The following is a 288358-nucleotide window of genomic DNA, read 5'->3' as shown; positions in this document are numbered from 1 at the left end:
CATATGCTGCGCTGGGAATGTCTTTTGTTTGTTTTGCACGAGCAGCAGAGCACTTTTATCCAAATTTGAATGCAAACGCACACCATTTAATGCAAAAATGATGAAAAGTGAAGTCTTTATTTGTATAACCCTCATAAAAACAAAGATGACAACCAAAAGTAATACAGGAAACCATGTAGCTGTCTTTAAAAATATAATTTGGAAGATTTCTTTATGTGTGCTGTAATGGTTTCACAGCAGGCTGTTGCTTTAATGACAAAAAAAAAAGTGGAAGGTAAAAGTGATCATTTATGTCCATTCAACCATTTAAATTGTATCCTGCTTCGCTTAACTTAAGGTTGCAGGGTGCTGGAACTGATCCCAGCTGATTCTGGGTGAAGGCAGGGTATAGTACATTCTTGACAGGGCAAACCAGACTCAAACCAGGGATTTTTTTTACTGTGAGGCAAGAATGTATTAACCACTGCCTTCCAATCCAACCCTACATGTCAATGCCATGGAGACAATAAAGATGATGAAATGCCACAACATAAACTCATGACTCATAATAACATCCCAGACTTTTCAAGGAAAAAGCCTGAGCAAACTGTTTATATGTTGATGGAGCCCAACTGGTGATAATATATTTTATTGTGAAATGCATTGGGATGCAATAGTTTAGACCAAAAAGTTCACAAAGTGTGCATCCTGGTGAATTTACAAGTACATGCATGAGTTCTTCTGTCAATGCATAAACGTAAGCAGCCTTTGTTAATTTTGATTCCAAAATATGATCTTTTTGTGTGATCGGTTGCCTTAGTAGCATCACATAATTGTGTAGAAAAAAGCAACAAAAAATTTAATGAAATAAAACAAAAGAATTTGGCAAAAGACGAGATTATCCAAAGTCAAATTACACCCTGAAAACATGTAGGGAACAGTTTCTCATATTGAATGAAATCTGATCTTCACTTTACTTTTTTGGATATAAATGGTGCATATTTGTTGCTTTCAGTAAGTGAATGAATTTTCATCCACCAAATTAATATTGGGGGGGGGGGGGGGTCTCTTGAATCAGGCTCCGTTAATATTTTACTGCAGTTGAACTCTTCATTTGTATCTTTCAGATATTGATGAATGCAAATTGGGACAAGTCTGTGGGCCAAACTCACTCTGCCATAATACGAATGGATCTTTCTATTGCACCTGTCAGCGTGATTACATCCCATCTTCAGGCACTAAGCACTTTCATCCTGAGAGGGGTGTAAAATGTAAAGGTCGGTATGAGGATGGGAGCACACACACACACACACACACACACACACACACACACACACACACACACACACACACACACACACACACACACACACACACACACACACACACACACACACACACACACACACACACACACACACACACACACACACCATATTGTTCTCTGCTGCATGTGTGGGGTTCCATGACTAAAACAACCAACAGCATCAACTAGTGGCCCAACATGCAAACTACATTTATTTCAGTGTTTCTGTTGTTTTCAAAACGTTGTATAGACATGAAACCTTTCCGAAATGAAAATGCAAAATCAATGTCCGAAAAAACCAAAAACAAACAGTTGTAGTGTAAACGGGGCTTTGATTCTTCACACTGGGTCTGGGCCCTACCTGGAATCCTCAAAGTGAACAAATGAAGTTTTAATTTCATTACACTATGAGCAAATTATTGTGTCAATGGCTTCATTTCATATAACTGAAGCTCTCACAACAGAGAACAAAACACTAGAAACATTCACAATCCGATGACACGGACATTTGTATGGACAGACGGCCAAGTTGGATTATTATTATGGTGCCTGTCAACTATAAAACTACCAAGTCTCAGGATAATTTGGACTGGGAGTCACTCACACTCGGGAGGCAAACGTTGTTATTGTCCTACTGAGCATGTGCACAACGACCTTGGGAGGGACTTTCAAAAGGTTGTTTTTTTCAGAGGCTCTGAGCACCGTTGTGGGGTAAACAGACCAAAAACACTCCAAAACGTTTGCTTTTTCACTTGAAATTCTTGCTGTGTAAACGACAACTCTTGAAAAGCTCAAATTCTTGAACTGAATATGTGTTGGAAATGATGGAAAAAAGTTGTAAATATACCTGTAGGTGTAATAAACTGTTATGATATTATCGTGAAGCACCACGAGCCAAAAGAAGTTTGACTGAAACGCTCATTAATAGCGAGCTCAGCCCCTTGGTCTACAGTTTACAGATGCTGGTGGCTCACGGCAACACACAGCCTTCACATTTGAGTATGGAGTATGAATTACACTTTACTGACTCACATTGATACTCTGTATCGGCACATAGCTAAAGGTTAGTACTCATCCTTTAAAAAAGTTGGTATCCCCAGTCGAGAGCTCAATGAAAATTTTAAACTCGCCCATGTACCCTTTGGTGGTAGATAAAAGTTGTGGATTAAATCTGATCCACTGTTGGACTCCTGATAGGATGCAGGAATCAGAAAGACGACTGTCCAGTGAGTCTTGTCCGCTGTACTTCATGACTCAAGAGAAACAGATCTGACTGCAGAGCCATCGCTGGTGTACAAAAGCTTCATTGGAGAAATTATTTTAATTAAATAAGCATCGTGAAACGGGGACGACTGCAGTCGGGCTGCGCTGAATTTCTTATCCTTTCCAGGGGAACACAAACTCTGAGCAACGTCTCAAGTGAACGACTGAATAATTTATAGCAGACCATCTGTCAATCATTGCGATGATTACAGAAGCACCTGGACACAGCCAGGGCGGCAGCAACACAACCTCCTTTCACCTGAAAGTCCCTGGAATTCACTGCAATCAATTAACACAACTGGAATACGTCTCCATCTTTAGCACATGTATATAGAAAATTACCGTTCGATGGCTGAATCGGGAGCTGGAGTTTCACAGCTGGCAAATTCTCTCAGCACAAACACTTAAAACAAGAAGTCACTAAGTCTGACACAGTGAGGTTTTATGAACATGCGTAAAAAATTAAATCACATTTAAGAAAGAAGCGCCTTTCAACAGCTTTCGAGACTAATTTGGCATTGCTGCTGTCTGCCGCAGCCTCTCACTGTTTATATTGTCTTATTTTTCTCTGTGTGGAAACAGAAGAAGGTTAGAAGTTGCGCAGCATGCCGCTCTGTGGTTATGGGAGGTCAATCGGGGAATCGGTTGGGGGGGGGGGGTCCTTGTAGCACACCGGGGGGGCGACACCTCCTGGGATGTCTTGTGATTTCACCATCCGGAGCTTTCATGGTGATTGTCAGCGTCTTTTAGGCTCGTCCTGCTGGCACAGTCGTATGAGAAGAATTGATCCCTCCGTCGGAGCCGGATTCTGCCGGAGGGATCGAGTCTTGGCACAGTCACACTCGGTCAGAAGAGGTGCTGACCACTGCTGACCTCACCCACAACAAACATGCTTCTGCACCTTGGTTTCATTACTCCGGTTTCCACAGTGACAATCTGTGTGAGCTGGGAGAGAACTAAAACATGCAGAGCTGTGGCCCACCAGGCCCCAAGTTGAGTAACTCTGCTTTAGAGGTTCAAAATGTATCCAAAAAGGTCACATTTCTTACATTGGAATGTGTCTTTTGGAATAAATAATTCCATTTGAAGTGGAAAGCACATCTTTAGGGTTTTCAAACCAATGGATTTCACTTATATAGTGCTTTTCCACCATTGGAGCAGTCCCAAAACCTTTTTACACTGCTAATCACATTAACACACACATTCACACACCAATGGAGGCCGCTGCCATGTGCAGCACTCGGTTTTGGACACCAGTTAAAACGGGACCGAGTAAATCCGAAAAATCTGTTAAAACAGAACACACCAATTTAACTGTTAAACAGCCCTTATGGAGATTAACAGAGACTTACCAAGTTTCCTTCAATTAAAGTTTGTGTTGCGGAAAGGGCACTGCTCACCTTTCAACAATACAATAGTGCGTCATCAAAGAGTGCGGGGTCTGTCATCTGAGAGGGTGGGGCCAACAGCCAGGAACCAATCAAAAAAATTTATGTTTTCTTCTTCATTCAAATTCTCTCAGTTTAATGGCAGATGGCACCAGCTTTCGAGGTGCATTAGTCCCACCTGCTACTCTCGAGTGTGATCCTAAATGAACTACTTCTGGATTCTCTCTCCAATACATCAACAATCACTAGTTTTTAATCCCCATTTCGTCTTCTCCATTGCGAACAATTCCTTTTTCTTTTGCTCTTTCACCAGTGTATTCACTATTTGGAATAACATGTTTGGAGATTAGAGGGCAGGAAGGAGGGCATGAGAGATTATAAGAGGGCAGATAGGGTAGATAGGAGGGCAGACAGGAGGGCAATAGGGCAGATATGGTAAGAGGGCAGATAGGACGGCAGGAGGGTAAATAAGAGGCCAGACAGGATGGCAGGAGGGCTGATTGGTGGGCAGGAGATCGGAGAGCAGATAGGAGGGCAGATAGGATTTTCACCATCTGTGCGGAGACAGAGTCAGATTGTTTTCAAAAAGACGTGTTTTCAGTGACTCCAAGCACTGTTGTCGTGTAAACGGACACCAAACACAAAACAAAAGTTTTCCGTTTTCACTGGTGTGAATAGACAGTAAAGGGTGAGACAGATTGGACAGAATATTTGACACACACACACACACGCATGCACTTGCGCACGCACACACACACACACGCACGCACGCACGCACACACACATGCACGCACACACGCACGCACGCATACAAAAAGGATGTGGGTACGTTTTGTGTTTCTCTCATAGACAAACACAACACAGATGGAGAAAAGTTTTAGATTGTATTGACATTCCATAATGCAATCAAGTAAATGGATGGTGCAATCTTAATTTTGTCCTTCTTTTAAGTAATATTCATGACAAGAAATGATCTGCCAGATAGGGTTAAGCTTATGGCAGTTGCAGCTTTTTATGTAATTCAGACTTCACAGAAACAACCTTTGATCTAGAATTTTTTTTTTTATCTTTCAGAACATCCCCAAAAAAATTGCCACGACAACATCAGATGTACAACGCAGGCTGTCAACAAAACACTTGAATATGTAAGTACTCCTCTGGAGGCATTTCAGTCAGACAATGTGGGAATTGGTGTGATAACGCTGCCCTCTGTTGGAGAGTAAGATGATAAACAAGACAGAAGACGAACTGAAACCTTGACTGACCACACTATTAGGTACATCAGAACTTTAATTTAATACAATTAAACACCATCAACAGGATTTTATATATGCTTTTGGAATTAAAGAAATGTGATGACTTTGGTTCCTGCTTGTTTCTAAAATTGTTGCATTGATATGTTTTAAATTGAAAGATGTTCATACCTTAACCTTATTATGTGGCATAATGGGGTGGGCTTTGGTTCATATCTAGTTCATCTAAGCTCTGCAGTTTGTGCCCCCCCCCCCCCCCCCCCCCCTCCAACTAATCGAGCGTATTGTCCAGAGACATCTCTGTTAGTGTACTTCTAGTAGCTTTTCATGCCTCCTGTATGTGGTCCAGGCTTCTGACCCTCACAGGCACCATTAAAGCTTTGCAGACCTGAATATTAGTCATGGTCTGCAGGCCACAATTCCCAAAGTCTCCTTCTCCTGAATCTTGAAAAGATCTTACTGGCACATTGGCAATGGTGTGGATGTTCTCCAAGTATGCCTTCACATCATCATCTCCTGCACCATTTTATTTTGATTTTATATTTATTATTTAAGTAATAATCCCAGCTCACAATGAGTAAAGTCAGGGTTCATCGTTGGACCGGTTGCCAAGTCACTGCATGTCAAATACATACAATCACTCACACTCATTCACGCGTACGGATAATTTAACATCACTAATTTATCTCAAATACATGGTGCTTGAACTGTGTCAGGGAAATTGAGCATCCAACGAAAAAGTCCCAAAGGGACAATGTGCAAACCACTACACAACATGTGGCCCGTGTTACGGTTGCTTCAATGTCTAAATAGATACAGTAAAAGTATTAGTGCAAATTGTAGCCATTTAAAGTCAAAGTGATACAAAAAAGAAAGTTGTACTTATTTGGATTATATATTTAGTTACAAATACTTCTGCCCTTTTTCAGTTGAGCAACCTCACGGAGCCCCAAAGCCTGCTGAAAGAAATTGCCAAGCAGTCGTCTGGTGAACTTACCTCAGTGGAAGTGATAGCATATGTCGAAGCCCTGAGTCGATCCGCATCAACACTGGCTGCTGGAGAAAAGGATTACACTGTCAAACCATCTGCCATCAACTCCACTCTTTCAGTAATTTTTGTTTACCATCCTTACTTCTCAGTCAACATCCATCATTCTGCCTGCACTGGAAGTTTTGCTTTGAACTGGTTTCAGTGGTAAAGTATTATATTACATAGTATAATCTTGTACATTCATATCACATAGTGCAGCTATGCGCTTTTATTTAAGTGTGTATATAGTACTTCAATAATTGTGCAATATACACAACAGTACTTGTTGTTTTTTTCTAGCAGTTGATAATCACAGGACACCAGTTCAGACAGAAACTTTATCATAACCAGCAACTGATGCGAAAGGCCAGAGTAGCCAAGCCTATGTAAGAAGTACCACATCTAATTAGTAAGACTTTGCAGCATAAACAGACATTGCATGTTGTGTTACTGTGCACAATTCATACTGAAAATAGATGTCCTTTTCTAACAGAAATTAGTGAAGGCTGTAAACAACCTGGTGGAAAAAGACGAGATGGTTGCTTGGAGCAGAATGAACGAAGAGCATCGTGACCATACTATCACTAAACTCCTGCATAGTGTTGAGGAAAGTGCTCTTTCTCTGGCTGGGAACTACAAAACTCCAACTGAGCTTGAAATCAAAACTTCTGAAATGGGTAAGAAAGATATTAGCACAGAGGGCTCCTACGGAGGTTCATATCATATTAAATGATCACACTGCTTTCTTCCCAGTGTGCAAAATGTGGGCATAATTGTAGTATTTCTGTTGCTTAATGCTTTGTTGTTGTTGTTGTTTTTCTTCAACCACAGAATTAAAAGTCTACACACTTGATGCTCCTCACACACTGTCCACTTCCATGGGAGGAAATCACATAAATCTAACACCAAAACTGGGAAAACACAAGGACAAAAATGGTAAGGTAACTCAGGCTAGATGAAAATAAAATACAGCCTATGAAGAGGGAGAGTGGCTTTGGTTCATACCCCAAAACAAACATATTTATGGATATTTTCTACTTTTTGGACTTAACATCAACTCGCTCAAATTGTGCAAAAAACAAAAATGTTTACCTTTTTTTTTTTTTTTGCATTGTCAGTCGCAGATATTTGTTTAAATTTAGAGAACATGTACGACAAAGCATTTTTCTGAAACAAAGTTTTACAAAATCACAATAGTTCATAGCAGCCTAAAAAAGCATTTTAGTATTTATATATATGTGTACCAGTACCTAAAATGAGTCAAATTAGATACTTCAAAATCAGCTTAAAGTACAAATACTTAACACACTCTTTAATTGTAGTAACATGAGTATTGATAATTCATTATTTCTCCTTGTATTAATTGATCAAATCTACAGTAAGTTTGACTTTTTCTTTTGTCTTTGGTCCATCAGAAAGTGTGTCAGTGGTGTTTGTGCGATATGACAGCATCAGTGACATCCTGAAGCCGAGCAGCGACCCGGGTGTCACCGACTACTCACGCTATGCAGAAGCCGGGGAGATCACTGTCAACTCCCAAGTGATAGCTGCAGCCGTCAAACCCGCTGGCATTTACCAACTTGACCATGTCACCTTCACTTTGAGACATAACCAGGTAACGACAACACACACTGCTGGGACGACTTCCATTGAATTTCTTTGCTGCTCCCTTAATGTTTGCCTTCAAAATGCCCCCTGAGGGGTTTCACACACTGTGAGGCTTTTCTTCAGGAGTTTCTTGCAAATTGTCACTGTTTAAGCTCAGTGACTTTCTTTTTCCTCTTTGTTTCAATATGAAAACATCACCTGCAAAATAAATCACTTTTTCATATTGTAATGATATTTTCTTTAAAACACCAATAAATACTTTAAACATTTGTTGATGAAAAATAGTTTTCTATTGTTTTCCAAAATGTGCTGAGACCTGAAAGAAAAACAAGAAGCACAACATTTGACTTTAAAGGTGCAGCGTCTGATGTTTAGTAGCATCTACTGGTGAAGTTATTCTGAATGGGAAAGAAATATTTCTAATATTTCTCACCTCTCTTTTCTAATCCCATAGTGAACCTACAGCAGCCACAAATAGTTGAGAAAAATAAAGTCTTTGTCAGTATTGGGTTCTTAATTATATGTGACTGTATAAATACTGGGTGGGCCTTTGTAGGGCTCACAGTAAAATAAAACAATTTAGAATTGTATATGTTCAGTTACAATTCAAAGCATTTTTTTTGGACCCTTGCAAGATAAATTCACAGCTTTAAACTCTTTGCTAAACGTTCTGTGTGAATCGTCTCTTCAGTGATTTATCATCGATGTCCTTGTCGAACTCGAGCCATCACTGTGCTGCTGTTTTGCTTTGGGATTTACAGAAAATTCCTTATTCCCAGATTTAGTGCAGTGTTGAACTGATGGTTGCCAGAGAGCTTCCCTTAAAGTCAAATTCAAACAAACATTTGTCAAAATTTTTTGTTAATCATTTGGGATTTCACTTTCTGTCTCTGCAATGACCTTTTTTTTTGTTTAGGGAAATAGCAAAGGGGCCAAGAATAGAACATGCTGAAATGTGGCGAATGAGATAAATAACCCTTAAAGATAAAGTGCAGATTATTTTCTTTTGAGATCATTAAAATGTATGAGAAAGAGAAATCATTATTTTTGTTGGACCTGTTGAGTTTAAGCCACATAAAGGTGGTGTTGATTTATGTTGAGCAATGACAATTTGTTCTAAATTGCCTTTAAAGAGCAACAATCAATAATGTTGGGCTCCATTTTCATCCAGGCTGGTTTGGGCCGCTGAAGTGGTGTTTCCCTGTGTGCATGCCCCAGGATCCCCTTTCTTTTTTTCCCTGCATCTGCTCAGTATTTCTCTGACACACTTTGCACACATATTACAAAAGTAGTTTAGTGACACACAATATATAAAATGTAGTGCGTGTGTGTGTGTGTGTGTGTGTGTGTGTGTGTGTGTGTGTGTGTGTGTGTGTGTGTGTGTGTGTGTGTGTGTGTGTGTGTGTGTGTGTGTGTGTGTGTGTGTGTGTGTGTGTATTTATTTATTTTATGGGTACTTCATTTTTGTAATCACAACACCTACAAGTCAAGGGTCTGTGGCAGCCTAACGGTTAGAAAAGCAAGCTTGTGCTCAGTGCCCACTGATTCCACTTGTGAGTGTGTGAGCCAGGCTCTTAACCCCCAGCAGCACCGTGGGCTGCTCCCAGAACATGTAGTTAAGGTTAATTATGAATAGGATGGATGAAATGCAAATACATGTTGCGAGTAAACAGATTCCACTTCCCACAACAGTAATGAATTTACATTCACACGCACGCACACACACACACATACACACACACACGCACACACACACACACACACGCAGGTGCCTGAAATGAATGTAAATCAAAAGTTTTAATATCATGTCTGAAACCTGCTGTTCTCAGACGCTGGCTGGACTATAATTAACTTTCACTGCTATCCTGATGAGACCTGCGCTGTCACTTTTAACCTCCCATTGATGTGATATCACCGAGGCTGGCACTGCAAGAACTAATAAAAATGGCCTCATCCACAGTTAACCGTGTTTTCTGTTCTTCCGCACCCCCCCCCCCCCTGAAGCCCATCGACACTAAAGCTGATGTGACAAAGTGCGTCTTCTGGGACTACGAGGTGGATAGCCTCCAGGGCCACTGGGCCACTCATGGCTGCAAGACGCTCCACGTCAACAGCAACGCAACTACCTGCTCCTGCAATCACCTCACTCATTTTGCCATTCTCATGTCCTCTGGGCGAGCCAACGTGAGTGATCTTACATTGAATTGACTCTTAGGTTATGTATTGTTGTCTGTAAATTTCTATTGTAGCCAAATAATTCTTTTAAGGAAAAAAAACTTTTTAATGAATGATCCTATTCTGTGTGAAATATATACTTCTTTGGCACTTTGTTTGCTCTGACTTCATTTTATAATACTTTGTAAAACAGTTTCAAAATACTGTTTAAAATCAGTGACCTCTTTGGTTAGTGTTGTCACAGGGAGCACTTATTGATTTTCCATTTGTTGTGTAAAAAAGCAGATGATTTATATGTGACTTCATATGAAAGAAGGCTGAGTGTTTTTGTTGGTCTGTAGGTCCTATGATATCTTGTATCAAATGAATGGGACATTACAGATTTCAGATCATCCAGCGTGTTTAAAATATCAGTTTAGAAAGTTTGAAAGTTTCGTTTGTGTATTCGGAACTTTCTTTATTTTTCTTCAATACAGTGAATAAACTTATTAATTATAAGGCATTTAACTTATGGTCAACATTACATATTTAAGTATACAACTTTTTAGATTTTGAAATGCCAAAACCAATGATTTTAGTTTAAAGACTTAAAGTGAAAAGATTTTGGGCTGATTTTATCCACCACATTATATTCTTTCTTTGACAGAATTAAATGTCTCCGCTGAAGCCAAAAAAAAATCATTGGAAGTTTGTAAGGGTTAACAGTACCTGCAGGCAAGGTGACTCACTGCATATATTTGATGGCTGAGACACTCAAAGAGATATCCACCCACTATTTTACAAGATGCATCAACTTTTGCACTCAACAGCACCCACAACTTCTGTAACTTTCTTCCAACCCACAGATATTTTATGAAATTTGACCTGTGAAAAATTGTAAAAGTTTGGAATCAACATGTCAACAAAGAGCCGGAAAGAAAATTTTAAGAGTGTTGCCTCTCAACAGGCAGGGTTTGGATTAATTTAGCAAAAAGGAGAGAAAGATTAGAGACTCGGCAGTTAAAACAAAATACTTTATTTGATTCACACTATTATCGCACAATTAAAGACATTATTTCTAGTATATTACGAACATTAAGTGCCAGCATACCAGCGTAATCTCCATTTATTGTGATATATGAAATAGTCCCTAGCAGGAAACACAGCAAATTACAACTCCAGTATAGCATGAAACTGTGAATGAAACGCTTCCCTTTCCATTTCCTTCCCAGCTGGTGGCCCACTATACCGTCTTGACCCGGATCACACAGCTGGGGATGATCATCTCCCTCATCTGTTTGTCCATGTGCATCTTCACCTTCTGGTTCTTCAGCGAGATCCAGAGCACCAGAACCACCATCCACAAGAACCTGTGCTGCAGCCTCTTCATGGCCGAGTTCATCTTCCTCGTGGGGATCAACATGAACACACATAAGGTGAGGATGCGCCCACAAAACAGCAAAGCAATAACAACCGCTCACATGAACTGTTCCTATGAGACCATGAACTGATTTTCTATTGGTTTAAATGCTTTTTAAAATCATTTGTGATATGGGTATATGAATATTGCAAACTGTTTCCAATATTACACCTTATTTTCAATTCCTTAAACATGACCAGGGAAAGGAATTTATATTCTTAATATATACAGGTATTATATTGTTGAAACGTTATCTGCTTTATCAGTTATTTCATATCCAAAGCTTAATTAGCATTAAAGACCTTTAAACATCTTTTTTCAGTGATGATCGTGGCCTTTGTTTTTCCTGATACATTTTCTTTTCTATATTTTGAGATTATTTGTTTTACTCCTGATGAGGTAAAATTATAAATAATATTACAATTATAAAAAGCTTGAAATATTTCACTATCACTAATAAATCCACAATACATCAAATCACACAGTTTTAATTTTTTATTATAATAAACACGAACTCTTCTGTTGTGAAGTGCCTGTGGCTACAAAATCCTGACATTAAATCTTCCTCTCCTCTGTCTCTTTCCTCCTCTCCCTTCTTGTTTTTCTCTCTGCAGCTTTTCTGCTCTGTGATTGCAGGGCTACTGCACTATTTCTTCCTCGCGGCCTTTGCCTGGATGTGCATTGAGGGCATCCATCTGTACTTAATAGTGGTTGGCGTCATCTATAACAAAGGCTTTCTGCACCGTAACTTTTATATCTTCGGGTATGGAAGCCCGGCAGTGGTGGTGGCCATTTCAGCAACTCTTGGCTCAAAGTACTATGGCACAGACAAAGTGTAAGTTTGAAATATTTTTACATACACATTATTAAAAAAAGAAAATGATAAATGAGCAAAGACTCAATCCACATGGTATAGTAGGAGGCCAGGTTTATTGATAATCGTGAAAATTGCATGAAGAAACTTGTTTTGGGGCTGTCTGTCAGAAAGTAAGTTAAACAGTAAACTATATACACCTGGAACCGTTTAGAAAGCTTGAATAGAAATCTCAAAACATTGAAGACATTTTGTTAATTAGTGAAATATAGAACTTGAAGAGAAGGAGCTATTCAAAAGAAAGGCACATTTATGCTGAGAGAAGAAGAAGTTTTTCTAACCAATTGTCTTTGTCTTTTGTGATAACAAAGGTATGTGCCGGCCGGCCTATACAGTGTTGTTGTAATTACAACTCAGTGAGATAATTCTGAGATAAAATCGCTGTTCACTCCAATACAATCAATAAAAACAGTTTATTAAATAGCACATTGTGTTGTAGGTGTTGGCTGAGCACAGAAAACAATTTCATCTGGAGCTTCATTGGACCTGCCTGTTTGATCATCCTGGTAAGAAACAAATGTCTTTTGTTGCGTACTGACAGCAAAAAACAAAACAAAAAAACAAAACCAAAAACATTAATTTAAATCAGCAAACAGAGATTGTATCAAAGATAAATATTCATGTGATTGTGTTTGTTTGCTTTGGTGGGTTTCCACTAAAGGTTAATCTCTTGGCTTTTGGAGTAATCATCTACAAGGTGTACCGGCACACCGCTGTGAAAAAGCCCGAAATCAGCCACTATGAAAACATCAGGTAGGATTACCTCCAGTCCTGTTGAGTGGGTCACAAAATATTAAAAGTCAAGTTCAAAACTCCACACCGGTGGATTTTTATGCTGTTGAGCAGTGCCCTTATGACATCAAATAAAAAAGGACTTCCTTGCAGACTCAAAAAAGGAGCTTTCTTGCTTTGTGCTCGACCGTGTTCGACCCTGTGATTTCTACTGCAGGTCCTGCGCCCGAGGTGCTTTGGCTTTGTTATTTGTGCTCGGTGCCACCTGGACATTCGGGGTGCTACACATTCTCAATGAGACCACCCTCACTGCCTACTTGTTCACAATCACCAATGCCTTCCAGGGGATGTTCATCTTCATCTTCCTCTGTGTGCTTTCCAGAAAGGTAACATCTAAAATAATGTCTCTGTTTGACCTCAAATGATCCTTCAGGTTTTGATCATTTTTCATTTATATATGACAATAAATGCTATTATATTATATTATATTATATTATATTATATTATGTTATGTTATGTTATGTTATGTTATGTTATGTTATGTTATGTTATGTTATGTTATATTATATTATATTATATTATATTATATTATATTATATTGTATAACATTACAACATGTCTCTTTGTGTCATTCCAGATTCAGGAAGAGTACTACAGACTGTTTAAAAATGTGCCATGTTGTTTTGAATGCCTAAGATGAATGAATGCAGCCAAAGCCTGACCATCTGCACATGCACAATAATAGCCCGCAATACAGCTTTGCAATATCCTCCTGACTTATGTTGTTGTGTTTCAGAAAATACCATGGGAGACACATTGAGTACAGATGTACAATAAATGTTAAACATGTAGCATTGTAGTTTTTTTCTGTCTTCTTTACCATCTTAAGAATTTGTTAATACATTCAGTTGAATATTTTTCATATGCACAATTAAAAAAAAAGTGTTCTGCAAAAGACATTTTTCTAATTACAAATTAAATTCTTCTGACGCTTTCAGGGTAATTTCATGCCTCTGTAGTTATCGGCACTGCTGCAAGAAGACCCGTACCTGGATCTTTGTCCCTTTCTTATGTTTAAAATTGATTTGTAAATTATTAAAATGAGTGTGATAAAGAGACACATATCTCTCCTGCTCAATTATTTTAATATGCATGATCTAAACGTCTCATAATGCCTCCTTTAGCTTTACACATCTGATTGTACAGGATTGTAAAATGGAATTGTTGTGTTCGAGTTTCCTGATTCTTGTCAACTATTAGGTAGGATAACATCACCCCCTACTGGACATGAGGAAAACTAACATGCTCTTGTCCATTACATTATTTACATGTTCAAAAAGCAAGTAAAATGTGTATTTAGAAGACAGTATTTCTCAACAATCTCTCTTTCAGGATGCAGAATATAATAGTGAGTTTAAGACATATTTGTTGTGGATGGAGGAGTAAACCATAAATATGAGATCACTGATATTATGAACTTCATCCCATCTTCAGTAAACTGACTTTCACCATGACATCCATTTAATAAACAGTCCGAATCCTAAATAATTACGTGGAACTTGCCCAAAGCATAACCCTTATTTTTAATGAGAGCTTAAAAGCAACCAGGTCCAGGATCTGTTACTGGCCAAACTGTAATTAGCATTAGCAAGTCGAGCCATAATAAGTATACCACCAAACAGATAAGAAAACGGTGTGTGTGTGATAATCTGTTATTCTCAGAAAGACTCATATTTAATGCAAAACATGCACGTATAATTGTAAGGAGGACACACAAGCTTTAGGGTAGAATCATATAAATAACCACCAGTACATCATTTACAGGCTACTTACAGATTCATCATGACCTTCAAATTGAGGCCACAACTATCATAAGCTCAATTGTCTTGCAATATGAAAATCTGCTTCCAACCTAAAATTACAACAAGACATGAATTGTTCAGTAAATATGCTATACTCACATTTTCAAATACCTATTCTATGCTGAAATAATTTCGATCACTACAAGTACAAGAAAAAAATAGATTTCATCCTCATTTTCTATCTCTGCTCTCTAAAAATCAAACTATCACAGTACAAGTGAAAGCTTAGTGGGCTTAGCGCATCAGGAGTGTGCAAATAATTTTCACGAGAGCCGCATTCACTTACTAAAAATGGACTATATGCTTCTCCTCGGTTTGTTAAAGCCTGCAGTATCAATTTAATATGGGTAATGTGGGCTATGCTTGATAAGTGCTGGGGCCACTTAAAAATAGATCATGGGCTGGAATTTGCCCACAGACCTTAGTTTGGACATTTCTGCTTTCCATAATATGATATATATTTATCTGTTATATAAACCCAAATACAGTTTAAAAAAAAAAAAAAAACATTACTTCTTGTAAAGTCATGAAAAAGAAAAGGCTGCATGAAAGAATTAGCTTTGTGTTATTACTGTAAAAGCTAAGTACCGGTACACTAAAGTATTATTGACAAATATATTCAAAAAGTCAATAAAAACCTCAAATATATATCTAACATTTGTAATATTAAATACCATCCAGAATTTTCAAGCAAAGGTCTGTATAACAGGAGAACTGTATGAACACCAGAGATTGACACCTGAGAGAAAAGCTGCCTGTGCCATTTCACAAGGGCGCCCTCTCTTGTGCAATCTGAATATAACTCTAAAAATGGGCCAGAAGAGAAGACTGAGGATGATTGCTGCTTGATGTCATCACCCACAATCTGCACATATACACAGCGTTGTTGGCCCATTTAATAAAACAGCGTGAAGAGCAGCGGTGCGCCGCACTGTTTACTCAATCCTTTGAATGCCAATTATCAACATATTGTCAAATTAACGACTGGACTCACACTGATGTTTGAGGATGGGGAGCAGTTCATTTCTTCAGACCTCATAAAATCTCGCTCTGACCTGGTAAACTGCCCATTGCTTTCATCTAGAAATTCCTTGTTTTTATATGTTAGTTGGCCCAACGGTGGGACAGTGGTCAGTGCTCTCGCCTCACGGAGAGTCTATGCCTGCCTTTCAACAGAGACCATTCCGAACAATACAAAATAGTATGTTGAGAAGCCACTGTTCTGAAGTGCCTCTGAAGCTGGATTCTTGTGTTCGTTTAATAATAATAATTTTTTTTTTAAAGCATTGCTGGAATCTCTTTCATAATATTTTTACCTTCAAGGACAACGGAATGACATCAGGCTTTTTTCTTTCTTTTTTTTTTTGACTCATGAAATTTAAACCATTAGTTCCTCTAATGATGCAACTTCCCATCAAAATCCTACACATCAAAGTCAAAAGGTTGGTACATTACGCAACTGCTATGATCGTGTCAATACATTTGAATACGTTCTGCAGAAGAATACTGAGATGATCAGACACAATCTTGTTTCCCGGGAAGTGGATCACAATGATAACAACAAGCACACTTTGTATTCTGCAGTACCGACGACGCCACTTGATATTTGTGCTGAAATATCACATTCAGTCTTCAGTTTGACTATTAAAGTGAACAAATTAGTTTCCCATAATTTCAAACCCTTTTTTCCAATGTACAAGTTCATCTTCAGGCATATCAGAAAGTATTCATGCCGCTCTTGGCAGTGCAGTCAAGTAGCTATTTCTGCAAAATGATGAACAGATGATAAAATAACACTATGTGCAATACCATTTTCTTAGCATTTAGTTGGTTATTAGTTTCTAGCTGGAGCGCCTATTGTTTTTTTGTTATTCCCTTTTCTTGTATGATCTGATCCATTGTCCTCAAACACAAACACACAGCCTAGGCTCTGCAAGCACTTGTTACAGATAGTTATTGTAATGTTGATTGAACAGAGTTAACAGAGTTGAGTTAACAGATTGAGGTAACTTATAAGTATTTAATATTCCATAACTTATTTTACAGTAAACCCATGTTGACAAAATGCATATTAAAATAGATACAACAGCTATTTAAGTTAACAGTTGAAAATTTGTCAATCACCCTTTTTAATGAATGTATGGATTATGTACCATAAGAAGCACAATAGAGTCTTATTTTCATTATTCAAGTACATTGATTAAAGGTCTAAATAGCATAATAGAAATAAGGTAGGAGTTAAAATGTTCTTAAGCTGTATTGTACCTTCATATATGAAACCAGCTGATTTTCTTTTGCTCATATAATTACACGCATACCTATTAATACCATTCACTTATTATTAATATATAATTTATACAATCTCCTGGCTACATGATGGAGCAGTGGTTAGCACTTTCACCATGATGGACTGGAGACCTGTCCATGGTGTCTCCTGCCCTCGTCCTTAGCAAGCTTGGATCGACTCCAGTGCCCTGCGACCATGCACACGATAGAAGATAAATAAATGAATAACCACCTATACAGCCATCAATGTCACTCCCATCACCACACAGACTGCTGCTGTCATTTATTGTCCCATCAGCCTCAATAGGTTACTTAATTCACCATGGGGTATTGGCATTACAATGAAAATGAATGTACTTCCTTGAGCTCCACATTTGGTATTCTCCTGGGGAAAAATGTACCCAATAAATGACAACAGATTCCTGCTTGTTAGCTACAAGCAAGCTAAGTACATTAACATTTACAAGTATCAACCAGCTTAAATTACATATGACTCACTTTACACCCTGTGTGTATGCGTGCGTGTGCATTTCTAACTTTTATTAAGCTGTGTACACCAACCAGTGTTCCCTCCTTAGTCAGTTATTAGCAGTGGCCTGAAAAAAAAAAAAAAAAAAACAGAACAGATTTTGTTGTGTACAATTCATTATATAACTGCGAGCGCAAAATAGGAATCAGTGGATCTCATGCGATTGACTTGGGGGCGGTGATGGTGAACTTGATGGTGAAAACAAAAAAAAGGCTGAGTCTAATTTAGATAGCCAAATTAAACAATAAAGTTATCTTTGTGACTGCACTTTAGTGTAACAAATCAATTGATGAAAAAAAAAAAAAAAAAAAAAACTGATTCGAAAGGTAGTTCAGAAAAACCAATTCTGTTACACTTGTTCGACACTGTGGTTTTTAAGAATTTGCGAATTATTGGTGGTTTGAGCAAAATCAGTTTATCTTTTCTTGATGAAAATAAAATTCCTAGAACATTTTTTAAGTGACATTTGTACAGACTAAAGACACAACCGTTTTATGTGGATAAAATAATGGAATATCCTGAAATTACCTGCATAAAACATGTTTGCATCCCCTCAGAGTTTGCTGGTTTCAGTTTAAACATCCACTAAACTTTCATAGGCAGTCCACCGTTGTTTTGTTTGACTTTATATTTTCCAAAAGCTACGACCTGAACTGCTGTTGCAAGAGTTATCTTTTACAGATCACTTGTGTCACTTTGACAATGTCACAGGTCAGCATAGCTTTCACATCAGAGAGGATATGTTTACTTTAACTCCACCAGTTGTCCCATTCAAACCATTGGCTTGCCCACAAAGATCGATGTGAAGTGTCATAGCTCAGACATATATAAGGACAAGTGAAGTGATCGCTTATGCTCTCGTCTCACCATGCGGGGTCTCCTCTTCCTCAGTTGCCTTGTGGCTCTGGCCAGTAAGTCTTTGTTTATTCATCCTTTTTTTCTTCTTTTTTTTACTTGTGGATTGATGCTGCCACTCACTCTAATGAATAATTTTTGTCTATTATTATGAATTTCGGTCATTTTTATGTTTAACTTTTCTTGGGGGGAAAAGCTTGAGTGAGTTAATTTTATATACCTGGTTTGATCAATCATAAATGTTCTCAGTTTCAAAAATCTGGACATGAAGACATAATCTGTGAAATCTTATGTCAAGTTACATTTATAGATAACAAACCATGTGCTTTTTTCTTTTAGATATGTTTTAACAACTTAAACATATGGTTTGAATAAACAAAATCTCATCAAAATGTTCTGATGTTTATATTTATGTTTATAAATGATTTAATTTTGACACTCTGGTTTTGTTTTAGCATGTCAAAGTGCTCGTTATGGTGAGTTTGTTTTTTTTTCTTGGTCAATTATATGACATTAAACATTCCCTTTAAAATGATGTAAGAGATGCATTTGATGTGGGGTTTGACTTTGTTTAATCCTCCTAGATGTTAGCTTCAGTCACAAGAAGATCTACGAGTACAAATATGAGGGAATGGTCAATTTTGGACTCGGCGTGCCAAATCTCGCCGAATCTGGTGTGAAAATGATTTGCACAGTCAAAATCACTGGTTTGTCTACACAGGCGTTTGTCCTTCAGGTAAGGATGACAGTGACTCAAAACTCAAAAAATATATCATATTGTAGTATAGTTAAAAAAAAAGAATAGCGATCCTAATAACTGCAGTGCAGGAGATTAGCATTCAGTCAGCTTAGGATTTATTGACATTGTTTGATAGGTTGTTCCGACTGAATCACTTCGTATGATGCTAAAAAGGTAAAAGGAGATTAAAGGTTGTTAATTTTTGTAAATCCTTTAAAATGTGCAAATGTTAGAGATTTTATAAATGATTGCAGTTCAACACTGCAATTATACTCTGAACAAACTGTCTACATTTTTATCAGCTCAAACTGGAAGAAATGTTGCTGAAACTTGACAGAAAGCAATCGTATATGTCCTTTCTTTTCAAAAAAATTAGCAGGTCCACCAGCACGGGAAGACTCAATGGGCATCTTACATCGTTTTAATGGAAGAGAAAAATATGAAATTTGATGTGAAAAGCAGAAGAGAAAAAGCTTATTATCTTCAATGACAAATCTTATGTTGAAGAGAATAATGTAACGAGGAGGACATGTCCAACTTAATATCAATGTTAAGAAAAGATGAAGAATTATTGCAGCAGGCAAAAAAATAAGATAAAGAACTAAATACATAAACTGGACAACAAGCAGTCATACCCCAGTAAAACTCTTGGTACTCAATGTGAGCCTTCCACTAACAATCCTCAGGATGTCCACTTCATAAAAGCAAGATAACTTACTGGTTCACAGTCTCTAACATTAACAACAATGTGGTAAACTTGTTTCAAAGGTCACTGATTTGAGCTTCAAGGAGTTCAACGGCATCCCGGGGAGAGACACCTATAACACCTCGGCAAAGCTCACCCAGCGTATTGGTGCCCAGCTTTCCAAACCTTTCCTGTTCGACTACTCCAACGGACATATTGGTGATATCCATGCCTCTGCTGAGGTTTCTGACACGATCGTCAACATGGTGAGAGGGATGTTGGATCTCTTCCATGTCACTGTCAAAACCACCCAGTCGGTCTACGAGCTGGAAGAGGTAAACCCCTCATGCATCTTTCTTCAGGACCCAAACCTGAGTGACCCCAGCATCCTCAAATATGTCATTGATATCTGAATGTTTGATTCTATCTTAGATGGGAATCCACGGTATGTGTCAGACTAACTATGCCACTGAGAGGATCCAAGAGACCAAAGACATGGCCATCACTCAGGTTGTTGATGTCAGTAACTGCAGGGAGAAAGCAGAAATGTACAAGGGTATGGCCACTGCTGTGCCTGACAAATATTCCAAACAGGTTTGTTTATCACAGTGTAGATTTATTTCTACAATTATGAATCAAACAGCGACAAAATCAGTTGTATTCATTTCTCTCTTTCTCTCTCTGTGTGTGTGTGTGTGTGTGTGTGTGTGTGTGCGCGCTTTCATCCAGAGAGGGAAGTCTGTCATTTCAACAGTGAGATATGTTTACAATGTCAAGCCAACACCAGAGGGAGGTCTTATTACCAGAGCTCAAGGCCTGGAGCAACAGCACTTCAGTCCCTTCAATGTGAAAGGTGGCAATTTCAAGATGCAAGCGATGTAAGACGAGAAAATCTCTGCACATTATGTCTCTCCGCAATGTCTGTCGGCTCTCTGCAATACAAATAAGTTGATGTAAATTACTTCCCTCGCAGGAAGGAAATTGTTTTGGTCAGTGTCACTGAAATACATGCAGCTGTCACGTTTGGACCAATGACAAACAAGGGCAACATTGTTTATAAGTTTGTCTCAGCAGAGGCTCATCCCCCCATCATCATGCAGAACCTGCAAGACCCCACAGCGAAGGTATGACTGACAGACTGCTGCAACATGACACTCACCACAATACTTCCAATTTAATACAGATATACTAAATCTGAGATCATTAAAATTCGGAGTGGCATACAGCCATGAGATTTAAATTCCCCACCCTCCAAGAAAATCTTTAAATCTTTACCCTGTTCCTCTCCACAGGCTATTGAACTGATCAAGAATTTGGCTCAGGCTAATAATTACCAAGTTGACAGTGCGACGACTGAGGATGCAATGAAGCTTTATCAGCTTCTGCGAGTGATACCCCATGAAGGATTAGAGAGCATGTGGAAGCAGTTTGCGGCAAACGAGGCACAAAGGTAAGTGTTTGTTGAGAATATACTGAAATAAATTCCCCAAAGCTCTGCGTACTATTGGCAAATTATATTTCCTATTGAATACCATGGTATTTTTTTATTTTTTTGGGGGGGGTATTTGCTCAATTGTTCGAACAGATTTTAAGTCAGTCCTTCCAGTTGGCCTGTTTTTGTGTTTACTTAAGCTTACTTGTGATGGAGCCCTGTGCTGGGTTATTTCTAGTTTGTACTAAATTTGTGTTCTATCCCACCTGCAATGACATCACATCCTTCCCAGCACACTTATTACTGTACTACATGATTAAAGCCAACAAGAGGTCATATAATCACATTTCTTTACAGCAAAGTTCCATGTTTTTCCCACTTGTGTCTTGTTCATTATGGGTGGGGAGATTCAATTTGCCCTCACAAATATATACTTTGTCTAGAAAGATACAAGTGTGTCACCTTCGTCCAGAAATTTGTATCGAGTGTAGATAAATACTTCAGTTTTAAACTTTTAGTCAAACTATTTTGTTGACTTCATTTTTTTTTTTGCCAGAGCCAGGATTGTGAGACCATTACTATCTGTGTAATTCCTGCTGCAATGCTGTTCTCTACTTTGTGGAGAGCCGATTATTGTGTTCAAGAATCACTTGAATCACCATCACCAGAGCAAACATGCAGGGAAATCTAGATGCAGAGCAACAGATTATAGCTGATCAAATCCCTGCAACATATTCCTTTTTGCCGCGAGAAATAATATCCTGCAAAACTGAATTAATTTATGACTCAGCCCTATTCATTGCTCTTAGTTTTTCACATTTTCCCTGGATAAATTTAATTGCCCACCCCTGTTGGAGAGCCATGCTGCTATCACATCCAACCAACAATGCCCTGTGGGACTAGGAGCCTTCAGACAAACTGGTGTGTCACAGTATATTGGTTTGGAATATGCAATTATCAGTGCAGCAAATAAACACATTAACATTCTCTTTGGGGGTGTGTAGATGTTGACTGATAAGGTTATCTATTTTGAGAAAGTTGTATTATTGGAATAACACATATTATGAATTTGATAGCTACCTTTATTGAACATCATTGTCCAGAACATTTTACTTGGGACTAAAAGTGAAAAATCTCACGTAGATAATATTTAACCACACATTTAATTGTAGTATTATAAAATGAACATGATCCACAGTCACCAATGAAATCTGATCCACTTCAACTGATTGGGTAATTTAAAATAATTCTGATTCTTAGTTCAGGAAGGACTTATCATGGCACATTACCAGTGAGGAATGATGTATCATCATGTGATGCACTGTGGTTAAAATGTGATGACAGGCAGATGGTCTCTTAAAATATGACCTTGTATTTCATGTTTCTGGTCATATTGAAAAGTATTTCTTTTGGTTTAGTTGAGGAATATTCTTTGTCTTACATATGGCCCAATTAATTGATTTTTCTTTCTTCTTTCACAACACTAGACGGTGGTTTTTGGACATGGTTGCTGAGGTCAACGATGACAGAATCCTAAAGTTCTTAGAAGCTCGGTTTGAGGCTGGAGAGCTGACTGAAAATGAAGCTGTGCAAACTCTTGTTGTGGCCATCGATCATCTGCAGGCGACTCCCGAGCTGGTTGAGAAGGCTAAAGTGAGTCCGCACTAAAGATGAAGGACATAAACCACACCAGGATGTTCCTGAATTCATGTTAAAATGTCTAAAAAATGTCTATCTTTCACAGAAATTGTTCATCATGCCCTTCTCGAAATCAAGTGTCTATGTGTGGCAAACTGTGGCACTTTCCTATGGTTCTCTGGTGTACAAGCATTGTGCATATCACACACCATGCCCAGTGACAGCAGTCCAGGTAACTATCTGAGACAGCGACTCCAAAGAGCAACATCTCATTTCAGTTCAGATCACTAATATCAAGAAACCTTAACTGTATAAGAAAATCATGACGTGTAAAAACACTTCACGTGTGTTCCACCTTTTTTACTAGCCACTGCTTGACATGGCCTTGGAGAGTCTGAAGAACCACAACGAGACAGACATGGTCCGCTCTCTGAAAGCCCTGGGGAACGCAGGTCACCCAGGCAGCATTAAAACCATCATGCGCTTCCTCCCTGGAGTCGCTGCCTCCCCTGTCGATCTGCCACCTCAAGTGCAGAGTGCTGCGGTGCAGTCCATGAGACTCATAGCTGCCAGAGACCCTCAGAGTGTAAGAAAGCCAAGGCCGCTCAGTCAACCCAGCTCAGGGCGAACTATTCATACGAATCCACTTGATTGAAATCACATGCACTATCTTCCATGCCCAAAGTGTAAATCATGTTCTTGATCAAATGAAACAGCAGCACTGCATCTACTGAAGGGGGTGAACTCGTCTGAGGAATGTTTAATTCTCTATATTGTATTGCTGGATTCTTTTTCTGTTACCATACTCTAAATACTGTGCATTTCAATCATGCTACTATCTACAACATGTCCAGCTAATTTTCTTTCTGCGCTATCTGCACAGTAATGCACCTTTTAAATTCACTGACAACAATGAGTTGGTTTTAAAACAGAACAAATACAACCAGTGTTATGGGTGGCATGTAATGGAATCTAATGCCTTGTTTCAGATCCAAGACATCACCATGGCTCTGTTCATTCAGAAGAAACTTCCCTCGGAGTTACGGATGTTGGCCCTCATGATCCTCTTTGACACTCAGCCATCAATGGGTGTTGTATCCACAGTGACTGCTCTTCTTCAGGAGGAGAAAGACCTCCAAGTCGGCAGCTTTGCATACTCCTACTTGAAGAGCTTAGCCAGTTCCAGGACTCCAGATAATGTTTTCCTGTGAGTATACCAATAAAACAATGTTTTTATGAGAACATAACTGCTATAACATGAGGCAGTTGTACGTTATTTTTTTAATTATTTCAAGAACAAACAAGTTGGAATCAGTCAATCGATCTGATAACAATAACTCCAAAGCGTTGAAATTGACAGTGGCTGATTCTGATCAAGTCAAAACACGCTGAGCTCAGTGGACTCCCTGGAGTGTAGTTGAAAAATAATGACAGTTAAATATCATGAACTTCAAAATAGGGTTTTCTGTGACCCTCTGGAGGTACATTTTCTACTGGTTGTTAGTGCTTAATGGCTAATGTCTTAGGTTTTCTTTTCTCAACTCGGCCTACTTTATACTGTAGTAACAAGAGACTGGGTTCAGGATGGCTAGAAGACTGTTGGCTGCACTCCAACAATGGCAGATTAGATCTCTGTGATTCTGTTTTGTTCCCAATGTACTCTATATTTCTAATATGGATTAAGATAACATGCTTGGCTTACATAGAAATGTACTTAGATTTATTAACTCTGTAAAGCTGAAGTTTGCTTTGAATCCTCATTTACTATGGTGAAATATGGTTTATGACCCTTAATTAACCTTAATTCAATATCCTTTTGCAGTGATCACAGTTTCACCATTAACAGCATATAACTGTGTCATATTTTGAAAGTGCTGACTGTAAATCCAAGAATCTTAGAATTGCTCATGTTTTGACGTACATGTACATTGTTTCCATTGCTAATTTCTTATTTGTTATGATCTTTGCACCAGCTCGACTGCGTCCACTTTGGCTGTCAAGATTCTTGCTCCCAAGTTTGCTCGTCTCAGCTATCGCTACAGCAAAGCAGGGCGCCTTGACTGGTTCAATGGTGTGTTCTACTGACACATGATTTAAGTTTTTTAAGTTTTTTTTTCCCCTTTAAAACCAATGTTTAACAATCAACTTATTTCCCATTACAGAGGACTTCTTGCTTGGCACAGCCACAGAAGTATTTCTGTTAAAAAGTGCAAACAGCCTTCTTCCCACTGAGATTGTGTCAAGAAATAAATTGTATTCCATTGGCAGGATGATGCAGCTCACAGAGGTACAATTCATACATTCGCTCTTGCACTGGTGTTTATTATATCCATCTTGAACAATACATAAATATGTATAGAAATATGCAGTAAATGACAGGTTTTTTCTTTTTTTTTTATTATATCATGTTCCAGATGGGCATCCGTGCTGATGGACTTAAGGACCTTCTTAACACCAGCATGCCAGGATTTAAAGGAGATTTCAGTTTCAGTGACTTCCAGGCTATGTATAACGCGGTGAGTGGAATATATGAGAGAAAGATTTCAGATGAGAAGTTAATGTGCCAATGCAGCATCTGATATGTCCCCTGAACAATAGCAGTCATTATGAACATCACGACAAGAATAGCCACTCCAAACAACTTACGACATTGAGCAACAATGCAGTATCACAGTGAGGTACAACACATGTTTATGAGCTGTTACTCAGAAAATACTCGTGGTCAGAGCAGTTTTCATAGACATGAAAAGACTTGGCATTTTGTTCCATGTCACTGAAATGTTGTATGTTTGATGTACCGGTTGAGAAAGATACTCGACTCCTGGAATTTAATAGTAAAGTTTGTTAGAGGGATACTTTTCTGCACTCAAAACCCATTATGTCAAGTACTTACATTTTTATGTTTAACTTCAGTACAGTCTTGAGAAGGTTTATGTTCTATATTCTTGCACAGTAAAAGTTCGTGCCATGAACATTTAATGCAGGACATACATTATGATAGACTCAAAATCTAGTTATAATATTTCCTTTTAGCATAAATTGTGATTTGGGCAATAGGGGGATAGCTTCCTTCTTGAAATTCAGTCGGAACAGCTATACAAATAAATATGCAATTGTAAATGTTTCACCCAAATGTGATTTGATGCATATGTTCATTTGTGCCATTCATCATTATTCTGTTCTGTGATTCTATAATTTCAGGTTCAAAACTGGGAATCTCTTCCCAATGACAAGCCAGTCATTTCTGCCTATTCACGTGTCTCTGGACAAGAGTGGTTCTTCGCTGATATCAGCAAAGAATTCATCCGCAGCATGATCATGGTGAGAGAACAAGTGAACAAACAATTCACATTCTGTAAATATGGACTTAAATCAAAGCTACTCTTCACAAAGCATATAATGTCTTGTTCTGTAAAGCATTAACCGATGGAATTGTTCCTTCTAGAATAGACTATTGTAATTCCCTATTATCAGGGTATATTTTCAGAATAACTCCCCCCAAAAAATCTTCAATTGGTTCAAAATGGTGCAGCAAGCGTATTGATGGGATCACTTCACTCCAATAATAGCTTCTTTTTTAGCTCCCTTTTCACCACTTATGAAGCTCTTAACAACCAGGCTCCATCATGTCTTAAAGTACTGTTAGAGCCATATCACCCCAACAGAACACTTTGTTCTCAGTGTTGTCAACTGGGGGTTTCTAGATTTTATAAACGTAGAATGGGAGGCAGAGCAGCTCCTAGTTCCAGTTATGACTGCTGCCACAGTCTTTACTTTTAAGGTTACGCTGAAGACATTTATATTTAGTCAAGCTTACATTTCGAGTTGGTTCAGGCAATCCTGGACTGTTTTCTCATTAATCTGCTATAGGTTTAGACTTTTGGGAGACTTTTAATGAGTTTCTTTCCTTTCCCACTGTACATGCAGGGATGTTTCACTATTACATGTCACAACCACTCTGCCTCGCTCCTGTAGTCTCTCTCTCTGTCTCTCTGTCTCTATCTCTGCCATTCTATGATCCACATAAGTCCACATACCTGTCAAAAGTAAGATCTCTGCATGGTCTCTCACAGTGGAAGTTAGGTGGTCTGAGACTCCTGCTCCTATCATATCAGCAATGGATTTACCGCAATCTGTTTGTTGCTTTTTGGTTTCTGTCGCTATTGTATCCTTTCCCCCTCCTTCTCTCCCCTCACCTCAACCGGAACAGCAAAAAGTCTTCACCTCTGAGCCTGGTAAAGCAGATTTCTACCTGTTAAAAGGGAGTATTTTCCACTCCACCGTCTCCTATGCTCGCTCAAGTGGAATTGGATTTATTTGTCTCTGTAAAAGTACCTTGAGATGAATGCATTTTATATCAACTGAATTGAATTAAACAGAATTGAATCCTGCATGCTACTTTTCTGTGTTGTTGTGTTGTGTAGGCCTCCCAGTCCCCTGCAAGAAAAGACAATCCTCTGTGGGGTGCATTTGAACATTTACAGAAGGGATTTTCATGGCGCTGGACCAAACCATTCCTGAACTTCGAGGCTCGTTACTTTCAGGCCACCATCATGGGTTTCCCACTTGAAATAAGCAAATACTATCATGCAGTCAGCGCAATCTCAGTTGATGGTGAGACAACTAAACCCGCAGCAGACACTGGCATTTTGAATTCAGTGTGTTTGTCAATTTATTTGTATTTTTTCCACAGCTAATACTTCTTTTAATCCAGCATTTACTGGACAGCTTGGACAGCTCTTGAGGTCTGACATTTCTCTAGACACTCATGGTTTTGTAGGGTAAGTTCTTTAAACGATGGTCCACGTGATGGAAGGCAGTGTGAAATTTGATGCCTCTAATCTATCTTCTATTTTTCTTTTGTAGCTTCACCAAGGATCTTTGGATCTTCTATGGAATCAACACTGAGCTCTTCCAGAGTGGATCTGAATTCAAGGCCAAGATGCCTTTCTCCCTTCCATGGAAGTTTTCTGCCAAAGTCAACGTTGGCCAAAAGAAATTTGAGCTTGACTTCCCCCTTTGCAAAAAGGAGATTGAATTGTTCTCAGTCAGGTGTGTGATAGATGGTTTTATTTCCCGCCCTGATTTTGAAGCTACGTCTTGCAATGTCAACCGAACTATGGTATAGTTTTTCAAAGATCTTAAAATGTCTGCAGTTCTGTTCAACGCAAGATTAATTGTTTTCAATTACAATTTACATTACATTGCAACCCTGTAAGCGAACACAATGGTCACCAAAAATTCAATATAAATATGTTGCCACAAAGGTTAGTTCTCCTCTCACCTCTGTGTTTGTGAAATCTTTTCTTTTCAATCAACAGGTCCGATGTCTATGCAGTCTCTAGGAATATTGAAGAGTTACATTCACCTATTATGACACCCATAATATCCAGCACATTGAAGGATGCTGCCCCAACTTTCGAGACTCCTGGGGAACAAGCGGTATAATCAATATTTCTGAAACATTTTTTTGTTTTTGTCAAACTATCATTCACTTTGTAGCAGATCCATATACTTGTGATTTCTGTCCTCAAACCAATCTAGTATCCAAACTTCTGGAAACCACAAGCTAAGATGTGTGCTGAGAGCAACATTTATGGACTGGGTCTTTGTGTGGATTCTGAGTTGAGAAGGCAATATTATGACAAGGAGTACCCACTGTCCTATTTCCTGGGATACACCTACATGGCACTCAAGTTAACCCCAGGTAAGCACAAGACACCATTGAAGTTCAAACATACCATTAATCTCAAAGGAACTGTTGAACTGAGCATAAGACATGAGAATTAGTGAAATATTCCTTTTGAGAATGTTAGATAAGTGCTTAATTTGTAAGAAGTCAACATAGCTTTTCATTTGTCATGTCAAAGATATGTCCATTAATTCTTCTAACTTGATGTTTTTTACTGCTTCTCTGGAAGATTTGAAAGCATGGTTGATAACTTTTAATGCCGTGACAAGGAAGTCGCTCGATTAAGTCACCCACTACTCACAGAAACACACTTACTCACTCACATACACACACAGTTTGTTTTCCATTTATAGTAGAAATACTTTTATTTTCTATTTTGCTACAATTCCTTTAGTATTTTTTTTTTTTGCATTCTACTTGTTTTTCCTATATTTCAGTAAATTTTTTACTTATCCTCTAACTTTAAATGATCCTGTTTTTTTAGAATCGAGCTTACTTCTATTTCCTTTGTCTTTTTTTAACGTTCAAAATAAATCTACTTATTTTACTTTTCTTTTAAAGGTCTTTTCAATTAGGTTTTATTGTACTTAATTCCTATAATCTGATTATAGCTTTTGTAAAATTTGTTATGCTTCCTTTTATTCTTATTTTTGTTTTAGAAGTTGTTCTTGAGTTTGTATTTACTTTATCTAATTATTTCTTATCAACTGACAGTGAAGCACTTTGAATTGTATTGACCTGCATGAAAGGTGCTGGATAGAAAAAGTGTGGCTGATTAATTTATTCCATCACTGAAGGTTTGTATCGCCCAACCTTTGAATTACTGAATAAATGTTTCAGTGTTCATTCAAAAACACAAAAAAGCCACATGTATTTCATTGCATTTCATCGCACAGATGTTGAGGTTGATGTTAATGCGTGTAACAGAGCTCCTTTTGCTCATGTGACCTGTGCAATTTTTTTTTCAGCCCAGGCAATTGTTCCAGTTGACAAAATCCATTTTGAGGTGAATGGTGGGACCAGCCAACAGCCAATATCTCCAAAGCAACTGCTTGATTCACTGAGGAAGATGTCCAGGGTATTTGGCCACTCCAGCATTGTATTATTGTGGCATCTGTTTTCTCCTTTCAACCATTCAAACTGTCCTGTTTCCAAACTGTGTTTACAGGAAGCTTTTGTGCGAGCACAACAGACTTCACAATCTGCAAGCGCTGAAGAATATCAGGCTGCTCATCCTAACATTGTAATGGAAGTATAACATACATAATTAACAAAGTGACTAAAATGTGTTGAACTTTAAAACAGGCTGGTCGCACTAAGCTACCTCATCACAATGTGTAATTCATGACCACTGCTATTCTTGTGGAGAATTCGTAGCTGTTAGTGTGCGTCAAACTCTTTGTGCAAAGTAGCGGCGGAGTAACGTGCAAAATATTGCTTTTTCCTTTGCAAAAGGTATTTACCTCCATCCCCAGCATAATATGATATCTATTAACCGCCAGATTTTACAAGAAGTCACACTGATGGTCACTTGACCAGGAGATGTTATAGCTTCAGACGGCACAAGATATTCTGCTCATCTCAATGTTAAACTGCTGGCGTTTTGTCTCATTCCCTAGGCCTTGAACTCAACATCTGAAGCCTTGTTCAATATCAAAGCCATTGCCTCAAGCGGCAACCAGAACCAGCAGGGCTACGATGCATCTGTGTACTATACACCTGAAGCAAACGTCAGAAATGGCCAGCTGATTTTGTCCCAAGTTGGCAAAGACATCAACTGGAAGATGTGTGTCGACGCTAGTCTGGATGCTCAGGATACAGCAAAGGTATATGCAAAGAAAATAGATATATCTCGGTGTATAAACTGTCCTGGATTTGACAATACTGCTTCAACTTTTTACTTTTTGATTTACACCAAAAACAGCCAGTATAGTTAATAGAAACTGACCTTGATTCTCAGTTGCTAAACAACAGCTGTTTATGTGTTAAGCATATATCTGTGTGTGTCTCCCTTGATGTTTATGAAAGTTCCGAAAACTTAAACTCTTCATTTCTTTGTGGCCAAAAATAATAACCTGAAAGAAAACGGATGATAGTGCAATGAAATTTCCTTTAGAGAAATGGATGGTTTTTGAACCCATAATCTTTTGTGATTCAGGCACACGTCAGATGGGGAGCTGAATGTCAGTCCTATCAAATGTCAATGACTGCTGCTGCTTCCAATCCACGTGACGCGAAGCCAGCACTCAAAGCCAAAGTACACTGGACCCAGATCCCAGATGACCTGACAGAGATTGGTACAAGGTGAGCCAGTTTGGATTGGAGAAAGAACAAGGTGGCATAATAAGGAGGAGCCATGTGCACAGCTATGACACACAATGATTTCTTTTGATGAGGAAGATACTTTTTTTTTTTTTTTTTTTTGCAGAGTTGAAAGGTACATTCCAGGCTTGGCTTTCTCTTTGGGCTTCTGCCAGCAACAAGAGAAAAATCCAAAGCAGGAAGTTTCTGCATCTATCGCAGCCTCCTCTGCAGACAGTATTGATGTGAAGATTAAATTACCAAAGGTATGACAGGAAATTGAAACCATAATTTGTTTTACAAAACTTTAGGATGAATATTTGTCATGTAACATAAATGTGCCTTCTTTCCTGTGTCGACATCAGTATACAGTCTCCCGCCAGGCTATTCCTCTTCCAGTGCAACCTGCCAATTTTTACAGCATGAGGAATGAGACAATTGAGGGATTTGGACAAGCATGAAATAATGTAAGCAACTGAACACACATTTTGATGAAGTTTAATTGAGTGTTTACAGCAATTGTCTTCTTGAAGTAATTTTGTGTATTTGCATTTACATCCCTTGGTGTCTGGGTGGCAGTTGATTAGTTTGACATTCTTCTCTGCAAAGCAGATGAACAAAGAATAAGTGAGACATGGTGTTTTTTTCCCTCTTTTTTTTTTCTTTGCTTATTGCAAAATATGTCTTTTATCTTGCAAAAGGAAGGAAAACCTCTGAGCGCAGATGGGAGCCAGATGCCTCTTCTTACCGTGATAACGTCGCCATCAAAATCACAGTGATCAAGGCAAGGGTCATAAAATATGTATCAGAAATCCATCTGATGTCACCAGTTTGGAAATAGCCCGCCATGGTGCTGATCATTAATCATTAATCATTTGAGAGCATGTTAATATTGGAATAAAATAGTGAAGGAAATGTACATCACCTCATGCCTGTGAGTCAGTTCTTCCAACTGGATTTATCAAAACCTACGATCTTTCAGGGGTCAATCATTTGAACTCTGTCACAATACATTTTGCAGCATCAAACGATGATGGGAATCTCTGTGTCAGTTGATCAAAAGACCTAACCACGTCATCATTCACTTTGGTGTCTATACGAGCACATAAAGTCTAATTGCAGACTGTGCCCTATCTCTTCAAAAAATGTATTCCATCCACACATCTCTTATACTCCTTTATAATGCAGGATTGTGGGCCACTAGAGCTACATAACTAAGAGTGTGGGTATGTCACAGACTGGACATGCCACCAGGCAGCACAAATCATAATATGAAGTATTTCATAACAAAATATACAAAGATTACATAAAGGTGCTACATATAGATGTATCATACGGATTGGGGTATCGTCTGAACTAATTGATAACTAGTACAGGCAGTCGGTAGAGTGCCTAGCTTCGCCAAACCTACATTTGTTTGCAGAACAGAGTTAGCATCACAACCATATTTTTTTTTATTTGTTAAATGAATCTTGATTGTCCCAACTTTTTGGGAATTTCAGGTTGTACATCACAATATCCTAATCAAATTTCCCTGGTAATATGTCAAAGTATGAGTTGAAACTGCACAAAACACAGACCAAATGTTTGGCATGTTTTTCTGGTCTCCTTGCCAGTTTGGCAAATAATTGGTCTTTGTTTAGAAGGTCGTCTTTTATTCTAAATATCCCAAATATCAATTATCACAATACGGAAAGCAGTATGTACATTTTAGAGTCAATAGTCTGGATCAAAAATGTTTTGGAGCATTTTGGATAAAAGATAGCAATGTTTACCAGGTCTGCACAACCTGCTCTGTTTGTTTGGTCAACTGACCCAACAGGACTGTTTGCAGAGATGAGAACGCAATGACACAATTAATACCCCTAAAGTTCATTGTCCTTGACACAGTGTTGAATTTATATTAAAAAAAAAATAAAAATGTTGTGGACATTTTAAGAACATCTTGAAGGAGCACTGTGGTTGGTTATTCAATGTCATCTGATGAACATTAATTAGCACTTAACTGAACTGGGCTCATTCCAAATTTCAACTTTGAGTCGTAACAAATGGGACGTGTCATGAGCCAAAAATAATGATTGCATCCTAACCAATGACTGATCGTCCTAACTACTCCAGGCTCAGCTCCCTGCCTGCCGACTCTGATTTAGCCAGATGGTGCTGTATTGCAGAGAAAAGGCATAGCCATCAAATGCTGAACAAAATGAGCACAATTATAATGGCACCATTATGTTCCATTTACATCTCTAAATATCCTGCAGGCTTGCAAATGTCCGTTTACAAGCCGATTGCAAATCTGTTGTGCCCATGTCTGGGTCCGCATCAGCTCCGGTTGTCAAGGAGATTGGGTCATGCCGACCTTGTGTTCACACGACTTCACCAGTTGACATCCGCTAGTTAGAAGGCATTTCAGAGTGAATGATCAGGTCATTTGTGGGAGGTACCATTGGCCATCTCCTCCTTTTAACTGCTGCTCACCCTGTAATTATGGCATGCCTCATTAGGCAGACTATACCAGCCCAACTAAGAGCCATTTGAGAATGGCTGATAATAAACCCATGGCCTCAGACATTTTAGTTCGATTGTGCCATTGCGTTTTGTGTTCAATATGGAGACTTTTCTGAAGACAGAGAAAGGCAGTAAAGCTTTTCTGTTATATATGGCCACATAAAATGACAAGGATTTTTAATTTTCAATTGATACTGTACTTCAAGAACACTAAAACAAAATTAGAATGCAAATAATTTCCTTCAGATTTCCTTTATTAAAGGATGAAAAATTATGAAATCACCTAACTGACATCAGTGACCACAGACCTGTGGTACTGCATGTGCCCATGTGATGTAGTGTGAGCACTAGAGGACAGTGTTTACCAAATATTAAAATATGCCTGGTGCAGAGCAAAGAGCCTGGGTCCAATATTTGTTCAGTTCACAGAAAAGGGCTACACTGTGAATGTTGACATTTTTAGGATGAGTAAATAGAACTTGGCACATTCAAAGTGCTCCTGCAACAGTCTGGTTTCAAAGAAAGGACACACTGATCCTTATTTTTCATTAAAAATAAAAGCTTCCGTCATTGCTGTTCTTTTCAGTTGCACAATTACAAACTGTGTTAACCACATGTTTTAAAAGAATGATGATAGATATTTTTTACTCATAAAGTAATAATTACACTCCGGGGTTCAAGGGAATTGCACATTTCTGTTAAAACTAAGTACAGGGAAGCAAATTGTCACAAAGCTTAATTATATCTCTCACATCATAGTGAATACAGATTCCGTAGATACGGTGATTACTGATTCCAGGTGAAGACAAGCTTTTCCATGATCTTACATGATCTCACCAGCACTCATAATAATTCAGAGTACACACACACACACACACACAAACACAAACACACACCCATATGCACACGACCACACACAATAAAAACACAAAGAAAACCCCCACAAAAGAAACCAAGCAAAAACACCCAGGATGGTTGGCAGGGAGAGATGTGAGTGGGTGAGACTGGTTATATCACTGACATTATCAAGTGGGCACACCTTGTCACAGACTTCACGTCCGCAGCACCTCCAGAGGGCTCAATAGCCGCCATGCTTCCTGCTGCTGCACTTTCAGTCATCTCACAACGTGTCACCACATCATTTCACCCTCAGCCTCACCAAATGAGACTGTTGCCATATTTCCTGACATTATTATGAAATCGTGCTGCTGTGCACGGGAGATGTTGCACCATGTTTTCAGGGAAAGATTTGAAAGCAAATTTATTTTTAGATTTGACTCTTAAGAAGCTCGACAGTGTGCAGTGACTTAATGGAAACATCAACATCATCTTAACAGTTTATGATGACAATAACACGAAATTTTAGACCGCTGCGTCGGTATCATATGCAGTGCAATATCTCGCCTTGTTATTGCTATAATTTGGAGTCGCAGCAGTGGTTGCAGGCTCTCTGGGGCTTTTGTACAAACAGAACTGGCAACTGAGGTCAGTTTGCTAAAAACAACATTTTCACGCTAAAGGCCTTGAGAGCCTCATCTCGTCTGAACCATAGAGGCTGAATTTCCAGCTGATAGTGATGCATTAAAGGGTGCTATATAGAAGAAATTATTTCAATCCAATAAGTGAATATTAAGATCCTACCACAGACAATGTTCTCTATGTTAATATTTATGTAGTTGTATGAGTTTGGTTTACTTCATCATTCAGCCATCCATATATTTTCTACACCCACTTTCTTCAGCTGTGAGCGGAAGGGAGGAGAAGCCTACCCAAGCTGAAAGAAAACAGGTGGATCCATACTCTGCAAGAACAAACACTTTTTGTTTTGTTTTCCCAAGATGGCCTGAACAAGAACATTTCATTTTGGCGAAGACGTTTCAATCTCAGAAAAAAATGGATAGAAAGAAATGAGTTCACTTCCCACAATGCATACTTACAATATCTTACTAATTGAACAGTTGTTGTTGGACACCACACAAGAAAAACATTGTTTTCAGACGGTGAGCTCCTTTCTCATCCGATAGCAGGAAAAATCTATGCTGGTATCACTCACACTGATGGCACAAGATGTGTTGCTCCGGGTGCGGAGCCTCAAAGGTTACAGGGTCATTTAGTCATTTAGGCCTGTATTACGACCTGTGATAAACATACCCAGGATACTCCCTGGCTGGAGTTTTCAGGAATCCTTGCTTGTGGTGAGTCCTCGCTGCGTTTATGTGTAACTCCATGGCTCAAACATAGAAATAGCACCGTTTTTTTTCAGATACCCGGGTATGTGTAAACCTGGCCTGAGACTGCAAGCAGTCTCCCTGTGGCAGAGAGGTGATTAAGCCTTGATGGGAATCAGGTGTGCTGCCTCACCTCTCTGCCCATGAAGGAGGAGCCGCCCGGAGACATGAGGTGACAGGCGGGAGACACAGGCAAGACAGAGACTGTGAAATGTGTGTGTGTGTGTGTGTGTGTGTGTGTGTGTGTGTGTGTGTGTGTGTGTGTGTGTGTGTGTGTGTGTGTGTGTGTGTGTGTGTGTGTGTTTTCTGAATTATTTATATAAAATAATTATGTTTCTGGAAAGCCCTGACTCTAATGGTGGAATGCTCAAATGCCACATTCCCCTTCCGGTCACCTCTGTCTACCACGTCGTCGTCTCCCCTTCTTGGGGTCACCTACCATCCGCTGGGCTGCCCCCTCCGTCCACCCGGCCCCTGGGCCGAGCCGAACCATGTCACGCCGGGCCCTGCTGCCTTCTGTGCTCCTGAATCCTGCAGTTTCCCTCTCAGTCTCTTCTGGTCTTGTCTGAATTCTGCCTTCCTACTTTTATTTCCTGGAATGCCACACCTGCTGCTGGAAAAAAAAAAAAAGCATGTTCTTAAAAAAAAAGTACTTGAAAATGTTGATATTTTATGAAAATTAATATATAAATATACAACTAGAAACACACAGAAGTTTCGTATCATACCAGAAGTATTGATATTTTAGCATTGATCTGCATAACAATGTGTTACATTTTTGAGAAAAAGTTGGAGAAACCCAGAGAAAATGTTTAAATACATGAGGAGATTCCACATATAAAACTGCTTAGTCAATAAGGGTATTTTTATGTGAAGTGAGAGTGAGACCCATCACAAGTATTCACAACATTCTCAAGTTAACAAGTCAAAAAATAAACATGCAATAGGCTATAGACAGTCATTATATACATTAACTTAGTATAAAGTGTGTTTATAATAAGTTCAATTTGGAGGTTATTTAATGGTCTCAGTAGTGTTCATTTGTGTGATTTCTCTTATATCTATATTTGAATAAAGTATAAGGTCAATTGAACTGTACAGCTTGTCTTTATTTAAAAATGAGCCACTGACCTGTATTCCTTGTTGTTTACCATTAATTAATGTGACTTTATTGTTAACTATATGGCTCGAAGTGTTGTTTGGAGCTCAAATTTGTGTTTTTGTTTTTTTCTCCAGCTTTGGGAGTTGCTGCGTTATACATTTAAGACAGTATTTACTTGGAGTGTGCAGCTGACGTGCTCATTTTGTGAGAACGTAAACAAATAGTATGGTCAAGCATTCTTGTCAAATACTCTCCCAAGTGCTTTCTTTCTGTAAACGAACCATTATGCAATATGCATATGCAAAAAGATGTCAAACCTTTCTAGTATTTCAATTTGCAAGGGTTTTGTCTCCTTCAAGTGTTTCAGCCAGCACCATAAAATGTATTAGTCTGTTCGTAATAATGTGTGAATGGCTTCTGAATCCTTTCTAGAGGTAACGCATACAAAGGCAATTTTACTGAGGCAGCTTTAGCTTCTGTAATATTTTAGGATTATCCTCAGCTATCCAGAAAGTAGATCACAAATCCATAATTCCTGCCAGCGGCTCCTTGCCATGGAGAGGCATGGTGCTCAGAACCTGAATAAGTCAACTGTAACCTAAACCCAAACAACAGCATTTGCAGTGTGGGAGCAGGGGTGAGACGGCCAGCACGGTGTGTCAAATTGACTGATCGAGTGACACTGGTAAGCAGCCTCTCACACAAAGGACATCATAGAAACACAATCTGTGGACTCAAATAGTGTCTTTAGACCTTTATCGACCCCTTCACCTCCGCCTCACCAAGCTGACATGCAGCTCCATGGTGTTGTACAAAATGTTATTTAAATGTTATGTGTATTTGTCTGTCGGTCTGTCTATGTTGGTATCTTGAGGGACTGGGGGTGCAGTTCTAAGTCCCTTTTGTCAGCAGGGATCAACTCAAGCACCTTGTGACCATAACTTTGATTAAGTGAGAACAGAAGATGGATGGATTTGATGAGCATTAAAACTTGTATTTTGTCATAGTGTCCTATTTGCAGACTGCTTTAATTCAGTCCTCCTGTGCTCATGAAAACTAGCAGCCTGCACAACAGCCAGCGTTTTCCTGAAAAATAGCCCAATGTGCCTCACAGCTGTATAATTTTCACCAGAAATTGTAGAGACCAAAACAGAAATAAATGACAGTGTTTGGTAACCAGTAGATGTAAACATGGTTCAAAATTGGTTGGGGGGGAAAAACTCGTATAAGTAAAACAAATAAATAAATGGATATGATATGAAAACCTTGGTATTTGCTTGACTTTGTGGTGGCATTCTAATTATAGTAACCAATCTACAGTAGGTGTTTAAAGACTGAATATTACAATATATACAAATAGATAGCATTGATCCTTGTCTGTCCATCAAAATATCTGCAAAGTGGCAAACATCTGGTTTTCATTATCTTGTTCTCTGAGTTCATAACATCTGCAGCCTCAGGAAAAAAAAAAAAGCTAAATCCATATTCAGTTTACAACAATAATCATATATAATAGAATATTTTTGATTCTATTTCCAATTAAGGTGGACTGAAAGGCTGCATCTGCTCCTCTAAACATGCATGGCACATTGGAGCCACTGTGCCTATCGTATTCATGAGGTTAGAGATTTCCCGAGTGGGCTTGCCTTGTTTATTGTGGCATGCTGTGCAACATGCATTCACGGTGGTAACAGGAGCGATTTCCTTCAAATTCAGGGATGATTGGATAAACATTAACTTGGCAGGCAATGGATAATTGTTTGATCCCCTCCACACAATAATTCTGTCTGACAGCACAGCAGGAGAAACACATCAATTCTTCCGAGTATCGATCGCATTTAGAAGTGCTTTTAACTCATCTCGTGGGTTTTTGTTTAGTTTTGGTTTACATATAAAGACAATGTTATAAGATTACATTCACATTTGTAACTTGTTTATGTAATATAACTCCCGTTGAAGTCATTTTATTTTATTTTTTTTTATGTTTTTGTTTTGTTTTGTTGACTGTAAAGTTACCAGCAGGGGGCACTGTTGACCTTAGCAGTGACGCAAGGTGCTCTTGATAATCTATTTTTACTTCATGTGAAAATTTTATGTCAGGATGCAGATCAGTGCCATTCTTCTGTTCCACTCGTTTGACCCAGAAATGTTGATACCCACAATAGGGCGTCAAGTGTCACAAAATAATGAATTTGAATGATCCTTCAACATATCCTTCATCAATCTGTATGTCTTTTTCTTTCTGAAATAATGTATTTTAACTGACCAAGTGAGTTACCTTTGACAGTATTAGAAAATTAAAAGAAAAAAAGGCTCAATAGAGCACTCAGAGAGGAGAACGTGTCAAACATGGTAACTTGAGGTATCCTTCTCATGTGAAACTGTGATGCTGCTGATAGATCCTTGAAGACTGGCAGGAACAGAAGCTATGGAAGAGCAGTGGTGAAGCAGCTTTACACACTCACCAGCCAAGACAACAGCCATTCTACATGTAGACGCCCTATAGGCTCTATATCCATTGTCAAAGAACTGATCCCTGTGACAGTGAAAATCTGTCACCATGGTAACCTCACAGTTTATCAAAGTTCATAGGCAACAAGAGTTGACTGATAGTGTGTATGGACATACCCACACACACACACACACACACACACACACACACACACACACACACACACACACACACACACACACACACACACACACACACACACACACACACACACACACACACACACACACACACACGTGTTTTCACATCATCAAGAAAAACGGAATTTTTCTAAAAGAAACTCAATCTTCATTCCCGAAATTCATTAATTTTTATTTTTTTATCTCTCAGCAGCTTGAGTTGTTAAGTGAAAATATACCCACATGCACCCGGTGCTATAGGTAATTGTATCAGGCAGCTTATTCTGTAGTTAGTAAACATATACATACTCAAGCTAGCAGGTGGCAAGACGACAGGGTGATTAGAGATTAGCTGCATGACTGGAGGCTTGCCGGTTTGATCCCTACAAAGACCAGAGTATACACAGTGTATTACACTGATGCTGGGACTCATTCAAGCAGATCATAACAAGATACAATTAGGAGTGTCTTAAAACAGGAGAAGCTCTCCAAACAGATCCACATTTGTTTTCATTTATAAATGCAACCAATTATAAATTGTTGTTTAATACAATTCAGCATTGCTAGTATCACAATTAAAGCAACATATTGTGTCACCGTTACCTTGGAAATGTTTACTGGCAAAAGACTAAAGTGATGATGAATGGATGGCATACTAGAATAATTTAGATACTAGTTTAGGCATATCCCCTCCCTGCTAAGAATGTGTTGTCAGTCTCATGTCTGTATGTAAAAAAAAGAAAAGCTTCAACTGCACTGCAGACAAGAGGAAAGCCAGAAATGAATTGTCAAAATTTGAAGTCTTTTGCATTTGTAAGCATCGTTTCCCTGTCTGGAATATATTTTCAAACAAACACAAACAAAATACATTGTACAATCTGAATTGGTAACAGCACAGGTGAAGAATATGCTGGGGTGCGGAGAGAGAAAATCAGGCTCTATCCCAACTTAAAACTCACTCCTCTGACTCCTCCGCTGCAATTGGGAAGCAACATTTTATTAAACATACTTGAAGAGAATTTAAAAAGAGTCAATTGTAGAGGAACAATTCACTCGTAACTTTGGAATTGCTGGTTGGTATTTGGTTAAATCAACCGGTTACAAATGCACGACAGCGCTGTAATATTTTTCAATGATTTGTCCTGTCATGACTCCTGTTATTAACAACCATTACAATCATTTCGACAAGGGTAACACATAAGAACCTAGTCAATCCATTAGCCAACAGCCTAACATGGCCGTAAGCTTACAGAAACCTGATATAATTATAGTCTGATAGTTGATCCTCTTCCACCTCTTCCACTGTTTCCTGCAGTAGTATATCAATGGTTTGTCTTTTGGAAATTCAAAACGGTTGTTCATAAAATGTACCTGCTTACCATTTTTGAATTACAACTATTTTATTGCACACGCTGTTGTGGTTGAACCTGCCACTCTTCCACTGTAATATTTCTGGCTCTTTTAAGTCTTTGTGTTCATCCTGCATTGGAAGATTTTCTTCAAAGGCTCATCACTGGCCAGTCGAACACAGTCCATCTTTTCCTTTAAGGCTGTTCTCTTTTTGCTACTGGATGAGCTTTAGCTTGTTGTCTGGCTAAGGAACCTCCAGTTATGAATGCACATATATACTGAGTTTATAACGATCACAGTTTTAGACCTTACACAATGTGTTTGCCAATATAAATTATATATAGCAGTAGCTTGTTACATGCTCATGTCATTAAAAAAAAAATCACAAAATGATAAACATAACAAATACACTCAGTGTGACACCTCCACTTCATCTTGCTTCACGGTGAATACAGCCAATGGAGTGAGATTGTCACTCAGGAAACACTGGGAAGCAGATATTTTGAAACCTGCGTAAACTGGATTAAAAGATTTTCAGAACAAACAATATTGTTTACTATCTCAGTGAGTCTTGAGTTAGTCAATAGAAGGCACAATTATGGTGTTTGTCGGCAGGTAGAGTACAAGTCATGGAATGCTTGTAATTTGTACTGCAGCAGGTTTTGTTTTGTTTTTTTTCTTGGTGAGAGCATAGTGTAATGTTTGAAACGTAATACAATGTAATGAAACTGTACTTTGTTCACCTTTTACGGAAACAGCTTATTAAAAGGATATATAGCATGTTAAATTTGTGCTTTACATTTTAGAATTGATTTCTAATATTATCTTCTGAAGGCACTCACTAAGAATTTAAAGATCTTTTTGTTTGTACTTTTCTTAGCAACCCCTCACTCATGAACCACCTTGTTCAACCAAACAAAACTGTAGCATTACAACAATGAAAATCATAATCATAGTAATAGTACAGGCTGTAGAGAAGGTTGCCCGCCAATCCCCAAAGTTAGCAGGTTCATCCTTATTTCTGCATGTCAAGGTGTCCTTGAATAAGATATTAATTTATTCCCAAGTAGCTCCAAACATTGGGTGGCAGATGCTGTGAGTGGTGTGTGCATTTGTGTATGAATGTGTGGCTATGTGAATATGACCATTCATCATAAGCTTTTTTTTTTTAAGTGAACTCTGTTAACATCAGTGTTCAATGTCTGATAAAAGCAAAGGACATTTGATTTACAAAAAAAAAAGAAGAAGCTGTGTAAAAAGTAATGAAACGCAAAGCTTTTTAGTTTCATTTTGATTTCATGTTTGAGTGAAATTGTATTTTATTAATTTAGAGATGTAACATGATGATATATGATACTCATGTGTTGATTAATTTTACAATATGTTTTATTTTCAAAGCAAAATCACCCATCATCCTCTCAACAAATGCTATTTAATGGGCCATTGACAATTATATTTCTCATTTTAAAGATAAGGAACATATGAAAATGTATCCAAATGTAAGCGTAAGATACAACAGTGTGCTTCATGACTGACTGTAGACTTGGTCGCGTGAGTTTCAGTCTCATATCATGAGAGGTAACAATTCTGCTTTGCTCAGATTTTAAATACTTTTCTTAGATGTGTTTTGTCCAACATACTGGTGAAGTGGCAATGATCACTGCACATAGGACACCATTCCCCAACAGTAAAAAATTATCAAGCAAAAGGGGGATATCTAGAATCAATCTACAAAATCTAGCTAATTAGGGTCTCAATAGATATTTCACATGTAATTTGTATTGTGAAACTGCAATTGTGGTCCACCAGTGAAATTCATTCGACATGTCATTAAAGAGAGGAGGCATAAACAATTATAGTGTCAACTTCTGCAAATAACAAAAATGTGCAAATTATCCAATATTTTTCCTGGATGATGTTGCCGATCTGCACAGAGGTTGGCATGTTACAGATGCTGTTTTTTTTTTATTATCGAAACAAAACGACTAAAGTGAGAGCAAAGTACCACTTGACACAACAAGGAGACAGGTTGTACCACCTCTTCAGAGTTTGTTGTAAACATAGATGCCAAGAAATCAGGTGAAAACACAAAACAGCGCTCTATCATATACGTATTTAACATCTCCCTTCAAGGTAGCCTTGCCCAAGTTTAAGTTTACTGCGAAAAAAATGTGGTGAAATCAGGTGATGGTGATAATCTACATTTTCTTGAATGTTTTAATAGGAAGTTGTCTGCGATCTAATGATAGTAACTCATTAACTTTACTGAACACTATACAATTTGTGCATCGACACAAGGTAATTGCATTTGTTCGCTCAGTGCCTTTAGTTTGCTAACAAACAAACAAACAAATCATCAGTATTTTTAAAGTGAAATGATGAATAATGTAATTGTATGACCACTCCATCAGAAGTGGGAAAACACTCCTCTGGTAAATTTCCAAGTTATCAGCTCCATAAATGCGGACTGTAACCGGCATCATCTTCCCAGTCTGGCTCCTTCCTTCTCTATTCCTTCTGTTTTATCTGTTTTCCATTTAAAATCAGCTGTCCTTGGTCAGGTTGGGAAACACCGTCACTATTAAAAATAACTCTCGGTTTGGATAGTGCCCATGCTTAGCTTCTCCCATGTTCCCCAACGTGAAGTATGAGTGATTTCTTTATTCAGAGCAGAGGTGGGCAATCTAGTCCTGGAGGGCAACTGTTCTTCAACGTCTTCCTGTTTTGACAGACCTAATTGAAACAGACTTTCTGCAGAGCGTCACGATCCACAAGAAGTCATGTTCAGAAACTCAGATATACTGTACATATTAGAGTAGGGAGATAATGAAAACACGCAGTACTGGGGACCTCTCGGACTACACTGCAAAAAAGTAAAGCCCAAATATAGGATATCAACACTATTATTTATAAGAAAATTACTTACAGCTAGTGAAATAATCTGTCCATGCAGCTTGATAATAAATCTTGATAAATCAAACTTTAAGACTATAATGTAAAATCGAGGACTAAAGATAAGAAACTAACTTATCTATGCATATGCCAAATAGTTGTTTTTCAATAAAGAAACATCACAATAGATGAATGAGCAGACAGTGATTATATAGAAATATGTACTACCAAATCAAACTATAGTCTGAGGACTTAATTGCTGAATCAACGAAAGGTTTCACCTGACTAGTCTTTAACGCCCAATCAGCAAATGTTATTAAAATCCATATTCAAATCCACCCAATTTGAACACAAGAACAAAAAGACATAAAAAAACTGCTGAAGAGCTATAATTATGTTTTGTGTTCATGTTCAGGATTAATGAGCTTTTAACTAATAGACTTTGGTTGAAAAACCTCTCCTCCGCCTGCCGTCATTTCAATCTGCCGTGAGGCAAAAATAAGACGTGCAATTCAATCTTGCAAGATCTCAAGTGTAAAGTGTCTTTGCAAGCCTTAACAGAATGTTTACACCAAAATCCCCCCCATTTTCTGAATTACTTCTATTGCATGCGTGCGTGCGTGCGTGTTCAGGCTTTTAGCACTTGCATTACTGTCATTATAATTTAATGGACATGCTCTTTGGGTGGCATGTAGATGGATCTGTTGTGTTTGCACACATTCTTTCTTCCCTTTCAGTAACACGATGAAGTAAATATACAATGAAATGAATTGAGCATACAAATCAACCCACTTCCAGGAACCCTGTCTTACTGTTTGCACTGAGAGACACTTTTATTGTAGTTACACACAGCAACAGCGCAACATTAACTCTATGCTTTGACATGAAATATTACTGATGTACCCCAGAGAATAAACCCTCATAAACTTGGTGATCACCTGTCTTTTTATCAGGCACTGGGTCTTATGTGGTGCATATATAGTAGCAGGTGCTTCCCATATAAATCAGTCAAATTTCATAATATTTTGATTTGTATACTAATATATTATAAAGCAACACCAGTACTTGCAATGCTACAAAAGCAGCTGTCAAGAATTATTTGTATTTATGTTTTATTGATTTCGTTGCTGTATTCATTCTGTTTTGCAGATGACGTGCACACTGACAATGCCAGCCAGGGGTCTTTCAATGTAGACTTTGTATGTTTTTCCCGTACGTCCTGTGCATATGTCTACTGCATACTCTGACTTCCTTCCACACTCCAAAAAGGTGAGGCGAAATGGCCACTTTGGATTTCTTGCAAGTGTGGAAGTGACTGCCTCTCCTTGTTTGCCCTGTGATGGAGTGGCGACCTGTTCAGGGCCTGCGTTAGTCAGTCAAGGCCCCTTTACAATGAGTGGTCCAGTATGGGTCACCAGGTATGTGGGGGAGGGATGGAATCATAAACATAAAAAAAATAAAAAATGATTCTATACGAGTATGCAATAAGGCAACACATGAACTGACAATACTATTGTCAATACTGACAATACTTTGACAAATGTGCATTTTTCACTTCATTACATTTCTTTTTGTTTACCTTATTCTGTGAACTTTGGAGGTTTGTGCTTTTGAAATCCGATAGGTTGGGGATTGTGGTTGTTCATGTATCCATTTTTATAACTTTAACTTTCTTCCAGTGAAAATGAACAAATGTGCACCAAAATAAAATGAACACAAACAATAAGATCCACGAGACAGTATTGACGTAAACAATCCAAGCATGTGTAAGTTGGGCTAATTTGTTGCCTCTGTATGACACATCACCTGCCGTCACTGCAGCAAGTAGACAATATGATAAAGGCTGCCCGTCAGGGAGGCTGGCACACTGACATTCACTGAATTCAGAGGCAATTATTGCTGTCTATTTATAGCTCTTTCCCGGGCTTTTAATACCGTTGATCACACTATTCTCTGACAGAGATTACTTGATACAGAAGCCATGGTTTGTGCATGATGACAGACTCAGTTTGATGCTTTTGCCTCACAGATTTCTATCTGTCATCAAAGGGGCTGTGCAGCTGTGGGCTTGGATCTTTTCTTTTAGCCATTTGTGTTTTTAATCTGTGCCACAATGTGTCAAATATTAATCTCTGACAATGGACTGATGTTACGAGTATTTGGTTTTGCTAATTATGTTGATGTTTTCAGACCTTTAAGGAGCTTTTTAATGTTTAACCCTGAAAGTTATTCAATTGTAACCAGCAGCTATTGTTTGTTACTATTATGTGTGTGTGTGTGTGTGTGTGTGTGTGTGTGTGTGTGTGTGTGTGTGTGTGTGTGTGTGTGTGTGTGTGTGTGTGTGTATGTATGTATGTGTGTATGTATGTATTTATTTTAAGGCTTCCCGAGTATTCTCCAGAGGAAAGTGAAGTGTGTTATTGTGTCATAATTCTAGAAAATGTACTTTGCTTTCATGTGCATATTTTTTTATTTTCTCATGTCTGTGCTTTAAATGAAGGTATCTGTTCGCTCTGAGGTCAGTTAATCCACAGTAAAGCTTTACTCATTGACTAAAAAAGCACAAAGCTCAAATCATTGATTATGTTTACATGTCGACTACACTTTTTGGGCTTATTGTGGTTTTGGTTTGGTGATAGATATCATTTCAAGATCACTTTAATCGTAATTACATTATATCACATCCAACATACTCTGAATGAATTCCGTTCAGTGATGGTTTTCACAACCACATCACAGCAAGAACATTTCTTTTATTGATCATTGGCTTAGGGAATTTCTATATGGGGTATACATGTTTAGTGAATAGTGCCTGTGTGTGTCTGTACCTTGTGTCTGTACCTTGCCTTTTGTCCACAGTCAACTATGACCCTATGTCTGATAAAACAGGTACAGTATATAAGAAGAATGGGAAAGAAAAAAAACACTTCCTTCATTTCAATAACACTAACTTTTGTTCTGGAACTGTTTATTGCAGACTTGTGGGGGGAGATTGCTTAGTGTTATAAAGTACATTTTTAAAACAAAAGCTGCTATTTTGGTAAATATGTGTAATCAATTTTCTAATTTTTGAGAACCTATGATAAAGAAAGACAGTCAATATTTAAATGTGTTCTAATTTGGTTTGTATTTAGAAACATATTCAGATAGGGCTGAAACGCATCATCAAAAAGGATATTATGCAAACTCTGGGTGCTTAATAACAAATTCAGATTCATTAGGAGATTTTACATTCACTGGCTGCATCTTTAAAAAGTGTGGTTTATTCATGCAGTAGTTTAAACAGCTACTTTTAGATCATTGAAATTCTAAACAATAAAAAAAACAAAAAACAACACAAACCGCAAATTTTAAGAGGAGCATTATGAATCCTGTTCGATTGCAAAGTGCTGAACCGTAGCTCATAAACAGAATAACTCTGATGAGATAAAGATGCTTATTTCATTGTTAATCCTCTAATGTTTGCACACTCCTTCGTCCACAGGCTACAGCTCTTTAGCTGAGGCTACTTTATATAAATATCCTTATAAAATGTGTTTTTCAGAGGAGCTTCCCTCTAATCTCTGGAGGCTGCGATAAGACGCATCCTTGATAAACAGAGACTTCAATTTGTTTTCATATTCAGGTCAACTTCTTTATAAGGTAATAAAAAGATAACCCCTAAGTCAAGAGACATATTTAATCAAGACAAGTCATCTGTTAACAGTAAAATAATGTTAAGAGGCCCTTGAACATTCCTTGTTTACTGTTTTCACCTTTGCATTGCGAGTCTCTGCCATTCAGAGGTCACTTCAATCCATGGGATGATAATGCTGCTTGAGGTCAAGTGCCGAATCTCATTTAAATGTTTCATGAGCCGAAAAACTCATGAAATATAATATATAAACAAATTTTTTCTGTGAACCTTATACGGCTGTAGAGCTGGTCCTCAACAGCCTGGTTTTGGGGCTCATATACGCCTGAGTAGCACACTACTTCTTTGTTCTTCACGAATTAATACTTGGCGCTCCACTGCTAATCTATAGAGATGGCTTTTAAAGAGTTCCTTCCTTTGATCTAATGTTTTCATTATGACGCAACATGGTAATTTTTGTGCAACCTCTCAGATCTGAATAGATTTCAGAGGAGGAATTGCCAGAAGGGGGAGAAAAATGTGATTATTTCAACCATTTTCTGGGTTTCTCTGTGATAGTATGGAGAATTGCTCATGGGTGCAAAAAATGAAGATGGTGTGCTCTTAACTGTGGGCACAGAGTTCATTTGCACATTTCGACTGCATCACAATTAATGCAACGAAAAAAGCTGAAGCCAAGTTGAAGACTAGCGCACATGGCTCCATCCATCAAAGGCATGTGGTATTCAAATACTCTCTCTCTAAGAAGATTACCCTCTCCAGCCTCTTTGAATCTTTTATGCATTACAGTGTAACTTCAATGATACATGAGGAATATCTCAAATTGAGCCATGCGTTAAAATATTTGGATTTCTGTCAGTTATTTCTGCTGTGCCCTTCGTTTAACATGGCTTCGCTGCTAACACATAATACCTGCTAGCCTGGACACATCTCTCACTCCTTCAGATACGCCTTCAAGAGAACAGAAAAAGAAAAAAAAGCTGGAATGGAATTTGGTGTACTTGTGTCCTTCAGTGAGTACCCGTGAGGCTCAATATTTGGAGGATAGGAAGGGAAAAAAAAAAAAAGAAAACAGCGAAAATGGATTAATTACCACGGTCACTTTCCACTTGCAGCCCAGGGGACTCTCTGTAGGTATGAAAGATTCACCTCGTCTCCCACTGCTCCTTCCATCTGCCATGTCACACCTTCAGTTGGGAGCCAGTACACTGCAGTTCCTTTCGGCCCACGGGGCACAGGGGCACACTAGAAATACCAGGCTTGGCACAGGATGCTAGAAAACTCTGGGAGCAAAACAAAGGTGAGGGTTAGGGGTTACGTGTGGATAGGGTGAGGCTAAAACGGCTTGACAAGAGCTTTGATCGCCCACTAGTGTGTGTGTGTGTGTGTGTGTGTGTGTGTGCGTGGGTGTGTGTGTGTGTGTGTGAGTGTGCGTGTGTGTGTGTTAGCTGCTCCCTGTGAAAGCACTGCAGGGCTTGCCATATCTTTGGCAGTAAGCTCCCTACCAGAGAGGGGATGTCAATGTAAAGTCCTCCTTCCTCTCTGCAGCTTGTCATTCACACAGCTGGCTTTCTTTTCCAGTGACAACATACCTTATTCTTTTTTTTTTTTTTTTTTTGAAGGGGGAGGGGGGGGGGGGGGGGGGGTATTACACATCTCTCTGGTGGGTGAAACATACTGATGGACAGTCAAGCATTCTCGCACTGATGCCCCCGCAGCAGCCCACTTTGGCAGTGACCTGAATTGAGAGAGGAGCACCTGGCAATGTGACCAATGCTGTGAGAAGAGAGCACATCATGGCCTTTTCATGCTCTACAGCCACATGAAATCCTCAAAGAAACCCACTCACTACTTGGTAAATCATTACATTTTGGACTGCAACAGTTCAAATGACATTATGTAATGGTGAATCGAATGACCCCAAAAGAGTTTTGATCCATTTGCTTCTTTTATGTATGACAAAATGCTCTTTGGCTGTGTTGCATAGTTATAGTCAGTGTTGATAGTTTTTGGAGCCCAGACAGTGTGATTATGTCCCCCTTTGTTCTGTGTATGCATGGCCAGTTTGACATCCTTGAGGGCCCCAGGGCAGAACAAAAAAAAAACATGTGCACCTTTTGATCCTTGGGCCCCCAAACTTTCTGTGCGAAGAATGCAGTCTTTCTTTCCAATGGGAATGATACACATAATCACTGGAGTATTCTGTATGTAAGCACAAAACTGAAACATAGTGGGGTTTTTGGTCATTTTAAATCTTGGGGATATTTTTAAAACGGGTGTCATTCGTGTTTTGAAAGTGAATATTCCAAATACACTTTGTTGGGAATCCATACCTTGCATTTTTTGTCAATGTTGAGGATCAAACAATACAGGAATATTATCAGACATCTGAAAAAAAATCTATAATGTATGTGCTAATAATCCCTGCATAATATATTATCATACTTTTAGGTCCGGCACATTGATCTGCTGAGCGATAAAAGTGTAGTATTAAATGCAGGAAAGTCAAATTTAAATGATGTAACAATCTAGTTAAAAAGCTTTAATTCTTGACTCCTGCAGTGAAGCAGTCCTTTGCATCTGTAATACTGCAGTAGGTGTATATTGTTGGCATGGTTCTTGTCCACGTGTCCCTTTTTGGGGTGAAGGGGTCACTGCAAATCAATAGAGATGTTCTGAATGATTACCTTTATCCTGTCATGAAATACTTGCAGTGTGATGGGAGTGGTCTCGTCCAGCATAACAATGCTCTCATCCGTTGGGGCAAAAGAGGTCACTGGATGATTGAATGAGTACAAAAATTATGTGAATCATAGGTTGTAGCTTTCGCAGCCAGCATACCTCAAAGCATGCAAACCCCCGGTGGGCGATTTCAAACCAACATGTTAGACAGCTCTTTCCTCCACTGTGTTCAAACCGTCAAATGATGGGCTATCCCCTGGACAGACTATGTTCATCCCCTTAATGGAGCTGCAGAGAGATTGATGATCAATGTCTCATTGCGCTGAGGTACTTGTGGTAGCCCAGTGAATAATTATCATACCATCTTAAAGTGACTATTTCTTAAAATATGTAAGCTGTCTATGTCAGAATGTTATAAATGAACTTTGCTCATATGATATTTAAGCCAGTTTGAATCTGAACATGTCCAGATCTATCTCCCCATCTTTGACATATTTACTTTGCGGTGGAGGTCACAGCTCCACATCCTCTCTGGTTCACTTCAAAGGTGGACGTAATTGCCTTCCTTACATTGTTTGGCATAGCCACATGCGAAATCGGAACCTATCACAACTGACTATGGCCAAAGGACAGGGTTCATCCAGAACGTTTGGCCTGTTTAGTAAAGAGAGAACCAGAAAATCCCACGTGTGGCCAATTCCACTCAGCCATTTACCGAAGCTCACATACCTTTGGATTGTAGAACAAAACATCCAAGTGAAACTTTGTGAAAGCAGACAGACAACAAAGTCAAACCCCAAGAGATATTCACTGCTCATTTTAGTAATTTTCAACAGATGGAGGAAAAGAAATTCACTTCAAGAACTTTTGACAGCCTCAATACAAAAGGACATAAACATACACAGGCCTCTGTTGGTGGGGAAAATGACTTCTTTGTTTTTAACTCTCAGAGCAAGAAAGAATGGCTTTTGTAGAAAATCAATGTTAACTCTGCTGTGCATTTCATGGGTGTTACTTTTTTTTATGTTTTGTTTTTTACCAGCTGCAAAGGTAAAATTCTACATCATGTCCTCACTGTGAAATAAAGTCGTCCCCTTTTAGGCGAGTCTCAAAATGGAGCCTCCAGGCAGACTTTGTCAATCGAGCGGTTTTGAGCGTTGGCCTCACTGCAGGCAGAAATCAACTCTGATACCCTCTGCACTGCTGCACTCCTCTCCACGACTGTTTGGGACACCCTGTGAAGGCTTTATGGATCCGTCAGCCATCATATTATTGAAAAAGACTCTGTAGGCCAGCCCATCTGACATAAAGCCAACAAGTTTGGCAAAGAAATAGCAGATAAAAAATATAGATTTATTGACTTTTATCTGTAAGCATGACTGCGGAGATACTTTAGATTCTTGACAATTATAGACTGAATTATAGTTGGTCAATTACAAAAGACTAGTGCTGTCAAAAATAACGGGTTCATTTAATAAATTCGTTTAAAGCGTTTAAGTCGATAAAAAAGTGTAACATTTTGTTTACTTTCAGGTTGTTGTTTTTTTTTTTAACTCCCTTACCGGTGCAGCAGCAGGTGCAGCTGTGTATGGGTGCAGCACCGTGGCTACACCTACACAACAGCAGAATACCAAGCAACTATGGAATAATATTAAGGCAAAAAGTGTCACTTTAAAAAGTGCTGGACGGCACAGTGAAAGCCAATTTGCACACTTTGTAAATTTAAGGATCACTGAAGTAATTCTGTGCAGCAAAACAGCAGTAGTTGGTCAGTCAACATGGCAACCTGCTCAAGCTGGACAAAATACTTGCTCTGCTTTCCCTCGCTCTCCTGCATTTGTGTGTTTGTCCTTACCATCTCTCTCTCTCTCTCTCTCTCTCTCTCTCTCTCTCTCTCTCTCTCTCTCTCTCTCTCTCTCTGTATTACAGTATATTATGGCAACTTTGTTCACGTAATAAGTATACATAAACAATTCCAGACATATTAAAATTCTGGAAGTGTTGGACCTCAAACAAAACCCAGACTCATATCTGCAAGCTGATATAAGAAAGATGTTTGTTTATTTATTGATTTGTTTATGTATTTTTTTTTCTAAACTTGGAGAGAAACAGATTCAATCAAAGCTGTGTTGCGGTCTACATTAATTCAATGTTTTTTTCTTGAATAAATATTCATTACAAACCTTAGCTTAAGTAGAATTGTTTTTTTTATTAATTGCAATTAATTACAGAAAATTGTGCATATAATATATATATATGCACAATCAGTCGGAGGAAAATATATATATATTTTTTTTAAATGATTGACAGAACTAGAAAAACACATTCGGAGGTGTTGGTATGTGTTAGTAGATGTGTGATAGGGGAAGCCAGGGTCAGATGTGCCACAACTTAATCAGCAGAAGCCTAAATTCACCCAATCTGCACTGATCATGCACAGTGTCGTCTGTATTTTCTACACCAACACGTCCCACTACTTTGCATCTTATTTGAGTTTGTGCTCATGGGGGCTCAGTCAATCAATCCATGGCTAAGACATGCAAGACATGAATACATAAACAATACTGTTTCGATGAGGTCATTTTTGGAGGGTAGAAAAAAAGGGGGGGGGGGGGGGGCAATGCATGCAAAACCCTCAATTGAAGACTCATGTTTGCAAGTGGCTCACTCATTGTGTCATTCTTAGTTGATTACCCACAAAATGGATGCAAACTGAAAGCTCAATCCATTTGAGTAAGCAGACAATTTAGCAGTCTTTGCACAGTATCCCAGTAAATCCGACCCTATCTGAGAGAAAAGACACTTCGTTTTCAGGTTAAAAAAGTATCTTTCTTCTTCTTCCTTTTAAGTCTTTCCTTTTATGTTAACATTAAATGCTTTGTGGGTAAATCTAAGTCATGTTTCTTGTGTGTTTCTGTAGATACTGTTCAGGTAAGCAGTTGCTCCCAGTATTTCAGCTGGCAGCTTGATGGCTTGTTAATGGCAACAAGAGTCTCAGTTGTAACATAATCACATTTTGTTTACTGTTAGTACATGCAAATATTTGTAACACCTAGTTATATAATAACATGCCATACACATTCATTTCTGATTTTAAATTGTTGCATTTGACCTCCACAGGCCTTTAAGGTTCACTGCAAAGATTATAAAATGACATGCAGTGTTTACCACCTCATTTTTGGGAGCACATGAATAGGCTGTAACACATTTTGATGGCATATATTGTATTACAAAGAGGTCTGATATATCAACAGAATTCAATTGAAAATGTCCCAGATGTTCATAATGACCCGTTAAGTTTGATTTGTATGAGCCTATGCACTGAAAGACTGAGGAAGAGAGAGTTTGGTAGCTTTCACACCACCAAGAAACTACAAAGGAGAAAAGTATAGGCTGTGACTGTAGTGGTGGAAATGCCAAACACCTTTCAGTGGCAGTGCAGAGTGGGCTTGAGTGTGTGTGTGAACCTGAATGAAGGAGTTCAAATGGGTGACAGCAGTTTTACTTGCAGCTTTGTAAGCGAGTGTTCAGGCTTTCAGTTTGATGCGGCAGACTGGGAGCCAGTGAAAGGATAAAGAAGAGTAAGGGTGAAATATGCTCTCATAAGCTGGTGGGTGAACTGACCACATTTTACAACGGTTTACAGTCATTGGTTAAACATTTGTTTCAATTGACCACAGTGAATAGAACTGCAAGCCAGTCAAATGAGCAGCCTCACACTGCTGTGTCTGACGAGTTGGACTGAAGTCGAGAAAATCCAAATGCGGCATTGCTTCCATCTGAAAATGATGCACTTGCACAGTTAGTTGGTGACTCTTACATTATTATGCTACAGCTCTCTCACTAATCCCAGATGACACTGTCATAATAACTGCAATATTAGTTTGGCTGCAGTTGTCAAATCCCTCCTATTGAATCTTTGGTGAGGTACAGCTCAGCTTTTTAAAAATAGGAATCTTAACCTCCCTCAAAATGATCTTTTAGACTTCCAGGGCCTGGAAAACTACCTCCATTTAGACTATAGAGTGTAGAAATCCTTGCACATGTTGGTGTTCGAGTTGCAGTGGTTTTGTTTTGTTTGTTTACCTCTTTGCTCCTAAACCAGTTTTTTATTTTTTTTATTTTTTATTTTCCTGATGTCTTTACTTGATATTCTTCTTTTTCATGTCAAATACAAAACAATCAATAAATACTTAGCAAGGTTGGCAAACACAACTAGTGAGATATGAAAATAAAATCATGTCTAATCTAACAAGACTGAAAAGAGAAAATTGTTTAAAACTCACTAAATTAGGTTCCCTGGGGAAAAAATAAATACATAATCGAGTGAGCACCAAGTGAGTACAAAAACAAAATGAATTCAAGAAAACCAGAAGCAGCAGCATGAATGGCGCTCGTTGGTAAAGAGGTTGAATCCAACAGGCTGAACTTAGAAGCTCTATGGCCGATAACATCAGGTGGGGAGAAAGAGATAAAAATAAAAGAGCAAACACATTAGGGTTACTCCAGGGTAAATAGACACAGGTTGAGCAGACAATCACTGAATTGAAAACTACAGCCAGCTAAAGATAACCTCCCACCCCCCCCTGAAAAAAAAAAACCTGCACAGCTCAACAAGCAGAAATGTAAAAATTAAGCAGAGGCTCCAGCAAACAAGAACAAAAAATACAATAACATACAATCTAAATATATGCCACGCCATTACTTATTTAATATATACTGTCACATTCAGGGTAAATCCATGACGAAAGAGACACATATCGGTAACTTAAACTGGGATGATTTTAAATGAACAGAAAAACCAATGAAAACCTTGAACAATTGTGTTTGAACAGAGCAGTGAGTAGAATAAGTGGTTGCATGAGTGGTAAAGCAAAAGGTCGTGTTGTATGGGGCAGAAAAACAAAACAAACAAAACCCAACCAGAATGTGTCTCAGTCGGAGGAAAGAAAGCTAGAGCAGGGTTTGCAAAGAAGCTCTGGCACACTTCATTCAGGTGATGTTGGTCTTGCTGAGAAGCCTTTGACTGACCCTCTGCTTCGCTCACCCTCATACGAGAGCAGCCGCGACGCAAAACGCAGATCAGTTGTCACAACATTCACTACAGAGGACTAAATGTGCCTAAATTAAATCAGTAAATTCACCATAAAACAGTGATTTAAATGTCATTATTCAATTAAAATTGGAATTAAATACATACATGTGCCATTAATTAATTTAAATACCAATTCATTTGAAGTAAAGGGTATGTATAATTATTTAATTAATTATTTAATGGCCCAGTGTTGCACTGCTTCATGACATTATTTCAATTTCGATTACAAATAAAGAAACTAAAAAGACAGGCATGTGAAAGTATTCATGCTAGTACTTTGCATACTTAGTTTGAGCTGTGATTGCAGCTGCAAGTCTTTTGGGGTATGTCTCTACCAGATTTGCCAAGAGACAACATGTTTCCCCCCCATTCTTCTTTCCACTGGAGGTCAAGCTCAATCAGATTGGATATAGTGTCTGTGAACAGCAATTTTCAATTTGATTAAAGTCTGGACTTTGACTTGGCCTCATGAATATATGCTTTGATCTAAACCATTCCATTGTAGACTCTGGTTTCCTACCAGTTGGCTCCATCTATCTTCCCATCATCTCTGACCCGCCTGAAGAAAAGCATCTCAATAGCATGATTCTTCCACCACTGCATTTCACAGTGGGAAAGGTGTCAGGATGATGTGCGGTTCTAGTTTTTCACTACATATCACATTTTGCATGCAGTCAAAAATGTCCATCTGACCAGAGCACCTTCTGCCACATGTTTACTGTGTCCCCAACATGGCAAACTGCAAACACGATTTCTCATGGCTTTGTTTTAACAGTTGCTGTGTTCTTGCCACTCTTCCATAAAGGGCAGATTTGTGGAGTATACGATTGTACTGTGGACAGATTGTCTCTCCGAAGCTGTGGATCACTGCAGCTCCTCCAGAGTAACCCTGAGACCCGTAGCTGAACAGCAAGACACTTTGGTGATAAACTAGTCAGTTATGTTATCTTACTGGTTGAATCCCATTACCAGCAAATTCACACTGCGAGGATCAGTTGGTGAATTATATGATGCAATGGCAAATAGTTTGTGAGTCATGAGTTAGATTGTTGTGTTATTTGTATAAGCAAAGAAACAAAGGCCTTCAACATCCTCTCTGATACTTTCTGTTGACTATTTTGAGGATAGTCTTCCTGTGTGACAGCATATGGTAAAGTTGAAATGACCACGTACCATTTGAAATGAAGCGAGACTCGTATTTGGACTGAAAAGCATTTCAAACACGTCGTCAACAGATACCGTGATGAAGCACCGTCAACCTATCACACCGACCCACATCCAGCACCACCTGCATGCTGAACGTCACTCTGTAGGACACTAAACACTGAGGCTGAGGCCCTTTTATCTGTGGAACTCTCTCCCTAAACACATCACGATGCCAACAATTTGTGTTTTTAAATTGTTACGAGAATCCATCCCTTTATATACTGCTTTTAACATTGTGGATAAAAACCAGCTACGCTGTTTCTATGATGTTGTATTCTCTGATCATCCTATCATTTCTCAAGTTTCTTTATATGTCAATAAAACACACGCAATATTATAAAACATACTATTACCGTACTGCAAATAGTATTATTGTGAAGGGGTCGTAAGATCAGTACCTAAGCGGATTATAGCAATGGTCCTTTTAAATTGGCACCTCATCTCATAATTAAATGCAAATACATTATTTGTACATGGGATGTGAGGGGAATACATTTTCCTTGCATGAAAGGCTCTGTTGAAGTCATTTGTCATTTAAGTAAATATCAGAGCAAAGAAAAGAAATGTCACAATCACTGTGCATATACTGTATATTGGAGTATACCTTTCACACCATTACACAAATAGAGGATATCCTTCATTTAAAGAATGACTTTAAAATAACATTTTCGAAGTACATCAGCAAAACCAATAATGATAATTAAAGTACAATAAGCTGAAAATGAAGCAATAAATTGTTTCTAGTTAAATCTGCCATTTAGCAAGTGCCCATATTTGGTAACTTTCCTATTTTCTAAACTAACAATGAACAGTTACTAAATGGATAATTTAATGTCATAAACACTGAGAGAAAGTGTTGCTTGTGAAAGATTTTTTTCTGGATTTGTAATATTAATATACTGAGTGACACCTTTGTTTTACACGTCTAATAATAACATAAACTGTGTTATGTTATACTTCGTTGCACCTGTCAATCTAGTTTACTTTGAAAGATGTGAAAAACGTGCTTGAGCACTTGCATTGTGCAGAAAATATTATTACAAGAGAAAGTTGATCAGTTTATTTTAACATATAGCCACTGATCCATCCAAATCAGCAACATTGGAGTGAATTGATGAAGCAAACTCGGATAATAATGTCCCTTGATGCCTCACACTTTTTAACAAGGTGCTATAAATCTAAACAGCATGTAATACAAAATCAAAAAGGCATTTCAAATGTGAACAATAGCCTTTCATAGGAAATGTCAGTATTGCAAATGAAGTTGCGGCTTCAATGTTCATATAATCAACAGAAAATGTCTCTCCTAAGTTCATCTTGGGCCAAAAGCATAAAGGCATCACTCTGGCACAAGGCTCATTGGTGAACCGATATAAAACCAGAGGTAGTCTCGCTGTGAGTGCAAATTGTGCATAGCAGCCTTTCATTTATGTTGATTTTAAAAAATGACAGAACTGAAAATGAACATTTTGAACATCCTTAAACAATACCAAGAGGTTGAATTTTTCATTGAGTGCACTGGGATAATAGCTATGCTGGCTTGGAACAGGTGGAGTAATGCTATATTTATTCTAATGAGAAACATTTTAACACGAACTACAGTAAAATTGGAGGATAAAACATTGAGGTTTGTAGAGTATTGAAGGTAAAATGTTCTAAACTATCCCATTTGGCAGCCTTTTCTTTGTGATGTTTTTGTAAATGCTCCTTTGAGACAGTAAACATAAACGCAACAGTAAAATCGAAAGAAAAAAGGAATCATTGATAGGGTGATGTTAAAAAAGCTCATTTTTAGTGCAGAACTGCTGGTAAAAATGAGCCTCTGTGGGCGAGAAAATAGTTTGAGTGATCATAGTGTGATGCAGATAATGCTGTGTCAGCAATCCTAAAAATGTGTTGGGCTGGTTGTTTTGGGGGAAATATGCCAGTTGGAGTGCTCCACTGCATTCGCATCATAGCTCCATCCCCCAAGCACAATAATGTGAAATATAATGTAGCCCATGTACAAAAATGTCTCCACACAGGAGCACTCTGCACCATATTAAATTACAGTTTACATTTTCCATCCCAGTTGCCAACTATTGCTTTCCCCTAAGTGGTTTCCCTATAGTATGCTGGGGTGAGATGTTGAGAAGAAAATCCGTTACTGACAGCCAATACAAACACTTGAGCTAAAAATATCACAAACACTCAATGTGACATATGAATAGGAAACCAGGAAGAAGAGGAGGGTAGGATGACAGAAAGATAACAATTGTCAATGGAATAATAACCATACATACTTTGTTAACATCCATATCTTCCTTACAGTGATCCAAAAGAGATAAAATACCATAACAGGGGAAATCTGTTCTGCATAAATATAGAGATGTCAAAATGTGCTGCTGTTGCTGTTCTCAGCAGCTGAAGCCTCTGTTGATTTCCAGTAGCAGTCACCTCTTTATGGTGCTGCTGCAAGAAGAAACCCAACCTGTATTTTCTCATCCATGCACCCTGTGGCAGTGTTAAATTTGATGTTTCCGCTCTTATACCCTGTCGGCCATGACCGGGGTTTGTTTCGAGAGATTGGGTCAAGACAGGAGCAGCTTAAGATTCGCTCTGCTTAAACAAGAAGGGCTGTACATTTTCCAGACAGATCCTAAACCCCTGTGTAAATGATCTGTAGCAGAAGCAGCAGCAGCACTGTGATTTCTGCATAAATATGGACCCCTGTCAGCTGGTTCTGCAGTTCCATTCTGCACATGTCAAAATTGACACAGTTTGATTAAACTTGTCAACACCCGTCGTCTTTACAAGCTTTTGACTGGTGGCGAACTCGATCACCCCCAGGAAGCACCAGCCGCGGCAGATCCTTGCCACTCACCTTGGGTCACTCTCATCGCACTGTGCTTTGTTCCTCCACCACCATACAGCTCACCTCAGCAGCACTGGAAATATAGCATTATCATATTATTTATGAGGACTGGCCTTCTGGGATGCAACTCAAGCAGGAACACCAATTGAGCTCTCCTGCCGTCCTGCTCCCAGGGCAGCCTTCTGGGCGAGCCACTTACACTTCTACTCCCTGGGTGGAGTGTTATCTTCAAACTGAGGTTCGGGGAGTGTTATGCATTTGCGAATTAAGCAAATATTGTGTATATGCCCCACCACAACAACCCCAGTCCGAGCTTTACATTTGCAGCTCAGAGGGTTAACGCTGTAAACCCAGATTCTTGCGGTTGAGATTGTCTCCGGTTTTTCTGACGATTCCCATTAGTTCCTGTTAATGTGAGGATTTGGTTAATGTGCCTCAGTTCCACTGTGGTTCCCTGGTGGCACTGCAAGGATACGATCTAATGTCTGTCGTGGCAGCAGACAATTCTCCAATCTGTTCGCTGGGATGTGAAACACAGAGCTTCCCTCGGTGTTTGGACTGACAGATTACATTGTTAGCAGAAAGTAATTTTTTTTTTTCCCAGAAATCACACTAATCTGCTGAAGCTGTCCGAAACCAAGACCTTTACTTAGCCTCCAGCTACACAATATTGTTTTGGCATTCACGCTTTCAGTGGAGGCACTTAATGTGCCTGAAATGATGCCAATATCTTAATAAATTTAACAGCATGACTTAAGTAAGTTCATTAGTCATTTATGCCTTCCGGCTGGTTGTGGCAGACAGCTGATGAACCAAGACAAAACATTTGATTTTTAATGCTTTAGCAGCAGCTAGTTATCACACAGTTCGACAATCTTTTTTTTTTTTTTTTTTGATGTATTCAAATAAGCTCATTAACATAGGATCCATACATCTGCCCCATCATCCAGCAATCCAGCAATCATCCAACACTTCATAACACATTTTATGTTAAAAGATAATATTGCTATCAATTTTAATTGTATTTTCATTTGGAAAATGAATTGACTGAATACTCAGAAAGTGGTACTCTCTAGTTTTGCACACACTCAAGAGTCCATTAAGGGGAGTTTGCAAACAACACACAGAAATAAAGCTATTGGTCACCCTGCTGCAAGAGGAGAGTACTAAAAACTACACTATTGCATGACCCTTCAAATATCTATACATTTGCTATTCACATTTTAATCACACTTTAAGTGCTCTGGAGCCAAGCCTAACTGTTGCGTAGTTATGTAGCAGATGCAGTAGAATGCCACAAAGGAAATCTCACTGGAAGTAACTAACGGCAATAAAGAAATACAGCATTTTCATTATGTTGTATGTAAAATAGAAAACATTAGAAACATGTTAATTTGAAAATTTCCAGTGCTAAATAAATCTAATCCACAGCAGTGTTGTAGAGAAAATATCCGTCATTTTTATCTGCTGTGCATTTGTAGAAGGTACTGTTGTGCACTTACACGTCTGAATAAAGCGCCACCTCATGAATCCACTTGACATCCACTGCCAGTATTTCTCAGTGTGTGATTGTACACGCTTAGTGAAAAAAGAAAAAAAAAAAAAACTTTTAGTGTGTTTCATTTACACAACCAAGAGTGTGGACAAATCTTAAACATTTAAATGGCTTAACAGTAAGTAAAAAAAAAAAAAAGATTATTTTGTTTCATGGCATTATTCGCTGCAAAAAGAGGGCTGAATTCATTTCCTTTATTGTACAAACTTGTGAGAGTTAGGTTGGAGAATAATACTTCTCGACCAGAGGGGTCTGACAGCGGAGCGTAAATAGTTTGTGTCGATTTAAATCAGACTCTTTTGATTGTGACAATGAGGAAAGCAGGAGACGGGTGCAATGAGTTCACAAATCCATACTTATCAACAATTCTCCCTCCTGTTCCACCTCCGAATCATAATAAGCACATCTCATTGAGGGCTGTGTGCATGCCACCCAGGACAGATAAATGTGTTGCCGACACATTGCAGAAATTGCCTCATCCTCCTGTGAGCATTTTTTTTTCTCCCACTGTCCTCAACCACAAGCACCGGAGAAGCAAAAAGGTTGCAGGGTGTGGAGTGACATCTTGGGATCACACTGGCCCCAGCAGCACGTCTCCTTTCATGCCTCATTCATTCACTTTATCACCTCATTAGACGGATGTGGAGGTGTGGAGGAGAAGCCTTGTCACCGTGAGACAGAATGGGAGGAGCCCCATACTCTATCTTCCCCTCCCATGGCTCTGTTCTGCCCCATGAGCTTGCTTATAGCTGTACGCTGTCAAACATTGCTCTGAGAAGAGTGTGGAGGTGATGGGGGTGGGGCCCAAGCTGCTTTGAGGCGGGGGCTTAATCGGGTGACATGCAGCATGAATGGTTGTATTTTGCGGGGCCTGATTAGACATCTGTGCGCACATTCACAATCTTATTGACATGAGTCATTCATCGTCATTCATCATCTCCTGTCGAGGTTTATGGTCGTGAGACATCTCCAGCTGTTCCCAGCTGAAAGCTGAAATTGGGATGAGTAACAGTGTACATTGGACAAGTAGACAGTCCAGCACAGGGAAAACAAAAACCAGTAACCCCCCCCCCCCCCCCCCCACACACACACACACACACACACACAAAACTTGCATGCATCATGCATGATGAGTCCCCAACTAAACTCTAACTGAGTGAGTTCTTCACCACTAAACCACCCATATTACTAATTTGTTATTTAACAATGCTTTTTTGTTTTAAGTATGCTGGGCGTGTGTGTGTGTGTGTGTGTGTGTGTGTGTGTGTGTGTGTGTGTGTGTGTGTGTGTGTGTGTGTGTGTGTGTGTGTGTGTGTGTGTGTGTGTGTGCGTGTGTGTGTGTGTGTGTGTGCGTGTGTGCGCACGTGCGTGCGTGTTAGACAATTAGACAAACTTTGTAGTATACTTCAAATCGGCATGTAGGATCCGTTGAGGGAATTTTTGGAGATTTTTGAATATACCAAGTTATCTATAATTAGGTGTTATTTTCCCAATATTATACAAATTAAATGAGTCTCGTGTTTTGACATTGTATCTCCTTATTTTATTACGCAAAGTCATCCGTTTAATTAAGAGACAAACGCAAAACATATCAATGAAACTCCCCTAGCACTCTGAAAAGCTTTCCTCCTCTGTGATATTTTTTATGCAGATTTAAAGAAGCACATAGGCCTTATTATTATTATTATTATTTCTAAACACTATGTATATGAGCCGAATCGGGTATGCCATGTGCATCTTTACACAATCCTACTCCAGTTTCACATCTGTCTTAAAAACTCTTGCTGTCAAATAACCTCCCAGTAGAAAAAAGAAATAGCAGTTGTGTGGATCATAGATAGGGGATAAATTGCACTGACTCCCTGGTTTACAAGAGAACATCGGTCAGAGCTGCCCTGGATACATAACCCAGATTAAACCATGCACACACACACACACACACACACACACACACACACACACACACACACACACACACACACACACACACACACACACACACACACACACACACACACACACACACACACACACACACACACACACACACACTCACACACGCGCACAACCCTTCATGGAAGAGAAGCCAGCAATTTGTCATTTTTAGGGGATGTAGCTAAAATAAGTTTGTTCTGATCCCATGTGGCATTAATCACAAATATAATATAATCTGAAAAAGGTTAGCAGGTAAACCATTGTCTTCATCGTATCTCTTTGTCACGGCACAGAATACAGATGGAGCTTTTTATTTCATGTGTCAGGATCTCACAGTCAGGAGAGGCAGAGAGTGTAATGTAAGAGTTTTTAGAGGCTCTATCATTACACTCTGTCCTTATATTGATTTCCTCTGGCCTCACGTTGTCTCCAATCCCTTCACTACAAATTGCCTTCATATTATTGGGATATAGCCCCAGCATAGGGCACTTCACGATTATTTGTTAGATGCGTGCTTGGTTAGAATTGCTTTTTTTTCCCTGAGAATAAACAATAAGTAGCACTGATGAGGGAAGATCCCTCTGATGTTTGCGCTATGGCCTTTATGTATCTTGGCTTTATGTACAAATAGAATAAAATGCTTCAAAGTAAGCTCTTATGTACAGGTAGATTGTCTCTGAGCTGTCTAATACACAGGGAAAAATCAAATTATAAAACAAACAATATAGTTTATAGGTGGTGATTGTTTGATGTCCCTGGAATGTTAAAACTGGGCACAGAAAAACCTCCATGATGGAAAAGTACTAAATGTTTTTGACGCCATTCAGTCACAAAACAATGAAACCTGAGTCTGTTTTTGCATCACAGTTGGATCCTAATTTATCCATCGATCACTGAAAAGCACAGATGGCAATATGTAGGGAACAGAGTGATCGGCTGCTGGCAAATTGATTGACAGTGTGAATATTTCAACTGTAAGTTAGACTGCAGCTATTTTGTTTGATCCTCTGGACCGATTCTTTCAATGTGGAACAGAAATAACAATGTCAGTGGTGTGATTGTAAACTGGTTTTTAACTCAGTAGAAATGTTCAGCTATTTGAACAACTTACCCATATAGCAGGATTAGAATACCAACGTGTATGAGGTCGGACTGCTCCAGGAAATGTTATGTTCATTACTATTCAGGAAGAGCTAACACAAGAACACTTCTAATTGATGATCAATGGAATCTGACTTGTATTGTTGTGAAAAAGTTGGCGCTATAAGCAAGTTTCTCTAAGGCAGTAACATCAATCTCAATTAGGAATTGAGAACACAGAAAGCAGAATTAGAAACTAGTGAAACAATTTGTGGTTGTGTACAAAATCCTCCCAATAATTATGAGAAATAGTGGCTGTTGTGGAAGCTGATTTAAGTTAATGTAAATAAGTAGTGTGTGTTTTATGTTAATTATGAAAGTTAATGTTTTTTTGATAAATTAAGTTCAGAAAAGAGCATTAAATCATAGAAAGTTGATAAAACATCAGCTACAATTTATTTCATGCTTAATGTGCAATATAAACCACTGCCTCAACATCGTCTCAGTTTGCAGGTAACGTGAGCATTTCACACTTTGGATGAGTATTTTTTTTTTATGTAAAGTTTTCTCCCTTCTTTTCTCCTGTTTCTTGGACCTTTCACCAGCCATCTCCACCATCTTGCTGAAAGCACTGACTGTGCTGTAGTGCAAGTGATGTAAAACAAGGCCAACTATTGGCTGTTAGCTGCTTTTCTTGCTGTGCTGGTAGATTCCAGGCCTGGTGGCTCATTGAACATTTAAAAAAAACAAACAGGCAGCATACCATGAATGCTTTCATCAAGCAACTAATCGATGACTACATTAATTGACAAATATTTTATTATTTGATTTTAACTGATTAAATCTATTAGTTGTTTCAGCCCTATCTGTGTTCATTCATAGATTTGACGCCTTCATTGAGAATCCACAATGTAAATAGAAAATCAAGAACAAGTCATTAAACTGGAAGGTGTGTTCAAACTTTTAAATGTTATCATTTCTTGCCATGGCAAGACATGATGACCACAATATGTAACACGGTGATCCATAAGCTGGTACTTGCTGTACCCAACATTTCTGAGGGTGCCCTTGTGATTTTATGACTTTACACCAAGTTGGGCACCAGCATTCTGCCATATCACAATTCCTTCTCATGTTAATGCTTCAATGCTGTCTTTAATGCTGAATCTAAAACCCCGGCATGCACTATGAAATTGCCTCTGTGCTGCTTGAAACTTCTGGTGCCTGCTTCTGAATACATTACAGGGTTTTTTTTTTGCAGTGCTTACTTTAACGCAAGAGCCAGTGGTGTATTGTGTATTGTATAGATTATTAGGTGTTTATTGATGTGACACTCATTGGAAATCTTAACGCCATGGTCGGCCAAAAAGCAATAGAGATGTAGATAAGTGATGGCAGAATACTTTGAACTCATAGACTGTCAAAGCTCTAGTGATTCTGCTTCAGAAGCAATTACATCGAAGCATAACTTGATCTTGAAGAAGAAACTCTTGAATAATTCATCATGAGCAGTCCTGTTTGGCTTGCATGGAGAGGATGATTATTATGTCTTAATAAAGTTTATGGATTTCCAGTTGGGGCATAAATATAACATGTTGAACAACACTGGTTGACCCGAGGGCAAAACTGACACATACATGCTATGGGTTAATCTGGTGTTGCCGTGTACAGTCATTAAAGGCTAACCCTTTTTTGCTGTATTGACAGTAAATGTAGTGAACATTTGCAAGTATTACCCCAAATCTCTGGACAGTCATTTATATATGGTAAAATGAGTGAAAAGTAGAGAATGTGGAGTGAATTGTGGTCCAGAAACTGTTTTGCTTATACGGTTTCACCCAGGTCTGACTTGAGATTTCCAGTTTATTTATTCATTCAGTTTTACCCCGAGAACTTATGTTTCATGAGTCCACACAATGTCAATTCCACCCATGTGCATTATTGCATTAATCTTGCTTTGAAAATTCCCAAATAGCATTAATTTGGCCTTGTTTACAATCATAGATAATGAATTCCTGTCAAACCAATTCTTTATTTGACGCATTTCTGCAGTTATTGCTTCAATAACGTTCACCCAGTGTAAACCATACACGTACATGTTTTATGAATATGTTGTCAACAGTGAGGTGTGATTCTGTTAGGTCTAGTTATTTTTGGATAAATGTTCATACTGTACACTGTATTTATGTAATTTGCTCATTGAGTTGCGATTATTTGGACTTGAAAGGTCAATGTTGAAGTCACTGCAGCTCAAAATACTTTTCTGATGAATTTTTTAAAAAGCTGAAATGTTTCAATCCATTCCGTAAATACTTCAGTATTAGAGACAGTTGCTCTTATATAGAGTTGATTCAATTTTAGATTGCAGATTTCCTTGTTATGCATTCTAACAGGTTGTCCATTGCAGTTGATATATTTTGTACCATTCAATTCTTCTTTTTTTTCTCCACTTTTATCTACCATCTAAGTTTATAATATCATGCTTCTGCTGTTGAAATGGATTAAAGATAGTTTATTGTTTGTTTTTGGTTGTATGGTTGCATTGCCCACCAGTGTAGTAGCAGCAGCAACAGCAGTTGTTACATAATAAGTTATTGGTTCTTCGCTCCAGGTTGTTCTGGTCCAGTATTCTCTTTGTGATGCCCCCCTTATTTCTAGGTGCAGGTGAATGAACCTTTTCAGACTGTGTCATGGTGGTGTGATGTAGATGAGTGGTCATACCTGAAAGTCTGGTTTGTAATGTTTATTGGCAGCTGTCCAGTTCCGTCATAGGCCTGATGACCACCAGTTTAGATTGCTCTGGCATTCCGTTCAGTTTGAGGAATATTTTACACTTGTTTGTTCATGTGTTTTATTTGTATAAGTATTTTGCCCAGTTTTTTTTTCAAGTTGGGTCCTTTTCTTACAATGGTTTAATAATAATAATAATAAGTCTCCACTTTTCCCACCAGCTCCAGGAGGCCTTTCTGCTGCAGCTGAACAGCAGAAAGGTTCCCGGCCAGAAACCCTCGGGACTTTTTTGTTTCATCAGCCTTCTTGGTTAATTTCTATTGGGGCTAACTACTTTGGGACGAGACCGTCAGCTGTTAGCCACCGTCTAGTTAGCAAATCAACCAGCAACGCTTTGAATCGCTGTTTTTTTTTTTTCTTTCTTTCTTTTTTACTGAACGTTCTGGATCCAATTGATGGACATGGAGGGTCACAACCTTACAAATTGTCCTATTAAAATGAGCAATGACAGACACTTCCATAACTATATTTTGTGATTCTTATTTTAAACCTATCAGAGCATTTTGATTACACTCCTGCCACAATTTCAGACAGTCGGCTGGGTAATTTTGAGAGTGCCTTTATATGTTACGAAGAGTTCAAAATTATCCATTAAACTACAAATAACGTTATATGATGAGGAAGGGTGTCCAATTAAACACTGAACAGGTTCAATTAAATATATAATTGCCTTAGGTAACAAAAAACGGCTGACAGTAAGGGAGGAGTGGGGGGATTGGGGGGGGAGACTGGAAATAATGGTATCACAAAGCAGCATGGGCATTCAGATAAGAAAGCTCTTCATTTCAGCAATAATGTGAGTGGCCAGACTGCAAATCTGTTCAGGATGAAAACTGGGCTTTCTGGTTGCTCTCAGAATATGTAGCAACTTTTCATGAAACATGCAAGCTATTCAAAAAAAAGCATCGTGGTACAGTCGTCATTGTGGAAACAATGTGACATGACAAATATGTGATTATGACTGAATCTGCAGAGACATTGGCAGCACACCTTTGGAGCATTTGTGATGTAGGTTTGTAGCGGGCAAGTTACAAAAGACGATGGTTGTGGGTAGTTGTTCTTCAGATGAACTGAAAGGTTATTTTATAGCTAATGATTTGAAAAAATGCATGGGCATGTCTTTGGATTTGCTCTCTTTAAGAGATATGTGTGAAATGGCAAATGTGTGCCTCCACTGTGGAAGTTGTGCATGTGAATACTGATGGCCTCTAAGCGAAGAGTGATTATATAATTAGTATGGCATTCACAAAATATCATAATCATTCCCACCTGGTGGGTCTTTATTTCATTGCAAATTAGGTAATGACTCAGACTTTGGTTATAAGGTGGATGCTTTCACTTCAAACAAGAGAAAGCATAATCAGTTTTCCTCCAAAAAGATTTACTTATTGAACCCAAACCCCCGATCACACAACAAAGGCTAGCCTACCTCTGATTGTAAGGATTTTTCTTTTGTGAATGGTAAACAGCATGAAGCTGAATGTTGCTTACTTTCTTTGTAGATGCTTTTAGATTTAACTTTTGACTTTTTCACTTCTTCCCTTTGTTGACAAAATCCAAGTAATAAGCACTTGTAGCGCTATACTGCAGCACCGCCCAGATCTCTGTCAGTTTAATAACAAAACGGTTTAATCTAATTATAAATGTTTGCTTTTGAACATGACCAGAGGTGTACACAACCAGAGCAACTTAACACAATGCTAATTCTAACAGGCATCAAAGGTCTCCATACAGGCCAACCTTTTCTTTTCACATTATCTTGTTTGCATGCAGTTCTGACTTTCATTGAGGTAATTCTGCGACAGAGGACAGCCAGCAACTAAATGCAAAGGTGGGCTGTTGAGAGGACAACGGGGGGTCAATTCATTTTGATGCACGGTTGTATTTATTGGATGGGGCGTGGAGCTAAATCAAATGGAAGCGAGGACATGGAGGATAAAGAAGAACAACAGGACTGTCCTGAAAGTCCTGACTGTCTGTGAACTGATGGATTTCATGCTATTACTGTTCTGCTGGTGACTGACAGGACTGACATTTTTGCCGCAGAGTTGGACCTGATGAGGAAAAAAAAGAAAGAAAAAAGCTACCCAAAAAAAACCCCAAATCAATGATGTCCACAGATGAGAGTAGTCCAGATACAGAGTTTTAAATAATGATACAGCTTTGAAAAATATGGTCAACCTTGAGCCAGAGCTTTCAAAACGCAAGGGCCAAGACCAAGGCTGCTGGATCAAATGACAGTGTGCAATATAATAAGTATAACCTATCATCAGCTGCAAATCATCCGGCATGATGTTACTTTATGTTAGTGGGGCTAGCTCAGGTGGTTACAGTGTTTACTTTCAGTGAGAATGATGTGATATCTGCAACTATTAGGAGATCAAGGTGAGCATGTACCACATACCTACCATGAGAACATAATGGGGAATACAGAATGTTGGGCTGAACGAGAACTCTTTTTCAAAACATAATGTTTCGATTTAAATAATTCCTAGCAGCCATGGTCAATATTACCTGTCAGGATCATGGTTACACACACACACACACACACACACACACGCGCGCGCACACACACGCACACACACACACACACACGCATGCATAGATAAACACTATTCACTACTGTGTCTTGTACAAAGGTGCTGTGGTTGAAGCAATGCATCTTTTTATTTAGTCACTGTCTCGTGGACCGCAAATTACATGCCTCCCATAAGTGTGATTTTCAGATCTTAATTTGTTGACATTGTCCAAGAGGAGACATGTCAATCGGGGCCTATGTGCTCCTGGAGTTCAAACCAGACCAACACGGTGGCTCAGTAACAAACTATTTTCTTACTGTAAAGTTCAGCGAGAAGTATTTCTGACAAGATCTGAGGTGAGAAATAAGTTGTGCAGTTGCTAAATCTGTCCTCATTGTCATCGTGCACATTTTGTGTCTTTTCTGTTTCCTGTTTTATTTTGAAGTCTTATTTATGGCTCCTTGACTTCCGCTCCTCGTGTCTGCTTGCTGCTCCATGTATTGTCTTTCAACCTGTGCCGGTGTGATTGTCTGCACCTGATGACTGCACTGCAAGTTGGGCTTCTGTCCTGTGTCTTGTTACCAGTCTGTCTGTGTTGTTTCACCAGTAACTCAGATTTTCTTCTTGTTCCAAGTGTCATGTTTTGGAACTTTTTCTCCCCGACCAGGATTTTTCTGCAGCCCTTGATTGACATTTAAGATTTTTTTAACCTTCGCCTGCACGACCTTGGCTCTGCTACAATGCACCCCACCTTACATTTTCCATTGAGAACTAATAAATAGAACACTTTTCTTACAAGCTGCTGTGTCTAGCTTCAGGCTGCAAGCCCCACTTGGCATCAAACTCACATGATCTCAATGAATGTAGCCACACACTGCATGGGGAGAGAGCTGCTAGACCCACTCGTACAACCATTGGTGTAGATCAGGAGAAAATACAGCCTGAAGCGGCCAGAGGAGACCAATAACCAGGGAGTAGAGTCATCACACACTAATTATGTGCAATTTAGGAAAACGTTTTATTCACAGATAAGAAAATATTGTAGATATTCCTAAAGAATTAATAACATACTTTGCATGCAGTCCTTTCTGACGACACCAGGTGGGGCTCAGCCTCACCTGTGCCTAATGACCAGTCGCCCCTGCTCTCTGGTCAATCTACAACAGTCATGTAACTTTGTGTGTTGCTCTTATTGGCTGTAATGTCTGCCAAGGACATAATAAAATCATTGGCGTATATTTGTTTGTCTGTGTGTCTGTGAGCAAAATTAGGTCAAAAATCCTGCATGGATTTTGTCTAAATTGTCACCACAGATAAACGTTAGGCCATTGACGATTCCATTAAGTTTTGTAGGTGGTCCATATCAAGATTCTGGATCAGGATATCATTGTATAGGCTTTTAATGATTACGTCAATACTGCATGACATATTTTCACCAAAAGCTCACCACTGATAGATATAATCTTTAGCGGACGTCAGAAATCTTTGATTGCCCTTGTTGAGCTATAAATCGATCCAGAACCGTCCATGATGGCCATAAACATGCAGGATCAATAGGTTTTAGTCTGAGGCCATCCCCAACAAGCCATGAAATATTTTACCATAATCACGCCAGACATAGTCCAGGACCAATCAATCCTACCCGCTGACATTGCAAGCAAAGTGGATTGGAAAAGATTTCTTCTTCTGTCAAAACAAATCTGTCCTGATCTGCATTGTTTGCTCCCTGTTAGATGCTACATCTCACTTCATAACCTACAACATCATCATATTCCAGACTCCCTGCTAGTGTTTTTACAGCCAACTTTGTCAGTTCTTATTCTCAATGGGACATGGGTGAAGGCTACACTCTGGACAGTTTCTATGTCCATCACAAGGCAATATTTTTTTACGTTATTAATGAATTAAAGTGTTTCTCTCAAGAACGTTGTTATACCAAGTTCTACAGGGCCACCAGCAGTTTTATAATGACTTCATTACTTGATTACCTCACAGAGACCCAAATATTGTGCACAAAAATGGACTTTAGATGAAGTTATAGAAGGAAGCAGTCATCTCACTGACTCAGACAAGGCTGTCAGCTTCAGCGAATGTGTCACTGTATGACTTGGATGATACCAATTCATGTTAAAGTTAATCAAGCCAGTTGAAAACAATGAAGAGCAATTTAATTTTATACCAACAAAAGGGTCTAATAATTACTGGGTAGAGTGAGAGCTCTGCCACATACAGCATAAAACAATTCAGTAACCATGTGAAAATATGGGCTACAAGAACAGATAAGCTATTTCATATGCTCAAAACACAACTTCACCACCAACCAAATGAATCACAAAATATCTAGCAAATGAAAGCAGATACATAGATAGTATACGAATATATGGGTGAAAAACATCTTTGTGGAAGTGAGGCACGCACACACACACACACACACACACACACACACACACACACACACACACACACACACACACACACACACACACACACACACACACACACACACACACACACACACACACACACACACACACACACACGCACACACACACACACATGTCTAAGAGCCAGTCTGTCAGTTTTCATTATGGCAGATGTTTTCATGTAAGAGAGCAAAGGTGTCAATACATATGCATAATGTCTTTGTTACAGCAAACAATTTTCGGTCAGTTGGATTTACCTCACACAATTCATGTGTCTAGTTCTACCAGATTTAAGCAAATAATTGAGCTACCATTGTGACAATTTAACCACCTAACTCCAGCAGTATAAGCAACCAAAATCTTCGGTCATTATTCAGCGATAGAAAACGTGCCTGGTATGCCTTTGAAATCGAAGATATTTCTTTAAATCTTTGTGTTGAAACAGAAACCTGGCTGTTATAGCAACAGTGGCTCATTACTAATTGACACCTTTCCTCCCTGTGTCAGCGCCACATCACACTTACCGAGACGCTCTACAGGTCAACACTTGAAATATCTATGATTAAAAGAATAAAAATATCTTAAAGTTCTTAAACCCAAACGTGCCGAGCAGCAGATGGAGAAAGTATTACTGTGGCTGATCAAAAGAAAAACAATATAAAATTAGAGGGTGTTTTACCACATTTGAATATTTTTGACATATAACAACCTCATTAAACCTCATCATCTGAATTTGACATCCATTTCTAGAGCTTCGAGGAATGAATCAAACACAAATGCTGGCACGAGATGCCTCATTGACTTTCTTCCTGGATTACGCCTCGCCTACTATCAGAGATCATGGATTAGTGATCTAATCTGACGTTCAGTCACACAAAGCGAGATGAAGCGATTAACCTCATTAAAACACGTTTTTCACCAGTGATTTCAAAATGGACTGACAACAATTTTCACTCTATAGACGCATGTGTGTGTTTTCATATAGGCTGCCTATACACCTATGGTACGCTACACTGTTATTTCTCCTTGAGTGGCGAGCCACATAGAGCGGGAACCTCCCTCAGGAGATAGAGAGCATTTCATTTCAGACTGACACGTTCACCTCTATCCTCGGCATCCCGCTGAGGGTTGCCAGTGTTGACAACTGTGGGGAAATGAAAGAGGAACTCAGGCTTTTGGCAGAATCAAAACAACGTGAAAACTACATTTGTGACCACAAAGCAAAGCTGGTAACAAAATCGCTCTGATCTCTCCAGTTGGGGAAGTTATTCATGATGTTGTATTTCAATGCCCCTGTTCTATCTCTCACTCGTTTTTTTTTTTTGCCCACAAAATAGCCTGAGGGATTATATCACCCTCAAGTAAAGGGTAAACACAAGGGGTATAAAAAGACAAGTTTTGCCATATAAAGGAATAAAACTGTAATGGCTTGTTTTACTCTGCTTGTATTTAGACAGAAAAGGTGAACAGTATATGGTAGGTTTGTTTGTCTTTGGCTAAGTCAGGGTCAGCTTTCCAATAAAGCACACACGGGGGCTGGTAGCAGTCAAATAAATTGGATTTTATATGCTTGCCGTGAATACAGCGCTCATCCAATCTGGAGGCCGCTCGGCACTTTTTAGAGCATTCATGATACCCTCAGGCTTTTCATCTCCAGGAAAGCTTTGGCATATCACTTCTCATTATTTCTTGCTGAATCTTCCAATCTAACCAATTCAAGGTAATTCGTGACACATCCGTTGTTCTCCCGAGGTTGGATTCACAAGGTATACTGGGCATGAGGGGGAGAGGGAAGCAATAGGTTTTGTTTCCTCTGCGATTTATTCTCATCATTTGTTCTTCCTGGATCTTCCTCAACATTTATTCGTCTTGTTAATGAGCAGGAAGCTGGTTGTCATTCTCAGTGTGCAAGGTAATAGCTTTTTTCATTTAATTATAGATTTTTTTTGAAACCCTTCAAATAGGATTTGCTCACTCGTTCGCATCTGCAGTGGCTGTTTGTTTCAATGTGATGCAATCATACTTGATTCAGATGTGGACATTTATTAAAATAAATTAAAATACAAGAGGAGATCTGTCTTTTTTTCTTGATGAAAAATGTGCAAAGACCCACAGAGTCAGAGGTTGCTCTGCTTATGTCGATTCATGATTAGCAATTGTTCAGATGCACACGAGCGCATCCAATAATCAAACGGACTTGTTTCTTTTTTCTTTTCTTTTTTGAAGAACACAAATGAATCTCATTGTTCCCCATGCTGATAAAATAGCAAATACCTCTAATGATGTACACAAAGCTGCTAATAAGCAGACAGTCTGATGTCCTTCTTGTTATGCGTGAGGCAGTTCAGGTAGTTAAAGCAGGGGCTCTGGAGGTGTGGTAGGTAATCTATTTCTCTGTGCCAGAAGGTCAGACAGATTAAACCATCCTATGAAGATCCCCATTTTCTATGACAGCTGTCTGCAGGGGGACTCTAAAACTGAACTCTCAATGAGATGTAAAATTAACTTCAAGTCTTCTGGTGTGAAGGTCATGCTTTTGGACCAAAAGAGCAGCCGCTCTTTGCTCTCTCACTGTAACCAATGCATTTTCCGAGGTCCACACTGAAGGGCTTGAAACTGAAGCCAAAAAGGAGCCATGAAACCATCGAGAGGTTTTGATGAACTGTGCAGTTCAAAACCATCCCCAACAATTAAAACTTAAACCCCACGACATAAATAGCTGTAGTTTTGAAGGCTGCTTTATTTCAATATCACCTAAAATAGCATGTCTTTTATTCATATCTTGAACTCTACATTTAAGGAATTCTTTATTTTTTCCAGTGTTAGTAACAAAAAAAATAATAATAATTAACCTTTGATTGTATTTTCTGGCCTGTCAAATGTTGCACTTGAACTTTAGTCAATATATTTAATTTCAAATAGAATTAGTGCTTTTAGGAAACAATTGCTCCTCCAACAGTTTTAAAAGAGGGTTTCAATGTGAAACATATGAATGTTAATATAATAGAAAAATTGATTTTGCTGATTTTATTTTGTTAAACACTGCCCGAAGGGAAGAAAAAACTCAGGGCAACCAGTTCAACTTTTGAATATCATAATGATGGAATCCTAATGATTCTTCCCTAAAATAAATATTCCCTTAAACCATATGGCTCAGTGATGAGTTATATATTTAATGGCATTTGATTGATATGTCTGGGCATCATGTAATATTATCTTGTTTGATTTACAAAAGTTTCGAGTACATGCCTGTTTTAGCACAAATGCGAAAAGCAAAGCTGAAATGAAAGATATTTCTGGAAAAAAAAAAAAAAAAAAACCTGCCATGACATGAAAACCTTGTTTCTATAAAAGAATCAACTGCTGCCAGGGTTGCTAAGTGCTATATTAACACAGCCCTGAGGCTCACCATCCTCCTGTCAAAGAGTCCTTTGCTGGAGCTGACAGCATCAATGAAGGTGAGTGAGATGTAATGCCAGGTTACGCTCATCGGCAACAGTATGCGTGTATTTAACGTAGAAATGGTAATGAAGAATGAAGATTAAAACTTGGTGACTGGCAATCAAACCAGCTCTAGTATACCTCCATTGACAGCGATCAATCTGTGTATACTGACCATTGTCAGCGAGCTACATAAAGAAATATTGCGTGCAGAGGATGCAAACAAGAATAAAACTTAATATTAAATTCATCTTCTGGTCACCTTTTCCTAAATCCCTCCTTCTTTCCCGTGTCATTATTAAAATGTGGCCCAGAATTGTCAAGATCTAGCTTCTTGCACGCCATCCATCAATAAATAAATAAATAAATGAATGAATGAATAAATAAAATTCCAGAAAAAAAGCCATGCCGCATCTGCCTGCCTCAAAGTGATAACAAAGAGAGCAACACAGTCAAAGGATATTCTGCTTCTGGGGGGATAAAAATAAATATATAAATAAATAAACAGCCCTGATGAATATACACGTTTGATATTTTTTGCTGTATTGCATGCTTTAAGGGGGCGACACAACTATGTCTATATATGGTGGCCCTATTGACAGCTAAGTAAATAAAGAACACTATAAGTGATTTTATTTAACAGTCACCAACACATGTGTTGTCTGAAAAGTGGTCTTCAAAGGCATCCGTTTAGCGACACTATACACCATCTGCTAGCAAAGCACAGCTCCGCAAAGTGTTGTCCTCCTTTGTATGACCATCCACTTATTCTGCTTATATCAGCTTTGATAGATGACTACAAAGATTTGGGATTTTTTTCATGAGGAAATGAATCAAACAGAGCACACCGGGTTTTCTACTTTATAAAACGTCAAGCGTCACTTCAGGTAATTTATGACTTCAAATCGACCTTGTATCACCAACTGGAGATTTGTGACAACACACACACACACACACACACAGGCTGTGGCAAGGCTTAATGTGACCTCCAAAAAAGACAGGCACAAGTAAGCCAAAGTATTAAAACCACCCGCCTGATATAATGTAGGTCTGCTAACCCACTGAAGCCTTCATCCTCAGACATGATGCCTTCGTGAATCAGGTTTTTGCCCAGAGCATCACACAGCTTCCACCGGCTTACTGCACATTCTTTCTGTGTACTTCTGCCAAGTCGTCCTATATACTACACAGCACACAAATACATAGCTGTCCACATGATGTGAAGGAAACTATGTTCCACCACTGATGATAAGAATCACCAGAGGTACCCTGACCAGTCTGCAGCGACACAGGCCCTTCAACCACCTGTGCACTCTTTGTTCTGACACTCGGCAGCACCCAGGTTCAGCACTTTGTTCTACAGTAGTGTTGCGTCAGTCCTTGGCCACGTGCAGATGACACATCAATTCTGGCACGGAAGTTGGAACAACTGATCTCTAAAGTACACAGCCAGCTTATTAGTAGACTTTATTTGATTGTTTGAGGCATTTTAAAAGAGAGTTTGTTTACATAGTCGTTGCTTGATGAAAATTGTATTTGCCAGAAGGCAGATAAAACAAAATGCCGTATACAAAGTGTCCTTCTCAGGAGTTGGAGAAATTACAGACTAATTTATAGGTATAGAAAGATTAGGAGGTGGCCTACTTGCTTCCCATTCAAGGTTCAGGTTTTGCAGTTACCAAAAATGTCCTGCCCCCAGTACACCTTCCAATCTATACCGATGTCAGCGTCAGGTGTTCCTGTCATATTTTAATGAAAGAACTGGTATTTAGCAACATAAGACCAATATAAAGAAAAGAAATAACAATACTAAATTCTGGGATAATTTAAGTGTTTTTACTTCATAATAATTATCTATAAACCAAAGCTACAATTATACTCTCTTAATCCCGACTGTAGGTTGTAAAATCTGAAAATCCAATGGCAGCATGGCTTACTTCAAGAAAATACACATATTGAAAGGATTGGACGCAAGAAATAACACAACGGGTTTTACTTTGACACGAGCTAAAAAGGTTTCCTCTGAAGAAACTGTGATACAAAGGGTTTAATCTTGGCAAAGACACTAAGCATTTACTCAGTGTTAAAAAAAAAAAAAGGAAAACTTTTGGGTACTTGCAGAGGGGGCTTGCCATGTTAGCTCACGCAATCAAAGAAAACACACAGGAGCTGCTGCTTTGCCTGTGGCTGGCATTTGAGTGGGACATAAAAAAAAAGAAAACCCAGGGAGCAGGAAGACAGCGTTTCACTTTCTTGGCGACTCACTGATGTTCGTAGATGCTTTACACTGCCACACAAAAAATGTTCATCATTTTAACAAATGTCTTTAGAAAGGCAGAATATATAAAACACAAGATTGTTGTGAAGGATTTTAAAAGTACAAACAAAAGTAGATTTTCATGATGCCATTCATGTTGTCATAGGCCGCCAGAGTCACGCATTTCTACTCACAGCTGATATATTGGATATGTAAATGTAAAATAAGATTTTAAAATGACTACAACACTGTACAATTTCATAGCTAATTACAGATTGAAGTCTCCTCAGGATTGTTGTTTCAGGTTTTAACACTGAGTTGAACCCTTTGACAAAGACTACCAACTACCTGCCCAGCAGCAAAGCGTGAATAAAAACAATTGTTGAAAACAGTGACAGTAGCTCTCAACAGTGACAATGTCCATTGTTTTATAAAGCTGAAAGGAAAGTATCTATTTAAGTCTGGTCTGTTATAATCATCTGCTTGTGTAGTATTTAGTATGTCATAGAGCCGATGACAAAATAAATGCATTTGTCTAGTGTGTATTATGAGTTGATAAGCTATTATGAGCTTGTTAATTTCATGAGCTCATTATTAATACTTATTAACTATCATGGGAATATGTTTAATGGTAAAAAACATGCATGTGAGGTTAATTGGTGACTCTTGCCCCCAGTTGTGAGTGTGTGTGTTGTGAGTGTGTGTGGTCGTGTGTCTCACTGCCTTTGCCCTGTGGTGAACCGGTAACCTGTTGAGAGTGTATCTTGCCCTCGCTCACAGTCAGCAGGGATCGGCTCCTGCGCCCCGCAGCCCTGCACAAGATAAGGCGTCTGCCATGCAATATGCTCACTGGGAACAATATGAGGTTCACTATTTTGCTCAAGGACACTTCGACATATGGACACATAGAGGGTGGAACCTGCAACCTCATGATTAACAACCTGCTCTTCCAACTGAGCCATAGTCCTGCAATGTCTGCATGCAATTGAGCTGTATGGTTGGATATTTTATGCTCCCCTCGTGCCATTGTGATGCATATGCAGCAAACTATTTGCTTCTTTTCCAACAGTCCCACCTTGAACTATTGGATGTGTGTAACACACATATAACACCATTATATATTTAGAATGTCAGTTAAATCACAAATGCACCACCATCTATATTGAATCATTTCAAATGCATAGCAAATATGTGATCACATTGCATCAATTATCACTGCCCTATATGTTTCACAGTATCTTTCCATTCAGTGGTTTGATGTCATAATTTGTACAACTCAATGCATATTCCCCAATACACTCACATCTAATGTTTGATTGGTAAGCATATAGTTGGACATGGTAATGTCACTATCGTTTGTTTAACAATAAATGTCTTACGAGCACAACTTCTTTGTATGCTTTCTTGGATATTTCATTGAATTCCTGTGATCAGTGAACAATCAGTTTAGCGTTGTACAAGCTTGTTCGGTGGCTTCCCTTACTGTTGGTTCCCAGAGTCTCATTATTCTGTTGCCTCCAGCATGCTTGGTACACCATGGACCACTCTGCATCCTGCCAACTGGGCACTCGACTGTTCCAGACAGCTGCTCCACATTTAAGTGATGAGAATGAACAAGAAACTACACTGTCCTATAAAGATGTCAGTAATGTCTCAGATCTGCCTATACGCAGCATATATTGTGACATGATGAACTTTTCACTCTTCTCCTTAATTTTTTTTTTCTGCCATTAGGTTTGTGCTGCGCATCACAGTTCAGCGAACGCTACTCTCACGCTGAAAAGATCACTTTCTTGCTATATTTAATGACTCAGGAGAGCTTTTTGATCTAACCACCAAGTATGAAATGTGGTTGGTGCTGTCTGAAAGTACAAATCAGTGATGACTCACAAGTGCAGCAGGTTTTGTCCCACAAGGCCAGTGTGGGGAAGGTGAAGGGAAGGAAGAAATAAATCACCGCTTGAGGGCAACATACAGTATATCAAACTCTAGAGTTCATTCAAAATGCATTTTGTCTACTATATCTCTGTCATAAATGTGCATTTGGACTTTGACAGGAAGGCCCAGTGTGAGAAATGTAACACATTATGCTGGACTCAAATACAGTAAGTGCCATGTTCTTGAACTACAGCATAATGGGATTTCTTGTGTGAAGACGCTAAGGCGAAAGGAAGAACATGAAGGGTTTTCTTGTATTGTGTATCAAAGAATGGGAAGTTAACTCTTTTTTCAAAAGTTGAATGTCAAAGCTGTAATATTATGTCACATTTCTCGGGTAAACACTCAATCTACATTTTGCTGGTTCCTCTACCACTCTGTAATTGTCAACGTGAACTATAGCAGCTTTCACAAGAGCTTGAAACTTATCGCACTGTATTGTAGGTTTATCAAACCATCTCTAATGAACCTTCAAACTCCACCTCACTTTATTTTCTCCTACTGGAACACGATTAAATATAACAAATTTCAGTTTCCTGTTAAAACGATGTCAGATGGTATTAAGCTTGGATTGTAGATTAATGTAGCCCCACTGGAATATTTAAAAAAAAAAATGTCCTATAATATTCGGAGGCATCAGAGCAGCAAGAGGCTCACTGCAGTGTGACCTCATGACCAGCAGCATCTGCAGATAAGAAGTTGTGGAAGTATTTCAGTGCACTCAGTTTCACCTCCACAAAGAAAGATTGGTAGTAATTATTTTATACATTTGGCTGAAATACAATATTGTGTGTATGTCTCTCTCTCTCTCTTTCTCTCTCTCTCTCTCTCTCATATCACAGGTAATTTGTTTTGTTTTTTTCTTTATCAAATAACTAAGTCATTTATAAAAGTGATAAATTGGCAAGGAGTCATCATGGATTCCTTTTCTGTCCCCCGATCGCACGCTGCAGGTTTGCATTTAATAGAACTGCTCAGCATTTAGGTGTCTGTTGTGATCGATTGGCACACTTCCCTGCAAGATGTCATCCATTATCTTAATAGACAACCAAATCACTATAACAGAAAAATGACCATGTACTTAACTACTTCAGGAAACAACAGCCTTGAATATGCTGCATTACTCATGTTAAATTAGTCTCATAAACAGAGTTTGGTGCAAAGCCAAAAAACACCCTAGCGAATAAAAGACCGTCGCTACGTGCAATAACACAACAAACCAGCAATACAGAATTCTTAGACAAAGTAATTTTTCTTGAATCTCGCCACTTACCTATAACGTCTAAATAATCCAGCACATGCTTCAGTGGATCTTTGTTACAACAGTCATGCACAGATAAGACATTAACCATGGCTTTTAATCCGCAGTAGTTTCCACTACTGCTCAACTCACACAGTGAAGTCCATTTTTTTTTTTGCTCTGTGCTTGAAATGCTGGTAATGTGGTGTGAGAAAAAAACATGCGAACTTATTGTAGAAACAAGTCAACCCTGTGAAAATGTGTTATTTGTATGTGTCATTGCATTCACTCCCTATTAAGGAGAGTAGCAATCATCGATTTCACTCTGGAAGCCGTCTGGCTGAGGAAAAACCTGGGGGAAACGTTGAAAGTATCCATTACTCAAAACAGCTCAGATGTTGGGATAGTCCAGTTCTGATCGCTTTCATCTTTTTCATAATTCCTGAGGTTATTATGAGTTGAATATTAGAGGTTGCCACTCGTCTGCTCGCTGCTGCACTGTGAGCTAACACTGAATGGAATCATTGTAATTATAGCTTTCATGCATGGGAAGGTACGTTTTCAGAAGTAATTTGAAAGGCTCAAAGAAATGAAAAAAAATAAAAAATGACCATTGTAACTGACAAGAGAAGGATGTTGTAGAATATCTTGACTGTCTCAGCCCCAAAACACCTTTTTCCTCAAACCAGAGTGAGTATTATTGTACTGATGGCATTATCACAGCTATTAACAGTAGAGGGAGCTTCGGTTATGCAAATTCCAATTGTGTTTGTGACAAGATGAACTTTTCACTCCCCCTCTTTTAATGCTGCTCGTCATGGAACATTGCTTGTTGACTCATTTCCAATATGGTGAAATGTTCCCTGTAACCTCTGGAAACCAGTTTTCTGGCTCTTTGTCACACCTACCCGTGCGAACGGAAATCTGTCCCAACTCTTTCTCTCGCTCCCTCACACCACTGAAATAAACAAATTATCTCCTGAAATAAATAATAACCAAGGCTGGAAAGGCAACTCTCGGGGCACGCTGAATGAATTTATGAAGGATCAAAGCTCAATTTCTAAGTTTAAACCAAAGGCAATGCAGTTCAGTGTGAAAAGAACTGAAGCAAACCTTTCAGGACTTCACAGCCTCTCACCCCATTTAATTTCAATGGAGCAGCTCCAGACTGTGCATCTTGATAACATCACAGACTGCAATCTCGGCTCTGTGGTCTGTGAGATGAGATTTTAAGACAAGATATCATGAAACTATATTGACCCCTGAGGAAATTAATAATAATAATAAAAAAAAGTTTTTAAAAAGAATTCAGGAACAGAAATATACGTTTTATATATGATATAAACTCAAAGCCAGGAAATGCAATGAACAATATAAAAAAAAAAGTATAAAAATACTGAAAATGCAAGTGTCTCTTTGTGATTAGACACCACACTTCATAAGACGATCCAGTGGCACAAGTGCCTTTCTGTGTAGAGTTTCCATGTTCTCCCTTGGTATGTGTGTTTTGTCTTCTTGGGGAGTATTCACTAAACATGCATTGGGTTCACATATTATTCTAAATTACCAATGGAAGTTAATGTGTTTGTCTGTCTCGCTGTGTACACTCTGCATACGTGCTATGATGGACAGACCATCTGTCCAGGGTGAGTCTTTCCCTTCAACTACAGTCAGCTTAGATCAGCTTCAGCCCCCGGTTTATATACTGAATAAAACAGATATAAACAATAGATGAATGAAACATTAACAGCCATGGGGAGAAAAGAAAACAACCATAGGGGTCCCCTTGTTCAGACACAAAAGAGATTACTCTTGCTGTGCATTAACATCTGTCACTTGTGGACTTTGCTTAAACCAGAAAGATCTTCTGAGTCAGCCCCCTGCACCAGTTTGGGGAAATTAAGGAATTATCTGAAACACTCATTCGACATTAATACTTTTTTGTTTTTCTGTGGCTACAGCCATAATAAAATCCAAATGAATGTTCAAATCATGTGTCATCAATTAAAATTCATCAGCACCATGTGGACATGTCACTTCAGAGAAATGTATGTCATTTCCATGGTTACAGCTGTACAGCCTGTTAAGTGTTATGTAGGTTAAGTCAAAAGGCTTAGAGCCACATATTACAGATGGCTACTGCACTATAACAAACTTTGTACATCTATGCCCGAGTATGTCTATGTAGTTACATGTTGGGGTTTTATGACTTAATGGAAAAGCACTATAATAATGTTGGAGCCCTCCTGGGGACTTTGTTGTGAGTTCTAATATTTCCAAACTGATTTGTCATCATAGTTTGAAAATTAGATCTACATATAAGCCTGAGCCTTGTGGGGCGTATGCACATTAAAGCAAGTTAGCAGTAAGTGTGAAAGAGAGCTATTATTCTTCTGAAGACACGAGTCACAGCCAACACATGACCAAAACACTCGTCAGAAACAGACACATGCAGGTGAGGAAAAAGAGACCAAAAGAGATTTTGCTCATCATATGAGCAGAAAAACTCAAGCTCCACTAGTAAATTAAATATATGAAAGTTTGCAATTATTGTTCACTTTACCTGAAGTTTACAGTCTATTCACACTACAGTATATGCTCTTGATGGGGTGTTTTTCTTCTTGTTTTTGTTTTGTATTTCTAATCATTTAATTTCACTATTGTGTTTGAATCAAATAAGCTTCATTCATCCTTGTGAAAAACAAAAGAAACAAAAATTGTTCATTGGGATTGATGTTTCTGTAGGTAGTACCAGATACTGAGACTTTCTTCCTGCTTTATATTTTATTTAAACATTTTAAACAGAAAATGGGGCATGTGTGGTATTTAAGTGCTCTTAATTTCACATTTTATGTCATATTTGAGTCTTTTCTTTGTTGATATTTTCTCCGTGGAAATGCCCCATTTGTCCCCATTTCTTCTAAAGATGAATTTTTGTATTTACAACTTTGGACTGGTGATTCTGGCAGTTTCTCCTCACTTGTAAGAAGACCACACAGAAGATATTCATCAGCAAAGTGTGACATTGACACATTGTTAATGTGGAAAACGATTTTTGAATGTAGATTTTAATGTTAATCAATGATAATCTGGTAATTAAAAATAATTCTATAATATCAGGGTTTACTTTATATCCAAATATAATATGTAATAGTCCAAAAAAAAGGCACTGTCCCTGAGAGTCTCTGCCCCTCAGCTCCTCAGGACACACTTGTAAAAGAGATTATTAATCTCATGTTTAAGGGAGATCTATGCAAGAATGTAGCTTTTGTGCTGCATTTCAAGATATATATAAATCAAATCGTAATGCAGCTATCTATTGCAGTCATATCTTGTTTCTCTCAACAGAATTATGTAGATTTAAGAACGAGTTTGAACATGTGACACTTTGGTAAGTTAAAGTGTCACATTATTTAAGATCAAATTTCACTTAGAATTTTGTAACCAATGCAAAATATCAAATGTATTAATTTGTTTTAAGTGTGTTGTACTTGAAACTTAAATTCTGCTACAGAAATACACTTATAATGCTAAGATACAAATTAATAAAAAAAAAAAGACCATTTAACCAAACTCTGTTTTTACCAACCTGTTGAGAACACTACTTTTAAATAATTAGTAATTTGGGGTTGGAAAACATGCTTAACTTGATCTTAACTTGTATCCCAGTTACATTAACCTTGGAAAAATTTTTTGCAGTGCCCTTTGCACATTCTTTCAGACATGATCTACTTTTGTCTCATGCATGTCTACAGTCATGGCTTGGTTGGTAGTGTGGTCATCTTCCAATTGGTAGGTTCCAGGTTCAATTCCCATATCTACTTGTCTAGAAGCTGAAGTGTACTTGGGCAGCACACTGAACCCTGAACTGCCTACCGTATGTGTGAGGGACAGATTGGCAGCCTCACTTATGTGAGTCTGCTCCAGAGCAGCTGTGGCTCCATATGTAGTTTACCATTGTCCAGTATGGAGTAAATTAATAATGCAATGTAAAACATCTTTGAGTTTCAAGGAAATTGCTATATAAATTATTATTATTACGTTGACTTTAATATGATGAGCGACTAAAACTAAAGATAAGCTTTCAGTTACTGTGAGTACTGCAAACTCAAATTGAAGTTACAATAATCTAATTTCTTTAATTTGTTTGAATACTGCAAACTCGCAAGAAGTAATTTAATTAAATTTAACTGATCTAAGTTCATATTAATTCGTTTTTGTAAGGCAATGAGTTTGCATATTTCTTTTAATTAAAGTCAACATAGTATATTTTACAGTGTAGATGAATCTATGGAACTGGGTCGCACATGTGACATGTGACACACGAATCACAATATTCCCCAAAGTTGTCCTTTTGAAAACAACTAACTCAAACTGCCAGATAATGTTAGCCATATCTCACTTGTGACAGTTAGAGGTACAGTGACAATTAAATATAAAATAATTCCACTTCTGTAAAGTGGATGGCAATAATAAATGTTTGCAGTTGGCAGTGAGTTACTGCTGAGAGCTTCAGTTCTTTTCAACTTTTTCCATTTTTACTTTTGCCAGTAAAAGCTGCTTTTTCAGTTCCTCCGTTTGCATGAGTACAGAGACTTACGCCGCCAGCTTTTAGTGGGCTCTATTTTGCTGGTGAGACTCTTGACATCTGTAACTTTCACTGCAACGTTGTGATGTTTATTATGACCCCCGAACATAAATAAACAAACAAAACATTTTAATAAATAAACTACTGCAGCGCATAGCTTTGATCCCACGTCTAACAGAGACACATGTTGTGGATTTATTACTAAAAAAAAACAACAACAACGAAACTGCAAGTAGATTATTACAATGTTTTGGTGAATGCTTTTCACTTTTGAATGTGAAAATGGTTAACAGTATCTTCTATTTTTCCACGGAGAAGACATGACAAGTCTATAAGTTAGTTATCACCATTTTGAATTCATTTAAAATTCACAGTAATATTTGACAAAATATATATATATATATGTGTATTTTTGGTTTGAGGTTGAATTTTTCTGTTGAGTTTTCCTTCGTAACGAACCTGCGTCACCGTCAGTGCGCCGCTTCCCTCCGGAGCCGAGAAGGTTCCAGCCTCTTCGTGTTCTTCGCCTTCTTTCTTATGGGGAACGAGGAGGGGCCGGTTCTCCGGGTCGATATCTTTAATTGCTCTCGGGTTTGTATCAATAACTTCCGGTTTCACCGCTCCATCACCAGCCACTGGAAACGGGTTGCCCGGGAAACAACAGGATCAGAGCCTGGGGGTTGTCTGCTCGTAGGTCTGCTCCCATTTTGCATCGCATTTCCTCACTAGATGGTGCGCGAGCCACCGGAGAGGAGAGGACGCTTCCCCGCACACTGAGCGCCACATCCAGCTAAACAACCCGGGGACTAAACTGCACGGCGGAACGTTTCTTCACCAGGCGGAAAAAAACAAAACAAAACCTAAAACTCTGGGACTGTTTTAAATACAAAGCCTCATTTTGCGTGAAGGTTTTCTTCTTCTTTTTTTTTTTTTAAACATTTGTATTTATTTATTTTTTATTAAGTAAAACGCTCTTTACTGGAAGACTTGGAGGGGGGAGAGAAAGAAAAAGCGGCAACGAAACACAGCTGTGATGGACATAATGATTGCGGTGCAGGACGCTTGTGTCTCCGGTCAGTGGCTTACTGCGATAATTCTCAGCCTGTGCTGCTTTCTGCCGTCCTGTTTGCCCGCTGGACAAACTGTGGACTATTCCTCGGTGGAAAGTGTGGTGAGCAGACAAGGCGACACGGCTCTATTGAGGTAACAACACGGGCTAAACACAACTTTCTCCCCGCTCGCACTCTTTTCACCAGGCAGAGTTGTCCTCCGCACACACGCTCCTCCAGTACGCCTTTTAAGAGACGGGTGGCGTCGTGCGACGGGATTGTCACCCGGCGATAAATGCACAATGGGTCATTTTCCCTCCATCCCGTCCTTGTTTTCGCCTGACGGAGGAGGAGGAGGAGGAGAAAGAGGAGAAGGAGGAGGAGATGGGGGAGACGGCCAGTGCAGCCACGGCCACGCAGGACGCCGCTCTTGCGACAAGTGCAGCTCTGCTGCTTTCCTAACAAAGTTTTTCCAACATACTTTCCCCCGACGGTGCACATCGTTTCACATGGCTGGAGTGTTGTTTTTTGGATGGGGGAGTGTGTGATGTTTTATTTTTATTTTATTTTTATTTTTTAATATTCGCTCCATCTCCCAGGAGCCCAAGGCAGCCCTCCGCTGCACGTCGCTTATGTAATTCGATTATATTATGTTCGCAGATTCCGAGCGTTTGAATCACTTCCGTGCTATTTTCAGGGTTTTGTTTCTTTTTCTTTTTGTTTCTTCTTCTTTCGAACAGTGTGATGTCGCAGTTCTAAAAGCTTGCCTGTGGTCGCAGATGATCTGAATCGAGTCGTAATAATGACGTGCCTTCCTTCTCCATCCCCTGTCCCCCCTCCATATAGGCTCGGGTGGAAGCTGCGCAGGTAGTTTCCTGTTAAATGCTACGTTAATTGCCTGGTGGGTGCGGTTCTTACCATGTGCACTTGGAAGTTACTGAGTTACGACAATGATTCAACCCTGTGATGAAAAGGACGATGGCACCAGTCTGAAAAGTAGCCTGAAATCTAATACCCCCTCCCTCCCCCCCACCATAAGATCATTAAATCAGAAACTTTCAAATTCCCAGTTGTGAATCTGGCTGAAATTGCAAATATCCTCTTCATATGCGTGTTGAGAACAAAAACAATAAAAAAAAAAAAAAAGCTGTATAAAAATCCCGAAATTTTAGGAAGCAGTGATAATATCATGTTCTACCAATATCAAATATCCGCTTTGAGGGCTCTGAGGAAAGGCTGAGTGGGCAGACTTGCCACATTTCGATATGAATTCTGTGGATGTTTACTCAGAGTCGGTGGCAGTGGCCCTGAATACAGAGCAGCCAAATGTCTCTAAACTTTCACTTAGCTTGGCTTTTCATATCTAATAAAAAAAAATGGGGGTGGTGTCTTGTGTGGCATAAGGTCATTGTTAGACTGTAGCGTCACATTATGGAGAGGGTCAAAATGTGCTGGCACTCATCAGAGAACTGCCTTGGTAACAGCAAAGTGATATTCACTGTTTTATCACGCTCCCTTCATGTCCAGAGGCCGTCTCATCAAAGAGACTGCACACCTATGACTGTCTGCCCACAGATGGTGTCTTATTCCCATGTATCAGTCCAGGCTGGCCCTGATCAGTGGCAGAAGCTTTGTTGGATTTTGATGGTTTATTGGAGCAGAGAGTATTCTCATGCAATGAATCAGCTCAATAAACAAGTTAACTTCTACCCCTTGAGTAAGTCATCACTTACCCTTTACAAGCAGGTCATAAATACCAGCTAAAAATCCCAAGGAATAGGAAAAATATTTTCCTGATGCTTTCACTGCTGGGCTCTTACAGTTAATTAATGGGTTATTCAACTCTCAGTTTAACCACTCATTGTTTTTTTTTTTTCCCTCACTTGTGCTTGCAAGTGTTTTCACTTCTCTGTGTCTGCACCTATTGACCTAATAGAAATACTACGCTTATTTAAACTCTGGTTCGCATCTAATAGTGTAACGCTGTCGTCGCTACAGTGATTATAAAGACCCCCTCTGTCTTGTCACTGTGATTTTCTTAAACTGCGAGGAACATGGCCCTCTGGTTTCCTCCCTCTTTTATTTCCCATTGCTCTTATGCATCATACATTAAAACATAAAGTGTCTCTTTGAGGAAGTCGCCGCTGAAACCAGGGTCCATTTCCTGATTCCCTCCATTGTCAGGATCGGCCACTGGTGGAGGTCAATTTTGTTGTTGCCCAAAGCTGATTGCTGGCTAAAAATGTGAGCATTCTGAAATACCGACAGACATCAAAGCATGCGAATAGTCACTGCCTCTGGATTATGGAATGGCTCCCAGAAGGTGCATCTGCTGTCATATGTTAATTCCCCCCCCCCACCTCCTCTATTCTTAGTACTGCCTTTATACTGCCCTGCTTCAAGGTGGACAGTTGGGCCATATTAATAAAAATTATTTCAACTTCTTGAAGATGATGAATGTTCCACGTGTGTATAATCACGCTGTTAATATTGTCTGTCTGATTACCTAAAACCTCAGCATCATTTGCTCTCCGACAAACTCCAAAGCACCGGAGTCGTGCCACAGCGTTTACATAATCTCAGATCGATGCATTTAAGTTATGCACATCTTATTTACACACGTTTTATTTCTTCTGAATGGTGGGAATCTATGCATTTCCAAAGGGCATAGATTGTTTAAACAAGCTCCATATACAACTGGTCTCTCCTGTTAAAGGTTTCATGTCATTTGGACTTAGTTGAATAAAACCCTTACTTTTTCTCTGGAAATGACTCATCTGGCTTTGGATTTGAAGCGGACAGCTGAATGAATAAACTGTTCTCTGTGGTGTCAGGAAACACAGTATCAGTGGCAACCTCTTCCACATGGATGAGCAGTTGTAATCAAGAGCAAAGAGCGAGTGTCTGTAAATGTTGTTCAGACAGACTGAACTCTAAAGAGCAGGCTGCTACAAACAGAGTTGCAATTTGGAATGGTATTCTTTCACCAGTTCTTCTTGTTTTATTCAGGGATGTGTCTCGTCCAACAATGTCTGCATTTTGCTGATCAAATATATATGACGTGGTGAAAAATAGATGACTGATACAGTGATTTTGTTTTTAGAAGCTCCAGTTGTCAATAGATAAAGAAAAAAACCGAAAGGAAAAAAATGAATAGAAAAAAAAGACAATACATGGAACAAGATGGTGAGCCCTGCTTATTTTTGTTATTTATTTTGACAGTTGGCCCTCAGACACAAAATAAAGCCTGCATCAGAGGCCTTGGACTCTGTAATGGTGCAAAATTGACCTGTCAGTAGTTTGAAAGTCTGGTATTCGTATAAATCTAAAATCATTGCCTCATGTCAACAGAGCAGTTGATGGAAATTTCTCCTGGCTGTACGTGATTTTGCTGTAGCTTTGCTTTCTATCCCGGTTTGGGACAAAAACGATGCCATGCATCATCTTTTTAACTGTATCATTATTATGGCTCTGAAAGGTCCTGACATTTACTATAAGCACTTGTGCCAGATTCATCGAGTTTAAATGGCCTGGTGTCTCTGTGTCTGCTAGCAAAAGTGCCGGAAGTACAACATAAAGGTTTGAGACTTCAACCCGAAGAAGGCGCCATTCAAAGAATGAGTTGTTGACTTATCTATTACAGAGACAGTCACCGTGGCTGGAAATCTCTGTTTCCACTTTGTGCATTTTAGCATTATTTGTAATTAAGCAACAGCTCGTGGGGTTAGAGGATATAAGCAAAGTTCCATCACTTCAAGAATTCAGCAAGACGAGCACACTCTGAACCCACCGGTCAAGTGCTAGATATCGGCACTTTCACACACTCTTTTGGGGCAAAACCTGGTTTGTCTCCCATGAAACGTCTGTTGGCACACCTATGTCTGTCACTGTTAATTAAATGCCAAGATTCACTTGCACCACGTGTTTTTTTGCCATCCGTGTCGCTGTCAACACAACAACAGCTCGTTTTTAGTCTTCATACCTGAAAGATTATGTCAGTGAGCAGCCATTTGAACACATTTTTTGTGGCAGACATGAAATGCCCACTATTATTATTCCAAGCAATCGACATATGGGAGGACCCCCCACGGATTGAGCCGTACATACAAAAAAATATATATTACCTTGGGTGGTACTCAATTTGTCTTATGTCAAAAAGGAGGATCATTCCTGACATTAGACCTTATCTTTGGTAGCACATTGAAAACTGGATATACTTAAGTATTCATCAGATTTATTACTTTGGCTTTCATTTGGAGCTGATGTGCTTCAGTGTTGATGGAAACGAGACAAGGTGACTTGCTTGAGCGGTGGCTTTTGATATCACCGCCCTGCTTTTAAAGCCCTCCAGTTAACCTCTCCCACAGAACCACTTGAATCTCGGATCCTGTTGGAACTTGTGCATATTCTCTTCCAGATGATAATCTAGCAGGAAAGCTGCCCAGTGGCAATACTTATTTTGCTGTAGTGATTTTGATATGTTTTATTTAAGGCCTGTTGTTATAAACAAACCTCTGAAACCTTGTGATGAAGAACTGGCATCTGCATATTATCAAAATTTTATTTTTGCTCCAGTTTGTCAGTTATGCATGTGTTTGACTATAAGTGCCAAAGCTTTTTTTTTTTAAACAGATAATAAACAACAAAAAAAACAATCTTGTGATGAATAGTATGATGAATCACACTCATTTCTGGCTTCCTTCATAACACATTCAAGCCAGAGCCTTTTTTTTTTTTTTTTTGAATTATAATGTCATGCTATAAATATGTTGTTGGGCTTACATGCAATAATAGGCTACATTTTCACACCATGAACAGTCCCCAAATGGACTGCTTTTATGACCATCATTTGTTATGCAAGTCAATCTATTGTACTTTCTAAAAATTAAGTATTTCTATTTGTAATATATTTCAATTAGCACTAAAATGATTGAGTGCCCTGGTGAATTATAGCCTGAATGGAAATGCTTTCTCAAAGCAAATCCTTTGAGGGAAATAGATGCTATGTTAGGTTTTAAAGCATCTTTCTATTACTCTTATAATCACTACAATTATTGGCATAGGGAAAATTATTTGGGGTGGAAAATTGAGCTTTTACCCATTCTCAGCACCGAGCAGCCACATGATCGCAATAATTTTACAGGAAAATCTCACCGGGGCATTTTTGTGTTGTGAGGAGACCATAAGCCTCAAAATTAAACTTGACAGACAGAGTGGAAAGGCAATAACCGGTTATCTTTTGGGCAATTTTCAAGAGAAGTTACTTCAAACTGAATTTTTTTTTCACAACAGATTGCCACAGTGTTGAGAGAGCTTTCTCTTTTTTAATGTCGCTGAGTGAAGGACTGGCTAATGGACACTTAGGAACATAAAAATCCACACTGGACTTGAATTTGTCCACTTGTTATGTGCAAGTGTGTAATATCAGTGTGAATACTTCAAATAAAGTGTGGGGAGTTCTTAAAGACTGCTTAAGCAGATAGTCGACTTGCGCATTGATTTCCAGTAGGCTGCATCTTAAACAAGTGCTGAGCCTGTGCATGTTTTGTGTGCATGTATGGTTATTTTTTTGTGCCGCAGCCTAAACTCTGCTTGAGATCAGTTATTCTCGGTTAAATTTGATGTTTTTCCTCACAAGCTTTTTGCTGAACACTGTACAGCTTTTCTTTTTGCTCTGAAAGATGTGCCAATACTTTCAGTCTTTCATCACAGAGAAATATTTCCTTAGAGCCCCTTCAATTATAATCCTAATCAATCAGTTAGCATCGCTTTGTGTTGCGTGATAATTAGTTGTGCTACTCTGACAACATTGCATAATCTCATCTGCGTGTCCTCATCTAAGCTATGTACCATCAACTCTTGGTATGCCTCTCATGTTAGTGGGTTGTAGACAAAAGTCGCTGGCATCATTTACTCGGAGGAATCGTACTTAATTAGAAAAAAAAGAATCCAGTCACCGGGAGAGTGCATTTGGTTTGGAAATTCAAATTAATATTTTGGTTGTTGTTGATTAGCCAATTTCGGGCCAATATTTTGTGTTCATTGTATCAATCCCAATTCGTATTTTGTGAATTTACTGCCGTCTCTTTCAGAAATTACCTTGATAAGTAACAGACCTTTAAATTGCAATTCAACACATGCGTTGGCCAACTGCAAGGGGCAGTCGAGTCATGTTATGCACGTCATGCTATCGCCACCTGTGAGTTCATTTGCAGGCTGCGGCTGGAGCTGTCTTTCATCCGGTGCCATCAAGTGCTCATTCAAATAGTGTCAGACAGCTGTTCAGCCTATCTCTGCAGCTTTTTGCCGAGCAAAGATCTCAAGGTGATTTATTTTGATAACTGGAGAACAAGAATCTGTAGACCAGCATTTGTCAGTCCTCGAGTACCACTTCCCTGCATATTTTAGATGTCACTCTACTCCAGCACACCTGATTGAAATGAAGAGGTTATTATCAGGCTTTAGCAGAGTTTTGATGACCAGGGATTCTTTTGAGTAGATGTGTTCCAGCTGTGAAATCTGAAAAATGTGGGGCAGCGGTAAAGCGGATACATGACTTAAAAACACAACTATAGCCTGCCTGAAGGGAGCAGTGACGCAGCATTCTTGGGCTCACCTCAGTCAACCACTTGTATGTCAGCAAATACTTTTGCACAAATATTTAAGTCAAAAAGAAAGTCCAACATCTTCCCATTTCTTAAGCTATACTATTTTGGCCGTGTTGAGCATGGCAAACGTTCACCTTTCATATGCCTTTGTGAATAGAACATTTTATTGCATGGAACTTTATGCAACAAATATGAATGATTAATTTAGCAGGAAAACAAATACATGACAAAGGTATTGACAACTTATTAGAGATGTACATCAACAACTAAAACTAAAACTGGCTCCTACAGTTTTCAGTTTTCCCCTGTGGATTCTTTAACTTTACTTTAACCAAGTGAGTCCAGGGTGTTGACCAATGCCCTAACATATATTTATAGACGTCTTCCTAGTGTCTGTCAAGAAAAGTGTTAACAGTATAATAAAAGAAATATTGACTGTAATCTGTATTTCAGCACCTCAGTTATGTTCATGGCAAGTGTTCTCTCACAATTGATTAAATCCCCAGCAACTAAAGGAGCAGCATATTGTCATAACGCATTTGATTCCATGTTGGCATGGCTAAAGAATTTTAATTGGAGTCACTCAGACCAGGTTATCATTTTTTTTGTCCACCTTCTCTCTATATTTCTCTCTCTCTCTCTTTGTCTGTCATCTGCATAATGAGTGTGTGCATTTCAGACTCCTCTAAATGTTTGTTGGAGCCGAGTAATTGGACAGTCTGCATTGGTAATTATTAGTAAATGGAAAGAGAAGCAGTGGAGCAAATCAATATCGTTGAGAAATAAGCTACCTTTTTTTTTCAGAGGGTCAGGAGTTGGGATAACAGAAATGATTGATTTTGTGATTTCACTTGAACTTTATCCATAGTAAATTGTGGTTTAATGTTCGATACTGTGGGGCTGTGCTCATGATATAGTAAAGCATTTTGTACTGCAAAACTTAAATTTTCTGCTTCATGAAAGCCAGCCTTGACAAAATCCCCTTTTGGATACTTACTGCCTAATTTCACATTCATGGCAGTATATTAACTCTTTGCTATTTTACACAGATGGCACAAATGGTTTGTTACTGTAGAATAATCCAATTAAAGAGAACAAAGTCTGGTGTGGAATTTAAAACAGTCCTACTAATACCTAACTTATTCGGGGAACATGGAGTACTATTATGACTTAAACAGCTTAGATATTGTAAAGCACGAGATTCGGTCTATGTTAAAATGGATCTGTTGTTTTTTTAAAATTCGGTTTACATTACATAAATAGTCTTGCAGCATTGGCTTCATATAGTAAATGTGGCTCAGGTTGCAAAACAAGTGGTTCGCAACATACTTCCAAGTATCCAAAGGAGAAAGCTTCAAAGTCGAACCGGGTTTGCATGATCACAGCAACTTGTCACAGCTTTCCTTACATCTGCTCTGGTCACAGCTTACTGTAGGCACAGAAGCAGTCACCCAGATGATGAAGCTTGTGTCAAATTACAGGGAGTTAATTCTTCCTGTCGGCCGTCTTGGCTCTGTGGAAATCACGCCAATCAAAAGAATGTGGGTTTTCAGGCAAGGGAGATTTTAAGGAGGGATGCCAAAATGGTTTGCTTTGAAAATATGATGATCTGTTTGAAGGCAATTTTGACAAGTACTTTCCCTTAGATTTCAAGAATACAAAAACAAATTGGGAGGAGAACATTTAAATGTTGTTTAAATAACAATTTCAACATGAAACTGACTTGAATTGTACATATAGTAAAGGAATGTATTGATTATGTTAAAGGAATTAAATTATTTAATTTAAGCCACAGCAGAACACGGGCCCTAAAAGACACATACCTGGTTCAATTAGACTCGGTTGATAAACTTTGACCTTAAATGGTTATTAATGCTCTGTTCCAGTCACATAATGGAAGAGAGCTTGACTCATTCCATCCTCATGTTAAATAGTGAATTCATCTACTGATCTGTAAAACTTGTTTCTCATTAGCATTTTAATTTTAGACGACTGAGAGTTTTTCAATATTCTTTGTGGGAAGATGATTTCTTCCCACTTCTTTTTCTCTTTGTGTGACTCTTATTTGGTCGCCGTTTCTCTACTTGTCTCCCTCTTTGTCCCTGAAACTCATATACTTTTAATTACATGCAAAGAGAAATGTAGTTGTAATCAGTTCCTTGTTTCTCATGGATGAGATGAGCTGTGGTCTCAGTAGTACCTTTATACTCTTGTTTGCACGAGTGATGGTTGGTTGTTTTCTTTTCTATGACATCCTAAACTCATCGCACCTGATCATTTACTTGTCATGAAATGCTAACTTAGTTCATTTAAGGCCAAAATTGGCACAATTGTCAATTGTTCACTTTCAGCTCGTAAATGTTCCAGGGCTGTGTGGCCGTCCTCTGATGTCCCAAGATATTTCCGTTACCATGATTGTTGAGGGTTATTAATACGTGTACAGAGAAACTGTAACTTAATTTACCTGTCGTGAATATTTTGGACGACTTGTTTTTTTATATTCCACCCAGATGCACTTTCTTGTTGACCTCCATCAAATGAATGTTTTTGCAAATCATGTCATTCCATCAGTTTGGTTCTCTTGGGTTGTTTATGTGTTTGCATATGGGCTGAGGTGGAGCAGTGGTTCGTGTTCTCGCCTCACATGGAGAAGGTCAGAGGTTGAAATGCTTTTCTCAGGGGTTTCCTCAGGGTTCTCCAGTTTCCTAAACATGCATGTGGTGTTAATTGGTGACACTAAATTGCCCCCAGGCCAGATGTTCAGGGTGTATGCTGCCCATAGAGTTAGCTCCGATCGGCTCTTGCACTTTGCAACGGCATGGAAGATGGATGGATGGAAAATGAAAATGATAGACCATGCCATCATTGTTAAGCCGATTTACATTTAATAAAGGGCTTTCTTTTTCATATAGACACCTGTCCAACTACATATCGATTGAGTTCAGTAGTTATATTAAACAAAACGGTGACACTTTAATTACAGTTTTACATTAACTATATGTTTTTTTTTAACTGTTTAACATGTATTTGATTACACGTTTAATGTGTAAAAAAGATTACATCTAGTTGTGAAGTCAACATCAATGTTTGTATATTGAGCCATCCAACGAATGTTAATTGTGGATCATATTTCATCTATAGCGCTCATGATGATTTGTGGCTTTCATCATCATTTATGATCTTGCTGATGAGCATTGCAGTAAATACAGTTTGACGCTTTCGCTCAGTCTTTTACCAGCTTAACAGCTGTGTTGCTTATCAACTAGCATTTCAAACCCCCAGAGTAAGGGCTTGGTTTGGCTAAAAGCTAATTCAAAAGCTTTTGGATGAAAAAAAAAAATGATAGTTTTTCTCTCTGGGCACAATATTAATATCCTCTTTAACTCAATTAAACTTACATGTGAGCTTCATAGAACAACATGGAATTAACCTCAGGAAGGTTGTCTGTAGTGAAGTCAAGCTGTGCTTCTTCTGTTTCCTCTCGTGTTGCACACTGTGGTAAGAAAGGGGGGATTACAGCTCCAAGCTAATTAGCATCCAGTCCTAGGAGCGATGGATGAAATGTATTTGCAGATAATACTGTGTATGCAGCTACCCTACCTCTACCGTGTTAAACTGGGCATGCCAGTTCTTGGATTTAACACGGACAGTGTTTCATCCTACTGTATTCTGTGAGCCACAGTCATGTACTACAATAGAAGTTCCCCGAGGCATGCAATCAGTTTCCAGCTTCTCCAATTCATTCTGCAATCTCAAAAACAGCCAGTTGTCTTCCCTGGAAGTGTGTGGGCCATGTCTTTCTGCCGCAAACCTCAATCCAGGCAGTGTCTTTGATTCCAACACAATGCCCCTGCTGCGTTCCTCTCTGCACTCTGCGATGTCACTTTCATTTCTGAATATTCACCCTCGCTTTTGCCAGTGCAATTGCTAATGGGTAGTCTTTTCTTTGCCTGGAGAAGATAATCCTGTCATCTTTGTTTTCATGGCCACCTCAGGGCCGTTCAACAGGTTCAAAAGAAAAAAAAAAACAAAAAAAAACTGCACTGCAGTGTGTTTGAGGTTTGTTCTTGTTCTAGTGCTGCTGTAGTCAATAACTTTAGTGGCGTACCAGCTTACTTAAGGGAATGTCTGTGCCAGATGCTGTAATATGATGTGTTAATGCTGATGTCAGTAAACAATATCACCAGAGTGTAATGGTTAGAGGAAGTTCTTGAAGCAGTTTTGCTCTTAGAGTGAACTGCCTTCACACATTTTGGGATTCAGTTTACAGAACTATAGCATCGCGCCGAAATTTATTTCTTGAGAAGAAAATAATTCACTTTGATTTGATTAGTAGGGTGTGTCATGGGGGAGCATCTTATGTATTTCAGAATTTTTTCTAAGGCTTGTGTTCGCCATCCCACTGTAGGATAGAAACTCCACAAGCACATGTTTCTGGCAAATTATAACCAATGCAGTTTCTCTTTGTCCAATACAACAAAGCCATATATTGAGTGAACTAAAAACTAGTTAATTAGAAAATCCTGGGCAAGGTACTGTTATGATATTATGGGGGATTTATGTGGCAAACACAGAGTATTTCTTTGGGCTTCTTATTGCAACAGACTGAGGTGAGGTGTGAGTTAATTAAGTCATTCTTTATACACACAACATAAACAATGAGTAACAGATTTACTAATCAACAAATGAAGGGCAAGGATTAGCCTTACTTCAATGATCCACAGAAACATTGTGCATATGTTGCATGTGTATATCAAGGAATAATTAATTCTAATATCAGTCACAAGGTAAACAAAAAACAAAACAAAACAAACTACATTGAGAAAGAGTTTTGTCCATTCAAGTGGACCAAATGAATGATGGTGCTCTTACATAATGCTTTTACACACAGAAGATCAGCTATCCTAATGACATAATAACCTTCTGGCATGAATTCAAGCCAGTGGCACATATTGATTTTTCCTGTCTTACTTCATCTTCAGGATTCCACTAACATCACTGTGCGAGCAAAACGTAGGGCTCAGTGATTCCTCAAACTTCGTTGTTTATGTTTATGTGGTTTGGATAGTCCTTCGCTACAATGATACAGTTACATTTTTGGATGGCTGAGGAATCAAGGAGCTTTGTCTTTTAAAGGAAAACATAGCTTAAATCATATATTTTGACAGAAAAGTAACACAATTTTTATAAAATAATTTGTGACTTGTGTTAATAGTAGGGATGCATTTTTTGACTTCCGATCCCGATCCCCAAATTTGTATATCTGCCAATACCGATATTATTCCGATAAAAGAGCTGTGTTTGCTTTAATAATATTATTATCATTATTGTTGCTTTTATATGAGGTTGTAATAAACTCCTCTCTACAGTAAAGTATGAAATGTACAAATATATGCATGTATTCTCTCAAAAGGCAACTTGAGGTTAGTATAAGGTCAGAAAAGGAAGCAGTAAAAACTATTTTCTTCACTTTAGACAATGTGGGGGTCTGCGTGACGTCGCCATCTCATAATATACTAGTTCTATCTTTAAAACCTCAGAATCACTTCATTAATTCCTGAAGAAATTCTTTATCAACGCAGCACAAACTGCATTCCCCGCTATACAACGGCTTTGCAAACATTCACGTCGATACTTTGCAGTGACAGCGACATGTTGGCTAGCATGGATAGCGCTCTCATTGAGACCTGTCTCCACTCAGGACATTTTGCAGCGAGCAGAGCAGGTGGAACAGAAACACATGTGGACTCATTTCAGCAGAAGCGCAGATGAAGCTTCATGGATCGGAAACCTCCGCAGGTTGGATTGGAAATTTCCGATCCGTGAATTACGTTCATATTGGAACCCGTTACCGATACTGGATTGGATCGGCCCCATCCCAAGTTTAGAGCAATTGTGCTTTGCTATATTCATGGAAAGTGGACAGATGTTGTTATTTGTAGGTTGAAAAGGCTTGTTTTGTAAAGGAGTCTGTTATGTTCCCATTTAGAGGTCTATAGGAATAGACGAACTGATTGTGTGAATTGAGATTCAGACATTATACAAAGACATAATTTAAAAACGAATATATTATTGGGAAGGTGGATGTGTCAGCACAATTGAGTGATATACACGTTTTTTTTTCAGTGAGTAAGCTTTAATTTTTCCAGGAACCCTGACATTTGACTCAAAATCAATGTCCATAGCTGCTTTATTTATGCAGAGGGTGCAGATATATCTCTGCTGACATTCGGTGAAAGGCAGGAAGACAATAGCAATATTGCACAGCAATGTATGAAAAGTAATGTGTAACATTCATGAATGACAGAAAAATACTCTGTTAGTGCATATAGGTGTGTTAGTAGAAAATGAACAAAGGATACTGAATCTGACGGACTCATATGACACTATGTGTGCCTTTTTGACAATATAGCTGTATTTTTCATAGTCGGGGCATAGTAGTGAGAGTAGACATTTCACTGCAATACATCTGACGGCAAGGAAGCATCTGCTGGAGAATATTTAGAGCACTTCATATGGACCCTTGCCAGTGCCTCTAAATGGATTTTATTTTCCATGATCAACTTAAACGCACACTTTTTGTGCATTAACTCGACTGCTGTTTTGCAAGCCAATTCACAGAATCATTCTACAGATACATACATACACACACACATATACACATATATATATATATATATATATATATATATATATATATATATATATATATATATATATATATATATATATATATATATATATATATATATATATATATATATATATATATATATATATATATACACACACACACGCACACACACAGCCATCTCTAGAATAATTTATTTGGCAAACTATTTTATCTCAGAGTTAATAATAGGAGAGATGTTGTATACAGCAACATGAATAATTCATGGAGCTATTCCTTTGTAGAGATTAAAAACAGAATAAGAATAATTCACGCTGTAAGCTTACATAAATGGCTTTAGAAACAGCTAATCAACTACCGAGCCTGTCTGCGATGAGGCAGCTACCTAAAGTTCCGAGTTCGTCCTCAGAAGTGGCTGCCAAAGCCCCGATGAGAGTCAGCCAGAGAGTAAATTCAAAGGCTTCTGTACATATTATTGCCACTGCTTTTTCGATACAAAGCCTTATGATTTCCTTTTGGTCGTGACATGCAGAAGCTTCTTTTGGTTTACCTCGCCACTGAGGAAGTGAAAAGTCCTAATTATACAGTCTGGAGTCCCAGCAACACTTAAACATTAACAATTACGTTGAGATAAAAGCAGAACATAAAAGGGAGATAATAATGAGGGGGATAAAGGGCAAAGGAGAAAATGAACCAGAAAAAATGATTTAAAAACAAAAAGAAACATCTATGGCTTGGTGATGAAGGCAAGTTTTTGTTGTTGTTTTTTTTTACAGTAAAATGACAGTGATGGTTCTTTTCACTGGCTTTGATATCATAATCAGATTAAGAGATGTTTCCTGAACATTCAGGAATGTTTCTTTCTCCTTCAAACATAATACTGTTTGTGCACATCAATTGTGTGGATCAGTTATGCATCAGTGCACAGCAACAATTTCTCAGCCCATAAGCTGAACTTTTGTCCTTCATTGAAAACCAGAGAACATACAGCAGCCTGTTATTACATGTCTTCCCAACCATATGGTTTGCAAGTAATTGCCTGCGCTGGCATTACAGAACACTGTGGATGAATTCATGATTTGAACACGCAGGTTGTTTCAGCAAACAGTGCTAAAGGACACTGGCCTCCTGTTTACTCTGCTGTCGCCCTCGGAGCCCTAAATGGATTAATGATCCCGGGGGTTGTCAGTTCAAATGCAGGAGCAGAGGATACTGCTGATGTGTCCTTGAGTGAGGCACTTAATCTAAATTGTGTCAGTTAATATCCATCTTCATAAAGGCTTTATACACATATCATAGGTTATGTAAGTCGCCCTTGATGGGGTAAGGGGAAACAAATGATGCAGGCCCTGGATAGCACTTCACCTCTTTACAAAGTCCTGAAGAATATAAAGTAGCTTTTGTCTGGCTTGTATTGCTTTGTCATTGTTTTGCGTCTCTCCCATAAAGCCTAAGTGCACCAAGGCTATTTTCTGGCCATCAGTATACTTTTGCAAAGGGAAAACTCACAGGCAATCATCCCCTGTTAATATTATGGCTTGTGGTGCCCACCTCACTGTCTAGCAAATGTGCGCAACACAGTAAACAGGACTGCAGTGAGTTGCTGACATGCTAGTGGGGGCTTGTGTGCAAGTGCCTAATCAGAGCAGTATAGCGCCCACACTTCTGTGAGTGGGTGGTTGGCTTGGACCCGGACCCCACATACACAGGGAGTGGGATTTGCAGGGTTGCCCAATTAGTGCTGAAAAGTGTAGCAGAGTGAGAGTGCGTCAGCAGGGTAGTGTGCACCAGAGGAGGCGTGTCATCAATCATCACTCCAGCTCCAGGCTCATTCCAACCCGTTTCCCTATCTGGCAGAAGGAGAAAGAAAAGGGGGGAGAGAATGACAGTGGCGAGCCAGTTGCTAGAATGATAACAGACTGCGCGAGAACTAAATGCATGAAAGCCCTACCGGCACATCAAAACAGGGCAATTGCTTTTTTTTCTTTCTTCATACCTTTATTGACTCAGAAGTAGACCTGTCACAATTATTGCATATGAAACTGATCATGATTATTTGACTGGACCACAATATTTAGAATAATTGTTAAAATAATTAGCATAAAATCTACTAACTAAAAGACATTTAAAGGTTTATGTTTTTCCCCATAGAACCATCATGACTGTATTGCACTGTCCTCTTTTTACAGTTTCTTGGCATGTAAGTACGTTACTATGCTTACATTCAATACTCAACAACAGCATTTCAATGCCAGTGCATTTTTAGTTTTGTGACACTTTGTACACATGGCAGTTGTAAAGAATGAGCATATTTGATTGATTGTTTATCACAATTATTAGGATCATCAATTCAATTCTCATGATCAGTTGAAACTCGATTTGATCTTTCACAATACATTCTTTATTATCCAATGTATAAAATGACGCCAGCATTTTTTCTTACAGATTAGTTACAAATATTTTTTTACAAATGATTTATCATTTTAAGTCAGATTATTCTAAGGAGAGTTTTAAAACATGGTCTAAGTCTAAATCTAAGATTTGGCAATGGATTTGAAATGGATATACCAAAGCAATACCACTTGATAGACCCCTGGTATACTAGCTTTTATTAAGCAGTCAATCAGTCATAAAAGCTTTGTGGTGACAGAATTGGGCATATTCTTTTCTTGACCTGAAGCTTTTTTTTTTTTTTATTTGTTACAAAAAGAAATACAGGGTATACAAAGAGGCTGCCTCTCACATAGGGCCAGTAGAGGGAACAGCAGTGCAAATGCCGTGGTGGGTGAAGTCAGATCTATACACTGACAGTAAGGACGGGCAGACTAACAAATGGTGGACCTTATTGATGACCTGCCAGGGGATAGTGCTCCTCTGGATAGTGCGACCTCTTCCCTGTGTGTGTGTGTGTGTGTGTGTGTGTGTGTGTGTGTGTGTGTGTGTGTGTGTGTGTGTGCGTGCATGCGTGCGTGCGTGTGTAAAAAAGAGAAACAGATGTCGGGAGTCATAGTCATTCAATGTTGGTTTTTTTTAACAGCTGTGCAACTATTCTAGATTTTTACATAATATCAGTGCTGACAGGATGAATTGTATTAGGGCTGTGCAATTTGGGAAAAAGCATCATTGTGATTTTTCTGACATGTTGCAATTCTCATTTTTAGTTTACCTTTGAATGTAAAATACAGTAAACCATTTTCCAAGTAATGGAGTTTCTTTATTTTAAGGTGGCAAACATTATGCTTGAAAAGTATTCATTTAGTATTTACACAGTCCTACAAAGCATTTGGTGAAGCACTTATCTTCACCAAACATTGCATATGAAGAAAGCTTTTAACAACTGTTACAGTCATTATTGTACAATCCTTATTATTAATGTATGATAATGAACATAATGTTGCATTTTCCTTTAAGTAAGTCTTACATATACTGCTCGCGAGTGGCTAATGTTTACCAAAAACCAAATCCTGGGCTCAATATCACCCCCAAGAAATTGACTATTTAGTTGTTTTGGATTAACAGTTGCTAAAAGCCTGATACCCAGCTGTTTTCTAGCTATTAGTTTAGGTATTTACTTTCAAAAAGTAAGTTTATTTTTCATGACCCATTTTTGGAAAATGAATGAAAACAAAAGTGTTTGGGGGTGAAATCCACGCAAAGCCCTGGGACGTTGGAAATTATTGAGACATAGACCAAAGCAATGTTTGTTTTGATCTTCTCTTCAAAATATAAAACACTGCCAGCTATATCCTTTTAGTTCTACTTAAGCAGACAAAAAAAATAAAAAATGAAGAAAAAGAAAGTATTCAAATAAAGAAAAAGTATCGAAACAACAAGGTAAGTTCACCCGGTTTCTGAAGAGGATTTCAGTGTGATAAATCATGAAACTAATTGTGCTTTGTGTATGTAATCACCAATTGCCATCACCAAACACCGTCAGTTTGCCAGCGTGGCTGACAAATATTGTTTATTGAACCCATCAAGTGTTTACTCCACCTCCCTCCCGCCTTGTTTGAGCCATCTCGAACCTACTGCTCCTTCTTGGCGTTCCCACTGACACATTGTGTGACTATCTCAGTGATTTGTAACGTTTCCAAAAATAGTTACTGGGCTCTGTATGGCGGGTGTAATGATAATGACAGTTCATCATCGTTTGAAATGCCTCTCATTTAGGAAGGCTTCTCCCTGCTTTGCCACAGTCTCGACTCTGTCAGTACTTGCTATTGAAATCTTTAAAAAAAAAAAGTCAGCATATTGTTTTTGAGGTATTTTAATCGTGCATCAAACCCCGACACTTTTAAATCAAAATTGTAATATTTTCTGGCACTATTAGTTTTGTTCATTCTGTGCCCTCTACAGCAGAAAATGTCCCTATGAAAAAAGCTAATCTTTCCTTAGGGAGGCACACAGGAATATAATATAGACGCTGCCTCCACATGGAGGACCGTGAGAGAGCTGATTGAGCAAATCACGGTGCGTTTGCAATATTGGCCTAATTTAACATTTTAAGTGTTTTGAACTGTTTAATCTGGCCCAGGTTTGCAAACATAATATGGCCAGTGGCTCAGTGTCCAACTGTTTGACATTGACCCCCTCATAAAACAGTCATCAGCATGAGCACAGTTTTATGTAATTAAGTTTTTGTCCCCCGATTAAAGCAATATTTCATCACTCTCAATTTGTCCTCCGCAGCATTATCTTGATGTTAATGTCCATATGGCTTCGGTGATGACTGTACCACTTTCTCTGGCAGAGTAATAAAATGTTATTGTACCAGTGGAGATTTCCCTTAATTAGAAAAAAAAAGCAAATGATATCACAAGTTGATTTCACAGAGGCTAACCAGGTTTTTTTTTATGTTTTTAAGGCCAGAGTTAATCACTGTCAGCTGTGTTCAGGAATCAAAACTTCATCGCAACATCTGCCGCTCCTAAACTATTACACTCAGGTGGGATAAGTCTGCTGTTACAGACAAAAATGCATCTGTGGGGGACGAGAGCTGGAATCTATCAGTAATAACCTCTCCTTTTAACCAGCAGCCATGAAAGGCCGGGCTGAACTACATGCTGCAAGGAGGATTCTTGCTCACTTGTTAGTGTGTACTAGTGGAGAATTGAGGTCTTTTCTGTCAGGAGGTGATATGTTGAACCTGCAGACTATTTCAGCAAAGCCCAAGGAAAAAAATAAGAGAGAGCAAGAAAAGGCCAAACATTGTGTTGAACCCCTGTGTGCACAAGTATGATTGTGCCGTGTATCTGTTGTGTGTAAGTGTCATGAGCTTGTATGTGTGTGAGGAAAACAGCGGAGAGCTTGACTGACGGCCTCATCTCCCACAACACTGTGGAGCTCAATACATCATTAATCATTAAAAAAAAATGAACATTCTGTTGCTGGATCCTTTAAGGGATAAAAGACCACACTGCTGGCTTTTCCTTATTGTGCACTGGTGTGTGTGTGTGTGTGTGTGTGTGTGTGTGTGTGTGTGTGTGTGTGTGTGTGTGTGTGTGTGTACATACATTGTATGGGTGTGGGTTTACCACCAACCTCAGCTTTCTGACCTGTGTTTGGTACATCGCTTGTATGATGTATGACATGGTCATCAGAATCTCACTTTTAGGATGGCGGCTGTCCTATCTCGCTGTCAAGGTCAATGGTTACTAGGCTTATAGCAGAGTGGCAACCGAGTGAGCACACTGAAACACACCCTGTATTCCATCAAACATCATAATAAATGTCAAGACTTGGGTGGCCTGCAACACTCATGTGCAAGCCTCCAATCCCCAAATCTGACCCCAACAGGCAAAAATGATGTCGATTTAAAGTCACATAGTCACACATGCAGGTTTATTTGTTGTAAGCAGGAAGTTATAACGATTAATAGATTTATTGAAACAATGCATTCCAAATGACAGGCGCATGTACATGCCAGTCAACCGGCAGCTTGATAATGGCTTGATAATGGCTTGTTGGGTACTAATGCTGAGCCTGGGAAGTCGCCTATCTCATTAATCCAAAGGGTGTTGATAACAGATTGCAGACTTTAATACTAAAATAGCCTCAACAGAAATGAGCAAATGCTATAGCCGAGGCAGCCAATTATGCTGCTTATTGCTTAGAGTCATCAGTTAGCTATACAATTATAAGAGCAGTGTCTGAGCATCACCGTCATTTCATAAAAGGAGTGAGAAAAATAATCCCTTTCCCTGAACTTGTTTAGTTTTATAGAATATATATTTTCAGTAACCATCAAATATATACCTTATGAATACATACAGGTACAGTATAACAGTGATTATCTCTCTATCATGACACTTTTTGTTATAAGCAGGAAAGTAGATCAGCAGAAGGATTCTTAAAAGGTTGGCAACGTTGAAATTATAATCTGAGAGGAGAAAGTGAAAAGTTTTTTTGGAGGCCAGACACGGTGTACAATTCAGTCCACTGCTGTAAGAACTGCCATTAAGCAAAAACGATCAACAATGCTGGACCAAGATTACTTGGTCCAATAATTTGTGATTTTTAATCTAAATGAATTGACATGAAATCAGGAAGCACAATGAAGAGACAAAGGCAAGTTGGTCGAGGCAGTATGGTGCTTTAGGCAATGTTCAACTGAGAAACCTTGAGTCCAAGTACCTGTGTGTATGCTGCTCTGACAAATGCCATCACTACCCATGTTACTATAACACGTGCCACCGATGAAATCATTGTTGCAGACCACTTACATTGTTTTTAGGGAGGGATACTCCCTGGCAGTAGTGACCTCTTTCAGCTGGGACATGCGCTCTGACATAGAACATAAATGGGTCGAACTAGTTTGTGCTGTTCATTTAGCCTCTAAATTCACCAGATGTCAATCAATTTAGGCCTCAGTGAGATGTGCTGGACTGACAAGGTTGATCAAAAAGACCCCCACCTCTTAATGTTCAGGTCATAAAGGATCAAGTGCAAACATCTTAGTTTCAGATGCCACAATTTCAGAGGTTACAGGTTATTACATTATCAGGTCTTGTATATTGCACAAAAATCATAATGGCAAAAGTTTAGATATCCTCGTTTGCATAGTTGGTATTTCTCTGGGCTGTTTTCATACAGCAGCCTTATGCTTTTTTCCTTACACAGCTCTTCAAATTTAGAATTTGTCAAGGCTAACCTGCTGATCACAGTTTTGGTTGATTGCTTTCCAGAAGAGCTGTTACAGCTACTTTGAATCTCATGGGCCGGTAAAATTATTGTCTATAATTCAGCAGTTTCTATTGTTTTCAGTCTCAGGCTTCTCCACAAGTGATGGCGTTGCTGTGCCAGAGCAGGTGCGCCCACAGCAATCTTCCTCGGGTTCAGTAGTTTATTACTGGCCTTTTGTTGCACTGCCAGGAAATTAGGTGATTCATAATATCTTTAGGTCACCTTTCCTTCTTCTGTGTCTCATTTTACCCCCCTTGCCACATACTCAAATTTGAACAACAAAAAGGGCCGGCACCTGATGATGACTATGTCTTTGCAGTGCAGCTTTGATAGACAAGAAGGAATTGTTTTGTTTTCACTGAACTCACAGGATCCTTGATATACAAGCTGATTATAAATATATATGGTGTAGTCCAAGATGGTATGCTTACAAAACTAATAACAGTGTTTTTACTTACGATACATCCAGCAGTGGTATAAGACAGATTGGCATGAGTGTTTTTTTTTTTTTTTACGATATAAGGTGTTGTGTGGATTTATTTATTTATTTATTTATTTATTTTTGTGTAGTTTTTTTTTTAGCTCTCACATCAGCACCTTGTGGTTATTACCTCTGAATACAGTCTACTGCTAATGTGTAATTTGTACTTGATCTAGTGGTTTTTAAATTTAGCGTTTTGTCAATTTGCAGTTTCTATTTTGTATACTTCACTAAACCATGCACACACAAACAAATGGGTGTCCAACATTGGACATACTGGATGTTTAAAATGCCCTCTGTAATCACCACACACCAACATGTATGATTAATAAGCTGTCGTTTTAGTTGTTATGAAATACTATCATACAAGCAAAAAGTGCAATCCTTTACTTCTACTTTTCCATGTAATGTGCCATATCCATCCAACTCCAGGGTTTGAATCTGAAGCCCATCCCAGCTGACACTGAGCCACAGGCAAAAAAACAACACAGATAAATTGCTAGTTCTTCACCGTGCTAACACAGTGACAAACGAACGCCTGTGCACTCATTCAAACCTGGTGCCAATTTAACGTAAAATAGTAACTGACCTAACGTACATGTCTTTGTGGGAGGAAGCCCGTGTTTATTGAGAAAACCATGCCATTGGATGGACATTCTACCTTCATACAGTGAATTAAGTCCAGACCTCATTGCCATGAGAGAACAGTGCTATCCAATGCACCATATTCATCATGTAAACAATTGTTAAGTCTTGAATTTTAAAAACAGCCACCAGAGAAATATGTGCTTTGGACCACTGGGCTCAACGATAACATAACCAAACCAATGGACGATGGAAGTGAAGGCAGCAAAAGCTCTACCAGCCATGCTATACTAAGCTGTTTATAAAAATAGATTCCATTAATCCTTGATTTTAACAGTGTTAATATCATTTGCTCGCCTGTTAGAGTTAGAGCCTGCAATAAGTCTTAATATCTCCTCCAAAGTTTCTTAAAAAGAAGACTACTCCAATTAACACAATACTCCGGATCTACTTGGTTCCTAAATTTGAATGAGAATTGTCTTTTTATATTTTAATTTTTTTTTTTTGGGGGGGGGTAGGTACCAGGCCCATAGCTTATTTTATGTTTTGTAGTGACAGTGGGCACTACTCCCCTCCGCCACCCACAGCTCCCGCTAACTGGGCATGTGACCCTCGCCGGTGGCCTGTTTTAGTTGTTTTTTTTTCATCGGCTCCTACACCGAGTGTCGCGCTGTCATTGCCGTATGCTGCAGTATTTGCTTGTGTGCTGACAACAACGATCCACTGCGACGTCCATCCGCAGCTTCGCCGTAACCCTGGCAAGGGAGGCTAATGTAGGTAACGTGCCTTGACCACGGTGCAAACAGGACAGAGAAAATGCAGTATTTTAGCAGGTTGTTCTTTTGTCACATGATGTTTACATTATGTTTCACATCTGTTTTGACAGTTTGGGATGTTAAGGTCTTATTCTTCATAGTTTTGCAAATAAACAATAACTTGGGGGGTAGTTACATGTTTTCATCAAACTTTACTTCGGCCCACTAAAATGTGCTTCGGTCCAGTAAAAAAATACACATTTACTGGACCAGTGTCGCTGATTGGAGGTGGACATAGCATTGGTGCCGAGGCTGTGTGGAGGAGATTTGCAGTGACCCATAGTAGGGCTGGGCAATATGTCGAATATACTCAATGTATTGCAGCTTGTTCTCTGTGGGATATGGAAAATTGATAAATTGTGAATATTTGAGTGTCAAGCTATAGCGTTTAGCTGCGGGCATTAAATTGCCAGCTGCAGCCGACGAGCTCTCGGATACAAAACAAGTGCACCTACAGACATTCCGTACTCTTGTGGGATGCTACATCGTACACCTTAGCTTAGCAGAGTGCTTGCGGATAGCGGAATGCGTGAACAAACACGGAAGTTGTACAAAAATGAGTTAATTCCAAAGAAAAAGAGCAGAGGAGCCTTTGTATGGCCGTAGTTTGGATTGAAGAAGGAAGACATTGAACAAATAACAGTGTTCAAAATATGCTGCAATTGATTTATTGAATTACACAAGAGTAAAAAAAAAAAAATGCTGCAATGGCGTCGCCACAAAAGGCAGCAGCACAACATATTTATATCACCATTTAAAAATCCACTCACTGGCTCATGAAGTGTGTCTGAAACTATGCACGTCAAGATCTGCCATTTCCAGAACGACTAAGAAGCCAAAGCAACCTGTGCTGACGCAGTTGAGTCTGGCGTCTTCCTTCATCTGGATCAATACCATTCAACAAAAAACAGTCCAAAGCATAAGGAGATAATGTCTGGCGTAACCCATCACATAGCAGAAGGCATGGCCCCTGTACACTGCACTGTATTGATGTCATTTCAATATTTACTGTTGAAAACATATTGAAGGTGAAAATTGAGGCTGTAACAAATGCATATGCATTGGGATGCATTGTGGAATCAAGTTGAATTGTTGATACTATAATCGTAGTCGAATCATGAGACCAGTGAGGATGCACAGCCCTAGCTGTCTTGTCTCTCTCTCACTGCACTTGTCTTCCTGTCCACTTTCCCTCAGTGTGTGTGATTCTCCCTAATGTGATTGTACTCGGGTCTTTAGTGTAATCGTGTTAGTACCTTTAATTCTAGACGTCCTGTGTTTCTCCTTGTGGCCTTCTTGTATTTTCAGACTCTTTTCTTGTGTTTTTGAGTGCCCCTTTTATATTAACTTTTCTTGAAAAATGAACCTTTTTAAACTTTATCTTCTAACTGCGTGTCTGCATTCGGGTTCTGCCAGTGAGTCGTGACAACTCCTGAATTAAGTGCAAGGAAAGCATGTTCTCTCATCAAATCCTTGCCATCAGAATCGTGTCAAAGGAAAAAAGCCATTATGTTTGCCTTTAGGCACTTTCCTATTTAACTCCATTTTCTAAATAGGGTTATTCAATAAACCTTGCAGCCATCCTAAACTAATTGCATGTTTCATAAACTGATTAAAAAATCACACAGGTTATAGGCTGACGCCTATACATCTTATTTATATTCCTACACTTCTGGAACCACCCAATTTAGGAGCTTAGCTGACTTCTTAACAGCCATTTTACTTTCAGCTGAAATTACATTTCACTGCAAACTGGGTTTTTAGGGTGATTGACCTAGTGTGAAGAAAATGTTAGTGCTGTGAGCTAGGAACATAGTAATAAGGAATATGTCTGAATCACAAAATGTGTTTAGTGTTGCTTTGCTGTTCAGTGTTTGATGAGGTGAGCTTATTGTATGTAGTGCAGAATCATCGCTCCGTTGCCTCAACCCCCACAGAGTACAGTATTGTTTGTATGCTCCTTTTCCATTGGCCCATTTGAATGTGTGCAATGTCGCTAATGAGTAGCCAGAGCTGGTGAGGCATAATAATGCCCAAGGAAGGCACGAGATGGATTCTCTGCTGGGTGTTTTCACTTTAGCCATTATTATCCCGGTTGCCAAGATGCCAAAGTCCTGAATGCTGCAACAATTTACGCAGGCTTAATGGACCTGTTCACTTACACATGCTTCCTCTTGTTATTCCTCTCAACTGCTGACGACATGGGTGGAGCAGACTCAGGACTCAATCCATCATGTAATATGTTTGAGATAACATCATAATAGTTAATATGCCAGTCTGGTGCTGCTTTGAAGCAGTGCCATTGCCTCTACCCATGTTTTAGTGTTCTAATGCAATTGATTTAATGAATTAAACAAGAGTAAAGTTTCCCAGGATTTTCTGATTGATTCTGTCATTATGGAGATTGCAGGAAAATAATAGCAACTGATCAGGACGCTATTGAATTAAACCTGACTGTGGGCTGTTGCTGTATTTCCCATGTGTTAATAAGTTTGAAGATTATCACTCTAATGTTGAAGTCATTCTCAAATCAGTTTTCTTGCTCATTGCCTTTGCACATTTAATTCTGAATCCAGATCCTCGGGTCTGTCCGAAATTCCAGACAATGAAAGCAATTCCTTCTTCAACACGAGCATTCTGTGATTTTGCTCCAACTAATTATGCTTAACGAGGTCATTTGGTAACAGGCAACTGTTGCAAAAATGAAAAGGAAGGATTTGGGTGAAGACCATATAAAAATACAATTACTGTATGTCATTTGGACTAAAATTGAACAACTTTACTTTGACTTTGATTTTTTTTCTTGTGCCTGTCAGTCAACATTACCAATATGTCTCATCATATTTTTAATTGCTACTTCACATGATTTGCTTCCTCTACTGACTAAACAGAAAACTAATTGCTCCTTACTGTTGCACAATTATCTTCTAATGAAGACTTTTGTATTTTTGCAGAGTGTGCCTGCCATCAGATCAGGGTTCGGCTTGACTTGTTTGTAATTGTTAAAAAAGAAAAGTCAGGACAACCAAACTCCCCCAGAAAGAAGAAGAAGAAAAAAAAAAAACGGTTGGCAAAATCAAGGAAAGTTTTGTTATCCAGTGTCAAGAGAGTTTGGGTAAACTTCATAATATGTAATTGGACTTTCTGACCATCTTCATACACAAAGAAAAATGTATTCTGATACAACAGTGATTTGCTGGAGTATGTGCATCATCTCATTAACCGGACACAGCTGGAAAATGGTGACATGTGGAGGGGCCATCTTGTAACATAGTGGTTAGTGCTCTTTCCCCAGAGCAAAAAAAGCGATGGATTTGATTCTTTGCTGCATGGTCTCTCCATACATGCACATATTTTTTTCCCCACAGGCTGCTATCATATATGTGAGATTAATTGATTACTGTAATTTAGCTGTTGATGTGACTTTCACAGTGTAATGTAACCTGTTTTTGCCCTTAGTTAGCTGGGATCCCTGAATAAACAGAATAGAAGATGGTTGGATGGATGGACATATGAAGGAGTTTGAAAAGTTGGTTTTAACTTACTTCATTTGTCAGTTTACTCTTTTTTCACAATTTGCCTGGAGACATTGTGATAAATATGATTATAAAGTTGCACATAGCCAACCCAAATACAATTTACTGCTGTATAATATGGTTGTCATAAATGTCAATCTGATGAGGATGGAATATAGCATACAGTTCACTTTGATTACTTCATAATCTTTTACGGTACGGTGTCCCAGTGATTTCTTAGAGACATTTCCTGGGGAACCAGCAGGTTCCTGCTTCATATGAGACTACGATTGCCCACCATAGCTCTTTTAACTTAGTTGAGTTGTCAAGTAAACAAGAAGAAAACTCGATGAGGAAGCAGAGAACTTAAAAAATTGCCCTGAGTCCATCATTTAACTTAAATTGTTTGGTCCAGCCTATGTTGCACGTACCACCCAAAGCTTTGGATTGTTTGACTGGCTCTTAAAAACTGTATACCAGTGTTGACACTCCTGGAGGAATTGGATTGTTTTTCACCCTGCTGACCACTACTCCAGTTTGTTAAATGCATCAGGCTCCAAGCCCAGGTGGAGTGTGGTAAATAAGTGCCTCTCCAACCCATGTTGTGCCCCCTTATTGGCTACCATCAGGAAGTCATGCTTAGACTCTTGGTTTGCCAACTCTGTTCTGACTTATCCTTTCCACACTTTCCTCAACTCAACTCTGGAAACTGCACGCACTTTAAGGGTGCATCAGTATCTTTAATTAATGTAATAGTATCTTACTCGTGGTAATGTCTTCCTACAGAGACTTTACAGAGATTAAGGGAATTTCAGAATGGTGAATGTGCTCCATCATTATAATTACTTACCTAAATCGCTCTTATGAATCAGAGATCCTGTTTGTGGGACCAAGTTTAAGCTGAACATAATCCTTGCCAAATGGACCGGCGATTTGCTTAACTAAGCCCTTTTTGGTCCCTACCGATGCACAGGCTCTGCATTTTAAGCAGAGGAGCATTGACTGAATTTCTTTATTCCTCCAACCTTCTGCTTCGTCCTCCCAGACAAACAGGAACACATGCACTCTAATACATGCACAAAACAAATATCGCATTGTTGCTTTTCAATAATGATACAGTGACACAATGAATGCACTCGGCTTAACTGGCGCGAGGAAATCTGCTGAAATCTGTCATCATAATTAACAGACTCAAACAAAAGGCTTCAGGCATTTTCGGAAACACTGAGTTGCTCTGATGTCAGCAGGGGGCTGAGATCAAGTGTTTCCCTAATGTTTTAGGGAAGCAGGATGTTGAAGCTGCTCACGTTTTAAAAGTGTTTTACAAGTGCGTTCTTTCACCCGCTGTCTAAACTGAAAGCAAGAAGTGCAGGTGCATGGCATGTATCTGTGTAATACAGTGAGGGAGATAGAAAAATAGGGCGTCCCTAAAACAAGCAACTAAGCACAAATAGGGCATGTAAAATATGACTACACCCAGAGGGACCTCTCCTCTGCCCAATGTATTTATTCCAATATTTGCAGATGACTGAAACCAGTTAAGTACTGTGGCAATTGCTTATTTCCCTTTGTCAGGATGATGAATGTGGTTGCACCTATCGGACTGTGCAGGGGTTCCACAGTCCTCTGACAATGAAGGATTGTCCATTTGTGCCATGGACAGAGCACATCAAAGACGGTATATAAAGCCCTACAGGAAAGCAATAACAAACACTCTCTCGTTACTGTCATTTTTTGCGACGGGATGCTTTTAAAACAAAGAAAGTTCCCGTTTCAATGCATACATTAAAGACCGATGACGATTTAACATATGAACTGATAGACACATGTATTAATGTTTTGCTAATGTTTTTTGTAGAGATCTAATTGGACATTTTAAACACATTTTAGATACTGGGACATGAATTGTATATTCACAGTTGTACTTCTCTATAGAACATATTGGATTCCTAAAAGTGAACTGTATGTTGTCCTGGAGATTATGTAGCTATAAAAACAAATTACATATGACATATTGAAAAACTGATTCTGAAGTACTTTACATTTTGTAGAGAACATTGATGTTTGCATGTCTGTTGAAAAACGTTTAGACACTGTTTAACCTCAGGTGTTACAACCTGTAAAGATGTCACGTTTGATTCGGTGACTAGTGCCAGTGTGCATTTATATGTAGAATAATTGCTCAGTTCACACTGATCCACTGTGAACGACATTTCTACAAGCGGACAACAAAGACTGAAAGCCAATACTTTGCTCACCACTTAAGAAATACAAATTAGTTTCGATGTTGATTGTTTTCCAAATGAACTGCTGGCTTCCCTGCTCATTTGGAATTTCAGAAACCAGCTTTGGTATCCTATAGTCTTTCAAATTCAGTAACAGACCCTCTGTGACAAACCACATCATTCTAAAACAAGTCCAGTCACCTTTCCAAATCCAAATATTGACTTATTTGAATGTTTGGAGTACACTTCAACCAAGGACAAATATTAGAAGAATCTTCAAGTATGGCATGAAAAGTATTGCTTTACTGAAAAAAGAAAAATAAACAGTCATTCAACAGTACAATACTGCATGGAAACAACATACTGTACACATAACCTTGGTGACATGTACCTTTTTAATGATATATGATAAACATGCAGTGGCTCTACCCATTTTCATTGAGTGTCTTTATTAAACAACATGTCTCTTCTCTCATCCCTTTACTGAGTTGCAGAGTTCTGCCATTGGCATCAATGCAGTTCAGTCGGGTTCACAGATAATGAAGAGAGCTGGGTCACCAGGCAGATGTTCCGAGGAGATTGTTGAACAATTCAACCTTTGGCTATTTATGTATTTTTGAAGTTTCAGTGGAAACAAACAAAGTGTCTGTAAAAATTGAGAGCTGCCTTTATGAACCAAAAGGCAGCAAACCCATTCTGGTTGGCCTGATTTTAAGACACTGTTTTTCCATTTGCATTGTGAGAGAGATGCTTTGCATGATTTGTATAATGATATATGTATGAAGTTGACACTGTGAAAGCTATTTGATTTAGGAATAAGGACATTTTGGAGATTGGACGTTACAACTCGCCTAAAATGTTCCGTGAACCTTCTTCAAGGATGTGCTGTAATACATAGCAGGTTGAAATGTTCCTGTCATCACACGTTTGGGGGATTTGTCTGGTTTGAGGGTTAAACCATTATTGAGCACCGTAAACTTTCACTGTAAAGTAAACTTGACAATCCCCGGCTAACAGGCAGTGAGTGGCTTTAGCACTGACCTATCCGTCTGACTTCACTTCCCTCTCGTCTGCCTGGTGCATTGCCAAGCCTGGCATGTCAGTTGGGCAGTGAGCGGCATAGGTAAACTGTTGGCAGTAGAATACTGAGCTAAGCAAGTGCGTTTTAAATGCCACAGTTCAGAAATGAGAATTCTGGAATATTTGGGCAGATTTGGAATGCTTGATCATTTTAGAATGTGTGGCAGTTTTTAAATGTTTGAGAATTTTAGGACCGTGATTCTCAAACTATGGTACTGTGCTCCAGAGAACTATGGCACAGAAAAGGAAGGAGTGAAAGTTTGATAGAGAAACAGGGATTAGGAGGACCTGCACACAGATGGCTGTGGGAAGCAGACATCCCCACTGAGCTGTTCAGCGTAGTCCCTGCCAGCCCGGAAATGGTAACAGAAGTACACGAAGCAAACAGGCTACCTCCAAACGGGTGGCATGATTTGACAAAACAGATGCTAAAAAATGTGGTCTCCGGTTGAAAATGTCACCAACATATTAAGATGCAGGAAAACAACCCTCATTAGAGTTTAGAAGTTTTAAATGTCCCATATTGCAAGGTTTGCTGTGTGCTTTTTGAGATTGTCTTTAGAATTCTACCACAAAGAAGCCATTTTATGTCCATGTTTTCATGGGTCATCGGTGAAAAAGACACACTCTCATCTAATGTGCTGTTTCTTGGAGAGCCGTGGTGGTGGGCTGCACTAAGTGCAGGAAGTGAGCTGTTGGAAATGACATGGCAAGCAATGAAAAATATAGTAAGAAAAAACAGCTCATTTCAAAATGCTTTTTCTACTTGTGTGTGCCTTTTCTATTGAATGAGAATTTTACATTATGTAAGATCTGTGTTTGAATTAGGGACGCACCGATCCAGGTTTTTTCACTTCTGATCCGATCCCGATGCCCAAATTTGAATATTTGCTGATTCCGATATTATTCTGATACCAGAGCTCTGTTTGCTTTAATACTATTATTATCATTATTGTTGATTTTATATGAGGCTGTAATAAACTCCTCTCTCCAGTAAAGTATGAAATGTACGAATGTATGCATGTATTCTCTCAAAAGGCATCGAGCTGGAGTTATAAAACGGTGACGTCTGGCGGCAGAGGGTCCGCCTCGCTGTCCAACAGCTTCACAAACATTCACGTTGATACTTTGCAGTGTTTTGAGCGTAAAATCCGCCCAAACAGCGACATGTTGCCATGAAAATTCGCTACTTCCCCAGCATTCTAAGCTGGCTGCAAACTGTGGAATGGATTTCCTGACTCATTACTCCACGTCTCATTGAGACCTGCCTCCGTTCAAGAAATCCATTCCACATTCCCCACAGCGTTTAAAATAAATCGAGTTCTTGTAATGTGATTTATTTGACTGAATCTTTCTGACATCTGGAATGTAAAGACACTCATGGGTCCATACAGTTGTTGTAGACTGTGTTTGGGAAATATTTTGCATTATAACCTTCCTTAGAAATATAAACAATACACAAACACTTGAAGAAATAATTGAGCTAAAGGTCCTAACATTGAAGGTACCTACAATTATAATTAGTATGAATAATATGCATATCTGCCAAAACTACTGTTAATGAATAAGGAAGTGTAACTCAAAATATAAGACACTTTTAAACTTTTAGAAATAGAAAAAGGAACTATATAACCAATGCCTATTTACCAAGATCACTTACCGTTCATATGATGGGAGTTCTTTTTGTATCACCTTGTGTCGTGTTATTTTCTAGTTGCTCAGCATCTTTTTGATTACATTGCTTGCATTACTTTTTGTTTTCCTCTGTTCTTTGGTTGGTTTAGTTGTTTTCTTCAGATGAAAATGCATCATTTACTGCCCTGCGTTGGTGGAAACATATCATGCTGCTACAATAATATTGTGATATTACAAATCATAATTATCTTAAATGGGTTTTTGTTTACTTTCTATAAGCCTTGGGGGGCTGCAGGTATATTCAGTTTCCATTTTTGTGCTGTAAATTAAACAAATTTGGAGTAGTTAAGCTTACTTCATGCTCGAAATGGACCTTTGCTGATCTTATCTAACTTAAACACACCTCGCATACAATTTATGTAAATGACTGTCAGTCTCTGCCTTATGAAGGGAAGATCTTGGGGAAATGTTTTCTCACTTTCTTTCAGTTGATCATGCAATGTCATACTAAATCGAGGATCAACTGGTCAGCCTTTGGTGTTCAAACGTGCTTCCATACATTTATGTTCCCACCGTGGGTATGTGTGTGTTTTCTACAGGTTTCCACCTTCTGTCCAGACAATCATGCATTTGAGGTTAACGAGTACGTCTCATTTGCCCACAATTGTGATTAGAGTGTGTGTGACTTGTGTTTTCCCAATGATGGACTGGTGACTTGTGAAAGATGTGCTTTGCTTTCATCTATAATGAACTGGGGTTGGTGACACTGAATTGGTTAAAGCATTGCAGATGAAGATGGGCTTCATATTAGCGTCCGCTTGAATTTGCTGAAATAAAGAGAACACACTCATTCAATTGAGACGGTTTGTTGAAGGCCATTCTAACCTCACAAAAAGAGCTTTAATTTTTACTGGCCTTCCTGTATGTGTCATGTGAATCTAGTCTGGACAATGTAACTGTCTTTCTGGGAAATTAAGAACTTTTTAACTTGTTTTTTTATTCTGTGAAATAATCCATTGATAACTCAAGGAAATAACTGGAATGAATGGGCTCAGTCATGGGGGACTGAAATCTCATACTGAGTGATCTGGTGGACTGTTTTCTGTCCACATGTAATAGCATATTTGAAATTAAATGAACCATAATTAAAAGGCTCCCAGGCACAGGTATTATTACAGCACCCTGAACTGTAGTGCACTTGTCTGGGGTTTGTCAGCCACCCACTGCCTCACTCTGCTCGCTCATGGGGTCCCTAACAGACATCAGATATGCAGTTCCCACAGAGCTGGACTGCCTTCTCTTCTTTGCACCCCCCCCCCCCCCCCCCCCCCATTCCACTGTTCCTTCCATAGGAGAGACACAGACGCTTCACTATCAATTCATGATAAAAGTCAAATTCCACTCAGTCATTAGACTGTCACAATTGCTGCATTACTAAGAAACTTCACAAAACATTCACCAATGAATGCGTCTTACTGTTTTTGGGTAGACCACAGTTTCAAGGAGATTCCTACTGTAACTCTTCATGAGACAGTTCTTATAACGGTTGGAAAATGTTGCCAACATTTCCAGTCCCTCTTTCTGGAAGGTCCAGTCTCAAACTGGCAATCTGAATGGAATGGCTCGTGGTATATAGTTGGTGGTCTTTGCAACCTCAACAGATTACACCAGACAGTGACATAATTGGACACAACAATGCTTCATTTTTTTTAGAAGATATTCCACAGTTTTTCCTCATATCAGGAACACGTAGATGGAAAAACCCCAGAAAAAAAAGACATTAAGGCTGCGAAAGTAGAAGCAGTTTGTTTGGTTTGTATTTGGAAGTGAAGTCATTTTATTTGTTTGATATGAAATATGCTTTCACAAAAAAAGGTAAACAGTTATTGATTAGTCAAGCCCTATGTTGTATCTGAATTCATTTGTAAGCTTTTCCACAACATGATGTAGATGTGTAGTATTAATAATAGAAGAAAGATGATCTGAGGGAACATTGTTAAACCATGTTGATCCTCCTCCCTATATATACTGCAGGTCACAATCTCTTCTAAATAATTTAGGAATGATTTAAATGCATCAAAACCAAGGTGTGGGTTATTCAAGAGGGCAAACTGGCTGCTTTTCAATGCATGCTTTGCAAACTCAAATAAGTGAAATGATTTAAAACTCTGCCGTCAGCCTGCAGCATGCTTCAATGCTGCAGGCTGGGTTAGCGCCTTGCATTTCAGCGCTACTGACTGGTCTAATACAGTAATGTGTTCACGGAATTCTTGTTTGACAGGGATAATGAATATCTTTAAAATTTGACTCAGGAAATAGATTCTTAGACAATATAGTGTTTGTTTGACAAATAGTGGTGTGGCAGACTGGTTAAATGTTTGAACTTTGTCAAGCTGGGCTTTGAATGTGACATTTAATAGCGTCTGTGTGAGCAGTGAACTCGGTCTTGATGAAAATGTACTCTGCAGTAACGGGTAGGAATGGTCTGGGATAGGAGATGCTCGGCTGTCATGTGCAAGGACTACTCTTCATCCCTTCAGGATTCCAGCTCTTAACTTTTATTCAATCTTAAATTTGTAATCCTCATTAATTTTTATTCACTCAGTTTGAATTCATTCTGTCAATGTCAGCGCTTGGAAAAGAAAAAAAAGAAAAGAAGAATCAATAATGTGAATTAATCCCAAGATTACTCGTGTAGCTTTTTCAATGATTTTCTGTACTTGAATTAGTTCTTGTAGAAGGACCGGTGTTGATTTATGCTCCAGTTGACATAAACAGCTCATGAAATCTTCCACACGTGTGGGGTTGGAGATCTCGGAAGAAGAAGCTACAGCCCTTCACTAATCTTCACACATGAGGAATTACAGTTTCCTCCTCACACGTTGAGGACGGATCTGACTTTGAGGCTCCTTTCTAATGCATGTAAAACAAGACAAAAGCATTCAACCAATGCTGTACGAACACGGGTCACTTCATGTTCAGAGCTAGGGAGTTGGGCAGGTGTATCTGAAGGGGACCCAAAGCTGGAGGGCAAAAGGACATTCTGTGTATGCTTCCTTGTAATCACTGCTATGGTAACAACATTAAATGGACATTGGTTTGACTGTGTGCCGGAGTGTGAAGAATTGTAAGTTCAGAGAAAATAAATAGTCTTACAACAAAAAAGGGCTTGAAAACAGACCAACTACAAGGTCTCCTTGCTTTGGCCACGGCACAGTTTTTATTCTTTTCTATGTGCCTGGGATGTGAGATGTTGGTTTTAACATTGAGTCTGTGTGGATTATAGCTGCAAGGCTTCAGATGTGTCCCACCGGCCACAGTCGACAGGATTATTTTAGGGATTAAGAGCCTGGTGCTCTGTACCTTCATTCGCACAGCACTACAGTGTGTCCTCATTCTCCTCATCCTCTGCAACAGCTACACACCCCACTGCTAAAATATCCAAAAAGAAAAAAAAAAAAAAAAAAAACACAAACCTAAACCTATGCTCAAGGGTCACAGGAGCAACATCACTACAATAAAGGTAGTTCATAAAATGTGTTTGGTAGGATATGGATTTGATACACTAAGACCTGCATCAAGCATGCTAAATTGCATGCGCATGCAAATAGATCTGGCTTTCAAATCCAGTGTGTTTTGCACTTGACCGTGTGAACAATTTCATAAGACTTGTATCATTCAACGTCTTCACCTGAAATGTAATTGAAACTTCATATGGATCTATCCATCCACCACAAATCCACAAATACCAGCTGAGTAAGGGCACAGCTCGGACAGTTCATTGGCCCATTTCTGACAAGGATGCACTCATTTTCCAACAAATTTCAGGCCACAGATTGACCTTAAATTAATATATTTGCACTGCGGCACAGGCACAGGGAGAATCTGCAAACTCCATGCAGGAAGGTCAACCAACCTAGACAAAACTCAAAATATTATCTTTGTGCCTAACCACTACTTCACCCCAAAATAGAGTGTTTTCCCTCAAAATAAGAAGGATCTATTAAGTGGAATTACTCAACCACAAAGCACAAATACCTCTGGACGATACCACTGAGTTTGATTATCTCATCGTCAGTGTGGTCATTATTGCCAAGTCATACGCACAAGACATAATTGCTGAAAGAATTTGTCATGTCAAGTCAAATAACAGCCATTCCTTCATCTCTTTTGTGAAATTTATCTTCCTGAATTTCTTTTCAAGTAAACTTGAAACGTCGTTTCAGGTAATGAGATGTTGTTGCTTTTTGATGTAGTCATGCGATTCAAAAGAAACACAAACACATTCTTCACATCCATCAAAAGTAATCATGTAGTAATCATGTAGTAATCATGCAGTACCGCTTCAATACAATGTGACAATATGTTGACGGTTCATTGAGGTGGACAGAAGTGGGGATTTTGAAAATCCATTCTTTTTTTCTTTGAAATACTTTTCTTATGCTGTATGTGTACTGTATTCCATGGCTACACATTGTGTAAGATTTCCATTATTTTTTTTTATAGTCTTTGCCCTATTTTCTGTTACAACTCATGTCTTTTGAGACTAGTCGCCTTCACCTGTCCTGCTTTTCCGCCTTCTGTATTACTGCACCCCCCCCCCCCCCCCACCCTCTGTTCTCCTGTTCCCAATCTGCTCATTAGCCCATCAATATCTATGTGCCACTGATCCACCAGCTGCACCAAAGCCAGATTGCAAACCACAAGTTCATGCCAGTACTTTTTTGCATCCTTCCGATTTGTTTTTAGATTGTGCTACATAACTTGGGCTCTTACGCTTGCTCTGAGGGGGGGGGGGGTTGGGGGCTGCAGCTCGGTTGGTTGAGCAGGTAATCTTTCAATTGGAAGCTTACAGGTTAGATTCTCCTTTTTTTTCCACATGTCAATGTGGACAAGACTAAACCCCAAATTGCTCCCAATGGATGGATTCAGCATCTTGCATGGCAAGAAGGTGTGTGAATGTGTGTGTATGAATGGGGCAATGGGATTAACAATGTGAAGCACCTTTGGTACTACCCAAGGGGTGGAAAATTGCCGTATAAGTGAATTCTGTTTTTGGTTATTTTTGTACCGGCTGGGTTTCTGTGCTCTCCCGTTAAATCTTTCACCTGAACTATGACATATCTTTTCACAATTAACATATCCATTATTGTTGATGTCAGTTTAAGTGAGTTCAACCAATAAATCATAGTTGGCAGCTGCTTGAGGAATAATAATATGTCATGTAGATATATTTTTGTGAGTTTCAGAACTTGGACCTTTTTTTCTTTTGCTCTTGAATTTTTAAACGTTCATCAGGCTTTAGACACATTTTTATTGAATGCCATTTGTCCTGAGATATTATACAGGTCCAATATTTCTAAATTTCACAGCACAAAAGACCACATATGTTCACACTCTTGTTCACTCTGTCTGCTGTCAGTAGTCCTTCAGTATCCAGTCAGTCAGTGTAAAAAGTATTTTCTCATTTGAGGATTCACTGGACAGGTGAGCTTTATCGAGGGCAGTGAGTCCTTCTGAAGGTTGTACAGTTTAGGGTGCAGTCATGAAGGTATTATGTCCTCATGTCAGAAAAGGCTGAAATGAAATTGAACATCTGCTACTAAATTCCCCCTTTCAAGGTTTTTTTTTCCACACGCTCTCACATTCTACGTGTAAAATTCGTATTTTTTCCCAGATGGGTTTAGTGTTCACTGGTGTTAGTATCAGAAACGCCAAGACATTGTCTCCACCACAGCCATAGCATTCACCATTAATTTTCGGACTCATTCTTCTTTAACAAGCACTGGAATGTAGAACATTCTGGCTGGTCTCCCCAGTAGGTGAATCTCATTTATTATTTCAGTGTCCAACAGCATGTCCTGGAACAGTAAGAGACAAGGAATCGGCTTAATTGCTTTGATATTTTTAATGTTCACAGATTATATGAGGGTGAAAAATTGTCATTTAGGGTGTGTTGACAGTGTTTGGTCACATTTTGGTCTTATTCAAACACCCTCGGTATGGAGCAGGTCTCAGCAATTTGATTAAAGTCTGATCATAGTATGGGCCAATTGGACCAAATACGTAATGCGAATATACATGCTCCACCTCTAAGGAGTTTATCATCGTTGTTAATGTTGGGGCAATTTTTTTTTCTTCTTACATTTTACATACTGTTGCTGAGTTCTCTGGTGGAAACCTTACAGTAGGCCTACATACATTGTATTGCACTCAGCCAAAAAAACCTGGATTGTTCTAGAAGTTATGTTATTGAATAAACATAACAACACCTGTCTAGCATATGCAGTTGGTTTAGTCCTTAACGCCCATATTAAAAATGCTAGTGTGGGTATGTACTGGATCAGGGTGAAAACTTAATTTTTTACTGTTTCCCCATCTCTAACTGATAAAAAGTATCCCCACAACCTCTCTTTTCAACCAGTATTTAGAGCTGGGTGATATGTCCTAAAATCCATATTGCGATGTAATTAGTAAATTAATTGACTGTAAATGACTGTTTCTGAACACAGTAACATGCCATATATATTTCAGCAGAATAAAACATGCTTCAAAAAGATTGAATGCCATTTTAAGACCATTTATTGTGCAAAACTCCACTGAAAGAAACAGCACCTTGTCTTTAGACAGCATCACCATTGGGGGGGGGGGGGGGGGTACAGCAATTATTCTGATATCAAAATTAATATCCAGATGCCACCACAGCAGCTGAATATTCATATTGGCTCCAGTCCTAGTATTGTGGCCTGTTTAGCGTCCGCTCAGCTTGAAATTTGCCAGGAAAGCCTGTCCGTTGTCCGTGGTTGTCTCTCATTAAGGTGTGTTAACAGATAAAACCTGTCAATGCAGGGCGAGTCGTCCATTCAGTACAGAGTCGCTCTTTTTGGAGTAATTATCTGTAGTTAATCTGAGTACTCACAAGTACCTGACCCAGTGCAGGACTCTGCTGTAAAGGTGGAGACTCGTGGCGGTGGTGTGTTTGTGACAAATAGAAAAGAAAAAGAAATTTGAAGGAGCAGCAGCGAAGGTTTATGAGCGGAGGTCCACCACTCCTCAAAAAAGTGAAGGAAACACTGGATTATGTTTTTCTGCTCATTATCCAACTTGGTCTGCATGACGTGAAATACAAATATGATGTTTGTTTAATAGAGGAGTACATAACAATTTTATAAAATCAAAACTTTCAATTCAGTGACAATTATCCTGCAATGTGCTTCGTCCCTCTGTCATGTTTGCAAAAGCAGATTTCCTTGTGCATATTCACTTCCAAAATCCAACATGGAGAAAAAGGAAAAACAGATTTGTAATTAGCCTGGCTGCTATGCAGTCACTCATCAGACACACGGACGAATACAAGTATCAATTAGTGCATGTTTTAATGTCAGGGATGCTTCAGAGGGAATATTCTGACGTATGTGGAATAATTAGTGGAGCTTTGTACGAACAATGGGCTCTCTGTTTCCTGGGGCGCTCCTGAAGAGATGGGACTTGATGTGAGCAAAGCCCAACTTTGGTTTTATCGGTTTCACACTGCTCTGCTACTATCTGAGAGAAAGAATCAGTGAAATGTGGCAGATGGAATTTTTAATGGGAAACATCCATGCTTCTTGTTTTGCATGGTTTCTTATAACTCAAGACAGCAAGTGTCAAAGGGAGAAATGAAAAGCTGTGACGTAAAACACAAACAAATAATCCCTCTCAGAGCAGCGGAACTACCTCCGTGACGACATGCATTTCTCTCTGCTGAAATCAAGCAGGTTTTGGAAACATACTGAGTTGACATACCTGATTCCTGGGAGTCTGTGTGTCAGGCAGATTTAGGCTACTGACAATTATTCCTGCAGTTTGATCACAGCGCTGCATGTTGTCTGTAGGAATTGGTTTCCATACAACTGATCAGCGTTGAGTCTACACTCCCATCAAATTGGTTGTTATCACAGAGAGCCAAAATGGAGCAGCCCAAATCTGCCACGTTGTTCTGTCTCATGCCAGGCCTGTGAGGGCTTCTTGTGTCGTTCCTATGGAAGAAAGCAGAAACAAAGGAAGTCGCCACATTAAGCTACAACACCACCTGTGAACATGTGCTAATTTAAAATGACTTGTTTTGAAAAATTGCTTTGTGTGCAGTTGTTTTGACACAGGCATATATCTGTGTGACTCTCTGGTGCATGATTAAGTACATTTAGATAGCATTAGTAATTTATGGATGCAGAGTGCGAGAGAAGTAAGAAAAATGCAAAGTGTCAAAAGTGGCTGTAGATATTAAGACAAGCACAGCTTTGTCAAAGTATTACTTCGCCACAAATCTATTCTTGAAAGGTGGCTGTTAAACTCAGGTTCCTCCTCAACAACAGCACAACAACAGCTGTTGTCAGCAGTTTATGTATGCACATTATGGCAAGAGTAGGCATGTTTAGGACAAATATATATATGTTTGTGTGTACATATATATATATTTCTTTTTTTTTCATGGAATGAACATGCCAAATATGTGATTCTGAAAGGATCATTTTAGTGAGAGAAGATATAAATCAATTTCAACTTGATTTCTTTAAAATGTTTTACAATGTTATCGTACGGAAGCCCAGCAAGTTTTTGTGAAGCTGTTCACATCAGTGGCTGTGGCCTGGGCACCGGTGTATTGTGCGTTCCTGTTTAGCCCTTTAAAAGTACTGAATGGGCCCCACCAAAAAAAGTGTTAAGCTATTAGTCTCTGAATGATTGCCTCTGAACAGCAAACAAGCCCCAAAACAAACAAATGAAAAAGTCAATTTTACAATACAAAATGAATTTTCTTTTAAATGTATCAGAGTTATAATTATCTCAAAGTGGAACAATGTAAACATTCAAAACCTCTAGAAGATTAAAGTACATTACTTTTTTCAGAAAACACACACAAAACAAAAAGCCTCTCTATCTCTCTATCTATCTCTCTATCTATCTATCTATCTATCTATCTATCTATCTATCTATCTATCTATCTATCTATCTATCTATCTATCTGTCTGTCTGTCTGTCTATCTATCTATCTATCTATCTATCTATCTATCTATCTATCTATCTATCTATCTATCTATCTATCTATCTATCTATCTATCTATCTATCTATCTATCTATCTATCTATCTATCTATCTATCTATTGCAGCAGTTGAACCTCACAAGTTGATATGAGTTTTTTTTTTTTCTTTCTCCATAACTCCCCTTTATTCCTTTTTTGCCACCCCTTTGCCCCAATACCTCTCAGGTATCTTAAGCTTTCTTTGAAGAGAAAAAGCAACCTGTACTAGACCATTGTCCTCTACTTGCCTTACTGACAGACACTTTCTTGGCACACAGGGTAAAGAGCTTTGTGGATAGTGCCAAACTGATTTCCTCAGTGGCTTTGCTCCTGGTGCTGGCAGTCTGCATGGCATGTTGACAACAGTTAAAGAGCCAAACTTCATTGCCTGTTTTCCTACTCATTATTAGAGTATTTTTCACAGAGGATTTCTCTTTTTTTTTTAAGTCACAGCAACTTATGGATTCATAACCAACACAGCAGTCTTGTGAGAGTGGCGACTTCATCGACCACTTTGTGCCTGGGCACTCAGCTTCCCAAAGAGAAAGACATTTGTAGCAGTCACAATGTTCATAGTGGAGCGGGTTTGACCGTTGGGCATACAACTGATTTATCAGCATTTTAAGCATGGAGTTGTACAAATGGAATTGAAAACTATCACTCTATCCATTCTATTATCTCATCCGTGCCATAAGTGCACAATAAACAATAAAGGTAATAATGTGTATACTCAACTCTGCAAACTCCAAGGATCTGCCAGAATAAATAAAGTCAACCTGTTGCCTTTATTGGGGACATGGGACTTTACAATATCATCTCAAATTGTTCATTGCTAAGCTGTTCCTAGGTAATCTTTTATGTAATGCAGAACCTTTGTGTAATTGACTATTATGTGAAAAACAACTGACATTATTTGCTATTTTAATTATTATATCTTTCCATTTGACTACACAATTTCATAATTTGTATATTTATTGTTAAGAATGTCTTGATAGGATTGGCAATAACGGATTGAGACCTTTTCTTTTTTTTTTTTTTACTGTTTTTAGTGTCGGCGATCGGCAAACTGTTGATCAGTTGTGCAGTTTTGTAGTGTGGCTGTCGTGATTTGTTTTACCTAAAGTAGACGGCGAACCAAATGCACAATGTATGACAAGTGTTTCACTTTTTCACTTTCACCCGGTGTCCACTTTAAACTGCACAGCAGACTTACTTATGTTCAACTATTACTCATTGCTCCAGTTATTTTAGTCCAGAGTCACATCTCATGCCTCGACACAACTACAACAGGTTGAGTCACACCATCCACAGATTTCAGCTTGGGATGACTCATTTTCTGGCACCGCTCCCATTAGTGTTTCTTGCTCAGGTGAATTTGTACACACCGTCTGGTTCACATGCTATTCATGCGTGATACACTTAATTTTTGCAAGACCCCAGAAACACACGTGAACCATAATAACAGCTCAAACACCACGTTAAAGTTTGATAGCTAATAAATTAACCAAGACGACAGTTTCTGAAAACACATTTTGACAGCAAACATAATGATCATTGAGATGGTGACTCTACTGAGTTGTTCAGGAGTCGGGCAGAAAACATTCCTCCGAGCAATCTAATATGCTTTCTCTTGCCTTTTAGGTGCTACCTGTTGGATCGGATCTCTAAAGGAGCCTGGCTGAACCGCTCCAGTATCATTTTCGCAGGGGAGGACAAATGGTCCGTGGACCCACGTGTGTCCATCGTGTCAAGTGTTGGAGACAAACATGAGTACAGCCTTCAGATACAGAAAGTGGATGTAAGTGATGATGGCCAGTACACGTGCTCCATCCAGAGTGAGCGCAGCCCCCGGCCAAAACTCCTCAACCTCATCGTAAAAGGTAAGTTCAATAGTCTGCGTGGTTCGTTACAGACACACACATGCGTTTAACGTAACACTTATTGACTCATAATCTACAATAAGATGGTTTTCTATAAGATGTCTTCTGAGGGATTTCAGTTGTCTTGTACATCTGCAGCCCAATTCTCTATTTGATTTGTAGTGCAAAAGTTTAAACACTTTTTTTTTTCCTTGTGTGTTTTTCTTTTCCTGTCTTTTGTGGTTTCACGTCTTATTTGTCGCACACAAAACTGAAAGACAATTTTCTTAGGTGACGGCAAACTGAGGGTACATTTTGTGCCTGTGGGCTATGTAGCACAAAGAACAAACCTGTATGTTTAAATGACTAAAGGCAGACCGTGAAGCTTTAATCAGCCCTCCTTGGATTTTGTCACAAGAGGTAACACCAGAGATTTGATTCTTAGAACTCGTAGCTGTAATCTGTAATAACTGGCTTGCTCCATGTACTGCCGCGCGGGCTAACAAGTGTTAAAGGAAGAAAAAGCTACTGAGCACTTGAGAGGCTGTCAGAATTAGGTTTCATTGTGGGTATATAACAAGGTCGCTAGGTACATTTGCATTTTATTAGGCATTAAGTAGGTGTTTTGGGCACACAAGGCTAATTGACAAGAGTGTCCTAATTGTTGCTTGTTAGAATAATAGGGTCATGGCTGAGTTTATATGGTGGTACCTCACACTGTAGGTAAGCAGCTCAACAGGAAAAACAGCCCCACTAAAAATCCATTTTCCACTTGCCATGTCCTGTTTTTAATAAGCTGATAAAAAGCTTTACTGAAAACCTGCCTGAGGAACAACCTCTCTCTCTCTTTCTCTCTGTCTTTTGTTTCGTTAATGAAGCTAGTGTTCCATGTAAAGGCGGGGTGGCTCTAATTCACTGTTGATGGAAATCATATCAACTGAAAATGTAAACCATAATGTTCTGGCTCTATTCTGTTTCAAATCAAGCCAAGGTTAGCACTTTATCTAAAGAACATAATGCTGGGATACGCATACCTCCACACAATTCAGTATATTAATAATAGAAGAAGGTAAGGGTCAGGCACACTCCTTGTAGAAGTGTGAGCAGTGATATGTGAAATTTGCAAGTGGTAGCATCTCTCCAGCTGGCATCTCTTTTATGACATATGGAGAGAGCCTACGATAATGATTTTAGTTGTGTGGCTATAACTGTACCTGCAAGTTCTTGGTGTAAACCATAACTGGAAATATATGCTTTTGTTCTTTTCTTTGTCTATTTATTTCTGTTTTTGTTTTAGTCCACACAACACGCCCACAAAAACAGCAGTTTTCATAAGAAAACCGAGATGGCCTGGACGAAACAGAGATGGCCTGGATAGTGCTTGGATAAACTGTTATTCTGGGTACTTACAGTTTTCACTGGTGATGAGAAGAATTTCCTATCAGGTGCTCCTCCCTGTGTATACAACATTAATTTAGCAGATTTTATGCTTTGTTGGTCTTCTTTTTCTTATCTTCTCTCACCCATTAACAATACCATTATTGCTCTTTGAACTGAGATATTGAGATGGCAAAGCATTTACTTGACATTTTCAATAACTTCCCTTTGATTATCATGTGGTTCTCTCTTCTTTGGTGGTTCATAGCTCTTGATAGGAGTGCAGTTTACCTCTGTCCCTTTGCAAATAGCCTACTGGTGAAGCACATTTTAAGATCACATTCAATGAAAAGCTGAATGAGTAGATTTTTCATATAACGGCTATTTTACATTCATTGTGTTATTATGATATAAAGCACATGCAAAACATGTTTAAACTCAGATATATCACATTTCTAGGTTTGAAAATGAGAGCCGGTGTTAATTTTAGGAACGGGAGTTTCAATGCAGGCTATAGAGATTCTCAGTCATTCAGCCGTGGTATTGCACCTACCAGAGTTCGGCTGCCATTGGAGACATTTTTTGTTCATTTTTCCTTCAACATCATACAGAATTAATAAATGTTTTGTTTAGCAATCCCTTGTAGATGATGTGAAGCAGCATCAGTAACGATAACCCCATTAAAGGTAGAAGAAACTCCGACCCTCCCAGAATGCAGAAAATAGATTGATTGCATAACAGGGTTGAAGCTGGCTGTGGAACCGTTGAAGAGACTCCCTGAATGAGCTGAGAGCCGAGGTAACGATTAACGATGGGAATGAGTTGCTTTGAATGCCACATGTTCGGAAAGACATGTTTATATTGATATTACAGGAGCTGGTAGTAGAAACGAATTGGCTGTCGGGGGGGGGGGGGGGGGGGGGGTGAAATATGAGACCCAACATTAGAATTGAAGAGTAGCTGATTTTGACAGTGTGGAAAGAGATAAAGGAAATCGTGCACCAATTTGCATAGTTTCATGTGTGTAAATACAGACTGGACACGAATGGATATATCTCCTTTCAATAACTCATTAACTTTGTATAAATCAAGTATTCATGCAAGTCTGAGTTTCCAAGAAAACACTAATGAAAAGGACCTGACAATCTATCAGTGTTTACTCTTTTTATTTATTTTTTTATTTTTTTGTGATCTGGCGTAATAATTATCATCTCTGTTAGTTTAACGATAAGAGTGTTTTCTGATGCACAGCACCGACAGAGATGTTTTATGCAATGACATTCACAGTGAAAGCGAGCAGAGCTGTTTTCGGTTAAACAGTCTCTTTCCACCACTCCAGGCACATTTTACAGGTGCGCCATGTCTGTAAATGTACTTGTGATAAACCGTAATCAGCTGCTTGGCAGGCAGTAATGGTCGCAACAGGACCATCATGTTTTTGTAGGTGTTGGCTTTGTAAAGAACACTCTGTAATGGGACTCTTACCAGGGGTGTTTTGGGTCATGGCAGCTCGTCACCCACCGGCCATATGGCCACAATCAAACTGAAGCTAATGTGCCAGCTGTCAGTGGTATAATATGCTTTGCAATGGCATGAACTCCTGATGGATGTGACCTAGTGGCTATGATCTGGCAACAGTTCTGACTTACAAATATCAAGTGTTGTTCACAAATGTAACATCTTTGTATTCTCACTCAGATGTTTTCCAGTGAATTGTCTGGAACTGTTTTTTTTTTTTTTTTAGTCCTGAGTGGAACGGTCATAAGAAAAGATAAACAGTGTATGCAAAAAAAAAAAAAAAAAAAGGAATTTTCTGATGCTTGGATATGCAATGTTCTTGTTGCTTTCTCTGTTATCAGCTCTTAGTACAGCCAGGTGGTGTTATGATGACATCTTATGCTACTGCTGAGTCATCATGCAAATGCATTTTCATGTATCAGAGTGATCTGCAGACAGGAAGCATGGAGAATTTACAGATTACTCAATCCATCTGATAATTGTCTGTGTTCATGTCTTTAACCCAGCCCTGTAGTTAGTCTGAATTTTACTTTTATTACTCTGACAACCACTCTGCCATTTATTTATGTATGTAGGGACAACAGCATATGTCTACTGATATGGCTTCTATGTAACTCTCCACCATATTGCTCATTATTATGTTTACTTTTTAAAACCTCTGTGGACAGTGTAACATTACCTGTCACTGTTCTCTACTTGTGTACACATGCTTAAACCCACTCATGGAGAACAGAGGGATTTCTTTACAGATGAGATTTAGCAAGGGAGCAGCTCTGTCATGTTGTAGAGGCTTGTGGGACTGTGCAATTTTTTTTTCTTCTCCGTTGAAATGAAAGGAAGACTTGCTAAGAAACCCCCCCCCCAAAAAAAAAAAAAAACACCCAGACACTTTAATCTTGGCTTTCCAGTCCAAGCATACACCATTTATTAATACAGCGACACAGATGTTACAGTTGACATGAAAGGTTTTCATAGCACTGGATTTTTTGGCACTTTTATTTTGCGAGACTGTGCACCGGGATAAGTAACAAGAAAATGAAAGCAGAACGGGGATTACTGCAAATGTAAGAAAAATGTGCAATGTTCTCAACTCATTTCAGGTGCTTTGAAGGGTCCTTGACCAGCTTATCCACCGAGCAATTATGCCCATCTATAATGCATATCTATGTCTGTGGAGCCAGAGGACTTTCTTGTATGTGCTTGTTATTGAAGTTTTGTTAAACAACTATTTGAACGTTTTTTTTTTTTTTTTTTTATCTGCAAGGGATGCAGTCACTCAGTACTTGAGCTCAAGAGAGAAACTGTATTTGAACTTTTTTTTTTGCTGGAACGATGTGGTGATCTCTCTCAAGACATTAGTTTTTTGATCTTTTTTATTTTTTTTTTCTCCTGCATGAATTAGACATTTGGCCTGGCATGGCACATTATTCGTAATTCTACCTCAATAAACTGCCTTCCTTATCCTCAGTTCAATATATGAATTATCTTTCTATTATCAAAAACATCCATCCATCCATCCATCTGAACCGTCATTGGAACTTCATTCAGTTCCTCTTGGCTGACCTCAAGATGCTCCCAAACTGCTCAAAAGCAACCAAAACATACATTATACACTGAACCGCTGGTAACCCTGAGACTTCTCCCCTGTTCCCCTGCTAAGCATGTTACACTACCAATGGTAGGACAGCCAAATCAGACACCCGATTCACTGGCGTTTCTCAAATTGGAGGAATAGCTGTAGCTTTGAGTGGCTTTAAATCTCTCCCAGATGGCCAGACTTCTCGCTCAGCCAACGAGAGTGAGACCTGCCACCCTACAGAAGAAACTCATTTTTGCCACTTGTGTCCATGATCCTATTCTTTTGGTTATGACCTAAAACCCCTAACCCTAACCCTAAACAACCTGCAAGCAGAAAACTTTGTTTTACAGCTCAGCTCTCTCTCTCTCTCTCTTTACTCCCATGGGTTTTATGTAGCGCTCAAAAACACTTTACTCATTCCCTCCACATTACCATATGGTGGCTAGCTATGCCTGCAGCCACAGCTGCCCTGGGGCAGACTGACGAAGGCATAGCTGCCGAACTGGGCCATCGGCCACTCCAACCACCACAAAAACCATCACTCACATACTACATTCACCCAGCAGTTGCAGTTCAGTGTCTTGCCCAAGGACACTTCAGTATGTAGGCATGCAGATATGGGAATCACTGCAACACTTCCGATTGGGAGACGACCGGACAACAATCCGAGTCATACCACCTCTTGTAAATAAGAACCTAAGGTATAGTTCTGAAACGAAGCCACCTGTAAATGGTTTGTCTTTTTCAATGCAAGAACCATAGTTTCAGACTTGTAGGAGCTGATCAATATCGGTAATGTTTGAACCACATATGAAACATTTTTTTCTCACCAGCCACGTCTCCAGAGGGTTCGTATTATGTGAACAATACATCAGTTATAAAGGAACTGAAATGTGAAGTTATTATCACGATTTAACTTGTGAATCACATCCTGCTGTAGTATTAGAGGCCGTGGTGACTTCCCTGTAGCCTTCACATATCTCAGTGTGACATTTCTCTCGCTCTCTCTCTCTCTCTCTCTCTCTCTCTCTCTCTCTCTCGCTCTCTCTCTCTCTCTCTCTCTCTCTCTCGCTCTCTCTCTCGGATATTACCTCAGCAAATTAGATTCCTGCATTTGTGCTTCTGCCCCTACTTTCGCATTCAACAGTGGCCCTGAGGAGGGGGTGTTGGAGGCTGGATAAAACAAAAAAAAACAACCACTATCTTCCTGACTTTATGGTTTAGAGTCCTCTGATGTAAAAGGAACAGGCAAAAGTACTGTATTTCTTTTTCTCTCAGTTCTGGACACTCCACATGCTCATGGTAGAAAACCAAAACATACAGTCTCTCTATCAATATGAGCAATGCGTTTATAATTCACTGCCATATCTGAAGAAACTTTCAGCGTCCTATAGATACTTGATTTATCGTGATTAAACTGAATGCCCTCTGCCTTGTGGCTGTGCCAGGGATTATTCAGTAAATCTCAAATGTCGTGACTATTGCCCACTATAACTGCATGTGTCATCAGCTGGTATTATTTTCTGTACTATATCACTCTTCTTCATCTATATGTATTTTATTCTCGCCTTTCCTACTCTGACCTATATACAGTCTATCTTGTCCATTATCTAATGTAGAATCCTGAGGACTGAGAGATTGGTATCGGGTCCCACCCGCCCTACTGCTCATCACATGACTATCCCCTCTACTCAGCTGCCATTCTTTTCCTCCTGCTCCGTTAATTAAGATTGTAGATGTGATAATGCATTAAATATGCAGAGCACCTCTCATCTAAGAATATCTCGTCACAGTGAGGAAGGGGGAAAGAGACACATTTTCCGTTTTGAGCTTTCATCTCTGCAAAAACATCTCTGTTTTTGCCCATCATTCATGTTTTTCTTACCATTTGATAGTTGCGTGCTCTTTCTTACATTAAAGAGCAGCTTTGGCTTTCCATCCGGCTGTGTTTTCTATGTTCTGAATACTGGAGCACTGTGAGATTTTGTTTCACTATATCAGTTTTACCTATCAAATTTTCAATCACATAAAATCCCAATAATATTAATTATTATTTGTTGGTGTAATGTGCCGGAATGTGACAAGTGGAAAGGTCATGGTGTAGGAATGCTTTTGCAATCCATTGTATTTATGAATGTGTAAGGAACTTGTATGTGAATAAATCATGAAATGTTTGGCTTCACGTGGCATGCGGTCTAATTTTGTTCTCTACTTCCCAAAAATGTAATGGGAAATCCTGTATGTGACGAAAATGCTTTAGCCATTGTATTAGATCAGAGAGGATCCACAGTAAAACTTTGCCCACGCCTATGTAGAAAGAGTGTTTTTTGGAGGAAAGTGAAATGGATGGATAAACCTCCAGGTCGCAGCTCCTCTCTTTAATGTCAGCACAGAGATAGAATCTAATTACAGTGTGGCATGAAATGGCCCAGCAAACCGCCCCCTCCCCCAAGACAGATTTAATTCTCTCATGATCTTAGTTTGAAATAAGAAAAAAACCCACAAAAAAAACTAATGCTCCCTGAATTAATCCACAAAATCAACACCTTTATGGTGACATTTATCCCTCGTTTATTGTTGAAAATGTCTCATCAACATGGTACGATTTAAGTGTAATTGCAACCCAACCTCGTGCTGACTTGCCCTTTGCTCAATTTAAAATGGATAGCGGTGTCCAAACATATTGGTTAAACAATCGAGCATTTAACCCTGATGTCAAATAGTGCAAAGGGTTTTGCATTTGTTGTTCATCTTTCAAGTAAAATCAAGACGACCTGCTATTTTGTCATGAGCAATGTTGCCACAGTTACCTTGAAAACATAATCTGATTACTGATTACTAGTTGCTCCTTTAAAAAGTAACTCTGTTACTCTACTGATTACTTGTTTTGAAAAGTAACTGTGTTAGATTACAAGTTACTCATTCAGTTACTTTCAGCAGCTGCCGACAACAGCCCCCAACCTCTCAAAATAAAAATGACAACTCGCGCTGCTAAAAATTGTGCTGATCACTGCCGGGCCTCCTGCACCATGTTTATACACATTTTAACCTTTGACCTTCATTCTTTGTTGTATTTATATCTGACTCATGATTTTATTATCCAATTTTTTCTACTGTTACTGATATCTATTTAGCCAGCGATGTAGTTTTACTCTGTTGTTGCACTATTCATCTATTTATTTATTTGCACCGCCTGCTCTATGCAACCTTTTAATTCTTCCCCTCTCAGACAAATAAAGTCTGTCATTGATTGATTGATTGAAAAAAGATATAATAACGCACAGTGACTTCGAGAACTAACTTTAATCCTATTACTGGTTTGGAAACAGTAAAGCGTTAGATTTCCCGTTACTGAAAAAAGTGGTCATATGATAGTGAGGCGTTACAAATGAACTCGTTACTGGCATCATTGGTCATTAGCCATGTTAACTCACCATAGGATGGCCCTGGTAAGTTGCTATTCACTACACTTGTGTTAAGCTAGTACAAGAACTGAACAAGTAGTGGAGAAATTGATTCATAATTTTTTACGACCAGGATATGCTTTGCACTAGCTGATATAGTTTGTCATTGTTGAATGATCAAATTAAGGGAGTATCACAGTTTCAACTTCACAAACTTCGACTAAAAGATCCGTCCGTGCTCTAAATAGGTCATGGGGCAGTGAAGCTGATTGAGGTATTAAACTAATGAATATAGATTGCGATCTTTTGACCTTTGCGGATTTTGAATAAATCATTGTATATTCTGTGCAGTGATTCTCAGGTCTTGTAAATATACCACAATGCTATTTTGTGTAATGGCATAATTTTTGGCCAGTCATCCACATGGGGCCGCGTTTTAGCAGCTTGAATTTTCTTTTCTTTTTTTTCTTTTTTTGAGAATAGATTTCAGAGATATTTGAAAATGCCACCTTGGCTTTGATGTATGGATGTGCAAGACGCACAGTCGCTGAGAACAATGATGTCATAGTCCCACCTCTCGAACCTATAACCTTTCTGGAATGTCACTTAACAACGAGAATGGCAGACTATACGCCCCATATCGAGCTGCAGAAACGACAGATGCTATTTGGTTTAATAAAGCGAGATGTTAGATTTATCCAAAACTAGGACCTTTTTTTTTTCATGCTCTGTGTATTCTTCTCTGTTTTTGGTCTTTATGTGGCAGAGTTCCAGCACCACCCATAGGCGTGCCATATGCACCACATCGTTTTGAGTCACTTTAATGGTGCCGTGTAGCTGGGTAAAGTTTTTTAACAATGACAGACAAAAAAAGATTGTTTGAGCTCCTGTGTACAGGGCCTCTGTATCAAAGCAAAACAAAAACAAAAACACACTGTGAGGGCATTACTGTTCCTTGAAACTGTTTAGAGAATATCGCTGTATGAAGACTCCCGATTGCACAATAATGCATAAAACACTGTTCGTTCAGTTTTGCAGGTTGCAGGAGAAAGTGTTTGGAGAATATGAGTGTGTCTAAAGGAACAGATTTGCCATTATGGCCCCTGACATTTAGTTAGTCACTAATTATTGTCTGTGTGTGTGTGTGTGTGTGTGTGTGTGTGTGTGTGTGTGTGTGTGTGTGTGTGTGTGTGTGTGTGTGTGTGTGTGTGTGTGTGTGTGTGTGTGTGTGTCCACATGCAGCATGTGTCTTTCTGCACATGTGTGTTGGCAAGTGTGTGTTTGAGCTGTGCTAATGTGAGTCCTCATCATGGAAATAGCTGATATTAGCTGTGCTTAATTAAAATGAGTAAGGACAAAGGTCAGCCTCTCAGCTCTCACGTCTCTCTCCTCCAGAGAGGGAATAGATGCAGCTTGTGGGGAGACTATCCTGAACATTTATGTTTGGGCTCCTGGAACAGTTTTTCCCACTGAAATTGCTTCGTTTAAAGGTCACTATCCCGTTTTTATCACGCCACATTTGGTCTAGCCAATGTTGCTTGAAATGTCACTTTAGCCCATCTCTGATTCAGATCGTCTAAAATAAATAAAAGCTTAATTTATTCATGTACATTTGTTTTGGGCGTAATTTAGGGACTTAGGCCCTGTTTAGATGTCAACATTTCACGTGACGCCACCAAATCTGTTAACAACAAGGGAGTGTGTTTACACTGCAGCTGCTGACACGGAGACAACGATGTAGTGAGTATGCCAGGCAACATGAGGGCGCTGTTGCTTGATTTTGTAATGAAACTACACAGACGTGTGCAGAGAACAATACACTATAAATGTGAAGAAAATGGAGAGCACCCGACATCCGCATTGGCTGATGACGCATCAGATACTATCAGGGGTGAGTCTCAACTATAAAAGTACTGATATGGAGGATAAAACTAGAATACGAACTGCAAGTCATACCACTACGGGGCCGCCATGTTTGTTTACAACTGGATGAGCGGAGGGAGTGCGAGAGATGTGCATGCGCAGTAAGAGCGCTCATTGCCTGGGTCCGTGCCTAGCGACCGTGAAAGAATTTTTCCACCTTGGGAGCCGGATTAAAAACTTTGTGGAAACAGTGGATCAGCACACGAGTGAAGAAAGTTTTGCGGATAGACTCATATTCGTTGTTGTGTAAACGGAGCCTAATACTGAGTGATGCTTTTGTACTTTTTGTCCTTTGACATGCTTATTTCAGCTCGTACAGCACAACAAGCATCAGTTATGTTGATTTATATTGCAAAATGTAGATTTACATCCACAAAGTTTTCTTGGATCCAATCCCACTTTGATCGTTCCACCTTTTCCAGGTTTTTCTTTTCATGCCTGCACTTGAGGATTACTTGGGCAATTTCATCAGTGTTTTCTTTCACTGATGCTGATCGTCGCAAATATTGAATCAAGAAGTTGTCATCGACCAGGCTTTCTTAAGATGGACACAGCTGGCTTATGCACTGATCTCCCATAACATTATGAGCACCTTCCTAATATTGTGTTTATCTTCTTGTTTGTTTTATCATAAGCAACACACTGTGACACATAGTTTCTGTTGGATCCATATTTATCACTGGCAGGACTGTCAGATGAGTTGGCATGTTCGTGTTCATACTCGAATTACCTATTTGAAATGTCTATAGGTCCTCCAGATAATGTGGTGTCATTTGCCTTGTGATAAAACAGTCATATTGAGTTATTGTCTGCTCTGCTGGTGACCATGAAAACGGAGGACAATGGTGGGCTTCGCCATCCTGAGTGACACCAAATCACGTAAAGAGTAGCATGTGGAGATATTTGAGGTTTTGCATCGTGGATTGTAAAGTCATAGACAAAGATGTTTGTGGACTTTGTAAAAAAAAAAAAAAAAAAAACTAAACAACAACTACAAAAACACAGCATCATTCTTCAACAGCAACAAACCTTTTATATTTTAACTTGCTCCACTTTTCTGTCAAAGCTGCTGAAACTCTTTTCTCATTTGATGTTTTTTTCTATTCAGAGAGGCTTTTCACTTTCTAATACTGTAGCACTTTGAGATTAAGTTTCACTATGTAAGTCTCACCTTTTTTTATTTCATTCGGTTTTTTTTTGTTTGTTTTTTGGTTTTTTTAAGCAAGGCAGAACTGGCAAACAGAAATAAGGCAATGCACCAATTAAAAGTGCAGCTGTCTCACTGCTTTTCCTTTGTTGGACCAGTTTTGATAGATTAACCACTGCAGACTAGTAGCACCCGACATGAGCCGCAGATTTGAAGCTTATATCACATATTAGTGGTCATACTGTTCTGGCGCGATATGTATTATGTTTGGACATTTAAACTTAGAAATGATATCGCTGCTTAAACAGTCAGTGATCAGAGACTGAATCAAGTATATTTCTGAAACGTTATGTACGTGTTGAGAAGTAGTGATGAGGCAATAACTAAACTCTTAAATGGTAGATGCAGTTACATGGACCATAGACAATGTAATTGAACATATGTGTCAACATTTCTACCTGATTAGGCTCTATATCTGTTGATTACTGAGGGTTTAAAGGAGATGCGCAGCTCTTTTTATGATCTGACTTTTTTATGATCTGACCATAATCCATGTAAATGGCACATTAGATTGATTCTAACTGTGGAAGCTTTGAGCTCGTGTCTGTTACATCACATCAGTAAATCTTGTTTCATGCAGTGTTTGAAAAATAAGAAGAAGACAAAAACTAAATACAATGCTGGAGCACAACTCGTCAATGGAGGAAACACTGTTGCTTATAAATATTCAGTTTTTCTGAAGATAATCTGATTAAGAATTATATTTCTTTTGTGCAGTTTGAAAAGAAATACAAATAAAGGGCGAACAATCAGAGATTTTTGACCTCTGCCAAGGGTCAACCTGGACACAGGGAAATGACACATATTCCACATCCAACTGTCTTTATTCATTTATCAAGTGATTTTATTTCATAATTTGAAAGGATACACAAGATAAGAAGATATTCGTTCCTCCTTCCAGGTTATCATCTGAACCGTAGTTGAGAAGCCTGGCTGCGCCGGAGCACAGCAGGACAACTCAAACAACACTTCCAAAAACCAAAGCATGCTTTGACTCCATTTCCCACAATGCACTTGTCGTTTCAAGTGACAGGCTGAGCATGTATATAGTTCACATCACATATATAGTGAAATGAACATTTGTAACAATTATTTTTGATCTGGATCACCACCGGCATTTAATGGGTTCTTCCTTTGATCAAAATGCACCTGTGAACCAATTTTCATGAAGATCAGCTCATTAGTTTTCGAGATGACTTGTTAACAGATGCGGCTGATTTTATAACATTCTTGGTGGCAGTAGCAAACCACCAAAAACACATCAAGCTTGATTAGATCAGCAGTCTACCTTAGTTTTTGGTAGGTTTCCAAATGACGGTGATTGCACGATCGTGTCTGCATGTCACAAGTGGAAAACATCACAGTGAAAACCATAATGGGATTGCTCTGCTGCCAGAAATGGATGATACTTTTGCGGCATTCAAGCTGTCGATTATTTCGTTCAATGCTCATGTAAATAGCACAATCTGATCTCAATTGGACAATTTACCAAAAACGTTTGATTGTTGCTGCTTGAAGATGTATTGACTTCAAGAGAACTCCCCTTTAAGCCACACTTTTTAGGCTGCAAATGTTTTTTTTGTCTCTATGAATTACTTTCACCTTATTCTAGTACGAAGTACAGTATTTAATTAATTGATAAACTTCTCTTGCTCTTACTGCAGGTTTATCTGTGGCAATGCTAAACCCAGGATCACCATCATTTTCATAGCATTTTCTCCACTGTAGTGTACCCGTGCTTTCTTTTTTTGGAGAAGCAGGCCATTTTGAGCCTTACAACACGTCTATAGGTGGGAAAGTAATCAACAAATCTTCACCACTTGTTTTTGTTTGCACTTCATTTTTCTCCTTGTCAGGCACTGTTATTCCTGAACATGAAGCTGGTTGATATTTTTGCAGGAAATGCAGCCTTCATAAATCACTAATGCTATAATGTGGCTGAAACAGAGTTTGCTTTTTCAAACTCTTATTTTACAAGCAGCTTTGGTTTTGTTTTTTTTTTTCTTATTATCAACTTGCCTTATCCTCATGTGAAGTCCCTGCTGCTACTTTGTATGATGCACTAACTAACGTTGGCCCTACCAATAATCTCAAGAAAGACTAGAAGCAAGAGACATGCCACAACAAAACACAATTCAACTTTCTTTTTCTACTTTGCCTTTGTTTCTGCTACCTCTGTCTTTTGTGTAAATATTCAAACTGTGATGGATTTCGTACAAAATACACAAATCAAAGCTTTTGAAATTAAATATGCCGACATTTAGTAATTCAATCTGACAATTTATTTATATTTTTCCTTTAAATGGTCTGAACAAATTTATACTTTGACAGTGAAACAGCAAATTATTAAGTGAGATTTGAGTAGGGCTGGGAAAGTTAACAAGTTAATATTGTCTTAACCCATATTCTGGGCGATGCCAGCAATTGATGTTAGGGCTGAGTTTTGTTTGTGTTTTTCAACCACTGACTCTGAAGTCATATACAGACTGCAGGTTTAGCATGTTAAGCAGTTCTGATTAGTGATGGGTGTCATGAGGCATCTCAACTAACATGAGCCTTTCTGTAGCAATAAGACTGTTGTAAAGCCAATCGAGCCACAACCTAAAGGAAGTGGTGCTGACAGAAAAGTGAAACATTCCTTAATGAAAACATTTTATTTTCCGGAGCTTGATAAAACGTAAGTTATTCAGAAACACTGCCAAGTTGAAGGTTTTTTATAATCTACTTGTTTGGAGTCTTTGCAGTCACTTTAGTATAATAACAGCACACCGAAGCAAAAAGAAAGGGTCTCTCCTGACCAGCAGAACACTTGCTGTGCTTTGCCTTGTATGGGAGGCCTCAATTTCATCAACAATGAGATGCAATCATGTGCCACTAGAGAGCCTCCTGCACATCATGCAACCCCAAATGCTTGTTTGCAAACATTTTCAATATGAATCCAGAGGAGATGGCAACAAAAGGTGTCCAGAGTGAAGGAGAAAATGTCCTGAACAGAAGCGGGAGCTTTATTCAAAAGTGTGATTTTAAGAATAACAATCCCAAAGTCTATCTATAATATTAGCTTTACCTGTTGTTGTTGTTGTTATAATAAATGTCTGCTTACTGCAGCATGTTTCTGCTCCAGATGTTCAGTTATTTCTAACAGGAGATTTTGTCAGTCTTTAAATATCCTATTTAATGCCATGACTGCCAAATGTAACACCGACCTCACACGAGTGTGTTCAGTTGACAATTTGCAATGTTGATACTGTTTAATTAACTAAAGCGGACTAAATAAAATGTGTGCACCATTATTTTACCTCTTACTAACAGATGTAATCTTAGTTTAAATTAACAAGTAAATGAGTGTTTAGACTGACCCACACAATGCTGACAGTTCAGCTACTGTGTCATGGCTACATTGCAATACAAACCCATGTGCACTCTATTAAGATAGGGCACACTGAGTTGTTATTTTGTTAATCCCATATGGTATTGCACTGTATTGGTTTGCAGTGCATCCCTTGCATTATATTGGACAAATACACAACAAACATTCGCTAGAGTGTCAGGACAGTTGTGACAAATACATATATTGATGTAATTTCACATGATGGTACATGAACTAATCCAAATGAATGATTGCAAAATATTTGCTATCAGCTACGAGGACGTCACGTTTGAAATGACTTAGCCAACGACAATGCCAATTACTGATATGAGGACTGTATAGTTATCAAGGCACAGAAAAAAAATTATAAATCACTCAGCCTGACATGAGGATTCCTCTAGTCTTAGCTTAGGATAAAGAAAAACAGAAATGTGTAAAAATATGCTGTCATGCTAGAAGAGTTGCAAAGTCCACTTGTGAAAATTCAGCTAATTTAGAAGCTTTGCGGGGTGTCGCTGGAGATGGAGACATTCACTGGACCCAAAAATGATCCCGGTGGCTGGACTGAGTGCCCTACGTGGAAGCCACCTCCCTTCGTGTGTGACTGTGTGAACTTTATTATAAACATGCACGGAACTCGTACACGTGCATACATCTAATTAAACACACACATTGATGTGATGCAGGTATATGTCTGTTTCTGTACAAATCCAAATAGGCATGTAAGAACCACAGTACAGCAACACAAAGGATCTTGCAAATAATCACATTCGTTTTTCAATTGGCAATGCAGGAACGTTCTGTTACAGTGCCATGTGCTGGTTCTGGATGGTATATATAGGTGTATTAGAATATATGAATGGCTTCGTAATATCAGGAAAACAAAGCAAAAATTTAAATTAATGTAAAAATGAACGTGTGAACAATCCAATTTCAGGTTCTTCTTATTGTATCTGCTGGCAGTGTTAACCCGTGACTTTTGTGGTATTTCACAGCTGATTCTCTGTGCTGTAAATCACAACAGTGATATGGCTTATTTAATTTCCGTGGGTATCTGAGCCTGGGTGCTTCTCTAAACAATACTACCTTTCAATAACTGCGTGGTGGCTGTGAAACAGATTTGCTTGAAGTGAAGCACTGGTAGACATCCGAGATTCACTGACCTTAATTGGGCAGATAAATATCACAAGCTGTGCTTCCTCGCCCTACAGCACTATTGCATACATCACCCTGAATGCAGACTGACCACCATCAGCAGGGTGCCGCCTGCCTGTCTCATGCCTGAAATTTATCTGGTGCCTGAAGTGCAATTAAAGAGCAGGAAGAGATTTCCTCACTCAGTCTGCTTCCTTCTCCTGTGGCTGTGTTCGGATCCGGTTGCAGAAGCCTTTCTGCTTTTTTAGAGAGTCCAGTGGCCATCTGTATTTATAGAGCGGTAGTGGGCATGGCATAGGATGTATCATCAAAGACACAAAATGCCGGCAAATCAAGGAGAGGATGCTCATTTAAAGTGATCTGACTCACCGGTGTTGTATGTGAATTTCATTATGACTCCAGAGTAACAATGTAAACAAACACACGGACATCTGCATCCTGCAAAGTAGCTGAGGGCTCTTGTTTCAAATAATAAGCAATTTATTGAATATTCATGACTCTGGCCTTTCCAAAGTCCTCAGCGGGTAAGAATTGCCCTGTATTACCTACGTGTTGTTCAGTCTAAATCTTTGACTCCCAGCCCATAGGGCACACTGTGAAGAAAGCATTTGACACAGGCCACCATCAGAGAATAAATGCAGCATCTGACACATGCAAACAGTACACATGCTGTGTGCTCGCTGCGTCTGTCTGTGTGGGTGTGCTCTGTCGCTTTTACCACACACACACACACACACACACGTCCCATAGCTCTTCACAAACCCTCTGAATTCTTTGGCGGTCACTGCTATTTATCGTGACTCATCAATGAGAAAACAAATGAGGACTGAGAGACAAGAAAGTGACAGTCTGACAAAAAAAAAAAAAAAAATGTCTGTGATGTGTTTAAACCCCGAGTCCATAAAACGTCTTTGTTCACAGAGCCCTCCATAATTGTTCTCAATATTTTAATGCATTTCTTTTTTACATCACGCCACCAAAATGCATATCTAGATTTTAAGGTAATAACTTAATGTTATCACAAACTGATGAAGTACTCTCATGGCGTTGGGTTCTTCAGAAGCCCAAACAAGAATATGCCGAAGGACACTCATCAGGACGTCAACGACACTTTGAGAAATTATTAAAAGGGATGGTTTTTGTGCTTAACAAAATAGTTTCCACATCTTTTGATTTTAAATTGTCCAGCAGCAGCTGGGGACTTTCAAAGCAACATCTCTAACGATTCAAGTTTTTGTTTTCTGATGGTCGTCGTTTCATAATTCCAATGCCTGAGATCAGTGAGGCTATAAATGAGGACATTCTGTTCACTTTTATTCAGTGTTAAGTATTGGATGGACTGGCTGGCAGGAAATGTGTTGACAGAGGTTTTAGATCTTGCCTTTTGATCTTAAAATGAAACATAGCGACCATATTGACCTCGACGCTCTAACAATGCAACCACAATGCACTGTGAAGTATTGCATGATGTTTTGACCGGAATGGAGCACGCACAACACAGATGAAAGAAAAGTTCCCAAAACTGCTAAAAACACCAGATTTGTGAAAAATGTGGAGAACACACCCAGTCCCACATATTATGCCCCACAATGCAGAGCAGTTAAACAGGCTTCTTCTTACTTTCCTTTTTTGGAGAATGTTGATAATTGGAAAATGTGAACCGCTGAATAGCAATTAAAAATATTGTCAATAGAGTAGTGCAACATAACCCAGTAAGCCTGTTAAGCCTGGTGCCAACAACTGTAAAATAAAAACAAACAAACAAACAAACAAATAGAACTGAATGTATTGATGGATTCATTGAGAGTTTAAGGGAAAATGATTGGCGAGACCACTTTATCCCTCCCCTTGACAATGGAAACCTGCTCTCTGACCATAAACACTGTGAAGTAGATCAACTCGAGAGGTATACATTATATTACTGTGAGGATTTCTTTTAATATATACTACAAAATACATGATATGTATGCCAATGATTTGTAGCAATCATTTTACAAAATCTGTGGCACATATTGAGGCTTTTCCGTGATAAGATCAATTCCAGCAAAGTGATGAGCAAATGGCCAGTAAAGAGCAGATCTAAACTCCTGCTGAGCCACGCTCCTTCCCTCTGACTGGGTGTAGTGTGTGTCTGCTCGCTTTCTCCCCATTAATCACGACCTGCATTCTAAAGAATGAACTTTGACCTTTTGCGCTACATCAAGGCCTGATGACAGATGGAGACAGAGCTTTGTATTCTCACATCAAATCATCCAGTTCTCTCTCTCTCTCTCTCTCTCTCTCTCTCTCTCTCTCTCTCTCTCTCTCTCTCTCTCGCTCTTTCTCTCTCTCTGTCTCTCTCTCTCTCTCTCTCTCTCACTCTCTCACTCTCTCACTCGCACACACGCACACACACACACACACACACACACACACGCGCGCACATAGCAGGTCATAGCAGTGATCATTTGCTCATGGACTGACACTGTGTAGTTAGAAAGCAGAGAGCCCTCTGACATTGTGCAGCGGTTCCCAGTGACAAACTATTTGGAATAAGCCTCTTGCATGGGTACGCCTATCAAAGACACTTTGTGGCCACGCAGCTAATTGAAAAACCAGTGATCATCCTTGAAAGTGAAAGGAGAGTGGTCCATGCAGAGGAATTTTGTTTATAAGGAAGATACTGTGGCTGAAAGATGCTGATTAGCATGAATAAATTAGATAGCTTATCTTTGAATTACATGCCCAGTGCAGCTCTCCCATTGAAGATTAATTGCCTCTCACAAGGTATTTTCGAAAAGTTCATTCTCATCAATTGATTTCCCCTAATTCATGAATTCCCCAGAAGTGCATGAAATTGGTAACAAGCTCTCCATAATCATGCTTTGTGCATCGTTAACCTCAATGGCAATTACTCATCATATGTATCAGTTGTGACATTTTTGGCAGCATGTTATTTTTGCACCATTAGGTCATGACAGGGAAATCATCATAAACTAATGTTTAATTACAAGTTGGACAGAAATGATATCATAGTTACCTTCCACTTCTGCAAGAGGCACACCTTGAATACAGCTTGATCCTGTTTTTTCCAACATTCAAACTTTTTACACACTGTTAATTTCACAAATACATACAAAAAAAAACCCAAAAACCTGATGTAACCAAGTAATGCTGCAGTTCCAATAGTTAAGATCCAGCTGTAAGTAGTAATGTGTGAGATCATTATTTTCCTGTCCGGTCCAGTCAACATGACTTTGATACTCAAACTGTTGAATGTGTGAAGGCAACCTTTACTTCATGTGCTAAGAAAAATTAGCTATACATTATTGTTATCGGGCGGGTGTGTGTGTGGGTGTGTGTGTGTGTGTGTATGTGTGTGTATGTTAAATAGTAGCAATGAAAAATGTCGCAAAGTAAACACTATTCTTTCTTATTCTCTATTTCGGTGCCAAACATGACTTTATTTGTAGTCAGCCATAATCATTTCCATTACCAGCGTATAGAGAGCAGAGTGCAGCTCTATTGACATCATCATGCATAATCACAAATGAAAGAAGTAGGAAATATGATCTGAATAGACAAATACATTTTAACATTGTTGTTCAATTTCATGTTGACATGTTAAAATGGCAATCAGTACGTTAGTATCAATATTTTGCAATCAATCTGCACATCAACAAGACTGAAGCTGTTCCCTCCCATCAAATAAACCCAGCAATAACATCAACATGGTGATATTTTTTTCCACCTCTCTAACATTGCCAACCATACAATTCAGTTACGTTTTGGAGGCTGGAGATATAATTCTTAAATGTATTCTCTTTCTAGGAGGCTTTCATCACCTCACAAGTACAATATTGCTGCCATGGCAGAGGGGTCATTTCCATTTCAGCTCGATGCATGAATGCTGCCTTGAAGTAAAATAAGGAGGGAGGGAGAGAGAGACAGAGAGAGAGAGAGAGAGAGAGAGAGAGAGAGAGAGATGTAACTGCTTATTTAGATAGAGTGACGTGAAAACTGGGGGAGACCAATGGTAAAAAATGACCACTGCAGAGGTATCTCAACTTGAACATTTTCACCGGTAGTACATGAAACTTGATGTATGTTTACCTCAAAGGTACCAATCTGTCTGCTGCAGTGGAGGACGCCATACCTTCTGGTATATCATCATACTGTACTGGTTTTCCCACACCATCAAATGTTATCACCGGACCCTCAGGCAAAATCCTGCAGTACATTAATAGGCTAAATCACTATATTCATCATACATAATGGTACCATTATGGAATAACATTTATCAGCTAATGTGCACTTGCCAGGAATCTATTTGTGTCTTTGCTCATTTGCTGTCTGCTTCTGTCTCACATCACAATCCTTTATGAATCTACCCAGCATTTTAGCCACAAGGAGATCTTACAATATGAAGAGATGCCAAAAAACAGACAGCCAATAAGAGCTGATGAGGTTTTATGTCTTGCCCCTACCATTTCAGCACTTAGTCCACCTCCTCTATTGCTGCTGGGCTCAAATAAATGGAGAGAGAAAGAAATAATCTTTTTTTTTTTTTTTTTCATTGCTTTTTATTATTAGTGTATTGTTGTGTGGACTTTTCTGTTAAAAATGATTTAGATCGATATGTCAAAACAAACACTATTGGTATGGCGGGTGATATCAGAGGTAAAACTTCTCTGTCTTTCAAAGTTTGCAGGCTAAACGTCAAGAACAGCAAACACTGCGAGCACCTCAGCACTAATTTGAAGGACTGATGTTTCCACACCCACAAAGGTCATATGTTGTTGTTTTTTTTTCCAGGCAGTAACATGTCATGTCTAATAAGGATAGATTCTGCTATTTACTGAGGTGAAGTTTCCCCAAATATAAATGCTACAAATGATCTGTGCCTGGTTTATGACACTGCAAATGGAGGTAGTCCCTTTGACTAATATAATCTGTCATTGTTTATGTTTATTCTCTGTGTCTAACACCAAATTAACAGACTAGAAGCTGCGTCTTTTTTGCTACATGCAGTTCCAAAAGACAAATGAAAACCTTGTGGACTTGCTGTGGAGGAACTGTCTCATTATAGAGGTGTATATTACACCCAAGAAGCAAGAGAATATTCACAAGGAATTTTACAATTTGTATTAGTGTCATCTGGACAAGCTCCACGTTGGGGGAAAAAATTGGAATAGAGGATTTATTTTGAAATAAAAAAAAAAAAAACATCTCCCCTGGAAATCTACACAAGCACAATCAATGCTGAAAAAAAAATTAAACTCTAATCTAATTACAAAACACAGTTTAAAACTGATTAAAGAAGATCTGTACTCAGTTCAGTAAACATATTCACTTTAATAGGACCATAATTATGCGCGGACAGAGAAGTGCCTCAGGCAGGTGCATTTCCTTTGTCCATTCCAAAGTTGTATGTAAGATGATGGGGGGAAATAAAGGAAAGATGGCTCTCTTTCTCATGTTGCTTCTTCTCCCCTGTCGAGCTCAGCTTTGCCTCACTCATCACCCACACTGCCGTCCTTTACAGCTCCTCTGCTTTGTGCTCTAATTGGAGCGCTTGATGGCGGTGGGTTTAGTCAGTAATGGGGTCCTGCTATTTGGTAGCAGGAGTCATCCAGGAGAGGGCTGTCAGAATTCATAGAAAAGCCCAGTTGTGTGAATCCCCACTGCAACTCCAGAAGAAAACCTCTGCATTTTAATAGTGCAGCTGTAAGCATTTTTTGTAATTCAAGGTGGCGTCATTAGAGGCTTATTTATTCACCCGAGGCGTCTACCAGGAGGGAGATGATGCCACCCAGATCAGTCGAGGCAGCTCACTCTCAGTGCCTCCTGCAGGGTGGGAAAAAAAGGGAAATCAGAGCAGAATGGGCAAACATGGCAATCATAACACTGTTAATGAATTAGCACGTAAAGAAAACAACAAGGAGTGTTTGTCGGTACAGGGGGAAGGGCTACAATGTTTTGTTACACAGAGAATTTCACAACCATGACCACTTCTGATGTTCAAACAGGCGGTGAAGGTGTAAATGTAATAATGTGAAGTATGCCGACAAAATCACAGAGAGACAAAAGAAATAGCAATCGGCTGCTCAACGTTTAAATGTTTTTTGGGGGGGTTTTTTCCCCCAAGAACTCTGCAGTCGACACAGCAGTGTCTGAAAGTCTGGTGATGAATGTCAGTATGAATAATTTTCACTTTGGATTCAACCACCCTTTCTCCAACCTACTTAAACTCGCTGGTTGCATTTGATGAGAGCAACGTGAATTTGAAAATAAACATGTTTGGGCTGATGAGAAAAAAATAAACATTTCAAGAAAAATCTAACATAACTACTGCCTTATCTTGTTTTGTTTTTTTTAATGTAATTTTATGAATTCTTGGGTTTTCAAAGTGTGTAAGGATATAGCCCACCTACACATTAAAACGCATTGCCCCAACCCCAATTATTGTCAATATTTCTAACTAATCTTCAACAGGTTATTGCTTCTTACTCCTGTTCAGGCATGTTAATCTGAGGTGTGTGTGTGTGTGTGTGTGTGTGGGTACTTAAACGTTTAGCGCTAAGCTAAATATGGCATATTTAGAGCACTGTGTGTGCTATTAAAATAAATTAATCAAGAAATAAAATAGATTGTATATTTTGTCTAACTATATTTTCACAAGCTATTCTTAATTATTATTTATTATAATCAAATGAGGTGTGTGTGCCTGAAATGAATTTATTAAAGACAATTAAAATCATTTCTGGTGGTGCCAGTAATACATTAACACCAATGAAGTAATGGACAAAGCAAAGTAATAAACAAATGATATAAAGCCCACTTGTTGAATGTAGTAACATTTTAGGTTGTGGTTTGATGCTTCAAGAACCCATTACTGTATGTTATGGTCAGCAGAAACAAAGAGAAGCAATTCTATAAGAATACATAGAAGAAATGTACTATAAAAGTATTCAGTCAGTAAGATATGTATATGTGCAGTTAGCACAGACACTATTTATATGTGTTGTCTTAACTGTGATGAAACAGTTTGTGTGCAATTTGTGTTATGTCAACTGACCTGCATCAGGTACAGGTGACATTCAAATAAATAAAAATCAGTTGTCGTGAAATCTTTGGTTTCCACGGTTGTAGAATATGTCAAGAATATGTTTAAATTAAGAAAATAAATTGTTGAACAAAGCAGTATCGTAATGGCAAAAAGCAACAACGACACAACAAAGTCTAAAAAAACTGTAACCGGTTAAAAGCATCTCACGTGTTTCCGATCGGCATCATACTGCCAATGACATTCAGATACTTGTAGGTTAAGTTCCTTTCATCCAGTTCATGTGTATCTTTGTAAAATTGTCAGGATTGCCATCCTTCTGTATGTGGACTTTTCTTATTGTGATAATATACCGCATGAAAATACTCTGAAATTGTTAGCAGTAGATCGTAATTCACTACTTTTATCCTCACTATGAGCTCAAGGTAGTCCTTGCTTCTGATATTATCTGGTGACACTGGCGTGTATAGTGTTTCTTAGTCAGTGGTGTGAACTTCTGTAACCTGATTCATCAACTCGATTAGTCTGAACATTCTCTTTCGGTACCATTCAAAATAAACACTGAGAAGTAGGCTCCACATAAACTAAATCTTTTCACTTTTGTAGTCATTCAATTTCCTTATCAATGGCACTGATGTAATTCACTACAAGGCTATATGTTTAGAAAAAACAGCCCCCATAGTCCTTGGTGTCACTTGATTCTCATATAGAAAAGGAAAAAAAAAAAAAAAACTAAAAATGCTTTTCTGTTGAAGAACATCATATGGCTGAATCATATTGTGTGTAAATGATAACAATGTCCAAAATCAAATTGTTTCTGTTTTTTTACTATTATTAACAAAACAAACACGCCATAGTTGTAGAAAAGACATTCAGAGTGTGACGGTATAGCGTCTGCCTTAAGTTGTTTATTTATGGTCACACAATTATGAATCAGGCCTGCATGTTTGTGATCATTTTTGAAATTTTTTAAAAATATTATAGTGTTCCTTTGTTCGGTTCCAACAGCAGGACCGAAATAGAACATCACCACTACAGATGAATATAGCAATGGGGACTGCAATTCAGGAGCTTACTGATCTCAACACAGAGCAACGAGCTGTAACAGAAGCCAGAATGCAAAGAAGAAAATGTACATGAGAGCAAAGATTTACAGTGCAGAGAAAGAATAGCCTCAGGAAATTAGAAATTGTCTTGCTGTGATTGATTTTTAAGACACAAAACGAGCAGTTTATTTTCTGGGGCATAAATGACTATTGAGTTGGTCACTGTCATCCCAGTTCCAAAGATGATGAACGTTCTTGTACATTATAATGTCTGAGGTTGAGTTGGTTTTCCTCTCCATGGTGGTATTCCCAGCTGGAACAAACAGCACCATACAGTAAAGCAACAGAGTTACAGTTGCTCTGAGCTGAAAAACTGAGGGCTCTTCATCTAAAACCTTTGAAAACCTCTCAGTCCCTGCCAGGGAGAGATAGGATCAGTAGACAAACCCTACATTTTCAATTTTGTGCTATCAGACACTGAGGAGATGTGTCAACACCAGGGTCCTACAGCAAGTAAACACAGGAGTCTGACAAGCAATAACCTAGATTCAACATCGCCTCTGGTCTTCGCCCACTGACGGTTCCCCACTTTTATCTCATTTAGGTCCAGATCTGTTGATCAAAAATGACGCCAATCCCCCCCCAACAAAACAAAGAAACTTCTTTGCTGGCAATCATTTCAGTGGCTCCCCCTCTTGTCACTGTGGCTGATGCTTGTCTCAGGCTGGGTCAATACACACAGGGGTGCTATCATTTGTGAATCGGGCAACGTTTCATCCCTTGAGCCTCCGAGGTTCCAGCGATATGTCTGCAGTTGCTTTTTAATGATGCTCTAACTTATATTTGACTGCAAAGTATTTGCTCTTATCATGGAATGAGAGCATAAACATGTATCTAGTAAGCTGTGTTAAGGCCTGCAGTTTATATGAACGGATCATCAAATAGACTAATTTCACTGGATTCATACCTTAAGATACTTTGCTAAGTAGTATTGCCATACTATTTAAATGTAACTATGTGATTATCCAGTGTTTTGTGCGCAGAGACACAACACAAGTCTGACACTGATCAGTTTCCAATAAGAAAAATAGTCAAATGAGGGTGGGTGCAATGAGAGTGGACAGAGTTCAATGACAAAGGAGAACAATGTGACTCTAAAAAGTGTCAGTCAAAAGAAAAACTCTCAAAATTGTTGAATCAACTTTTTCTTTGTTTGGTTTTTTTTCGCAGGCGTCAGGCAGGATCAGAGGGTGGAATAGTTGGACCCAGATGACTGAGAATCCATTACTGTATGGCACAGTCCAGTGCAGAAAAGCTCCTTCTGAGATTCAAATCTGGCAGATTAAAATAGTGTCTCATAAGCCTGTGTGTGCGTGTGCGTGTGCACGCTGTACCTGCATGTGTGCTTATTTAAATGTGTTCAAATGCCTTTGTGGGTGGCTGCATGTGTCTCTCTGTGTTCTGAGAAGCCTAAATACCGAAGCTTTTAACATCAAAGCTCCAAGAGGATTTAAGTGCCCAGAAACTTGCCAATTATGATTGTAAGTGTGGTCCAGCAGGGACTGCCGAGGAGACACCCTCGACAGAAACGGAATTCACTTTTGCTTTTCAAAAAAAGATCCTTTTCAGGAGTTACTTGGCTTTATAATGTATTGCCTCTAAAACACCTTAATAGAAGGCTGGTTACATATGTGACTCTTCATGATTTTCTTGAATTTTTAGTTTTGTTTCATTTTATTTTTAAGTCCAATGTTTGATTTGGGTCTTTTTGAGGAGCTGTTTGAGAAACAAACAGATGAGTTACTGCTCATAATGTGTTTAACTGTATCCTACTGTAACACTAATGTTACAAATGTTGTTTTAGTGTTTTTTTTTTAAATGGCCACATTTGTACCTTTCTGAAGGAGGAAGCAGTGATTGGACAAAAGTGAGAGATCTTTATGTATGAAAGATTGTGTCACATTAAATGTTGCTGCTATTTCATATTCCATTTAGTTTTTTGGTAAGTATCAGCATTAAAACAAACATTACACACTTTGAAGTGTCTTGTGACACAAGAATGGCGGCATTGTATATTATTTTCTTGTTGCACATATCTTTTCATGCCCTGATGCTTTCTATCAGAAAACTGGCTTATCTGCAAACCTGCTTAACCTACAAAGGTAAACAGGCAAACGTTACCTCGGTCCTGACTGTAAATGTCATCAGAGCAGCAGGATCCGAGTTATTGGGAAAGTGGAAAATGAAATTCCCTCTCCCCTGCAGAGAATATTTAACAAGAAGGGCAATGTCAAAGGGAGGCAGTGAGGCAGGCAAAAAAAGACTTTTAAGCATGTCTATTTTCACTCATAATTAAAGTTACTCTACCAGAAAAAAAAAATAAAATACACTTCTGCAGAGAATAAATTAATACACAAAACAAGACCATGATCACTCATTTCCACTCATTTCCAACACACAGTTTCCCAAATCGGTCAGACCAAAGTTGCTATGTTTACAAACAAACTGGAATTTGTAGCCTTCGAGCTTTGGGGATGTTTTTCTAACAGACCTTTGGAGCCGATCTTTGATAGAACAGATCTTTGGTAAACCTGCTGCATGGGTTTCTGGGATATCAAAAATGGCGTCGCTGCAGCTCAAGCGAAAATATCAACATTTGACAGACTCAGTCCAAAAAAAAAAAAAAAAAAAGGCAGTGCACATCGAGAACTTACGAGATCAAGTGTACAAACGGGAGCTTGTCTATTTTGTCTCGGGAAAGTTGGGGAGTTTCCGTGACGATAAGATCTCAACAACCCCAGGGATTTTCCGAGAAATTTAAATGCCAGTGTAATGAAAAAGGTATTTACGATGTATTAGAAATGTACATCAACAACTAAAACTGGGTCTTAAAATTTTAATTGTTCCCATGTGGATTATGTTAGAGTAACTTTAGAAACCCACCTCGACGTAAACAGTTTTTTCCTGTTATAAAACCTTCAATTTGAATTATACTGGGTGAACCAGAGGTTGTACTTCATTGCTAATCTTGTATATGTGATCTTCTGCTTTTGTGGTTTTCTTTGCAGTTCCTCCTAAGATATACGACATTTCCGCTGACATCACGGTGAACGAGGGCAGCAACGTGTCGCTCATCTGCACAGCCAGAGGGAAACCTGAGCCAACCATTTCTTGGAGGCACATAACTCCATTAGGTAAGTTCACTTCACCTATCACGTCCCGATGCTAAAAAAAGAAAGGTATGACTACATGGATGAATGATAGGTGGATGAAAAGAGATGTGTGAAGTGGAAAAAAGTTAAACTTTACAAGATCAAAAGGTGATTCAGAGAAGACGGTATGGTTAGCAATGTTCTGGATATAAAGCTTCAAGGGGGAAAGGATGCAGTGAGAGATAAATACCAGTGAATGAATTCACAAGTCTCACCTAAGATGTAAACAGATGTAATGATTACTTAGGGGAATAGCTTGTTCATGTGTCTGAAAATAGAGCGTATATCTCCGCTCAGCCTCACAGTCTCTTTGGGGAATGCTGTTGTGTTGAAATGATAATTGATAAATAAAATAAGTCAGTGAATCGGAAACAGAACAAGCGTCTACTGAACTGATGTCTCCAACATTTCCATGGCAGTGTGAACCCGGTAGTCCTGTTCATCCATAGACTCATCCCTCCCTCATGATTAGCATTGTCCTGCTGTTGACACTATTGTGAATATTAATTTACCATTAAATTTGTTTTGCACATAGGCCAAATATATATCTTTTTTTTTTTTTCACATTGTGTAGTGAGCTAAAATCAATAATCACACGAGTTACCTCTATTTTAATGCACAAAGACACTCTAGGCAATAGGTGAATAAAGGTGAGGACTTTTTCTCGAAATTTCCCGAAAATTTGCAAAATGTTTTTTTTTTTTCTTTTAAAGATCTATTGAGCTGTCTTCCATGTTGCATCTGTAGTGCACCTGATCTACTGTTGTGACCTGCTATTTTGAAAATATCGATAAGTAGAAAAACATCTATTTATGTAACTACAAGCCTGGGCACACATGTCTTCAAATACTTTTAATCCTCGATTGTTCCTTTTAAAACTCATTCCAAAGCATTTATCTGTTGCTGCGTAGCCCTCCACCCAGCCACTTCTAGTCACCCCTCATTTTCATATTAATGGATTAGAGCATGCTGTGCTTATCTGATAGCTGGGAGGATGACTACATTTATCTTATGGCTGTCAAATCCTCCTCTCTGGTGTGCATGCCCTGATTGCGTTAGGGGAGTTTTCAGAAGATGATCAAAAGAGGCATCCTCAGAGTCCAAGTGGCAGTCACTCATTCTACTTTGAAGTGTCCACACTTTGAAGTATGCCAGGGAAGAAATGATATGCTGGTCAAATGAAGGGGCCCACGAATAAATGCAATCACAGACTGTCTCCCGCACATCAAAAAAGAAGCCATTTGCTATGGGATCGTTGAGTCTGTTGTAGTTTGGACCATTTGTCCAAAGGACATGGTACAACTGGAAGGTTGTAATAGGCTAATTACCTATCAATGGAAATCCATTAAATCTCTTGGATATGCAGAGTAGCCTGCTCTAACCCTCGCATATGGAAATATTTATCTCAGTTATGTATGATCCTTCAAAGTGAAGTAGACCTTCAATGAACTAACATGAACTGAAGTGCTGTGGCTTTAATTCCAATGGATTCACAAGGTCTACAGATATCAGGTAATTGCTTGCAATGAGTAAATATTAACTGTTGCTTTGGATTTGTTAAGTCATTCCTAAAATCCTACAAATGATTTGTCAGATATAAAATCAAGACTTTATACCTACTGACGCAGTCAGAACAACCACTGCATCTATTATGGGAATCAAAGTGTGTATCCATTCAAAGCAAATGTGTACATATCCCAGGCTGAAATAACAGCGTCAGTGACCATCAGAGAATTTGTGTTTCGCTTGAATAAAAAGCCCTGCATAAAAAAACAAAAACACAAAACTTCTGCAAACACTAAAATGTTGCATATGTGTCACCACAAATAGGATGAAAATGCATACCTACCAATTCCCACATACGTTTTAACTATCTGATATTGAGTGTTGTTCGTAACCTATATACTGGTTATGAACATTTCCAAATAGTTAATGTCAGTTATGTCTTATATGTTGTAAATGCCCTTCTGATGCATTTTGCAACATATGAATAAGTGTTGTGTGTCGTCTTTCAGTGTCAACAGATAAGTGCAATTGTCACAAAATTAGTAATGTCGGTTACACGTTATCAGTGTGGAGATACAGTATTATGGTGTCTCTGTCAAACATTTCACTTCAAATACAGTCAGTGTGTTGAACATGAACATGAATTGTAATGGGCTCTGCAGCTTCTATCGAACTTTCTTAAGTCTTGATGCACTAAGGTCTCTGAGGATATATATATATATATATATATATATATATAAGTGTTTATGTGGCCTTGAAGATGCTTTCTCTGCCTTGAGGCTAAGCGGATGTCTTTCCCATTAAGTGACAAACATTTCTACATGGCGGGCTTGATTTCAGTGGTCTTACTCTCCTCTCACTCAGCCATTTTGGGGTTGGGGTGGAGGTTTTTTTTTTTTTTTTTGCACTGTAGATAGTTCTGCTGCAATACTCAGTGAAGTTTGACAGAATGATAAATTGCCCTGACTGACTGTCAAGTTCCTATTCCCACTCTGACTGCTTTGTGTTTGCATTTTTGCCCCCCTTCTCTCCCCTTTCTGCCAACCAGCAAACTGCCAGCTAATAATAAACTTTGTGCATCCAGTGAAGTGTGCCACAAACTGTTCATTCAGACGATAATTTGGCTCACCAGCCATGCATATTAACTCAATGCTGGTTCTTAAGTTTTGTAGAGGAAAATTCAAGTAAGTACTTCAAAATCACAGATTCTATTTGGTGACATGCTACCAGGGTAGCTGCAGCGGCATTGACAAATGTTTAGACTTTAATGTGTAGAATTTTCACAAGGCCATTTTAATGTGGGAGGCCTGCTGGAGTCCCCTCATCTGCTGATATCTCGTATAGCAAAGGGCATATTTAATGTACAACCAGCACATATCCACGACACTTAATGTTGTCTTTAACAAGGGTTTCTGCACCCAACTCTCCCTGTGCTTCTGCTACCAACAAAGAAAAAATATAATGAATAAAAATACAGGAAACAGCCAGTAACTCAACGCTACAATGTTAACAGAGCAACCTGCATCTTCAGAGAAAACAAAGCCCACATTTAAACAAGAAACACCATCAGATAAAGAACACTGCATTACCCCCAGAAGCCACTCTGTCATTATTAATTCAGCCCTTGACATCCCCTCTTACTTTATTGCTCAAGCTTACAATAGAATTGGTGACATGTCAGCTCTTCAGGGTATTGCCTACGTAAGTAGTAGTGTCCTGCGTTTCCTCACCACTCCTTCATAGGTCAAAAGGAGGAGGGGTGAAATAGCCCTTAACATAGTCTGTTTCAATCGGGTTTGGTTGTGTGGATAGCTGGATTGCTGGGAAAATTGCTTTGATAAGCTTTTCCATTGAGATTTGAATCCACGGGATAAAAGTGTGACCTTTGAAAAGGCTGATGAGAATACTGGAATACATATTGGATTGTTTCTTGTGACAAGACTCGCCAGGGACACATATTTTTTGTCTCACATTCCAAGCAGCTACTGTACATGTATCAATACTATGTGCATTTTGTCTTGGCTTTCTCATTGAAGTGCACAAGGCATATCTTCTCTAAAACACACCCTCAGGAAAGAGTCAGGGCATCCTCTGTGCTGACAGCGCTCGACAGTATGACTACCGGAGCTTCCTCAAATCTGGTTCTAACAGAACTCAGTCCTGAACGAAGTGGCAGTGCAGTACAGTGGCTCAGTCAATGTCGATGTGAACAGTACAATGAATTATTCAAACTTGACTTTTTATCAGTACTACATACCTTAAGTTGAACCTGGCATTCCACACTGGAATTTGGCAGCTCTTTATGAAATGCTACGCAAGTTTTTTGGCATTCTGTTCACCAGGGGATCTCTCATAACAGTGCTTGGTTCCTTTTCACAAAGCTTGCATTGAACTGATGTGCACTTCAAACAGTGACACTTGAGCGTGCTTTAAACACTATAGGAGGTGAGAGATAAAGAGTTCGCTGCTGCATTTTAAATTTCAGGTGTCAACAGCGAGAAGCCATGTCTGACAATTTCCCACTCGACTGTTGAAATGGAGATTTTTTTCTTTTTTTTTTTACCAAAGAGGTCCTCTTTGATCAAATGCTTTATTAATAGTTGACTCGCTCCACTTTATCCAGATTTATGTACATTCCGTGTAAGTGCAAGACTTGAAATAACCCTGTCAGACTTCATGGAATGCCTGCAGACATACATTTAAGCAACAGAAAATATGTTCTATTGACAGTTCTGACTCGATCAAGGACCTCATCCATAAGCGTTTGACCAATAAATACCGTACTTAAAAAAAATGAAACAACTAAATATTAAAATGTTCTTGTACATTATTCGAATAAACCTGACCATATAGATTTTAAGCTCGCAACACATTTTTTATCACTGATGAATGTGCTGATGACTATGAGATTTGACTTTGAGTTACACTTCATTTGCTTCAGCCTGACTTTATGAAAAAGTGCCTTTTCACTAAGAACACAGCATTTACTGATTAAATCCCCATATTTACTTATCATGGCACACAGATCTACATTGTAAATTTTTCTCAGGAAAGAGTGCTGTGAAGGGTTTATTTGTTTTTGGTTCAAGGGTTTTTCATATTTTTCATGTCACACCACTGCCACTATCGACGTTGGATTTACTAAATGGATTAATCAAGGTTGTGGCATTTCTTTTTGAAATTACACCAAAGAAGCAATCGCCTTGGTCAGGAGGATCAGGACAAGTCAAAATTACGAAACAATGCTATACATTACAATGATACAATGGTCTCCTGGGTCGATTAGTTGTACTGTACGATTGCCCCCCCAATCCACCCCCACCCAACACTGGGTGAAGCGCCACACGGCGACGCTACACACATTAAGTTTGATTCTCTAATCAGATTATACAATCTAATCTGTGTTTAATTTGACTATTTTTGGCCCATAGACGTGCAGCAACTGTCTCATCACCCAGTCACAAAGGTTTTTCTAACCAGCTTATCATCAGAAATGGTGATTTGCTGCATTTAACTAAACATGTCATCACCAACAGTAACAGTGAAGTAATTCTGTGGGTCACGGGGGTGGAGGCACATCCGATCAGATATGACCTAAGACTCCTTTGGCCCACTTCCACTCTTTAGATTTCAGCTGTGTCAGATTGACAGCCAGGGAGCACAGTTGGGGGTTATGTATCAGGGCAGACTAACAGCCTGGTTTTCTGACAGGCCTCTGAACACAGTGTGATTGTACCCCTACATCTGGCCCCACACCTTGAGCCGAGGCCAGAAGGCAGCAGTGCACAATGTCGGCGCGTGGGTTGTTCTCCATTTTCAGGAGTTAAAAGGATAAATTGATGTAGAAAATGCTGCTCTATGCTATAATGGATTCCTCAGCAATGCCTGCCCTATCTATGTATTGCAGCCCTGAAGGAAGTGTACCCACAGTTCTCCTACACGATGTGTAAAATTGCTTACTGCAACGGCATTTAGCCAGCATTGGCAGTGAATACTGAATTAACCTTGCTGTGATTTCTTTAATTTGGTTGGAGTGACATCTCCCTCAGGTGAGAGAGGCCTCTGTCAGGTTCTTAAATACAGTATCTCTCAGCATGCACTTACTCACAACTCATATTTAGTCATTTGATGGTTTTCATTTCACTTTGGCCAGTAACGGTGCCTTTTTTCCTCCCACTACAATTTTTCCATAATACATCATTTTATGTCTGTGTTGTTTACTATAATGTCAGAGTGGAGCCCTTCACATATAATGCTACTCAAAGTACATATGAAGGATGGGATTTTTCTGTAATGACTCCAGTGACCTTTACAAAATCCCCTTGCAGCTATAATCAATACAAATATCATCTGCATCCCAAACAGGATCACAAAGCTATCCTGATAAGGGGGAAAAAAACTAACATTTTCTTTAATTTATTAAGAAGATTGATGCTTGAATTGATTTGTTTAGAATGGATCAAATAAACATTTTTTTTTCCTTTGAGGGAGAGATTTGTCGTCAATGTAGTTGGTGTATAATTTAGGGATTTTCAAATTTAACAAATACAAAGAAACAATTACTTATGGATGTTGTGAGACTCATGCTTCACTCAATTACATGATCATCAAGAAATTTTACAAAATAAACACATCTCTGTCTGTCATCTTGTATTGTTTCAAACTCACAAAATCCAAAATGAAACTCACATTGTATTATTTCAAACTTGCCTTTGCACTTTTTTTTTAAGTTATCAAAGTGGTTATGTAACCCACATAAAACATGAGCCATAATAAAAAACAAAATGGGGCAGAAAAGTGTTCAAATGAATTAAAGTAATTATATTTGAACATTTATAAAGGAAGCACATATACATATCCAGCTCTACATTCCTAAATTGAGAAATCTAATCCAATCAATAAGGCTAAAAGAGAGAGATCAGGACAGTCAGCCAATCAGAGAGGGTGTTATGGGCAGGCGGTCCCGCCCCCTGTTGACGTCTTTGCAAGTTACGCTGCTGTGAGACCCAGCACCTGCAGATTGACAATTGAGAAACAGTTGTGGAGCAGCACCAAGAGAACGATCTTCTAAAGTGATTGATGATGGAAACATCTTGCAGGTTACCATCTGTATAGGTCAGGGGTCGGCAGCATGCGGCTCGTCCGTCCCTGTGCTTGCAGTATGTGCCGGGTAATTTATCTTAGTTAGTTATTGACTTATACATATGGTCCCTACCTTCAGTCAATCTTTTGATCACATAAAGGAACATGATGTGTTAAAATGACTTTGGCAGCAATGATACAAAACCATGGAGGAACCCACATTTCTGCAATGTTCTTTCCTATCACAACAAAATTCACTCAGCTTTCAAGCTGCATCATGAAGACCCCAGAGCACACCAGACAAGTCAGGGATAAAGCTGTGAAGAAATTAAAGTAGAGTTAATTTATAAAAGAGCTTGCTTTACTCAAATATTGACCCCATATTATATCACTTACAATCAATTACATATAAATTGATTTTAGGTAAGTTTAGGATTCTGAGTGCAGGTCAATATTGGTAACTTAGGAGCCATTGCTACTTTCATTGATTGGACATCATGTGCAGCTTGCATGGCCAGTCAAAATGTCCTCCCTGTTACAATAATCAAATGACAGCAAAATAGTTACAGTGTATTTATTCTTACATGACATTTATGCTGTGACTGATTCCAATTTGGACTCACTGCCTCGATGTTTGTGCTGCTTTTCTGTGTTCCACGTCCCCACTGTTCAGTGATATAGAACTCCTTTTGTCAGCTCTATTTATGCTTTATCAATAATGAACCAAATGCTGTGTTCTGATTTTCAAACCATTCAGCTGAGGGCATCAAACAGTCAGCCTCAGATACTTTGAGATATCTCTGGGTCAACTAAGCGTAGACGGCCCACTTTTTACCAATTCTCTTATCATGTAGGCTGCACTTGCAAGCAACATTGGAGCGCTTACTTTCAGTTTTCTTCTATTGATCTTTTGTACTTGTTTTGTACTTGTTTACTTTTTATTGTTTTTTCTCACTATGCAGCATTAGTAGCACACAAGCTTTATGTCATGTTGTCTCAAAAGTATTTATGAGAAGAACCTGTGTGTCTGTTACCTTTGTGTCTTTTAAGTAGTGCTTTATGAAGCCGACATCAAAACAATGCTCGTCAAGAAAAAGTAGAATTACTGAAATCAGGTAAAATTTGGAGCAGCATGATTCCGGGAGAGTGTAGTACATGAAAAACATTCCGAGGTTCAGTTTTCATTCAGAAACGAGGCAATACCTTGTGTATGAATAGATTATGTCTGTGCACAAGGAAATTATTAAAAGCACAGAATAAATATTAAAACTGCCACAAGAACAGCAAATAAGCCTAGTTTCAGGAAACTTCAGTATCACAGTAAAGTAAAAAATGAAATAGGTTTACATTATGTAGTGCTGATAACATACCCAGGATATAGCATGCCTTTCTGTCAGTGTTGGTAGGAGCAGCTCCGGACCCTGTGCGACCTCAGTCCAGATAGAGCGAGCATAGAAAATTGATGGAAGACATTATATTTAAAAATTCAGGAAATGTCATCCAATACACTATTGTACAAAAATAAAATGTTTTCAACAAAGCTATTGTTCAACACAGTCCAATAAAAGTAAAGCGAGTCTTGTGTTTATCTCAGTACACCGCACCACCGTGTCATAGTGCAGGACCAATAAGATGTTTCAAAAGTAACATTTATCAGAGAATTATTGCTCGAACATGCCTTGCAAATCATTTTCCCCCTCGTGGCAAGTCAATTATTAGTTATGTTATTCAGCTTGGGAAAAGAAGTACAGTAAAACTTCTGATGTAAAGACGCCCTATAATCCAAAGCCAAGTGTCCCCTGAAGGCAGGTGTGCTCTCTTCAGAGGGACGGGTCACGAGGACAAATTGTAGGACCAATTGATACTGAATGAACCAAACACCAAATATATTATGGTTAATTAAAAGCACATAACTGAACCAATACGAAGATGTATACAATATATATTTGTTCTACTGTAATTGTGCTTCACCATTGAAACCAAAACATTATTCAACCATTTGAAAAGTGGGATTAAAAGCATCAACAATACTTGCTACTATACTTACTTCATACAATGCTTTTGATTTCAGTGCCCTGCTAAAAAAGCACAATCAAACACTGGATTTCTACATTCTGCGAGGCTTAATTCCCAAGCACATGGAAATGCAGTGGGACTGTACATTAAGGGCAGTATTCAGGTCAAACATGAAGTGCAAGTACTGTACTGTATGGTGGAGTCTAAAGGTCTGCAATGACAATTATAAAAAACTACATGCACTGATTTTTTTGTGATACAGAGGCTGGTCAATAACATGGAGCTCATATGGCTCCTGTTTGGAGGAGACATCAACAAGTTGTAACAACATAAGGCTAAATCAGAAGAAATAACCCTGCTGTGTTACATGCTGTGTGACATAGTGCAAGTATTAAATCAGCAAGCCAAAGTCCAGCCCATAATGATGCATAAGTATCCATAGAAAGCTGCCATACGTACAGTTTGATTTAAAAGAATATGCATGATCTCAGTGGTGTCTTGTTCAGATGTCAAATGAGTAATTGTGATGCACATTGCAGCTTGGAGATGAAGAACCGCCTGAACATTCTGCGCTTGATCATTGGTTTATGGAGCACAATCTGTCACATATACTAACAGGCACATATACTAACAGGTACTACAAAACAAGGCTTTTGGTGCTTTGTTACCCATAACCTAAGCCTAATTATTGCATAAATTACAAAGATTTTACCTCATCTTTACGATGACACATGACAATATTTTCTGATCTGATGCTGCCATCATCTGGACTGTGTGTCATTTCAATTTTTAAATCATTGCATGGTAAATTTAAAAAATGAACTGCTTAAATTCTTAAGTACTCAGTCATTACAGGTACATTGACACTATTGCAACTAATGTTTTTTTGTTGTTGCTTTTTTTAGTTTAAGAAAAAGGTTATTAGAAAAGTACAAGTCTCATACTTTAGGGTAATGTTACATTTTGTCCTTATGTGGTTATAACATGCGTTGCCATCTAATCATTCGAAAAGGACAGAAATTATTATCAACAAACTACTATTAGGAATGTGGTATTTAAGCAACCAAAAAGCTATATGTCACAAAATCATTTGTCAATAATACTGTTCTGTAAGAGACTCTGAGGAACATGCAATGAACTTATTAAATGCCATGTAACACAAGATTAAATAACAAAAGGTATAAGGAAACAAAAACAAGAGTCGGCTGCCCCACCCACCACTGTAGAACTCCTGCAGCTCCAATTCCTCTTTTCTGCAAAAAGTTGAGCTGTAGTAGACACACCACAGCAAAAACAGTGACTACACAAACTGTTGTTAAAAAATGTCACCTGTGTTATTTGATTCCACCTGACAGACGAGAACCACCGGTGCTTGACAGATAATCGGTTTTTCATCTAAAATGGCATCTCATACCTGGCCATGGTCAAACGGAATATGTCCTGTGCCGAGTTTTATTTTAAGAGATATAGATACTGCCCTGCTGCAAACAAATACTGAAATAAAAAAAAGAAAAATCCTTGATGAACATGAAAAATATGTTTACCTTTATGAGTCAATAAAAAAACATTAATTTAGCATATATGGATCAATAGTGTGGTGTGGACACCCGTGCTGTTTACTTTTAGTGTCGGATTGATAAGAACGTTTAATTGGTACTATTACAAATCTAACAAGTGAATAAAGAACAATATAATGAACATTTCACTTCAGTTTACAAAAGAACCAGATTCCTTTTTCACCAGTGTCACTGAACCAAAAATGTTTTGCTTGACTAATTTCATTGAAATTGCAATGTCATTTTCTAAGCACTTTAACGCAGTGAGCCATAATATAAGCACTCCCTATATCTATTCTTCTCCCTCAAACCAAACCTCTTTCACTGTTCTTTTTCACCTTTATGAGAAAGATATGATGTCTTTTTCTGGCTTCAGTATGTGACTTCACAGTCGATCTACTTGTTCGGTGAAACAGATAATTTGTGACCCCTTTTGCATCCGTCAAAACTTTAGCTCCTGCTATGGAACTCAAGCTATATGTCTCAGCAGAACTACTGTTTAGGCAATGACTTACTTGCACTAAAGTTATAGCAAGTCCTATTCACAGTTTAGCCAAACTGTGCAAGCTCAGTTCGAATATATTGACTTATTCAAGAATAAATTTGAAACAAAAAAAGTGTTATACTAAGTAGCTGATGCCTGTTCTCATGTAAAGAGCCTTGACATGGAGACTGATTTTGACAGCAGCAAGATGTACCTCTTGTATGCGCGAGTCAAGTACATGAGTATGTTATTCAGAAAATACATTGGCTTATAACACATCATGAAAGAAGTCACAGATACTACACAAGAGGGAAGAGTTCCTCTCCACTCTGTTACGATAACCTTGTCTGCACAAATGCTTGTTATTTTTAACATCAAACTTAACACTGCATCATTTGATCGCTATATTGACATTCTTTGTACTGGATATACCCTCCCACCCTCGGGAGATTAAGTTAGACTAAAAATGTTTTTTTCAGTAGTGCAATGCCCAGCCGAAAATAGAGCCCTTTGTGTTCCATCTCCGCCCCGGCGCTCTCTTGGCATATTAACTGGGCTGATTTTCAGACACATCCATTGCTTGCTTGTGGATCAGTTTTTCAAACATTGTCCTTCTTTTGCTGTTGTTTGAGCAGCCACCAATGTCTGTGCCAAGACTCATGGACCCCATTGTTTTCACCACAACAGTGTGAGAAGAGACAGGAAATCTCATTATTGACAACAGCAGTTTGAAGTTGTTTTTTTTTTTTTGGACATAGCAGTTCACAGATAAAAAGCCACCAGCATTGCAGAATAAAGGATGAGCAGCATTATATAAGAACTCAACTCAGTCGCAGGAGAGATTGGTACGCCAGAATAACAGCATTTTAACTCCTGAAGCATAGATTGTCTTGATTCCAGCTCCTCTTTCATGAGATTTTGCAGTCAGTGCTCGGTCTCGATGGCTTTCTGAACAGTGTGTTGAGCTCAATTTTTGCTCTGTTGTGCACTCTGCCTGATCCCTGTGCCTTCTAAATCTTCCCAGGCATTTTCTATTCAACACCACTATTGCCACCCTGAAAAGACATATAAATAGATTTCACACTGAGCACCACTGGGTTGGAAATTAATTGTGGTCTGGGGAGATTCTGCCACATTCCCTCCTATACATATACAGAGCTGCATGCTGGGATCCTATAACCATTTATTATCCAGACACAGATACAGTCCAATTATCTAGCTGAAGTATCTAACTAAACTGAGGAGTAATTCTCAATGTCTGGTATGGTTGAAAATTCCACACATTATCATTACTAATGAATATGTTTCTTAAAGTGTGATCGTTTGCTGCTGGCCTTTAGGTTGTCGTCATCCGTGTCTGACTCCTTTTTTTTTTTTTTTTTTTTTTAACTGATTGTTTCTCTAATTCACCCGTTAGAGCTGATTGCTTTTTTTTTTTTTTATCTTATGGTATGTGTTAACTTGTGCTTTAAAGTATGTTACATTCAGTGATGACAAACTGAATCAATATTTTGTCTACACTATATAGTACAATTGTTCTTTATTGTCACATTATTATGTTAATACAGTGGAACCCAGCATGAGGTTGGTGGAGGGATGGTGGGAGGTGTGGGAGTGGGATTGTGTGATTTGGGTATAGGGTTGTATCTATCTATCTATCTATCTATCTGTCTATCTGTCTGTCTGTCTGTCTGTCTGTCTGTCTGTCTGTCTGTCTGTCTGTCTGTCTGTCTGTCTAAAAACTTTCCAATTCGTGTGCATTGATTTAAAATAATCACACATCATTTTGTCCACAATAGCCTGTCATTTAAAATGTCCAGAGCATGAATGCCTGGTTCACGTAAGCATTTGTTTATCTTAGTGTTATGCCATCTGTATATCGTCCATGTTGATGTTGCAGTAACAATACAACAGAAGTTACAGTAAGGTGGCATATTTTCACAGGTTTTTCCACAAAGATCTCCAGAAACCTTTGTAAAAGTCCTTAATAACTTTATTACAAAAAGAAAACAAAAGGAGGATAATTTCTAATGTCGATTTTGAGATGAAAGTTTTGTACTTTTTGTGCAAATAAAGAAAAATTTATTATTTTTTTTTTTTTACAAAGTACTTAATAAATGTCGTTGTTCAATTGAAAGTAAAAAGGTACAAGCTCTGAAATAGACTAGTCCTTTGAAGGACATTCCTCTTCTTCGAGCTGACATCTTCAAACATATCTCCTAAGTGGATGGGGAATGTATTGCTGCACTGAATCTGCTCTGTCGCCAGTGTTATCTGCTTCCCTCTCAGCCATGTTACTTGTTCTTCCTGTCAAAGCTCTCACACTCATCTGTCTTTCTTGCCTGTCTGTTGAGTGTGGTTACATTTTTTTCAGATTGTTTGTGTCTGTTTCCGCAGGGAAAGCATCTGTTGTAATTTTGATTGTCATATTTTCAAAACTAAACAGACAAAACTGGTTTGAAAATGGGACATGTAAAAATGTAATATTTATGTTCAAATAAAAGTAAAGGTTGCTCGAAAAATATGCTGAAAATAAGCTACGTGTATATTAGATGTTTATAAAAATCAAATGTTTGTACCTTGTTACTCACCTCGGATGTGTTTTATTTAATATCAGTGTGCAGAATGCCTCCTTTTTGTCATTAAAAGCAGAAGCTGTGCAGTAGTTGAAATAATACAGAAATGATCAGACACCTAAAATGTTGTCAATTAATTTCCTACTCATCAAAGTTGGTTCCTCATCAAAGTGATCATAGCGAATAACACATTTACGGACATACCCATATAGCCAGAGATAAACTTAATTCACTTGGCTTTTGTTGTTTTGGATTTACACCAGTGCATATGCACATCATTTCACTTTATAACAATTTCAGTTAACGTCCATCTCATGTAATATAATAGATACTGTCTAACTTCACAAAATTCACTTTTATTCATTATTCTTGATGATTCAGGTTACTGTCCAGTATAAATTGTACTGGACGTTACTCTGCCTCTCATTATTTCTTTCTTTGTGTAGTTACCATGGTATTTTCCCATGACAATACATTTGTCACATGAGCAATAATTTCCTCATGACCGGAGTGTTGAGCTGAAGTGTTTTACAAAGAAATTTGCACCTAACTATTTATAATGAGGGCAAAATGCCATTTGTGGAATTCGCTCAGGCTTTGGCACCGATATCTGTCAAAAAATTACTGACATGTGCATCAAGCCATGGAATCTGTCTGTCTTCCAGGAAGTGGCTCTGACTGCATGTTATGGAGCTGAGCAAATGATGACCGGATGACTGCAAATTGTTTCCCCTCGTTGTATTAATATAAACTGATCAATGGACAGCTGGTTCAGTTCTATTATATTTTTCACCAAAATGTTAATCAGCAGTTCAATATAACAACTAATGTTATCGCTCCTGTTCAGGCTTAAAATTGAGAACTATTAAAAACAAATGAGGGGTTTCACTCGTGCTACATATTAGAAATGTGCGTATGTGTATTTGTTTGAAGGCTGCTTGAATTCAGTGTGTACATGCCATAAGTACTTTGCTTCCATTTTTCTATTTCCAGCCAAGAAACATGACAACGGCGAATATCTTAACATCACTGGCATCACAAGGGACCAGGCTGGAGACTACGAATGCAGCGCTTTAAATGACATTGCCTCTCCTGACACCAAAACAGTAAAAGTCACAGTCAACTGTAAGTACATCTCTTTTCTTCCGACTCGCTCTCTATTTTTTTTCGCACACTGGCCCTGCCGTCTCATGAAAGACAATGGGGCAGGCTGCAACGATACAAGTGTCACATCCCTGACGGTACAATTCAAGAAAGTACACCTTCTCAAAGTTTGAAAAAGTAGAAAGCTCGAGCTCAGTGTTTCTTAATATTTAATGTGAGAATTCCCTTTTTGTCCGTGCGTGTAGGTGATTAATTCACACCAAGGAAAGGTCTGACTGTTCTAAGCACTATTCCATTATGCAGGTAATGAGTCTTTCAAAAGTATGAGGAGACAGTAATGAGGAGCCAGGGCAATAATGAATGATACTGGGCTTCAGCTACCGTGGTCACATGGAAATCACCAGTTTTAAGTAGGTGCAGGAATGGGTGCTTGACAATCATTGCAATTCCCTCTTTTTTTTCCAAAGTGCCCCTTTACTTCACTGTTATTCATTGATGTTTCTACATACCGTAGATGGTCTGTGCTAAATCTCAGTTTTTGGCAAAGATTTTCAGGCTGTTACCTACAGATGGGGGGAGGAGGACAAGTGAAATAAAAAAAAAAGGCTCCACTTGGCTCAATTACAAAGACATATCTTCATACCAAATCATGTAAGCTTGAATAATTGTATTTCAGTGTTGAATATATATATATGCTTTATTTTTTTTTTCCCACTTTCAAGTTTTAAGACAGAACTCTTTCTGGCTCCGTTTTTATACCAAGTCTTGTGGCCATTATTTCTATGTAATGCCTGGCTCTAATGAGCTGGGCCTGAGCTGAGTTTTTAGAGGCCAGTTATTTATAGCTCCATTGAGACAAGGGTTCAAGGATGAAAAGTGCTTTGACAGCTGGCAGTGTCTTTGTTCCTGAACAAAGGAGTATTGCAATGATTGATAAGGCATGTCATAGCACGATGCTGAATTTTATAGTGAGACCACAGCACACATTTGCAAGTTTAGTGCCGAAACTGAGTGAATTGATTTGGAAGGCTTTCTTATGCTGTCGGACAAAGTCACTACAGCTTGGGCACTGGAGCAATACTTCAGGTGGGAGTGTGCTGGAGCTAGTCAAGTGCTGAGACTGTATTTGCCTGTGGGCCTGAGCTGCTCTGGCGTTGACCTGTAGTCATTCTCTCTTATTCACCTGTACCGCAGAGAAGAATGGTCTAAATATATATTTGGCACTTCATAAATATGATTTCTAAAAACAATTTATGACTTTCCTTTAATGCAATATTTCACACAATCCCATAGTGGAGGAGATATTTTTTATTTATTTGCTTTGGGATTAAGAAGAAAGAATTCTTTTTTTTTTTTTACTCTATGTCATCTATAAATCATATATTATGTTTAAATTCAGTACAGGGAGAAGCTTGTGTTGTATTGCACCCATCCTACAATGTCCTGCAACATATTTTCTTCAATATGCTCTGACATATACGAAGAGATAAACACTTTAAATAAGCACAAGTTAAACACTTTCAGCTTTTGAGGTGTCCTCTTTCTCTTTTCTGTCTGAACAGTGACTGGTGACACGTGCTCATTTTTAAAGATAAGGCAGTATAAATGAAGTAAAGTTGTCCACTGGAGCGGCTGATACGTCCACAGCAGGCAGAGTTTCAGCCAGCTGGTGGCCACTCTTCACTGCTTTCTCTCCACCCTCCTGTAATTCGTCCTCTGTGAAGTAAAAAGGAACGCATTTGGACCCCATCCCAATCTACTGTATCATTCATGCTCTACTGTCACATCAGGCACCAGGAGCATGAGGCATTTATGAGGGCTGTGCGTATCACCTCCTGAATTGAGATGAAGGTGTTTGGCTGACGCAGGAATTCAACAAGAGAAAATAATTACATAGCAAGAAGCAAGAAATTAACTTTATTACAAATATCACACTGCGTGGACTCATATTCATACAGCTGTTCAATTTAGGTTCCCCTGGGAAATCGTGCAGGTGTCACTCACACTCTTGTCAGTCCACGATGTGGAATGTCTGTTTGGAAGGGGTTTTAGCTTGTTCAGGAAAAAGAGAAGCTGGATTTATGCTCCAGTAGAAGTGCACCAGTCACCACAGTCATCTCCCTCAAATTTGAAAGGTCTCAACGTGATGAGGCCCATGGAAGTATGCGACAACTGGAGGAAAGTTCTCCAGAAGTCTGTATTAGGTCTTTATTGGTTGCCAGTAGCAGACATTGATTAATGCTATGCATCATTGTGAAAAGCCAAAACAACTGACTTCTCAAGCATGAGTGCCAGATTTGCAAACTGATGGCTGACCACATATATAAGAATCCTCCACCATGCCTTGCAGTAACAGTTCATCACTGAACAAAGAGGCTGTGACTGTGGTAGAGCAGGTCATTTTCCTGTCCCAAAGTTGGTGGTTGAATCACCATTTCTGCCTGTTGAGTTCCCAAGTTGCTCCTGATGTCAGGCCACCAACGTGCATTTGGGAGGAACGCCATCGGTGTGGGAATGAGTTTAATCACGCAACCTGTTGAAACCATCAAAACACCCTCACATGAAGTGTCCATTATTATGTGCAGCTTCATTACAGTGTCAGTATTGGCCATGCTGTTAGCATGAAAATGAAATTGTCATGAACATCATTTTAGTCAGACAGCATGGAGAGTGAGTGACACTGACCTTTCATGAGTTAACAGTCTAATTAAATTCCCATCCAAACGATTTCTTTTAAAACAATGCATTTTTTTTTCCAACCTAAGAGTATAGTTGACCTCTGGGCTAATTGCAGATTAAGGCCACTAATTAAAATAAGCAAACCACAGTAATGGAAATAAAATTAAGCTCCAGCATATTTGCAGTTTTAATAACACCAAGCCACTAAGCCTGCCATTTGGCTTTCTGTGATATGGTGAGTTGGAGGCAGAATGCTTGAGACGTCGTCACTGTGCTAAGTGTTAACTCTGCTCCATGTAACCTCAGTTTTAATTTCTCAAAGGCTCAAAACACTACCTTGATCAGACCGCATTAATTAAATTACAGCCCTGAGTGAGTTTCTTGCCTTTATGACTTCAGTGATAAATGAATGGCAACTGAATACTTTTATCAGCCGAACCCGAATGATGGCAGCCATCCAGAAGGTCGCGCGAGAATCAGATTGGCTGAAAAGCCCCGCTTGGCGAAAGGATATTTCAGCTGCGATTTCACCTGATGAAATTTGATCTCCGACCAACTTTTCAAATTTACATATTCATCTTCACTGCAGGTGGGTGCCGTTATTGGCTGAAATTCTCAGTGCACAGTGTGACTCAAAAGCATAAATATCACATCTAGGTGGCTGAGTCGGAGGGATGAATGGAAAGGAAACCACCGTGGAACACCTCCGCCTGGGATAAAAAGGCTATGTTTGATTAATTAATGAAGCCACCTTGTTGTCGAACGAAGGCGTCCATCACTGACAGTATAAATACAATAATAACAGAAACTGTTTCTTTCTTTCAAGATGAGAAATCATGAGCGATTGACCTTTTTTTTTTTTAGTTGAGGACCCGTGTCCCTCCTCTGAGAGTTGTCTGCACTTCTCACTGAATGAGTGAGCCGGCACAGTTTGAAGACAATCACGTTGCGAGATGGGATTTGACAGTTTGCGCAAACTTTAGTCACACGTGGAAGGAACACAGACAACCAACTGTCTTTCCGTGCTACGTTTTATTTGCTCATCACTGTTTCAGACGCTTTAACTAAAGCTGCGGGAAACCACAGCAGATGTTCTGATCGTCTCTTTCTGTCCATGTAATAATCACAAAGCTGTCACATGTAAATTCCCTCAAAATAAATGAGTCAAAAAAAATAGAACTATGAATTAACACCACGTTAACGAGAAAACATTTTTCTCTCTCTGGTTTTTTTTTGTTTTTTTTCTTGCGTGCATATGTCTTTGCTGTAGATAGATAGCTATACAGGAGCTGCAATTCTGGTGAGGTCAGAGTTGGTGTCAGTCAGCGAACGCAGCAAGAGAGGATGTGATGCATTTGGTGGAAATGGTCTTCCAGCCATAGTTGGCTGTTGGATCCCCTCTCGCCGTGGCCATGCGTCAAAATGTTCTTGCATGGCTGGAATTGGATAGATGTGAGTGATCATGTGACTCGTGAAGAGACTGCTACAGTAATGAAATGCATTGTATAAGTAAAGTCTGTTTGCGTCCTGAAATTGTCAAAGCTTTGTGTTTCACACATATTTGAAAGTTGTATTGCCTCCAATGCATCATTGTTGCGGCGATCCACTCTCTGAGACTCCTGATGGTTATTACACTCTTTGGCTTGATTGGGGCGAAAGGACTGTTGTCTTTCCACACCATGTCTCCATCCACATATGTATGTTTCACTGGTTTTGTAAAGAAAAACTATAGCCTCTATACTTCACAGTTTGCCAGCTCTTTGTACGCCTCCTTCCTCCTCCAGTACCCTGTAGCTACAAATTCTGCTCACACATTCACAACGGCTGTTTGTTAAAAAAACACACACACACAAAAAACAGAGCGTCTTGCTTTTTTTCATTCTTTTTTTTTTTTTTTTTTTTTACTCACTGTAATTTTCCAACAAAGCTGTGATCATTTTTAATTAATTATAAGCATGCACATAAGACCTGCTTGTAAGCAATTACAGCTTTATTCTTGATAGATTTTTGAAAATAATTGCAATGCAGGAGCATGCCGTGAACTCTTCATATTCTTTACATCACTTGCTCTTTTGTTTGTTCCTCTTACCCTGCCTTTCTCTTTAATACCCCAGGCATCACGGTTCTGTTTGTAATTCAGGCCCTGCCCTGGTAGATACACCAGCAACATGCACCTCTGACTCCACTGACAGAGTTGTTTTGGGGAGTCATGGCCATCTCGGATAAATAAGAGGCAAAACCTGTTTACTTGTGGTCAGGAGTCGAAACTTCATGACCACCCAATATTACAATGTCAAATAATGACAAGAAAATAAACAACTATCAGAGGAGTGAGGGCACGCTTGATTAGGATTTGCTGCTTTTATGAAGAATCACTGAACACCGTAACCTCTGTACTGCTGTACACCACATTTACATCTGACAAAATACATGTCCTGAATACTGTGTCAGTGGACTCTATGTCCAGATCAGGCTCAGTGCAGTTGTGCTTTGGATCAGTGAAGGCCGGATCAAAGGTAGAATAAATGTTCATTCCCCAGTTCACTGACATCTGTTATTGGAAGTATTTTAAAATCGGGGAAAGTCTCAGCTGAGCATTTGTCGACAGTTTGCTGTATCCATTGAAATACTGTGGCTTACAATTCAAAAGTGAAGCCTTCCGAGAATTGGATTCTGATCCAATCCTAAGTAGAGTTAAAGCCAGTACCCTCGAGCTGTTTGGATGTAAATCCATCTTTCTACATCTCTCCAAAGCTCTTGTCTTGATTGCTATTTGGATTCCTTGGTGCATGACGTGCATGAATAAATGAGTGGAGTCTTGATCTTCTAAAAAAAAAAAAAGTATGATGTGGCTTCTGATTCTCCGAAATAGATTGATGATCACTAACTTTATCCTTTTGATGTATCTGCGATTTTAGGAAAGATTCAAGATAAGTCACAAGGTTAACAAATGGCAAAGTTCCTTAAGAGTCACAATAATTAAAGTATGTGTTTTTTGCTAAGTTCCATGTTTCAATGTATCACACTGGAAAAAGATTGCGTATGAATGTATGAGATTTTTATGAAGAGACTCTTTGAGGTATTTTTCTGTATGTGTGGTATGTTCTGTTATTTCTGATAACGCTCTCATCGTTGATATGTCTATGTCATCCTCATTTGGCCTATGTGGTGACATTTCTTCACACTTAATTTCACTTGTATGATTAAATTCTATAAATGGGCTAAATATTTTAGAAGCCTACTTCTGTATACAATGTTGTTCTTGTTTACACGGTGGGAGGTCACTTGAGTGTGTATATACATATACTACAAAAGAGTTCCTCTCTTAAGAACATCATCTTAATCAAATCACATTTTAGCTTTGTGTGAATAGCATAGATAGGTAAGGATTTGTGCACCTTGAACCATTTATTGTTGAACACGAACAATAGATTGAATCCTGGTGCTGTCAACCTGCTGCACAGTCCAGCACTCTAAGCCAGTTATTTATATGCCTTCCATGGTATAAAAAGAAGGAACACAATGTTCCATAGCTGTTCTGAATAGAAATCTTAATGAATTAATAAATCTTGGCAGTGTAACCATTCCTGACTGACAAAAAAATATATATTTATATAATCGGGACAATGAAGCCCACAGATGGCAGTGGGGAACAGTGTCTCTCTGTGTGTAAGCTGACAAGTCATGCACTGATGAGTCAATTTCTTAATTGCAGTGAAAACTCATTTTCAAATCTGGCTGAAGAGGTAGGGTTATTAATTGATCTTTTAATTAAAAACCCTGCCTTCTCTGGCAAACAATAGTATGTAGTTAAATAAATCATATTCAAGTCTTGACGCAAACCAAATAGCCATCAATCGTCGCATAAAGATTCTTTAATGCAACGACCCATTGGAATCTGTGCATTACAGTGCTATATTTTCTGAACAGACCCTGTCCAATACTCCATGGACGCCAAATGTATCTGTCTCTAAACTGTCCTTTATTTTCATGTTCTCCTGAGACATTTGGAGACATTGCCTTTGTCTCGATAACAAGCTCTGCATACTGCAAGTGTAATGAAAGCTGGTTTCTGATCAGTCCACAACTAGCCATTTGTCACCCTCAAAGGCCTTATAGTGCTCATTTTTCTGCCATGCCTGTGCTATTCCTGGACCCAACCATTCACCCCCATCTGTTGGAGTCACCACAACTCCAGGCATGATTTACAGCCCCACCACAGCATTCTCGAGACACTAAATTACCTGGATTATCGGGCCTTCATGGTTTTTAGTGCACTACTTTGCATTACTCTACAAATCCTGATGGTGTGGTGCACAAGATATGATGATAAAAGACATGCCAGTAAGTTGAAATTGGAATTATTGAATTTAGCTGGATTTTATGGGTGTGATCTGTCTTAACAGAACCAAGTGCCAGGATCCAAATGGCAAAGACTTGATAATATTGATATGCATATAAAATGTGCATACTTTTAGACCACCTGCAACATGGCGGGATGCCATTTTTTGTGCAACAATTTTGATACTGTTAAATTACCTCAGTGGCGTTCGATAAATACATTTGAACTTCTTTCTAAATCCGACCATTTGGCGGAAAAAAATATGTGGAATTTCAAAGAAACTGATTGATAGTAAAAAAGAAGCAACATGAATCTCACCTCCCTCCCGTTACAGCACTGGAGATGTAGCTTGTGATGCTGAATTGTATATTGATGAACATACAAGTATATAGCATTATTGTGATTAGATATATATGTAAAGTATCTTTATTTTTGGACTGCGGTGGACTGGTAACGGGGTGTACCTACTCTAGATAAAGCAGAGAAAGGATTGAACTTTGAGTCCTATTTGGATTCAAAGCATTGGTGAACAGAAGCTATTGCACTTGGTAACCTATAAAATCATGTTCAGTGCGCATATCACATAGCATACATCCAACACTCAGAGTCTACAGAGGCAGTCTTAGAGAGAAGAGAGGGCACCATCCCTGATGTTGGAAAAATGAAATGAATTGCACTGCATGGTGATAAATGGCTTAATGGAAGTTCAAAGACTCAATGGCTTATGCAGGTTCAGAAAATGCAAAATAAGGCTCCTTTTATGTGCTGAAATACAGTGTGGATCTCTTTGCCACTGTCATGAAGGCAACTTCACATACACACAGCTTCCAAAGACAGCCTGTTCATCTTCGCTTCAAGTATTTTCCCTGTTTATAGGTACACAGCCTGGAAAGAAATTCATGTCTTGGGGTGATATAGACTGCCAACAATGACATTCTGTAGAATGCAACATCTAAAAGCGGACACATTGCTTGTATGTTTCTAAATACTGGACATTGTCAAAAGGTTACTTAATAACTGTTTACAGTATTGAATAAACTCAACTCAGTGACCTCCTCATGAAGCTCAACAGAGCACACAGTTTCTCACATAAATCAATCCATACAACGCTTCAAACAATACAGTCCTTCACTTGTATTGTGAGTTCTGATTCCTGCTAGTCTATTAAATAACAGAAGCAGGATAGACCAATCTGAGGGTAGAGCCACACGACGAAAAAAACTATCTTCTTTCTCCGCAGCCTTCTCCAAAACAATTCTGTGCACACGTCACTACGGCTCAACATGAGGCTTCAGGACATGTAGTACACATGCCAGGCCTTTAGAGGTGCTGTGACTCACCAAACACACCAACAACGCAGAAGAAGACAAAGCCCGTAGAAATTTAGAAGGAGATTCCTGCGCCGAAACCTTAATATAACTCTAGTTCTATAGGTCTACGGCCACGCTAATCCTGCTGTTAACGTCATGTGGCTTATGCAGCTCCACCTGAGCTTGTAGTCTGGGATTGTTGTGGTTATTTGATGACATTGCGGACCGCGGTGGGGGGAGAGGGGGGTGATTACATCATCTTTTTTTCCACAGATGATCGTCTTTGCTGACTTTACACATGCCGGGGTTTAAAATTGTCCCCACACTTGGACCCGTGTTCTAAAAAAAAACATCTTTGCACTCCTAAAACACCACCTCATGTGGATGACAGACCAAAAACATCCCATTTAGGTTAAACGGTTTCATGGTGTGGTCGGGCCTCTCAATATCGGACTAAACTCAACCTGAGATTGTCTATTGTGCAGAATTTGCTCAACTTGTAACAAGCAGACAAACAATTAAACTGATCTGAACGCTCAAGCACAAAGATGGCCAACAATCAAAATTACTATCTCACCACTGATTCTGATAAAAAAGCATATAATTCAATGGCAAAAAGCGACCTTGAGGTCAGTCCTGCAGCTTGTATTGGATTGCCCATTCATGTTTGAAAATGAAATGGAGACTATTTATCCATCCATCCATCCATCCATTGGCTACCGCTTTATCCGGGGCCGGGTCGCGGAGGCAGCAGTCTGAGCAGAGTTGCCCAGACTTCCCTCGCCCCAGACACTTCCTCCAGCTCCTCCGGTGGCACCCCAAGGCGTTCCCAGGCCAGCCGAGAGACATAGTCCCTCCAGCGTGTCCTGGGTCTGCCCCGAGGCCTCCTACCGGAGGGACATGCCCGAAACACCTCCCTCGGGAGGCGTCCGGGGGGCATCCGAAATAGATGCCCGAGCCACCTCAGCTGGCTCCTCTCGATGTGGAGGAGCAGCGGCTCTACTCCGAGCTCCTCCCTGGTGACTGAGCTCCTCACCCTATCTCTAAGGGTACGCCCAGCCACCCTACGGAGGAAGCTCATTTCAGCCGCTTGTATCCGAGATCTCGTTCTTTCGGTCATGACCCATAGTTCATGACCATAGGTGAGGGTAGGAACGAAGATCGACCGGTAAATCGAGAGCTTCGCTTTTTGGCTCAGCTCCTTCTTCACCACGACGGACCGATACAACGTCCGCATGACTGCAGACGCTGCACCGATCCGCCTGTCGATCTCACGCTCCATCTTTCCCCCACTCGTGAACAAGACCCCAAGATACTTAAACTCCTCCACTTGGGACAAGGGCACTCCACCGACCTGGAGGGGGCAAGCCACCTTTTTCCGGTCGAGAACCATGGCCTCGGATTTAGAGGTGCTGATCCTCATCCCAGCTGCTTCACACTCGGCTGCGAACCGTGTCAGTGCACGCTGGAGATCCAGGCTTGATGGGGCCAACAGAACCACATCATCCGCAAATAGCAGAGATGAGATTCTGTGGTCCCCAAACCGGACCCCCTCTGGCCCCCGGCTGTGCCTAGAAATTCTGTCCATATATATGATGAACAGAACCGGTGACAAAGGACACCCCTGCCGGAGGCCAACGTGCACAGGAAACAGGTCCGACTTACTGCCGGCAATGCGAACCAGACTCCTGCTCCGGGAATACAAGGACCGAACAGCCCTCAACAAGGGACCCCGGACTCCGTACTCCCGGAGCACCCCCCACAGGACATCTCGGGGGACGCGGTCGAACGCCTTCTCCAGATCCACAAAACACATGTGGACTGGTTGGGCGAACTCCCACGAACCCTCAAGCACCTGGTGGAGGGTATAGAGCTGGTCCAGTGTTCCACGACCAGGACGAAAACCGCATTGTTCCTCTTGGATCCGAGGTTCGACTAACGGCCGGACCCTCCTCTCCAGTACCCTGGAATAGACTTTCCCGGGGAGGCTGAGGGGGGGGGTATTTATATTACTATTATATTATAAATAGACTATTTATATTTCTGACAATGAGCTTTGAAGAAGGACTTGTCGGTCAAAGCTGAAGCCTAAGTCCAATGAATGTGCTTGGCCAAGTGCCTGCAAACCTTTACTCTCAATTGCGTTTAGAGAGGGTTCTTATTGACGACCTCAGTCTGGACTGTTCCAACCTCAATGCATAACCTAGCATCAAGTTCCCCCAACTGCAAACGATGGAAAACAAATCAAATAGAGAAATACCCTATTCCTCCTCAATAGAATTATCTGAATGTGTATTCTGGGTACAATAATGTACAATAATGACATACTGACTTTATTAATCCCACATGGGGCAATTCTGTCATCATCACACCAGCTTCACATTGCACAAGCATATGACAAAGTAAGACTTTAAAGAGCAGTAAATATTCAAATTTTAAATACTGTTCAAGTATACAAAAATTAATAATAGGATATTATTTTACAAAAAGAAATATTAATTACAAAAATGTTTACAATCATGACATTTTTCAGTAAAAACACAAATGTGAAAAATCAACACATTTACAGCATATTTCAGTTTATTATGTTGGACCGGCAGTTTTATAGTGCGAATGCACTATGTGTCAATAGTCGCTGACCGAGCCTGTGAGAATCAACATAGATAGATGAGGTGTGAAGTCAGGTGTGATTATATGTATGATCTTGCTACAGGGGCACATTGAAGTGATAGCATACTCTGTGATGATGGATTTCCTTCCGCCATCCGTTTTCTGTATCCTAATGAGCATATTCATGTGACTGGTGGATTCTGATTTTCTGCTTGTGCGTATGTGTGCCAATTATACTGTTCTTTCCCCCTTCATCAGTTATGCTCAGGCTGTTCCTCTTCATTCATCACTGTATAGAATGTTGGGTATCCTCTTGAAGGAGCGGGGGTATTAGTAGACCTTGACTACATGTCTCTGTGTATGCATGCTATGACTTAGCAGAACTTTTCACTTAAACTCATCAATAATTTTCTGCTGCAGAAACTTCACAGATCCACTTAAATTCCATTGACCATTCCAGGTCTGGATCTATTTCCAACATAACCAGTGTAAGCTTCAGCCACCCCTGAAAGGGTTTGCAGAAAGGTTACAGAACCTGGGGCTACCTTCGCAGAAGAGCAACAAACAACCTACAGAAACTGCTAAGGGTTGCTAAGCTTGTGATAAAATGGCATTGTAGTGTTTCGCATTTGACAACAGGCTTTACACAGAAGCCGTGCTATACCTGAAGAAAAGCGAGAGAACAAGAAGAGAAAATTGCAGCAGCGAGCTACACCACCGAATGATAAGCCAAAAACAAGTATGACAAAATCAATGCAGTATGCCGACTGACAGAGGCTTAGCGTGTGCTCGTAATCCTCCATTGGTGTCATTGTGTGGGGGCATTGATTATCTGAAGCCTCTGAAAGCGCCAGGGTGACCTGGCTGTCATGCTAGGACAGTGGACATGGTGGCCCAGGCAGGTGTGTCAATACTTGAAACATCACACAGAGAGCCAGTGTCTTTTTGTTAAAACTGGTGACGTGAAACTATTTGGAAACCATCTCTCTGAATTTGCTTTTGTGTGTTACTGTTGTTCCGTCTTTTTTGGGCGGGTGATCATTTTGATGTGTTACCAACTGGACCAACCATTTATGAAACAAACACTCTCTTCATGAAACTCGAAGGATTTTTTTCCTTATTCATGGTTAATTGGGTTTGCTGTTCATTATAAGGAAAGTTGCTTTTAAGACACTGAAAGAATCAAGTTATACACACCCACACCCACAGGCTTTGTAACAAGAAAACTGACAACACCCAAATGACTGGGCTCGTATGCAAACTTGTACAGCGTATCATTGCTTTCAAGAGAAGTGACAATGATATCTACTTACTTGCCAGTGTGATTTGTTCTAAGATTGTGTGGTCTGGTGTTCCTCCAGTTCCCCCATCCATTCATGAGATGAAGAGTCAAGGAGTTGGTCTGGGACGCGTAGCCCTGCTAAGGTGTGAGGTTGCTGCCGTTCCTTCCCCAACATTTGAGTGGTACAAGGGTGAAAAAAGGTGAGTGCAGTCTGATTATTTGAGCTATTTTCTTAGAGAACAATGGCACAGCTCCACCGTGGTTCAAAGGTCAACTGGAAGCACTTTAGAAGCTGTATCTTCAAAGGGAAAACAAATCTTAAATGTTGTTTGCTGATCATGTACAATAAACATTAATATATGGAGTTATTTTACTCAACACAATTTACAGTATGTGTTGTACTTTGAATAATTACTCTCAGGCTCCGAAATGAATAAAATGTACATCTTTAAAAGATGAATCCATAAAAAAATATATTCATTGTTGGTGTAAACTAAGAATATATCTTCATTTGAAATAATGACACACATTTAAGTTCACTTCCATGCTTTCAGAAACAGTCATTTTGTAGGCTGTTCGGCCAATAACACCTAAAAATATCATAGCAGAGGGAATAGCTGTTTGTGAACACTCCAGTACAGTGGCAAGGGATCATATGTGGGAGAGTTGGAAACAGCTTAACCACATCCGCATGTTTAAAGAATCCTCACACACCACTGCAAGTTTAGTACAGAACTGATTGGATTAGATGCATTTCATATTTTACAAAATTCCCTACATTTACACATTCTTTTGACAGCTTGCTACATATTTTGGTATGTCATTGTGAAAGTGAAGCAAACAAACTCAACATCAACTTTAATTGATAAAACCTGTTTCATGTATTGTTTTCATGCTTTCGCGTTTCTAGTATAATGTTGGCATATGTAGTTCAAACTATTATATTATCCATATTATGGAGGTCTTAAATAAAAATAATATCCTCACTGTTAAAAATGTTTGAATTATACTTGAACTTCAAACCTTGATGATTAAATTGAATAAAGGTTGTGCTAGGCTAAAGGTTTCATTATTAATGCCATATTGTCGGGGCTTTTTTTTTCTCCCTCTTCCCATGGGAATTGCATCTGCTTGTTCTGCTGTCTGTCCAGCCTCTGGGAAAGGCAATGTTGAAAGAAATGTTCCAGCAAGAGTCATTTGTGCCCTGTCTTTACTTTGCATACTAATACAATGTTTGCCTGCAACTGGCTCAAATCATTCGTGACACATACATCAATCAGTTGAGATTCAAGTGTCAGTTCTTGAATTTAAAAACCAAATTAGTCCCATTACCCATCATTTACCCACTCCTGGTGAGCACAATTTCAATCATCAGCTCACACTGTGCTAATTGTAATTATGGGGTGGATTCAATTTATTCAAATTGCCAAGGAGGCAAGTTGGCATGATTCTAGTCTTTACTTAATTCAAGGACTTGTTATTTCTGTGACTTCTTACATGGCTAAATGGTGATTTCTTCATTTACTTCTCATCATGAATGGGACATATGTAGCTGTTATACAACATTGGCAATGGCTTTTTCCATTACGAATTGACTGTGCATATAAAGTGAATGCCATTTTGCATTTGTATCTGTGTTGATGAGGCCATAACATTGGTGCCTAAGCTTGTCTCTGTTGTTACTCGTGTGACATTTTTGACAAGTAAATCTCTGTGATTTGTCATCACTTTCATTCTTGAATGGGCGTGGGTGAGTGTTTATATGTGCATGTAAGGATGGGGATGTGTTTTCACCCTGACAGAGGGGAGCATCGTCTCGTAAGATGTTGAACCAGTGAGGGGAGAGACATGCCAGGATTATCTGCAAATGTTCAGTTAACATTTGAGAAATTCACCATGGGAGAGGAAACAACAGATTTGTGGATATTTGCTGGACATAAGGTCACACATAGTGTTTCAGCTCCGGCTGTTTCTCAGAGCGACTCGAGCCACGCTAAAGATCACAGGGGGCCACAGCAAGGCCAAGACAGAAACATGGCTCCAGTCTGGAGGTTCTAATGGGTTATGATGCCAAATATAGAGCTCTAACTGTGGGAATAGCTGCTGAAATGAAGACAACATTGAGCTGCACTGTCTGACTTAACAATCAACATGCACAACGGGTGCCTTTACAGAGAATTTTAATCTCTACAGGCTGTTGAAGATCATCACAAACACTGAAGTCAACTACTAAACATTTGTCAATTTCTCAGTACAGATGCCAGAAACAACTGGAAAGGATTAATTACCATACCTGTGCACCTGCAACAAAACAATGAACAAGATGTCAAGTGTCACCCAGCTGGTTCACCTCTTAGTTGTGTCGCTCTCCTCTCAGTCCTTCAAAGCATCTCTCCAAGGCAGCCGCGGCTCAGGGATAAATAGATCTGTTGAAGAGGGTGATGAAGTACCATACAATCTGAAGATCCACTAAAGACGACAAACATTTATAGCATTCTTGACTCATGTCCCTTGCACCCTGCCACAATGTTTGCAGTTGACAAATCTCCAACTTCATCTGTTGTGATTGTGTTCTGTTTGCAGGCTAAACAAGGGTCAAGGCATTGATATCAAAAACCTCAGCTCCAGATCAGTCCTCACAGTGAACAACATGACGGAGGATCGTTACGGGAACTACACATGTGTCGCCTCCAACATGCTAGGGACGGTTAATGCCAGTGTGCCTCTCATTCGTAAGTTACCATTATACTTGTTTTGTGGCTGACTGGATTTGGGAAAAGTCAGAGGGCTTCATCATTTGAAATATTATTATTTTCCTGCAGCATTATTATCAAGCAAAGCCAATGCTAAACCCGGTGCGGCAACTTGGTTCCCACACATCATCAGTAGAAGTGTATTCTTCTGTTCCAGTCATCAGTTTTGTTTGTGTGTGTGCATCTGTGCGTGCGTGCACGTAGGGGGACAACTTCACAATCACAAAGCCAGCCACATAGGTCAGCCATGCTAAGTTTAGTGCCAGTGAACCAATGACTCAGATTTTAAAGAAGCCTGAGAATGAGCTCGAGTGGTCATTTTCAAGCTTCAGAGAGGGCAAATAAACACAGTATAAACTGCTGGCTTGTCAGCAATTAACTTCATAATTATATATTGCAGTCTGAAAAGTATTCTTGGATAAATTAAGGTCCTCATAAAACACAATATCTGCACACATCACAAATCGTGATAGCAAAGGTTTCTATGTGACAGATTACAGTCACTGCAGCAGTGACCGCCGTTCAGCCCTCGGGAAGCTGAGGTGGAAATATTTGAGTTTGAAGGATTATCAGATGTCACAACACTGCAATATTCACTCTCAGCGACAGATAGAACCTTATGCAATGGTGTAGCGTTTGTTGTGACAACTGCTTGGTAAACAATAGAAGTAATTTATTATTGCTACAGAACAATCAACAAGGAACGTGTCTGCTCATAGCTGATTGACCATTCACTGACATACCAATAAGAGTTCCTGCATTGGCACTCTGCCAGTGAAGACCACTGTCTCTGCGCCTCTTGAGCATTAAGAGTAAAGGAAACACTAAAATCAAAGACTATATTGTGAGTCGAGCTAAGCTAGTAATTATGAGACCTGTCATTCTATAAAGGTCACTAACTAAACCTATCACTGAGATACATGAAGGTAAGGTCACTCTGTGGACGTACGCAGGCTTGGAATGGTTTTGTGGTCTAATGAATGCTCTTTCACTCTTGTCAGATTGGTTGTAAAGAAAGTTCATAAACAATAAATGCTGAGAAAAGAATAGTGTTTACATTATGAACCGAGGACTGATAATGTTACCAGGTCCCCTGTATTTAGCCATATAAGAACCCATCTGGTTTCAAGGTATACACCAGCAGGGATGAGTAATAGGTTTATTACTTTGTAGGTAGTTTTTCCTTTGTCTGATTGATGTTTTTCATTGAACATAAAATAAAGCTTTAACTTTAAAAGAAAGATTAACTCACCCCAAAAATGTCTGGAGGCTAACTGTAGTGCTTAGCAACCAGGGTCCGTCAACTGCTTCGTAAGAAAGAATGTGAGCGTAACTTATATCTTTGTTTCCTAAAAAAGTCCTTTGCAGTTATTCGAAAGCAGGTTTTCGGGAAGTTCGTTGACCTGACTCACCAAGAATCATATATGGGAACTAGAAAAGTGTGCGAACATTATAGATTTTCAAATGTTTATGAATTCATCCAAAAATGCGATTTTGTCTTAACCAGGGCTCCCCAAGCTCGGTCCTGGAGGGACGGCCTCCTGTAGGGTTTAGCTCTCCCAGTTGCAACACACCTGATTGCAATGAGGCGCTCGTTATCGGGCTTTTTCACAACCTCGGTGACATCATCATTACATTCAGGTACGCTGAAGCAGAGAGAGAACTAAAACATGCAGGACACCGGCCCTGCAGGACCAAGTTTGGACACCCCTGGTCTAAACTATGTAAAGTCCAGTATATTTTTATATAATTAGTAATAATTAGACAGTTCATCACTATTAGACACAGCTAATACTCGGTGGGCTTTCAGAAAAGAATTTGTGACACAGATTCAAGACAGGTCTTGTGCACTTCAAAAGAAAAAGAAAAAAAAAATAGCGGAAAATAAAATCTGAACTTTGTGATTCACAAGATGTACTTGCTGATGCAAAACAGAACTCACAAAAAAGATTTCTTATGATCCTTAGGTTGACTTTTGGCTAAGCTCCGCCCCTTTGGCTATTGTTTATACCTTGGACAAGCCATCACAGCTGACTGCATGTTTACATGGCCGTTGAAACCACACTGTGATGAGCGCAACACAACTTTTGGCGCCAGCATGAATTAATTTTGTCAAGCAGCAAGGTCAGTGTGGTGGTGGTGGGGGGTGGGGGGGTTATTAAGGCCCTGATGGGAAACAGGTGTGTTGCCTAACCTCTCCGCCCATAAAGGAGGAGCCGCCCTGACAGGCGGGAGACACAGACAAGAGAGACTGAATGAGGCAGTGTGGCAGTTGCGCACACCACCCAGAGAGTGACGGAGTCAGATGTTCCAGAGATCATTATTTTATTAAAGTAAATCAAAACGAACACAATATATCACACAGACACACTTTCGACGTTTAAAAAAAAAAAAAAATCTTAATTTACACTAACCAACATATACAGCTGGTTCAGAGCTGCTATGAGCATGCCGAACCTGTAGGGGGCAGTGTAGCAAGAAGCCTGAAGCCATTATAGCTAATCAGAATCCTGAAAAAGCTTACTTTTAAATGGCGTCAATAGCCCAGAAAACAACAAAGGTGTCACCAGCTCTAATGGTTCTCTACAGAGTTTTATGCTGAGAATATCTGAGTTGGCTTTTCTGCGAGTTGAAAGCTATTGGTTTGTTTGCGTTTGGGGGCAAGGCTCAGCCAAAGGTCAATTGAACCTGGAGCAGGAGTCATACAGGGCCATGGAAGACTTCAATGACTTTGGATGGTCTCCAGTCCTCAGCAAGACAAACTCTTATGTAAACCAAGTCAAATCAAAAAGCATGTGTGATGGCGTGGTGCTGACAACCTGGAGAGGACTTCTACTTTGAAGCACATTAAGAAACAACTGCATCCCTGCCATTTTTCTAGGAGTATCTTAACACTCGGCGACACAAAAACTCATCATGTTTTGATGTCTTGTGGATTTGTGAAACACATATTTATTTATTAATTAGTTATTTTTATTATTTATTTAATTATTTAGTGTAATTTACCTAATAAAGTGGCTAGAAAGTGGGTGCATATTCAGTCAGAATTGTATTATCAATTATTTCACAAAACTCTATTCTATTCTGTCACACACTATTTCTTGCACCGATGTCGATGAAAATGTCAGTTTTGAAAGAATATGGCAGTTGCTTAAAGAACTGTCTATATGCATCCAGTTGTATGAAACCCTACTCTGCTTTATTCAGAAATCTTTGATATTCATGCGCTGTAATTTTTTTGTGTTTGTTTGTTTGTTTTTATTGTCCACTTGCTGTACTTGCCAAGCGGCATTGCTCTCTGTTTCATTGAGGATCGGTTCAGAGAGAGAGTTTAATGTATTCAGTGATGAAATATGAACAGGTGAATTCAATTATTCACCAGTTTGTGCTGAACCCTCTGATGACAACATTGTCCCTCGCAGGCCAGAGATGCAGAATACAAAAAGAGATTTCTGTAGAGTTAGCAATTGTCAAAGGAGCGCTCCACTTTCCTGTTTGTGTATGCACAAAGAACATCAAAGCCTCATCTCAGATTCTCAAATGGATGATCCTAATGTGACACTAGCGAGGCCTCAAAGGCAGAGCAGCAAAGAAAACCTCAGAATAGACAGAGGTGGCGGCTTCATGAGCTCCCCATCCCCCCTACCCCCCCCCCCTCTCTCTCTCTCTCCCTCTCTCTCTCTCTCTCTCCCTTCTATTGCATCTCTTTGTGTTTTTATCGTGGCTTTGTCTGTCTGATTTCCTTATCTCAGTCTTCAAATTTCACATATTTTTTCTGTTCTATGTTGTCGCTCATTTTTTCCTCTATTTGATTCTAGATCCGATCCCCCCCCCCCTCTCTCTCTCTCACACACACACACACACACACACACACACACACACACACACACACACACACACACACACACACACACACCACATTATGTCATTACTCTTTTTCTCTCACTCTCGCTCTCTCATGCTCCCGATTAATTTTTGCCAATTTTTCTGTCACTCTTAATGAGCTATGGCAAGCAGTCACTGTGGCACACCTCAGTCCTATACTGCCGCAAATAACAAAACCCAGAGGTTGCATTTCACCACGGGTGACTTTGGATTGCTATTTTAAAACCAGTCAATAGCCATTGATGAGCAAGATGTGAAGGGGGAAAGGGGCATGCATATTTGATAGAGCATCATATCTTGAGGTGAATTTTAAGTAGCTACACAATGTGGGTGGTTTGTGATGAAGTATTAATGTGGATATACAATAGTCTATGTGGTTGTTTCCATGTGTCTGCAATAAGAGATTTACAAGTGGTGCATAAACTGATAAAGTAAGGTAAGAGTTAGCCCATTTCAAAACGGGCTCTTGAAACACAACCACGGGGGAAAAGAAGATACAGTACAATGTGAAATACGAAGCATCCGGGGCTTAGCTTCATTACTCTGTTGTCAAGGTTCTGAAATTGAAAGGTCCTTATCCTTGAGCAGTAGAAATTCTTTTTGTCTTAACCCAACAGAGTCACTTCAAATCAGTCCAGGAAAAGGCTTGCCATTATCACTGATGACATGGAGTGTGACTCTGGAAAGCCAAGTCCCAGTGAAAGTACACACATCCAGCTAGAGTATCCACTGGTATACAGTTAGTTTGGTTTCTGTTTCAAGTCAAATAGGAATAAAAAGCAGTATTTTGTAGTCTGGCTCTGTGCCAGTGTTGACATGGTAGGTTCTGACAAATTGCAGCATTTTTGAAATGAGCTGGATGGCCATGTCCTCATTGTTTGCCTCCAGTCGCATCACATCTTTTGGGGTTGTGTGCTGGTAAACCATTAGTGGAGCATTGTGATCCCTTTGAGTTAAGTACCACTTTAAGCTGTGTGTTAAAAGCTGTGTTAAAACACAAACGGTTATCTTTGAAGCGGAAAGAAAGCATACTCCCTCTTTGATACTGCTTGTTGGAGTGCTCTTTGTACGTGTGTGTGACTGAGTATATGGATCTGTTCACATTCTCTGAATAACACAATATCCTATGAATGAACCAAAAATAAAGTGAAAATGCACTGTTAACAGAGTTGCAAAGGTGTGAAGAATTGAACCAGATAGTTAGAGGTGAATAAAGCATTGGAATACGCACTCCTCTTTGTATCTCTGCATTTCCAGATGGATGTATTGTATCTTGTACTTTATTAATTACTGCTGCATCAGAGCTCACATAGGTGTAGTTTGTGCTGTGATTCATTGTCGCTCAGCTGGATTAATTCATAAGATAAACCCCTTCTCTCTGTTGTTTCTTTGTTTTTCGACATCACTCTGGATCAAATCAAATCTCATCGCACCTACAACAGTGTACTAGTCACAGTTAATGAGGTGTCAGCTTTTCGGAAAAATTGAAGTTTAATTGTTTTTTGTATTATCAGTTTTCCTAAATCAAAGCTGTCAGGCTCGAGCAGAACTGGCAGCATTTGGGACAGCCTGGATGCACTTGCTCAAGAGAGTCTCTAGCTTTATGACTGAATCAAACTAAAGCTGTCATGAACTGTTTGTCTTGCCAATATATTTTTTTTAATTTAATTCAACAAAACTGGACAAGTGCTTATTAATACATTTTGCAATTTATCAGACCAAGGTGACCTGACATACTTTATGATTCTCATTTTGAACCACTCAATTTACTTGTAAATTGTTAATCAGCTTTTGTTGTCACTCGCTCACTGGTCCAGATGCCAAGAATAGAAGCTTGTAGAAGTTTCCTCTGTTGGGTGGCGGGCTATGCACACTTTGTACATGTGGCATGCTTCATCCACGAGCATGCTGTGTGTTTCATGTGACGATAGGTAACTATGGGGGCTTGTCATTGTGTATTTTATGGTTCTGTTTCACTGCTGCACTGTATTGTTTCAGGTTTTTTTTCAGTGAATTGTATGATAAACCTTCATCACAGGCATTTATGACCTATGCATGCCCATTGATGGTGGGTGCACTGTTTGCTGTTATGCCCCAAAAATGTTGTTTACAGGCTATATTGTTATTGATTGACATTGGTGTCATTACAAGCAAAATACATGTACAAGCTCAACTCCGAGTTGTAGTGTGACTGGGCAAATGCCTGCCCTATTGCTTATACTATGGTGTGTGTGTGTGTGTGTGTGTGTGTGTGTGTGTGTGTGTGTGTGTGTGTGTGTGTGTGTGTGTGTGTGTGTGTGTGTGTGTGTGTGTGTGTGTGTGTGTGTGTGTGTGTGTGTGTGAGATCAAACAGTTAGTACAGAAAATGACTATACTCACAGCATAACGTCAGTTTTCATGAACCATTCTCTTGCAAAGTACAGTCAAAATAAATAAATAAATACTACTGTAAATTTTATAGAACCCACTTGCTTGGTGGTTTGTGGAGCTGGGTTGGAGCTTTTTAGCTCAGCGCTGTGGGCAGGCTGTCCACCCATTAAGGAATGTTCACAGTTAAAACTTCTCTGTGCACGACAATTCAATTCAATTCAATTGTATTTATATTGCACCATATACAACAGTTTCAACATTTATTCTTGATTAACAATAATGGTATTTGCATGTTCTTGTTAGAAAGACCATCTCCATCACATACATGTTGTGAGCTTGGCCCACTTGCTTTTTACAATTATGTTTATTTGGAAGGATTAGCTACCACAGCATTATCCTCATCACTGCTCGGATTTATTGAGAGCTCCCTCAGCACCATTAGCTGTTTTCGGTCCCTCTACCACCTCACATTTTCTCATTACTGATACTAATTGCGGATTTAACTGAGATTCAATGTTTATGTGCATGCTTGATAAGTGAGATATATTTTGAACATACATTTTAACATGCATATATGCACAAATTACGATTGAGCTGCCTTATAAGGCCCACCACACTGGCAAACCCTATTAAAACTGCCTATTTCTTGTGTTAGATAGAAGCGAACTTCAGTAAAAAGACTGAGGCCATTCACTCCAATTTTCTGAGGAGTTCCAGCTTAATTGGTCAAGCTCTTATCCCCCAGCCCACCTCAGCTTAGCCCCCGAGGAGATTTTCTTTGCCTATACCTCTGCCTTCATTTCCCCTCTTTCCTCTCCCTCCTCCGCCCCTGAGCAGTAATCGGAAGAGAGTGATGGAGAAAAGAAAGAGTTACTCTCACTCTTTCCATCACTGCGTATCCTCCCTCAGGCAGGAAAGACACTACTGGCGAGTTGGTTAATGAACGCTGTGTTCATTTGTCCCGCTTATCAATCACTGCATGTGTAGGTGTCATTTTGACATGTCTCCTCATCTGCCGTTGTTGTTGATGATGTTGTTTGTTTCCTCACTGTGTGATTGTACCCAAGTCATAGAGAAGAGATGTAGGAAAATAGAAGCGAAAGGTGAAACCTGAAATGTAGGGGATGTGTGATAACAGCTACAAAAACAGAAGAGTAGGAATAATTTTAAATTTAAATGTGGTGGTAGCATCATATACAATCCTGTGTTAGCAAGTTTTATCCATTTCTTGTTGGAGTTGACTCCGTGTTTTATTTAGATTTATTTTTCACTATGAAACGAAAGTGACTTCTGGCAATGCATTCTGGCAATGTTGAGTTGCTGATACATTTTCGCTGACAAAACTGTTTAGGTGAATGTATTCTGAAATATTTTTTGAGGTGTTTTAATTTGCAAATACTCGCGTACCAAAATATGCCAAATAAATATGACCTTGTGAGGTTGCAGCATTCTTTATTTTTCCCAAACGCACCAATGCAGTGTTGTACCATTTACCTATCATTTGAATGTCTGCATTTCCATATTTAAGCAATCAGGGAAACCATTAACATTTTCCTGTTGCAATGTGGCGAGGAAATGTTTGGTGCCGAAGCTGAACGTTCATCTTGGAGCCCAGCGGGCGATGGACTTTATACCCACCCACACTCTACCCACCTCGCCTCCTCCTTAAGGAGGCAAGATGCACCGAGTGGCATTCATCCCTGGATGACTGATCCCAGTATGTGCCCACAGGATGATACATACCATGGCTTGCGTTAAAAATTACATAGGACAGATAAATAATTAGCTGGCTCGTGAGTGAACGCAGCCTTTAGCAGTGACAGATCCATCATCATAGAAGGGTAGTGAGAAATATGTTTAAAAATAGCTCAGCAGTTCACACAAGGAATGTGTCGCTGCATGAACAATGGCTTGATAATGCACTCAAATGGAGTAGTGAAGATAAATTGGTCTCCTGCGATGGCTCAGACAACGCTCCATGTTCCTTTATTGTTTTACTTTACTTTAATCTAAGGAATGCTTCACTGGAGAAAAGTACAAAAAAAATGGTGTTATCTTGCGATCTGCTAATCATTATCATTTACTCAGCAAGTATCTCATAAAGTGCTGAGATAGGACACTTTAAAATGCCAGTCTAGGAACCTGCGTTTGCCACCAATTTGCATTTCAATGCTATTCCTGTCGTCTTTGCTTTCATAAGTTCAACTTTGCCTGCCTTATATTTCTTAAAGATTGTTTCTCCAATCAAACCTTATGTTTTGGCAAACTTCAGTAAAATAGCTGTTGTCTCTGTGTTAGAAAATCAAACCCACAAGCCTAAAGTATGTGTGTTGTGGTTCAGTATTATAATGGACTTAATTCTGGACTACTCATGAAATACGTTTTCTCCAAATCACCTCAGATAAATATCTCGTATTATCCCTTTTTCCAAAGAACAAGGACAATACTAATCCATGAAATGAAATAGCTGTTGAAACTAATGGGTTTTATCTCACAAGTTGAACAGGAGACCGGCTGCCATACACTGCATGTGAAACGATGCGTCGCTCCTGAATGAAAGAAAGAGTCCAAGTCAGTGTGCAGCTATGAGGGGAGAGATTGCATGTCAAAAGATAGTTCCACTGTAATGGAGGAATGTCTGCAAGCCCATGAAATGATTCACTGGTGAATTCATGCTCAAGTATTAATCAGATACCACTCGAATGCCTTTTTGAAGAAAGAATTGAAAAGACACTGTCTTCACATATCGGCTCCCCCCCCCCAGGAGTACTTAAAGTAGAAACATTTGTTAAAGAAAAGATTAATTCAACCGTTTTCTCATCAGTATACTGAAGGGAAAGGCTCATGATTTCACATATAATACAGACTCTAACAAATGCCCCCATTGAATGAACATATTTTATTGTTGTGGCCAGAACTAGCACTGTGAACCAGCAACAGAGCACACTGCTATTGGCGCTGACGGAACACCTTGAGAGCAAGGTGTGGAGCCTTTTGCCCCTTGAAGTGAAAGTGACCACATTGAGTTCCTATGTGAACGGATTAAAGCTAAGATCCTAAGTTGGCCTCTGCACGATTGCATGTCTTAGATACAGGAACTCACGGCAACAACACAAAGTAATATTCCCTTTTGTGTGAGTATACCTGAGATGTAATCATGGTTGCCATGGTTTCCCGTGTCACACATAAGCTCCTCCTCTGCAATGAAGTCTTTCAAAGAAGGTGGCTTATCCAGTACCTTTGTAGGAAGCATAAATAGTTTAATAGTTGCAAATGCGAGTTGTCCTGTTGATGTGCTACAATTGTGGAGTTTGAATGAACTGCATGAGCCTGAGTGCTGCATCATTTTAAAGTGATCTCTCATGGTCAAGAACAGCTTTGCTTTGGTTGGCTTTCTGCTTCGCCACATGCATCTGTGGACTCTGCTTTCTAGTGAGTCACCGCACAAAGCTGGTCACAGCTTATAGTGAATTAAGTGCCTGTTTACCAAACAGAAAGCCTTGTTATTTATTTATCTATTTGTCACAAACTTTGGATCAAATAGACAGTGATGTTTACATTACAGCCAAATGTTTACGCCAGACTAGTTGGCAAGAAGATAATTGAGTCTTGGTACAAAGTCGGCTGGAGAATCTTTACTGCAAGCACAATCGAATGTCAGATCCACACAGAAACATAAAGAAACTCAAGCAACTCTAGTACTTTGAGATACTGGACTGAGCATGTCCCAATGTCACATTATTCCATTTCACAAATGCCACCGGTAGCTGAGCCTGAGAAGAGTTCATACGGTGATCAGATTGAAACGCGGAGTAACCTTCCCAGAGGGATCAAAGACTCAGAGTTCCCTCACACCTTTGTCATTTCATACAACATTAAAAGGACAAAGAAAAGAAAGACTGTCCTAAAAAATCTTTGGAGAGGAACAATAAAATGTAATTGATGTGATTTAAGAGCTACCTCGATGGAGCAGATGAATTTATGGGTGTGACCGATGTGTGAAATTTTGAACCGTCAAAACAGGGAGGACACTTGTTTGTTACAAGAAGCGTCACGAAACTCCCTAAAGCTTTTCAGCAGCCCCACCCCCAGGGACTTCTTTTTAATTTTTAATTTAATTCTTTTTTGTTTGTTGGTTTTAGCAGTAACTCTGCAAACATGAGGCAGTCCACGAAATTAAACATGTTTATACGCAAGTGGAAGTTGCATCTTGCCACAGAGACATCAGTCCTGATGCATGGAGAGGATTTGTCACCATTCCCTGTCCTTTTGTCCTTGCATGCATTACTCTTTTTTTTTTTTTTTTATTATTATTATTTTAGGTCTCCATTCTGTTAATAATACATGAATGTCCTCTTTCCCTCCCCCTCCCTCTCCCCCCTCTCCTCCCCTGTAGCAATTATTGAACCCACCACCACTAGTGCTGTCTCAAGCCCAGGTCAGTATATGTCACCATGCTGTACACCAAATCAGCAAAGAGGTCTGCTGCCTCATACTAACCTGAGCTGAAATCCTCTCCTCCATCTTGATTTGTTTCAATTGGCTGGCTGGAATGCCTGTTGGGTGTACAGCTTCATTGTATGTCCACTTTTATTTGCATATTATTTTTTGGGATTGGCTTTTACAGTCTGGCTACATATACTTCCTGCAGCCTGTTTCATCACAACACACCGCCCCCTTTCTATCATTACAACTTGCACTACCACCTGCCCCACTCCGAGCAAACAGTAGCATCATCAAATGGCTGTTCCATATATTCTTTTGGGTCTTTTCATAGTGCTGATGGCTTCTTCTTGTTCTCTTTATGGCTGTCTCTCTGCCTTTGCCCTGCTCTTCAATACTACCTAATGCAGTATAATGAAAGTTAGGACTCTGCTGGTGGCAGGGGTTCGGTTTGTAGCTTGCAAGATGCTGCTTTTATACTTTTATCTTTCCCTTTCTGCTGCCCTCTGTCAGTTCCTCCCATAATTTTCTTATATGTGTCCCTCCCCTTTTCCTGTGTTCTTTACTTTTTTCTGGAACGATCAGTTGCCACCAGGCCACCATCTTTCCCCTGATCTTCAGCTAATGACATTGTCATATCAACATTATCAATATGACCCCCTATCACTGTATTCTGCAGCTTCCACATTACAGCCCAGGGTAATTCTCTGTACTGGGTTTTCTTTTCTCCCTCTCTTACGCGTTTAAGGAACAAACAGAATGTAGTCCTCATTGCTGGTTACAATATATTTTGCTCAATGTTGCTCATGCGCACAGAAAACAGCAAAGACACACGCACAGTGAAAAGCTTCCTCTGGCACAGACACATACGCCACGGATGCTGCAGGGAAAACATGATGAAATATTCAAACCTGCTCATAAATGCACCTGCTCTTACAGTACATATGTAATCATGTGTGAGCAATTATGCTGTTTGATTTATCTCCTGGGCGTTTTTTGTGGCTTCCCATCCAGCTCTGCAGATAGACGCCACTCCCAACCTGCCTACCTGAGCCAAATATAATTATCCATGGAGATTCTGACAGATAACAAGTTAAATAAGCTCAGCAGCAAGAAACGGTCCTGGCATGGCCCTGAACTCTCATTTGATGTAACGCTTGCAGAACAAATGACAATTTCATGGTCCAAAGGAACACCGATGGTTTCAGTCGTAGAGATAAACTCACTCAGTCAGCGACTGTTCTTGTTTGGTTCCAAGTTGTATTTTGCAGGTAATGTTTTCGATGGCACCCTTGCTAAGTGGCTTGGAATTATTTCATATCAGAGTAAACAAATATGATTTTTTAATTGTAATTTTTTTTTTCTCTCAACCATTGCATAATAAGGTTTATTAATTCATTTTAGCAGGTTATTATCTGCTTTTATTTCCCTGCTGAATGGTTTTGGAAGGATGTGATCCCAAAGTAGGAAATGAATTTCATTTCTATAAGGTGAGTGAATCGGGAGATCTGAGGTGGAAAAATGTGTTCATGCACCACAGCGCTTGCAGAGTAAGTTTCACTTCATTGATCAAGGGCAAATGAAAAGAAAATAAGAAAAAGAAATCACTATGAAAAAACAATGTTAATAGGAAACATCAGTCATTATGCCTTTATTTTGAACCTTGTGCCAGTATTTCATTTAGAATTTTAATTTTAATAAAATAGGGGGCACTATTTTATGGACAAGTTAATTGCCTGTTTTCATACTTATTGGAGTTAGCGTTCCTATACTCTAATCGTTTTAAAAATGCAAATGAAATCATGTCCACAATATTTATTTATGTTTGTTTATTTTTGTTGGTTTTTTTTGTTACTTTACCAGAAAAAAAAAATCTTTCAAATATATTTTACATAAAATGTATCACTTTTGCACAGAGAATAAACCAATACAACCCATCACCACAACTTTCCAACACAGTTACCTAAATCTATCACACCAAAATTGAATTCTGTACAAACAAACTGGAATTTGGAGCTATTGAACTGTGTCTGTGGTTTGCTGACCAACATAATCTTTGGAATCCTGCTGCGTGGGTTTCCGGGCTATGAAAGATGGCATCCTCAACAACTCAAACTGAGTCCTAAATGTTCCATTGTTCCCGTGTAGATTCTGGTAGAGTAACTTCAATACCACCAAAACCTATCCGCCTTTTAAACACACTTTATACAACTCAAGGTCGCAGAGGCTAGAGTCTATTTCAGCTCACCATGGACAAAATGCAGGCTATTCTCTTGACAAGTCTACAATCTATCACATGACTAACACAGAAAGAAAAGAATACACTACCTTCGGGCAATTTAAAGTCATCAGTTTACCTGACAACCACATTTTGATCATAAAAGGAAGACCGCAAACCTGCAAAGTCAGCAGGGGAACATGCAAACTGTACAAAGAAAAGGCCTTTGTCCAGAACCTGAGCAATTGTGTTGTAACTGTTACACCATCCGAGTGCATCACTGAAAAGAACACTTAAGGCAGATTCTAATAAACCAAAAAAAATGATGGCTGGTGTACAAGAGTACAAGACTTTCAGTTTAGAAGCCAGTTGTTTTACAGAAATATGATCAGATATTCAAACCACGCTGTTGAGACAATATTCAGAAGGATCCCGTAATGATGGACGGATTTGTCATTATGTGCACTGAAATTGTGTACTCCCCTATGAATTGTTTTTGGCTATATATCATTTTTAGGGGGGCGTGCTGATGATGAATGAAAACGCTTAGTAAGTTCTGAAGGCGATCCACTTTCATTTTTGGAGTCAAAATGGACAGTTTGAAGAACAAAGCAGTGATAAGAATGATGAGCACCATCCGGAATAAGCCCGCCCACTCACTCAGTGATGAACTATGGCAGATGGACAGTGCGTTCAGCCACCAGCGTGTCTCACCAAAGAGCAAGATAGAGTGCTTCAGGCATTCATTTGTGCCCACTGCCATCCGGCGCCACACGGCAACTGTGACCACAGCCTAAGCCAGCTGTGCCCCCTTACCACCACCCTCAGCCAACTCCCACTCAGCCAGAGCTGTCACACTGAACGCTCGCATCTCACTAGCTCCAATATCCAGGTTTGTAGCTGACCGCTGAAAATAAACTTTCTGACCATCTGTTGATGTTAAACATTGTTTTTTTTTTTGTTTTTTTTGTTTGTTTTTAACATACGTTATTGTGCAGGAGCTGCTGTTTTTATTAACAATATCAGTAATAAAGGAATAGTGTCTTGGGGAATATTTGTTTTCTTGCCAAGATAAGGGCATGTGGCATTACTCTCATGTCTGCCTCAAATATATAGAGATTCACTTTCACATTTATTGGATTGGAAGCATGGGGAAACTGACCTGGCTCTGTCTGGAGATAGAATACAATTCCTTTATCAGCAGACCACACAATATTCTTCACTGTATACATGTTGGGCAATTATAGGTAATACTGGGAGCTTTATTTATTTGTTTGTTTGTTTGTTTATTTATTTATATAATTTAATGCAGATCATGTAGATGTTCTGTATGATACACTACTACCACCATATTATACCACCATGATATATTATATATCTCTGGGGGTTAATATTGCTTATGTTTTCCATTCTTACCATGAAGCATATATTTATGTTCTTGACTTGATTATTTAAAAAAAAAAACACTGTTCAAACAAAATGTAATATGTTAGATTTAGTCAAGAGAACTGTTTTTAATCTTTGTACCTCTATGAGTTCAGCTGATAGGGTTTTAGTAGCTTTGTACTTATGAAAGTGGTTTTATTCCATGTACCTTGATGACAACAGAAATGCGGTGTTAATTATTGACTGTCCTTTTTTTTCAATGGTAATTCAGTCTGATAAAGTCACAGCTTATGTCTTAAACATGTAAGGAAGCCCACTAGGGCGAGATTCAATTGAGGTGTGAGCGTTAACCATTGCACCACCATGCAGATTTACATATTTATATAACACATGTAAAGAAATCTTAAATTATTAAGTCGTCTTTCAGCATTGAACAATAATTTCATTGGCAAAAGATATATAAGCTATTATGTTATATTTTTTCTAAATAAGAATATTTAATAGATTCAGAAAGGTAGCAATCTTAACACTAACCCTCTGTGATTGCGTGAATAAACACAGTTAATGCAGATGGATGGAGATGCATTGTGCAATACAGTTAAGCACGTGACATCCAGTCATGCTCAAAGAGTAGGCAGGCTGACCTGTTTTGAATTTGTCTGAAGGTGGCAAAAACAAAAGATCAAGTTCACTTTGACAGACAGTTTATTATTGAGGACAGGAGATGAGTTGTAGTCACAAAGGCTAAGCAACTTGCTAGTGTCTCCTTAAGGAATATGCTTTTGCATCTATGTGAGAGATGTAAATAAATTGGGTTGGAAAGTCTGATTGACTGTACTTATCACGGGTAGTTCATTCTTGTACAAAATGTGGATGTTGATGGAAGTATTGAGGATTGGTCCTCAGGTGAAATGAGAATGGTCAATGTTTTAGGGATTACATTGAAAAGGATAGTTTGAAAAAGTCCACTGTACCCTTGGGTGGACACCGAGGAAGTACTGTAGGGCAAAATTCTACAAACCCTTAAAAGGGAGGGTCTCGACTGGCGGTGTTTTCTGGATTTCTAAGAGGGAATGTTCACTGCAATTAAAGGCAAAGTTATCCTGAGTTGTTAACTTTCTGCTGTAATGGAGCATTTGCCTCACAATGTGAGTGGTCTCTTCCAGGATGAAAATACCTCAATCCACAGGTAGACAAGCATCAACACATCAACCCAGTCGAGCACCTTTAGCAGATGTTAGAATAATGTGTCAGAAAACACATGATTCTCTCTAATGAGTGAAATCGGTTTCTGTGTTCATCTGTACAGTAAAGTTGTAAAGACAGTTAATGAAATATACATTTTTTTTAAATGCGATGTTCTCTGGTAGCCTAACACAGACTTGACATTTTATATTTTTGTCCCCTTTAATGTGTTGCCCTTTTGTTCACACTTGTTAGATAGCCACATATGGAAAGGGAAACCATCTGTCGCCGCTACTTGAGAATTATTTTTTTTTAATCTAATGCTGAACTGAAAGTTTACTCTGCTTATATACAAATGGCAATATACCATTTTTTTTTTTTTAACTCCTGAGCATATGGATTTTTATGTATTTACTGAAACATAATGTACTGCTCCAATTCTCTGAAGCAGCTGAGGTGCCATCCTGTCATCCCAATGAAATGTAGATCTGTGATAATAGCATCCACTCCCACAGGCCCCCACTTCTATTTATTTATGCAAGTGACTTGACAGAAGGAAAACAATGTTCTTTACACTGTGCTGAGCGACATTTCTTGTCTTTGCATTGCACGGTGTATGGGCCAATTTGATCAATGCATGTTTAAATGCATTAATGTGTGTGAAGTGACGGTCCCAACCCACCCTGCGTGTTTTTAATCCGTACATTTTTTGGGGGGAGCCCGTGGCTGCCACGTTTTTGGGCACACATGGGGAGGGAGATTTCAGATTTTTTTGGGAGAAAATAAATCGTGTACAATGTAGTTTTACATATTATTTCTAATTGATATTTTATATACGTTTCATATATCTGGTATGTTCCCATATACAGTATATTTAGTAATATCATATGGCTTTGTTTCTCATGAAGAATTGACGATAAACCACATACAGTTTCACGTTTTCCCTCCCATCTTTCGCGTCCTTTGTTTTCATGATAACCTCCCCACCCCCGACCCTTTCCAATACATAGCATCATCAGAACTAATTACAGACAAAGTAGCACTGAAGCGGTTGTGTGTCTTGGAAGTCGAGCATGAGAGTCATTATTTTAACCCTCCCCCTATCCCTAGCCTTAGTCTGTAGGAGAGAGGAAAAAAGATTAATTAGGCTATGAAAGTTTATGTGTCTTGGCAATATGGCAAAGAAGGCTATAAAACACATGGACCTGATCCAAATTGTTAATTTTTATCCAGAGCTCTGTCCTAGAATCATCATGTATGTGTCAACAAATGTTTTTGTTCATATATATGTTGTGAAATCTCAATTTTTTTATCCAGTTTAATGGAAACTGCTTTCTCTTTCATTTGGAAATTTGGAAGTTTACGTGTGTGTGTGTGTGTGTGTGTGTGTGTGTGTGTGTGTGTGTGTGTGTGTGTGTGTGTGTGTGTGTGTGTGTGTGTGTGTGTGTGTGTGTGTGTGTGTGTGTGTTTACATGCAGTATATACTGTATATCTCTTCCCAACATCAAAGAGATAATCTACCTCATTAAATATTCTTTCAAAGTTCTCCAAAACACAAAAGTCATTCACTCCCCAAGGCCCAGAAAGTTATGTTAATCAAATTCTTTTAGTAAGCTTGTAAAGCCGCTCTAACAAACGGAAAGCTGTCTAATTTAGTCCGAAATGGGTTTAATGTCTTCTTTGGACGATGACTGTACAAGTTTAGGTTATCCTTTTCCACTTCAAAATTATCTGATGTTAATCGCAGTTACACCCTGAGGCACAGTTCGTTTATATTACACTGCACGAGGCCTGTAATTGAATCCATAACTTGGCATTTTTCTCTTAAGTTGTAATTAATATACTCTCTTGGTCACCGCTTTGTAAATATTAGACTTGCAGTTACTGGAAGATGCTCATAAGCACATTTTGTCAGCCTTTGAAACCATGCAAGTCAGTGCTTTCGTGGTTTAATCTGGATTTGTTTTCAAGATACTGTTGCAACATTTTGTAACTTTAGCCTTCATGCATGATGCATCCACAGTGATGTTCTTTAAAGGATTTTTTTTTTTCAACTTTATTTTTTTATGTTTGCTTCAGAGGGAATTAATGTTTCTGAAAAACTATATGTTTGTTGTCAAGTTTTTTTATATATCTATCCAGTTCAACCCAGTGTGAATAAGGAACAGATTCTGCTGAGCTTGAGAGTTTTAGGTGCTATCTGCTGTGGATTAGTAATTAGAGATTCTTTTTTTCTTCGTTTTATTTTATTTATCTATTTTTTTAATCATAGTGCGATCTCTGGGGGGTGTAAATGGGATATGCCCTATGCTCTGTTATACACATCGCACCTTCTGATGTTTTGTTCTGTTTTGTGTTGCATAAAGTGTTGCATAAAATGTGTCTTGACTGCATAGTGATTCAAGTAATGTCACAAGAAGACTGGATCAAATCAATGTATTTTGAATCTACTAAAAGCAGAGCTGTCGCCTCTAACACATTGGAAGTAATTACCTTTAAACTCACATTCAACCAGGCGTAATTTTCCTTCCCGCACTTGGAACATCAAAAACATATTCCAATCTACTTTTTAATATAAAGGAGTAAAAATTATAATCCACTCTTGTTTTCGTTCAGTAAGGCCTTTTTGGATGTATACTTGTGTGAACGCAGCATTCACCAGAGCACGCTCAGGTAAATATTCCGTAATGTGTTAATAAGATGCAAGCGATTTACAGCAGAGGGTTCCTGCTCTTGGCCCCTGCAGCAGTGCATAGAACGTTCTTGCAATATTTTTTGAAACATATGCTTCAACATATGCTGCATATCCACATGGAGTAGTGGAATACTAAATACTATCGATAACCTAAATACTAAGCCAACCATGATTTATATGGGCTGCAAGAAACAGGGGAATATGCACAAAATCTATGAACGTAAAAACTAAAAGAATATTAAAGTCTTTTTGGCTTAAAGATACAATAATAGGTTTTTGATGCCACAGTCTATCCTTAATTTCCAGCAGGATTATTTCAGCTATTGTTGTAGAGAACACTGATACTTGGAGACTGATATTGGATTTCCTGAATGTCACTGAATGAGCTGCATAGATCCGCATGTCCTTTGTTTCACCCCAGGCAAAGTCAGTCAGACTAATCACTGCCAGTCATTGCACATCACTAGTTACATAACACTGTCTTCATCTGTTCTTTACCTTCTTTCAAAATAAACTTTGTTCTCTCTATATCTATATCATTTATAGACACTTTCACATTCGAAGATAAATGATGTGACACTCGGGAAGACTCGATGTGAACCAGGTATCGGATTTTAAAATAAGCTTTTTCTCCATGCCTTGGTGAAAACTTCACACACAGCAGAGTCTCCTTCACCTCACTGCCTCTGCAACCCTCACAATCTTTGTAAATCAGCCATCGCTGACTTCCGGAAGTTGAACTATAATTAAATGAACACTCTTGGATACTGTGTGGGTTGGCTTTTTTTTTTCAATTTTTCAGATGTACTGTGGATGTTTAGTCACCCTAATGTGAATTGAAACAGCTTCCAGTTGAAAATGTATAAACTTCCTCTTTACACATATGTATGAATGCATACATATGTGTATGCATACATATGCATACACATATGTATGCATTCATTATTATTATTATTATTATTATTATTATTAACAATAATAATAATAATAATAATAATAATGATGATGAATTAGTTGTTAATTTAGTTGTTTTATATATATATATATCCATTTTGCATGTATATATAAATATATTCCTCTCATCAGTAGGATGAACAATCTCCCAATGATAAGCCAACGAGTAACATAAATCTCAGGGGACATAACTTGTTGAAACTAGTGTGTTAAACTGCTCGAGGGCTGCCTCTACAGTAAACAACCCTGCCTGCACTTTACCCAGCATGCCTTGTGTCATACACACTGAGCTACCCGCAGATAATCCTTTTTGGCAGAGCATTTTCTGCCACCCTTATCAGTGATATGGTGGTGAGATCAAGAGGCGTGCAAACCCTTTCTCCACCTCAGCATACTGCCGCCCCAACTCCTGTCCTGTATGGCTTGTTTTGAGGCGTTATGTTGACCTTCATTTTCACCGAGTGCTAACTCTCCAATCACCCCTGTTAGGACCTGATAAGCAGATGGCATGTCATCTATCATATTTAACCTCCAGATCCCAGGACAATGTGAATAGACAATGGGTTCTGTCCCACGAAATTTGGAGCTGGTGATCTTTCCCAGTTGAAATCCTGTTGTAAACAAGTTCAAGGGCAGACCATTTGTGCTGTGAAAATGAAATGTTCCTTTTAAAATAATGACTGTTGGAAGGTACACAAAAATAGTGAACAGGAAAACAAAAATCTCTTGAGGTTAGTTGAACCAATGTTAATAAGACTGATTATTCCACAGTGATCCCCTGCCTTCGAACCATATTCACATTAACATACTGTAATAGCGTGTTTTCAGGAAATAAAAGCTATTAATTTGATATTAGAATGCAACACAATGCGTTTGCCCGGTCATCTTCGATTTTCTCTGCGATTCTTTTTGAGGAGTATTTATCGGGGGAAGAGTTGTTTTTGTTGGTTGTTTCATACTTTGTGTGATATTGATATGGGTCATTGTGTGTTCATTTAAATTTTGCTGTTGCCGATCTCAAATACATTTAAAGTGCTAATACTGATTAGTTCAGCGTGGGGGATGATGACAAAGAAATTGATTTTGTGTTTTATTATGTTTTACTAGAAAGTTGTAGTACTCAGTAAATAGTGCTTTCTTCCTGTTTTACTTTGCTTAATGACTTACAAAAGACAAGTGAAGCTGACAAAAATGAAACAAAATGTGACCCAGTAGTCACTAAGTAACAAGATGACACGTGAATGCACAGGTTTTAATATAGAAATGATTTCTTCAGGCAACAGTTTGCATCTGGAGGCTACGCTCACAACGCTGAAGTGTTAAACATTCCATGGACGCTTTGTATGGAACATAGAAATAAGTATAACCACAATATTTCATCACCATCATCTGTCTCCAAACTAATGTAGTGAAATTGGTCTGCATGGTCGACTAGTGGATGTAACTCTCAACTCAGAAGGAATACAAATATCCAGGTTTATCTCTGTCTTTTGGTTGTGGAGTTTGCGTGCCCTCTTATATCCTGTAGGTTTTTCTTGGGTTCTTCCTAAAATCAAATTCAACATAAATGCTGCTAGGTTAGTTGGTGGATTTGAAGTATTTGCTGTGTGTTTGTGATGGTATGTCTCTCTGTGTTGGTCTGTTGACAGACTGGCTTTCTGGCCGGTGTAAACTCGTCTTGTCCTGTCTTGTATTATTAACTCGGTCTTTGTCAGGTCCTCATTTAGTTGGATAAAGCAGATATAAACAATGGATGATTTCAATCACCTTACCTACAGTCAAAGAACATGTTTATCAATTAAAAAAAAAAAAAAAGAATTCTGCTTCTCTGACAAATTCATGTTGCTTTAGCAAAGCCAACACCATATCCAGTTGTGGTTTTATCTGAAATATACCAATCAATGTCCCTGCCTGAGCTGAAATACTGTGTACCCCAACGATATTTTTCAACTTTATTATTGAGTCTTGACTCAAGGCGCGGTTCAAGACTTAAGGCACTTTCTGTGGCGGAGCGTCGCAGGGCGGGACTTTAAAGTTGTGGATGGTACAGAAAGAACCTGGGAAGACTTATTTTCAGAGCTCCCTTTCACCTGTCTCCCCGCCTCTGATATACAGTAAATGACAATGCTGCCCTTCCCTTTTGCCAGCAGATTATTTTACTTACACGACTTCTTTCTCACCCAGTCTCTCTGTCTTTGCCTCTCACTTTACCGCTTTGTTGTTCCCCTGCTCCCACATGTACCACTCTCCTCTCTGCCTCTGATTATCTCTCCTCTCTTCGCATCTCCTCAGGAGAGCTGGCCATTAAATGCAAACCTGGCCATGCTGTCAGTCCCACGCACACAGAAAAAGAACATACTGACGCTCACTGAAACTGTAATAAGTGTCTTCAGAAGAACAAGAAAACTATTCTAAACACTTTTTCCCACCCCCCTCTCTGTTCATCTTTCATGGATATTCTTAGGTACTTGTTGTGATAATATTGGTGGCGAATAATAAAACTGAGACCTGTCAGAGGCTTTCCAGTTTTTGAATTGTGCCAGAGAATCTTTTATTTCATGTGTTTATTCACACCTCATATTTGAGCTTGTGTTGCAGGCGGTGCTTTTATCCTTGTTGCTGTCACTTGTATATTTTTTTTTCTTTAGTATAACTTTTCAGAGTTTGCAGATCACTAAATCGCACGTCTCACACTGTACCAAGGAGATCAAAGCACATTTATGCATTGTAGTGCTTTCAGGTCTGCGACACCCTTCCCTATTTCTGATGTTGTAAATACAACTGTTTTTCCAAGCCTTCATTCTCGCTCTTGTATTGAAGGTTCTGCAAATAGGGAGAAAAGACCACAAAAGGGGAAGCCACTGCAGAAGGCACAGGGAAGATGTTTTTTGCCAATTCAAATCTTCCAGCTTTAATTGGCACTCTCACCACAGTCGCCAGGGTGATTAATAAGACAATTCAGTTGGAAAGATGAGTTTTGGTGCTCACAACAACAGACAGGACTGTGCGTTCGCTGTGTGAGAGCTGGAGCAGAAAATGGATAGTCATTTCCTTTTATGGCCACGAAAGGCAGCTGTAGAGATTCAGTCTTGGTCTATAATTGAGACACCAGGGTATATTCTCTTTCTGGACAGACTCTAATGGTTAGTGCATTAAGGAGGATGATTGAAGAAAGCCACACACTTACAGTAGAGGCCACGGTAAATCAGAAAAGATGGCTTTTTGGCCAATTTGTAGATTGCAGTAGGCTCACATTGTGCAGTGCTTTAGGTCTTCCCTGTCTCTCATCTGTGGTGAGAGCACTCTTCAGCAGAGTTAAATGGGTGTAATTTTGAGGTAAAAGAGAGAACACTTTTAGTCGTAATGGAGCGAAGGCTGTGAACATGTTGTCATTGCCCTTGGAAGTATAGTAAATCTGCTCTTCAGGCCTCTTCAGGCCAGTTGTTGGGGGTCTCCTGTATGTACCAGTCCTGTGACAAATGAAAACATTAATTTAGACATCAGCTGGACTAGACTGCATGTTTAGGCACATGTGAACCAAAGTCCCTATCCTTATTTCTTCCCTAATTTAGTTTCATGTTGAACTGTAGGGTTCTGTACCTAATCATGTGGCATCACTGACTCGTACCCTAAATTCAGTCTATCGCTTGGTTTTTTTCCCTGTATACCAATTTTTGCTGCACTGTGAGACGTAGTATTGCATACTGAAGCCAAAACCTATAATACCCCAATACCAATTCTCCCGGCTTATATTTGCTTACAATAAACATTCCCGCTTGACACCGCAGATCTCCAGCATCTCCAACTGTTCTTCACTTCAGCTCATCACATTTCACTACCACAGCAACACTTTGGCAAACATCTATGAGATTGTGATGGTAGACCTTCTGTTACACACACACTCATTTCCATCGTTATCTATCAAAACACAGCACAGACAACTGACTATTGTATTTTCTGCAGCTGCATTATATTTCCATCAGTTATTTCTTCTTGTATACCTGGTTTCTCTGAGTCATTGTTGGGGGTAGGCTGGAGGTAATCCCAGCTTACAATAGCAAAAGCCAGGGTACCCCGAACACAACTTACACAGAGTGACTATCCTCTATACACTTACTCATACAGCTACAGTAAATTAAATATAACCAAACACTTAGGTTTATTCACATTATTTTGGACCATCAGAGTGTAGGAAAAATAATTACACAAAGGCAATGTAGCAAAGGTAAAATTACACAGAGAAACTCATTGGCACGGAACCAAACCACGATATTGGCCAGTTGCTTTAAATTAGCAAATAAGGTTATTGTTGGACGCTAGAGTGCAATGTCACCACGCTGCCGCATTAACTCACATTTTATATTGTGACTACAGAATATTACCAAGCTTTTTTTCAGCTGAACACAAACATGTTGATGCTGCTACTGGGTCACATACAAATTAATTGGCCAAAATTATTCATCCCAAAATAGAAAGAGTCATGGACCAGCAGCACATTGGACTGTCTCAGAGGTTCCACTTCTAATTAAATGAAAGTAACACCCCTGAACCCAAACAAAGGAAATTAACCCAACACAGGATTACCAGTTTCTCATCCTCAAAAAGAAAACTAGCTACAAAAAAAGAGGCAACCAGTGGACATACGTAGCCTCTCCTTTGTGCATCTTCTGGCCTCCAGGTGAAGAGCGATCAGACGAATTATCTAATTGTAGTAAAATAATCATATATACCGGAGATGAAAAAAAAAGCAAAACATGTGGAAGCACCTAATCTATAATCCCGTCATTATTTTCGCTCTCTCAGTAGTTAATTTGAATAGAAATAGTTAATAGTCATAGTAGGGAACCCTATTACCAGTCATGTGATTGCTCCAGGGTCATTGAACCGCATTGTCAGCTATCCTGATAAACCGTGGGAACTCATCCCACCCATGACATGTCTTTCACTCATATTTTAATCTTTAAGGGAAGGATGCCTATGTTTTCCATGATAAGAGCTGGGAATTACAGAGTAATTAGTTTGGCCATTGTAAACAAACCCCGACTCACAGTGACAGTAGAAGAAGCCTGAGGAGCAAAGATACTGTTCCCACTGCCTCTAAAAGCAACCACTACTAAACCCCCTAGCCTAGCAAATTAGCATATAAATTATTCTATTCTCTTATTCCAGGATTTTTAGCATTTAAGTTGCTGTATGGCTCTTTAAGTTTGTTCTCTCCTTTTTTTTTGTATTTGGAAGCCTGATTCATGACACTTAAGAAGTCCCATGTGTGCAAGATTTGTAGAACTATGCAGTATTACCAAAGTATGTAAGTATATCACTGACGCAAAATTTTGTTCTATGTTAGTGATTTCTTTGTTTATAATTTAGTTTTTTGTTTTTGGAACATTAGTGTTTTAGAATGTTTTATTATAATGAGATGGTGGGGAGCAGTTCCAAATCACGAATCATGCTGTGTGTACAGGTGTATAATGTTGAGAACTACTAATAGAACAGACAATGTCCAGAGATAGACCCAAAGATTGACTAGGTTAGTCCTGTGTATAGTTACATTTTAGTGTGGTAAAGTATTTCTTAAATGCTTCAGTAATATTTGTAATATTCGTAAACGTAGTTCAGTAGAATTTTTGAAAATATGTTAAAACTAAAACACGGTCCTGCTGATGTTGTAACACACCTTCACTTTTAATTATTTTCTGATCCAGGCACCGCAGTGCAGTGCAGGTCACTTAGAAAATTGAAAAAGTTCTTGAGGGCAGAATAGTTTTGTTTGGTGCACACTTGAGTTAAATTACTGTATTTGCTGCCATAAGTCCTGCTTGAGCATCTTGATAACATTCTTGTCAGTCATGACAGATTTGCATTTGTTCTTGCCTTTCAAGTCAATTCATACAAATGCTATTATTAAGTACGGTGTTCAACACTAATTTATCTTTGTTTGCAGAAAAAGAGAGATTTTCTAAACAAACCCTGTGGACTTCCTTCTCTTCAAAAAAATTGTTATTATTGATTATTTGGAGCCATACGAGCTGTCCGTGTGACACCGGAAAGATTTTAGTGCATAGCTTTCTTAAATCACACCCCAGACACTTCCCCCTCATCTTTTTTGTAATTCCTGCTATACTGCTTTTGTGGAGTTTGATGTCTTCAGTGTTGTACCCCCACGCTCTCAAGATGAACTGCTGCACAGTGTTGTTTGGCTCTGGCAGACAATTATCTGTAAGAGGTTTGAGCAAAGAGAACTGTCACGACAATTTCCACTTCCTTTAAATCTGCCCACATGTTCCATCGCCCATTAAATGGAACACACTCATAATCATGCTTACATACCCCTGTAACCCTAAAACACTTTTCTGTCTTTTAAGTTATTGAGACCCTCTAGGTTTGCTGTAAAGTCCATCAACTGCACACACACAAACTTCTTCCATTACTGCTGTGAGCCTCAGGAAAATCCTTTCAATCAGCTCAACAACAAACGATAGAATCTACATTAAACTACCCATTAAAATCTGAGCATATGCATTGCCTCTTCCTCTGTTTACCACTCCTCAGGAGTCTTCAAATTCCTTTTATTGACAAACCACACCTTGAAGACCTTGGAGGTTTTTAAACGTGGTTAGAAAAGGTCATGACATTCAGAAATGGCATTCTCTTTGGGGAAACAGCTTGGATGTCTGGCCGTTAAATAAGGTTAGTTCTATCGGCTCAATTTCTAAGCTGTTTGGCGTCCTCAGCATCTCTAAAGAGTGGCCACGCCACTGCCAATAATAAGGGCTCATTGTGCAAGTTGCACTTGTACCAGACTTTATTGCAGATAATAAAGGGTTGCAGACACGTCCAATCACATGTACTGTACAAGCAGTAATATGCCTTCAATGAATGCTCCCTTTTGGCATTTCTGCTGTGTGTTCTTTCTTTTTTTTCCCCCTCATACATTAGTGGTCGGTGGCTGTGGGGGTTGTTATTGTCGGTTAATGATACACTTCACCATGCACACACAAAAACAATCCTGCTGCATGCACCAACATTTTTATGCATTCTACATAGATCACTTCTATCTCAGCTCCCCACTCCACTTCGTAGTTATTCTCATGCAACAGAGGAATTGAAATGCAAGTGCTTAAGGGTAAAGCCTTATGGGCCCCAAACAGAAACTATTAACCCTTTAGTATTCCCCCGGCCTTCCAGCTGATGAGTTATTCAAGGCTTTTGACAAGGATCCACCCTCTTTACATTCGCTAATGATGAGGAAAGGTCACAGCACGTTGTGAGAGATGCCTTTGGCAATATAATCTCAGTATTCAGTGCACCAAGGTTGTATTGGCCTCTGAAGTGATAAACGACCTTTTTTTTTTTTTTTTAACCCAACTCACCCCTTCCAGTTCTATTACTGTAACATATTTGAATCAATCAATAGGCTGAGCTACTCACAAGTTTGAGACCTGTCACAGCTGACACTGTTAATTAGCTCTAAAGAATACCAGCTGCTTTTGTCTGACCACATTTAAAATGAGCTGGAGAGGATTAGACCATTTTGCTTTCCGTTTGTTATTCGTAATGCCATCTAGCACGCAGAGATCTTAATGATGGTGGGTGGCTCCCGGTTTCCCCACGGCCACAGATCTGTAACCCAACATGAAACAGCAGAAAATGACTGGAAAGAGGCCCATGTGCCTTTTACTACAACGGTAGAGGATCCCCGTGCAGAGCAGAAGCAGAGGAATAATCCCTTCGTTTTAGGATTGTTCATTTGCATATATTCCACCAGTGTGTATTTGGCTTTGTTTGTTAACATTTGGATGATTGATGTTTGTAGATGACTGCCAAGTCCCATTCTTTGCTAAAAATCAAACCAATTTCTTCTGAAAGTATGCTCGGCAAGTCTACCAACCATGCAAGTCTAATTTGGATCAGTACTACATATGATAAGCGAAACGATAAGCTGCTGCTTTTTGGGTTTTTTTACATGCTTTGAACTCTGCGTGGACGACTCTTAACTTTTTAAGGGTTAACGAGCGTCATGCCAACTCTGATGTTTCTTTTTCTTTTTTTTCCTTTTTAAATTTGCCGTGTGCATCTTATATTCCGGTGGGCTCAATAGTCCAGAAATCACGGTACATTCTTCCTAAACAATTGTTCGCAAATAACCATCTACAAAACATCCACGTTGTTACAGTGGGTGCCACGATTTTTAGCTAATAAGATAACAGAATTTGCTGGCAGCTAGTTCTATCCTGTCACCAATTAAAATTAAAAATCGTCATCACAAAGCTACAACTTTTCTTCTAAAGTGTTCTCTGCTTGTTCTCATGTTCACACAGAACAACAGATTCTCCAATAACTATGACTCGGTTTTTTTTTTTGTCTGATTTTTTTTTCACCCATAGTGGACTGGGTGTTTTCATGATTTATTATCCGAGCTGATTGCACATGGCAGGTTCAGACATAACATAATTCCAGTTCCAACTCATACTGGTAATTTGAGTTCACCAAGAAATGCTAATGGTCATATGTCAATTTCTTTTTCTTTTTCTTTTTTGTCTACTTTGGGGTGAACAGAGTGAGAGCGTCGTGAGCATGCTCGGGCATCAATGTGAAAAAATGAAAAAAGTTATTGTGTTGATGAGCGTAGAAGAGGGAATAATCAAACATGTCAAATGAAATTCTACATCCCTTGTCTGTTTTTAAAACTGTAAGCTGTCTTACGATAGACATTATATGATGCTTTTCTATGGTATTTTTTTTTTCTCACCACTGAAAAATTTAAAATTCTATATTTCATTCTTTGCATTGTTTTAATATTTTAATATTGTTTCTTTTATTGTTAATATGAATATGTTTTCGACATCTCTCGCAGGCTCTACAACTCGAGCTGACAAACATTATAAAGCAAAGAAGAAATATTGGGGATAATCAAATATTTACTACATTACCAAATATTTTGAACTTTTTTAATTACATTTGATAATCTCCAATCGTAGTGGAATAATATGGATTATGGATAGTACACGTGTCTCATAGGACATATATTTTTTTCTTTTTTTTCAACACATGTGCCTGAAGTAAAATATTTCACCGTGCTTTGTGTTATACTTAGAAAACGTAACATATTTACTTGGGAATAGTATTTTAGCCTCACAATGTCTTTGTGAGAAAGCACAGATCCAATTAGGCTAGTTCACTCTTTTCCTCACACATTATACAGAGACGAATCAACAGTGATAGGATGGACTCCGTAATTGGATTCTTGATCTTATTAACCAATAAAACAAAGGATTTGTCAAACTGCTGGTGAAACCAACTTGTGATTATTATTTCTTGAATTGATAGGATTACCCCTTTCTTTATGTCTAGTTTTATCGCTCTTCACATATTGCGATATTTGTCCACAATAGTATGAATTTAATCGAACTTAAGTGACATGAGCATTAATGCTGAGAAGAGCATTGGGCTAATTTAAGGAAATTCTAAATGTAAATGTGAATCCATCTTTTCTGTTCTCAGTGACAGGAGGAGACGTGAATGCTTAGCACATGTATCGATATCCGCTACTCTTGGAACCAAGCTGAGTTGAACCTTAGGTCAATCCACCAGTGTAATTTGTCTGTAAACACAGAAGCATTCTCCTCACTGCTTCCAGTCAATAATGTTTGCCCTCATGTGAAAGACAGGAAGACAGAGGTGTAGCTTGTGGTACTCACTGAGGTGAGAGTCAGAGTCACTGAGCCTAGTCCCACTTCAAAAGCACAGATCATGTGTTACCGTCATCAGTTCTGGTATTTATGCAGCTATAGAAGTTGCATGTAGATAGCGTCAGTGTGGCAGAGAGGATAAGCCTACAGAGGAAAGGCTAGAGTGGATTTGGAGTACAGGGGGTGTTTGTGGAAGAGCAGATAAGAGTTAAGGCCTTGGAATCTGACACATTTCTGAGTTAGAAGATATTGTCTGTTTTTTATTCATACAACCTCAACATTCAGAAGTGGTACACAGTTATTGTCATTGTGCTCAACTGTACAGTGCTCAGTATTTCCAAATGGTTTAAATCCAGAAATACGGCTACTACACACTGATTGTAACATTCAAATGCACCCATTGTTTTTTGGGGTTTTGCTTTGTTTTTTTGTTTTTTTCATTTTTCTTACTGCATCCTCTCAACGTATCGACTCTTAAACAATTTAGTTTTTTTCTGAACCATTCAACTTGCAGCAAGACTTTCAAACAGCTTTACTTAAAATACTATTGTATACCTAGAGATAATTTGTGGCAATTCACTTAAATATTAAAATTTTATTTGAGCAGGTTCTTCCACCCTACGACATACCACTTTGAACAACGCTTTTTGTGCCACCACATTTAGACTATACATGAAAATAAGAAAGAAACACTGCCATATTGTAGTTTGAGGTAATTGTTTCCAATCAGTTTTGATTGATTTTTTGGCTCGACAGAAGTACTCTCTGATTTACAAACCCTAGCATCAGTTATTAGTCTTGGCTTTTTAAGCATCTTGATACATAATGTTGTCATACTGTACTGCCATGATTATCCAGACAATGTTGAGCATTTCCTCCTTTACCTGGATAACCCAACTTGTTTGGATAACAAAAAGGATGGCAACACAGTGTGTTGTAAGTCAGAACTTAGGTGTTTTCATATTTTTTTCAGTACTACGTACAGTATATAGCATATTCAAGAACATTGGCTTATTACTTTTAAACCTTTAATTGGTTGACAGTATATTTGTTCATGTAACAATACTTTGTACATTATACAAATATTTATGGGGGGTTGATGGGTAGCAACATGTGGCAGACATATATATCCTGAATTTAGTCACATTCCAAACAAATCAGTCTCTGGCCGCTCTGGCATTATCTTGTGCTGCATTCACTGCAGTGGGACATTGGAGATTCGTGCTCGTAAATGTCAAGTTGGCCATAGTGTTCCTCTTAATTTGTTGCTGCAAAGTGGGCTGCAAGGGTGTCAAGGCTTTCATTTAGGGTGGCATTTCTCAACTTGTGCCACCCCAGGAGATCTGCCCATTTACAGTTTATATCCAGTGTTCGGGCTGCAGTCCAGTACCAGTCCGTGGATTATTTGATACCAGGCTGCAACAAGACAATAACAAGTCTTATTTTGAAAATGTAACATTTTGAAATTATGATTATCAGGATAAACTGATTAAAACATCATAATACAATCCACCCAACTGCAGTGCAGAATGACAAAGAAATCCCTGGCAATGCATTCATGCCACCACTCATTCGCAAATGGACCGTTATTCCAGTAGTGACAGAACCAACTCAGTGTGGAAGACACGAAGCAGTACGATGGTTCTTGATGGGAAATTTGAGTACAAAAGATCCCAAGATGAAACGGTCGACAGACCTTATTCTGCGCCAAAAGTAGGGCACCGCCATATTGCATATTTTTGTCTGACAACTTCCAGTGGGTGGGACCACTGTAGTGTCTACCGCTCTGTAGTGTCTACCTCTTAGATTAGAGTTATAAACATTGGTCATGTGGATTGGTGCTTGGTAGCTAGCCGGCAGTCTGTGTGTGGTGCTCCAGAGCTAGCTGGTTAGCTGTGTGTAGCATTATATGCTTCGTGCTGCTCTGTCATAACAACTGGATAACGAGGAGAAAGCAGCTGAAACAACAACGTACTGAACATAAAGTGTAACATTTAAAGCAACATAATCTTGGATGTAGAGTGTGAGTGAGTGCAGAGTTGTTGTTGAGGTGTGCTACACATCTGTCCACATATCTCACTGTCTAAGCTCATGGTTGTAATAAAGAATAACAGGTTTGAAAGGATTTCATCTTGGTTTATTTCCTATAATGAGAATTGAACCTTCCTCAATATTGCAGGAACAGCTGGAGCCTCCACAGCTCCTTGGTTGCTCTGCTTCACCCACTCAAGCAGAGCAAGCCGCTGACTAGCTGAGACTCGCATCTGCGTTCAAAAGGTGAATTATCTTTCTCTGAATAACAGCACGCAGCCCACCTTTCCACTATGTAGATACTGGTACACCCCAGTACTCCGTGAGCTGGGAATGACAGGACAAAAAGGTCATCGGAAGTTACCACAGTCCACTTTCTCATGTCGTCGTCTCGAGTCAAAATTAAGGATGGATGAGGCAATATGATGCCATCCAATCAACCCAGCTCAGCTTTCGTGTGTTCCCACTTTAGTTTCCTGGTAGCAGCATTGTTTGCTATGTTTTATGGTAGTTTTATAGATGAGGTAATGTTGACACAAAATATGGAAACACAGAGAATTGAAAGTGGGCGGAGCGGAATAAGGTCAATACAAATCTAAAAAGCAGGTATCTACAAGGATTGATATACATTCCTCCTATTCTTAACATCTGGTAAGGCCAAGGCCAGTTGGTCACCAGTGAACATTGAAACCAATAGATCCAGCACACAAGCGCCATTGACATTGTCTAGAATAATGTGAAACAAAGACAGCAGGGACTCATAAGGTTAAAAAGAATGGAGAAATGACAAAGCACAAAACTAAAATACTAGAATGATAACATTGTGTGAACACAGGTATACCAAAAACGCACACTCTTAATCCCTGCATTAAATGCATTCTTCACAGTAGTCGCAGCTGGCAGTCGTGACTTTGTTTTTAGCCATTTTTAGTGGGACCCATCTCCAGGATGACAGATGGAGCCTATTAAGAATTAATTAATAGCACAACAATTAATTTTCTAGTTTTCATGTAATAGGGATTCATTCTTATTCCAGGCAATAGTCTCCCAAATCTTCGTATGTCATCAGGGTCATGTACATCAACGATCAATTTTGTCTTTTTGTTTTTTAAGGACTACAAGGCGACTGCAGGCATTATGGCAGGATATACGAAGATGTTTGTTTCTTGATCTAAGACTTTGAACTCATAACCACTTAAACAGTGGGAGAACTGGTAAAAAGGTTCTGCATACATTGAGAAACCAGACTGAGTTTGGTGTTGAACATATACACGCTGTACTGTGGCTATAGAAAATACACCTCTGAAGCGATGCTGCTCACTTCAGGACGCTATAGCTTTTATCTGAACCCTCCCGCAGGCAGTTACCAACAAGGTGGAGAATAGAGACTGGAGTGAATTCACTGCCTCAGGTTCTGTCTTGGCTTAATAAAAGAATATGTCATGTGTGACACTCACACAGCCTTTGGGCGTATGCATTCTTAAGCAGACTTTGAGCTAGCAATAATTAACGTAAACATATGGTGTGTGCCTCCATTGAATTGTGCCTGTTGTCCACTCAGCCTCAAGTACTATGCAGCGTCTCAGCTCGAAATAATCCACTGCACATGCTAATCACTTGGCAATTGATTTGGCCCTTTTTGGTCCAGCAATTTCTGTAAACCACTGGATTGATCTGAGTAAAATCAATTAACAGCTCAGGGTAGGTAAATATGAACAAAAAATATGGATCGCTATGCATACAGTATGACCATCTGAACAAATTCTGGCTGCTGCTTGTGTGCAAGTGCAGAAAAGCTCAGCGTGAGCAAATTCCAGTCAGGTTCGACTTGCCCCAGGTGATCTGCGATAACCAGGCAGTCTGTAGTGATAAAGTTATCTTATATCCATCAAGAAAAAATACACTTAACCCTCTACATTCAGCCCTGCTCTGTTATCAGCATCATAATGAAATTTGATAAAAGAGAGTTGTCTTATCATAATCCCACGTACATAACAGCAGGGAATTGCTATTTTAGGGCGGCAGAAGTGAAGGAGCTGGGTGAAATAGAGCAGCCAAAAAAAGACGGTTGCCTCCAAGTTGAAGATCAGATGTTATCAAGTCGCATTGATGAAGCAGCTTATGGAGATGCAAGTAGTGGCAGTTTGTTGTGATACATTCCTCATAATTGACCAGACTGTCCTTGTCAACATGTGAGTAGAAGAGCTTTGACAGTGCCTGTCTCAGCAAAACACTTGGACCAGCAGCAGGACTCACAAAGCAACAGAAATCTGCTCAGCATAAAGAAGTGAAGAATAAACAAGAGCATATGGAATTATTAGGGAGCGAGGGAGTGTGAGAAACATATCTGAAAAGGAGAATATTACAGGGACAATGAGAGGAGAAGAGAGGCAAAAATGGGTTGATGAACTTGTTTCATGCTGACGCCATTTGTTTGTGTCCCTCTGCATTTTATTATGCCTCTAACATTAAACAGATTTAGTGGTTACAGCCAAAGTCACGGAGTAATTATGCTTTTGGAAATGTTTTGATTAAAAACACTTGCTTAGACTATCAATCCACACTGTACTGCAATGTTTGTTTATTTATTCTCAGGGTATGCTGATGTGAATTTACCTTCTAGTTAAAAAGAAATTACAAGGGAAATTCTGAAATCATTTTAAAAATGGAGATTTCTCCATCAGGTTTGCATATAAAGTACATCATTTGCAAGCTCATTGATTTCCCACATAAGGCATGTCCTTGAATTGATAGGTGTAATAAATATAAACTGCGGTCAGTCTGATATTTAGATATTCTCAAGCAAAACAGGCTTGTTTCATATATAAAGAACACCTACTGTATATAATATAGGAGGGAGACTGAGAGGAGAAAAGTGAAACGGTAAGAGTAAGAAATGGATCAATATAAAAAAGGAACCATATCTGTGTGGAGAAAGCTAAAGGTGTCTCCTGTGTCGGGATCCCGCCTTACAGCTCACATTGTGCTGAGGGCTCTCTTAAGTGTCCAGATACCCCACAGAGGTGTTGATTAAGTCAAGCTGAAGGCCAAATGCCTGCCTAGAATCGAGAGCCCCCAGCTCACTCAGTGAGCTATCAGGTGACCCGTCTTCTGCTCATTCAACTCTTGAGTCTGATACTGATGCTGAGAGGAGCTATTAGAGCCAGCCCTAAAAAGTGTTCTGCTGGGTGTTGATAACCGGCAGGTACCAGGATGTAGAGAGGGAGGCAGAAAGGTGGTGGGGGGTGTTAGGCAGTACCGGGAGGCGGAGGAGGGTAAATGATCTCTGAAGGCCATCTTATTAATGGAGGCTTTTCATTACTAGCACTAATGCAAATGATTGGTGGGGCTAATGAGCTTCAAGGTCTATGTGGATGAGGACTCTGCGGAGCTGCAGTGTATGATGATCATAGCGGGAGACAGAGGTGATGAGTTTTGAACATCATCTCTGGTCATGATGAACATTTTGCTTGTTCAAGAAGAGAAGAAATAGAAAGAGAAATGGATGACTGAGCTGATAGGTCGGCGAGTCAATTGTACACCAACTCAATATGGCAGCTTGCTACAGGCAAGAGGCCACAAGATGAATGGGCAGGGGGACAAGTGTATTTCACTGTCAGTGGAATGAGGTGAGGTAAAGCATGGAAAATGTCTTGATCGGCTTCTGTGAAGTGGCTGCACACTCTATATGAAAGCACTTAGAAGACGATGGACCATAGCACATTCTTTTAAGGCGGGGCATCTCTCACCACGTCATGAGGGTTGCATGATATACCATTTATACTCATACATTACCTGGGGAAAAAACAGCTTTTAGTGTCTGCTGTACTGTGTTGAGGAGACTTTCAGTGGCTGCTGTGAACCTTACATGTAGGGGGATTTAGCCCGATTTACAGCGTGGTGTGTACAGGATCAGTTCTGGCTCAGGAGTGTCTCATATGGGCTCTCTCAAGGGAGCAGTGGGGGGAGGGCCAGAGGCCACTGATTGATGGTCAAGGACACTGAACTCCTCCCTCACGGTCCCCCCACCCCCTGCACAGAGGAGCCCATCTCTAAAGCCATGTCCTCAGGGGGATTGGGATGCTGCCTGGCTGGCTGCCGCCATGTGCTGCTAGTGGCAGCTTATGGGGTGGACATGACATATCCGTGCACAAGTGATTAATTATCCACTAAACAACAAAAAAGTGAAATGGAGGCTTAATCCATTTAAAAAAAAGTGTTTTCTTTTTTTTTTATTTTGGCAGTAGAAAATGTGCCTCATGAAACATGTATGGATCTGCAGGCCAATAAACCACCAAACTGAGAATTTCTTAATGAAAAATTGTGTCGTGGTGAAAGAGGCTTGAAAGTGGACTGGAAAGTACCACCCAGTGTTACCTATGAATAATAATATTCCAGTGAATTACAGTACAGTGCATACCCAAGGTGGCCCTCAACATAAAGTCTGCATTGAATTTCACTGTTGCATATTTCAGTATCATTCATTATCTGTGTCAACAGTGGCTAAAGTTCAGGGCCTTAGCATTTGCTGTGTATATGATATGTGATTTACAAAGCTGCCCTTGATGAAGAGCCGGCAGTGATAAGAGGGAGGCAAGAAGGGGAAGAGATTTTTATAGGAGGTTTAAACTGCGGTACACACTATTTAAAGCGAATAGCTTCTGTTTGGAATCTGAGGAGAAAGCCAGGGAATGGTTCATATTACTCTTGCTACTGGTGTGGGGGCTTTAGTTTTTCATTTCAATTCTGTAGCAAAACAGTAATTGAAGCGTATCACTCTCATCTCCACTTATCTCCTCGGCTCCTCTCCCTTTGGAGTGCTGCTTGTCTTCCAAGCATTTGTGCATCTTGACACTGTTGGTTTCACTATGATATATTGTCTGGGATTCTGGTACTTCATCGTAGCATGCTGCTGATGTACATGGCAATTAAATTCAAACCCCAAAGAAGTAGAGCTCATTCAGAATCCCACTCCTTCTCCTGTCGACCGCTGCTTCAGCCTCACTCTCGCACCCCCTTTCAATCACTGTCGTTTTCCCTGGCTCTATCCTGCTTTGATTCGCTATTTGTCTCCCCGTATCTGTCTTTCGTTTGCACTTGCTTTCTGTCTGTGTCTTTCTTTTCCCTGAAAGTCCCTTCATGTTAATGAGCAGAGTAATGGCGTGCAGGCAGTTCTTGGTTGGGGAGTTAATTAAAATGGCAAGTTCCAACCCACACAGTCAAAACAATAGAGGCCCCTGCTTTCCACAGTGACACAGGGAGATATTAAACAAGCCCAAATCAAACACCGTGAGGAGGCCAGAGTAACACTGCAACTCTGGCTGTAAGCCAGCTACACATAATGCCTCTCCTCCTAAAGAACTGGGGAGTTTGTTACTATCTCCAGGCCAGTCAACATTACTCATAGCAGAGATCAAGTAATTGCATTGTGATCCCCTTGAACTTCTATGCACGAAAAGCATTTGTGTACACAGTATTAATGTGATTGCTGCAGCAATTATTGAGCCAGAAACTACACTGACACTGATCAGATGAGAAACAGAAGAGGAGAAACAGTGACATCTGCCTTTTCCCCACCCACAACCTTGCACTGAAACACACAGATGCACACCCCAAATGATTTTGCTAGCGTGGCTAGCACAATGCAGTGCACTCAGGCTCAGGCAACAGTGGGCTGGCTGAGCAGGACAGGAGCTGTTGCTATGGTTACCATTTCTCGGCTCGCTCTCACAGCCCAGGAAAACTGTGTCATTATCCTGTACTTTGGATAGAGGGAGAGCGAGCGAGAGAGAGGACGGATACAAAGACAGAAGCGGAGGTAGAAAGAAGAGACAAAGATACAAAAGCAATGATGAGGAGAAAGAAGACAGGGTCTGGAGTTTAGTTAGGCCGGACATGCAACTGATGCGGCATGAAATTTTGAACCTATTTGCTTGGCTATTTTCAGTGTTTTCCCCTTTATTTCTGGTTCCTATCTGTCAGGTGAGCTATGGTTTCCCCCCCTAATAGTTAAACAACTTCAGTGCTGACAAATAATGCCTGAAAACATCAGGTAAAAGCAAAGCTGTGTCAGGTGATAATAGAATGTCTTCCTTTCTCTCTCCACGGTATAGCCCATGAAAATTGTCTCCATCAAGCTATTATGCTGGTAAAAAAAGATCAATACTGGCATCAATGTCTTTTTTCCAACACACATGCAGTCATGTCAAGCAGCAGAGGTTTGTATTTTATAAACACATGGCCCACATCAACAATAGCTCAGTGGTATAGCATTTTTATTTCCTGCAAAACATGTAAACCAATTTAACCTTGGAAAGATGCAAAAGAAATTCATTTTCATGTCCATAGCTGAATTTGGATATAAGTACAATCTATATGTGAGTGAATGGTTATGTAGTTTTGCACTGGGCTTGGTGTGTTTGTACAACGCTGGGTCCACATCAGAGGAGTTACATTGTGAACTAATTATATGGTCGTGTAAATAGAGGCACCCTACTGATATGGGCTGTGCACCACATGATTTCCCCTGGTAGAGCAGAGCCTGTTTGCACTGCCTCGCTGTGCTCCCTCTGTGCAGGCATGCATGTGACCAGTACATGCAAGTGTGTGTGTGTGTGTGCGTGTGTGTGCGTGCGTGCGTGCGTGCGTGCGTGCGTGCGTGCTTCCGTGTGCCAAGAAAATGTGCGTTTTCTAACCTGTAAGGTGTGCTTTATTGAGCTGCAAGCTGAAAGAGTGAGTCTGTGATGAGGAGGCAGAGTAGCCCCTCCAAATGAAAGGCTGCCCTCTACCTTTCTGCCCGCCTGACGCAGCTCTCCAGAGATACCTGTTCATATTACTGTGGTTGTCTGCTGGTCACAGAAACACAAACAGCACAAAGCAAAGCCTCCGTCAACAGCACCGTGAAAAAAGACCTTGTGTCGCCCTCATCTACTTTGCTTGCCACCAATGGCTTTGGACCACTAATGTGAAAGAGAGTAAAAAGGGGGAATAAGTGTTTTGACACCCAAGTAAAGATGAAGTAAAGGAAAAGTTTTCTTGACAGAGGTGTTTTCAATTACTCCGGCTGATTGAACCTCCAGTCAGGCGATAACAGAGTGAAGCAACTTATTTCATGCCAGATGTTTGAGGTATATCATAGGAGCAACTTCCCGGTAGGCTCTACAACTATAAAACTTCAGGTGGTGGAAACAGCTGATTGGTCAGTGATGCAAGAACACAAACATGAATGTAACAATAAAAAAATAACATTTGGCATATTGACAGCAGGATCAGTCCAACATTAGTTTCAGCCGTTACAGGAAAGGATATATTATAACAGTAATATATACATGTATTAGTTGTGTAAAAGCAGAATTTCTGTCACTAGCCATGTGAAACTCAGTGGTTCCACTTGAATTGGCTTCTGTGATCAAATAACGAGCTGCTGAGCAGAGCCAGACTGCAGACATGGAGTCAATAGAATGTGGAGACTGAAGAAACTGTCAGAAAGTGTCCAATCACATAAGGCCAGGAAAGCCTTATGACGTCCTCCAGTGAACATCAAGTCTGTATCCTCATTAGCACGTTCATGTAGTGGTTTTGGTTATTGGTTTTGTCTGTGTGTTTTTTTTTCAATAGCATAGTAGTTTTTGTCAACCCTGGTGCTGAGGGACCTCAAACCTGCATGTTTTGAAGGTCTCTGTACTCCATGCAACATGCCCGATTGAAACAAATGAGCCATTATCAGGCCCCTGTAGAGCCTGATAGCAATCTGTTCATGGCAGGCAGGTGTATTGGAGCAGGAAGGCCTCCCCAGGATCAGGATCCAGGATTACTGTGCCAAAATACATGAGTGAAAAAAACCATTCAATGCCGTTACTGAGCATTTCCTGTCTCGAAGTACAATTTTAAATTTACAGATTGAGAGAGATGGTATTTTATGTCAGGCAGCTGTGAGCGTGACCACACTGAAAGTTTTGTTATTTATTGATTAGGGTAGGTGTTGTGATCCCACAAGAGTAACCGTATTTCAGGGGATTTTGACATTTTTCATTTCATCAATTAAATTGGAAGACATTGCAATTAATGATAAAAATGAAGAAAAAAATCTAATATAGATTTTTCTCAAGTTGTCATTGGCATATTTGACTCTTTATTGGTTTCTAATCAACTCCTCTGTTTTTTCACATTTTTCTATATATGAGTATATATTTAACACTACCTGTTTTAAGTGCAGTTTGCAAAGCAAAATGGAATCTTAAAGATATTAATGCAGTCAAAATATTCCATCTCAAATATATACCGTAAGTGACATTTATGTTTTTCACATGTAACTAACTTCTTATGAATTGTCCTCATGATTAAACCTGCTTTTCCAGCAGAACAGACAATCAAGTAAACCTCGCAGGATTAACTCTTAACTTAGATTTGGACTTTTGTAATTTTGACAATAAAGTGTAGTTGTCAACTGCAATTCCGATGCAATAAAGGACTTTTGATGACTGGTGCTTAAAACTTTGTGACGGCTCTACAGTCAGTGCACATGAAACATCTCGCCTCATGTTTCTTCTTCCACTCACTTGAGCTTTTTTTTTCCACACTGGCACCACAGCCATACTTAAAGATGCAACCATTAACATTATTAGCATTTAAAAACACATATACATATACATATACATACATATATATATATAGATAGATAGATAGATAGATAGATAGATAGATAGATAGATAGATAGATAGATAGATAGATAGATCTTTTTCACATTGCAGTGAGTCTTTCGAAACCCACAAATAACCTTAATGGTTTCCATATAGCTGAAGCACTCACTGCTGTGATGTTATCGCTAAATTTCGCCCCCAAAAAAACCCTTTATTCTTCTCTCTTGGTGATGTTAAAAGCATTTACTGAGGAGGGAAATCCATTTCATTCACAATTTAGCAATTTTGGCAAAAGTCCAGGGAGCATCTTTTAGCCCTGCTGGTGTTGTATGAATGCAACATTACAGTATTTGTCACAAAACAATCTGTCATAACAGCAGCAAAATGTGGCAGGTTGCCGATGCTTTGGAAACCAAGATAACAGTGTAATGGGTGTCAATCAATCATTGTCTATTTGCTTGGCAGTTCAGTGGAAAGCAGCTTAAAATGGAACTTGTTGTCAATGAAAACCAAAATCAGAAAGCAATTTCAAGATTTTGAAGAAACTAGTTGATTACATCACCTGTGGTTTACAGTTATTCTACAAGTTACAGGTTGTGGTTTGGTTGTTTTTTTGTGTTGTTGTTTTTTGTTTGTTTTTTTCCCCAGAGGTTCAACCCCCCCCCCCCCCCCCCAACAACAACAACAACAAAAAAGAAAAGTATCAAAACAATCCAGCCCAGATCTATGAACTATGTTAAAATATTGTACAATTAAATTGATTGCCACCTACTGTGTTTTCATAACGTTATCCAAATGTTTTTATATCTGTTGTTACTGAGTCATTGCCTAATTGCAATAATTATGTCTTTGCTTTTGTCAAATGTGAATGTCTGTGAACGTGTTTATTCCCAGCTGTTGATGTTTCTGAAACAACCTGTTGTTTATTTTCATGACTGATGTCACTACCTGGCTTGCACCCTTTCATCAGCTCCCTCCAGAATGTAAAACACTGAACTGAATGGGTGTAAAAAACAAAAAAAATCTAACAGATTGTGGCCATATGTTTCGATATTTTGTACATGTACCTTAAAGGACTACTTTTACTTTCCATGTGTTGGTAATATATCCATAAAAACAAAGATTCAAAATGCAGGACTGAGTTTTTTGTATCCATTTATTCATTCATTTCATTTATTCATTGATTATTTATTGGAAGAAATAAAAACATCTGAGTCCTTTCTGCACGACTGTTCAGAGTACACAGAGGCAATACTGTTGTGAATTTCCCTGCCTCCCTTACAAGCCAACTGAAATCAGTGGCGGTAGTACAGTAATTGCCATTTTTCTCCCGTTCTCATTTGGAGGCCACATGCCAAGCCAACTGTGGGATTGTAAATGGTGGGGGTAGCTGAGAGAAAGAGCAATCACGACTAATCAGAGGTTCTCTTGTTTCCTGTCCACAGCACCCAACACTGCACCCTATGGGAGCACAGGGAGTGCACACATCCCACTGGCCTGCCGATACCTGGTCCTGGCTCTCTCCTCGTTCATATGTGTGTACTAGCAGAGGCAAGCCCAGACACAATGACTGTCGAGAGCATTTATGAATCCTTTTTGACGTTGCTGATGGCTGGAGTCCAATCTGGTACAGTTTGTTGAGAAGCTGTGGTGGAAAAATTATCTGCATCACTCTGTGTGGGGATATACTTTTTCTTTTAATTTTTTTTTTCTTTTCTTTTTGGTGAAATTTCTCTCATGTAAATAATGTTGTTGTTTTTTTTTTTTTTTTATTGCTATTGTTTTATCTCTTATGGGTTTTTTTTCTTTACTTCTTTGATTGATCGACCACCTTGTGAATCAGTGCTCACCCCCACCCCACTTTCAATCATATCAACAGCCCCCAAAATGATTTACATCCATCGATCTTTTTCTTACAAGGCGACGATGCGAAAATTGACATTTCCATGAGGTTTTGTACATGGCTAAAAAGAAGCAATTGTGTCTGTCACTACACAGAACTACCATTCCAATGTTGTATTGAATGTATTCTTGGCTGTTGAACAAAGGAAAGACATTTAGAATCCTAACAATTCAAAAATTTTGATTATGGAATGTGCTTAAAACATTGCCATTAAAAAAAGCAAGGAAAAAAAAAACAAACAAAAAAAGAGAAACAGGCAGGGCTTTTTGAGGACCTGTATTGTCATAAATACTCAATAGATGGATGAACAGTGTTGAAGGTGTGCTTTGTTGTATTCTGAAAAGGGTCCTTCAGTTACTATGCCTGCCTAACAGCTTTGATCAGGCAGCCGTCAAAGTAGCAAAATATACTGTATTGTATCTTTATATTTTAATATAGTGTAGGCTTCTGTTATAAAGTGGGACCAGCTTTTTCTCATTCAACCAAGAGCATTAACACAAACCATGACTTTGTACAATATGAAAGGAGAAACATGGCTGCCCTGTGTTTACATTTTTCTTGACAGTATAAATATTTCAATATAATCCTTCATACGATTATCCACATATGTGAATGTCTCAACAAACGGTTGCTCTTCCAGAGAAAAACTTCAATTGTTCCAAGCGTGTAGTTCTTTGAAACGTGCCACCTCCAGGGGGCACAGTGTTTATGTCTGAGGGTTTGCTGTGTACCTACCAAAAACTCACAGCATCATTCTGCAGCGTTTTGACTTTTCCTCTCCATGTTTTCAGTTCAGAACAATGCCCTTTGCTGCATCTTTTACAACAAATGTCTCTTTAAATCAATACAATTCAGTGGGCCAAACCCTTGACCTCAAACTTCTATCAGAATAATCAGGAAAAAGCCACATGGCCTTGACTTCAGTCCTATGAAACAGTGTAAAAGTTATATTTCATTTTCTTTCTATACTCATTTCCCGTAAAAACACTCTAAAGTAAGAGGGGTCGTATTCAAGATTTAAATGACACGTTCCGTATACAGTCGCAGCAAATGTGTGTTAGAAACCTCAACGAGTTCTCACTAACATCTGAACCAAGGACAGCTGTTACATATGCATAATTGCAGATATGTTTCTATGTGGTGTTGATTTAGGTGAAGCATTTGAGTGCGGGTGGAGTTACCAGTCATTACATTTTCAAGAAAAGAAAGAAATGTTAAATTAAAGTGGAAAATATTGTGGAAATCTATTGATTAGCACAGATTAAAACATAAATGAACAATCAACCTATTGGACCAAGATACAAAATGAGGAAATGTATTTTTCAACTCACGTGGTCTTAAAAGGGAATAAAACCAATACAATTGTTTGTCACTGCAAACTTAAAGTGCTAACAGCCCCTCTATGATGCTTGAGTTTAACAAGCAGTGGCTACCAAAGTGTAATCAGTTTATTTCATGGGGTCACGCAATACGACAAACCAACTCTCATTCCTTAAAAATCAACCACAGAAAAGTTCTCAACCACTGTTACTATACCGCTGTTTGTTTTATATTGTTTTGTTTTGTTTGATTTTTTGGTTTTTCAGCTCAGTTAGCTCAGTACTTTCATTCTCAAATTCCTTCAAGTCATACCAGAAATAGAGATACTGTACTGCAATGCCTTAATAGTACCATACACATGAAATTAACCTCCTCGTGAAGGACACTTGAGCATGCTCTGGATAAAATACAAACACATGTCTGACATAGTGCTGGTGACTGAATGTTTATATACCATTAGCTGACGTGTATTTCCAATCAGGCATTATATTCAGTGAAATCAGTCTGGTGACTCGCACTGGTATTTACTAATGAAGTCACTCACATCCGATGCAAATGCAGTATTTGTGGGGCGGGCTAACATGTTGGGTTTGGACTGTGTTATATATTTGCCCTACAAATCAATGGACTCGCGGTCCACAAGAGTACTCCACAGGTGGTGAACTTTAAACTGTAAATCTATAGAAAAATAGCCATCGCAGTAAAAGACTTAAAGCACAAGCAAGAGTTATTATTTAAACGTTTTGTGGTGATTTGTTTTAAGGTCTGCGAAACATATTTCCTTTTATTGTTTGTACCGAAACTGTTCTCAGCTTGTTTTACAAATTATAAAAATACTGCGCCATATGATCTTGTTTAAATGTTAAGGTATTATGAACATGGGTCAGAAGCATATTTATTCTCTTCCTTTATGAAAAAAAAAATATATATATATAAAAAATACATTTGAAACATGTAAAACTGGATATGTGACATTTATTTGAATGAGGCACAGTATGGCATAGTTTATAATGTTGTCAAGTTCATTTAAATGCCATAGCTGTTGTTGATTTAAATACATGAAAAAGAACTTGTTTGCAATCAAAATACCGTTTTTGAAAGAGAGAGGGTGTAAACCGATATAACAGTATCATAGAACAGAATCAATGTGTGTATATTTGGAGAAATAGAATAACTTTTCTTCTTTAGAGCCAGTGTGTAGTCATAGTTTTCACACACTTGCGTGTTTGACGATGTGCAGAGAGTATGGTTGTGCTGCATGTCAAAGTTAACCTGTGTTTTTGAGGTGGCCACTTTACAGATATTCATACTTTTTATGAATGGAACAAGTTTTTTCTGAGCTCTTTGTTTATTACCTGGTCTAAAAATACATACCTCCTTACAGATCACCAGGACTTCTTTTTTTTGTTTTTGTTTTTTTGTTTTTTGTTTTTTTATTTGTGGCTTATTTAAATCTACTTTGCTGATTAAACTAAAACATCTGCTGTGGAGAGTCATAATGATGATTGTGGCATATTGGTGACAGTATGAAGTTAATGTTGGTTGCTTGTTTGAGCAGTTAAGCCGATGCTCGTATTCCATATGAAGTGTATTGGATGTTGATTATTTTGAATAATGATATTAACAAGTCCCTTTTATCAAATCAGCATTATTTGCAATAAAAGTCTTCATGTTACAATATGAACCCATCCATATCTGAGGGCTTTGTTATCATTACTGCAAGTGCATTTGAGATGGGGTGAACTAATGTGACAATGTCCTCTTCTAAACAGTTAATGCAGAAGCATCACTGGACTCTCTCTCTCTCTCTCTCTCTCTCTCTCTCTCTCTCTCTCTCTCTCTCTCTCTCTCTCTCTCTCTCTCTCTCTCTCTCTCTCTCTCTCTCTCTCTCTCTCTCTCTCTCGCCTCCCTCATTAGGGCAGAATGAAAGTTATCACCAGATAATATAAAGCAACATTTGAAATGACTCCGCTTAATTACATTGTGCACAGTTTATTGTTACCGAACATCACAAACGAGGCTGAGTGGCACCACTCACTGTTTTACTCTTTTGTTATATACTAGTTTCAGACCAATAATTATTAAATCAGGTTACATCATTCCCATATTTGAAGTATGTTGATTGAAAAAGCCCTCTACACGTTTACAGAAGCATTTTATATTGCACAGAACAATGGATTAACTACAGAAGTGCTGAACTCTGCCCACAGCTGCTGAAAAGACACAACTTGTGTAAAACCAAGTAACATTATTCTCCTTGTTATTTGCTCACATGGAGATTGTAAAAAGCAACTTCCATCTCAAGGTGACATGTTTATCCAATGCATGTTAGATCTCAGTGTTTAAGAATCAACACTGTAGCTGTTTCTCAATCTGCGTACTTCTCTGTTCTTACATTCTTGTGAAACGCCATCACTTACTGTGGATTTTTGCTGTCATGGTAAAAACACAGAGAAGTGAAATTGTTCTGCCGATTTTATTATGGATGCATCGGCCATAAACTTGTCTTCACTTGGGACAGCCGTGTATCCCAAAAGCTATTCCCACCGGTGTCAGTACTGGAAAGGACGAGGAGTAGAGTCATACCTGTAAGTACATTTTACAAAAACATGCTGTAATGTAAAATCCAATTTATATAATCTATCAAGTCAGAATAGATAAACTATGCACACAATTTAGACATTTGTGTCTGCTGGATTATTTCTTCTTGGCAATGCATCTTATATTATTAGAAAGCTCGTGGATTTCCTTTCAACTTGGCCACATTTGTACATGTGGAAGAACCATATACAATCAAGACAGACTGGCACCTCCCTCTCCTGGTGACCACCAGCCTGCAGACACTGCTGTGGGATGGTGTCCAATTCTTTAACCATTAATATTCATGAGTCAACCAATGTAGTTGTGTCATCACAAGAGCACACTGAATCTGATCCTGCAAATGTTCAATGGAGTCGAGGTCCGGACCACTTACAGCCCATTCCACTGGGTCCCGTTCCAAATTCTGAAGGTACTTTTTCTATAAACCCTGGTCTTTGAGCGGTAAACATCGACATCGACTTGGAGAGTAGAGTTTTGTCTCACACTGTAGAGTCATAGGATTTCCACTGGCTGCTAAATTCCATCTCATTGTCTCTCTGCATTGACAGATTGTATCCAACAATTACTTGCCTTGTTTTCCAGTGACTGAAATGCCGACCAAAACCACCATACTGCATCCACTAAATACTGCTTCTGTATTAGTGCAAAAAATCAACAAAGACTTGTCCGTTTTTATTCCGCACCTCGACTCCACGAGGTGCCATCATGACTCACTACTGAACATAACATTTCTCCTGTTCAGGTTCAAGTACATTTATTGGGGACGTGAGCACAAATGGGCCTGGCGGGTGAGATCAGTCTGTGCAGAGAGCTATTTACGAAAATGCTACCTACAACCCTTGACTTCAGTTTTGTACAACACTTAAGGTTCCTAAGTACCAAGAGAAAACTGCATTTTTGGTGATGTCCTCCTGAAATACAAATCTCCTTAATTTCTGTGCATAGTTTTGATATTTAGACTGTTAATGCAGTTTTCACGTGAAGGAGCTCATTTCCCCGTCAACAACAGCCTCGTGTCCACAGTGAACCGCTTGGTAGGATGGCCAGACCACAAATAATAATGGTTTCACATTGGCTGTACTAAATCAGTTCAATGTTCAGATTAATAACTTTGTATATTTAATTTGTACACTAATCTATGTAGATGTATGTAGAAATCAGTGGTTCTGAGGCATAAACATCTTCTTTCTTTGTCACTTTGCAGGAAGAAGAATTTTTATGAAGATCTAGCAGCACCACAGCGTGGCCATCTTTTTCTTATATCTCCCAGGCATTTATGTTATATTCTCTATTTTCTTAATGTTTGCATTTTTATATGTTTTATTTATCATGTAATCAGCAGTAATTAAAAATTAATTGTGTTAGAACGTTTCCTTGTCTTTATGATGCTTATTCTTTATCTTCTATTTTATATAGATATTTTCTGGTTAGGGGTTGCTATAGTGGATCCTCTTATTTATCTACCTTCTGTTTTTTGTATCTTCTTAACACCAATCACCTGCATTCATTCATCTCCTTAAGGGAATTCCTTCCCTTCTTTCCTGGCAGTTCAAGATCTTTTACATATCTGTCATCTCTTCAACATACATGATAAAACTGTCTCCACATCGTCTCCCACTTTCCCACCAAGCTGTTGAACATTAGCGGCCACTCTAATGTACTCATTGTTAATCATGTCCATTTTGTTCTTTCCCAGTGAAAACCTTAACACCCTCATATTTGCCATGCTCTGGTCATTCTCATGTCTTTCTGTTAGTGTTCACATTTCTGAACTATTCAGCTACTTTCACAGCTGCCCTGCGGTCTTAAGGCCTCTGCATACTCCCATAAAAACCCATTAGAACAAGCAGAAAAGTTCAGCTATGACGTCAGCCAGCACCTGGGAAAAAAAAAATAAGGTTTTTTTCGGCAGGAGAGTTCATACTCCGAGAAGAAGATGTTGAACTTGCAGGCCACGCCCCCTCATGACAGGCCCATGTCTGTGAAGCTGCGTTTTAACTTTCACTGCACAGCTTATTTCTTGCGTCAAATGTTTTCAGGGATACATTTCGCTGAAGTGTTTCTGTGATAAAAGAGAGTTTGTGCATGCGCAGCACATAGCAGTGGCAAAATTCCGGCAGTTTGGAACCGTCATACAAGCACAGCCAAACTAAATTTGAAAATGACATCATTTTCATCCCGGAGTGCCGAACTTTCTTCTTGTTCTTATGGAGTATGAATCAGGCTTTACCCTTCAACTTTGCAGGGACACTGTCGCAGATAAATCCCCCTGATCTCCATCAAGTCCCCCCCCCCTGTCTGCACTCAGGCCTTTGAGTTGAGCATAAATACCTAAACTGTATTTGCAATGTCAACCCTCCACATTGCCACAATTTTCAGGTCTTTCCATTCACACTGAGACTCTTGTGTCCTGAATTCATCTGTTATCTTGTCTGCCAGCATTGCAAACAAGAAAAGATTTATCTCTCTTCCCTCATACATAACCTCTGTGACATACTTCTGAGTCACCACTGACGTCCTCATGCAATATTACTCATTTACACCTTTTTTTTTTAATTTTCCAAATCCACAAAGGTCAATCTGTTTTCCGTTTGAGACATCTCCCTTGTTCTTAAAGATGACAATTGGCAAAGTTCATCTGCACTTATCTGGCATCCTCTCATTTCCCAGGGTTAAGTAAAACAATCCAGTCTGAAACCTCATTGTCATTTTCATGAAACATTTCCTCACTTCCATTGGTATGTTGTCAGGCTCAGCAGTCTTACCATCCTTCATCTTCAATTCTGTTCTCCCCTCATTTTATTGACGTGCTTTACTCCCCAATCTATAACATATGTCCTCTGCTATTTGCTCTTTCACTTTCTCATTCTCGTCATCCATCACTCATAGCAGGCAGGTACGTCTGTGGCATCGTTCAATTTGTTGCATACCACAAATTACAACCACACTTGTATTGATCCATATCTTGATGTGGCCCATCAAGCCTCTTCTCATCCCTCACTCCTCTTGACCTGGAACCATGCCTTTGATAGTCACCATCATCAGGATATCTTGGTGCCTCTTCTAATGAAAATACTTCGAGATCCCTCTCTTCATCATCTCTTCCAGTGACCGTTCCTTCTGTAGCCCATCAACCTGCTTTCTGCCCCAGTTGTTTATCTACCTTCCCATCCAACTAAAATGCAGAATCCTATTCTACAGCCAAAACCTCAAATGCTTCAATGCATGAGTGATCCTCTGTCTTGGGTGTCTCCTACATCCCTATGGGGTCACCTATCTGACTATCAAGTGTGTCGGTCTCACCTCAGAGTATTCCATCCATCTTCTAGGCATGCCCTTTTTCCCTTGTTGTGGTTAGCTCATATGTTCTCATCTATCTCTCAACAGCATACCTTCCTATACATTTCCTCAAGCCATTGAGTCCAGCTATATATATTTATAAGATACAGTAGATTCAACATGTGTGAACTTCCATCTGCATTTTTTTTAAATCACTCCACAACAGCCAATTCCATCTTTTTGGCAATTTCCACTACCATATTTCCCACTGCCTTCCTCTTGCTTGAAACATACCACCCCATCATCATCATCATGACTTCTCTTGTTATGGTGTGCTCCAACCATGACTCCCCCCCCCCCCCCGCAAATGATCTGCACCACTTCATCCAGCACTAAATAACTCTTTCTTTACTATCTGACGCCTAGAGAACGTATGCTCTGGCTATATTCATTACAGTACCATCTACCTTCTGCTCAGAACTGCCTTGAAGCAATTTGACGCTGTTTTCACCTCTAAAACACTTTTGATAGGTTCATCCTTTGAAACAACCTTATTTCTCTTGCTGTCTATTTCAAAGCTCAACAGCTTGTATATCTGACCTTACATGCCCTACACCTGATCTGTAAACAAATTTAGCCTGGCTTCTTACTCTATGAAGTCAGTCAGTTCGTTCCATCATCATTCATAATACCAATGTTGACAGTACCCTTCCAATTGTTCTTCTTTTTCTGTCTCCTGACTCATTATCCTCCGCTCCTGTTCCAGCACACACCACCACAATTTAGTGACATCCTGTGTGCAAACAGTACTACATTATTGGTAACACTGGCTTTGTCAGATCCAGTACCTTAAACTTGCTATATAAAACAATATTAAGCAGGCAATGTATATATATCAACGTGAGTGTACTTGGCATTGAGAAACAGCTAATATTTCTTTTCAAATTGAAGCATTGAAATCAGGTTTGGTTCCGTGAAAAATCAAACTGTGATTAAACTACAAAACAAAACATGATTTACCTTTGTTCACGAGACACATACTGTACTTGGTACATGTTCAGTCTATTGGATCTTCTCCATTGTTCCTTTCATATTTAAGATGGCCACTAGAGGATGCCCTCTGCCACCAATGCGATAAGAAAGTGGTTATGCCACATACATCAACCGAACCATAGACATTTTTATTCTGGAGATTCACGTTGGAAAACGTGTTCATGGTGCAATATGTTTTAGCTTCAAGGATGTAAACCTTTTACTGCATAATGTGTGCAACAGTCAGTTGACAAAACTAAGAAATTGTTATTAAAAAAAAATTCTTATTATTTTCAAATATGGGAAATGTTTTGTTGTTACTAGTTAAAAAGCCTCTAAAGCTTTTCTCAAAATCCTATTCATTAGTTGGCGACATGATCAGAGCTGATACAATGACAGTAAACAAAGGGAGTTGTACTTTTAAAAATTTATTTTTATTTAATCATCTTGATCTCAATTTGGGATATTTGGGGACTAAGTAACAGCTTCCTCTACCAATTTATTTGCAATTTATTGAAAGTACGATATTTCAACAAAAAAAAAAAACCTTAATGTAATTTTCATTTAATGAAAATAAAGCTGGATACGCTAAGGACCAATGGAGGTATTAAATATCTTCTGCTATGATTGTGAGCCATGATTCATCAGATGTTGCTGTTAAGAGATACATTTATTTTAGTGTTTAATACAATCAAGGAGCAATTAGAAACATCGCGACACCATCCCATTTTTGTTAAATTAATAATTTCTGCAATGCAAACATGTTAAAGTGTTTGTCAGTGACAGTTAAATACTGATAAAGAGCAACATATTGTATCATGTATTTATCACAATTGTACCATTTCAAAAACATATTTTGTTAAAAGTAATTGGAAATGAAATGTGACTTCGTAATGCTGAAGTCATTTAACGCATATTAATTGAAAAAAAATGACTTTGTAGCTATTGAGAGAACATGTTGGTGTTTAGTTTGCTTAAAACGTTTGGGTCCATTGAAAGCACTCTTGAACTAATGACGCTCACAGAGAGTATCATCCTATTTGTACTGTGAAGCCTGAGTGATTGAGTCATCTTAATTGTGCAGTATCATGCATATTTGATCCCCTCCTCTCTGGCCTCGGACACTGTATAAATCCTCCTGAGCCCAGATGGCCAGATGCCACGGCACATAGGATTAACCACCGTTTGCGCTGCATCATAATCACTGACTGGAGTCTGTCACTCAGTGCACAAAATATTTACAAACCATAATTTCCATCCCATAATGCATCTGGGATGAATCACACGTCTTTTTTTTTTCACCCCCCCCCCCCCCCCCCCCCCACAGTCGCACGGGGGCTTTCAAGTATCCTGTGACCTAAATACACTCGACTAAACCATCCACGGTGTGACCTATCTCATAAAAGTTCAGATGAAAGTCATGTTGATGCACAAGCTGAAAAGAGGCCATGCCACCCACCTGCAGAGATCACTGCCTCACCTCACGCTTCCAGCTGACAGCAGAGGGAAAAAAATCTCTCCACTTTTAAATTTAAGATAAGAGGATTTTAAATATTCATGCCAGCCTGTATTATTACGGCCCCACAATCCCCCACTCTGAATATTTAAATTTCTCATTTTAAAGCGTCCTCTTTCCCCTCGCCCCGATCTTTCACTGTATGAATGCAATCATTACACACTGTTTGTTGAATTATTCGACACAAAGCTGTTTAAAGTGACTCTCGAAGGGGGACATGCACTCTACTGAACGTGCCTTTAAAGGATTTTATTAATCAATTGAACACGATAAGTCAACTCTGATTCAGAGCATTGTTGCCGTGAGCCAAGCCAAAGCTCATGAGTGCGTTGATATTTTTTTCATTGCATTGGCTATTCACAATATAAAATATTGAATTAGCCAACACAACAGCAAATAACACTTTGTCTGTTATATAATCACAGGGAGTATGTATTTGTACTTCCTTGAAGTGGTTTCATCAAACATTTTACTCACTTCTGACACATGTGACCCCCTCAATAATATAGAACACAATTTCATTTTAAAAAAGAACCTTAAATAAATGTCATAGCAAGCCAATAGAGCTTGATTCATGAAAAACTAGGTTTCAGTATAGTTCTTTGTTTATCTTCTAGAGATTGAGAGGCAGGGTGCAAACCTTCTTGATATGATCCAGTCTGTCCACACTAAATATTGATACTGTTTGATTTCACTGGACAAGAGGTGTAGTTCAAAGCACACTTATGAATCATTTCTGCCGGAGACAAACTGACACTAAAATGTTTATCTGTACCTGGAAAAAAAAACAACAACCTGAAAACAGTAGGAATTGTTGTGCATGTCATACAAAACATCATAACAAAGCTGGACTCCAGTGACACGCTGAGTGCGCCACTGCAGATTCATACTGTAATCACTCCCTTTTTGAAGCCGTAATAACTCGACCACATTTCGGCAGTGACGTCAGCAAGCAAACGCAGGACTGTTCATACTCCGATAAGACGCTGCCGAACTCGCAGGCCACGCCTCCTCACAGCAGGCACACGTCTGTGAAGCGGCGTTTTAACTTTTCAACTGCACAGTTTATTTCTAACCTGTGCTGTCCAAAATTCATTTTGCTGAACTGTTTCAGAGAGTATTTGTACGAGCGCGATGTTTGTCCAGTTTTAACTGCAGGAGCTGACTGCTTTGAGTGATGCGTTCAGGTGCATCGCGACATTTTAACGGAGCTGCGGCGCTCAGACAGTAGTGATGTTATGAGCTAAATATGATTAAAATATGACTGATCGTGATTAGCAAGCTGGAGTGCCGAAGTTTCTATGGTGCTGAAGCAAATTTGAAGGAGCTGAAGGAAATGACGTCATTTTGTTCGGCAAGACCCCGCACAGGCCGAACTTTCGTCTTGTTCTTCTGGAGTATGAATTGGCCTTAAGAGCTTGAGGCTGAGGCAGTAGACTGCACATGGCCTTGACAATTTTAAATTGACAAACGTGAGTAAAACCTGACAGGTTGCGTTGTGGTATTGTTAAATGTTTAACTCAACAATATGCTTTCAAGCTGGAGTTGCTTCACAAATGTTTCTGATGGCATTTACATTTCTGCAGATGATTTCTTTCCAAAACACTTTTCCCTCCAGATCATTTACAGCTGCCTACTTACTCTTTGGGGTGGGGGATTTTTGGCATAATGGCAAAGTGTTGTTCAGCTCTTCACAAAAGCATCTGTGGCCAGTGTGAGGACAAAGGGGACTGGAAGAGTTGTGAGACAGGGATTCCTCCTGACCTTGCGGTTAATGAAACCCTTCCTGTGCCTTTGTCAGTTTTAACTGGGAGACGGTGACATGCAACACGCTGGGGCTGCTGCCGGGCTCCTGCAGCCACCGTCTCACCTCCCTGAGCAGCATACTGAGTTGTCACTATCAAAAAAAACCTCTGTTTCTCAAGCGCATTCAGTTTGGTAGATATGTTTGTGGCACAGCAGGCAAAATCTATCCTTGTTGTCATACCCAGGCAGTGGGAAACTCACATTTATTTCTCTATAACCACTCTGAGAAAGTTTGATTCAACTTCAAATGGAAAAAGAAAAAAAATAAATAAATAAGGTTGATGTTTTTTCAAACAGACCTCTTACGTTTCCCAAACATTTCAATATATATACGTGAACAGAGAGTGATTTCTGGCTGGTGTGAGACCAACGTTTCTTTGAAATCTCCTGATATTGGTGCAGTCGCCAAAGTGGGTGGTGGGGGAGCGGGTGTTGGGGCAAGCTATCTTTAAAAAAAAAAAAAAAAAAAAAAGGCTGCATCAAGTATTTGTCAACCTGTCCCTCATTATTTTCAGTGAACTGGAAAATAAGTTGCCAACCAATGATGCAGAGCCTGAGATAATGCCTTGGTTTTAAAACAAGCTATCTGAACCAAGTCTCTCCATGACGCCGATGACTGAATCGCACGCCGTCGCGAAGTGCTTTCTCATGAAGCTCCCCGGGCAATTGTCAGTTTTTCAAGGAGGATTGAAACGATTGCCATGGAGAAAATGTCATTATTTGACTGACAGTAAATGCAATCCTATTTCATTTGTTTTCATGCCTCAAAAGGCAGATTACACATTTTCTATACACTGACTGACACAGCAAATCAGTTCTTTGTAGCACCAGTTCAACGCGTGTCTTCAGTGTCTGTGTTCATTTCGACGGAGTCACCTCGGGTGGAGTCAAGTGATTGAGGTCCAGCATTTGCTCAAATTGTTTTCTTTACATTTAATAAATCTACTTATGGTTTTTTTTGGTGTGTTTTTTTTTTCTTGTTTTGGGGCTGGACTCTATCAGGCTGAGAGAAACACACTGATGTTTTCTGTATAACCTTTTTTTATTTTTATGAATTGTTTGTTATACATGAATCTTCATGCTGAAAAACAATGTGACCAGAAAACTGGATTGGAAATGTTTCCCCAAATGTGTATGAAGGTCGGCTAGCCACCAGGAGTGTAGTTGTACATTTATAGGCTCTAGATCACAGGAATGATATATATGGCTTTAAGTGGCATTGATATATCTATATATAATATATATAAATATATATATTGATATTTGTCCAGAAATGAAAAAAAAAAAAAATCATGTACTTTGATTACTTTAAACGCTTACATTGTGTATAGCACGTATGCAAGTCCATTTTCATCATGTTTGATGTAATTTTGTAGCAGTGGTTTGATACTAATAAATGGCAGTCGATGATGGAACTGTAAAATTGTGTCTGTGTTGAATTGAACGAACCCTCATGGTATAAAACTGTCGCGCTCTCATATGAAATTCAAGAGACAAGAGACAGGCTTGAATGAGCATGCTCACTCTGCAGTCGTGCTGAAGTATAATTTATTCATAACAACATGTTACTGGTTAAAAATACCCATGTTGTCAATTTAATGAGAGGATACTTTGTGATTTCCTGCCAGCAGCTCATGACTAGCAGCAAAATGCTGAGATCATTTATGCATTTAAAACCAAACTTGTGATTCATTAGATTGAAACATACAATCTGTTGTCAACAGTTGGCAGTTGTGAATGCTTTCTTTCAGCGCTGTTGTGTTTGTCACACAAATCTTTTGATGTAGTCACATAATAATCCTAAATAGCTGATAGCACGTACCTTAATCTGACCATCGTTTGCTTAAGTGACACACAAACTATAAACTGCTCTCCTGAGTACTTACTGCACAGCCTGGAGTTTGGTTTTTACATCTAAACTGGAAGTCATAACGAGGATTTTGCTGGTGATGTTCAGCATGTAGCTCAGTAGTATTACAACATAATCATTTATCTTAAAGTAGCTCCAAAGTACAGCCTCACAGAGCTGCTGGCATGGCTTAACACTTTTAGTCTTGATATTGGACAAACGGCTGAAGGACTAGACACAAAGCCAAACAGCAACCAAAATTGCTCCGTTTTACATTTTACAATTTTGTGATCTCTGTGAGTACTTAGCTGACACAACCTCAATTATTTTACCACACTATTTAATATACAAGTTAAAATGTGCCCTCTACCTAGGTAGTATACTTTAAAAAGCTGTACATTTCCTGCATAATTAGGGGAAAAAATAGCAACTTACTTGTAAAACAACTCATGTTACTTTGAATTATTTAATATTTTTTTATTCAATTATGCCCGATAGATAGATGTCAGAAGCAACAAGCCCCCCCAGAAATAGGTAGCAATCAATCCGCCAGACATTTCTGTTTGATCTTGCAGCCTCTTGTTTATTTATGTCTATATTTCCTGTGTGATAATCATAACAGTTTATTTGTGAAAAAAGCTTCAGTGTTGTCTGTACTTTTATGTGATTATTTGTTTGATATTGTTGGAATTAAAAAGCTGGAACAATTAGTTTTGGGTTTTTTTGTGTGAAAACTGATTCCTAAAATTGACTCATGTAATCAGTTGCCATAATTACACAGCACACTGCAGATTACAAAAAAACCCACTGAAAATATTGTAGAATCCTTCTTTTATTTAATTAGTTTCAAAACTGTAGCTCTGTAAAATTTTGGAGTGGATCTAATTATTGACATACTCAATGTTTGTCACTCAAGTTAAGTGGCCACAGATACATGTACTGCGCTCTGTTGAAAATAGGAGCGTTTTTTTTTTTTTTTCATGTCTTGTTGAAGCCAATATTTTACTTCGTCAACTATCTTTCAAACAAAAAGAGAGCTTGTCCTGTCTTCAGTTCAGTTTCTGAATCATAGCCGAATGTTCCCAGACACTTTTGTGTGACAGTATTATGTGGGAGGCGCTGACAAATGATACGTCTGTGCTTCAGATCCCAGAACATTAATATATGAAGAAAGCATGCTTGGGAAGATGCATTTTTGAACCATCTTCAATATACCAACATTGTCCAGCAAAGTTACTAAACAGGAATTCTTCAACTTCAGTTTATCCTGAACTGACGCTGTATTTCACCACTAATGACATTTCTTTTCATTTTTAACCGGGCCGTCTGAAAACCAGTCACTCCAGCAACAGGGGATTTCATATGATGACAAATGGTTAAATGCATCAGAATTATCGACTGGAACCAAAATGTGACGACTGAATTCCTGTGGGAAGAGAGTTGAGTGGAAGCTGCTCTCCACTTTAATTGCCCCCCCGCCCACTAACTCGTTTCTTCCTTGGCAGGCCTGTGTTGAGTGCTGGAGAACACTGATGAACTCCACATCACACTTAAAGTGTCCCAATAATTAAAGTCCACAACGATTGTCAAGATAATGCACCACACAACAATAAGCTCTGTAAATTTAAGAGACTTAAACAAGTTTGACCACGCCGCCTAATTGCACATTCTTTGCAGTTCTCACAGTCTTGAGCCTTTTTTTTTTTTTCCCTTCTTCTTCATTCTCGATGATTCCGGCCCTCACCTGAACAGACAGCTGGGGCAGGAGCAGACTTTGTGGCTCTGGAGAGAATATGCAAATATGAAAAGATGGAGTTTATCATCCAGAACTACTCGAGCCAGAGATGGAACAATAAGTGACAGCGGTTGAAGCCAGCAGAGAAGAATTGGTAAAGTATTTGTGAAATGAAAGTCAGATTAATGAGACCTGTGTCTCAGGCAAATGCTGGCTCTAACGCAGCAATTAGGACAACTATGACAAGCTCGATGGCCGTTTGCCTGATGTTATTCCTTCAAATTGTGTCACTTGGGAAAGCAGACTGTAAGAACAAATCCTTGCTGTTTTGCAGTGTCCTCTTCAAACTTCCTCGCAGATGATGTGCAAATTGCTCTGCCTCCTAAAAGAAGTGTACAGTTTGGCACAGTAAATATGCGTTGACACAATGCTGCTCAGTTGGAATCTTTTCTTCTCATAATGAGGAATTCTTGCTAATGAACATCTGCCGAGTTTTTGAACATTAATAAACTCACAGTATAAACTCTTGTGTTTCAAGTGACAAGTTGCCTTCAACTCTGTGTGATCTGTGACTTCTGATAACCTCAGTTATTTTCTCCGAACCCGATTTTGTCGATTCACACTCAAAACAATACTGACACAAACGCCAGGTCAACTCATCGGGTGGGTGTCTTTTTTGTTGTTAATCTCTTGTCATCATTTTAAAGTTAATAACTATATAATATTTGTACATATGGAATGTTTCCTGAGCTGAAAAAGGTGTGTTTTTGTGATAAAGAATATCAATTTCACCCTCGGACCTGATAACCTCATCACACCAGCTTTACTTCACATTTTACTGAGAAAAAGAAGAAAAGGTCCTTTCAACTGCAATGACTTTGTTCTGTGACAAGAGTGAATATCAATGTATAAACTTGTATGTGATTTCTTAAATTAACACTATATGTATTGAAAGTGTTTGCATTGTTTTCCCCTCCACGCCACTATTCTGTTTCATTCCTCTCAATTTTTAAAAGTCACCTGAAAAACGAGACGCACTCGAGCAAAAACATCTGTGTGCTTCAGGCAATGTGGTGACCGCGCTCATTTTCTTCCGAATTAACGAAGCACTTTGCCACTTTATAACACAACTCGGAAGAAGCGCCAGCAGATGTTGCTTGTGGTTATTTCTCAGGGACGTTTGTTGCTAATTGCATGAAAACCATCCTCCAGCCACCGCCCACCCTCCATCAGACAATAGGAGGAAGGATTCCAGCACCATGCATGGAGGGAAACATGCCACCAAGCTTACAAATAAAGAAGGAATGTTTTTGAACAGATGGACTTTAGTCATCACATATCTTGCCAAAGGAGATCTGTCCCAGTAAAACCTGAAGAGATTATTAATGTGTTTAATGTGTTAAAGTAGGAGAGTCATTGGGCGAGAGCTATTTGTGCATACACACTGGGAAACTATGCAGCTTCTTGTGAGGGCTCCGATTAGTGTAATGTAATATTGACATGTAAATGAATTCACAATCATTTCCTCATTGTTTGCTGTCTGAAGCCTCACACCAGCAGAAGAGCGGTACCCACAGGAAAATGTCAGTGCTCACAATGCTCCTTGTCTCATTAGAAATAAAGCAGCTTCTACTTGAGATGACTGAAATCTGACCTGTTTCTCCTAAATAACCTCTGAGGACTGATTAAGTGCAAAAGAAAAAGTACTTCTAAGGCAAATGATACTGTCCAATTTGAGACGAACTCTAGAAAGCCAGGAGAAAGGAAGAAAAATGAGTTAAAGGTTTGCAGCGGCCAGAGTTCAAACTTGAAATTTGGTGCTTGGAGCATATGTACACTCATCGTATGAACCTTGTCCACTTGGATATTGAGTTATTCATCACAACCCCAGATTCCCCTTTGGCCCCTGTTTGGAAGAGAGTCATCTTTATCTTTTTTTCTGGTGCACACCTGTCTTTGCTGCAGTCACCCACACAGACAACTCGGTGGTCAGTGGAGGGCAACAACAACAACCCCACCTCAGATTCACTCCATTGGTTTACCACTCTCCTCTCTGGTGCCTCTTTTCTAAATCTGTTAGTTAGAGAGAAGTAAAATGTTGTGAGATTCACTGAAACTGAAGTTCATGATCTTCAAGTTGCAAAAATTCTGACAACAGATACACAACACATTAAGACCGGAATTTGTTCAAAGACAAAAATCTGATATGAACGTTTCTCCAGCAGAAGCTGATGATTTCAGACATATCAGCTCGATCACTTCTAATCAGCGGAGAGAGAAAAAGGGTTTCTGGATCTTGAGCTGGGAGAGTTCTGAGAGGAGACGAAGGATGTTTGTCAGGAGCTAAATTTAAAAATTAGGAGAAAATGGTCACTCGCTCAAACTGATGTTAAACTGAGCTCATTCATGTCCCTGAGACATGAGTCTCATCAAAGAGAGAATCTCGTTCTAAGGCGAATCATTCATCTGAATCAATTAGTGGATTGAGACACGGTTGCTGATTCTGGAGGCTCTGCATGCTTTAGAAATGCAGAGAACACCAACACATAATCACTGGAAAAGACAAGACTTTGTTCCTGAGTATTATTCAGTTTGAAATAATGAGCTACTTAAAAAAAAAAAAATGTAGGTAACAAATCTATACCCAGACAATCATCCTCTACGCGTCTTCATTCTATTCAGAGTTGTGGGCGTTGTACCTGATCCCAGCTGACTATGGGTGAAAGCAGGGCACAACCTGCACAGGTCACCTGTCGATCACAGAGCAAATACAGAGAGACAGACATGCATATTCAGTCATACCAATCAGTGTTACACACACCAATTCACCTCAAACTAATGTTTTTGGACTGTGGGAGGAAACGGAAATGTGTGGAAAAACAACAAAGGCTCCAAACAGAAAGGTGAAAGCGGTAACATCACTGTGCAGCCTGATGATGTATGTATCTGTTTGAATACACATCAACTTAATGAAACAGTGAAAACTTTGCACCACCCTGTGATTAAAACATATATGTTGTCATGAGTACATGTTGGGTTCATCCGCAGTTCAATCCGTTGTGATAAAATGACACGGGTGCATTGTTTCTCTGTTTCTCTGTTCAACATGAGCTTACTATAGCCACTCGATTACATCACATCAGAGAAGCATTGGACATTTCTGTAATAATAAACACGCAATCAGCACACACCGATATAGTTTGATGAAGATGTAGTAAAACTGAGATGCACACAGTCATGCCGTCTTACGTAACCATATAGTAAGCTTGTCACTGTCATCAGATGTGGGCTTACAGCTGGTTTCCACAGATAAAAAAAAACCCAAATGAAACACTTTGAGCTGATTCCCCTCCCATTCTGCAACTCCATCTGTCACTCCCAGCGACTTATTCCGAGCAAGAGCGCTTTGCTGCATGACCTCCGTCATGAGGCGCAAGATGAACGAGGTGGGTCTGGTCTCTGTCCTCTGTCTTCCTCGAGCCAAGGCAGCAGGAGCGCTGAAGTAGTGAGAACACCTGCAAACTGAGAGTAATGAGGCAGCAGGACACGTGGCCGCCCATCCTCCCCCTACTAATCAATCCTGCTGGCCATTAAGGGAAACCAAGGAGAACTGAAGCTAGTTAGAGAAAGTTGCATTCATACCTCAGTGAAACATCGCCTGCATCTGCAGCTTCATTCAGAGGCCACTACTTGTTATGCTGCTCAATTAACCCCATGTGCTGTTTTCAGATCTCCTATTGGTTCATTTTGACTTTGTGCCACAAAATTTCTTCCCATTAAGGCTAAAAGTCACTTCATTTGTGTTCTTCCTTTTAGGCCAATTTAACCATCATTGAAGCCAAAAACACATCTTTTCATGACATGATGGCTGAGCTCTCACCATCAAGTACAAGTACAAATACAGAATTCTTACAAAAACGTTGTGTATTTTTACCATTATACCAAATCTGGCACTTTTTGTTACTCAACAAAGATCTATATATATATATATATATATATGAATATATATGTCACATCCAAAGAGCATTTTTCAACTCCCTCCCTTGCAAACCTAGTAAGCATAGCTAATGGAAATTTAATCAGCAACAAGAGAGGACAGCAGGCATAATGCTACAAATGATAAATAGAAGAAAGATGCAAATGGTATTTATTTTAGACAGGCCGAGCTGACAAGCCTGATAATGCCTTTTCATGCAGCTTCTCCCTGAAGCTTCCTTTTGATAGCTCAGAAGTGGTACGCACCATCTTTCACAATCTATCATTTATGGAATAAATTGTGTTATTCAAAGAAATCTTTTTATTTCAGTTTTTTCCCCCCAAAATGTTTCCCGCCAGTGGAGTCAGAGCATAACTGAAGAGGCCCTCAATTAATTAAAGGAAATGTAGATTTATGATGCGATAAATGAGAAAGTAAATCACAGAATTTTGAAAACAAACTCACATTTCAACATGCACACACGATGTCAGGAAAAAAAAAAGTTGTTTTGGATTTTCGTTGTTATTTGTTGGGGATCAGGGCTGAACCCAAAAGTGTAAAACTTCAAAAAAAAACACAGGAATCACAAACACAAGGAGAAATGCAGGATGACTAGAAACAAAATGTAGTGAGACGATCTGGCAACAGACGCATGAGGGAAGAGGATTCATCTGCAACCAGAGACACAGGTGAAAGACTTTAGGAAGAATCACACATGCACAGAGGGAGGGCTGACAGGAAGCACAGCTGCGCAGCGACAGAGTCAAGACAGGCGAGTACAAAATAAAACAGGAAGAGATGAAAAAGGGAAGACACACATGCTTGACTAAGACACAGAAGGAGACCTGACAGCGTTTGGGCAAAAGACAAGCTGTGGGTGTATCATCTCATAGGCGTTTTACAAGGAAATTTGACAGTTGTTCATCTCATCTCAATGTATAACTAAATATTGATTTTTAATGAGGTGATGCTTTTGGCGTCCTCGCATAAACAAAGATTCTGCATTTCATCTCAACGTGATCCCATGGATTTCAGCAACCCACCACAAAAAGCTGCTTTGGTTGGTATTCTGGGCTGGTGACATTTAGATCTTAATTACATACATTCAGAGGTGAGATTCAGATTTAAGTATTAATATCTCTTTTTATTCCAGGATCAAATGTTCATCTGAAATGCTGTGCCTAAAGTGAATATTTGATGAGAGAAGTGGTCGAGGTTTTATCGAGCGCTGAGCTTAATCATTCCTGACCCTGGAAACAGAAGCTGATAAAGTAATCTTTTTTTATAAGCAGATAAAAATTTGCCTTGGCTGGCATGTGATTATAGATTTCTAGATTTTGTTTTAAAAGCCAGCCTCGTGGGGGGGAGGTTTTCTTTGAAACAAACAAAATTCTTGTTTACATGAAATATTTCATACAAAAATGTACACGATGAATACTGAAAATCTATCACACATGATGAATGCACACAATTTTTTTCCTGAAGCTTGGAAACTCGTTTGTTTTGAAATAACTAGATGTTCGCTACACATTTGTGTTTACTCGCAACCAGTCTTTTTCTTGCCTTGTCTTCAGATGCATCGCCACTAGCTGCACCGTGGCACCATTAGTGCGAGTATGAGCTGCATCAAGAACAGCAGTCGAGGGGGGTGCTTTCTTCGAAACACGCATCACATTCATAGCTCTATTAGACTTCAGGAAATCCATGGGGTGCCGAACGCGAAGAACTTATATTTGTTTTCCATGACTTCCGCACATTAAAAGCCACCCTGTGAGTGCAATTTCAGTCATTTGAACGCGAGGCAACATTTCCCTGCACCTTTGTAAAACTGAATCTTTAAAATGCTTCATATCCAGTTTGTTTACTGACTGTCTTCTTCTATTACAGAGGCATAACAACACGTCTTGACATCTTCCCGCTACATTTGGAGGGATGAGGAACCACTGGTAGAAATCCCTTGTAAAGGACCATTAACAACAACAGCACACAGAGCTGATATCTGCTGACAGAACAATACCTGATTGAAGTCACCAAGTCACTAATGAATAATGATTATTTATTTGTTTAAATGATGAGAGAAGGAGTTAAAGGTAAAAACATATTGTATGTGCTGCAGGACGTCTGTAACTGGAATAGAACAAATCCTGATTGCTCTTTATAGTGGGAACCATTTGAGTCGGATCAGGCCAAGAGATTACTCAGTCAGATGTGAAATGGATGAAGCTAAAGCCATTTATTTTCTCTCATGTAATGTCTTATATAATTAAACTCTACCACATAACTGTCACACATTGAATTTGAAGTGAGACTCTCACAAGTGCACCAGAGCCGCAGTCTCCTTTTAGATTTGAACATTTCAAAGAAAACCATAAAAAAGGAACTTTTTGGTCATATTTTGAGAGCTGCTGCTTTTCCATGTTCGTGAGAGCGGGTATGTCCATAAGCGCTTTGCTCCACTGTAATGTTTTTTGCAAACTATAAATTGAAAAGAGGGACAATAACTTTCTTATCAATTTTCAGGAATGGAAACTCTTTATATGTAGTAAAGAGCAGTGTCCAATGTCCACAATGAATAGTGGTCTTGCAGTACAAACGTCCATAATCCTGTTGAAGGCAGTGAGTGAACCTGAGAATAAGTGTTACTATTCTCCACTCGGTGTATTCTTACCATATAATTTACTTATGAAAGGGCTTCTTGTGCTCCCCTGCATCGACATTGGTCCAGCAGTTAGTCTGTCGTCAAACCCAGGTGCATCTGTGCCCGTGTGTAACACAGCCTTTCATTAGCACTAATATAGCTGTCAGGGGAGCTGCAGAACTGCTGCTGTACTCTCGTGCAGATGGATCGGTTTGCCAGTCCCTTTCTTAAGTTTCCTGTTTTTATCGCATCGGCTCCATTCCAGCTGATAACTTGCTGTCATTGCGGCTGTACAGCTGTACAGAGCAGCTTCCCTGTGGAGGCATTACTAATCAAGTCTTGTTTTGGTCTTCAACAGCGAGCAGTTGGACTTCACCGCATCGTTTCAGATCTGTCGATACTGTCAGACATCTCCATGAACTGGCAGCTCATGAGGGGAAGTCATTAGACGAATCTGCGGACTGAACGCGCACAGCTTTTATGCTTCATATATTGTCTTTGTAAGCTGTGGAAGACCTGCTAGAGACACATATAATCACAAGTGCTGAATATGTAATGGTTTTTTTTTTAAGTCAGCTGTGTGGAAAATGAAAGTATTTAGTTAGTGTCACCCTCCAGGTATAATATTGCAGCAGATTTCTTGGGCATTTATGCATACTCTTTCGTAAACACCTAAGACTTAAAAATAATAAATTGAAACCCTCACTCTGGATCAAAAAAAATACTAAATAACATCAATGAGCATCCAGGAATGAAGATGAAGCAAGTTAAAGCAACTGAATATACTGGTGTGATTACAAATATGACCAAGAGGGAGCTTGCTGTATGATACCCTGCTGAGATAACACAAGTTTCTCTGACATGTTTTTACAACGAAGTAGCAAAAGCAAAACAACACGGGACAGTAGTCCAAAAAGACAAATGCAAACATATGAGATAAATTTCACATTGATGAGTGTAAGTTGTTTCTGATTCGATGGCCTCGTTGTTTAGATTTACATTTCAATGTCCTACTTTAGGTGAATGTGAAACACTAAAAACTTCAGATGTCAAACTACACAGACCAAGCACGGCTCATGGGAAAACGCAGGGGATAATTGTGTTTGTTAGATGATTAAGAGGGTTTCAGAGAACAAGTTGTGCCTCTGTGCTTTGGTTGCTTCCTGTTGATTAGAAAGCCTTCCATTTTAATGGCTTTTCTCCCCCCTTTGTTAACTAGGCACCTCTCTATACAAGAAAAATGGCACCCAAATGAATGGCATGCTATTAAAGAGGAAATAATGGCTCAAAGTAGAAAAACAAAGGCAGGAAAAAAAACAAACATAACAAATGTGATAGATTTTGGAGCTTTGCAGTCTCCTCAGTAGGCTGCTCACAATAAATGTGTTATAAAGTCGAATATAGTAGCATATCAGCTTGAAGTTAGTTAATCAGCAAGACACTGGGCAACTATCTGTGTGTAGGGGGAGAGGGTTGGATGCTTGGTGGTTAATTGTGGTTTTCAGTCTGTTATGTTTAAAGCATCTGTACAGAGCTGCTGCCCTCTGAAAGGATACATGTATATATAGAAGCTGTAATTCTCTGTCTGTGATGTGCTGCGCCACCATCACCACCATCTGCAGGGAGCTTGCTTCAACTTCCTGGCCAAGTACAGTCTCTCTTCAGTCTTTGTCACCTGATGGCAGATGTTTGATGTTTGTAGTTCAGGTGAGCTCAACTGAGATCAAGGAATTTAACGTTTTTACACTCTGTACCCCTTTATGCTGCAACAATGGGTTTCAATTATGGTGTATTTAACTAGTATTTCTGCTACTGTGATACTTCTCATTATCCTTTTATAAGTGCAAAAAAAACCCACTGCTGTGTCTTGGAGTACTGCAGTATTTCAGTAGGTGACATACCAGTCTTGTGCAAGTTTTTGAAAAAATGTCATAGGCATAGATACATGTGTGTATATGTATGTATATAGAAAGAAACTGTTTTATGACTTACTGACAACAATCAACAACCAATTCGCATGCAGTTCTTATGCATCACAGGTAGTGCAGATACAAGCTCATGTTAATGTTAATGTTACTTAAATGTGGTTGCTGTCATGCCTTTGTTCATCAGTAATGGTGTGTGAATGTGATGAATCATGTAAATTGCTCCATTTACCATTACCATTACCATTACCGCTCCTTCAGGACACGGACGTTTTGTTAAACAGTAATCGTGCTACTTTTAGTCTTAGCCCGGTGAGCAGAAAACAGACAGAAGCTCTACAATTGTTAATCTGTCTTCATCTGTGACTGGAGGAACACACAAGCTTCCTGTTGGAACTTTGTCAAGTGCACCACAGTTACTCATTTCCACAGTATCACGTAGAGATGGAACTCTAAAGTTTGTTATCAGCCTAATTAATCTTCTTCTGAAATGGTCCTAAATTGTCCCGTCATGTCTCTTATGCTTCCTGTTTTGATATATACATGTTTTTTGTCCTGCTTCTGTAACCTTTGTTTCCTTTATTCCAGTCCTTTTCGATTGAGTCTCTCTAACCTTCCTCTATGTGTATCATCCTGTTTGCTTGTGTATCTTTATCAGGTCTCCACCCTGATGTGCACCGCCACCTTTTAATGTCCATCCTCCTGCATTTAGGTCTCTGTTTTGCTACTGGCCTGTGTCTCATAAATCACACCTGATATTGCCTTTCCTGTGTTTGCTGTTTGTGTTCACCCTACCTTGGTTTTGTGGTGAATACAGACGATAGTAGGTCTTTACAGGTTTGAATAGAAAAAAATCATATTCACCACAATGCATCACCATTTGTTTGGTTACTTAGTTACTGATTAAATTAAAGAGCTTATGAAGTAATCCACAGCTTTCATAATTACTGTTTCGCACAAGATAACAACAATTCATTTAAAAATATATACAACTCCATTAAAAGTCAGCACCTTCCCCCTGTTTACGAACAGGAATGCCAATGTCTGGGAGAAAACCTTATGGAGTGGAGCTCAAGCTGGGATTAAACATGAATAATTCTGGTTTCAGACGCTGACACCGAAGACCCAGCATCGATCTGTAAGATTTCTTATCACAGCAGGACAGGTTGGGACAGTAACATGAACAAACATTTCGCTTGCTATGCATCAACCTGAAGGTTTAAGAAGCACTGTCAACCCATATTCATGTGGCATTATGAGAGTCCGTATATTGCATTTTCAGTACATCCCCTTGTGACTGACAAAATTCTGTAATTTAGCATGTTTGCCCATGGAGAATAAAGGACGTATGCCCTGTTGCTCATCCCGATGTTTCTCCTGTGTACAAGAATAGAAGCACTGCTGTGTGTTGAAGACCCTTGAGGTAGACTTACTTGTGATATTGGACTTTATAAATAAAGTCACGTCAAAGGAGTTGACGTGACATCAAGTGATGTCCGTAGCACTCGGCTACACAGCTGTACAGACAGCGAAGGCTGCAGGGATTGAATGATCCAGGGTACAAACTTGATAAAAAATTGCTACTCCACTGGAGAGTTGACCTGAGTTAACACCAGAGAGTATGAAAGTGGATGTCCAACAAAATAAGTCCATGACTTACCGAAGGGTTTAAATGCTCCACACGCATCTTTAAAAATCCTGTCTCGCAGAGAAACATGAGTACGAAGTGAACACATTTTTATAGTTAATATTTTAATGAATAATCATAATGAAAAACAAGAATACAAGCTCTCTTTTTGGAGGTTTCAGAAAGAAATAAAGGGAAAAACCTGGGACAATATCAAATCAATCTTTGGACAGACTAACCTTGGCAACTTTGTGTGTTTTCTTCATTTTAGAGAAGCAGCAGAAGGACTAGCACTTTCTCAACAAATCCATCACCTGCTTTTATCAGATAAAAGCAGAAATGGCTCTCTCAACATAAGAGTTGTCCTTGTAGCATCCCACTATATATGTGTGTGTGTGTGTGTGTGTGTGTGTGTGTGTGTGTGTGTGTGTGTGTGTGTGTGTGTGTGTGTGTGTGTGTGTGTGTGTGTGTGTGTGTGTGTGTGTGTGTGTGTGTGTGTGTGTGTGTGTGTGTGTGTGTGGGTTGTATATACAATTGATGTCAGTTACCCAAAAGGTTTATTCTTTTGAAGCAATAGGTAAATGAATGTGAACCTTACCTATATATACACACACCTGGGTGGGTAATCCAATGTCACAGTTACGGTACCCAAGGGTATTTTTCAATAAACAATATATTGGTCAGGGCAGATTTATATTTGTCCAAGGAGGTGATGTCTTCACCCTCGGCCTGAACTATTATTTTAAATAGCCTAACAAATGCCTTGACAGCAGGGATACAAATCTGACTCATGACAGTTTCAAACACTGAAGAGACACTTATGACTCTTTTCTGCTCTCCTTGACTTATAAACACACACATTGTTCTTTTTTCTTCATTTTAACTCAATAAGACTATTCAATCTAACATTGATTTCAAATGTACATTGAGTGTCTGACTGTCTGTGTTTGATAGAAGTGAGGTGTCCTAATGCATGTGTTTTATTCAGTACTTTCCTTTTAAACTTCAGCCAAAGCTAAATGACATATTATAAACCACTGTGAATTTAAACCACACATTCGTTAAAGTAAAATAAAAATTAGGAATATAATTGACTTCACATTCTGACCACCTGCTGTAATACTAACATGAAGAATTCATGAAAATACATTACTGGACTCCAATGAGGGAGAAAACTAGTCTTACTTAGTAAAAGTGTGTTGTGTGAACAGCAAAATAATAAATAGCAAAACCTTCTACATTTGTCTTTTCACCTAGCATTACACAGATTTATCAGGGCACAAGAAATGTGGGTCCACAATCGAAACAACATAAAAATGTAATGGTTGAACAGAAAAGGTATAGTTGCAGATGTTTGCCTAGAGAGAGATTAATAGTGCAGTGTGTAGACTTGATTTAAGTATATTATTAATGACTTAATATGGACTAAAGCTAATTTAAAGTAACTAATTACTTTGTTGAAATGAGAGTTTTTGTTGGAGAGGGATTTTCTTCATGCTTTACCCACACTGTGTCTGACACTGACACGCACACTGAACATGCTTTGTGTCTTGAAAAATACTATGATATTGTTTTTACCAGCTGTTATTACCCTCGGGCATTATAAGATATAAATCTTCTAAAGCCACTTGATGCTTTAAAATGAAAATATCTAACGTTTTCATAAATAGTTTGCAACTGTTGAAACTGTTACACCAGTCAAGTTGCACTCAAGCTTATTTGACAGAATTTCACCATATGGGATTCATTAATTGTGATCTTGTGTCTTGTCTTAGCTTATCTGGCTTGATGATTTTTCAAATCGCAAAATACGTTTCTATAACACCTACAATGAATTCAGCGCAAATAATGTGTGTTTAAAAAATTGTAAATGATTTTTCATAAATAGCTCTTCTCAGAAATGTAAAGTTAAAAATAATGCTAATAATATGTAGCTCGCTAAGCACTAACTCTGAGGCTCTGGGGCCTCATTTATAAAACCTTGTGTAGGATTTCTACTAAAAATGTAAGTGCGCCCAAAAGCAGAAAATGGCGTGTTCCCCAAAAAAATTTGGATCGATAAAACCTTTTGTATGCACATCTGCACTCACTTTCCTTTTATTGACCACAGTTCACCTGGAACGTTGCGCAGTTCATCTCCCGCCGTCAACACGCACACTTTCTACCATAAATGGTCAATGTAAAGTGCCTCGTCAGTATTTTCACATCTCAATCAGCCCATTGATCACTGGCATTTGACATTAAATCCTGACAGAAAAGATGAAGCAAAGGAATTTTACAGAGAGAGAAATAGCCATGGAGGAGGTGGAGGTCAGGAGATGATATTATTTGGTGTCACAGTCGTGGAATCACTAATAAAAGAAAAACAAGCACACGGCCAGCGCATGTCAGAGTGTCGGAGAGGGAAGGAGACATTTTGGTGGAGACCACAGCGGACTGATAAAGTTCACTTTTATTTGTTTTAAATGTATGAATTAAATATTTGAACAGGGACTGTGAAAAGGCTTATAGTGGACTTTGTGTTTTATCTTCAGTCATTGGAGAGTTGGAGGCGGAGGGTGGAGGAGGTCGTCTGTCTCCACACAGCAGTGCCTCCAGAGCACATGATGTGTCAAAAAGTGATTCCCAGCCAAAAACTGACTCCCGTTCACGCAAGCGACTTTTATCAGGATTTACAGCCATAATGTAAAAATATACTAAACTGCATCACGTATCACGTATGGATAATAATAATATAAGCAATATAAAATCTATAATTTCTTTATTTTACATGTAAACCATTGGCAAATCATCTAAATTGCATTTCTTTTTTGCATGACACTTTCCCAGAGACTCACTTTGTTGCCGTCTGCATACAGTTTAGTATATTTGCATGTCACAGCTGTATCCAAATAATCCAAATAAAAGCAGGTGCAACAGAACAGACGTCCCCAGCGACTGGAGACAGCCAGTCAGTGTTGCTCCCGACGCTGTAGCTTTATGCACGTCTATTACTGCACTATTTATGTACTTACTCTGAAATTAGACTGATTGTTACACACTTTGTCACAATTGATAATCAATCAGTTCTATCCACCGCTCTGTGTCATTTGAAGATGAAAGTTTGACATATGAACATGGTGCTGCTGACTAATGGCTCACTAAAGAAGCACATCTATATGACTGCAGCTTGGTTGTTTACGATTATGTGGAGCTGTAAGTGTAATATTTGAAGATGTTAAATGTAAGAGGTAAATCTGGCTTCAATTCTCCACCCCACAATCGGTGCTGCCAGGTTCCCCCGTCTCCAAAATACGTGTGCGCAAGGTTCAAAGTTTGCGTACCGGTACGCACATTCTCCCAACAAAGTTTACTTTTTTTAGATCACAAACTTTGCGTGGAAAGTGACGTACGCATCTCTCAGGGCCCGTTTTGTGCTTCAGCAAGCTTTATAAATGAGGCCCCTGGTTCTGAATCAGAGGTGAAGTTCATATGCATAAAAGTGGCCATGGCTGCTTCACGTGTCGATACTGTGTGAAACAGATGAGACATTTCAACAATGTTATTTCTGAAAGTGCTTTTTTTTCTATTTTAATTTCAAAACAGGACTTCATGATGGCGACGTTGCATAAATCATAGATACAGTTCTTGTCTTAATATTCACATGCGTGAATATGGACACTTTTATGAGGAAACTGTACAGTTTTTAAACACAAAACTGACCATAATATCTGCGGCGTCCCTCCTCATTAAACCTGGATGTTTGCCTCAAAATGCTAACTGTCAGTTTAAGGCTGACATTTGATCCATTGGAAACGTGTTGTGCTAAAAGGTTTCCTGCTGCCTTTACTGAGACAGAAGGATCCCATGTGGGAGTTGTGTCCTATCCTACCCCCCCCCCCCCCCATCTGCCGTCTCCATCTCAGAACTCGGCCAGCTCTCCCTCAGGAGAAACTTCAACAGAAAAACAAGGCGATTAAAGAAGCAACCTGCAATACAAAATGACTCACCATGCAGTTTACCTCCAGACATGAGCTTTCATACCAGCTGTAACTCTCTGCCGTCTTCAACTCATATACGCGCTCGCTTTGTCACACGGCTTGACATTTCCAAGTAATTACAGGTGTTTCTCATTATTGGGCGTCTGAGTTGAGGCTTTTTTTTCTCCCGGCAATGGCGTATGTTCAAAGATAAAGAATCATTTAATTACTTTGTGACTTTCTCAGGAGGCCTGTGTGGATATGTTTGTATTTTAACTTCCCACCTGGACACATGCGTGGCTGTGTGTAGAGTTAATATTATGTATGTCTTACAAACCAGGAGCAGGCTTCAAGAAGCCTGATGCAGATTAGGCATGGTGAATTACACATCCACCTATCCTTCGTCTGATCTCTGCTCGAGCAACGTGCTGCCACTGTTTCATGTTTTGATCTATCGTCTTAAGATAGACTGATAATGCTGGAATATGCATGAAATATAAGATGCGAGCACAGCATCTATGAGTGCAACCCCCCCCCCCCCCATCTTCCAATCGCCTTCCCCAAAGTTCATATCTCCAGCATCACCACATCAAATGTCTTTGCTGAAATGCCACTGATTTGACAGGTGATAATTTACAATGGCGGTTGCACGAAGGAGGACAGACTATTGGCACAATCTCCATCCATTACATCTGTGCTTGTGTACATCCCTTTATGGCATAGATAAGCAAGCGGATGTTGGTTTTAGTGCCGCCTTGGTAAATGGCGTGCATCTCATCTCTGCCTGACAGCCTGTTATGAACTCTCTCTCAACACGTCATTGACAAGTGTCTTAAGCTGACTGTGTCTCCTTGAACTGAGGATAAATGACTACGTCCACTTGAAAGCTTACCAATATAAATGATAAATCTCACCCAAAAGTCCTCTTGGTGATTCATGACCTGCCGTATATATAGCTGGAGCTGGCATTAAATGCAAAACAGCTCAGCTAATGCGGTGCAGTTCAGATCGTGCGTGCCTGCACCTGCTCGTTGTGTGGATGAAGAGCTTTCTCTGGCATTAAGGGTGTGACGTTTGCCAGTGCTGATAAACCAACTCTTCAAGCTCGCTGTGCATTCGTGAACCTGCTGTCAACTTTTATAAGCTGTACACTACTTGAAATCTGTGTTGTACAATTGTGAATTTGCATACGGAAATTGTTCGGGTTGATATTTTCCAGTCATTAGGGCAGCGCTGTAAGACAGAAACAAAAACTGACAGAGAAACAAATATTATGTCGCTTGTAGTCTACTCATGTGCCTTATTTGCCATGAAATGAAAAAATAAAATGTCTTTGCTATGAGTCCATACCAGAAATTGGAGGTTGAGGTGAAGTGAAGCAACAGATGTAACTCAGGAACCTGGAATACAAACTTTTGCTTCACATTCTTGTGTTATTTAAATAAAATACAATTTTAAGGTCAACTCAATTAGCCTGCATTGTTTCCCCCAAATTGAAAACCAATTTGCATTTGCTTTTCAATACTCTGGATTCAGTCAGCTATGGAGAATTTGTAATGTGGTCGTAGGTGCCAAAGCTTAGATATTTCTTAATTACAACATAATTGATGGCTAATGTTTCATAGCAGCCAAGAGAGTTGTTGTTAGAGGTGCAGCAGCATGAACAGAAGAAGTAAAACTTGACTATGGTTGAGCAGCTAAAGTTATTATTTCATTAGACCTTGAGACACACGTGTGGTGCCCTGATTTGGGTGCACAGCTATCGGCCTGGAAAATCACACAGAGATTGTGTTTACATGGTAATCGGCATTCAAAGTGCATGGGTCATGATCAAGAGAATTAATCTAATTACCATTATCATTATTTTATTATCTGATAAATTGGCTGTCTTGACAAAGTCTCCCTGGAGATGCACACTTTGAAAATTGCAAAGTCATTGAGCGAGAGCGGTTCTGCTGCAATGCTCAAATTAAAGTACTTGCCAATCATGCCAACACAAAACTACAGTGAAATTAAACGTACATTGTAAGTTCTTGTGGTGAGGCTTGTCATTTTCTTGCCTCTCTGTCTTGTGTACACTTGTTTTATGGCACGGTATCATTTACTTTTGGCTGTTAGTGACAGTCTTTTTCTTTCTCGTCGGCAGTGTGCTTCTCTTTTCAGCTCGGTTCTGATCGCCTGGTCCCTCCCAGTCAATCAAAAGAATGGCCTCACCTGAATGGGACACTATATGAGCCTGTCTGCCTTCTGGACTCACCCTCTTCTTTTCTCTTCTGTCACACTTCAGATTCCCTGTTTCCACCCTTTTTAGCCTCGAGAAGGAAGGTGTACTCTCAGAATCAGCGTGATCATGTTGTTGCATTTCAGCATCTCTGAGATGTGCCACTGTTTTAAAGGAACTCAAATAATATGCATCATAATGCACAGCCACATAAGTGATAGCACACATTTTTAAAACTCAATTATGTTTCAACAACTGTTATGCTTTTTGATTGATTTCAAGTTGGTAAAAAAAAACAAAAAATGCTTTCACTTGGTGATGAGTTGCAAACAGTATTGTAAATTGTACTGTGGTTTGATTATTTTAAAAATGGAACTCTGATTTAGAGAAACAGTTTGGTATATAAGTTTTATAAAGAGTTGTGTTACTGTAATGTCACTAGTTTTGGTAGAAACAAGTGTTTAACTTACTACTCTTATCGAATTATAAACAGATTTATAATAACGACTGTACTTTGGTGGCTCGGTCAACACTCACCTCGTTGTTTATTGTGGTTTTAAAAATTGAACTGGACATTTCAGTGGAAGGCTTGTATGTCCTCCCAGTGTATGTGTTTCTCCAGGTACTCCAGTTTACTCACACTGTCCAAAGACGCATGTGAATAAGGTGGTGGTCTATCTCTCTGAGGTCCTGAGTGTAGGATGGATGGTCGTCACTGCTGAAGTTTCAGTGGTAACGTTATAGATTGGTTTTGAGAAACTATAGAGACATGTCATTATATCTTGTTTGATTTGAACGAATATTGCTGTTTCTTTTACAAATTAATAAAACATTTGATGGCACAATATAACAGATGATAATGTAAACAAATCCCAAACAGTACAGAAAGGTGACAGGTATAAAGTAAGACAATAGATGCTTCCCCAAACCAATGATCATTTGAAGAAAGTAGTTAAAGAATCACAATAAATTTGAATTAAGTAATCTTAAGTGTACCTAATTACTATTTTTATTCACTTGCACAAATTTTGAACTGTACTTTCCTGGAGCTTGAGTGGCCTTTTGATCTCCACTGTTACAGTGTTGATGCTGCAGTGTGTTGTAAGGAGATAAGTCTTTGTGGAGTTGCTTATTTGGCTTTTAAAGTGAGGCCATGTGAGTTTAATGTCATTCAAGCAAGAGAAAGGGATTTTTCAATTAATGTTAAGTGATCAATCACCGCACTGTTCCTAAGCATTTCTGTGACATTGCATTGCTAGGAAACAGCCTACATCCTGCCAGCTGTTGACATTAATGAGCTCGGCAACAGGAAACAAACTTGGACCCATTTACTGTGCAGTGTTTGAAACTGTGAAATTATCTTCAGGAGCTGCAGCTGGTTGTAGCCTGCTGGAGCAAACCTATGGAGATCAGAGCGTGTGTGTGTGTGTGTGTGCGTGTGTGTGTGTGTGTGTGTGTGTGTGTGTGTGTGTGTGTGTGTGTGTGTGTGTGTGTGTGTGTGTGTGTGTGTGTGTGTGTGTAAAAATAAAGCTGACTGAGAGATAAATAATGCCATCTATGTGGCATATATAAAATATATATATTTCTATATATACAGTATATAAACCTAAATCCAGTTCAGCATTATGGTCACACCAAATGAATGATCTGTTATAATCACTTCATGTTTCCCTCATGATTACAAAAAAAGGAAGGTCATCATTTCTGCAAAATGTATTCAAGTTTTTTTTGTTTTTTCATTATCGCAGGTTAGTATTTTTATAACAATATATTTCAATTTCCTTTCAAAGAAATGAGGTTGCTTCATCATATTCACAAGATCTTCATCACGTTCTCAGATTATCAGGCCAAGCAGCCACATTAATGTGCTGAAGAAATGGGGACCACTAAATGTACATTTTAAATCAACTGTAAATATAATAATGCCAATCAATTATTTATGAACAATATGTATTCATTGGTGTTCGCATATAAGTCAGAAAATGATTCAATGTAATTCATTTGCTTGTATGTATTATTTTTCCTGTGAGCATCACAACAATAATAGGTCAAAAATAGCTTTCATACTTTTCCTTCCTTTTTCCATGCTCTCTTCATCCCTTAAAATTTGCGCTGTTTTCTGGTGTTAAGACCACATGGTAGCAGCTTTTTCCGCTGCTGAAAAGGCAGCAATTGCTTTGCCTTTCATTCGGTCTGAGGCCATAGAAGGCTTGTGTGGTAAATCCATGCCTGTCATCTCTAACAAAACTTTAAATGCCCAGCACTGAAAGAACCAAGAGGAAAACTACACCACAATAGTTTGATGCTTCCTGGTGTGTCACAGAAATATATTTTTACTTCATGTAAGAAAGGAGGACAACGATGCAGTAAAAGCTCAGTTGGAGCCTTTAATGAATAAAGTAAAGTACCTGGTTCTTGACACCGAGACCTGCATTCCTCAGATTTCTAGATGGCGACGTGAAATCATGAGACATCATGTTTGATAAATGTTGGTTGCTTTACTTTTTTAAAGACTAAAGATGATCCATGTTTTTCTATTACCATTGAAATATATAGAGACAATTGTGATCAGTTTGCAGATTTTCAGATGGTTTACTATATTGCGAATCATCTAGAATGTCAATAAATTCACTTCATAGTCAGAAAAGGTGATGAAGTGCCATATTGGGAGCTATTGTTGGCTGTCATTGTCCCCTCTCCTTTCATCGTGGACTGTGTTGTGTGGAGCCGAAGTAAAGAAACCAATGAATCACATTTTCTCCACGTCTGGGAGGCAGAACTGGTGTGCAACATGACATTGATGGTAGATGTTAACGGGTCATTTTCCTCTGATGGGAACATTTACAGTGGGGGAAAAAAGCTACCTTTAAAAGAGAAAATTACACAGCAGGTCCAGAAACCACAGCAGAAACAGAGGTTCACTTTTCACAGTATCATAATGAACCCTCTGATAGCTGCACAATTTAAATGAACACTGAATGTGTTGTTGCTTTTTGTTTTAAGTCTTGTGTTATCTTTTTTTTTTTTAATATATTCCTCCTTCATGTGGGCCCTTGATAATGATTTCAGAGTGAATGTGTAAACTAAATAATGACCTCCTGGCCTCACCTCGGCTCCTCCACGGTTTCTTGACTTAATAAGCAGTTAGTTGCACCTCAGCACTCTTTTTCATTCAGTCTACCCCAGGATGGACTGACCTGGCACAAAGCTGCTGACTGGCAGCATAATTTATAGTTGTCCATAATAATTGGTTTAAGCTTCGGCCAGTGTGAAGTGCAGAAGACAACGGATATTGTTTGTAGGTGTGATTGGACACACAAACAGGCACAAACAAATGAAGCTCATGCTCTGGGATTTCATCGTCCTGCTCAGCTGTCGAGACAAGTTCCCCAAATGTTTTCACGAAAACTATTGAGGCTCACTGCTGCTAACAAGCCAGATGCATCACATTTACAGGACCACAAAGATCCTCACAATTAAACAGGTTATTGTATCTGTGTATTTCACCGATATTTTTCAAGACAAGGTTAGATACAGACAATAGATACAGATCCTCCACTTTCCTCACCCACCAAAAAAAAGCAGAACAAGCATTGCGTTCAATCTTCATTTAGGTTGTTGCTTGCTCCATCATCCCACTCATTTATCTCCTATCTCTTAGCTTCCATCACGACAATCACAATACCTCTTTATCTTTACTTAAAATCTGCAGAATATATTTTAATTTGTTAATAGAAAATGCTGTGAATCAGATTACTTGTCACATGAGGTACATGGTGTCATGGATGCATATTACTCATATTCATGCTCATATTACTCATGCTTCTCCAATGCTTTTCAATGAGAGCGGAGGAAGCAGGTCCAAATGATCTGCCAGCCAGTGACGCTTCTGCCTCTTTGTTTGCCGAAGGGCCTCAGACAGTAGATAATCAGTGTGAGTTATACATAATGGTTTGCTCTGGGGACGCAAATACAAGTGGAAAGCCAAAACAATGCAGCCTAATGAATGAGCCATATGGTACAATACCTCGCAGTTGTTTGACAGAAACTGAAATATATCAGTTCACACCCTCCATATTTTTGCTCTGTGTATCAAAGTGTGATGTTACAGTCTCTATATATGTGTCACACACGAAAAATTATACATTCCACGTAACGTGTCTTCATAACAAATCCTCTCAAGTCTGGGCCACTGCATCTGAGTTATTTCTAGGAAGATAACTTTGAGGAAATGCTCATCTCTGTCATCTTTACACTTTATAGGTTGACTTATAAATCCTCTAAACTTGGGAGGACTGTAGCAGCTATCCCTCAGTGTAGGGTATCTTTGGTTTACTAAAGTCACCTACAGAAAAGACAAGATTGTTCATCATGCGGCATCGAGTTGAAGGATCTAATTTGGAATACGCTCAAGCAGGAATGCTGTTATGTTTTTGATCAAACAGTTTCATGTGCCAAATTATCTATTCTTACAGTCATTTTGACATTGTAATGATTGGCAGGGCCATGTGTCCCACGAGAATAACATCATACTCTCTGTGGACCTTCCTGGTTATAGCAAAGATAAATGAGTTAAGGAAGGAAGGACAAAAAAAAGAATGTGCTGGATGCATATTCATTGATTGGGCAAAACACATTCCAATAATCATTACTAAGCTGGGGCATGATTGGAGTTCAGAGTTCAGAGAATGCAAGAGCAGTTTTACTTGTACTATCTGTTGCCCTGCTCCTCGATCAATAAAATATATCAATAAAATTTTCTCAGCAAGACCTGCTGAGACAGATTTCCCACACTGTATCAATGCGTTGTTGTGTGCATGAGAGTGAATTAAAGTGGATCTATTATAATCCTTCTTCTGTTTTCCCTGTTTTTCTTATGCGGCAGCAGCTTTTTATATTTCACAGTATAGAAACATCTTCAATTATTATGTGCTGGCTCGTTGTGCAGCCTCTGCATTTCTGCAGCCACCCTGTGTGCAGCATGTGGGGCAGGTGACCATATGAGAAACGTGTGACTAGCTACCAGTTTAGGATAATCAGGTCCCAAATTTATTGCTTTGAATAAATAATTCAGTCACATGTTAACATTCATTTCTTACAATTTGTGATACGATTTCAAAAGCTGCCTGAAATGTAGAGGGAGAGTAATACAGTTCAGCTGAGCTAATGACCTTGTAAAGAAATACAAAGCGAGCTAATGTCAGCAGTTTGAAGCTTGAGCTTCATCTACAATTCTCTAAATCATTTCACTGTGTGGCTCAACATGGTCGCTACTCGAACTGGTCTCCCTGTAAGCTCAGCCGGAGGCCACAGCTATCAAATATACAGCCTGTCGGCCCAAACTAGCAGCCAGAGGGTCTATTCTAGGACATGAGAGACCTTGCATTGTGTAACAATTAGTGCTTCAAACTAATTGATAACTTAGAATTAACTGCTGTCTGATTTGTTTGTTTTTTCACGAGGGTACAAATTGTTTTGGGGAAAGTAACACTGGTACCATTACATTGAAATCGGACCTGAGTTTTGAAGCCTGTTTTTACAAAGTACCATTAATGTCAAAAGTCATGCTGTAAGGATGAGTTGGTAAAAACATACATAATGACAGGCTTTTATCAATATTAGTCTAAACAGGAACAATGCTGCAGAAATAATTTTAGACCTTTCAACAACATTTGGAAATACAAATAAACCTCGAAGATATTTGTCATATTTGAGGATGGAGTATAGAACTTCAAGAAAATACAAACTGTAAATAGAAGACATTGTTTTTGGACAATTCATTGTGTTATGAATTGTTCAAAAAGTTCTAATGCTCAAATAGTTTAACAGATTTAGATTTTGCAAAAAGGTGTTTAGAATCAAATTTAGACTTTTTCCTTGGAGTAAAATATCAAGCGTGGTTGCAGGGATTTATAGATTACTATATTAGTTTTTGTTATTTGTACGTTTTTATAGGATTTGTATTTTACAGGCCTTCATTGGTGCAGATGAGTCACTACAGTGGATCCTTGAGCTGGGCCCTTAACCCCTAACTACTCTGGCTGCCTCAGGAGGGGCAACAAATCAAACATGGAGAACATATGATTCACTGGGGCAACCCTGGAAGGGAGCAGCTGAAACACACACACACACACACACACACACACACACACACACACACACACACACACACACACACACACACACACACACACACACACACACACACACACAAATGCAATACATATGCCTTCAATTATCCTTCAGTGAGAAAAAAGTGTGGAGGCTAAAGACACTCTTCCGATTTGATTGTTTATCAACCAGCACACTGTCTTTTAACAAATAAACACAATGTTTATTTGTGATCAGTGGGGTCTTGTCATTAAGTCAGAGATAATAATACTTTTGCAAAACTTTAGATTATATTCAAAAATGTTGCTTGATTGTCAGTGTCACTCATTGAAAATGTCTTCTTCCTCAGAGTCTGTGCTTGGCAGCGGCTGCATAGTGAACGAGTTAAGTCGTGGTTAATGATGAGGAAAAAGTGCCGTTTGCAGGTTTCTTCAATAAAGGCCACATACAGGTGACGCTGTTATCTCCAGCTCCAATCCTTCCCGTGCTGGTTCTAAAAGTGTATCTTGTGTGTTTGGTGTCTCCATAAATTATTCAGATTGTGAATCAGAAACTGTACACTCCTTGCACAAGCGGATGTCAGTTTCATTCTTCCCTAACCAGCCCCACTGTGTGATTTCATAATGTGCGAAGAAGATGAGGAAGAAGAAAGAGAAGCCGAGCTGAAGGTGCTGTCACACTACAATAAAAGTCCCATATGGATATGCAGAGGGCAGATACCCCTGCTGGCAAGATTGGTGTAATCAAGGTATTCACACAATGACAATAGAGCCACAATAGAAGCAGCCACGTGAAGCAGTTGATTTAAGAGAAGTTCAGCTCCATAATTTTCGAGGACAAAGCAGCCATTTATGCCTTGTTCCACAGAGGGGTGAGTCAGACTTAAGCAATGAAACGTTACCTGAATTGAATTTTGGATATTGTAGTTCAAATTAGGCTATGCTGAACTAATGTTGAAACACTCCTGTGTCATTATTCCATCAATTTATTTGGTACAATATATTCACACGTGCAAACATGAAACACTGTAGAAAAAGATTAATATGTTCTTTCAAAAGACATTCAACTTTTTGATAATCATTATTATTGTTGCATGGACGCGTGAAGGGATGATTGAAGGGCTGGTTTCTTTTTCATGAGGCAATATGAAAGGAGGAAGCAGAGATGGGAGTGTCAGGTTATGGTGACAGCTTTGGCTTTTGATCAGCGCATCTCAGTGTGGCATGTTGTGGCCAGTGGATGATGTGGGACTGGAGTGACAGGAGGAGCTCTGTGCATACAGAAACAGCAAGACAAAAGGTTTGTCACATCTGTTACTCACAGCCTTCCTGTCACCATGTAAACTGGCCGCACACTGGTGCATGAATACATTGTAAACAGCACGTCATGCTGGTATTTATTAATATATTTAGATGTTCACTGGACAGCAGGACAAAACATGAGTCATATGTGTTACACAAATGCCGTTTTACAGTGAATGGCATTATGAACGTATAGAAACTCAGCAGATACATGTGTGTTTGGGCATTTCAGAGCATATGTGCATGGTGTTCTGCTGTCAAGCTGTAAAAAGCTCTTTCTCTCAGGTTTTGTAATGTCACACAAACAGTACTTTCTCAAATTAAGGAAACAACTTCATTCTCACAAACACGTTTTTCTGCACACATTGTCAACTCAACACTGCTAAATTACAGCTCATCGAGAGGAACAAATGACCCGTGTTGAGAGAGAAACCATGAGAACCCACTAATTATTATTTGGTACCATCGAGTGGGCGAGAGGAGGATGTCAGATAAGCTGAGATGCATCACGGACAGCGTCTCTCACCCCCTCCACGACACTGTGAGAGCTCTGACCAGCTCCTTCAGACTGCTGCTCCATCCAAGAAGGAGTGCTACCACAGGTTATTCATCACTGCAAAACTCAAACTGTTTAATACTGTTGGTCCAACTTAAAGTGTGGTAAATCACTCTAAAAATGTACTTTTTCTGCCCTTTTGAAAACATTTCCAGTGACGCAGTAATTTGTTTGCTTGTTATTTTATTGATGAATATTTGTAATGTTAATATTATTATTGTTAAATACTTTCTGCAACGGGATAATCAATTTGCCCTTGTGAGATAAATAAATTATCTTTTTGTCTCTTATCTTATTTTATAAAATTAGATTAGATACCCACTTTGAAAATTAGGAAAGTACATAATTTGGGAGTTCATCAAAAAGCTTGTGCTTTCCATTGCCAATATATAAAACATGACCGCTCTGCCTCACTGAAGGTGGGAGTGTACTGTGCCCATTTGTCCGCCTCAGATGAAAGATGCGCAAAAGCAACAACATCTTTGATCATAGCTTTAAATTTGTGACTCTTTATCAAACAGTTAGTGCACCACTGAAAACATGCTGGTGGTGATGATGTATAGTATTATTATTTCCTAACAGGTCTCTGCCTCCCTACACAACACTATCTGTGTAAACACTTTTCTAAAGGAAGGGAAGTGCTCTGCTATGACCACATTCTGCATCTACTATATATAATACTGATTATAATAAAAATACATCCATCCATCCAACCATCCATCCAGATTCAATCCCTCACTGTGGTAAGTATAAGGCGGGGGGGGGGGGGGGGGGGGGGGGGGGGTAGTTAGATTGAGTGGGTCAGTTTTGTTAATAATTCTAACAAATGCAATGAGTTACTGAAACTCCCCACTTTATAAGGAATTACCCCAAAAACTGCAATTGGCAGAGATGGTGTGCATCATGTGGGGACTAAAAAACACTTTTGATGTATTATAGAACAAAGAGTACTTATAAATAAATAAAATTCCTGTACCTTTTCTGTCGCTACTTTGTACTTCACATGACCACAGAAAGCAGGCAGTCTTCCAAAATAAAGCAACATCACACATGGAATGGATCCAGAATAATGACCACAGGTTGTAAGCTGTGTTGCAACGCTCTGACAAGCAGGCTCTTGTTTTGTTTGTATGTCATGCAGGCAAACGTGGACATGCAGAGCCCTTCACACTGTGCAATTTCATTTCCAACAAGTAAGCTGGCTGGAGTGAGAGAAACAGCGCTACTTTATTGCTTTCTGTGACAGCTGATTAAAAGCTTTCGCCTCTGAATTTGGGCTTCATCAAAATTTTGACATTTTAGATCTGAAATCAAACAACGTGGCCGTTGACAAATAACAATAATGAATCAAGCTCCCAATGACTGCCTGCGGTGAACATTCAGCCAGTTAAAAGTAATTCACCTCAAATTCACTTCAGAAAATCCACATTTGAAGCCTGTCTCCACACCTCTCTTCTCCCAGTGAGGTTACATTACAACGCCAATACAACATGGACAGAAGTGGTCGGAAGCACTTATTTTAGGCACTTATTTTAACACCGCCTTACTTTCACTGGTACTCCCATCCCACCACTACCGTCAGTCAGATCAGGCAAATGTAAGACACCCATCCATCTTCCTCCTGCTTAACTCCTGCTCGTGTCAATCTCTTTTGTTCTGAAAAGTCTTGCAATTTGAGACTCGGGCTTCTTGCCCACCAAAATTCTTACCAGATATTGACTCCACAATGCTGCTATTTTCTGAATTAAATCTAGATCTTTATACATTTACGTAAAATATGACATTATTTTCAGCTGTTTATCATTTAATCATTCCAACTAAACTGCTTATACTGTGTTGTTTGTTTTTTCCCTTCATAATTACAACGGTTTGCTGATTGGGGAGCCCGGATAACTTTGGTAAGTTTGTTTTATGGTCTGATGTGGTCTCTGCCAGTGCACCACAAAAGTTCAGTTTGAGTGTTATTGCAGCAGTCGCTTGAAAGTAAATACAAAGTTTTACAAATGTGTTCTAATTTGCTTAGCTAATACTTTTAATAACAACACAGACAACACTATTATGCCTTTGTTCTTTAACCTCTGTAATACTGTTTAGGTGCACCAGGCATGTAAACAGCACCCGGTATTTGTTCTCTTTACACCCTCATAAAACTATGCAATAAACCATCAAATTTAATTGTATTTTTGAGTAACTACTGGTATGAACCTGCTCCAACCTTTGACAAATCAGGGGAGAACACAAAGGTTGTAAAGTAATATTTATTCAGTCAATATTATCGCAGCCAAAAAAACATCACAGAAATGATGATTAGTGGTGCTGTGTGTGCATTTTAGTAAACAAAAGGTGAGCCAATCAATGTCAGTACACAAAAAAAAACATCTAGCAAAAGAGCATAAGGAACAGTGAACTAAATGGTTTCAGTACTCATATGTCCATAGGCAATCAGTGAAAAGTGGTAAAGGTGAATTTTCAACACTCAGCTTACTACTACAGGAGGAGAAACACGTGAAGCCAAAGACCAAAGGTCCAAGAGAACATCACCCTGTGTTAAATTAGTGTAAAGATTCTGAATGTGTGTACTCTCCTGAATGGATCCTTTAAATCACTTATAAACTCTCACAGGAAAGATTTTGAACCATCATATTCTCAAAGCAATATATATATGAAGCTAAAAAAGAAAGTTGAATAATGATTTGCTATTTCCATGTTAACTGCTATTAACGGCTATTACCTTATACAAACCACATTTCTCACCGAATGAACCAGGCAGATACTTAACGGATTGACTGCAGCAACAGAAAAATGTAAATAGAATGACCATTGGTACCAAATGTATATGCTAACTGGTGTCCCTTGTCCCACAAAGCTGAAGACAGCTGAGCTCTGTAGGTTGCCCACCATGAGACAGACTTACTCACCCAAATTGTTCAATTGACTTCAGTCTTTATCTGGTGGAAACAGCAAGTCCCTCCACACTTAAATCCAGAGGTGCAGCTGGGCTTTGCCTGGTCACACAGTGCACTATCTAGTTTCCTATCAGGGGGTCTGACTATATTCAGTAACGATCTGACGGTTTGCACCGTTGGCAAGCGAGCTCCCCGTCCATGTGTTCAAGCATGGTCGCATCACAGTTGTGCTGCTCTCTCGCTGCCTTCGGGCTCAGAATTCTTAACTGTTTCACTTGTGGGTATGAAGTGACTTTGTTGTTGTTGAATGAAATATGCACAACATTTTTCTGCATTCTCAAAAAGAGTCTCCATGCATTCATATTTTGCAGTCACGTGTCACAAACATTTGTGTCTCTCTCCTGTAGTCTGAGCTCTCTCTGGTGTCTCTCTGTACCTTCCTTCAGGATCTGATACTGGAACGAGAAGTTGGTGAGGTGAGCCTCTTGCCCCCATCAGGTCAACACCAAGCGCAATGCCTTTTTTTTTCTCTCACAACAATCTATTTGTTGCTTTTTGTCTTCTGCTTCTGTCTCTTTTCATCTTCCCACTTCAACCAGAACACCAGAAAGTCTTCATCTCTGAACCTGAACCTGGTTCTGCAAAGGTTTCATCCTGATTAGATGGTGTTTTTTATTCTCCACTATCACCTACGCTATACCATGTTGAGTAGCATTGTAGCGCAACATTATATAATAATAGTGCACTATGTAATAATAATGTAATATATTTTCACCTCATTATGTTAAAACAATGCGAGTTGTTACATAGTGCAAGTTATTACAAAACGTGGGTGCATTATGTGATACGTAAGTAATATGTAAATATGTATGTAATATTTAAGAATTGTCTTCTGTTCTATATTTGTTTTTGTGTTTTTAATGCTTTGAATCATATATATATATATGTTATTTTCATAACATGATCCAGATTGCATGTGTTGATGTCTTCCAATGTCAACGTCAGTGCACCCATAATTTCTGTATCGTTAAAATGTCATTAGAGTTGGCTTTATCTCCATTATAATTAATACAGTTACATTGTATTTCGGTTTGACAAATGAAAATATCCTACTCGTGTTTTAAATGAATTTTAATTAGCTTGTAATCCTGTTTTTTCTCATTAAAGCATCAATTTTGATGGTCTGTTATAAAATGCATGAAAAATTACATCTTATTTCTTCTAAGTTGCAATATGTATAGTTATTACAAGATGTGGCAAAGTTTATCACAGAATGCATTCAAGAATTGTACAACAAATTAGAGCAGATTATTATAATATACTTATTACAAAATGAGGTGAAAATATATAATTTTATTAAATAATGATCCATTATTACATAATGTGACGCTACAAGCCTTGCAACTACTGTGTTGTTATTAGAGCTATATAAATAAAGCTGAAATTAATTGAAGTTAATCAAATCCTGTTTTCTGACTTGCAGTAAACCACTGCTGTAACAACCAGTGTAATTCACTATGACTTCAACATTAGTCATATCAAAAGGTTTACATAACTGTGAAGTCACGCTTTTAAACTTGCTCTTTCTGCTTTTCTCTCCTGTGATATTAACACTGTGCCATTCACAAAGCTGCGAAAAACCTCTGTCCCCTCAACAAGCTTGTATTCTATTCCTCTGCTGTTCACATGCTTCAGCCAACCACTGACAGAAAACCTTCAGTGTTACAAAGTGGAGTTAATCAAAGAGCACCATAAAGCTTGAACTGCAGCATGACACTTGTAATAACACTTAAACAACCTCGTATGCCACATTCACTGTCATCAGTAAATTCTTATATCACATTCATTTAGTGACATGCACTGTTAAGGAGTAAGTTTAAATCTCACAAGAACTCCGACTCAAGAACGAGATCACCTCGACAATCTACCTCTGCAACCTCAGTTTCAATTGGTTTAATCACTTCTGTATGAGTCACTTGAAGGTTAAAGCACATTTCTGTTTGTTGAAAGAAAGTGCTCTATATGTCTTGTTTTTGTGAACATATGGTTATTCGTGTTATGTTTCCTGGTGGGTTGTTCCACAGATGGCTTAGGTGTTTGCCTTTATTCAATCATTAAATATATAGGCTTCCTCCTGTCACATAAACAAGATGCATGGTCATTAGCCCCAAACGCAAATAGGCAGCAATGTCACAAAGGCCCATCCATTGTTGTGTAATTTGAACATTAAAAAAAAAAAAACAACAACTTGATTTTAAACTTTAGAACCATGACTTTATTAGATCCACCTCACCAGATGTGACAAGAGGGCAATTTGTGGGATTGTAATTATTTGGCATTGATTATCTGCATCCAGGTGCCTTAAGAGACACAACAATGCACCGGCAAGGCACAATTAAGGAAAAGTGCACATAATGAGATGAGACATGGATACAAACAGTGTGTGTGTGTGTGTGTGTGTGTGTGTGTGTGTGTGTGTGTGTGTGTGTGTGTGTGTGTGTGTGTGTGTGTGTGTGTGTGTGTGTGTGTGTGTGTGTGTGTGTGTGTGTGTGTGTGTGTGTGTGTGTGTGTGTGTATCTTCATAGATCAATGTGGTGAAAGAAGAGGAGCAACTAACTTAATTATAAAAAAAAATTTTCATGTTCTGTCCAACATGTAAAAAAAGTACCATGTCAATCAGAATGGGGGGGGGGGAACTCATTCATGTAGTGTACGCTCATCTGCAACGAGACTGCAGCGATGTCACTAAATTTCTCATAGCCATTGGCATGTAATCCTTGTAAAACATCAAAAGTGTTTAATTGTTTACCTCCTCAAAAGCAATGTGATGTTTCTGGATATAACAGAAGACAAGTCAACTTCTGCCTGCACCATGGCTTGTGGCCTTTCTCTTAAAGTTTGTTGCTGGTCAAAGGCAAAATAGATAACATGATTTCCTAGCTCTCACACAGCGTGACTATGTGGTGGAGGGTTATCCAGGAATTGTTTGGGTTCTTTTCCCTGTCTCAGTCATAAATCGCCCGTATGAATAATTAATAAATCCCGGGAGCACAGCAAGTAGAGATGTAAACTATAAGACAATTCTTACCCCATACTTGTTTGTCTGTGAGCCACCAGCACATCAGCTTGTGTCATATCTGCAAATATTTTGTCATTTCTTTCTGAAGATCTATTTCCTCTGTGTCTCAACAATTTGGAGACAGCATACAACAACGAAAAACAGCTGCAAGTTCACTGTATGAGAAAACTAACAGCAGGCCTCTTAAAATAGGACCATTGTCTGTTTCTTAGAAGAGCTTCTACATTTGTAAGAAACAAATGTCAGCTGCAAAGTCTCAATATAATTTGCATTGTGGAGATAAAATATCATTTTATGACTTTTTATGTTTCTGATTGTGTCATTTAGCTCAAGCAAGTGACTGTGAGCAAGGAAAATAAACAGTAAAAGAGAGAAAATTATAGTGATGATCAAACACACAATAAGAAATCAACTTGAGTTGAAAACCCCACACAGGCTCCTGCTCACACACACACAATTGCACCCACCCACACAAGCACGCACACGCAAGAAAATCATATGAACTGTTGTCTCTTCAATAATTTGGTTATAGGGCTTATCATACAACGTTTGAGACACTTCCAGGGCTAAAACATAATGTCAAGATAAAGGCAGCAAAGCATCAAAGTCTAAACTTTCATATTGCAGGTGAAAAGTCCTCTTGAGTATAAAACCCTGACAAAAAAAGAAAGGTGTGCATCTCAAATGAAAGAAATGGTTAAAGGAAAAAAAAAATAAAGTATTGTGTTGTGCGACAGGATAAAAAATCATCCTCTCCCACTGGCCTGGTTATCCTCAGGCGGATAATTAAAAAGTGTGTGCCACAGTAGAGAAGGAAAAAAAAAAAACATTAAAATAAATAAATAAGAGAGGAGAAGGGAAGAGGCTCTGCACAGATCCCGGGGGGATCCATTAAAGAATGTTTTCTTGAATTGAGGTTAGGTGCATTGATCTCTGTCGAAGCTGGCACAGCTGAGAGTTAACACTTCCCTCCTGCAACTCTGACTCTTTTCATACATTATTCCAATTAAATCATTTCTGCCTTCCTGGCTGCCTCTCAGTTTTCGAGGAAACCAGGAATTGGCACCTGCCACACTGAATCCAATGTCATCGAACATCGAGAGATGCAAGCCACCTTACCTGCGAGACCAGAATGTAGCGTAAGAAAAAAAGATAGTTGATGGTGATGTTTTGCCTACAGCGGCAGCAGGAACGATTGAACGTCCACTGTGATGTATTATACACATTAGGTACATGCTAATAGGTGCACTGTCCTGAGCAGTAGGCCTTTGTGTCATTGTATGATATATTGAGAGGTGTGAGCACAGCCATTGTTTTTGTTTCCATTTGTACAGAATGTGAGGGGGAAGCCCATTACCTTGAGTTACTTCGGAGACATCTGTTGGTATTTACCTGTGGTTCGTATGCTCATTTACTTACACATCACAAAATGAGAGAAACATGAAATCATGTTCCCTAAAACCGTGGTTTTTTGGTCATTTCCATAAAGAAATCGCAGCAGTGTTGCTTAGCAGGATTGCACACTGAAGCCCAATAAATAAAAGAAGTTTAAAAAACAAAAAAACCTCACAAAAGCTGCTGAAGAAGAGTCAACGACATTATACATCACGTGTCACAGTCAGAGATTTAATGGTGAAATTATTTTCTTTGCTTGCTAATTTTAAATGTAAAAATGGCACAAATGTTTGAATTGCTTGATCAGCCCTTGTTAATTTGTCAATGCCTTGTTTAATGTCAGTTTGTTTTAAGTGCTGTTGCCAGGGAGTCACACAGTGTTGTGGTTTGCACTCTTACCAAATAGCAATAAGGCAATGAGTCCCAATCAGAGCAGGATATTTCTGTTTGGAGTTTTTATGTTCTTCCAGTGCTTATAAGGATTTTTCTCTGGGTCTCTGTGATCAACCCTGTGTTGACGGACCCGTAGTTAGCTGGGATTGACTCCAGTGCCCGGTGACCCCGAATGGGTAAAGCAGTTCAGAAGGTAGATTGATTGATGCTTACAGGATCATCATTAGTTCTTTTTCAATCAAGAATCATAATCATGTGTTGGTAACACCCAGCTTGTGTCTGGATCCATAATAATGGGCTCACGTAAGTTATCTGCTTGCACTGTAATTCTTTCACAGATTCCAGTCGGCATGCATCAACACAATATTAGCAACAGAGACACATTTTCCACTTGGAACTGAATTGGTCAACCATCATAGAATGGAATCTGCAACAACAATTCAGATACAATTACCATGTTGATAGTAGGGGCTAGACGAGTAAGCATGTAACGAGAAGGTTTGAATTGCTGAACTGAGAAAACATGTTGATGGGAAAAGGGGAAGCCATTGCTTGTCTCAAATCTGATTCCCTCCACTGTGGACTCTTGAGGCAGACTTTCCACCCACAAGAGGAGTTAAATGCAGATCACAAAGCTGATCAGCTGTTCAGATTTCCCTTCTACATCTTGACCCTGTTTACCATTAGCTTTTATCAACGTATCTACAACTGTTACAGTCATTTCAGGTCATCTCAGTTATATTGATTTCATGCTTATTGCATTTTTTCAATCTAGTTTGCACAGCTAACTACTTCTAAATCCAGTTATGAAGTAAAATCAAGCAATATCTCACAAGAGGGAGTTGAGGCTCCTCCGCCTCGTGTCGGAAATAATTGCACCTGTGCTAATACTCAATACAAAAGCACAACCTTGTGTTTGATATTGCTTTTTTTTTTTTTCAACAGTTGCACCAAAAACACCTGTTGATTCAAATCAATTAAAAAATATCAAGGATTTCTTTTTTTTTTTCATTTAATCATTCGTTTTGTCTCTCCCAACACAGTGCCGAAACAGACTGCTATGTGATTGTTGCTAAGCAACACAATCGGTATTTCTACCTCACCGTAATGTCTTCTTATTCAATTCATGAAAATTTGTCGTACATTTCCATTCCATGTGCAACCACAAAAACATCTGTGTTGTCTGTGCTATGTTGGCGAGTTGGTTGTTATTGTTGTCATTGAAACAGCTGTGAGGCTGGAGCGATACAGCTGTGAAGTGTCACAGTTACAGTGCACATCAGTGCTCATAGGATGTCTCTTGTCCAATTTGTGTGGTTGGAACTAAGAGAATATTCTACTAAAGGTTTGTACGGAAAAAAAATCGGTGCAAAGCTGTTATTTATCATACAAACAAGAAAGGTGATCTATGATGTTGGCACATTGAGAACTGTTCCCGACAAATACACAAAATAACACATACTATTGATTTAGGGGTTGAACCTTGCATGTGTTAATAAAAAAGAAAATGTGACCGTATGTTTCAGTAATACTATGTGGATTATCTGCAATTCAGTGACAAGCTCAAATGAGACTTAACATATGTGAAAACCCTCTATTGTTCATGTTTTTGCATCTGTTTCTAACGTTTTTTTTAAAATAGTGTGCAAAGGCCAAATCATGTTTATGAACATTTGACAAAATAAAAATCTATTTTAATCTTTTCACAATCATAAGTCACCACAAAGCACTCCCACAGCTAAGATTAATAGTCCACATTTGAATCCACATTTTTGTTACCTAATAGTTTAGCAGACAAAATGTCGGCTTCTTGTGCACAATAGTTAATAAAACTAGTGTTTGTGTAACTTTTTAATACTACCGGTATATAATTTCTCAGAGATATATGTTATAAATCTTTATATTGTATGTATTATTTTGTATGTATTGCTTTGTATGTATTGTATGTATTGTAGCGTGCCGCAGGATGTTGGTAAGAAGGACGACCTTCTTGACTGCAAAGTCGCTTTATTGATGAACGGAACACGGTTACTGTTGGCTGTAACCACGCCAACACAATAAACCAGGCACAAACTGACCAGGCTGCTCCCTCATTCATTCACGTCCAACTCTGGTCTCCCACGGGCCGTCACCCATGACCTGCCCCCATCCTCCACCCACAGCCATCTCATATTCCAATAGTGTATTTATTATACAACAAAATAATCAGAATAATCAGCACATCATTACTGAACAATAAAACCACAACTATAACACAAATGCAGAGATGTTACAGTATGTTTAATAATGTACCTGTTATCAATGTGGTTAAACTTTTGCTCACTAGTTTTAAAGATTATTTTCATTTGCTCAAGTATTTTTTAACAACTCTTACTTGCATCTGATTGCAATTTCAGCAATTTAACCGTAAGTGTACTTGAGTAACAATTCCTTGTATGGTTGTAGATGTATTGAAGTTGGATTTATGACACCTACCAATCCATACAGTTAAGCTTTATTCTAAAATACATTAACCACCATTTGTTGCATGTGATTGGTCTAGATTTACACTTCCAAATCTTGTGAAAAAGCTAACATTTTTCTGAAAAATATAAAAAAAATATATCAGTTTGTAATTTTCTTTTTACAATTATAAAGTACAAATAATCAGTAAAGTTGGAGCTTCGGTAGGAATATAGCCATTTCAGACTAAATACATAACTCATCATAAAGCCTCATGGGAACTCTTAATGTCTTGATTTGTGCAAGCTCTCAAAGTGAGGGTTTTATGACTCAAAGGCCAAGAAAGACTGACTTTGGGTCAGCTGTGGTGCGGAGAAATGCTGATCCGGAAGCCTTTTTTGGTTCAGAGTGTCAGACACATGGCTTTATGGATGAAAACAGTTTGGATCAGCAATCTGCTGATGAGCTGCCACACAACAAATGTCTGTGTCAAACTAGCAGAGAAATGGAAGCATTACAGCTGCCGTTCAATAGCACAAACATAAACGGTTTCACTTCTTTCCCACTGGAACAATATACATGGAGCTAACTGACAGTGGGATTAAATTGCTTTTTCAGCTTGTTTCTCTCACTTTACCACACCCACCCGCAATGTGCAAACAACTCCATAAAACACACTGTTAACACAGCAACACAATCAGGCCCAGTTATGTGATTATGAGATTTCCAAAAAAAAAAGTATTTCATGTCAGTTGTCAGGCTTTAGGACGATATGAGAAGCAGTGTGTGCAGAGAGTCTCATGTATGCACAGGTCACCCAACCAGACTGCTTTAAGCCTGCCAGACAGACTTTACATAAATGCTATTCATCAAGCAGCTTTTGCTCCAGTGGCCCAGCGAGGATTGGCCGGACAAAACACCCACATCAAACATCTCCTCTCAGCGAGGAGGATTAAAGGAAACACTTTTCCATGAGGGGCAACATATATAAAAGCACCTTGCCATGGTACGTGATCATTTGATTTCAACAACAAATATTTGAGAAAATGGAGCATCAGTCAAGCCTCCATGAGGGAACACTGTAATCAAGATATCCTTATGTGGAGCACATATATTCTTCCACACAGATATTGTATATTGAAGATTTTTCTTTCTTTCAATCTTTCTTTCTTTCTTTCTTTCTTTCTTTCTTTCTTTCTCTCTTTCTTTCTTTCTTTCACATTCTCTCACAAAAAGGAATCTTTGATTCAGCATGCTGAAATTAATGCAAGGCAGGAGAAAAGAAGAGTGTGGGAGACTCACAGACAAGACTGAATCAGCTGGAAAGAGCAGCAGAGTAGAACATTTGACTAACAAGCAGTTTTTAAGCACACTGCACTGTTGTCTCAGTAGAAATACAGCGCACTCTGGTCACATACATATATTGATCTTCTGTGGCCTGATGGAGATGTCAAAGAAAGAAAGGATGAACCTGGAGGACAAATCCAAGAGATGGTCATAGTCAAAATAAAAGGACGGGGAAGAGTTATTGGTGGATAAGGACTGCTAACAGAAAGAGAGACACTTGTGTTTTGTGTCTATGCATTAAACGATGGAAAAGGGATGTATAGTGAAGTCACAGCATCCTCCGAAAGGGGCAGGGTGGCAGGACACACAACACATCTTGAAGTTGGAGGGGAAAAAACATTTATTAATGTAAGAGTGGAACATATTTAGTTGCTCCATGTAATCTGAGTGTTTCTATTTATGGTCGAGCAAGCTCAGCCCCAATTAATGTGTGAACTGTATTCTTGGGGTTCTTTGTATCATGAATATGCAAATGAGGCTGTATTTTGATGCTGCCTGTTTTTACAGTGCATCTCCGTAAATTGGCTTTCATAGCATACACAGAAAACGACAACTCATGGCTTCTGTGACATGCATACGATAACATAATTTTTCTTTCATGGGTGCTTATCCTCCATTGACTCAACTGTAATCACATTACAAGCAATCTAGTGAGTCATTTGACCTTCTCTGTATCCACAATAGACACCAAACTATAATCTAATGTTATGTAATCTAATGTCTGATATAATTACATCTATTACTCACTCGAGACAACACAAAGCCTAAAATGATAACATCGCTTAATAGGGGCCTAATGCAATATTGAATGAATGTGAAAAATCTTATAGGGCATCTCCACACTGTATGTTGCGCTCATGGTAAACAGCTTATAGGCAGATGGACTGCTTTCTTTGAATATTCATAAACATGAAAAAGAGAAAACCTTAATCCAAGATTTTCCTCGAGTCCCTACTCTCAGCCCGCATCTTCAAACTTCCTGCTTGTGAAAACTAATGGAAAATGCATGGATTTCAGCAGTGGCTTCAATCCATTTTAATCCTGAAGGCAATTACGGCGTGGGGTTTTAGGGTCAGTAGTGCTGTTGATTGATGGGAAGAAAAAGTCACTTTAACAAAGTGCTGTGAACTCCATCCACCTGGCGGCAACACAAAGGGTGTTGCTTGATGCACCGAGACGACGCTTTAATGCTTTATTAATGCATTCAGTGAAAGAATACAAAAAGGGAAATTAATGATTGTGCCTGTGATAGACTTTACGTGTCAATATCACTGATGCTTTTTGAATTATAATTTAATCCCCTAATTTTTATGGTCTGTTTGCTGCTCTTACCAAAGACGAATCTGGCATCGCCGTCACCACCGGCTGCACTGATGACACATTTTTTTAAGTGGGCGCTGTCATTGATTGCTAACATATTTGCTATGCCTGAAAAACCCAGTTTGTTTGTGGGGAGAATCATCATCCACTTCAATGTTTTCTTCCAGCTCCCTTTAAAGACCCATGGTCTGTATCCTAGCAACAGGACTCCTCAACCCCATCTAACTATGGAGTCAGTGGCAGAAAGCGAGGGCGAGCGTGTGGGACCCTCACTGTCTCCTGTCGCTGTCAACAAATGGAGGTCGGATTCAGTTCCTCAGCAAGTTATGTGGTGAATAAACAAAAACAAAAACAACAAAGAAACATCTTTGTGTTAATCCAGGGATAATCCCAACTTTACTTGCAAATTATACACGCACGCACGCACTCAGCAGTTTCTTCTCGGACAAGGTAGGGTGGGCCGCCTCCAGTGCGAACGTTGAAACATTTGAGTGTACTTGTCGTACTTCAGATAATTACGATACATAAAATGATTAAATGATTTTTTTTTTTTTACGTGTTTTTTCACACGTGAAAAACACTCACTCATCAAAAATTACAATTCTTATATGAATGTTTGAGGTAACTATAGGCAGTGCTGAGTAACACGTTGTTCAGTTTTGTTTCCAGGTGATTTCTTCTCTCCACTGAAATCTTTAGTCATTCTCCCTCTTCTGTACATATAGTAAAACACTTTCCAAGGCCAAACCCAGACCCATTTTCATACTGCATGCGAAACTGTGGTCTGTATAGTTCTTCCACCACCAGAGATCTGTGTCATCAACTATATATAGACCATAGAGACCATAAACCCCTGTTCTGCAACTTTAATATTACAGGTTAGATTTATTCACATATTTTATTAAAACACTGAAACTGATCGCCAGGCCAGCTCAAAAGATTCTTGTACGTATATAAGCGCCTGAGTCAAAAGCTCAAATAATCCACCGAAGTTTATATCGTATCATATATCAAAACATATTGTGTGTTTTCTGTTTCCACATGTTTCTTTTTATTGCTCTGCTGCATTTACAGGGCAATAATGTCAATCTGAGCAGACGTGACTCAATTCCTACATCATTTTATTTGCCATGGATGATTTTTTTTTCTTCAAAGCTTTTGTGTTTTGCCTTTGTGTGTGCCTCTGCAAGCAATGCCTCTTTGAACCTTTTGATTATTATCTTGACACATGAACATTCTTGATCCTCATACTCACAATCCCCAGTAGTGACAGTCATTTAAGATAACATTTACATACTTTATATGCTGGCTTTGTTATTTGGGATAATGTTCCCTTACTACAATATCCAGGAATCCATTTAGTTTTAAAGGGAACAAAAAAGAAAACCCCACATTCACTACTACGAACAATTTAGAGTCAATTATGAACGGAAAAGTATGTATTTGCACTGGCAGAGGAACCCAAAGCAAACACGAGCAAGAACTTAATCTGAATGAACAACAAAAGTGTATTCTGAACCCGGGGAAAATATATTTTTTTGTTTCGCCACTATCCTCATCCATACACAAACACGGAATCTGCAAACTGCAGGCGCCTCTCAGCATTTATAGCAAACTTTGTGGAAACTTTGCTGCATCTGGAGCATCTTTACTGTGTGAGTTTATATTCTTTGTTTTCTCCCTCATATACAATATACTCAATGCCTTTAGTTACCAACTGCAGCATACTACTACCAATTTTTGTATACTATCCTGACGTGAGAATGAACAAGGTTAACTTCTGATTACACAGTAAAATATGCCCTGGTGTAATAAAGAGCCAAAAGTTTGGTAGCCTTTCAAGAAGCACTGGTCACCATAAAGTGCCTTGTTATACTCACTGAGACAACAGAAAGTAGTTTATGAAGTGTCCTTTTGCTGGAGGTGAACCTGAAAGGACTTTAAAAGTTCGATCAATGGTTGGCGAGCATTGTAACCCACAGTTTGACCCTTTCCCCATGCGGTGCGTAATAACCTATATGCACATCGAAGACTGTCCTTTCAGCAGGCTGTGTCTGTGCTCTACCTCCAGTGCAAGTACCCATGCATATTATCAGATAAAGACGAGCAATGGGATGTCGATCCGGCAGGCTGCAGCACAAAGCCAGAGTGATTTGCTGGGATGAATCGCAACCCACCGTAGGCTTGCTCTCTATTCAAAAAGATAGTGGCCACAAAGCTCTGCCTGTTTCAAATCTGCAATCTAAAATTTTGCTGCTGAACCAACACAACAAAAGTGCTTCCAAAAATATAGGACAGAAAAAAACAGCTCTGAATGTTTTCCAGCCTGTTTGGGATCATGTTGACGAAGTATCAGAGAGGACTGGAACACTTAATGAATAGCTTTTGCAGGAAGAGGGTTTCATCAGGCCATGATGCCACCTCCCGTTGAGAGTCATCAGCTGAGGGGTTGATTTACCCTTGTTTCCTGACTCCTTCAGACTGGGCCTGCAGTGACCAGGTAGCAGTAAAGAGACATGTGAGAAAGAAACAATTTCTCATGGTATAGCTGAAAGAAACAGCTGAGAGCAATTGCAGTTTTTGACAAGACAATCACAGGCATTGCACTGAAAAGTTATTTTAATCTTTGTTTATTCCCCTGCTCACATAATAATGAGGCGCCTGTAATTTTTTTAAACTGATCTCTACACCCAAAAACAATCCAAAACAAGAAAAGGAAATTCTACATTTTAACAAAGACCGACCATGTAATTTCTCCCTGAAATAGAAACACAGTCACCACAATTTCAATTCTGGACCTAAAGGTATTTTGTAATTTCTTTCTTGATCAAAGTCAAATCATTTCCAATGTCATCAAATAAATGTATTCCTTTGCTCTTCCAAAAGAATTGCGAGTAGTGTCTGATGACCCAATCAGCATTAAATATAAATATCTGTATAATTTGGCAGTTTTTGTGTTACAGACATACATTAGAATATCACTTGTTGTAATGAGCCTACAGTATTTAAGACAGTAAACAACAATGTATGCTTTTGCCCAGTAAATATACGTTTTTAATAAACATTATGATCAGTGGTACGCTTGATATTGGTGTGCGTGCGTGCTTAATGAACATCTGCAGAACTTTGCTGCTTTGCATACAGAAATTCATTCACTGAAAAGAATAAAATTTTGTTGTAAGGCATGTAGAAAACAGTTTTAACTTTCATTTTGCAGATTGTCAGCGCTTTGTGTCCAAATGAATGACATTTTTTTTGTTTGTCACAGAATTCTCAAATGCCTATAACACACAATTACAACTTATTATTTTCACCAATATATCAAACACCATAGATTAGGCTTTACTTGACCACAATTCCACCCATCAGGTTTCAAATAAAAGACTAAAAAGCTAGAATAATTAACCTCTCACTTCCACCCAACGATAATGTGCTTTGTGTTGTTGTTGTTGTTGTTGTTGATGTTGCTGATTTTTGTTTCATTTCAACAATTGGCTGCACAGAAACTCAAATCTCAAACACCACAGATTGGTGGATGTGTTTCCACAGAAACTGAGCTGCTGTGAAGTCTGTCACTGTAGCATACTGAGGCCATTTTCTGTACCAACTTAGGACAATGAAAAACTAACAAAAAAAGAAAGAAAGAAAGAAAGAAAGAAAGAAAGAAAGAAAGAAAGAAAGAAAGAAAGAAAGAAAGAAAGAAAGAAAGAAAGAAAGAAAGAAAGAAAGAAAGAAAGAAAGAAAGAAAGAAAGAAAGAACCAATAAGTGCCCAGGCTTATGTGAATGGTTCTGGCAAAAAACAAAAACAAAAACAAAACAAACACAAAAAAACCCCCAAAAAACCCAAAACAATTTGCACGAGCCTTTCATCATTTTCAGAAAGCAATGTGTTTTCCATAATTTTTTGAAAATGTTTTAAACAAAGTCAGCAGAGTGGATGAATAGCAGTGTGACTGTACAGCATGAGTCATATGAGGACGTTTTATGGAGGTTGTAGTAATATGTTTGGCATTTTGCCTGTGGTAGATAGGTCAGAGAACAGATGCAGACCAGAAACTGAGAGAACTGCAACAAGCAACAAAGGTCCCCAGGGGGAATTGAATTGGGGACATTTATAATTTATGCATCTTAACCACTATTCCAAACTATAGCTCAGTTTAGCTTTTTTTTTTTTTTTTTACCATAAAAATGTGTCACTTTGATTAAAAAAAAATATTTTGGTCCATATAACCAGAATCTGCAGGGTCACACCAAGTACATCACTAAAAAACACCAGAACTGACAGCTTCTCTTTTGACTTAGTAAACATGTAATATGTATTATATGAGTGCTTTATTATGTGATGTTATGTTTTTAAATTGAAAGGAGTGTCATTTTAAGCCTATGTGTTTAAATGTCACCCATTAGCCTGTTGTGTTTACTCTGTGCTCTCATCTAAGACATTTTTCAAATTATGCTCTTTCTATATTACCACCCATGCATGACATAAGCTGCTGATAAACTCTCCCAGGGCTCATCTTGACGTTCTGTTTATGGTTGCCTCTTGTTTTGCATTCACAAGACAGTTGGCATTTGGTCGTCCTCCCCTTTGCCCTCCTAAACCTCCTCACAACTCTCAAGCCTTATTATTATTTTTCTAATAGAAGATTGCTGTTATCAGGTCAATGAAAGAGGACACAATCAACATAAACAGTTTTTGCAATTACCAATAAAACTTCTTCTTCATTTGCATGCTGCAATGTTGCCATGTGTATTCATCTGGGAAACTGTTACCACAGTTGCCCACAAATCACACACAGCTGGGAGCAAAGTTATAAAGTTTCAGTGTTGTACGCTTCGCAAGTAACTTGAAAATGTGATCGCAAGATAGAAACATCATGAGTCGTATCTGGGACCCATTACTCAAAGCGGTGTTTTCTTACTATTGGCAACTTTCTTCAAAAAACAAACAAAAAACCCAGACAGACAGACAGACAGACAAAGTAAACTACTTTTTAGATAAGCTCGTGTGCGCGGCAAGAAGTCTAACAACTGTCACAACTCAAAGCTTTCTATTAGACTCATTAATCAACTAAAGCTTATAATTACCATAAATGAGCAAAGACTTCTACTTATGTTTGGATCTGAGATGGTATTACTAGTAATATCTCTCAATCTGAAATACATTACATGATAGAAAGACTTGCTTTCAACTAATGACTATTCCCTAGCATCAACCAAGACAAATGCATGTGTACCTGTTGATCTACCATGACACTGCTTGATGATAATCTATTTGTCCAGATTGAAAATTATATTGCGACATTAGCGGTAGCATGTTGTACTCACCTAAATGATGTTAATACTCCTGCATAGGAAAGTAGTATTGCCACAATCTTGCCATTCAACCTGTTGGTCAATCTGCATTCTGTTGTTATTATTATTATTATTATTATTATTAGTAGTAGTAGTAGTAGTAGTAGTAGTAGTAGTAGTAGTAGTAGTAGTAGTAGTAGTAGTAGTAGTAGTATTAGTATTGTTGTTGTTGTTATTGTTAACTTTTATGCAATGATTCCACAAAGTGATGGGATTCCGTTCAGTATCTCCTATTGGCATGAAAACACAACTGTGTGTTAAAGCTACTTAGTGCCAGGCTTCCTAGAAATATGTCCAAATACCAATATGTACGCTCAGATGAAAGCACTGTCCATTTTTGTGCAACCCAAATAAATTGCCAGGAGGACCCGAAGTGACCTGATTAAATTTGAGCTAATGAGAACAGTGGTGTTTGTGGACTCACCAAGGGACAATAGGGAGGGACATTGTGTCCACAAAGCAAGAACTTAAAGACCATTTCAGCCAAACAGTGACACGATAGCAACAGGAGAACTGATGAGAAATCAGGAGGGCATCTGGACCATTTAGATGCACACACGCATTAATGTGTATATCCATAATTTCATAATTTCCTTAATACTCTGTGGCCTTTGCGTCGTCCAAGTTGAATGACAGTTGAATGACAAAATACATAATACTTTTTTTTTTACAAGCTTTTTTTTTACAAGCTATGAATAGAATAGAATAGAATAGAATAGAATAGAATAGAATAGAATAGAATAGAATAGAATAGAATAGAATAGAATAGAATAGAATAGAATGTTAATCCCAGAAGGAAATTCTACTTAAGCATTGTTTTGTTTTTGTGGTCGGTTCTGATGCTGAAATCACTTTTGTGAGATAAGAGTTTCATGTGTTGCTTCAAGAATAACTACTATAGAGAAATGGAGAAAGACAAAGCTTCAGTCTATAATAAGATTTGATGGTGTATTCATTTGTCTTTCCATCAAAACCCTACTGATGTTGCTTATGACGCTCACATGCAATTTAAACAACTGTCAGTCTGTATTGCAATTTGAACTTGAACATATGTGTTGAGAGAAATTTGGTGAGACAACTAATGGAGTTATTTCTTGTGAGGATTGTCTCCAGTGAGTATCTAAATGGGCTCGTCTGGCTGAGGATTTGAAAAAGCTGTTTGGCACGGCGTAACGACGGCCTTATGCATGTAAAGATATTCTTTTTAGCTTTATAAATCAAATGAGTGCCTCACAGGCTGGAGAACTTTGAGGTCGTGAAATCAAAAGCTGTGGAACCAAAGAGCTGACCTTAAGATTGGCCTTAAAACTGTTTTGGCAAAAACTAAGATGACTCGAGGGAAAGCAGTATTTGTCCGAAGTGTATTCAGTGAAGTTCTGCTGCCCTTGAATTGATATATTAAAACTGTTCACTGAACCCAATTCTATCGGCCAAGCTTTCCCAAACACAACCTTTTAAGTGCAGTGGCATGAAGAAGCTGGTGTAATTACACTGGTCACAGTACTTAATTTCCACAATTGTAGTATATCCTTACATCTTTCTCCGATATAACATAGAGCTGAAGACAAATGTTGAGTTTAAAAAAAAAAAAGTATAGAAAGTGTCTATTACTGCAACTGTAGCCTGTAAAGAAAAGTGGATTCTTGTTCTTATTGTTATTCTCATTCTCATTCTTACATTATACAGATTGGCTTTAATAAAACCCTCAGATCCCCTCTCCAATCATCGACTTAACAAAGTGTGAATCCAAACACTACCCATTCAAATCCATCCTCACATATCTTCATAAATAAAAGCAATGAGAGGGTGAACTTTATTTATTTATTTATTTATTTATTTATTTATTTATTTATTTATTTATTTATTTATTTATTTATTTATTTATTTATTTATTTATTTATTTATTTATTTATTTTTATTCAGGTTTCACCTGTGTGTGCATGAGTTTCTTCCCGGTACTAAGGTTTCTTCCCATGGGTCAGAAAACATGCATGTGAAGGTCAATTAGTAGCACTTAATTGCCCCTCGGTGTGAATGTGAGCATATGTGATTGTCTGTCTCTGTGTGTTTGCTCTATGATGGACGAGTGACCTGTCCAGGATCTATCCTGCCCTCGCCAAGTTAGATATATTGGGCTACAAAGCCCCCCACAGTGAGAAGACCATCTGCTTAGATCCCACGATGCAAACATGCTTCCTCACAGTTTCAAATGAGAGTTGGAGGTTTTTCAGAGCTGCAGCCATTTTTGCTCTTAAAACTGCACAACGCTCATATAAACAGGGGTCTCAGTGCCATCACCCAGCAAGCAGATCAACAAAGCTGTAAATAATTTCAGTAACATGCAAAATACAATATGCAACAAAGTATTTCAATATATGCCATTTTCTGCTTGTAGCTATAAAGTGTGGTGAGAGAATTCAGCGGTTATAAATGATTGAGAAAAAAAGTATTTTCAGCTGCTGAAGTCTTAAGTTTGTACCCCAAGGGGAGGCATCTCGAAGAAATAGTGGAGATGAGACGATCCTCAAAGGATGTTATCTGCCAGCCCACTAACTGCCTCCAGGAGAATGTTGCCAGGAAGAAGAGTTGGCAGCCGTCCTGTGATTTTGGTTTCTGAATCATTTTTGACACTAAGGTGAGTGAATGAAAAGACCAACTCAATTCAAAAGGGATTATACACCTCAGATTAGAGAGTCCCTAAAGCGCTTTTAAGTTTCACAGACTTTTTGTTGTTGTTGTTGTTGTTGTTGTTTTTTAAACATTGTTCATCATTACGTAAGATCGTGAGGGTTTTCATGTTGACTTTGCCTCCGGCACAGTTATTTTCTTCCAAATCTATTAATATCTACAACTAATAATGTCACAGGGCTGATGCATTGACATGTGTCTGTGTGAGTTGATGGCCTTTGTTACACACTCACCACTCTCCAGTCTGATTGTTGAGTGGCCAAAACGTGTGTGTAGCTGCATGTTCCAGCTCCATCTACACAGTGTGTGTCCAATTATTTCGTCGGACATTTACTATAAATACACACAGCAACTCAGAGTGTAAACGTGTTTGTGCCTCAACACAGATTTTAGTTTTAAGCTTGCACATTTTTTAAATAACTGTGAGGGTGAAATAATGAGTGAAATCAGTGAATTACTAATTCAATGATTGATTGGTTTATTTCAAATATGTAAAATTAACAAATGGATATTAAATATCCATAAATATACACATACATACATACATACATACATACATACATACATACATACATACATACATACATACATACATACATATCTATACACATACATATAAAACCATTTCATAAGGCAAAAACATTTATCCACACTTCTGGACTACATTCTACATGTTTGAAAAGGGGTGAGAAGAAGTGAGCAAACACTTATTTAATCCCACCCCTTTTCCATCAATTATTGTTTCATAATTTAATAATTTCCAGCTTCCTAATTATTTATATAATATTCCATTTGTGTTTAGACGTTGCTTCAGCTCATCATTCAAACTGTTCCACAGTGTGACTCCACAGATTCAAACACAGAACCTTGTCCTGGTGGTACGGGCACTGCAAGTTTTGAAGTTGTGTTCTCTTCTTAAATCATAGCTCCCTTCTGGTAATAGTCAGTGTGAGTACATTATACATGTTTGTCTTCCAATGTAGAATTATTTTATGGATTTCTCGGGTTCTGCTAATAAAATACACCATTATTGTTACCGGCTTCAGACTGAGTAGAAAAATGGGACCGGTCTCAAAGTGACTGTCAACTGAACAGTAGATATCCACAATCAGTGCTTGTTTAGACTGCTGCATCACTTTCATATCTTGTTGAAAAATGCTATTTCAATTTGAATTTATCCACGGATCTTCATAGTCAAATTAGAAATAAACAGTATCAAATATTCAGTGTTAGTAAACACGAGGGTATAAATTCACAACATTTTAAGTATGCTTCAGCATTGATACTATTTGGAATGTAGAAAACATAAAACTGTCCAATTAAGATATTATCCCAAATTACACATTTATTATACTCTGACACTGAGAAAATGCTATATTGCATTGCATCAAGTGACACATTTTTGATGAGAGTGATATAGTGCTTGTTCAGGAAAGCTGTCTGAGAAGATTAGAGTGTTCATTGTCTTGCTGGACATGTCCATCAGTGTTGTGAGGCTGCAGACCATCTACATCAAGACTTGATCTTTCAGAGATGACGCTCTACATCAGGGGTCTCAAACTCCGGTCCTCGAGGGCCACAGCTCTGCATGTTTTGCATGTCTCCCTGCTTCCACACAGCTGATTGCAATATAGCTCGTTATCTGGATTTGTGCTGAATGTGGTGATGCTCTACATGTTTTGGTTACATCGATTGTTTATTTGAGTTTATTTTGTCTTGCTGTCATCTGATATCAATCCCACCGTTCACTTCTGACTTGTGGCATCAGCCAGGCTGAATAACTCCACAGTTTATTGGGTTTTCTCTATTTTCTTTCTAATTTGTCCAACTAAGTGGCTTCACTGTGGTGTTGTGTTTAGTCCTTTTGCCTCATAGCGAGGAGATCCTGGAATCGGGTAAAGTTTGGGCTACATTCTGTGTGGCAATTTCATTTCCTGCCAGTGTGTGTAGGGGATTTTCTTTGAGTATTTTAGTTTATTCACACAGTCCAAATAGGTGAGGTTGATTGGTGAACTCTTTATTGTGCAGTCGACGTGAATATGTGTGGTTGTCAGTCCCTATGTTTGCTCTGTGATGGACTGTTGATCTTTCTCAAGTGGACCCTTCATTAGTTGTATCTTGGTTTGTTCCCTGGAGTTGGATAGAGTACAACAGAAGACGGTTGTAAAATTTAGAGATAGCTGTCCATGAAATCCAATCGGAGGTTTTTAAAATTGTCAAACCAGCCAACAGTAATTTGGTCATCTTTAGTGTCACTTTTTTGTCTAAGTCAGTGTTTCCCAAAGTGGGGGTCATGGACCTCAATGATGGGATAGCCAATTTGATCACAAAAGTAAATATTATTTAAAACATGACCTATCAAAATTTGCAGTTTCTTCTTAATGTGTGAGGAGATGTTTTAGTCCAAAGTGAGTCCTATTACATTTTGCAAAGCTGATGTTCAGGATTAGTCTTTGTTGGGATCTCAGTGTTTCTAAAAGAGGTACCCAGTAGAAAATATTTGAACCACTGGTCTAAATAACCTTTCTTCATTTTGTGTTCAGATCTGACCATACAAACTTTTCTTACCAATGTCAACAAGTCTAAATGATTTGGACTGCTCCTACAGTGTTCCTAGACTTGAGCACATTTAGTGTAATATCCCTCAATAACATGTCTACAATGTTCTCTAGTTTAATCTCCGATGAAAGCCGATGTTATTCATGGATTGTTTTAGGGTGTAACCAGGACACAAGTCAAGATGC

The 288358-nt window shown here is 39.0% G+C and overlaps 3 protein-coding genes across 3 annotated transcripts in view; all 3 read left to right on the top strand.

Annotated features, from left to right (window-relative positions):
* The window catches only part of adgrl4 (adhesion G protein-coupled receptor L4), a 17902-nt gene extending 3777 nt beyond the window's left edge, over window positions 1-14125 (top strand). The window contains exons 4-16 of the mRNA XM_080506514.1: window positions 1107-1256; window positions 5011-5081; window positions 6119-6298; window positions 6713-6896; window positions 7051-7155; window positions 7635-7834; window positions 9832-10011; window positions 11214-11417; window positions 12016-12236; window positions 12715-12781; window positions 12937-13028; window positions 13225-13393; window positions 13645-14125. Of these exons, the coding sequence (XP_080362640.1) occupies window positions 1107-1256; window positions 5011-5081; window positions 6119-6298; window positions 6713-6896; window positions 7051-7155; window positions 7635-7834; window positions 9832-10011; window positions 11214-11417; window positions 12016-12236; window positions 12715-12781; window positions 12937-13028; window positions 13225-13393; window positions 13645-13707 (1886 nt within the window). The 3' untranslated portion in view covers window positions 13708-14125. The remainder of the gene's footprint in view (window positions 1-1106; window positions 1257-5010; window positions 5082-6118; window positions 6299-6712; window positions 6897-7050; window positions 7156-7634; window positions 7835-9831; window positions 10012-11213; window positions 11418-12015; window positions 12237-12714; window positions 12782-12936; window positions 13029-13224; window positions 13394-13644) is intronic.
* Window positions 14126-19146: 5021 nt separating this feature from the next.
* On the top strand, window positions 19147-31487 carry vtg3 (vitellogenin 3, phosvitinless; the record flags this gene model as incomplete). Its single annotated transcript, XM_080505723.1, has 24 exons — window positions 19147-19275; window positions 20047-20298; window positions 20396-20557; window positions 20693-20841; window positions 20937-21087; window positions 21256-21413; window positions 22883-23048; window positions 23140-23265; window positions 23401-23619; window positions 24023-24240; window positions 25007-25104; window positions 25196-25320; window positions 25448-25549; window positions 26235-26354; window positions 27458-27647; window positions 27727-27814; window positions 27900-28085; window positions 28355-28475; window positions 28578-28740; window positions 29694-29803; window positions 30345-30551; window positions 30884-31029; window positions 31154-31292; window positions 31392-31487. The coding sequence occupies exons 1-24, from the start codon at window positions 19171-19173 to the stop codon at window positions 31485-31487; spliced, it is 3597 nt and encodes a 1198-aa protein (XP_080361849.1). The 5' UTR covers window positions 19147-19170.
* A 54520-nt stretch (window positions 31488-86007) lies between these two features.
* On the top strand, window positions 86008-224879 carry negr1 (neuronal growth regulator 1; the record flags this gene model as incomplete). Its single annotated transcript, XM_080506526.1, has 8 exons — window positions 86008-86177; window positions 127481-127719; window positions 154391-154516; window positions 168748-168879; window positions 181161-181281; window positions 183665-183813; window positions 194486-194527; window positions 224779-224879. The coding sequence occupies 8 exons, from the start codon at window positions 86008-86010 to the stop codon at window positions 224877-224879; spliced, it is 1080 nt and encodes a 359-aa protein (XP_080362652.1).
* Between the last annotated feature and the right edge of the window lie 63479 nt (window positions 224880-288358).

The sequence above is a fragment of the Blennius ocellaris genome (genome assembly GCF_963422515.1).
Source record: "Blennius ocellaris genome assembly, chromosome: 12".
In the NCBI taxonomy this organism is placed as follows: domain Eukaryota; kingdom Metazoa; phylum Chordata; class Actinopteri; order Blenniiformes; family Blenniidae; genus Blennius; species Blennius ocellaris.
This window is presented reverse-complemented; position numbering and strand designations above follow the sequence as displayed.